The sequence below is a fragment of the Saimiri boliviensis genome, chromosome 11 (genome assembly GCF_048565385.1).
Source record: "Saimiri boliviensis isolate mSaiBol1 chromosome 11, mSaiBol1.pri, whole genome shotgun sequence".
NCBI lineage: Eukaryota > Metazoa > Chordata > Mammalia > Primates > Cebidae > Saimiri > Saimiri boliviensis.
The window spans coordinates 116,550,572-116,794,364 of NC_133459.1; the positions used below are offsets into that span (position 1 = coordinate 116,550,572).

Here is a 243,793-nt window from a genome sequence, read left to right on the forward strand (position 1 = left end):
TGTTATACCAAGCAGGCAGATTATATCTCCATCTAATTTCTAAGTTAGGCTTTTCTTACTGCTAGAGTTTTGTATAGCATGGCCTTCTCATTTCTTGTAACATTGGTTTTGGGAATAAAATGTTTGAAAAAAGGAATATAAAGAAGAAACAATGCTTGGGAATATAGAAGGGAAAAAGAACAAAGGTAGAAAAACAGAAACAGAGAAAGGGGGCAAAGATAAATCTGAGCACTTTAAAGTCAGTCAGTATACCTACAGACATTCAGTTGAACAACAAAAGAATGGGATAAACTATGTGATTAAGAAAAAAAAAAAAATGACAGAGGGGCAGGAAAGACCAGTCATTTTGTCTTGTAATGAAGACCACAGACGTCATTTTTACCTTGGGGTGAAGTAATTGTGGCCATCACTATCTCTGGTTTTAAGTTTATACATCACTACAAATCACAAATGAGAAATAATATATTTACTAAGGTTTTTACCAAGAACAGTTGGCTTTTCAATAGAAATAGCTCAGAAAGGGGAGGGGACATTACTCTGTCATTTTGTGACTGGCACCCTCTAGTGGCTATTTAGATTTCCTGCATGTGGATTCTAAATGCATTTTGAGGAAAAGATCATTAGAAAAAAAAAATCTCAGTACTTAAGTTACGTGTCCTGACATACAGCTTTTTTTTTTTTTTCAGTGTGCTTTGGCAGCAAAGCTAAGTGTAAAAATTGGAGAAGATAGATTATCTGTGTGTAACATAATTTAATTAAAAATGAGCTACATTGTTGACAAAATGAAATGGTAGCAAGAGAATAGCAAGAAGTCCATTCAAGGGAACTTTTTTCTACTCATTTGCCATTGTCCTCATTCAACTCTACAGAATTTCCACACGGGAAGTTAACTCTGCAGATGAATCAACATGATGCTACTGTGATAACCTATCTTTTGTTAGCCTAATGGACTCTCTCTTTCTTAGCTTTTTGAGCTAGACAGACTCCATTTTAGCTTCCTCACTTGCCCCTGGCTTCTATTCTCTTCCCCTGAGCACATAGCTGGGTTAAGCTGACTCCAAGCAGACCCAGGAATGTCCTTACTGATAAGATACTGAGTTAAGCTGTACCAGCCCCACCTAGGGATGCGTTTGCTGACGGTATCAACCGCTCCTTGGAATGTGCCCACATTTACAACTGTATATCTTCCTGTGGTAGTTTGTCCTTTTAACTTTTTGCTTGTTCTGCTTTAGCTAGGTTCCCCCTCCCCTCCTTTAAGCAAGGTATAAAAGAAAGCAAAAGACCCTTTTTCAGGGTTGAGAGAATTTTGAGCATTAGCCGTCTCTCAGTCGCCGGCAAATAAAGGACTCCTGATTCAATCTCAGAGTGTGGCACTTTCTTCAACTCGCTAGGGTACAACACTATTAATTGCTATTTACATATTAATTCTTGGAAAAATATTATTCAACTAGAGTCCTTTCCTTACAGTTTATATGTAAAGACCACCCTTTTCTTTATACTGATAGCTCTTTGCAGAGCTTGATATTATTTTTTATGAATTTGCTACTTAATCCAGTGTTAAAAATCTTCACTTTTATTCTTTACTATCATTGACCTAAAAGTAGATGCTAAGGCATGAAATATAATTTAAAGAGTTTACTTGAGCTGGGCACAGTGGCACATACCTCTAATCCCAGCTATTCAGGAGGCTGAAGCAGAGGATTGCTTGAACCCAAAAGTTCGACACCAGCCTGGGCAACATAGCAGGACCCCTATCTCAGGACAAAAAAAAAAAGTTTACTTGTGCCAAGATGAGGATAGTTGTTCTAAAGACTCAGACCCAATTACCTTAGATATGAGCCCCATCAGCCTCAATTACACGCAAGTTTTTAAAGGGGGAAAAAAAAAAACCAGGAATGGACTGATAGAAAGTTTTTTGACATGCTGGTGTAGTGGCACATGCCTGTAGTCCCAGCATTTTGGGAGGATGAGGTGGCGGACTTCAAGACCAGCCTGGGAAACATAGTGAGATGCTGCCTGTATAAAAAAAAAATACAAAAATTAGCTGGGCATGGTGGTGCTTACCTGTATTCCCAGCTACTCAGAAGGCTGACGTGGGAGAAATGCTTGAACCCAGGAGGTCGAGGCAGCAGTGAGCTGAGATTGTGCCACTGTACTCTGAGATCTTGTCTAAAAAATAATAATAATAAATGTTGACAGGAACTCTCATTGGTTTACAGAGATATCATTAAGTGAGTGACTGTACATTATTGAACAATAGGATATGAGTTCTGGTGTCCAGCTGTAGCATTTCATGGCTTCTTGGTGTCAGCCTTGGGGCCACATAGCAGGTGGCATCAAGAGACAATTATTTGGCTGAGTGCAGTGGCTCAGACCTGTAATCCCAGCACTTTGGGAGGCCAAGGCAGGTGGATCACTCGAGGCCAGGAGTTTGAGACCAGCCTGGCCAAGATAGCAAAACTCTGCCTCTACTGAAAATATAAAAATTAGCCAGGTATGATGTCATGCTCCTGTAGTCCCAGCTACTAGAGAGGCTGAGGCATGAGAATCTCTTGAACCTGGGAGTTGGAGGTGGCAGTGAGCTGAGATCAATCATGCCACTGAACTCCAGCCTGTGTGACAGAATGAGACTCTGTCTCAAAAAAAAAAAAAAAAAAAAAAAGGGAGAGACAATTATTTAAGGGGAAGTAAAGTATCTGCAGTTTGATTATAATGCCTCTTGGGGTCTGATAATTTATAGGGGCTCACATTCCTAAGATAAAGCCTCTTCTTTTTTCACATTGTTTTTAGTGATCAGAAAAGAGTAATATGTTTGATATAGCTGCAATAATCCAAACTGATCGTAAGATAACTAACCATATTGTGAGTTGTTAGCTAGCCTAAGGCATTATTCAGTAGGCAAAACCAAGCTGTGGTATTGACAGATTCTTTCACTGTGGCCCTTCTGGTACTGTAAAGGATGGACTAGATCAGCGTAAGTAAAAAGTTAGCTGGCTGTTTTGTTAGTCCAAGGGAGAGAGGAGGCAAACCTAATCTAAAGCATTGGCAGATAGGATGGAAAAGATGGCTTAGACTGAAGGTGCTTCTGAAAGAGAATTTCAAAATTAGTAACTGAATATGAAAGGAGGCGAGGGGGAGGAATGAAGAATCACTGAGATTTCTGGCTTGGGAAAATGGGCGGATGATGGCACCATTAACTAAGAACAGGAATAGAAGATTATTTGTATTTGTACAAATACAAATTTGGAATTCAAGGTTGAGGTTGGCATTTGAGAAACAGATTTGGGAATCAATAAATGAAGCTAGGAGAATAGATACGGCCATCAAGGAAGCATGCCACAGAAAAAGGGAGAGGTCCAAGGGAAGCACTGCAACATCTAGAGACAGCGAGAGAGCCCAATATAAGAATCATCAGAGTTAGGGAGGGCCTTAGAAAATGGCATTTGAGGAGATCACAGACAAGAGAGCATCAAGACATGATAGTCTACAGTGTCAAATGGAGCAGAAAAGTCAAGTAGACTGCAGAAAAAAAAGCCAACCATTTTGCCATGAATTCAACAGGTTAAAATAACTACCACTTGCAGGGGAGGAAAAAACTTTTCCCCTATCCTCTTAGGTTCAGTACCTGGGGCCATACAAATCAAACTAGCAAAAGACAAATTAACAAGAGTGAAAAGTTTATTATGTAAGCATATTGGAGCATCATAGAAAAGTGGTCAAAGCCCCAAAAGGCCAAAAGACTCAAAGACTTACATATCATCTTAATGAAGTATGGAGAAAGGGGTTGTGAACTTGAGGTGAGGGATAGGTTGTGTGGGAAGGTGACTTACACAGATTTCAGTCATCTCAGGAGACGAGAGTTGCCTCCAGAGTTGGTATACTCTTTCTGGTACCAGAGAGGAGGGTATCTGTATAAACAGAAATTGCCTTTACAACATGGAAATTTATGTTCTATTTGTAGAGCTTTTCCTGCATCTTCTGTTCCTCAGTTGCCTTCAGCTCAAAGTAATCTTTATGCCAAAGTGACATATTTTGGGGAGGCTTCTGATCACCTTCACATTTGAAAACAGGCAACCTTTCTCTCAGAAAGCAAGTAATACACTGATCAGGGTAATACAATATAAACCAAAATGAATCCTAAAAGCTTGTCAAAATTCTTTCATTTTACTAAAGTTTAGATGTATCAAATATTTTTTGCTTGGCTCCTTTTATACACAAACATACTCTCTATCTCTTTTCTAGACCAAAATTTAATCTGTGTTAAACAGAATTTAAACTGCTTTTATTTCAACATGAGGAAATGGCTTATTGAGCTCTCTATTTAAAGAAAAATGACTTGAACCAAAATCCTTCTGTCTTCCTAACTACTCTCAACAGCATGACTATTGTAAAATGTTGAGTCCATTAACTTCTCAAATGTATCACAATATATGAGGATATCTAAATTCAATAAAGTGAATGGAATTACGGTCAGACTGGGAAAATATTATTGAGAAATACATTTAAATCACTAAACACTTAGCTGATTTGGTTATCAGGTTAAAATGCTTCTATTGTTGTGGTGCATTTCTCTTTAGTCCACTTAAAGATGAGAAAATTGGCATATTGTATAGCAAGTGACTGAAATGCCTGCATTGCAGTAATACAATTGGCATCAAGAGAGATAAGTCAAGAAAGACTTATCTCATGTCTTAAATCTCAGTTTGGCAAATTTTGTTTTATAGGTTTTCATGCCCCACCCCAGAATAATTGTTTTTACTTATTGAAAAGAGATTTTTGAAAAACTGATAATCTACAGTTTGTGAATATTAGCACATAAATATTAATAAATATAACAGGCAGGGTTTATTAAAAAAACTAAAGTGAACAGAATAATTTTAAAGAATTGGTTAAACCCAGATGAAATAATTAGAAAAGTATTTAAAAACAAATCCGGCCGGGCGCGGTGGCTCAAGCCTGTAATCCCAGCACTTTGGGAGGCCGAGGCGGGTGGATCACGAGGTCAAGAGATCGAGACCATACTGGTCAACATGGTGAAACCCCGTCTCTACTAAAAATACAAAAAATTAGCTGGGCATGGTGGCGCGTGCCTCTAATCCCAGCTACTCAGGAGGCTGAGGCAGGAGAATTGCCTGAACCCAGGAGGCGGAGGTTGTGGTGAGCCGAGATCGTGCCATTGCACTCCAGCCTGGGTAACAAGAGCGAAACTCCGTCTCAAAAAAAAAAAAAAAACAAAAAACAAAAAACAAATCCTACACAGAACCACATTCTATACGAATGCCTCTTTTGTATTAATGACACACTAGATTATATTCTTTGAAGTTGGTTGACTACATATTTTAAATCTTCAGGTACCAGCACGATGTCATGAAAATAGCAAGTCCTCAATTATTGAAACCTTGTTGACATAAATAGTAACTGCGATAAGTAGAATTCTAAAAATGTCCTGCCAAGGCCAGGGCAGCAGTTCACACCTTTATTCCCAGCACTTTAGGCGGTTGAGGTGGGAGGATTGCTTGAGCCCAGGAGTCAAGACCAGCCTAGGCAACACAGCAAGACCCTGTCTCTACAAGAAAATAAACAAAATTAGCCGGGTATAGTGATGCATGCCTGTAGTCCCAGCTACCCCAGAGGCTTGCCTGAGCCTAGGAGTTCAAGACCAGCCTAGGCAACACAGCGAGACCCTGTCTCTACAAAAAAGTAAACAAAATTAGCCGGGTATAGTGACGCATGCCTGTAGTTCCAGCTACCCTGGAGGCTTGCCTGAGCCCAGGAGTTCAAGGCTACAGTGAGCCAACATCAGGCCACTGCACTCCAGCCTGGGCAACAGAGTGAGATGCTTTCTCAGAAAAAGATTTTTTTTATAAAATATCTTGCCAAGATTCCTGTTCTTGGTTACTCAATTGAACACTACTCTAAGTTTTGCCATAAAGGGACTTTTCATTTGCAATTAAGGTTACTAATTAATTCACCTTAAGCAAAGGTCTGGCCAGGTATGGTGGCACATGCCTGTAATCCCAGTACTTTGGGAGGCTGAAGAGGGAGAATCTCTTGAGCTCAGGAGTATGAGACCAGCCTGGGTAACATGGTGAAACCCTGTCTAAACAAAAAATAAAAAAAATTAGCCAGATGTGATGGTGCATACCTGTAGTCCTAGCTACTTAGGGGGCTGAGGTGGGAGAAGGCTGCAGTGAGCCATGATCATGCCACTGGACTATGGCCTGGGCAACAGAGTGAGATCCTGCCTTAGGAAAAGGGTGGGGGTGGAGCTAATCTAATCACATGAGGTTTTAGTAGTAGATGCTGCAGAATAAAAGGCAGATGAGAAAGGCACTTTGAAGCATCAGGAGGACCTGACACTGTGTTGTTTCCTTGAAGATGAAGAGGAGCCCCTAATAAGGAAACAGAAACCTCAGTCCTACTACCACAAGGAACTGAATTCTAACAACCACCCAAAGGACCTTGGAAGAAAGATGAATGTCTCCTGAAGTACATGTGAAAGAATTTCTTAGGGTATATAGCTAGCATTAGCTATACAGTAGGTATATACTTATCTGTACTAGGTTAGGTCAAATTATTTTCCAAAGGGGGCATACATTTTCCTTTTAAAAAATCAATTTATAGGAGTTCTTTGTTCTTGGTTTGTATTCTTTGGTGGTTATATCTTTTTCTAGTACATGGTAATTTTTGATGATCAGAGGTTCTTAATTTAAATGTTTGGTATCTTTTGATGAGCAGAGGTTCTTAATTTAAATGTTTGATCTTTTCCTTATTTTTTGGGTGTGTCTTGTTTAAAAATCTTTTCCTACCCTGAAATCATAAGAATATTCTCTTGTAACTATCTTCTAAAGATTTTATAATTTTGCCATTCACATTTAGATATTTAATCCACATGAAATTTTTAATTACTTTTTTAAAACTTTTACAAAGGAGTTCAATTTATTCATTTTAAAGTGGACTTAAATGTTGTCTCATTTTTCATTTTATAGATGAGGAAACTCAGGCCTACAGAGGTATGAGACTAGTATCTCCATGTCACCCAAGGGTATGGGAAGAACTGGGGCTTAAAAAATAAGCTGAATGTTTTTTTCCATTTATACCAATCTTTTTATTTTTAAAAGCCAGCTTTACTAAGGTACATTTCATAGAATAAAATCTATCTGATTTAGAGTACAGTTCAGAGGTTTGACAAATGTATACAATTTGTAACCCCCACCACAATTAAGGTATAGACCATTTCCAATATCCCCCAAGATTCCTTTGTGTCTCTTAATAGTCAACTTCCCCTACCTCCACAGTCTGGCAACCACTGATCTATTTCTTTTGCAATTGTTTTGCTTTTTCTCCAATGTTACATGAATAGAATGCTATAATATACAGCCTTTTGAATCCGACTTCATTTTGCATTATGCATTTGAGATTTGTCCATGTTGCTGCATTTATCAGCAGTTCATTCCTTATTGCTGAGCAGTATTATATTGTGTGGCTCTTCCAGAATTTACTTATCAATTTGTCAATTCAAGGACATTTGTGTTGTTTCTAGCTTTTGGTTATTATGGATAAAACTGCTATATACATCTGTGTATATATATTTGGGAACATAAATTTACCTTTTAGTTGTGGAACTGCTATGTCATAACATAAATGCATATTTAACTTTAGAAGAAATTGTCAAACTATTTTCCAAAGTGACTGTGCCATTGTACATTCCCAAGAGCAAGGTATGAGAGTTCCAGTTGTTACACATCATTGCCAACACTTGGTGTGATGGTTATTTTTACATGTCAACATACGTGTGTTTTTGGATGAGGTTAATATTTAAATTTGTGAACTCAGTAAAGCAGATTGCCCTCCATAATGTGGGTGAGCTCATCCAATGAGTTGAAGGACTTCCTAGAACCAAAAGGCCATCCTCCTCAAGCAATAGGGAATTCTCCGGTATACTGCTTTTGGACTTCATCTGTACCATTCACTCTCCTGGATCTCCACCTTGCCAGCCCACACTGTGGATTTTGGCACACTTGCCATCATCCATAATCATGAGCCAATTCCTTATAATCAATCTCTCTCTTTATACACATACATCCTATTCATTCTACTTCTCTTGAGAATCCTGAATACCCTGGGTATGTTCAGTCTTTAATTTTAGACACTCTAATAGATATGTAGTAGTATTTTATCGTGGATTGAATTCTTTTCAAAAAAACTTTTTAAAAATTTGTATAGAGACAGGTTCTTGCTATGTTATCCAGGCTGGTCTTGAACTTCTAGTCTGAAGCAATCCCCCAGCCTTGGCCTCCCAAAGTGCTGAGATTGCAAGCATGAGCCACTATGACCAGCTTTGAATTTTCATTTTCCTGCTAATGTTTGATGATATTGAGCACTTTTTCATGTATTTATTTGCTATGTATATATCTTCTTTGGTGAAGGGTCCAAATCTTTGGACATTTTGCTTAAAAACTGAGCTGTTTTGGAATTCTTGAGTTTTAAGAGTTCTTTATATATTAGGATTACAAGTCTTCTTCAGATATGTGAACATACGTTCTTAACTTTGATAATGTCTAAATTACAAGCTTTTTTCTTTTATGGATCATAATTTTGGTGTAACTTCAAAGAAATCTTTGCCTAACCCAAGATCACAAAAATTTTTCTCCTTTGTTTTCTTCTAGAAGTTTTAAATTTTATACTTAACACTTAAAGCTTTAGATTTTACATTTTAAAGTTTTAGATTTTACATTTATATATAGGATTCATTTTTTAATTAGTTAATGTTTATGATGTGAGGTATGGAGATTTTTTTCCCACATGGATATTGACTTGTACCAGCACAGTTTATTAAAAGATGTCTTTTTTTTTCTAGTGAATTACCTTTAGAACTTTCTTGAAAATCAATTGATCATATATGAGTGGGTCTATTTCTGGATACTAATCTTTTTTTTTTTTTGAGACGAAGTTTCGCTCTTGTTACCCAGGCTGGAGTGGTGCAATGGCACAATCTCGGCTCACCGCAACCTCCGCCTCCTGGGCTCAGGCAATTCTCCTGCCTCAGCCTCCTGAGTAGCTGGGATTACAGGCACGCGCCACCATGCCCAGCTAGTGTTTTGTATTTTTAGTAGAGACGGGGTTTCACCATGTTGACCAGGATGGTCTCAATCACTCTACCTCGTGATCCACTCGCCTCGGCCTCCCAAAGTGCTGGGATTACAGGCCTGGCCTCTGGATACTAATCTTGAGTTCAAATACTGAGTCCTCTAATTTTGTATTTGTTTTTCAACACTGTTTTGGCTTTGTAGGTCTTTAAAGTGTCAGCATGAATCTAAAATTCATTAGCTTATGAATTTCTACAAAAAATCCTGCTGTGATTTTGATTGGGATTTTCATCTGCAAATAACAATTATTATTCTTTTCAAGTCTGGAGGCCTTTTATCCATTTCTTTTAACCTTATTGCACTGGCTAACATCTCCATTAAATATTGAAAAGAAATGGTGAGAATGGACATCCTTACCTTGTTTCTAATCTTTGCATGAAACCATTCAGTTTTTCACCATTAAGCATGGTGTCAGCTATAGGTTCTTCATAGATGCCTTTTATCATATTAAGGGAGTTAGTCTTAGTCTTCTATTCTTAGATGGTTGGTGTATATGTGTGTGTTAAAGACACATACAACAGAGTGGGAAGAAGTGGAGCAAGATGGCTGAATAGAAGCCTCCACCACTCAGCCTCTCTACAGGAACACTAAATTTAACAATTATCTACATAAAAAGCACCATAAGAATAAAAAATCAGGTCAGCAGTCACAGTACCTGATTCTAACATTTCACTGAAAGAGGCACTGAAGAGGGTAAAAAAAACAGTCTTGAATTTCAAATGCCACTGCTTCCATATTTCCCAGCAGTGGTTGTGTAGTGCAGAGAGAGAATCTGTGTATTTGGGGGAGTAAGAGTGCAGTTTGTGGGACTTTGCATTGTAACTCAGTACTGCCCTGTCACAGTGGAATGCAACACTGGGCAGAACTCAGCTGGCACCTTGGAGGGAGAATCTAGACCAGCCTTAGCCAGAGGGGAATCACCCATCCCGGTGGAACCTGAGTTTCAGCTAGCGTCACCAACACAGGCTAAAGTGCTCTGGGGTCCTAAATAAACTTGAAAGGCAGTTTAGGCTGCCAGGACTGCAGGAGAATTGCCTGAACCCAGGAGGCGGAGGTTGCAGTGAGCCCAGATCGCGCCATTGCACTCCAGCCTGGGTAACAAGAAAAAAAAAAAAAAAAAAAAAAATATATATATATATATATATATATATATATATAAATATATATATATATAATTTTTTATATATTTGCTTAAAATTTGCATGCATTCTTTTGAAAAATGTCTATGTAGATCTTTTGCACACTTTAAAATCAGATTATTAGATTTTTTTTCCTATTGAGTTGTTCGAGCTCCTTATATATTCTAGTTATTAATCTCTTGTCAGATGGATAGTTTGAAAATATTTCCTCCCATTCTATGGGTTGGTTCTTTATTTTGTTGATTATTTCCCTTGCTATGCAGAAGCTTTTCAAATCCCATTTGTCCATTTTTACCTTGGTTGACTGTACTTGTGTGGTGTTATTCAAAAAATCTTTGCCTAGTCTCATGAGAAGTTTCCCCAATGTTTTCTTTTAGGAGTTTCACAGTTTGAAGTCTTAGACTTAAGTCTTTAATCCATTTTAATTTGATTTTTGTATACAGTGAGAGACAGGGGACTAGTTTCATTCTTCCACATTTTGACATCCAGTTTTCCCAGCACCATTTATTGAAGAGACTGTCTTTTCCCCAGTGTATGTTCTTGGCATCTTTGTCCGAAATGAGTTCACTGTAGGTGTGTGGATTTGTTTCTGCATTCTCTATTCTGTTCCCATTGGTCTATGTGTGTTTTTTTATGCAAGTACCATGCCATTTGGTTACTATAGCTCTGTAGTATAATTTTAGTTCAGGTAATAGGACTCTTCCAGTTTTGTTCTGTTTGCTTAGGATAATTTTGGATATTCTGGGTCTTTTGCGGTTCCACATAAATTTTAGAATTGTTTTTGCTATTTCTGTGAAGAATGCCACTGGTATTTTTATAAGGTCTGCACTGAGTCTGTAGATTGCTTTGGGTTGTATGGACATTTTAATATTGATTCTTCCAATCCATTAACATGGAATATGTTTCCATTTTTTGGTGTCCTCTTCAGTTTTTGGAATCAATTTTTTTTTTTTTTTTTTTTTGAGACGGAAATTCGCTCTTATTACCCAGGCTGGAGTGCAATGGCACGATCTCGGCTCACTGCAACCTCCGCCTCCTGGGTTCAGGCAATTCTCCTGCCCCAGCCTCCTGAATAGCTGGGATTACAGGCACATGCCACCATGCCCAGCTAATTTTTTGTATTTTTATTAGAGACGGGGTTTCACCATGTTGACCGGGATGGTCTCAATCTCTTGACTTCGTGATCCACCCGCCTCGGCCTCCCAAAGTGCTGGGATTACAGGCTTGAGCCACCATGCCCGGCTGGAATCAATGTTTTATAGTTTTTATTATACAGATATTTTACTTCCTTGGTTAATTCCTAAGTATTTCTATATATTTGTGGCTATCATAAATGTGATTACTTGTTTGATATCTTTTTCAGATTGTTCACTGTTGGCATATGGAACTGCTACTGATAATTGTTATGTTCATTTTGTATCCTGGAACTTTATTGAATTTATAAGTTCTAATAGTTTTTTAGGGAAGTATTTAGGTTTTTAAAAATATAAATAAAATCATATCATCTGCAAACAAGGACAACTTGACTTCTTCCTAATTTCAGTGCATTTTCTTTCTTTCTCTTGTCTGATTGCTCTAGGTAGTCCTTCTAGTACTATGTCAAATAACAGTGATGAAAGTGGGCATCCCTGTTGTTTTCCAGATCTTAAAGGAAAAGCTTTCAGTTTTTCCTCATTCATGTTACTAGCTGTGGCTGTCATTCATGCTTTTATTGTGTTGAGGTATATTCCTTCTAAACACATTTTTTTGAGGGGATTCATTTTGAAAGGATGTTAAATTTTATGCATCAATTGAGATTATGGTTTTTTTTTTGTCCTTTCTGTTGATATGATGTATCACATTAATTTGTATAAGGTGAACCATCCTTGCATCTGGGAATAAATCCCAGTTGATTATGATGAATAATATTTTTAACATGTTGTTGAATTCAGTTTGCTGGTATTTTGTTGAGGATTTCTGCATGGATGTTTATCAGTGATACTAGCATGTAGTTCTGTTGTTTGATGTGTCTTAGTCTGGTTTTGATATAAGGGTAATACCGGCCTTATAAATGAATTTGGAAGTATTCTCTTGTTTTTTTTTTTTTTTTGAATAGTATGGGTAGGATGGGTATTAGTACTTCTTTAAATGTTTAGTAGAATTACTCAGCAGTGACTAGGTGCAGTGGCTCATGCCTATAAGATGGATCACTTGAGGTCAGAATTATGAGAACAGCCTGGCCAACATGGCAAAAATCCCGTCTCTACAAAAAATACCAAAGTTAGCTGAGAGTGGTAGTAGGTACCTGTAATCCTAGCTACTCAGGAGGCTGAGGTAGGAGAATTGCTTGAATCTGAGAGGTGAGGGTTGCAGTGAGCTGAGATTGCACCATTGCACTCGAGCCTGGTAACAAAGTGAGAGACTCTAACTCTTAAAAAAAAAAAAATTCAGCAATGAAACCATCAGTTCCCTGGCTTTTCCTTCCTGGGATACTTTTTATTGTCTTCAATCTCATTACTTCTCATTGTTCTGCTTGGGTTTTGCGTTTCTTATGGTTCAATCTTTGTAGGTTGTATGTGTCTAGGAGCTATTTCTTCTTGGTTTTCCAATTTATTGGCATATAGTTGCTCATAGTAGCCACCAATGATCCAATACTACGGCCACTAATTTCCAATGGTATTGGTTGAAATGTCTTCTTTTTCATCTCTGATTTTATTTATTTGGGTCTTCTCTCTTTTATTCTTAGCTAGTCTGACTAAAGGTTTGTCAATTTTATCTTTTCAAAAAGCCACTTTTTGTTTCATTGATTTTTTGTATTGTGTTATTTCAATTTCATTTAATTCTGCTCTGCTCTTTATTATTTCTTTTCTAGCACTAATTTTGGGTATGGCTTGCTCTTTTTTCATTCTTTAGGATGCATCATGGTGGCTAACACCCATAATCCCAGCACTTTGGGAGGCCGAGGTGGGCAGATCATGAGGTCAGGAGTTCAAGACCATCCTGGCCAAAATAGTGAAACCCCATCTCTACTAAAAATACAAAAATTAGCTGGGCAGGGGTGGCATACACCTGTAGTCCCAGCTACTCGGGAGGCTGAGGCAGAATTGCTTGAACCCAGGAGGCAGAGGTTGCAGTGAACCGAGATCGTGCCACTGCACTCCAGCAACAGAGCAAGACTCCACCTCAAAAAAAAATAAAATAAAAATCCTTAAGTTGTCTACTTGAAGTTTATCTTTTCTGACATTGGCACTTAAAGACATAAACTTCCCTTTTAGTACTATTTTCACTGTTTCTGATAGGTTTTGGTTATGCTGTATTTCCATTATCATTTGTGTAAAAAAGCTTTTCAATTTCCTTCTTAATTTCTTCATTGACCCACTGGACATTCAGAAGCATATTGCTTAATGTCCACGTGTTTGCATAGTCTCCAAAATTTCTCTTGTTGATTTATAGTTTTATTCCATTGTGGTCAGAGATGATACTTGATATTATTTCAATTTTTGGAATGTTTTATGACTTGTTTTCTGAGCGAACATGTGGTATATTCTTGAGAATAATCCATGTGCTGAGAACAGTGTGCATTCTGCAGCCATTGAATAATATGTTCTATAAGTATTAGATCCACTGAGTATCTAGTGCAGATTAAGTTTAATGTTTCTTTGTTGATTTTATGTCTGGGTATCTGTCCAATGCTGAAAGTGGGGTGTTGAAGTGTCTGGCTATTATACTGGGGTCTATGTCTCCCTTTAGCTCTAATGGCATTTGCTTTATATATCTGGGTACTTGAGTGTTGAATGCATATAGATTTACAATTGTTAAAGCCTCTTGCTGAACTGACCCCTTTATCATTATAGAAGCCCTGATTTGTCTCTTCTTATAGTTTTTACCTTGAAATTATATTTTATTCTCTTTGTCTCTCTCTTTCTTTAAAGGAGTCTTGCTCTGTTGCTCAAGACATCTTGGCTCACTCAGGTTCAAGCAATTCTTCTGCCTCAGCTGCCCAAGCAGCTAGAATTAGAGGTATATGCCACCAGGCCCAGCTAATTGTATTTTTAGTAGACATGGTATTTCACCATGTTGGCAAGGCTGGTTGCAAATTCTGACCTCAAGTGATCTGCCCACCTCAGCCTCCCAAAGGGCTGGAAATACAGGTGTGAGCCATGGTGTCCAGACTTGAAATTATTTTTTCTGATAGAAATATAGCTACTTCTACTCTTTTTTGGCTTTTATTTGCATGGAATATCTTTTTCCAATCCTTTATTTCAGTCTTTGTGTGTCTTTATAGGTGAAGCATGTTTCTTTTAGGCAATAGAATATTGGGTCTTGCCGGGCGCGGTGGCTCAAGCCTGTAATCCCAGCACTTTGGGAGGCCGAGGCGGGTGGATCACGAGGTCAAGAGATCGAGACCATCCTGGTCAACATGGTGAAACCCCGTCTCTACTAAAAATACAAAAAAATTAGCTGGGCATGGTGGCGTGTGACGGTAATCCCAGCTACTCAGGAGGCTGAGGCAGGAGAATTGCCTGAACCCAGGAGGCGGAGGTTGCGGTGAGCCGAGATGGCGCCATTGCACTCCAGCCTGGGTAACAAGAGCGAAACTCCGTCTCAAAAAAAAAAAAAAAAAAAAAAAAAAAAAAAAAAAAAGAATATTGGGTCTTTTTTGATTGGAGAGTTTGGTCCATTTACATGTAATTTTATTATTGATAAGTAGGAAATTGTTCCTGCTATTTTCTTCTTTGTTTTTTGATTGTTTTGTGGTCTTCTCTCCTTCTCTTCCTTCTTGTTTTCCTTTTAGTGGAGGTGATTTTCTTTACTAGTAGAGGAGGTAGAAAGAAATTATTTAGGCAGGTAGTGTGGGTGAAAGGAGTCTTTGGCAAGGCTTCTCTTTTAACAAAAAGCAGCTCCCAAATAATTTCTTTTCTAACAAAGAGCAGCCTGAAAAATTGAGCTGGAGACAGATAAGCTAGCTGGAAGCTTTGCATGGGAGAATGCCAGCAGCTTTGCCAACAGAAAGGGCTACCTGGAAGCCAAGCATATTCAACATGGAGGCTCCATCTTCCCTTAAGAATTTCTTGTTACTATGTGTACAGTAAGGAGCAAGCAACATGGCACCACCACCCAGGTAGAGAACTCATCTGCATAATAATAGGGTGGGGCAGCCAGCTTCTTCATATACCATGCAAATGGCACACCTGGTCTGACCAATCCTGTGTGCCCTATTTAAATCAGACATCACCTCCTCAAGCTCATCTATAAAACTTCCTGCACTTCACCACGGAACTGGCAACACATTTTTCTCTGGGATCCCTCTGCACAGAGAGCTTTTCTCTTTCTTTTACCAATTAAGCTTCCACTCTTAACCTCACTCTGGTGTGTCTGCATCCTAGTTTTCTGTGGTCATGGGAAAATTAACCTTAGGTATTACCCCAGATGAATGATGCTGCTTCATTGTGGGGGCCCACTTGGGATTTGAGGTAGATTCATCAGAAGGGTGAGTATAGGATCAGACCTCAAATCTTTTCTTTCATTTTGAGGCCTTCTGCCCTCCATTTTAAAATCAAACCAAACACTGGGACCCTGTCAGCCATTTAAAAATGGTTAGTAAGGCTGCCAAGCTTTTAAGACTCAGGGGACAGGCTTGCCAGGGGGAACTTAGCAAATCACCTAGTGTCCTCAGGGTGCTAGGAATGTTGGCTTTGTTTTGAACTGGTTTCCTTTCATGGAGAACCTAGCCATTGCGTGGGGCTAAAAGAGGTCTAGAGACAGCTGAGGGTTTCTGCTCAGGGCAACACCCTGGTGTCACCTGAAGGCTTCTGGACTAACTCTAGCCTCTGACAGCCCAAAGGGTGATGGAAACAGGATCTTCAATCTTTTTCTATCACAATTTTCCTTCTTTCCTGGCCATTATTTCTCTTATCCATTCCCTGTATGCAATGCTGCAGGAATTTTTACAGTATGGTGAAGTAATCCTGTTAGGCAAGATCAGGAAATGCTGTAGTAATTGGGAATACAGCTCCAGGGATTGCCAGTTTTGTGATTTTCTAGGAACAGAGGGCTCCCCCATGACTGTCCCCTGCAGTAAGGGTCTCTCTACACTTGGTCAGGAGAGCATGTGGTATTTCAAGGTCAACAGCACCATCTAATAGAGTAGGAATCTTCTCCATTAGGCACACTGTTGATCCTTTGCTGAAACACTCTAGCTTCCCAATTCTCCTCCCTTTTTTTGCCCCTCTACTAGAGACTAGGCTTTATGCCCCTTCTGTGAATGTGAAAACTTAACAATAAAGAGGAAAATGTCCTCTGAAACCAAATTTTAGTCTCAATACTGTCCCATCAGCAGGAAAACTGTCATTCAGTCCCTACATTCTTTTAAGGCACCTACTGTGGCTCCAATTAAAACAATACTTAAATAGTAAGGGGATTTTAAGTCCAGAAGTTAACAAGAGCTACTACCTAAGAATAGATACTTTAATACAGGCCATAATAGCAAGTTAAAGAGCTCAAACTAGCAAACTCCCTCCATTAAGGGACCTTATCCAAATGTAATGGTTACATAGTCTTTCCTGAGATCCATCTATTGGGGAGCCATGCAGATCATACAAGTCTAAGAAGTCAAAGGGAAATCACAAGCAGAGGACTAGAGTCATATTGGTAAGTGTGACTAATCCCAATTGCTTAATTCCTCCGGTTCCATGTCTGAGGGTCAACAGATGTTGGGGCTCAAAGAACCAAGGAGGAAAAAGAGTTGGGGGGATGCCCCTACTGTCTTCCCCTCCACTCTGGGCCATTCCAGGGAAGGAAAAAAGACTAAAGGGACACTTCTTTCTTGCTTCTCTTTCTAGATGGCTAACAGACTATTTTCAGCCTACACTCCTTTGGAATGCATTCTGAAGCACTGGGACTTCTTTGATCCCAAGATTTTGATGAAAAAGCAGCTCATTTTCTTTTGCATTAAGGGTATGGCATTCTTACCATCATAAACCAGCCTGGCCTGCAGAGGGGAGCCTTGATTTTAATACTATCCAACAATTAGATCTTTTCTTTAGGCAGGAGGGCAAATGATCCAAAGTCCCCTATGTACAGGCTTTCTTTGCCCTACAAGACAACCCAGACCTTTGCAAGCTTTGCACAACTGACTCAGCTCTTTTAGCAGTCATATCCAGCAGGCACAAAGGAAATGATTCCCCAAAACTAGAGAAGCAACTCCCTGGAGAACCATCTGAGGCAGCTATTGACTGTCCAGGCTCTTCTTGTTCCCATTATTTCGGGCCCTCTTCAAAAATGTCATCAGCTTCTCCAGCTCCACCATCTCCAAAACTCCTCACTCTCTCAGCTTCACTCTTACCCCTACAGAAAATGGCCATAGAAGTGATACCACTAGGATTCAAGTTCTCTTCTCATTGCAGGACATTAGGCAATAAAGGGAGACTAAGGCTGATTTTCTGATGACCCTGATACGTATATAGAAGTTTTCCAAAATTCAACTCAGGTGTTTGACCTCTCATGGAGGGATATTATGCTGCTCATAAACCAAACCCTAACACAGCTGAAAAACAGGCAATTCTGCAGGCAGCAGAAAAATTTGGATATGAGCAATATGTCTCCCATTACAGGCCAAAAAAGAAAAGAGAAGATGGAGAAAGTGAAGAAATAGGGAAACCATTATTCCCAATAAAAAGACAGGTAGTACCTGTTGACAACCATGATTGGAACCCTAGTGATGCCACAGATGAATGGAAAAGGAAACTATTTATTTATTTATTTGATGGAGTCTTGTTCTGTCACCCAGGCTGGAGTGCAATGGGATAGTCTTGGTTCACTGTAACCTCCGCCTTCTGGGTTCAAGTGATTCTCCTGCCTCAGCCTGCCGAGTAGCTGGGATTACCGGTCCGTGCCACCACGCCAGGCTAATTTTTGTATTTTTAGTAGAGATAGGATTTCACCATGATGGCCAGGCTGGTCTAAAAACTCTGACCTTGTGATCCACCTATCAACCTCCCAAAGTACTGGGAATACAGGCATGAGCCACCACATCTGGTCTAGGAAACACTCTTTAATGTGCATATTGGAGGGCCTATGAGGAACTATCCCCAAGCCTTTTAATTACTCTAAGCTGTCCATGATAGACCAAAAGCCAGATGAGAATCCTGAAACCTTTATGGAAAGGCTGAGAGAGGCACTAATAAAACACATCTTCTTATTTCCTGACTCAGTCTAGGGACAGCTAATCCTAAATGACAAGTTTATTATACTGGCAGCTCCTGATATTAGAATGAAACTGCAAAAGAAGGCTACAGAACTAGATAGCACCTTGGAAAACCTCCTGAGGGTGGCCACCTCAGCCTTTTATAATAGAGACCAGGAGGAGGGTCAAGAGAAACCGAAGAAACACAAGAAAAGGACAGAGGTTCAAGTACCTGCTTTGCAAGCTTGCAAAATTCAGGATCCCTGAGGTGCATCTGCTAGTTGCTACCAATGTGGCAAGTCAGGGCACTTTATGAGTGCCCAGGTAATAAGAAAAAGCCACCTTGACCCTGTCCAGCCAGTGTTGGGGACCACTGGAGATTGGACTGCCCCTGGAGACAGAGGTAACCAGGTTCAGAACCAGACACACAGATGGTCCAACAGGACTAACAGGTTCTGGAACTCAAACCCCAGCTCCAGTGGCTCAAACTGCCATTGCTGCACAGGAGCCCTGCGTGATGCTGGAAATTGAAGGAAGGAAGGTGGACCTCCTTCTGGACATTGGACCCAGCTTCTCTCTTCTCTCTAATCCAGGCCTCCCCTCTTTCCATAGCATGACCATAAGAGGCACCTCAGGAAAGGTTCTAACCCAATATTTTTCTCAATCCCTTAATTGTAGTTGTGGGGCGGGGGGACCTATTATTTACACATGCCTTCTTAATTATGCCTGAAAGTCCCATTCCCATTTTAGCTCACTTGGGGGCCAGCATCCTTTTAGCCCTGGGACAAACTCTTTGTCTCCCCCTGGTGTAAGCTAATATTAATCCAGAGGTGTGGGCAATTAAAGGAATAGGTTGAGCAGTAACTGCTAGGTCAGTCCAGATCCATCTCAAGGATCCCAGTTATTTTCCTAACTAGAGACAATATCCCCTAAAGTCAGAAGCAGAAAAAGGCTAGAAGCCGTTATTAATAACCTGAGGATGCAGGGGCTCTTCAAACCCTGTAAGAGCCCTGCAGTACCCCAATATTAGGAGTCCAAAAACCCAATGGGGAATGGTGAGAAGTTCAGGACCTCCACCTCATTAATGAGGTCATAGTCCCAATTCATCCAGTGGTCCCTAATCCCTATACCACACTGACTCAAATATCTGAGAGAACTAAATTGTTCACAGCCCTAGATTTAGAGGATGTCTTTTTCTGTATACTGTTACATCCTGAGTGTCAATACCTGTGTGCCTTCAAAGATCCCTCGGGCCAAACCACCCAGTTAACATGGGTGGTGCTGCCTCAGGGATTTTGAGTCCTCACTTTTTTGGACAGGAATTGTCAAAGGATCTTCCTGAGTTTTCCCATCCTCAGGTCATGGCCTTGTAATATGTAGATGACATACTGCTCTGTGTCCCAACTGCGGAAGCTTCCCAGAAAAGCACTGAAGCTCTTCTTAGTTTCTTTTCTTTCTTTCCTTTCCTTTCCCTCCCTCCCTTCCTCCTTCCCTCCCTTCCTTCCTTCCACCTTCTCTCCCTCCCTTCTTCTCTCTCTCTCTTTCTTGATGGATTTCATTCTTGTCACCTAGGCTGGAGTGCCAAGGGGCGATCTCGGCTCACTGCAACCTTGGCCTCTTGGGTTCAAGTGATTCTCCTGCCTCAGCCTCCCAAGTAGCTGGGATTACAGACACCCACCAGCATGCCCAGCTAATATTTGCATTTTTAGTAGAGATGGGGTTTCACCATGTTGGCCAGGCTGGTCTGGGACTCCTGACCTCAGGTAATTCACCTTTCTCAGCCTCCCAAAGTGTTGGGATTACAGGCATGAGCCACCATGCCCAGCATGAAGCTCTTCTTAATTTCTTAGCCAACAGTGAATATAAGACTAAAATCTAAATATCAGCTTTGCAAAACCTCAGTGATGTACCTGGGTTTAGAGCTGTCTGAAGGGATCAGAGCATTGGGGGAAGAAAGGATTAAGCCCATTTCCTACTTCCCCCTCCCTAAAACCCTCAAGCAACTAAGAGGATATTTGGGCATTACAGGATTTTGCAGACTAGGTATACGTGGGTATGGTGAGATAGCTCTCTCATTATGTCATCTCATAAAAGAACTCAGGTGGCTAAAACTTATCTCCTAACCTGGGAACCTGAAGCCCAGAAGGCCTTTATCCAGCTAAAGCAAGTCTTACTTAAGCCTTCTCATAAGGAGGGCCTTCAAACTTTATCAGAAAGAACGGAATGGCCCTGGTAGTTTTAACTCAAGCCCAAGGACAGCTCAACGAGTAGGCTACCTGAGTAAGAAACTTGATTTGGTGGCTGAAGGATGGCCAGCATGCTTCCAAATAGTTGCTATGGTGGCCCTTCTGAGACCAGAGGCCTCCAAATTAACCCTGGGAAATGGCTTAACTATTTATATCCCATATAATGTAGCAGGATTGCTGTCTTCTAGGGGGAGCCTTTGGCTAACAGATAGTTGGCTTCTTAAGTATCAGGCTCTGCTGATAGAAGAGTCAGCAGTTCAGTTAAAAACTTGTTTTCAACTAAACCTAGCCACTTTCCTCCCCAAGGAAACTGGGAAAGCAGAACATGAATGTGAGCAAGTTGTAGTACAAACACATGCAGCCAGGGAGAATCTCAGGGAAACTCCCCTAGAAAATCCAGACTGGGCCCTCTTCTCAGAAGGAAGTTCCTTCACAGAACAAGCAGTCCATAAGGCAGGATATACTGCAGTCACCCTGAATGATGTTACTGAAGGTGTGCCCCTCATTCCAGACACAAGCACTCAACCAGCTGAACTGACAGGTCTTACAAGATCACTTGAATTAAACAAGAGAAACGTAGCTAACATTTACATCAATTCCAAGTATGTTTTCTTAGTCCTTCATGCTCATGCTGCCATTTGGAAGGAAAGACACTTTCTTACTGCTAATGGATCCCCTATAAAATACCGAAAGGAAATTAGCAGGTTATTATCTTCAGTTTTCCTTCCACAAGAGGTAGCAATGATGCATTGCAAGGGATGTCAGAAGGGAACAGATAAAATTGCTGAAGGAAACAAGTTAGCTGATCGGGCAGCCAAGTCAGTGGCAAGGAAGCCTTAGGGCATCAACACATTTGAGGCCCCTCTAATCTGGAAAGGCTCCATAGAGAAATTAAGTCTCAGTACTTGCCCGCAGAGATAGGATGGACCATCTCTTGAGGATACACTTTCCAGCCCTCAGGATGGCTATGGTCAGAGGATGTCAAACTCCACTTGCCAGCCTCCAGCCAGTGGAAAGCCCTTAGGATCCTTCACCAAGCTTTTCACTTGGGAAAGGATAAAATCTATCAGTGTGCCCAGAAATTGTTTTCAGGAGAGAATTTAAACAGGTTGCTAGTGCTTCTGAAGTCTGTCTTAAAAATAATTCACTCAACAGGTGGCTTCTTCTTCCTCAAACCTAAAGGATGGGAAGCTGTCCAGGGGAGGACTGGCAGATAAGACTTTACCCACATGCCCAAGATGAAGAGCAGCCAATACCTCCTGACATGGGTAGATACTGCCAGTAACTGGGCAGAAGCATTTCCATGCCATACAGAAAAGGACTCTGAGGTAATAAAAGCATTAGTTAATGGAATAACTTTCTGCTTTGGTCTACGTTAAGTACCTCCAAAGTAACAAAAGTTCCTTGTTTAAGGCAACCACCACGTGGAAGGCCTCAAAGTCACTAGGCATAAAGTGTCATCTCCATTGCACTTGAAAACTCTAGGAAAGGTAGAGAAGACAAACAATATTATCAAAAGACACCTCAGAAAACTGTCCCAAGAAACTCACCTTCCTTGGGTCACTCTTCTTCCAATGACTTTACTGTGAGTAAGAAATACCCCTTCAAAGTTAGGTCTGAGCCCTTTCAAAATGCTGTATGAATGGCCTTTCCTTACTAATGATTTCTTATTAGACCAGAAGACCTCTGAATTAATTAAGCATGTAACCTCTCTGGCTCACTTTCAAAAGGAATTAACTCAACTAGTAGAAGCCCAATCCCAATAAATAGGATTACCTTTATTTAACCCAGGAGATTTCTGGTATTGGTAAAAGTTCTCCCTTCTCTCTTTCTCTAAGTCCAAGCTGGGGAGTGCCTTACACCATTCTCCTTTCAACTTCCTTGGTAGTAAAAGTTACTGGAATCAATTCCTGGATACATCATACTTTTGTCAAAGCCTGGAAAGCTGAGGGAGCAAACCCGGACAGCCCAGAGGAATGCTTTAGATAACAGTGTGAAGAAATAGATCTTGAGGTGAAAATTATAAAAGACAAGTAAATGACTGAGAGCTACTCATCCTACTCAGTCCCACCTTTACCTTACCAGATACTTTCAGTCATTTCTACTTTTCCTCCTGAGATTCACTGTCAAATATTATAACTTCTTTTTGAGTCGTACTTGCAGGGAGATTTTTACTATCCATGGGATTACATTTGTAACTTCATAGACCCCCACAAAGGGAAATTCTATATCTTGGTGTGCAAATTTTAGATTGAAGTTATCTACTACACCACCCTTGTGGGAATTATTTACAGTAGTACTATATACCATAGTACCCTTGTAGTATTTTGCTTAATTATTATCCTTATAGCAGGGATAATAGTTACTAACAAGAAGCATGAATATTTTACTATCACTGAGTCTGCCAGGACTTTTTATTGGGTTTGGTAATATGTAACACCCTTTAGCTCCTACAGTATCAACAGTGCACCCTAGCTATGCAAAAAGGGTTACAAAGAAAAAAGATTTTATATAATAAAGGATCTTGTATGGTAAATTCCTGTTCTAAAAGAAATAGTTGGTTGTTTAAAAAGAGGGATATTTAGGACAAGTCAGATAGTTTAAGCATGGCATAAATGGTCTGTGTAAGTCACGAAAGGATTAATAATTGAAGGAAAGATTTAGCCAGTTATACTCAAGCCACCCAATCCAATGCCACTATCCAAAAAAAGTTACTTTTATATGTTACTGGTAAAGTACAGCAACATCTGGTGGAAGCCAACCAGTATTTAACAAATATCAAAGAAACTCTACTGTCATGGTTATGGACTATAGTATCCCCACTAACAGCAGTAATCTTAATACTCATACTCAAACCATATATTCCAAACCTTCTTGTAAAATTTATTGCTTCTAAGGGAGAAGCTATTAAACTCCAAATGGTGCAGCAGACAGAACAATGCATAGACATGTCTTTCCTCCGAGGACCCTTAGATCAACCCCAGGAGGAGTCCTAGCTGCTGTCCCCCACACAACACCCTGCTTCAGCAGGAAGTAGCCAGAAAGAATAATCATCCAACACTACCTAACAGCAGTTAGGATTATAACTCCTGGGGAAAGAAATATGATATAGGAGCTAGAATGAAATTATTTAGGCAGATCGTGAGGGTAAAAGGAATCCTTGGCAAGGCTTACCTTTTAAGAAAAAGCAGTCCCCAAATCATTGCTATTCTAACAAAGAGCAGCCTGAAAAATTAAGCTGCAGACATAGATAATCAAGCTGGAGGCTTGTGAGAGTGAATGCTGGCAGCTGTGCCAATAGGAAGGGGCTACAAGGAAACTAGATATGTTCAAGGTGGAGGCTTCATCTTCCCTTTTGTCACTATGTGTACAATCAGGTGCAGGCAACATGACACTGACCATCTGAATAATAAAAGATTAGGTGTGGGCTGGCCAGCTTCTTCGCATGATATGCAAATGGGACACCTGTTCTGACCAATCTTTCATGCCCTATGTAAATCAGATACTGGTTCTTCAAGTTCATGTATAAAACTTCCTGCATTTCACCACAGAACTCTCGTCCCATTTTTCTCCAGGACCCATCTCTGGGCAGACAGCTCGTCTCTTTCTTTCACCTATTAAACTTCTGCTCTTAACCTCACTGTGGCATATCCATGTCATAGTTTTTTCTTTTCTTTTCTTTTTTAAATTTAAAGATGGGGTTTCACTGTGTTAGCTAGGATGGTCTTGATTTCCCGACCTCATGATCTGCCCACCTCAGATTCCCAAAGTGCTGAGATTACAGGCCTGAGCCACCGTGCCTGGCCCCATGTCATAGTTTCATGTGGCCATGGGACAACAAATCTTGGGTATTACCCAGACAAATGACACTGCTTCAGTGGTATGATTTAAGTTCCTGCTTTTTATTTTTTCTTTATCTTTGGCATGATTTTTTTTTTTTTTTTTTTTTTTTTGAAATAGTGTCTTGTTCTGTCACCCAGGCTGTAGTGCAGTGGCATAATCATGGTACACTACAGCCTCAATCTCCCAGGATCAAGTGATCCTTCCATCTCAGCCTCTTGTATAGCTGGGAGTACAGACACATGCCACCAAGCCCAGATAATTTTTGCATTTTTTATAGAGATGAGATTTAGCCACACTGCCCAGGCTGATCTCAAACTCCTGAGCTGAAGTAATCCACTCATCTTGGCTTCCCAAAGTTTTGGACCTTACAGCCACTGTGCCTGACCTGTTGTATGATTTCTGATTTGAGGTTATCATAAGGCTTGCAAATATCTGATAACCCATGATTTTAAATTGACAACAACACTGATTACATAAACAAAAACTAATAAAAACTCTACATTTTAATTTTGTCTCTCTGCTTAACTTTTTGTTGCTCCTATGTATATTTTATGGTACTGAAGTGCTATTTTATTTTTTTGTACTATGGTACAGTCTGTCTCAGAAAAGTTGTAGTTATTATTAGTTATCAGCTTATCTTCTTGTCTTTCTACTTAACATATGGATAAACACCACAATGTACAGTGTTATAATATTGTGTTTTTCTGTGTACTTACTATTACCAGTGAGTTTTATACCTTCAGATGATTTTTTAATTGCTCAGTAATGTCATTTTATTTCAGATTGAGGTATTCCCTTTGGTATTTCTTGTAGAGCAGATCTGCTGTTGAGGTAATCCCTCAGTTTTTGTCTGGGAATATCTTTTGTTCGCCTCACATTTGAAGGATATTTTTGCTGAATATACTACTCTAGGTTAGAAGGTTTTTTGTTTTTTTTTTCTACTTCAGCACTTTAAATGTGTCATGCCCCTCCCTCTCTCCTGGCCTGTTAGGTTTCCACTGAAAAGTCTGCTGGAAGCATACTGAAGCTGCATTGTGTGTTATTTCTTTTCTCTTGATGCTTTTATGATTCATTCTTTGACCTTGACCATGGGGAGTTTGAATATTAAATGTCTTGAGGTAGTCTTTTTTGGGTTAAATCTTCCTGGTGTTCTATAATCTTCTTATACATGAATACTCATACCTTTCTCTAAGAGATTTGGGAAGTCCTCTGTTATTATCCCTTTAAATAAACTTTCTACCTCTGTCTCTCTCTCTACCGCCTTTAAGGATAATAGCTCTTAGATTTGCCCCTTTTGTGCTATTTTCTAGATCTTGTTGGTGTGCTTCATTCTTTTTTATTTTATTATTATTATTTTTTTGTCTATTCTGACTGGGTATTTTCAAAGAGTCTGTCTTCAAGAACACTTTCTTCTGCTTGAGCAATTGTGCTGTTGACTCTGGGGCATTCTGCAGTATGTCAGCTGCATTTTTTGACTTCAGAAATTCTGCTTGATTCTTTTAAATTATTTCAATTTCTTTGTTATATTTTATCTGATAGAATTCTGAATTCCTTCTTTGGTTTATCTTAAAGTTCATTGAGTTTTCTCAAAACAGGTATTTTGCATTCTCTGAAAAGAGACATATCTCTGTTCTCCGGGATTAGTCCCTGGTACTTTGCTGAGTTCATTTGGTGAGGCCATGTTTTCCTGGATGGTCTCGATCCTTTTGGATGTTTGTTGGTGTCTGGGCATTGAGGAGTTAGGTATTTATTGTAGCCTCCACAGTCTGGGCTTGTTTGTATCTACCCATCTTGGGAAAGTTTTCCAGGTATTTAGAAGACCTTCAGTGTTGTGATTTAAGTTTTTGGTCACTGTAGCCATACCAACATTAGAGGACACCTCAAGCAAAGTGATGCCATGCTTCTTGCAGATTCATAGAGGTACTGCCTTGGTGGTCCTAGATAAAATCCAGAATTCTCTGGATTACTAAGCTGAGACTCTTATTCTCTTCCCTTCATTTCTCCCAAACAAATGGAATATCTCTCTTTGTGCTGAGCTGCTTGGAGCTGGAGGAGGGATGACACAAGCACCCTGGCGACCACCACTACTGGGACAATGCTGTGTCAGACCTGAAGCCAGCAAAGCACTTGGTCTTGCCCAAGGCCCACAGTAACTGCTGCCTGGCTACTGCCTATGTCCACTCTTGGCCCTAGGGCTCTACAATCAGCAAGTGGCAAAACTGGCCAAAACTGTGTCCTTCTCTTTGGGGCAGCGAGTTCCCCTAAGCTCTGGGTGGGTCAAAAGATGCCACCCGGGAACAAAGGCCTGGATTTGGATACCTTAGGAATCTACCTAGTGCTCTCTATTCCACTGTGGCTATGCTGGCACCCAAACCACAAGACAAAGTCCTTCCCACTCTTCCTTTCCATTTCTTCAGAGAGAGGAGTTGCTCCTCATATTGACCACCAACATAGGTCCAAGAAAGTAATGCCAGGTTTCCACTGATGTTCATTCAAGGCTCAAGGGATCTTCAGTCAGCTTTTAGTGAATGCTTCCAGGTCTGGGACTCACCCTGTAGGGCAGTGGGCTCCCCTCTGGGCCAGGTTAGGTCCATAAATGACATCCATGAATCAAGCCCTGGAATCAGGGACCAAGAGCTTGGTTGGTGCTCTACTCCACAGTGGCTGAGCTGGTACCTAATCTCCAATACAAGTCCTCTTTACTCTCCCATCTGTTTTTCTTGAGCAGGAGTAGTCTCTCCTTGTAGCCACCATAGTTGAAAATGTACTGGGTCGCACTTGAAGCTAGCACATCTCAGTGTCACCTGAGGCCTATGGTGTACTACCTAGTCACCACTGCTGGTTATTAAGGGCCCAAGGACTTTTTAGCCAAAAGTTAATGACTCTTGACAGGACTGGGTCCTTCCCTTCAACGCAGCAGTTGCCCTTCTTGTGAAGGGTGTATCCAGAAATGTCATATGGAAGCTGGGGTGGGAATAGGGGGCCTCATTTCACTACTTGGTTCACTGTCCTACTGCTGGTATACAAGTTATAAGACAAAGTCTTTCTTATTCTTCCCTTTCCTCTCCTCAAGTGAAAGGAAGGAGTCTCTCCTGGAGCTGTGAGCTGTGCTGACCGGGGTTGGGAGAGGGGTGATGCAAACAATTCCTTGGTCACTATGGAATCTCACTGGGTGGTGTGAACCCCAAGTCCATTGGCCCACAGCACAGTACCATGACTTGCCCAATAATTGCAATCCTTGTGGCCTAGACTGCCTTTGAAGTATATTTAGGATACCAGAGCACGTTACCCTGCAATGGTAAGGACTGCTGAAACTCAGTGCATTAGTCCATTCTCATGCTGCTAATAAAGGCATGCCCAAGAATGGGTAAATTATAAAGGAAAGAGGCTTAACTGACTTACAGTTTGCCATGGCTGGGGAGGCCTCAGGAAGCTTGCAATCATGGCAGAAGGGGAAGTAAACACATCCATCTTCACATGGCAGCCGGAAGGAGAAGGAGCAAAAAAGGGAAAGCCCATTATAAAACCATCAGATCTCATGAGAACTCACTATCATGAGAACAGTAGCATGGGGGCAACCATCCCCATGATTCAATTACCTTCCACCAGACCCCTCCCATTACATGTGAATTACAGGAACTACAATTCAAAATGAGATTTGGTTGGGGACACAGCCAAACCATATCATTCTGCCACTGTCTCCTCTCAAATCTTATGTCCTCATATTTCAAAATCTATCATGCCTTCCTAACATTCCCAAAATTTTAACTCATTCCAGCATTAACCCAAAAGTCCAATTCCAAAGTCTTATCCAAGACAAGGCAAATCCTTTCTGCCTATGAGCCTGTAAACTTCAAAGCAAGTTAGTTACTTCCTAGATATAATGGGAGTGCAGGCATTGGGTAAATATACATGCTTCAAATGGGATAAATTGGCTAAAACAAAGGGGCTACAGGCCCCCTGAAAGTCTGAAATCCAATAGGGCAGTCATTAACACTTAGAGTTCCAAAATGATCTCCTTTAATTCCATGTCCTACATCCAGGTCATGCTGATGCAAGCTGTGGGCAGCTCTGTCCCTGTGGCTTTGCAGGGTACAGCCCCCTCCTGGCTTCTTTCATGGGCTTTTCTGGGAGCGTGATGCAAGTTGTCAATGGATCTACCATTCTGGGGTATGGAAAATGGTGGCCTTCTTTTTACAGCTCCACTAGGCAGTGCTCCTTTCAGGACTCTGTGTGAGGGTTCTGACCCCACATTTCCTTTCCACATTACCCTAGCAGAGGTTATCCATGACGGCCCCATCCCTGCAGCAAACTTCTGCCTGGACAGCCAGGCATTTCCATTTATTCTCTGAAATCTAGGTGGTTCCCAAACCTCAATTCTTGACTTCTGTGTACCTGCAGGCTCAACACCACATGGGAGCTGCCAAGACTTGGGGCTTGTACCCTCTGAAGCCATGGCCCAAGCTGTACTGTGGCTCCTTTTAGCCATGACTAGAGCAGCTGGGAGGTGGGGCACCAAGTCTCCAGCTGCACAGAGAAATTGGGGGGGGTCTAGCCCACAAAACCATTTTTTCCTCTTAAGCCTCTGGGCCTGTCATGGGAAAGTCTTTGACATGCCCTGGAGACATTTCCCCATTGTCACAGTGATTAACATTCAGCAACTTGCTACTTATGCAAATTTCTGTACCAGGCTTGAATCTCTCCCCAGAAAATGGGTTTTTCTTTTCTACTGCATGGTCAGGTTGCAAATTTTCCAAACTTTTATGCTCTGCTTCCTCTTGAATGCTTTGCACTTAAAATTTTCTTCCACCAGATACCCTAAATCATCTCTCTCAAGTTCAAAGTTCCATAGATCTCTAGGGCAGGGACAAAATGCCACCAGTCTCTGCTGATGCATATCAAGGTGGCCTTTGCTCCAGTTCCCAATAAGTTCCTCATTTCCATCTGAGACCACCTCAGCCTGACTTCATTGTCCATATCATTATCAGCATTTTGGTCAAAGCAATTCAACAAATCTCTATGAAGTTCCAAACTTCCCCACATCTTCCTGTCTTCTGAGCCCTCCAAGTCTCTAGGAAGTTCCAAATTTTCCTACATTTTCCTGTCTTCTTTTGAGATCTCCAAGCTGTTTCAACCTCTGCCTGTTACCCAGTTTCAAAGTCACTTCCACATTTTCAGGTATCCTTATAGCAGCACCCCATTCTACTAGTACCAATTTACTGTATTATTCTGTTCTCACAGTTACAATAATTTAGTGGCCTTGACTACTAATTTGATCATCCATGTCTTCTTTGGTTGGTTTAGATTGCTTTTTCTTATTGTTGTGTCATATTTTCCTGCTTCTCTGCATTCCTGGTAATTTTTTTTGAAGAGATGGAGTCTTGCTATGTTGCCCAGGCTGGAGTACAGTGCCTATCCACAGGTGTGACCATAGCACACTGCAGCTTTGAACTTCTGGGCTCGTGATCTTCCTGCCTCAACTTTCTGAATAGCTGGGACTACAGCTGTACACCACTATTCCCAGTTATGGTAACTTTTGATTGAAGGCACTCTGAATTTTGCATTATTAGATGAATAGTTTATTCCTGTAAATATTCTTTAGGTTTTATTCTTTGGCATGGTTATTTGGAAACAGTTTTATCCTTTCAGGTTTTGCTTTAAAGGAGTTTTATCCTTTCAGGTTTTGTTTTAAAGGACTAACTGTTACCCAAGAGGCATTTAGTCTAGGGTTTATTTCCCCATTATTGAGGCAACATTCTTGTGAATTCTACCTGATTCCCTGGAAATGATGAGATTTTCTCACCCCTAGTCATGAAAACAAGAACTATTTTCAGAGCTTTCTGAGCTTCGAGGATTGTTCCAATCATTCAAGTGGTTCTTTCCCTTGCCTTAAGTACTTTCCTCACATAGTCACTGATAATTTCTCATCCAAAATTTTAAGGGAAATTCTTTAATTTCCAGAGTTCTCTGTGTAGCTCTCTCCTCTCTAGTTCTGTGCCCTGTGAATTACAGCCTTCTTAGCCTCCCCAGATTTCTAGCTCTGTCTCTTCAACTCAAGGTCACAGCCTGGAAACTTATTAATACAGCCCAGGTAATAAGCTAGGGAAAATAAAGGGCTCAGCCGTTTCTCAAAAATCATCATCTTTGTTGGATGTCCAATATTTTAAAAGTGTTGATTTGTAGCTTTTGTCAGTCCTTTTAGTTTAGGCAGTCTGCAGGCACTGATGACCCTCATATTTAAAAGCAATCTGCTTTTTGTTGCTGCTGTTTTTGTCAAGAAGAGGTCTTGCTCTGTTGCCTAGATTGAAGTGCAGTAGAGTGATGATGGCTCACTGCAGCCTTGAATGCTCTGGCTCAAGTGATTCCCCCACCTCAGCATCCTGAGTAGCTGGGACCACAGGCACACATCACTATGTGTGGTCTCGCTATGTTGTCCTTGCTAGTCTTGAACTGCTGGGCTCAATCAATCCTCCTGCCTCAGCCTCCCAAAGTGTGCACACTGCCACAGATAGATCTAGAAAGATGAAGGAAATTGAGGGAGACCATACCTGAAAATCTAAGTTATTTCTTAAGACTGTTGGGTATGGAGCAAAGAAAGTGGCTGAAAGACTAATAAATGTTTAATATATTTATATTTGTAGTAAGAAAGGGAAAGGAAGCTAACAGGAAGAAGTTAAAGTCTGTCAAGAATTGTTAAGAGCTGACAGATTGGAAACTATGAATTTATAAAGGTGTCAGATGTACATAGTGACTCTATTCATTAACAGTCAGCTGTACATGAATAAGAATTGATAAGGCACATGGTAGAAGGACAGGAGCAAAGGAAATGAGAGTGTTGGTTGGGAAGACTGAATCAGTAATTTAACTCTTAGGGTCAAGTCACTAATAAGTAGAAGCATAAGGCCAGGCGCGGTGGCTCACGCCTGTAATCCCAGCACTTTGGGAGGCCGAGGTGGGTGGATCACGAGGTCAAGAGATTGAGACCATCCTGGTCAACATGGTGAAACCCCGTCTCTACTAAAAATACAAAAAATTAGCTGGGCATGGTGGCGCATGCCTGTAATCCCAGCTACTCAGGAGGCTGAGGCAGAAGAATTGCCTGAACCCAGGAGGCAGAGGTTGCGGTGAGCCGAGATCTCGCCATTGCACTCCAGCCTGGGTAACAAGAGCGAAACTCCATCTCAAAAAAAAAAAAAAAAGAAAAGTAGAAGTATAAAGATAAACTTTATTTTAATCCTAACAAATTAGAAATCTGAATTAGTATTCAAATTGAACTATCAATGTATCAGTGTCTTTAATGTTTATTTATCAGGAAAAATGAACTATATTAATTTTAAAAATTAAGTATTACAAGGCCGGGAGCGGTGGCTCAAGCCTGTAATCCCAGCACTTTGGGAGGCCGAGGCAGGTGGATCATGAGGTCAAGAGATCAAGACCATCCTGGTCAACATGGTGAAACCCCGTCCCTACTAAAAATACAAAAAATTAGCTGGGCATGGTGGCACGTGCCTGTAATCCCAGCTAGTCAGGAGGCTGAGGCAGGAGAATTGCCTGAACCCAGAAGGCGGAGGTTGCGGTGAGCCGAGGTCGCGCCATTGCACTCCAGCCTGGGTAACAAGAGCAAAACTCCGTCTCAAAAAAAAACAAACAAAATAAAACAAAACAAAAAATTAAGTATTACTAGCAAAAATAGCAAATAATAGTCTGATTAAGAACAGACATTCCTCGCCTCTCTTCCTCTCTCTGCCATCGTGGTGTGTGCTTGACTCCACTTCTCGCCATGTCATCTGAAAAGACTTTCAGGATTAAGCAATTCCCAGCCAAAAAGCAAAATCGTCCCATTCCCCAGTGGATTAGGATGAAAACTGGTAATAAAATCAGGTACAACTCCAAAAGGAGACAATGGAAAAGAACCAAGTTGGTTCTATAGGGAATTCCACATGAGATGGCAGGCATATTTATGCCGTCTGATGGGCACAATAATGTTACCATATCAAGGTGAAAATGTCACCACTATTTGGAGAGTTGGACATGTTTTACTGGGATTATATTTTTTTCTCTCTCAATCTGTTATGAACGCATTGGTTGACTGCGTTTAGTAATAAATATGTGAGACTTTTCATTTCCAAAAAAAAAAAATTCACATTCCTCTACATACTTACACATTTTAACAATGATTTTTATATAAAAAGCAAAGGAAAGCAGCAAGTTTAAGCCAAAAAATAATAAATATAATCAATTTTCTCTAAAAATATAATTAAGTTTCAGAAGGGCTTTCTTTTAAAATACTGAAATATAAAATTTATTCAAAAGCAAAATAACAGCTTCTCTGAAGCAAGAGCTACATATAATAAGTAAACACAGCACAGTTCCAAAAATTCCATTTTTTTCATCACATCGGTATCTTCTTTCAATTACACATTTTCTCCCTGGAATAAGGCAAATAATAGATTAATATTTGAAATATTCCTAAACTGATTTAATATTAAAAGTCTACTATAATAACAGGAGCACTTAAAGCAAGAGGGAGAAATATTTAGTCTACTGAAAAATATGAATCACAAAAAGTCAATAATGAACCAAATGAATATAAAAAGCAGGCCGGGTGCAGTGGCTCACGCCTGTAATCCCAGCACTTTGGAGGCTGAGGCAAGTGGATCACCTGAGGCCAGGAGTTCAAGACCAGTCTGACCAACATGGTAAAACCCCGTCTCTACTAAAAAATGAAAAAATTAGCTGGGCACGGTGGTGAGCGCCTGTAATTCCAGCTACTCGGGAGGCTGAGGCAGAAGAATCACTTGAATCTGGGAGGGGGAGGTTGCAGGGAGCCGAGAATGAGCCACTGTACTCCACCCTGGGTGACAAGAGTGAAACTCCATCTCAAAAAAAAAAAAAAAAAAAAAAAAAACCATAAACAAAAACAAAAAACTTCTGGCTTGGTGAGGTGGGTGTGAATGTGAGGTTAAACTAATTTTAAAACTCAAAAAAAGGAACACAAAAATAACATATTTAGAGATCAGTGTCACATTATGGTTTGATTGAGAACACAATAAACAAGGATGAATAGCTATGTGAAAAAAGTCAATGAAAAGCAAAAAATACCAAAAAAGGAAAAAGACAAAAGAGAACTATTTACATATAAAAGCAGTTCAACATAAAGAAGAAAAATAGAGGGGAAAAGCCCAGGGATTTAAAAAAATATGGGTCAAATTTTCTTATCATACCTTCAACTTTACTGAGGGTGTGAATTTGAAAATATTATGTCTCTAGGTATTACCTGTATTCCTGTTTAATATTGTTTTTTTATCTTTGTTTTCCCTATAGCTAATTTCCTAAATTATTTTTGATGTTACTGCATGATATATGTACTATATCTTGAAAAATACAAATAAGAGGGATAAAAGTAATAACTTCTTATAAATTCCTAATAAACCATGAATTAGCTCATTAATCAGTATTCACAGCACTTCCATTGCTCTAATTCAAAACAGGATTAGAGTAAGAGTTAATATGAAGTCTCTGAACTCCCTGATCGTGTACATGTGTAATTTTTTGAGTTCTGAAGTCTCTGAACTCCTAAATCGTGTACATGTGTAATTTTTTGAGTTCTGAAGCTTTCGTTAAGTCTAAAAGCAGAACACTGCTGTTTAAGAAGGCTTTACTCTCAAAGAAAGTGCCAACGTAGTTAACCATTAGGAAAATAGTATTTGGGCTGCAACACAAGAAAGGGAGCTAACACTTATTAAACACTTCTTATGTATCAATTTCCACATTCTTTTCATTGTACCAGTGGACTTTAAGACTGCACTTTATGGAACAGAGCTGGATTTAGGCCGACTGATACCCTCTGCACAGCCCAACAATGGTGCTCCCTGTCCCTACCACTGCTTTAAAAAATTGCTTAAGAACCTTTTAGACAAATCAGCTGATGAGTCAAATGCTATCCACACCCAGCTAGCTGGTTTTGAAACTTACACTACATGTAAAGAAACAAATGTAATATCTGATGACACTTTCAAATCAAACTTTTAAACTTTAGTCACTTACCATATCATAGAAAATGATTATTTAACAGTGCAGATTAAATTTGAACATGGCAGATAAAGACAGTTATTAAAATTCTACTAAAGTCAAATGTGGCAGTGAACAAATTAAGAGCACGATAGCTAGGGCAAACAACTGTATGACATTCCCCTTCCCTTAGTCCCCTATGTTCCTGCTTTTTATTTATTTATTTATTTTTGAGACGGAGTTTTGCTCTTGTTACCCAGGCTGGAGTGCGATGGCACGATCTTGGCTCACCGCAACCTCCGTCTCCTGGGTTCAGACAATTCTCCTGCCTCAGCCTCCTGAGTAGCTGGGATTACAGGCACGTGCCACCATGCCCAGCTAATTTTTTGTATTTTTAGTAGAGATGGGGTTTCACCATCTTGACCAGGATGGTCTCGATCTCTCGACCTCGTGATCCACCCGCCTCGGCCTCCCAAAGTGCTGGGATTACAGGCTTGAGCCACCACGCCCAGCCCCTGCTTATTTTCTTTAGTGGTTAATCCAGTGCTGCTCTGGAGCTTTTGCATGAGCAGCCATGAGACGATTTAAGCAACTGGGTAGAGGTCAGACATATCCTACCCACAGTCAGATAAACTACCTCTGTATCTTTTTGACATACTGGATTTCTCTTTTTTTCTTTTTCAGATGGAGTCTTGCTCTATCGCCCAGGCTGGCATGCAGTGGCATGATCTTGGCTCACCGCAACCTCCACCTCCCAGGTTCAAGTGATTCCTCTGACTCAGCCTCCCGAATACTGGGACTTCAGGTGCACGCCACTATGCACAGCAAATTTTTGTATTTTTAGTAGGGATGGGGTTTCACCATATTGGCCAGGCTGGTCTCAAACTCCTGACCTCATGATCTACCCACCTCGGCTTCCCAAAGTACTAGGATTACAGGCATGAGCCACCATGCCTGGCCTGGATTTCTTTAACATTTTTTATTTAAATAATAATTTCTTTGGCTTAAAAGAGGTTAAAAATCCTGCTTTTAAACTGCAGACCAATGCAATGTCATACTTAAGTGGTTAGTGAAAAATAAGCTGAGGAAGTGAACTATGCTACAAAGCACGGCTCTACATCCCAATTTAAAATCTCTCTTTCAGGCCAGGTGTGGTGGCTCACGCCTGTAATCTCAGCACTTTGGGAAGTGGGTAGATCACTTGGGGCCAGGAGTTCGAGACCAGGCTGGTAACATGGTGAAATCCCGTCTGCACTAAAAAATACAAAAGTATTTTGTCAAGAGACAAATACATTAAGTTACAGAGTGGGAAGGGTAGTAAGGAGGTAGCAACAATGGACAAATAGAATTAATTAAAAAAAATTTTTTTTTTTTTTTTTGAGATGGGGTCTTGCCATGTTGTTCATACTGGTCTCAAACTCCTGGGCTCAAATAATCCTCCTGCCTCAGCTTCCTGAGTAGCTGGGATTGCAGGCATGTGCCACTGTGCCCAGTTTAGAGTGGGTATGAATTTAAGATGTCTGGAAATGAAAGGAAGAGGGAAATAAAGAAGGCTGAAGATACAGATTAAATCAGGAAGTAGAGAAGCAAAACAGGCAAGAATATTAAAGGCTTGAAGGTACATGTTTAAGAGGTTCTCTCTAAAAAAGAAGAGGGACATATCTTTCTTTTAGAGAAAAGGAATAAAGGAAAGATTAACATAAATATCTTAGGGTGAAACATTAAAAGAATGAGGGCAGTTGGCCTTATTCATGCTTAATAATGCCTAGTCAGTAAATCAACTTTCCAAAGATCAGTGATAGCCAGTAATAACTTATTCTGACATAAGAGCCCAAGCGAACAGTAAATTATGATGAAGTTATGAGAACATTACTTTCTCTGTATTCCTCTTATTGCATATTTCTTCTTGTCATTTTTCTTTTTTTTAATTTTTTTAATTTTTAAGCACTTTCATGTCTCTCTTCCTATTTTTCATTCTACATCCTTTGCTGTCTCCCTCTGCCTCTCTCTTTTCCCCTATTATCTCACACTATGACCTAGAGAAAATTTCTTTTGGTATTAACTTTACTTAATGTATAAAATGTAAAATCTTCCTTTTTCAATTAGTAGTTTTTCATTTAAATATATGAATTTTTTTCCAAGTAATAAAATGATATTTTCTGGAGACAAATCATTACAACTTACAATGTCTGAAATACGTACCTGAGTTAAACCTGTTTGCACAGAAGACTTTTTTAATAGTCTTACTTCTTTGTTTATGTATCTTAGCATCCCACTAAGTGTGCTGAAGTCATTACTCTCAGTACTATCATCTTCTAGGTTATATGTGAGAGGTTTAAATGAGTCTGGCTGGGTGTAAGTCAGATTCTTATGGCTTTCTTCTAATGTTGTAGGCTGTTCTAGTTGCATTTTCTTTAAGTCCTGTAGTAATTCTTGAGAAAGATCTTCATCACCATGAGTTTTGAAAGTAAGATCACTGGCACTAATAGAGCGACGTAGTTTTGTACACTTGGAAAAAGATGTGTGAAAATGTTTAGCAAATTTTGGATCTTGAACATCGGGCATAATTTCTGTTGGAGATGTAAATGGGGTTGGTAGAAACTTGATGTCTTCTGCCTGTTCATGTCCAGAAATTTTGGCTTGTAATCTGGTTAATTCTGATTCCTGTAGAAAAATTGGTACATAGTAGGTGCTCAATACATTTTTGTTACATAAATGAACTACTTAGCAAATCATAGACTTTTAAAAAGGCAACCTTTGTCCCAGTATAGGAATTCTGTTTATAATTCTTGAGAGTTTTCCAAGCTCTGTTTAAACCCTTTACTTACTTAAGATAGGTTCACTTTGGGGAAATTACGTATGTTCATTTGAAATATGCTTATTCTAAGAAATTCCATTAAAACCAGATTATCCTTATATAATTTTTTTTGTTAATGACAATATCAATTTCTATTCAAGATTGAAATCTTACACCTAAAAATTTATCTGCAAAGGTGTAGAGGCACACTACGTTTTGTTAATTTACAACACAAAAACAGTCCTTTCAGAATTTCTAATAGGGAAATTAGCTAAATGGATATAAGCTATTCTGCTTTTTGTGTTCTCATTACAAGAAAGCTTTATTACACTAGAAATCTTTCAAAAACTTAAAGTGATTAATAATTTTTAATAAATCAATCCTTGTTAAATAAACTTTTCATTTCTATTTTTTTTTCATTTCTTTCATTTGGGTCTTCTGACTGAACTTTGGGATCCTAGGAATGAGACTACATCACTAAAAAACCAAAAAGCCTAAAAAAAGAGATGATATTTTAATTTCAAAAGATTAATAATATAAGGATAGTAGTCTCCTCTTCAAATACATTCTCCTTTTCTTAAAGGTATCCATAAGATATATTTTTCTAAATCCTGTCAGTTTTAATCTGATAGTTGCTATTCTTAAATTAGCTTTCTAAAAATACTGTGTTCATAACTAAAACTGTCACAATCACAGACTGCATTACAAAATAAAAGTTTAACATGCATATTTCTGCTCTTTCCTATTACTTTATCTAAAACTGGTTTATATGATTTTTAAGTGGCTAGAGTGTCAATTTTTTGTTGTAAATCTAACATTTACATTCTTATAATCATAATTAACAAAACAGTTGTAGAGTTGGCACAGGATAGGACTGTACACAGCTGGAGGTTTTTTCTTTTTCCTCTTCTGCATTATCTAGCCATAATTGAGATATGTGGTATCTCAGATAAGTAGGATTTCATTTAACTTACAGTTTAACACATAACTTTTACAAATGAATACAGTGCACAGAATATACTAAATTAGTTCAACTTTTTCTAAAGAAGGTCACTGTTGTGAACATAATTGTAGTGAGCCATAATACAATGATGCCTTCATGGCTCTCAAAAAAATCATCTTTGCCCTTGTTCTAATTGCCCTTAAATATTAGGGTACTAGTTAGGACACTAAAGAAAGTGAACTGGAAAGACCAGTTGCCTCAAACACTGATCTTTCTTTTCTTCTCCCTCACTTTCTGATTTTTTTTTCCTGTCATTTACTGATGTTGTCAATGGAACAGCTTTCTATTATTTTTAGTTACAGTTATGCCTGCTTCTGCCCTTCTATTAGACTTCCTTCTTTATTTCTTAGTTTTATTCTCAACTTCTCTTCAGTCTAGACTTTAGAGCAAGCTGAGGTTGACTTTGAGAGCTACCATCAGCCAACATGGGAATTCTATTTTTCTAACTGGTATACTGACTAATCACAGTACATATTCTAAGATCTCTATATCTATGGTTCATTTAAGAATTGTTGGTTGGGCGTGGCAGCTCATGCCTGTAACCCTAGAACTTTGGGAGGCCAATCTGGGATTATCACTTGAGCTCAGGAGTTTGAGAAAAGCCTGGGCAACATAAAGAGACTCTGACTCTACAAAAAAAAAGTTAAACATTAGCTGGGCATGGTGGCATATTCCTGTAGTCCAAACTACTGTACTTGGGAGCTGAGGTGGGAAAATTGCTTGAGGCCAGTACGTTGTCAAGGCTGAAGTGAGCTGTGATCGTGCCACTGCACTCCACCCTGGGCAATGGAGCAAGACTTTGTCTCAAAAAAAAAAAAAATAAATGTTGCTACATAGCCAATATTTTGGTAACTTCCTAAATAGTTGAACTTAAAATCATCTGAATAACTGATACATGCAATCTAATTATATTTATCTCAGTGGTAATACTTAGTAATGAGCTGTAGGGATAATACTGTGACAAGTAAAACAACACAGAAATTTTGGTCAAGTTTTCATAATGAAGCTAGTAATTCTGTATAAGTGTGTATTACAGAACATTAGGAATATTAACAAAAGCATTAACAGAGTGTTCAACCTAAATCTTGTTTTAATGTTTTAGATTATGTCTGTTCAGCTTTCCTCTAGTACTGTGAATATCAACTCTGTTATAAATGGAATTAAGTATTCAGCTTAGTAACTAGAAATATTTCTAAGGTATTATTTGGCTGAGGTTTTTTTCCTTTTCAGTAACTTTCATTTTGCTATAAAATCATTTATTGCTTCATAACTATCAGTATGTTCTTTTTTAAGACCTTCACTAAGAATTTTACCCTACATGTGGGAAGGTTTGAACCACTGTAAATTTTTTAATATCTATGTATCAATACTAATATTATTTCAAATTCCAGAAGAAACTGCCATGATTAATGAAGATGATTAAGAAGCAAAAGCTTTTTTTTTTTTAATTTGCAGAGACAGGGTCTCGCTACATTGTCCAGGCTGGACTTGAACTCCTGGGCTCAATCATTCTCCTGCCTTGGCCAAAGAACTGGGATAATTTTTAAAATGATGTCTATATTCAAATCTAGAAAAAAACTCTGAATATAATCTTGGATTTTCTTCTCTATGATTTTTTCTTTTTTTGAGATGGAGTCGCACTCTGTCACCCAGGCTGGAGTGCAATGGTTTGACCTTGGCTCACTGCAACCTCTACCTCCTGGGCTCAAGCAATTCTCCTGCCTCAGTTTCCTGAGTAGCTGGGATTACAGGCACTGGCCACCATATCCCACTAATTTTTGTATTTTGAGTAGAGACAGGGTTTTATCACGTTGGCCAGGCTGGTCTCAAACTTCTGACCTCAAGTGATCTGCTTGCTGTGGCCTCCCAAAGTGCTAGGATTACAGGAGTGAGCCACTGTCCCCAGCCAACTTCATGATTTAAAAAAAAAAAACTTTACTGATTTTGAAAAATGCTTCTACTTTTTTTTTAAGGTACATCAAGTATAAAACCCTCTAATGTAAACATTATGATTAGATGAGTTTATACTTGCACATGTATAAATTATATCTTCTATGGTAATAAGATGTACATCACATAAATAATTTCCTAAATTCAGCATCTTCTAAATAAAATGCTTTTTATTCAAACAGGCCAATATTTGGCCATATGGTCCTCTTTAAACTACAAGGACAGGTAAGTACTTTTTCATAGGTATGCTTTATTACTTTTATATGCTTGCTTACTTTAATAAGTAATGCTTCATTTGCAGCTTCAATTACTTCATTCCGATCTTGGACTTGCTGATGCAAATTGCTTACAGTATCCTGAGCTTCTTCTAATTCCAATTTTGCCTTCTCTAATTGTTCATTTAGTTGCTGAACAGAAGTCTTTTGAGAGTCAGCAGAAATCTTCCACTTTGCATGGTTCTCTTGATGCGAAATCATCTATATAGCCCCAGAATTGGAAAAAGTAAAATAAACAAAAAGTAGAATGGAACTGGATTCAACAACAATCGAATACTTTCTACTTCTATTTACCTTTTCTCTAAAAAAAAAAGTAAGTTCTGTTTATAGCCACAAACATCTGCGTTCTTAACAATAAAATACTAGAGGAAAAAGGGATAAAAGGAATCTATAATCTTCAATTTACTTAAGAACTTAACCAAATGCAATGGTCTCTATTTGGGTATTGATGTGACCAAATAAACTACAAAGACATTTTTGAGACAACTGGGGAAACCTGAACAATGACTGGATATTTGATGATACTAAGGAGTTACTGTCAATTCTTAGGTGTGATAATGGTATTATGGTTCTGTTCCAAAAAATAGCCCTTATCGTTTAGAGCCATGATATGGTTTGGTTCCGTATCCCTATGCAGGCTTCCTCTTGAATTGTAATCCCCATGTGTTGAAGGAGCAACCTGGTGGGAGGTGATTAGATCATAGGGATGGTTTCCCCCATGCTGTTCTCATGATAGTGAGTTCTCATAAGATCGGATGGTTTAAAAGTGTGACACTTCCCTTCTTGCCCTCTTTCTCTCCAACCACCATGTAAGACATGTCTTGCTTCCCCTTCTGCCATAATTCTAAGTTTCCTGAGGCCTCCCCAGCCACGTGGAACTGTGAGTCAATTAAACCTCTTTTCTTTATAAATTACCCTGAAACTGTCACCATTCTTCAGACACCAGAAGGGTAGATCCAGTGACAGCTTGCACCTGTACCTGGAAAAGCCTCAGGCACTCATGCCAGCCTTAGGACTGTGTACTTTATAAAGAAAAGAGGTTTAATTGGCTCATAGTTGTTTATAGCAGTGTGAAAATGGACTAACACAGAAAACTGGTATCAGAGTAGTGGAGTACTACTATAAAGATAACCTGAAAATGTAGAAGCAACTTTGGAACTGGGTAATGGGCAGAGATTAGAACAGTTTGGAAGAATCAGAAGACAGGAAGATGTGAGAAAGTTTGGAACTTCCTAGAGACTTGTCGAATGATTCTGACCAAAATCCTGATAGTGATATGGACAATGAAGTCCAAGCAGAGGTGGTTTCAGATGGATGAGAAACTTAATAGAAACTAGAGTAAAGGACACTCTTGATATGTTTTAGCAGAGAGACTGGTGGCATTTTGCCCCCACCCTAGAAATCTGTGGAACTTTGAGAGTGATGATGTAGGGTGTCTGGAAGAAGAAATTTCTAAGGATTCAAGAGGTGATTTGGCTTTTCTGAAAGTGTACAGTCACATCTATTCACAAAGGGATGATCTGAAATTAGCACCTATGTTTAAAAGGGAAGCAGAGCATAAAAGTTAAAAAAAAATTGCAGCTTGACCATGTGGTAGAAAAGAAAAATCCATTTTATGGGGAGATGTTCAAGCTGGCTGCAGAAATTTTCTTAAGTAATGAGGAGCTAAATGTTAATTGCCAAGAAAATGAGGAAAATGTCTCCAGGGCACATTTCAGAGATCTTCAAGGCAGCACCTCCCATCACAGGCCTTGAAGCCTAGGAAGAAAAAAAATGGCTTTGTGGGCCAGGCCCAGAGTCCCACTGCTCTGTGCAGCCTCAACACATGGTGACCTGCATCCTAGTTGCTTCAGCTCTACCCATGGCTAAAACGGGTCGTCAAAGTACAGCTCAGACTCATGCTTCAGAGGGTGCAAGCCCAAGGCCTTGGCAGCCTCCACGTGGTGTTGGGCCTGCAGGTACACAGAAGACAAGAGTTGAGCTTTGGGAGCCTCTGCCTAGATTTCAGAGAACGTGTGGAAATGCCTGGATGCCTAAGCAAAAGTCTGCTGCAGAGGTGGAGCCCTCATAGAGAACCTCTATTAAGGCAGTGCAGAGGAGAAATATGGGGTGGGAGCCCCCACACAGAGTCCCCACTGGGGCACTGTGTAGAGCTGTGAGAAGAGGGCCACCATTCTCCAGACCCCAGAATGGTAGATCCACCAACAGCTTATACCATGTACCTGGAAAAGCCCCAGGCACTCAATGCCAGCCCAGAGCTGTACTCTGTAGAGCTACAGGGGTGGAGCTTCCCGAAGCTCTTGGAACCCACCCTTGCATCAACATGCCCTAGATGTGAGACATGGCATCAAGGGAGATTATTTTGGAGCTTTAAGATTTAATGACTGCCTCACTGGTTTCAGATTTGCATGGGCTCTGCAGCTTCTTTGTTTTGGTCAATTTCTCCCCTTGGAAGGGGAGCATTTACCCAATGCCTGTATCTTGGAAGTAACTAACTTGTTTTTGATTTTACAGACTCATAGGCTGGAGCAAGTTGGCTTGTCTCAGATGAGACTTTGAACTTGGACTTTTGGGTTAATACTGGAATGAGTTAACACTCTGGGGGACTGCTGGGAAGGCATAATTGTTTTGAAATGTGAGAAGAACATGAGATCTGGGAGGGGCCAGAGCTACAGTATAGTTTGGCTCTGTGTCCCCACCCAAATCTCATCTTGAATTGTAATCTCCACGTGTTGAGGAAGGTACCTGGTGGGAGCTGACTGGATCACAGGGTTGGTTCCCCATGCTATTCTTGTGACAGTGAGTTTGTTTGGTGGGAGCTGACTAGATCATGGGGTTGGTTCCCCGTGTTATTCTCGTGATAGTGAGTTTGTTCTCATGAGATATGATGGCATTTCCACACACTCTCTCTCTCTTGCTGCCATGTAAGACATGCCTTGCTTTCCCTTAACCTTCTGCCATGACTGTAAGTTTCCTGAGGCATCCCCAGACATATGAAACTGTGAATTAATTAAATCTTTTTTCTTTCCAAATACCTAATCTCTGGTATTTCTTTACAGCAGTGTGAAAACGAACTAATACAAAATACTTATTGAAATGTGTACAGATCAAATAATGATGTCTAAAATTTGCTTCAAATATCATGTGAATATGGGGGACAGGTTGGGAACGAGTTTCACATTTATGTTAAACTCCATTCAAGGGAGTTTGTGACATTTTTGTGGGTGATTGGTGGGGCTTGTGGAGGCCATGTTTTGCTTAAATACATTTAGAATCATATCACTTTGAAAGCATTGTGTTTTTAAAGGTTAAAGGTATGTTGACACACTTCCAAGTATGCTTAGGACTGTCTGGGTTTTATGCCTGGTGTCCTCATGTAATTACTATAGCATTACTTTTCATTCTCAAAAATATTCTCTTTTAGATAAAAGAAAATGGTCAATGTATTTATGGATGAAATAAATTGGCCATGCATTGATAATTATTAATGTTCAAAAATAAATATAAGAGGATGTATACTATTTATACTATTCTATTTTTAAATATATTTGACATTTTCACAATTAAATGTTAAAACAATCTCATTCTCATCCAAAAAATCAGGAACTTTGTACTTAAGTGACTTTTCTGACAATTTAGAAACCCGTATATTAAAAAATACTGTTAAAAATTATTGATCCGCCGGGTGCAGTGGCTCAAGCCTGTAATCCCAGCACTTTGGGAGGCCGAGGCGGGTGGATCACGAGGTCAAGAGATCGAGACCATCCTGGTCAACATGGTGAAACCCCGTCTCTACTAAAAATACAAAAAATTAGCTGGGCATGGTGGCACGTGCCTGTAATCCCAGCTACTCAGGAGGCTGAGGCAGGAGAATTGCTTGAACCCAGGAGGCGGAGGTTGCGGTGAGCCGAGATCGCGCCATTGCACTCCAGCCTGGGTAACAAGAGTGAAACTCCGTCTCAAAAAAAAAAAAAAAAAAAAAAAAATTATTGATCCTATTTTCTAGCTCTCTATTTAATGCTGTATGCTCTCATTTTTATATTTGAACAACATATATACTTTAAAAGTAAATTTCTGTCAACTCCAAAGAGGTGAAAATATATACTTCAATATTATACACAAAATATTAGTATCAAATGTTAAATAGCAAAATTAAATATTAACATACAGTAACATGTACTTATTTTACTTTTTTTTGAGACAAATTTCACTCTTCTTGCACAATCTGGATTGCAATGGCACTATCTTGGCTCACTGCAACCTCCACCATCTGGGTTCGAGCAATTCTCCTGCCTCAGCCTCCCGAGTAGCTGTGATTACGGGTAAGTGCCATAATGCCTGACTAATTTTTGTATTTTTAGTAGAGATGGTGTTTGCCATATTGGTCAGGCTGGTCCTTAACTCCTAACCTCAAGTTATCCACCTGCCTCAGCTTCCCAAAGTGCTGGGATTACAGGCTTGAGCCACTGCCCTGGCCGGCATGTGCTCTTACTCTCAGCTACTTGGAGGCTGAGGAGGGAGGGTTATCTGAGCTCTGGAATTTGAGCAACACAGAAAGACCCCATCTCTTTTTTAAAAAGATAGCAATACTCAACTCATTTACAATTTATTTTATGTGCTATCTATTTATAATTTCACATGGGTTATAAAACTAAAATAAAAATTGGATAATTATACTTAAAAACAGAACAGAGGCCATATAATGAAAGTGTAATGAGTAGTTAAGGGCAAACACTTGAGATGGCCTAATTATTACTGACTGTTACTAAGTTGAGCTGCTAATAACAATTAGATAATTATGCTAAGTCCAACAACATTCATTTACGTTTGCCTCTAAGGATCAAAGGTTGCAAATTCTTGGCCTTAGGATTAGATTCGGCTTGCAAATAAGTTTTGTTTGGCAGGTACAATGCTTTCAAAGAGATATGATTCTAAATGTATTTAAGCAAGACATGGTCCCCATAAGCCCCACCAATCACCCAGAAAAATGTTAACAAACTCTCTTGGAGTTTAATGTAAATGTATTTGCAACCTTGCATATTTGAAAAATGCTTTATTAGCACTAAACACAATAAGTAATTTATTTAAATCATATACAAAGATTTTGGGCAATATCTTCAAGGGTAGTTTTTCAAAAGATGTGATATTCTAGTTAATAATAATGCCCATTTCTATGAAGGCTCAAGACATGCTGACAGATAAAAAGGCTCTAGTATTACCTCTCTAGCTAAGTTACTATAAGAAGAAATGTTGAAAATTGGAAAGTATTATAGATTCACATCACATGAAACTGTTATCAGTTATTAAATATCTCCAGTTAGTCTTTTACAAATGCTAATTTGAAATTTAATTATTAATTCATTTAATATTCACCACAGTTCTATGAGGTAAATACTGTTATTATATCCATTTTGGACAGAGATTAAGTTACTTACCCAAGGTGATACAGGTGGCCTCGTGGTGAGCTAGGGTTTGGAACCAGGTTGCCTGGTTCAAGCTCTTAACCCCACAGAATAGTAACGTGAAAGTTGTATGTTTAGGATACCAGAAATGAAGATCACAATGTTATTATTCAATAATGAACACTTAAAAGCTGGACTCATACTTTTGTCTTGATAGGTCAAGCTCCACTCTAGTGGGCATTACCAAAACAAATTAAATTTTTCTTCACCTCCATATGATAAGCTTCTTTGAGAGATTCTACTTCTGTTGACAATTTCTTGATTTCTGCTTGCATTCTTGCTTCTAAATGAGCTTCACGTACTTTAGAAGCCCCCAATTCTTCAGCTAAATGGTTCCCATGAGCATCCTAAAAAATAACATATTGAGTAAAAGCTATAACACTTCTTTACTTGGTTATTATAGCTAAACCAATCCAGTGCATTAATGGAAGTAGTTTAATTTTTATATTATATAAACACAGGCACAAAGTTAACTTATTAAATGGTATGCTTTAAAATCTAGACATTTCAGAGACTACTAATGGGAGAGTATTAATGTAATTGTTTGCTGACATAATAAAATAGATGCTCACTAACCAATGCTTTCTATAAAATGAATTATTAATAATAACGACAGGACACTAAACTCTGGCCAGTAACAGTCTACTGTTAGGTATGCCTATACATTTTTGCTCACTATATATATTTTCTGTTTATCAAGAATCAGTTGTGTTTTTATTCAAACTTATTTTACTAATTTAGCTAACTGTGCTTGCAATTTTAATTAGTAATTTTATTACAGATTATGAACATGATAAAATAAGCAAAAGTTTTTATCAAAAAACTAAGTTATATGTTTTGAAATAGCTCAGTGAATAAGTCATGAACATATTGCTATCCAATTAGAAATACTCAAAATAGTTATAAAATATTGTAGGAGGTCCCATAAAAATATAACATGTTATATTCTGATTCACTTACAAATGTCTTTTAATTAATTCTTCCTTCACTTTAAAGAAAGCAAAATTGGAGCCAGGCATGGTGGCTCATGCCTGCAATCCCAGCACTTTGGGAGGCTGAGGCGGGTGGATCACGAGATCAAGAGATTGAGACCATCCTGGTCAACATGGTGAAACCCCGTCTCTACGAAAAATACAAAAAATTAGCTGGGCATGGTGGCGTGTGCCTGTAATCCCAGCTACTCAGGAGGCTGAGGCAGGAGATTTGCCTGAACCCAGGAGGCAGAGGCTGCGGTGAGCCGAGATCGCACCATTGCACTCCAGCCTGGGTAACAAGAGCGAAACTCCGTCTCAAAAAAAAAAAAAAAAAAAAAAAAAAAAAAAAAAAGAAAGCAAAATTGGAAACTACAGATGATGATACCTAGTGTGGTAAAAGATCAGGTAGGATTCTAGTTATGTGAGAAAGACTAGGTAGAATTCTAATCAAATGACTCATACAAAAAGAACCAAGGTTTGCCCCTACATCAAAGGAGAAACATATCTATATCCATATATATTAGTTTTGGGTTAAAATATTTAAAACACTGTCAATTAAAAAATTCCTCACTTTAATTCACTTTTTAAAGTGAGCTTAGCTTATCAAATAACAACCAATTGTGCTATACTTAGATACTATTGATAAAGGCAGAAACGAGATAAAAGTAGATAGGTTCCCTTTTCCTAGCAGAAACAGAAATGTACAAGCTATCTCTAATAAACATTCTCTATGTATGCTTTACTGGTCTATCCATCCAGAAATGTGAATAACAACATAGGTAGGTTTAACCAAAATTAAAGGTAAAAATATTTTAACTCAATTCCTATGTTAAATTAGTAAGCACAATGGAAAGCAGAATATTTTTGCAAAATGAATAAACACATTTTTCTTAAAGCCTAAATAATTAACCCAAGTACACCAATCTAAACAATTTTAAACCAAGTAGTTAACCTCCTACCAAATACTGGGAAGATAAAATTTATATTAGTACTCTTGCTTTTTAAAAGCACTTTACCTCCCCAATAATTCTGAACTACAGTTTTCCTAAAAGTTACAAATTTAGATAGCTTTCATTTTTAAAAGTCACTAATTTTTACTCAAAAGAGATTTGCTTTATTTTTTCAAGTAAGAGCTCAAACTCACTTAAAAGTCTAAAAGTGCTCTATAACTCAATTTATTGAGAACTAGTTAGCCAAAACTCAGTTCTGAATGAATTCCTAGTTATATTACAAAGTTATCTATATATGTAGCACAGTTCATTATTTTCTAAAATTGTGGTAAAATATACACAAATCTGACCATTTTAACCATTTTAAGTGTATAATTCAGTCGGATTAAATACATTCACACTGTTGTGCAACAGTTCATTTTTGCAAGTACTATATTCTACAGTTCAAAAAAGTGAATGCTAAAATTACAGATTTCAGAAACATAAGCTTATTTAAAATAGGGATTACTTTCTCTTTAGAGAGATGCCTTATATCCTCCAGTTCACTAGAGAGCCTTTCTATTTCTCTCTGTGCTTGGACTTGTTGACGACGAGCCTCCACCAACTCTGTATGAGAGTTCTGCATCTGCTCCCGGGTTAGCCTCAATTCTTGCCCCAAATCTATAGTCTCCTTGTACTGAGTAGCAATGTACTGTTCCTGCTCTTTCATAACCTGAAAAGCACAAGGTATTTGTAGGTTTCAGAATGAAATATACAGGTTATCTATTTCTTATTCTGATTTAATAAGTAAATTTCCCCCTTCCAGCTAAATTCTTATAAAATTTAACATACAATGAGTATCACACACTGTGAAACTGATATTCACACACACAAAAAAAAATTCTAATAAGAAAATGACAAAAATACCATAATAAAATTGGGACTCTTATTGATATATATTACATGACTATAACATATACAAGCCATATAATCTTTTATCATTTTGAATGTATCATTTACGACAGAAAAGAAAAAGAGAAAAAGAAGTTAACATTTGATTATCTATGTGAAAGACAATGAATATATTGATATATACTTCCTCCTCCTCCCCCTCCTCCTTCCCCTCCCCCTCTTCCTCCTCCTCCTCCTCCTCCTCTTTTTTTTTTTGATACAGGCTCTTGCTCATTGCATATATTGGAGTGCAGTGGTGTGATCACAAATCACTGCAGCCTTGACCTCTCAGGCATAAGCAATCCTCCCACCTCAGCTTCCCAAGTAGCTGGGACCACAGGCATGCATCACCACACCAAGCTAGTTTTTTAATGTTTTTGTAGAGACATTGGTTTCATTGCTATGTTGCCCAGGCTGATCTTGAATTTCTGGGCTCAAGTGATCCTGCCAACTCGGCCTCCTAAAGTGCTGGGATTAGAGGTATGAGGCACCGTCCCTGACCCTAAATTCACTTTTTAAAAAGGCAACTGGTAGAATGAATTCACCAGTCAACACACATGCATACTAATCATAAGAAGTTATCAAACTTCATCTGGCAATTCAATGGACTTGGTCTCAATAATGTATAATTATTTATTTACCCATTCTTTTGATGGAGTTCCTAACAGACAAAACACTGTATGTAGGCCGGGCGCGGTGGCTCAAGCCTGTAATCCCAGCACTTTGGGAGGCTGAGGCGGGTGGATCACAAGGTCAAGAGATCGAGACCATCCTGGTCAACATGATGAAACCCCGCCTCTACTAAAAATACAAAAAATTAGCTGGGCATGGTAGTGCGTGCCTGTAATCCCAGCTACTCAGGAGGCTGAGGCAGGAGAATTGCCTGAAACCAGGAGGCGGAGGTTGCGGTGAGCCGAGATCGCGCCATTGCACTCCAGCCTGGGTAACAAGAGCGAAACTCCGTCTAAAAAAAAACAACAACAACAAAAAAAACAAAACACTGTATCTTATTGATAGCTGACTCTTCAATTCTATTACATAGTATGTTCTCAACAAATATTTGTCAACTAAATAAGCATATGTTGTAGATTTACTATATGAGAGATACCAGAGGCCTGTATATAGAGATAAATAAGACATTGTACTTGCCTATACCTAAACCATCAGAAAAGTATTTTATTTATTTGTTTTTTTGAGAAAAATATTTTAAAAGGTCAAAGAAACTAACAGGTTTCTGGCACAAATAACTAGACTAAAAACAGTTATGGCACAGTTTCTGTATATTTTAAAACCAAACAGTTTAAAACATAAAGATTCATTTCACTCAACAGAGACTACCACTTGTTCCTTGGGTGGAAATAATTTGCTTACACTCTCTGTTTCTTTCATCCTTTGTTGTGTTCTTTCAATTTCTTTTTTCAGTTGACTTATCTCCTGTTCATTTTGAAGCATTATAAACTCTTTTTCTCGAAGCTGTTCTTTAGCGTTTTGTAATTTGTCATTCAAACTTTCTATCTGAATTTTAAACAGATAAGAAGTATTAGTAAAACTAACGAAAAATAATTTAGTCATAGCTGTGTTCCAAGTAGTCAAGTTTTAAACACTCATATCTAAAAGCAAAATATAAACATGTATTTTTCTTAAGACAATCATATCTTGGAAATAAGCACAGGAATTCTTGTTCTTGGACATTACCAGGATGGTGGAATAGAAGGTAACCCACTCATATTCCTCCACAACAGCAAGAATCTTGCACCCTCTCAGACTTCACCACTATACAATATATCTATGTAACCAAAAACTACCTGTACCCCAAAAGTGATTGAAATTTTAAAAATTAAAGTAGAAGTTGTATTCTACCATTATATTAAATCGAGAAGACTTTTTTGTTTTTGTTTTAGCTTACAGAAGTCTGTAAACCACAAAATGAAAATTGTGTCTTCACTCCAGGCTCTCAATAATACCTAGAGATAAATAAACACTGTTAATTTAAAATTAAAAAAATAAAGAATCCTGCACTTATCCATAGTCAAAAGTCTCTTTGCAGGAGCCTCAAGATTCAGGTGGGAGTTTGTGAAACCCTGTAGAGATGAAGACCTAGGAGGGTTATTTTGAGAGCACAGACAGAAAGCTAGGTGGCTGCTATGCCAAGCTTGCTTCTGCATTCAAGCCTGGAAACAGCCCAGTTCCCCAAGGAACTTGGCTACAGCTCCATTTGGCCTGGAGCCTATAAGCACAACCATCTGCAAAGGGGTCCATAAGGAATCGTGCATACTAGCACTTTAGCAGAACGGCTCTCTGCTTGCTGACATGTCTCACCAGCGAACGGGAAAGTTGCCTGGCAACTCTGCTCTAACTCCCCTCAGCTGAGGTCTCAGCTCAGAGCTGCTCACACACAGACCCAAAGAGAAACTTGTCCTAATCCTGCAGCCTAGGAGTCTAAGCCTCCTTGAAAGGCTTGCCAACCTCTGTCCCACAGCAGATCCCAAGGGGACCCAGTCTCAGCTCCGACTCCTGCTGCAATCAAGGAACTATCCCCATCTATGTGGGGACTTGCTGGGAGACAATGCCCCTCTGAAATAATGAGACAGGCCCTCCAGCCTCTGTCCCTCAGCAGATGCTAAGGGGATACAGTCTCAGCTCCAGCAGCTCCCAGTGCAGACAGGGAACTATTCCATGTAAGCTGAGACTGCTGGCCCTGTCTGGGCGAACAAGATAGGTTCTCCAGCCTCCATTCCACAGCAGATGCCAAGGGGGCCCAGTCTCAACTCTAGCTCTTCCCACTGTAGTTGGGGAAATATCCTGTGAAGAAACTTGGTGGGCTATGGGTACCCCTCTAAGCTGAGACTGGGTTCTCCAGGGTCCACTCCACAATATATCTCAAGATGGCCAGTCTCAACTCCAGCCCCTCTCATTGCAACTAGAGACTCATCCCACCTGTAAAATGATCTGCTGGGAAACATGTCCTTCTGGGCCACGAGGACAGCCTTCTGGACCTACATCCCAGGCAAGCATTCCCACAGCCTTAGTATGCAACTTGAGTCTTTCCCAGGTCCCTGTGGGCTGGAAAGCCATGTAAACCTTGGAGCCCTCATAAGACTTGCAGCCAGCCTGGATGTAGATCACCCTCTAGCGTTCAACAGCTGCAGTGATCACAGCCTCAGGGAACACAAAAGCCAGTTTGCTTAGAATTCCTGAGGGCCTCCCAAAAAGGACTAGCACAAAGGCAGACTGCAAAGACTAAAATAAATACCCAGTCCCTGAATATGCAGATGTCATTGCAGGTCTGTAAGCATCAAGAACATTCAAGGAAATGCAACCTCACCAGATGAACAAAATCAGGCACCAGAGAATAACCCTAAAGTGATGAAGATGTGTGATTTCTCAAAGAACTAAAATAGCTATTTTAAGGGAGTTCAACAAACTATAAGAAGACACAGAGAATCAATTAAGAAATTTACCAAAGAAATTTAACAGTGAATAAAATAATTTTTAAAAAAATCAAACAAAAATTTTGGAGCTGAAAAATACAACAAATGAAGTAAAAAATGAAATAAAGAGCATCAATAGCAGAATGGGTCAAACAGAATCAGTGAGCTTGAAGATGGACTATTTGAAAGTATATAGTCAGAGCTGAGGATGGTGACTCACACCTGTAATCCAGGTACTCAGTAGGCTGGAAGGATTGCTTGAGCCTAGGAATATGAGACCAGACTGAGTCACATAGTGAAACTCCATCACTTAAAAAAAATATATCATTTTTAACTAACCAGGTGTGGTGGCATGCACCTGTAGTCCCAGCTACTCATGAGGCGGAAGTGTGGGGATCCTTCGAGCCCAGGTGGTCAAGGCTACACTTAGCTAATTGTGCCACCTCACTCCATCTCTGGGTAACAGAGACCCCATGTTTGATAAATAATAAATAAATAGAATATACAGTGAGAGGAGGAAAAAAAGAACAAGAATGAGCAAAGCATATAGGATCGTTGCGACAACATCAAAAGAGCAAATATTTGAATTATTGGAGTTAAAGAGGGAACTGAGAAAGACAAAGGGGTAGAAAGCTTTTTTAAAGAAACAACAGAAAAATTTCCAAACCTGAAGAAAGATATAAGTAGGCAGGTATAAGGAGGTCAAAGATTGCTAATAGATTCAACCCAAATAATAACACCCTAAGACTTATTATAATAAAACTCTCAAAGATCAAAGACAAAGACAGGGTCCTGAAAGCAGTAAGAGAAAAGAAGCAAATAATATATGAGGAAGATCCAATATGCCTGGTAGCAGACTTCTCAGGAGAAACCTTACAGACCAGGAAGGAGTAAGATGGTACACTCGGTGTTGAACAAAAAAAACCTGTCAACTATGAATACTGTGCCAAGCAGAGTTATCCTTCAGAAATGAAGAGATACCTTCCCAAACAAAAGCTGAGGAAACTTATCACTACTAGACCTATCCTACAAGAAATGCTAAAGGGAGTACTTCAAACTTAAAGAAAAATAGACAGTAATGTGACTGTTATACTAATACTGAAATCACAGTGTGTAAACCACTTATATCTTTAGGAAGAAGACTAAAAGATGAAATTATTAAATAATAATTACAACAATTTATTAAGAGATAGGCAATATAAAAATTTAACTGGAACACCAAAAATTCAAAATGTGGAAGGAGAAGGAGATTAAAGTATACAGGTTTTTAATTTTTTTTTTTTGCTATCAAAGTTAAGTTGATATCAGTTTTCAATAACTTGTTAATAACAATAGGATGTTTTGTATGTGTCTCACCACAAAGCAAAAACCTGTGAGAGATATACTAAATATAAAAAGTAACCAATTAATCACACTACCAGAAAAAAAATCATTTAACCACAATGAAAGACAGTAAGTGGGAAAAAAAAAAGGAGTTACAAAACACCTAAAAGACAAGTAACAAAAAGGCACAGATCCTTACCTATCAATAACAACACTGAATGTAACCAGACTAAATTTTCCATTTAAAACATATAGAGCAGGTGAATGGATTAAAAAAACAAATCCAACTATATGCTTCTTAAAATAAATTCACTTCATAAAGACACACATAGACTGAAAGTAAAAGAATATAAATAGATATTCCATTCAAATTAGAAATCAAAAAGAATAGAAATAGCTATACTTAGACAAAACAGACTTCAGATCAAAGACAGTAAGAAGAAACAAAGAAGGCCAATATATAATGATAAATGTCATGTTATTATATAACAGGATTATGTAAAATTATATATATTATCATTATATAAGAGGATATAAAAATTATAAATATCTACGCACCCAGGCATATAGAGCTCCCAAGTACGTACAGCAATCATGAACAGATCTAAAGCAACAAATAGGTGGTTGCAATAAAACAATAGTAGGGGACTTCAATACTCCACTCTCAGTAATGGACAGATTGTCCAGATTTAAAAAATCAACAAAGAAACATCAGAGTTCAACTATAAACTAGGCCAAAGAGGAATTTTGTAACTGACATTTACAGAACACTTCATCCAACTGTCACTGAATACACATTCTTTTCTTTCTTTCTTTTTTTGACAGGGTCTCACTCTGTTGCTCAGGCTGGAGTGCAGTGGCACAATCATAGCTCACTGTGGCCTTGACCTCCTGGGTTCAAGTGATCCTCCCACCTTAGCCTCCCAAGTAGCTGGAACTACAAGTGCATATCATCACACCTGGCTATTTTTATTTTTTTACTTTTTGTAGAGACAAGGTCCCACTATGTTGCCCAGGCTCACATTCTTATCAGCCCATGGAATATTATCCAGAATACATAAATATGTTAGGCCACAAAATAAGACTCATCAAATTTTAAAAGACAGAGAACCTATCAAGTATATTATCTAAACATTATGGAATAAAACTAGAAATCAATAACAAGAGGAACTTTGGAAATTATACAAATACATTAAATTTAAACAACATTCTCCTGAATGAACAAAAGGTGAATGAAGAATTTTTTTTTAATGTAATGTCTTGAAACAAATAAAATATGCACCTAAAGGTGCATATTAAAATTAAAAGCATTACTGAAAATATTATTACTGATATTAATACTGATATTAAATAATATTACTGAAAATAATGTTTTTAGAATTGCATTGAGAATATATTTGATAGGATTTCTACTTTTAAAAATTTGATGAGACTTATTTTATGGCCTAACATATATTCTGGATAATATGTCATAGTTTTATGTATTCTGAATAATTCCATGTGCTGGTAAGAATATGAGCCTGAGCAACATAGTGGGACCCTGTCTCTAAAAAAGAAGTTCAAGTGGGTCTTGAACTGCTTTTCCCACACTAGAATAGGAACAGCCAAACCCAATATTATTAGAAGGAAAGCAATAATAAAGATCAGAGCAAAAAATAAATGAAATCAAGACTATAAAACAATACAGAGGATAAATGAAACAATGAGTTGATTTCTTGAAAAGATAAACAAAATTGACAAATGCTTTTAGATGACTAAGAGAAGACCCAAATAAATAAAATGAGATGAAAAAGGACACATTACAACTGATACCACAGAAATACAAAGGCTCATTAGAGACTATTATGAACAACTATACACCCACAAATTGGAAAACCTAGAAGAAACAGATAAACTTCTGGGCCCACACAACCTACGGAGACTGAACCATGAAGAAACAGAAAACTTGAATAGAACAATAACAAGTAATGAGATAAAAGCAGTAATAAAAAGTCTCCCGTCAAAGAAAAGCCCAAGGACCTGATGGATTCACTGCTGAATTCTACCAAACATTTAAAGAAAAATGAATACCCATTCTACTCAAATGACTTCAAAAAACTGAAGAGGAGGGATTTTTGAGATAGAGTTTCACTCTGGTGCCCAGGCTGGAGTGCAGTTGCGCACTCATGGCAATGCAGCAGCCTCTACTTCCCAGACTCAAGCAATTCTTCCATCTCAACATCCTGAGTAGCTGGGTCTATAGGCACATGCCACCACACCTGGCTAATTTTTGTATTTTCTGTAGAGGCGGGATCTCACCAGGTTGCCCAGGCTGGTCTTGAACTGAGCTCAAGCAATCTGCCCACCTCAATCTCCCAAAGTGCAGGAATTACAGGCATGCACCACTCTGCCTGGCCCACTTCTAAACTCATTCTACAAGGCCAGCATTGTCCTCATACCAAAACCAGACAAGAACACAACAGAAACAGAAAACAACAGGCCAATATCCCTGATGAACACAGACATAGAATCCACAACAGAATACCATCAAACGGAATTCAAAAACATTTTTTAGAAGATCATTTACCATAACCAAATGGAATTCACCATCACCTAGTGGAATTCATGCCAGGGATGAAAAGATGGTCCAATACACACAAATCATTAAACATGATACATCGCATCAACAGAATCAAGGACAAAAAACATACAATAATTTCATATTAAAATTAAAAGCATTATTGAAAAGCATCAGATAAAATTCAACATCTTTTCATGATAAAATCTCTCAACAAATTGGGTATAGAAGGAAAATAACACAATAAAGACCATTTATAACAAACCCATAGTTAATATTATTCCTATGAAGGAAAAGGAAAAAACTGAAAGTTTTTCCACTAAGATACATAACAAGACAAGTATGCCCACTTTCACCACTATTATTCAATATAGTACTGGAATTCCTGAATACAGCAACTAGAAAACAGAAAAAAGGGCATCCAAATTGGAAGAGAGAAGTTAAATTATCCTTGTTTGCAGATGATATAATATTATATTTGGAAAAACCTGAAAACTCCATGAAAAAAACTATTAGAAATGATAAACAAGGCTGGGCATGGTGTAGCATACCTGTATTCCCAGCAATTTGGGAGGCTAAGTGGTCAGATAGCTTGAGCCCAGGAGTTTGAGACCTACCTGGGCAACATGGCAAAACCCCATCTCTACATAAAATTTAAAAATTGGCCAAGCATGGTGGTGCACGCCTGTAGTTCCAGCTGCTTGGGAGACTGAGGTGGGAAGATCACCCGAGCTTGGGATGTCGAGGCTGCAGTGAGCTATCACAACACTGCACTCCAGCCCGGATGACAGAGTGAGATCTTGTCTCAAAACAGAAAACAAAACAAAACAAAACAAAAAATAACTGATAAATTCAGTCAAGTTGCAAGATACAAAACATACAAAAATCAATAGCATTGCTATACACTAAAATCAATCAATCTGAAAAAGAAACCAAGAAAACAATCCTATTTAAAGCAGTTACAAAAAAATAGGAAGAAATTTAATCAAAGAAGCGAAAGATCCACAGAGTGCGGGAGCTCACACCTGTAATCCCAATGCTTTGGTAGACCAAGGCGGGAGGACTGCTTGAGCCCAGGAACTTGAGGCTGTAGTGAAGTATGATCACATGCCACTGCACTCCAGCCTGGGCAACAGAGCGAGACTCTGCCTCCAAAACAAACAAACAAACAAACAAACAAAAACACCCACTATGAAATGGGTGTTTTTATAGTTTGAATTAAAAAAAAAAATTAAAATATGTAATTTTAAAATAATTTACCTGTTTGTTACATTCTTTAAGTTCCAATTCTGATTTCTCCAAAGTACCTTCTAATTTAATTATTTTTTGTTCCATTTCTCCTCTGTGCTCACGAATAGTCATATCCAAATGTGTAACCTAAAAAATAACAAACTGTTGTTCAATTTTATTCTGAAATAGAAACTTGTGCGCTTAGAATATGCTTTGTCACTGTTTATAGCAAGTATAACAAGTATAAACTCATCTCAAATTATTTTTTAAATGGGAAAAAAGAATCATTGTTTACTAATGGTTCATGAGCCTCATAAACCTTTTTTAAAAATACATAATGACATTCAATCCCATATACATTACAGAAACTTAAAATATAGTTGTGTTCATAAATAACAAATGAAATAATTCAGATTCATTTTATGCTGGATAAAAAGTGCTAAATAATGCCTTCCAAATATTTTTGTTCCTCTAAAACTTAGCTTCTTCTGATATGGGGTAATATAAGAGATCAAAAGGCTCAGATACTAAGCTAATCCTCATTTTCAAAATCTACTTGCTAGAAAAATATCAAGGTAAAGAGAGATGACATATCTCTAATTTATTAAATCCTATGTGCAGAGAAAAGATATGCTATAAAAATACCCATTTTACAAAAAATTGGTGACCTCTCAAATCCTGTATGACTGTGTCATAACAGAAAACTTCATTTAATATAATCAAGAAAAATCAACCTGAGCTGCTCTTTGCTTTAGTTCCCAATTTCTCTCCTTAAGTGCCTGATCCATTTCAAGGAGCTCCTGCTTTTTGTCTTCAATCTCCATCTTGCATTCTCTACAATTTATCAAAGGAAAAAGATCAAAGCAGATAGTAGGAATATTCTAATTTTAAAAAGTTACGTCGACCAGGTTATCTTTTCTATAAACTAAAAGCAAAAGAATATATGCAATTAACTCAGATTGAAAGGGTCAAACTAAAGGAATAATTGAGAAAAAGATAGACAGGCCGGGTGCAGTGGCTCATGCCTATAATCCCAGCACTTTGGGAGGCCAAGGTGGGCAAATCACAAGATCAGGAGTTCGAGATCAGTCTGGTCAGTATGATGAAACACCATCTCTACTAAAAATATAAAAATTAGCTGGGTGTGGTGGCAGGTGCCTATAGTCCCAGCTGCTCGGGAGGCTGAGGCAGGAGAATCACTTGAACTCAGGAGGTAGAGGTTGCAGTGAGCCGAGATCGCGCCATTGCACTCCAGCCTGGGCAAAAGAGTAAGACTCCATCTCCAAAAAGAAAAAAAGAAAAAAGAAAAAGATTGACATCAATACAATTAATTTAATAAGGGGTATTCTAAAAAGGTAAAAGTTATTCATTTAATTAATTCATTCACTTATTGATTTAGCAAATATTTACTAATGTTTCCTATATGCCAGGGTTCTAAGCACTGTGGATTTAATAGTAAAAAAGATAAATGTCTCTGATCTGAGTTTACGTTCTAACAGGACCAGGAGAAAAGACAGACTATAAACACCTAAGTTAAAAATATATATAATAGGGACTAAGTTACAGCATTAATTGCATGATGAGGTAGTGAGGTGGCTACTTTAGAGTGGGTAGTCAGAGAAGGCTTCTCTCTGAAGTAATATGAAGGACAATAAGCTGATCATTTAACTGTCATCCCAATAAAAAGAAACAGCTATGCTCAAGGTTCCATGGTAGAAGCAAACTTGGTAAGTGTGAACTATAAGAAAAAAGCCAGGATGGTCTCAAACTCCTCACCTTGTGATCTGCCTGCCTCGACCTTCCAAAGTGCTGGGATTACAGGTGTAGGCCACCACTCCCAGCCTAATTTATGTCTTAAATAATAAACTTAAATATTTTTGGAAAAATGGATTGTTGGGATGGGGTCAAGAACGTAAGCAGAGCCTGGTTAGGAAGCTACAGCAATGGATCAGGTGAGAAATGATGCTTTGTGCTAAGGATAACGGAAAAGAGGCCAGGAAATCAATGGATTTAAGAATATGTTTTGGGACTGGGTGTAGGGGCTCATGCCTGTAATCCCAGCACTTTGGGAGGCTCAGGACGGTGGAGCACCTGAGGCCAAGAGTTCAAGACCAGTCTGGCCAATATGGCAAGACCCCACCTCTACTAACAATACAAAATTTAGCTAGGCATGGTGCTGGGCACCTGTAATCCTATCTACTTGGTGGTTGAGGCAGAATTGCTTGAACCGGGAGGCAGAGACTGCAATGAGCTGAGATCACGCCACTGCACTCCAGCCTGTGTAACAGAGCGAGACTCTGTCTCAAAAAAAAAAAAAAAAAAGTATATGTTTTAGAAATAAAGTTGACATGGCTTGCTAATGCACTGGATGAAAACAGGGATAGAATGAGAGAACAAGAAAAATCTTACGTAGTTTTGGTTTGAGCAACTGCATGATGCTGAGTTAGAGGAAGGACAGGGTTATGAGGAAATATGAGTCCTATTTTGGCCAAGTTTGAGATGCCTCTTAAAAATATCCAAATGGAGACAAGTAAGTAGTTGGATATTGAATCTGGAATTACAGAAAAAGGTAAATACTGGAGTTTGTGGATACAGAAGAGAAGGGGGCCCTACACTGAATTCTGCGGTATAACATCTAAATTTCTGGGTTATCTTGCTGCTCCTTATCCTGTTCATTTCACATTTTACATCCTAATTTGTAACTGTTTTCCTTTTCTGAATCTATTTCCCATACTTTGGCTCTGATCTGGCTGTCCACCTCCAATCACTATACATGTGTGTTGGCATAGCAGTTTATGCTGTACTGCTAATCTAAGATCCCAGACTTTAGAGATGGACTTGTGTTTTAACTTCCTTCTCTAGACTCTACTACCTGTATTACTTGGAGCATTTTATTTTTCTCAAGGCCTCAGGTTTCTCAACTATTAAAAAGGTGATAATACGTTTCTATTAGGTGTGTTGCAGGGAAATGAGTGAGATAGTAAGTGAAGTCCCTGGTAGAGTCCTGGCACAAAATAAGGACTTAATACAAAGAACAATATTACCAATATTATATCCTTCTGCTGTTAGCCACTGCTGTTAGCTGGCCCCATCATTTTTTTTACCACTAGGGCCAGTATAAAATAGTCTAAAGACTGAGGACGAGAGTTCTGGCAGCCAACAACAGCTGAATTAGTTAGATAAGGCATGGGATAGGCTGGCTGGGAAGAGCCAAAGTGAGTCAAAGGCAGTTGAGAAGTTTAGACATCTAGAACGCAATGACACATTTAACCGTATGATTCAAGGACTCAGTCATAAAATGAAATGCCAATAACTGTAATACCATTTCTTATTATTAACTCACCTAAGTTCAGCTGTGAGATCCTTTATTGTAGTGTATTTTTCCTCTAATGATAACTGAGCCTTCTGTAGTACATCTCTCAATTCCTGGAGTTGCCTTAAAGTACTTTTTAATTCTCCATGAGCATTTTGTAGTTCAGTCTCTAGTGCTTCCCGTTTTTGCAAGGCTTCTGTTAGTTCAGTTTCGGTATTATGCTGCAACTTTTCTAACTCCTTTACTATTAAGAAGAGAGAATGATTTTATAACTATATATAAACCATTTCTCATTATAAATTTTGTTTATAATATTCAATTTTATTCATCTACATGGGGAAAAATACCATTTACTGTCCCTTCCAGCCCCACCATCTCAAATTCTCACATTATTTCACTTCGTAAGTACAAATACATAAGCAGCTAAACTCATGTAACCTCTTGCTTACCAGCATTTGTTTTCTTTTCTAGCTCTGTCTTTGTCTGATCTAAGATCATATCTAACTGAGAGAGGTGCATTGCTTTATTTTCTCCATCTCGTTTTAGGTGCATTATTTCTTTTTCCATTTTAGACAGCTCTTCTTTGTACTGATCCATCTCAAGTTTTACTTGCCTAAGTAAAAACAATAAAACAGGTAATTTAGAAACTTAAAAAACTAACTGATTTGTCACTGACTAAAGAAAGCCTGAAAGTTATATGAGGATAAATAATCAGCAAAATATCTAGTCAGAATTTTAAATCACCTGTTTTAAAAAATTCTCCAACTAAAAACTATTCCTTTATACTTTACATACCACTAAATAAAACTTTACTACTACCTGGTAATATTTAACAAGCCTAGTATTCTTTTCAGTCTAACTCCGTTTAACTTTAGCTCTGCATGTATTGAAAACATCCAAGGACCTCATTCATCTATAATTTTTGTTATTAGCAACTAAGACAATAAATAAGCCAAACAATCAAATTATTCATCATAAAAAATCATACTACTCACAGGAGAGCCAAGTCAGTTGTTTTTACTCAGAGTTTATTAGTTCTATCCTTTTCTTAGCTTTAAAAGGGACTAGATTCCTAGACTAGTGCAACTTCCCTGCTTAACAGAAGAGAAAACTGGAAGACTAGGTGAACTCTCTGAGATAATACAACTAGTTGTTCACAGTGATAGGGCCGTGTTTACTAACTTTGTTAGTCTTGAGCTTATTCTAAACTGGCAGCTCCTCTACAGACAAATCAACATAGTAAGAGCCAGTTTTGAGTCCCTTTGTTGGTAATTCCAAAGTGATATTCACTAATTAAACAATTGTTAATGTTATCCTCAATGGTAGGAAGAGTTCATTTTTCTTTGTGTCAACACTGTTTCTGTTGATCTTTGAAATTTTCTAAATTGAGTTTGCAACTAGGAGCATTTCTTTTCTAAATAAAACTTCAACAAATTTGGATTTGTTCAAGAATTTTTAAATCAGAAGTCCATGAGTCAACTTAAGGAAAACTATAAAACCCCTGAAACAATATGCAAAATTATACATGTATAATGTACATGTGAACATCTTTGTCTAGAGGACAAGCTATAGCTTTTTACCAGATCCTCAAATATGTCCATAGACCAACTAACTTAAGAACTAATAGATTAGACAAGTGCTAATGACACTTATACATTTCTAAAATCGCAAGTAAAGAATTTTTACCTTGACCGATTAGCTCTAATATTAAAGTAGATGTAAAACAGATTATAAAAAAATAATCAAAAGAAGTTGACACACAGAGCTATGAACAGACAGCTTGTCAGCAAAGGAATTAGGGGAAAATTATAGAAAACATATACAAGGACTCAAAAAGCATTAGTAACCTACAGACATTTCATAAAAAAAAAAGTACTGTATATGCTTCAAAAGTTTCATTAGGATGTGACTACATTTTAGCATGATATATATAATGATAACCCTAAGATACCCAGGGAAAGTAAAAATGCCAGGAAAATTTGTATTTTAGAAATTTTCCACCAAAAAAAGTTTTTTGTTTGGTTTTGATTTAAATTTTCAGCACTTGATAAATTCCATGGGAGAAAGTCGCTGGGGTTATGTTAAAGATCAGGATCATTAGAGTACAGAAACTGTTAAAAATGAGAAGCCAAGGTGACAGAAGGATCAAGCTTCAGGTGTATACTGAAATCACCAAAAAGAGTGACAGAAGTGATGCTGGAGAAAGCAACAGTAAGTCAGGTGGTCTACAGAAATCAGCACAAGTGAGGGTTCAGCACATGAGGTTCACAGAGAACAGTATATACTTCACACCTAGCCTGAACCCTGTGGTACAAGAGCTATATAGGGAAAAGTTTTTTACTTTAGAAGTTTACAGGGGAAGAAGTAATGTCCTTAAGTGAGGGTCAGGTTTCTATTACAGCAAGAAAAAAGAAAAAGTAGTAAATATAGAGAATGAATTATGAAGTTCAAAAAGCACAGTAGAAGTCTTTCAGAAGTTGGGATGGGGTTGGAGAAAGAAACAGAATGTGTGGAGAGCCTTTTGGGAATTAGTGTGAGATATGAGGGCTGACCTGGAAATCTAGGGCTTCTTGTGGTATCTGGCATAAACAAGGATAAAGTGATAATGTAATCAGCCTTCACAGACTCAAGGTGGACATTAGTGGTGAGGCCATGTTAGTGAATAGAACATCTGTCAATGGAAGAAAAAAGGTCTGAAAAATTTTGGTCTTAGCCTTAAACATGGGATGCCGTCAACTCTGTTGAGAGGTGTGACGGACATCTGAAGCAGCAAGGTGGTCCTTTGAGAACAAAGGACCCCTGTCAATGGAGGATAGGGAATCTGGGAACATGTGATTTTAGTTCCAGTGCAAAAGTTTACTCTTGACTCCTGTTGGTAGAAGGGTGGGTTGATTATATTACAAATTATGTCAATTCTTCATGACAAAGTAGAAGAGATCTGAAGAGGCTGGGTACTGCTTTCAGCTCATGAGTTCCTCTCTTGAGCAATTAAATATTGATGCCTGGGACCAGCCTAGCCAAATTAAATCAGAATCTTTCGGTTTTATTTAATCTAAAAGTGGAAGCCAGGCATCAGTATTTTTTTTTTTTTTTTTTACAAACTCCTGAGGTGATTTTAATATTCACTAAAGGCTGAGAACCACTTTTGTATTGTCACTCTTCCCCTATATAATTGGATCACCTAAAAGTTTCCTCTCTGTGAGTATATTTACATTTTTGCTTACAACTTTCAATGATATTCACAAGTAACAGTTGCTGAGTGCCTATGAGGTATAAAGAACTGTGTCAGTTGTTGTGTACGACTCTAAAATAAACCAGATATGATCCTTGTCTTAAAAAACTTGTAGTAGGAAGGTTAAAAGTATTAAACTATAATACAGAAAAAGCATAATGAGAGATGTGAGGGAAATACAAAGTACAACAGGAACACAGACTATGGAGACATTAATTCCTCAAGCAAATGCTCTACTGAACATTATTTGATTTTGAAACTCAGATACCACTGAACTGAAATGAGAAGGTAAATAAAACGTATTGACATTTTACCTGGCAGTGCCAGTAAGCTCAATCACTTTTTGCCTTTTCAAATCTGCTTCATGTGCAGCTGATTCACATTTCTCCTCCATTTTTCTCAACTTTTCAGCTGAAGTTTCCCGTTGTTTTTGAAGTTCTTGTTCCAGTTTTGACACCTTTTAAAGCAGTTTTCATTAAACATTTTAAATTCAGAAGAAAAATGCCTTTATAAATATGTAACCTAGCTTATTACTTTCAATATGTATCATAAAAACCAACATACAGACCAAGAAGTAATATTTTGAAAATATAAAAGCAAGGCTTACTTTCTAATAATAAAGATACTTTACATACATATTATTATTTAGGGAAGTAGCCACATCATAACACTAAAGTGTGATAATAATTGAACAAAATGACAGTAAATGTTCCTCTTTTTGTTATCCCCATTTGAAATGCTCTTTCTTCTCTTACCAAACTGCTCCTTTCTTTTCTTCACAAATTGGCTCATTCAACAGATTGCTAGATTTCCAAATGATCACAAATGTTACAACTTGTATTTGCTGCCATCATAACTCGAATTTGTTCCTATTCATTCTTCCTCTACTCTACTACAATAAAGGAGGTATTCTTCCTCCTATATAAGTCAAACTACTTCATAGGTGTTCTGGATTTAATTCCTACCAATTTTTTCAGGAACTTCCTACTACTATCTCCTCTTTCCATTTATCTTCAGTCTCTCTACTGTTTTTTTTAATATTAGCACTTAAATATGTTCAAGACTTTCCCACTGTAAAAAGCTTTTCTTCAGACCTCAACCTCCCTCTACCTACCATCCTTTATTTCCTCCCATGTACAGTCCAACTTCTCAAAGTTTTCTATGCTTGTTGTATCACTGTCTCACTTCTCATTCTTCAACCCATAGCCAGAGGCCATTCCACAGAAATAGGGATTACATCACCAGTGACTTCCAAGTTGCTAATTCTAATGGACATTTCCCAACCCTCATTTTACTTGACATTAATTTCAACAGCCCACGACACCAACATTCCTTCCTTCCTTAATGAAATCCTTACTTTGGCTTCCATGTATCACATCCCTCAGGGATCTGCCCAAGTCAATCTTCTTGCTTTTCATTCTATATTCTCTCCCTAGGTAATCTCAGTCACTCCATGTCTTCATGAATATTTATATGGCTGTGGTCTCAAAGTTAAGCTCTCAATTCTAACCTGAATATTCCTCCTACTCTTCTAAAATCCCTCACTGAAGAACTAAATATACATTATGAGCCATTAATATCTTGCCAGGTGAGGTGGTTCACGCCTATAATCCCAGCACTTTGGGAGGCCAAGGAGGGCGGATCACGTAAGCCCAAGAGTTCAAGACCAGCCTGGGCAACATGGTGAAACTTTGTCTTTACAAAAAAAAATAATTAGCTGGGCATGGTGGCACACACTCAGAAGGTTGAAATGGGAGAATCACCTGAGCCCAGGGAAGTCGAGGCTGTACTCAGCTGTGATCATGTCACTGCACTCCAGCCTGTATGACAGAGTAAGACCCTGTCTCAAACAAAACAAAACAAAACAAATCCCATTAATATCCACCCCTCCACCTCAAGTTCCAAGAATAAAATTAAAACACTATTCAGGTAAAAACAGAAAGGAATCAAAGAAAATCTACCTACTCAATTATTAATTAAATAAAGAAATCTAAAGATGCAAAATGGAACCTATACATAGCAGAATACGAATGAAAGGCAGAAAGAGAATATGTAGTCAAAAAATTTACTTCAAATAATGAAGAAAATTTTAGATATAAACTTCCACAGACATCAAGGAAGCTAATGAGAAAACAAAATCTTTTAAAACAAAGATCATGAAGAAATAAAATCACCAAATAAAAAATACAAATGAACTGGTAACAGAAAAAAAGAAAAAGGGAAAAAAAGACCAAAAAAAAAAAAAATACAACCATTATAGAAATGAAAACCACCTTAAAAGGAATAAGAATCATAATCAATCCTGCAAGAAACAGAGACAACGACAAAAGATGTAGCAAGGGGGAATCAAACATAGATGAGAGAAGAAACGCTTCAGGATGAAGCACTTAGCTGTATGGCAGGCACAGTAAGCAGTAGGTCTAAATTTTAACAAAAGGGATGGAGAGTCACAAGAAGATGACTCCTAAAAAAAATACAGAATACCTGCCTGATGTGTTTAAATGCAGTGAAAAGAAGATTCTTTAGTTCCACTGGACAGGCTGAGGATGAATTCAGAACAAGTACATAAAAGACCATACAAATGACAAAAAAGGAAAATACAGTAAGATTACAGGGGACAATCATTTTCTAATTTAAACAATCCTGTTTTTTCTTTTGAAAGAGGAATTTTATTTCTTTTGAAAGAGAAAAACAAAATAAAAATGTAAAATAAAGAATTCAGATAAATTCAGTAATGAATTAAAGGAAAAATATTAGATTCTAGTATAAAATTATCTAGGATTCTTACATTCAAGTAAGCAATAATTTTTCGTTTTACAACTTTCAGGGGTATTTCCCCTTGGGATTTTTCTTTTAGTGCACTGCTTTGCCATTTCTCTAAGGAATATCATACACCATGTCTTGATCCAAAAAGGAAAAATTATAGGTATTCAGATTAGGTAAAGGAAGACAAGGAGACAGACTGAATAAAGAAGCATGAATTATAAATTGTATGTAATGACAAACATATAAGAATTGTTATAAGAGCTGGAGGTCAAATTACATAGGAATAGAACTTTATTTTACAATATTAATATAGAATACTTCTTATAAGGCAAAATCCTTGAGGTTAAACAGCAGTTTTTTGTTTTCTGTTTTTTTGCAGATGGAGTCTCACACTGTCACCCAGGCTGGAGTACAGTGGTGTGATCTTGGCTCACTGCAACCTCCACCTCCTGTGTTCAAGCAATTCTCATGTCTCAATCTCTCGAGTAGCTGGGGTTACAGGCATGTGCCACCATAACTGGCTAATTTTTGTATTTTTAGTAGAAATGAGGTTTGGCCATGCTGGCCAGGCTGGTCTCAAACTACTGACCTCAGATGATCTGCCTGCCTTGGCCTCCCAAAGTGTTGGAATTATAGGCATGAGTCATAGTATCCAGCCAAACAGCAATTTAAAAAACTAACCAGGCCGGGAGCGGTGGCTCAAGCCTGTAATCCCAGCACTTTGGGAGGCCGAGGCGGGTGGATCACAAGGTCGAGAGATCGAGACCATCCTGGTCAACATGGTGAAACCCCGTCTCTACTAAAAATACAAAAATTAGCTGGGCATGGTGGCGCGTGCCTGTAATCCCAGCTACTCAGGAGGCTGAGGCAGGAGAATTGCCTGAGCCCAGGAGGTGGAGGTTGCGGTGAGCCGAGATCGTGCCATTGCACTCCAGCCTGGGTAACAAGAACAAAACTCTGTCTCAAAAAAAAAAAACCAAAACTAACCAAAAGTCTATTTGTGATTTTAAAAATTTCTCTTTCATACAAGTAAAACAATCTTGGCCTAATTATATATACCTGTTTTTCAAGTTTAGTTTGAGTATCTTCTAGCTCTCCATTTCTAATTGTCTCTTGTTGTAACATTTGCTGCTGTTGCTGAAGAGTATGCTGTAGAATACTGTTTTGCTCCGCAGTCTCCTGAAGACTGTGATTTTTTATCTTTAGCTCTTTCTGTAAACAATATACCTACAAATACAAAGACAGACAGACACACACACACACACACACACACACACACACACACACGTATATCTCAATACAATGCAATGTTTCAAATAAAAGGCAATAAAATATCAAAGCTGTCTTCCTTATCAGATAACAATCCTTGTCATATGGGACAATTGTATTCATGTCTATAGTTTGTCATTGGAAGGGCAGCCTTCATTTTTCTAATGGCGAGATGTATTTGAAGGACCTGCTTATACGATTGGCTCTTGGTTGGGTATCTGGAAATCTGGCTTTTAAAATTTTCCTAAATGATGAGGTTGTTTTGCCTGCCTGGGGAACTGAAACATGGCTTCCTTTGTATTCTGGAATTTTTGATACTTGTAGGCTGGTCGTTGTTCCCGTGCAACAAGCCCCTGTTAAAAACTCCAAACTGGCCGGGTTTGGTGGCTCATACCTGTAATTCCAGGACTCTGGGAGGCCCCGGCGGGCAGATCACCTGAGGCCAGGAGTTCAAGACCAGCCTGACCAACATGGAGAAACCTCGTCTCTACTAAAAATACAAAATTAGCTGGGCATGGTGGCATGCATCTGCAATCCTAGCTACTCGGGAGGCTGAGGCAGGAGAATCACTTGAACCCAGGAGGCAGAGGTTGCACTGAGCTGAGATCGTGCCATTGCACTCCAGCCTGGGCAACAGGAGTGTAACTTCAACTCAAAAATCAAACAAACAGACAAAACCAGGCGCGGTGGCTCACACCTGTAATCCTAGCACTTTGGGAGGCCCAGGCGGGTGGATTCCTTGAGGTCAGGAGTTTGAGACCAGTCTGGCCAACATGGTGAAACCCTGTCTCTACTAAAAATACAAAAAAATTAGCCAGGCATGGTGGCATGCACCTGTAATCCCAGCTACTTGGGAGGCTGAGGCAGAGGAATTGCTTGAACCAGGGAGGTGGAGGTTGCAGTAAGCCGAGATTGCGCCACTGCACTCCAGCCTGGGCTACAGAAAGACTCCATCTCAAAAAAAAAAAAAAAAAAAAAAAAAAATCTTGAACTTTGAGTCATAAATAGGCTTCCCAAGGTGGAAACAGATGTTGCCACATTTCATTGCTATAAAAAGTATAAAAAGGAGCATGTTCTGTTTGATCTCTCCCAGAAGTAGTGAAGAGCATAGGCAGCCATGGTTTTATCTGCACTCCACCTGATTCTTTCACGCTTACTACTAATAAACTATAGTTATAAAAGCACTATATAATGTTTGGTGCTATTTATTGCTATTGTTTATAAAGTAATATCCCAGCAAAGCACTGCTGAATATTTATGCTCCAAAAAACGCATAAAGGAATGAGACTAGTTACTAAAGAAATTTCACTAATTACTCGAAATATTTAGGACTTGAATATGATGGTCTCCAAAATTACCTTAAAAGATACTTTTAAAGTTACCCAAGAGCACCTATTAAAAAGAAAAATAGGCTGGGCAAGGTGGCTCACGCCTGTAATCCCAATACTTTGGGAGGCCAAGGTAGGTGGATCACCTGAGGTCAGCAGTCTGAGACCAGCCTGACCAACATGAAGAAACCCTGTCTTACTAAAAATACAAAATCAGCCGGGCATGGTGGCATATGCTTGTCATCCCAGCTACTCGGGAGGCTGAGACTGGAGAATTGCTTTAATCCGAGAGGCAGAGGTTGCAGTGAGCTGAGATTGTGCCATGGCACTCAAGCCTGGGCAACAAGAGTAAAACTCTGTCTCAAAAAAAAAAAAAAAGTACATCATTATACCTGTGGAGAGCAGCCGGTGTTGATGTCCTCTAATAAATATGCCAGCAGAAATGATTTTTAAAATAGTATCAACAATAAAACATGATTTAAAATATATTTTTATAATTCTTATTCTACCACAGTGAATGGAAGATTTAATAAGCGATGATTGTCAATGTGATTAAAAATGATGCAACCATTTAAATAATTAAAAACAGTTAACATAAAAATTTATGAAGTTAAAAAAATCACATTTCATTAATATAATTTTGAAAAATGTAAATGTAAATAGAAAAATGAAAACTGAAGTATTAGAGAATGGGCTGTAGGTAAATGTTCTTTAAAAGTTTTCTTGTTGTTGCTTATGTAATAAATTTTTTAAATGAAGGAAAATAAAGCCATTTCTTTAAAGCAAACAATCTTTCCAATAATTATCATTCCAAAAGGAATTTTAAACTCATTATAGTAAATAGTGGAAGAGAATCATGATTTGCTTTTTTTTTTTTTTTCCTAACTATCCAGCAGGTGAACATTAAGGCCTTCAGAGCCAAATATTCTTTGCTCATGATGAGAAGCTCCTAGATTTCAGATTTCTTTATTATATGATGATGATGTAAACGTGAAGTAACCCTGGATATAACAGGCAACTAACTGATCTCTAATCCTGTTATTATAATCCCTTTTCATGCAAATCTGTTTTGCTTAATTCTATCTGTATGAAAACAATTTAGTGTAAATATGTATCAGTATCACCTGCTCTGTTTTCTCTCTCAGCTCCTGGAAAAACCTGCAGATCACACTTCTGCAGTGGTTTAGTTTATATAGAACTGACTTGCCTGCAAGATAGGTTTAAATACTATTTTTTTCTTTATTGGAACATCCTGTCTCATACTTACCTATTCGGAGAAAAAAAAAATGGACAAGACATTAAAATAAGACAAAACAGAAGAAAAAAATAAGATCTAACCAAAACACAAAGCCTTACCACATAATAACAACAAAATTTTATTTCAGTAATCTAGCCACTGACAAAATTTCAATTACATATATTGAAATACCTAATATTAATTACCACAAATATTTACAAAATAACAACCTATATCTATCAAACTTATACTGACATTTCATTGCACTCTCCCTTAACTTCCAGTTGGCTTTAGTTTAAAAGTAAATATAGAACAAATTGTTTTTACATTATATTCTCTACTAATGTATTATTATATTCCCAGAGTACTTACTGTTTTATAATTGGAGTAAATAAGAAAGTAGAATTTAGATAAAATCTACCTTACACTTAACTTTATCTAGTATCACTAGATAATTGTTGCTTAATAGTTGCTTAAAAGTAAAATATAATGCAGAATTGCTGCTTAAAATCAAAATATAATGCAGAAATATATAATGTCAGTTTCTCAAAATCTAAGTCCATCCATTTAAATGAAGATATTTATCAATGAAATAACTGATTTTATTGAATAAATTCTGTATGCAGAAAACACGGCTTATTTGCATCTACTTTGTATCTACTTTCTTTTACAATGTTGACAATGTAATTTTGCATGAACATATGACTTTATCATTTTAAAAGCACTGTTAAAAACATTTTAATATGAAATTAAATATCTTTCAAAAATTCTGAATCCCAAAGTATTATTTTCATCAGAAATATATTTAAGCATCTGGAAAAGAGTATGTGGCTGAGGCAAAAGCTCAGAGGAATATATATTAGCTTTTTGCAACATGTAATCAACATGTAGTTTTTGCAATTGGCTAAATTACTACCAATATGCCATAGGGTCCCTTAATTATTCAGCGAGTTATATGATTGGGGCATATTCCCTGACTTAAAAGATAAAAACATCTTTTAATGTCACCTATTATTTTATTTTATTTATTTATTTTTTTTTTGAGACGGAGTTTTGCTCTTGTTACCCAGGCTGGAGTGCAATGGCGTGATCTTGGCTCACCGCAATCTCCGCTACCTGGGTTCAGGCAATTCTCCTGCCTCAGCCTCCCGAGTAGCTGGGATTACAGGCACACGCCACTATGCCCAGCTAATTTTTTGTATTTTTAGTAGAGACGGGGTTTCACCATGTTGACCAGGATGGTCTCGATCTCTTGACCTTGTGATCCACCCACCTCAGCCTCCCAAAGTACTGGGATTACAGGCTTGAGCCACTGCGCCCAGCCTAATGTCACCTATTATTAACAGAATGGATACACTATTAATCAAATGAGTTTCTAAAATATAGCTATATATAATAAAAACTTCACAACTCTGCTGTTATAAGGTGTTAATTATATTAACCAACATTAGAAAGAATTTTCTCTGTAAGACATAATTTGCTGTAAAGGCAAATAAGTCAATAGTAAGTAGTACTTGGATTCTTCTCCATGTTTTTTTATCAATACACATGAACATGTGACATATGACCTTTTAAGTAAGCAAGCCAATGCATGTGCAGTTGAGCTAATGATTGAGTGGCAATAAATGAGCTTGCAAATCTTTTTAAATTACTTACTCCCTAGTCTGGACAAATATACCTGATTACTGCTTCTGGTTTCTAATTCAATTTGAGCCTAGATATATATTTCCAGCTGTTTTAAAAATCATTCTAAATAAGCCAGGCATGGTGGCACATGCCTGTAATCCTACCTGCTGGAAAGGCTGAGGCACAAGAATTGCTTGAACCTGGGAGGCTGAGGTTGCAGTGAGCCAAGATCGCACCACTGCACTACAGCCTGGGCAACAAATCAAGATCCCATCTCAAAAAAAAAAAAAAAAAAGAAAGAAAAAAAGAATTGTTCTATTTATTGTGTGTGTAAATATCTGTTATCCACCATAGTCTCTGATGTTTCTATGAATGCAAAGTCTAAAGCTCAACAAATTCTCCTATTACAAATGTTGCCTACCTCTAGGTAAATCCCATTTCTGCCAAGTCTATTTACGCTGAAGTGTAATGTGAGCATGGGCAGTAGAATAAATGCCAAAATAATGTATTTTGTACACTACTTTAAAGAAGATCATAGTAAAAAAACTGACATTCCTATTTTAGAAAATCGAAGTACATACAGTTTAGATGATTTAGTTTCTATGTATTGGAGTAGAAAAATACATGCCTGTCAAAGATGCTACAAAAACCTTCGTAAGGGAAGGTGGAAGGAAGAAGACATATAAAATCTGAAGTTGTTTTTTTTTTAACTTCTAAGACTATATAATTACTTGGTCACCTAAGTTTGGAGTGCTGGTCAACTACATATTTACTCTTAGATCTATCTGAACCTTTCCCCTGCTCTGCTCTGTGTATTGCAGGAAGCTGCATTTTTTGGCCTCCTTTGCCCTCTAGATTACAAAATAGGTTTGGCCAATAGGAATGGCCAGTAGCTGCAGGAATGGCCAGTCCTTCTCTATTACCCCAGGTCCTATTAGAAAGACCCTTTTTCTTTCGCCCCAGCTCCAGTTCTAGACTATGATCACATCATCTTTTTCTGATGTTCCTCTAACTTTAAAAATGGTAGCAGTTCCTGCTTATAACAATCTCCGAGTCGCTGTGGTATACTGTTTGGCTTCTCTACCCTTTCATCACCTGTGTATCTAATTCTCTGTATAAATTCACTCTATATAAAAGACATAAGGGCTTCTGTTTTTCTCATTGGACCGTTCTGATATATTCAAGTCAATCTTGATATTTATTTATTTATTTTTTGAGATAGGGTCTCACTGTGCTGCCCAGGCTGGAGTGCAGTGGTACAATCATGGCTCACTGCAGTCTCAACCTCCTAGACTCAAGTGATCCTCCCACCTCAGCTTCCTGAGTAGCTGGGACCATGAGCAAGCACCACCACACCTAACTAATGTTTCTATTTTTTTGTAGAGGTGGGGTTGTGCCATGTTGCCCAAACTGGTCTTGAAATCCCAGCATCAAGTAATCCACCCACTTTGGTCTCCCAAAGTGCTGGGCTTAACAGGCGTGAGCAACAAGTGGCCATAAGTCAACCCTGATTAAGATTCATTGGGAACCATTTCTAAAAATAAATTTTAGGCTTAAAATACACACATCATAAATTCTAACAAAGAAATAAATTCTTCGGCCGGACGCGGTGGCTCAAGCCTGTAATCCCAGCACTTTGGGAGGCCGAGGTGGGTGGATCACGAGGTCAAGAGATCGAGACCATTCTGGTCAACATGGTGAAACCCCGTCTCTACTAAAAATACAAAAAATTAGCTGGGCATGGTGGCACATGCCTGTAATCCCAGCTACTCAGGAGGCTGAGGCAGGAGAATTGCCTGAACCCAGGAGGCGGAGGTTGCGGTGAGCCGAGATGGCACCATTGCACTCCAGCCTGGATAACAAGAGTGAAACTCCGTCTCAAAAAAAAAAAAAAAAAAAAAAAGAAAGAAATTCTTCATTACAATTATCCATCTGAGCAAATGCTTAGTGAGTGCCTAACCAAAGTGCCACAAATTGAGCATCCAGAGATGAGTTAGATGTTCAAGAAAAGTTTTCAATCCAGTATTTGAGAAACTTATCTCAAAAAAATTGAAATTCTAAAGTTAATTCTCAATCCTACAGATAACTAGAAAGAACAAAAACAAAATGAAAAATTCTTGAAGAATTTAAACCTCTAAATCTAAAACAATGTTTGAGGTGTTATGTAATTTTATATTGGAATGACTGTAATATTAATAATTTCTTCTTCTGATTCCTTAAAAATAAATAAAATAATTAGAATTTTAAGGTATATCTTATTTTGCACTGAAATAATGTTTGCTCCTTAAAGAAAATAAAATTGGAATTTACATTTTATTGGAAATACTTTTTTATATCAGATATATAAAAGACACACTTTTGGCCAGGCACAGTGGCTCACACCTGCAATTCCAGCACTTTGGGAGGCCCAGGTGGGTGGATCACTTGAGGCCTGGAGTTCAAGGCCAGCTGGCCAACAAAATGAAATATCGTCTCTACTAAAAACACAAAAATTAGTCAGGCATGGTAGTGCACACCTGTAGTCCTAGCTACACAGGAGGCTGAGGCATGAGAATCACTTGAACTCAGGAGGCTGAGAGGTTCAAGTGAGCCAAGATTGTGACACTTCCCCTCAGCCTGGGCGACAGAGGGAGACTATGTCTCAAAAGAAAACAAAAACAAAAACGTATATACATATTTGTCCTAGGTCTCATGCTTCTTAAAAAGGAAAAGAAATCACTTGAAATATATGCTATATATAAAGTAAATGTTAATTTACCTCTTCAGATTTCTTCTTTAACTGTTTTTCAAACGCTTCCTTATTTCCTTCCAATTGATTCAAATGCAAGACAAGTTCTTCCTTACAAATTTCCAATGCTGAATCTAGTTGTCTAACCTAAGCAAAGCAGGAAAAAAAGCAAAAAAAAAAAGAAAAGAAAAAAACACAACCAATATACTCAATATTTTACAGATTATCTCCTAATGTTACCTCACTGCTTTCAAGAGTGAATATACAGTTCTATTTAAGATATAAAATGCCATTATAGAAGATATTTATTAAGAAAACTAATTCTTCATTGCAAATGAGGAAACCAAAGAAAAAACCAGGGGATAGAATCCTAAAGAATAAACAAAAGTTGGACAAGCTGAGAAGGGATTCCCAGAACAGGGAGTACACTCAGAAACAAGGCCCTGTAAAAGGGAATGGTGAGAAGTAGGCAAGAGCTTAGGGTAGTAAAAAGATGAATTTGCAGGGAATAGTTATTTGGGAGCCACAACAGACAAGACAAACTGGGACCAACTGTCAAGAATCTGTAGGCCAAACACTCTAAAACAGGTGTTCCCAAACTATGGCCCGCGGGCCGCATGCGGCCCCCTGAGGCCCCCTGAGGCCATTTATCCGGCCCCCCGCCGCACTTCAGGAAGGGGCACCTCTTTCATTGGTGGTCAGTGAGAGGAGCACAGTATGTGGCGACCCTCCAACGGTCTGAGGGACAGTGAACTGGCCCCCTGTGTAAAAAATTTGGGGACGCCTGCTCTAAAACCTTTTCTTTAAAGGAAGTACTATTTAAGCCTACTTTTTAAGCCTCCTTGAATAGGAAAAATAGGAAAGTGAGTACAAACTAGCATACTGTTAATGATGCTTACGTGAGAATTCTTTTTTCTTGGAGACAAAGTCTTGCTCTGTCACCCATGCTGGAGTACAGTGGTATGATCTTGGCTCACTCCAACCTCCACCTCCCAGGTTCAAGTGATTCTCCTGCCTCAGCCTCCTGAGTAGTTGGGATTACAGGTATGTACCACCACATCTGGCTGATTTTTGTATTTTTACTAGCAACCGGGTTTTGCCATGTTGGCCAGGCTAGTCTTGAACTCCTGTCCACCCACCTTGGCTTCCCAAAGTGCTGGAATTACAGGCATGAGCCACAGTGATTGGCCTTAAGTGAGAATATTTTTAAATGCTGAAGTTACTAAGAAAAGAGAACTTTTTGTCAGCTAGGAAAAAAGGAGTGAAACCTTTTTTGCTTTGAAACTGTGAAAATATTTTCAGAAAGACAGCAATTTAACTTGGTCCAAGTGTTCATATAGTTGCCACTGCTTTACTACCTTAATACCAAAGAGCAACTCAAATTCGATACTTTTAGTTCATGGCCCACATATTGCATACATGCTCCACATCCTATCTATTAATAAGATTCTTGTCTTGCTCCTTTTCTTTATTGTAAATTTGAGCTTCTCAATGGTATTTTTCCTTTTAATGCTAATAATGTTCTAGTAGGCAGTCTTGAAAAAGTGAAAGAAATCTTAGATTTCTTAGCAGATGAAAAAATGAGAAAACATTCCCTCTTGCAGATTCTATTCTACATCCTGAAATTATCTTTGCCACTCTTATTTCTAAGAAGGAAATCTTGTAAGATACACAGTTTTTGAACATCCTTTTAGTCTGTGTATGAAACCAATTAACAGCTAAAAAATCTGTAACTCTGAATGGCTATCTTTATTAATAAACTGTTGCCTTAGTAATAATTTTTAATTAATATTTGTTTTATGAAAATTATAAATACTTATAAATTCTTTTTTATGAAAGAGAATGGGCATTGGGACTTGTATCATCCTTCACACAGAGAAAAAAATAAATAAAAATCTATGATTCTGTCAGAATATCACTACCTGATAGTTAATGTGTAATAACTCATTCAGGCAAGATTCATCATTTAGGTATTAAAACCATTTATTATAAGGTTATTGAGGGACAGGACGTTCACATGGCCTCAAAGACTCACTCCAAAGTTTGTTTGCTAATTATCAATGAAAATATATGCCCTTAAAGTAATGAGATCTGGCAGTTATCACCTTACATAAGGTATATCATCTTGAGTATCTCCTTAAATTTTGTGTCATCTTACTTGGTTCACTTTAGTCCCAGTTCTGGGGTATGGCTAGATATTGTGCAAATGTGGCAAGCTTTTAGGTGATGCTGATGCTGCTAGTTCACAGACCATGCTTTGAATAGCAAGGCTATAAAGGACATTTTTAAGTAACTGGGGAAATCATAGTACAGACAGTGTTGAATGATATTACTGAATGAATGTTGACTTTCTCTGTAGTGTAGTGGTGGTGTAGCCACATAGGAGAAATTTTCTGTTCAAAGGAGATGCATGTTAAGTAATAAAGGGGTAAAGCATTAGGACATCAGTAACCTTCTCTCAGGTGGTTTGGGAAAAAGGAAGTAGGTTGGTAGGTGTACACAAAAGCATACATGCATGTGTATGTGTAGAGAGAGATAAAGTAAGTGTACCTAGAATTTAACAGAGTGTGAATCTAGGTGAGGAGTACACTATTCTTTCAATATTTTGTGGGCCTGAAATTTTTAAAAATAAATTAAAAATTAATCAATTATAGCTAATAAACAATTAATAAAAACCCAAAGCATCCACTACTCTGCTGAATTTCTTATTTGAACAGAGCTTGAAAGTCTGAATCTCATACAGATAAGCATCTACTACTCTGTTCAATTTCTTATTTGAACAGAGTTTGAAAGTTTGAATCTCATACAGATAAACATCACAAGAATGTCTCCAAAAAGAAAAAAATAATTAACCAGGCATGTTGGAGCACGCTTGTCCTAGCTACTCAGGAGGCTGATGTGGGAGGATTACCTGAGCTCAGAAGTTCAAGGCTGCAGTGAGCTACTGTCATGAGACTACACTCCAGCCTACGCAAATGAGAGATTCTTTCTGTTAAAAAAAAAAAAAAAGGAAATAAAGAAAAATAAATTAAAATATTAGCATACTAGCCTTGATAGTTTCTTCAGATACTTGATTCTGTAATGCTTTTAAAGCTTCATCTTTCTTCATATTTTCCTTTTCCATTTCCTGACAACATACAGATCAGTAAGAAAAATGTAAGTATGCAAATATTAGTATTAGTAACAGACTGTTAACTGATGTGATTAGATTTAAAGGCAAGTTATAGAAACATAAAATATTAGTCAACTTCTAAATAGCACGTTTATAAAGATGATTTTACCCCTTTGCTTTCCGTCAAGAGTCTATCTAGTGATTCAAGATGATGCTGTTTGCATATTATATCTTGTTGCAACATGGACATGGTCTTTTCTTGTTCTTTAAATTGTTGGTCCTTTTTCTCTAGTTGAGCTTCAAGCTAAATATGAAAACAGAATTTTCATATTAAATATTTTTACATTTTGAAACATTTTCAATATTAAATACATGTGAAACTACAACTGAAATTATGTAATTTCTGTATTTTGCCAAATTGTCTTCAGTTTCTGTCTTTTTAAGGAAAAAATGAAATGACATGCCTATCTCTTCTCCCCTTCCTCCCTCACCCATGCTGTGCTGAAAGTCTGTAGCATCCTCATACATGTTTTGTGTGCTTTTACAAAATATTCTTGAACAATATGTAGTTTTCCATCTTAAAGCTTTACATAGATACCAACACCTCTAAGTTTTGGCAATCTGCTTTTTCCAATCAATACTGTTATAGACATTCATCCATATTGATATATGTGGATCTAGTTCATTTACCTTAATGTAAGTACATTATCTTATTGTAAAAATAAACTAAAGTGTCTACTCTTCTACTCAGGAACAGTTAGATATTACAACTACATACCATTACAATAATGCTATAATAATATCCTTTATATATGTCTCTTTATGTACATGTGTAAGAATTTCTCGGCCGGGCGCGGTGGCTCAAGCCTGTAATCCCAGCACTTTGGGAGGCCGAGGCGGGTGGATCACGAGGTCGAGAGATCAAGACCATCCTGGTCAACATGGTGAAACCCCATCTCTACTAAAAATACAAAAAATCAGCTGGGCATGGTGGCGCGTGCCTGTAATCCCAGCTACTCAGGAGGCTGAGGCAGGAGAATTGCCTGAACCCAGGAGGTGGAGGTTGCGGGGAGCTGAGATCGTGCCATTGCACTCCAGCCTGGGTAACAAGAGCGAAACTCTGTCTCAAAAAAAAAAAAAAATAAAATAAAATAAAATAAAATAAAATAAAATAATTAAAAAAAAAAAAAAGAATTTCTCTAAAACAGACCACCTAGAAGTAGACTTCCTAGTTGTAAGATATGTACATTTCCAACTTCATTAGGTATTTTTCTTCAAAGTGCCCCATTAGAAATAAAAGAATTCTCATTCCTCACAACTTCACCAATAGTTGGTGCTGATACTGTCAAAAAAAGTTTGTGAAGACAAAAATAGGAAATTACTGAGTATGCATGTATATATTATATAAACAGAAGTATAAAATTAATGTTTTATCTTTTGATCTGTATCACACATACATACTCCCATATAATAAGCATATGACAACAACAGGGTTAACTAAAAAACATTAAAATAGGCAGGGTGCAGGCTCATGCCTGTAATCTTAATACTTTGGGATGCTGAGGCAGGTGGATCACTTCAGCACAGGAATTTGACACTAGCCTACGCAACATGGCGAAATCCTGTCGCTACAAAAATTAGCTAGGTATGGCGGCATGTGCCTGTAGTCCCAACTACTTGGGAAGTTGAGGCAGGAGGATCGCCTGGCTTGGGAGGTTGAGGCTGTAGTGAGCCGCAATAGTGCCACTGCCCTCTAGCCTGGGTGACAGAGCAAGATCCTGCCTCAAAAAATATTTATAGCCGGGCGTGGTGGCTCAAGCCTGTAATCCCAGCACTTTGGGAGGCTGAGGTGGGTGGATCACGAGGTCAAGAGATTGAGACCATCCTGGTCAACATGGTGAAACCCCGTCTCTACTAAAAATACAAAAAATTAGCTGCGCATGGTGGCGCGTGCCTGTAATCCCAGCTACTCAGGAGGTTGAGACAGGAGAACTGCCTGAACCCAGGAGGCGGAGGTTGCGGTGAGCCGAGATTGCGGCATTGCACTCCAGCCTGGGTAACAAGAGTGAAACTCCGTCTCAAAAAAAAAAAAAAAAAAAAAAAATATATATATATATATATATATATATTTATATATATTAAAAGAAAGGAACTCTGAAAACAATCAAATAACACATCAAAAATAAGAGGCCTTTATAAAGCAACTTAAGATATTCTAGAAAAATGAACATTTGCAAGTTAATCTTTCCACCATAATGAAAAAAATAAATTTTGGAATTCTGAGTTCTATCAAACAAAGGAAAAAAATTTAAGGTATGGAGATGAAGTCCAATAGAAAAAAATCATTTAAAAGACTGTTTCGTAACTTCAGAAATTTCTCCGAAGACATGACTACATTAAAAGAATTTTATTAGTAAACAAGATTAAATTATGTTATAACCATAGATTTTCATAGGATCTGACTCATCAATTATCAGGGAGGTCCTTTACAGACACATCTTGCCAATTCTCTGCAGGTCTTCAATATTTGACATTTCAAATATAGTATCTTCCTAGAATTTCTGCCACTCTCATTAATCCTGGTAGAATTCATCAGGAAAAAACTCAGTTGCAAAAAAATTTTTATCTTATAAATCAGTAATATTACTTTTGAGAGTCTATCATAAAATAATCTAAAATATAAAAAAAACCTTTATAAAATTTACGAAAAATTAGTCATTATTCTAAAAAACAGGAGTAACTCAAATGATAACCATCTGTGAAAATCAGCTACTAAAAATTAGGTTTATATGTGTTTGTGGATATATGTGTACTATATACATGTAAAACTGCAAAGATAGTAGGAAACCAGAAGACATATACCAGGATTTTAACAATAATTCTAGGTTGCAGGGTTTTAAAAAATTAATGTATAAACAGTACATGTTTTTTCTTTTTCTTCTGCTCTCCAAATGATGGCTTTTAACTTTTTCAGAATGTCACAGAAATGAACAGTAGATGGATGGTATAAAATGAACAGCTATACAGTATACAACATTTTGAAATTGGCTTTCTTTCACTTGGCATACCTTGGAGCTTCACCCACGTTTTTGCCTGTATCAACAAATTCCTTGTTATTACTGAGCAGTATTCCATTGTACAAAGGTACCATAGTTTATCTTTTCACCAATTGAAGAACACTGGGTTGTTTCCAGTTATTGGCAATTATGAGAAATGCTACTACAAACATTTGCATATGAGTTTTAGTGTAAACTAAGCTTCATCTCTCTAGAATAAATATCTGGAATTAATGGGCCATATGCTAAGTGTATGTTAAACTTTATAAGAAAACATCAAATTGTTTTCTAGAGTGGTTGTACCATTTTGCATTCCTGGCAGTTTATGAGAATTCCAGCTGATTTGCATCCTGGCCAACGTTCGCTGTTCCTAGTCTCTGTCTCAGTGTTCTAATAGGAATGTAGTGGTATTTCATTGTGCTTCCAAATTGCATTTCCCAAATGACCATGCATGTTTATCATATTTTCACATGCTTATTTCCTATTCATATATCTTTTTTGGTGAAGTTATCTGTTCAAATCTTTTGCCCATTTAAAAAACTGAGTTGTTTCCTTGTTGATATATTTTGAGGGTTACATATGCTGTGTAATAAGTTGTTGGATATGTGATTCACAAATATTTTCTCACACTCCAGCTTGTCTTTTCATTCTATTAACAGTGTCTTTCACAGAACAAAAGTTTTGAATATTGATGAATTCCAGTTTATCAATTTTTTTCCTTTTAGTGTTTTTGGTGTCATATCTGAGAACGCTAAGATCATGGAGATGTTCTCCATTTTTGTCTAACAGTTTCAGAATTTAAAATTTTTTATACTGAAATCAGAGACCCATTTTGAGTTAATTTTCATATAAGGTTTACATTGAGAATCCATCTTTCTGCATATGGATGCCAAACTGTTCCAGCACCACTGGTTGAAAGACTATCCATGGCTGGGTGAGGTGGCTCAGGCCTGTAATCCCAGCACTTTCGGAGGCCGAGGTGGGTGGATCACCGGGTCAGGAGTTTCAGACCAGCCTGGTCAATATGATGAAACCCCATCTCTAATAAAAATACAAAAAAAATAGCCAGGTGTAGGTGCACACACCTGCAGTTCCAGCTACTCCAGAGGCTGAGGCAGGAGAATAACTTGAACTTGGGAGGCAGAAGTTGTAGTGAGTCGAGATCACGCCATTGCACTCCAGCCTGGGCAACAGAGTGAGGCTCTGTCTTCAAAAGAGGGGAGGGGAGCGGACAGGAGGGGACTTGTGTAACTGAAAAATGATGGGTACCTGGCCTCTAATCTGGGAATTTTTGATACTAATGACATCTAATAAATTAAGTCAAGGGAAGTGGTGAGTGACTATGGAACCTTGCCGGGGGAAAACACGCTTCTTCCACAGTTCTTTTCAAATCACAGACCAGGAGATCCTCTGTGAGCCCATGCCATCAGGGCCTTGGGTCTGATACAGAGTGCTGTGTGGAGTCTCAGCAGGGCAGCCACTCCGGCATACACAGAGACCCAGCAGTTTTATATACTCCAGTCCTGGGATCCCTGCTAAGGTGGGAAATCTATCCATACATATCCCTTGGAAGGGGGCTGAATCCAGGGAGCCAAGCAGTGTCATTCTGTGGGCCCCACTTCCACTGGCATCTCACATGTTAAGACCCAAGCCAATGGCAGAGGGTTGGAGTCTACCTGAGACTGAGTTGCCCAGGGGAAGGGTGGCTGCCATCTCTGCAGTTGGGTTGACTAGAGAACCAAGAGCAAACAAACCCCAAAGCTAGCAAAAGACAAGAAATAATCAAGATCAGAGATTAACTGAAGGAGACAGAGACATGAAAAACCCTACAATAAAAATTCAATGAATCCAGGAGCTGTTTTTTTGAAAAAAATTAATAAAACAGACCACTAGCTTGACTAATAAAGAAGAAAAGAGAGAGGAATCAAACACACACAATCAGAAATAAGGGGGATATCACCACTGACCCCATAGAAATATAAACAACCACCAGAGGATACTTATAAACACCTCTATGAACATAAACTAGAAAATCTAAAATAAATGGATAAATTCCTGGACACAGACACACTCCCAAGACTGAACCAGGAAGAAATTTAATCTCTGAATAGACCAATAATGAGTTCTAAAATAAAGGCAGTTATAAATAGCCTACCAACAACAAAAAAAAAAAGCCCAAGACCAGACCAACGACAGCAGAACTACCAGAGGTACAAAGAAGAGCTGGTATCATTTCTACTGAAACCATTCCAGAAAATTGAAAAGGTGGGATTTCTCCCTAACTCATTCTATGACGCCGGCATCATCCTGATACCAAAACCTGGCAGAGATACAACAAAAAGAGAAAACTTCAGGCCAGTATCCTTGATGAACATCAATGCAAAAATCTTCAATAAAATATTGGCAAACCAAATCTAGCAGCACATCAAAAAGCTTATCCACCACAATCAAGTTGACTTCATCCCCAGGATGCAACGTTAGTTCAATATACACAAATCAATAAACGTGATTAATCACATAAACAGAACTAAATCAAGAGTCTACAATGAACTTAAACAAATTCACAAGAAAAAAACAACCCCATTGAAAAGTGAGCAAAGGATAAGTACAGATACTTCTCTAAAGACATACATGTGGACAACAAACATACAAAAAAAAAAAAAAGCTCAACATCGCTGATCATTCAAGAAATGCAAATTGAAACCACAATGAGATACTGTCTCAAAAAACAACAGATGATGGAGAGGTTACAGAGAAAAGTAACATTTTTACCACTGCTGATGGAAGTGTAAATTTGTACAACTGTTGTGGAAGACAGTGTGGTGTTTCCTCAAAGACCTAGAGGCAGAAATACAATTTGACCCAGCAATCCCATAACTGGGTATATACTCAAAGGAATGTAAATCATTCTATTATAAAGATACATGCATGTGTATGTCCACTGCAGCACTATTCACAATAGCAAAGACATGGAATCAACCTAAATGCCCATCAATTGTAGGCTGGATAAATAAAATGTGGTACATACATACTATGGAGTACCATGTAGCCACAAAAAGGAATGAGATCATGTCCTTTACAGTGACACAGATGGAGTTAGAAGCCACTATCCTCAGCAAACTAACACAGGAACAGAAAACCAAATACCACATGTTCTCACTTATAAGTGGGAAATGAATTATGAGAACATATGAACACATGTGAGGAACAACACACATTGAGGCCTATCAGGGAGTGGGATGAGAGAGGGGGTGGATCAGGGAGAACGGCTAATGGATACTAGGCTCAATACCTAAGTGATGGGATGGATGATCTATGCAGCAAACCACCATGGCACATGTTTACCTATGTAACAAACCTGCACATGTACCCCTTAAGTTAAAAGCTGAAAAAAAAAACCCCAAAATGTAGAAACTAAGAATATAGGCCCCTTTACCCCTCCCCCTTTCCTCTGTAGTTGTCACATATATTACATCAACATATCTCACCAGTAAATTTTATAAATTTCTTCTTTCAACTCCCATAGATATTATAAAAATCCTATATTTACCAAATATTTACTGTTTTGTTGCACTTCCTTTATTCCTGAGGTCCCAAGTTACCCACAGGTATTAGCTGTTTTTTTTTTTTTTCCGTGACGAACTTCCTTTAGCATTTCTTTTAGAACAAGTCTGCTGGTGTCAAATTCTCTAGGATGTCCTTCATCTAAGAATGTCTTTATTTGACCTTCATTCCTATTCATTGCTGGATATAAAATAGACTGGTTTTTTCTCTTTCAGGATTTAAAAAATGTTGTTCTGTCCATACTTTTTGATGAGAAATCTGCAGTAATTTTAACATTTGTTCCTTTAAATGCAGTGTCATTTATCTCTGGGTGCTTTCAAAGTTTTTCGTTTTTGGCAAGGATTTTGATGTGTCTAGAAGTAGTTTTCTTCGACGTTATCCTCTTAGATTTTCTTTTTTTTTATTTTGTTGATTTCCTTAAATTTGTAAGTTTAGTTCCTTCATCAAATTTGTAAAATTTTCAGATATCATTCCTTCAAATATTTTCCTGTGCTAATCTCATTCTCTCCTTTGACTCTGAAGACAAGAATATCAGACCTTCTTATGATAGGTCCTTCCCCATATGTCCCTGAGCCTTTGCTCAATTTTTTTATAAATCTTTTTATTTCTTGGAAAGAAATATTTTTTCTCTGTTGTTCAGACTGAGTAATATCTATTAATCTACATTTAAGTTCACTACATTCAAGTCTTTTTCCTCTTGTCTATTCCATTCTCTTCTTTTTTTTTTTTTTTTTTTTTTTTTTTTTTTTTTTTTTTGAGACGGAGTTTCGCTCTTGTTACCCAGGCTGGAGTGCAATGGCGCGATCTCGGCTCACCGCAACCTCCGCCTCCTGGGTTCAGGCAATTCTCCTGCCTCAGCCTCCTGAGTAGCTGGGATTACAGGCACGTGCCACCATGCCCAGCTAATTTTTTGTATCTTTTAGTAGAGACGGGGTTTCACCATGTTGACCAGGATGGTCTTGATCTCTCGACCTCGTGATCCACCCGCCTCAGCCTCCCAAAGTGCTGGGATTACAGGCTTGAGCCACCGCGCCCGGCTTATTCCATTCTCTTCTGAACTACTTCTGGACACATCAAAATCCTTGCCAAAAACTAAAACGAAAAGCTTTGAAAGTACCCAGAGAAAAATGACACTGCATTTAAGGGAACAAATGTTAAAATTACTGCAGATTTCTCATCAAAAAGTATGGATGTAAAAAGACAGAACAACATTTTTTAAATGCTGAAAGAGAAAAAAAACTGTCTATTTTATATCCAGCAAAAATATTCTCTAAGCCCATCCAAATTACAGCAGCCCCTGTGGTATTTGTGGTTTCACTTTCCACAGTTCAGCTACCTAAAGCCGACCCTGGTCTGAAAATACTAAATGGAGAATTCCACGAATAAACAATTCATACGTTTTGAATTGCATGCTGTTCTGAGTAGCGTAATTAAATCTCACGACGTCCCACGATGTCCAGCTCTGAACAAGAATGATCCATTTTCCAGCATATCCATGCTGTATATAAGCTACCTGCTTGTTAGGCTCTTAGTAGCCATCTTGGTTATCAGATCAACTGCCATGGTATCATAGTGCTACGTTCAAGAAACTCTTATTTCACTTAATAATGGCCCCAAAGCAAAAGAGTAGTGATGCTATCAATTTGGATATGTCAAAGAGAAGACATAGCATTTAACTGTCATAGCATTTCACTTTCACCTTTAAGTGAAAAGGTGAAGGTTCTTGACTTAATAAGGAAAGAAAAAAACTGCATGCTGAATTTGCTAAGATCTACAATAAGAACAAATCTATCCATGAAACTGTGAAGAAAGAAAAATAAATTCATGCAAGTATGGCAGTTGCACCTCACACTACAAAAATTACAACCACAATGCATAATAAGTGTTTAGGTAAAACAGAAAAGGCATTAAATTTGTAGGTAGAAGACATTAACAGAAAACATGTTACAAGTGACTACAATGTGTTACACCATAAACTTTAAGTATTGAGTATATATTAAGACTTCAGCAAGGATCCCCTGAAACAAGTGATACCAAGTCATTTACTACAAATAATGGATGATTACACAGATTCAAGAACAGGTTTAGACTGAAAACTATTACAATTACTGGAGAAGCTGTGACTGTTCATGAGGCAGCTGCTGCCACATTTCCAGCAGAGATGAAGAAGCTGACCAAGGAGAAAGGATACTATCCAAAGCAAGTCTTCAACTGGAGTGAAACTAGGCTGTTCTAAAGGATGACCCATAGAACCTACAATCATAAAAGTGCAAAGGAGGCACTAGGGCATGAGAGAGAACACACTTTTATAAGAACAAGTTTTCACATAACTTTTGACAGTATTTTGTTATAATTGTTCTATTTTATTAGTAGTTATTGTTTCTAATCTCTTACTGTGCCTAAAATTAAGCTTTATAATAGGTATGTATATACAGGAAAAACTACATAGGATTCAGTATTATCTATGGTTTCAGGCAGCCAATGAAGGTCTTAGAATGTATTTCCCATGGATAACCGGGGACTACTGTATTTTTTTTTTTTTCTTTTACTTAGTCTTGCATTTTCGGTCTTACATTTTCTTTTCTACATTTAAGCCAAGGTCAAGAGTGCTTCTATTATTTTGCTTTTTCCTCTCAATCAATCATCAAGGAACTGATATTTTTAGGGAAATGGAGACTATAGAATTATTCTTACTTTAATAATGTCAAAAATAATGATTACAGCTGAAACAGAAAGCATACTATATTTGTTTAAAGCATTAAAAAATTATTCAGAAAGACTGGGATCCTAATTAGAGCGATTGCCACTAACTTTTGGGTGTCTTTGTGTCCTCATCTACAAAATAAAAAGTGCTAGGCTAGTAATGTTTAAGTTTCTTTTCAGTACTCATATTCTAAATATGTATCACTTACTCTTTCAATCTGCTTTTCCATTTCTTTATGCTGTTCCAAGTGAATTTTCTTTGCTTTTTCAAAGGCTAAACAAATTTTCTCATGCTCAGTATTGATATTGGTTTCTAGACTTCTTATCTTTTCATTCTTTTCCTAGAAACACAAAACACTTTAAAAGAGTGTAATTGATTTGAAAGGCCAAAGCAGGTAGATCTCTTGAGCCAAGGAGTTCAAGACCAGCCTGGGCAACATGGCAAAGGCTCCATCTCACAAAAAATATAAAAAATTAGCTAGGTAGGTGTGGTGGCATGCACCTGTGGTCATAGCTTCTGGAGAGGCTCAGGTGGGAGCCTTGGAGGCCAAGGCTGTAGTGAGCCATGATTGTGCCACTGCACTGCAGCCTGAACAATGGAGTGAGATTTTGTCTCAAAAAAAGCATAACTGAAAAGCAGTTTTAAATAAAAGTATATTAGTCAAGCATTAAATATGTCATAATGCATTCTTCAAAGGCTACAGTAGCTTATACTTCAAACTTTAACAAAATAGTTAAAAGTATTTTATCGAGATGAGAAGATTAAACTATTTTAAATATGAAGAAGCATATTAAAGGACTACCATTCTCTTCAATTCTATTAGGACAAAAATGAGAAAACTTGAATAACGACTTGCCATATAAGCCTATTAACTTAAAAATATAAACAAGAAATGATCAGAAGAGTTTAGTAGAATTTATACTTTCCTATATGGTATTTAATAATAACAATGCTAAAAAAAATATGCTGTCACAAATTAAGTGCTTAAAAGTCACAGTAAATTTGTAGTAACAAGGTAAGTTTTACCATAAGCTCCTGTTCTAGTTCTGCATTTTTTGCAGCAATAGAGGAATAAGCAACTATTTTTTCTTCCAGCTGTTTCTCAAGAGTTAAAAGTTGAGAACATTTCTTTGTCATCTGAAAACACATTGAAATAAATGTAAAATTATTTTTTAAAGGTAATGCCTTTGCATCCTAAAATCAAACACCTGCTCCTCTTTTCAAAGTTCAAATACATTGTGTCTAGATAAATTTGACAAACTTAAAGTTACAAACATTTAGGATGCAAAGCGAAAAACTTTTTAATCCACATAATTATAAGTACTTAAAAAAATAAACAGCAGTTTAGAAGAAAAACCAATAGTGAAAACCAAGAATGACTTCTAATATCTATGTAAAATATAAGTAATTTAATTCAGACCCCTATATCCAAAAAGGACAATACCCTAATCTAATTTTTAAAGTAGCTGTTAAAGACTGAAATAAGTATAGTAGAATGTTATTTCTGGTGGTAGAATTATCAATGGTTAATTTTCTTCTTTTCCCCTTTTACATTAACAAGACTGTGCAATTTTTATAATTTAAAAAAGTTATTAATCCCAATATTTTGCAATTTCCTAAGTAAACTGGTAGCTATAATTGTAGACTGTCTAAATCTCCATCTCCATTATCAACACAAGTTCCTAACTTACAGCTCTTTTCCTCAGCCTTGACTACAGACTTTTAGCTGAGAAAGCAGGTATTTAAAAAGTATACCTATAGATGACTGCAGCTTCTGGTTTGAAGGTTGAGCAGAAGATACACACATGTGGTCCTGGGTACCCTTATCCTAATGAGACACCCTCATCCTGTCCTCAGTGAAAATGAAGACAAGATATTCACAAACCATTCATTATCCCCTTTTCAGAATGTAATTCCTTGCGTATTTGTATCAGCGGTTGTTTAAAAATACAGATTCTTTAAAACAGTAGAAATATACAAAAAATAAAACTACAGATTCTGGCTAGGTGTGGTGGCTTACACCTGTAATCCCAGCATTTTGGGCTACTGAGATGGGGATTGCCTGAGACCAGGAGTTCAAGACCAGCCTGGGCAACACAGTGAAACTGTCTCCACAAAAAACAAAACAAACAAACAAAAAAAACAGCTGGACATAGTGACACATGCCTGCAGTCCCAGCTACTTGGAAGACTAAGGTGGGAGAATGGCTTCAGCCCAGAAGTTCAAACTTACAGTGAGATATGATCACAACACTGTACTCAAAACTGGGCAACAGAACAGTAACAAAAAAAAGAAAAAGGAAGAAAAAAGCAGACTCTTGTGCCCATATATACTGAATCAGACTTGCTGGAACAGGACCCAGAAATATGCATATTAAACAGGCTTCCTAGAAAGTTTGGGGTTTGCTAAAATTTTAAATCCTTTATTATCACTCCTTTTCTTCCAGCCGCATAATCCAAAGTTTTTACTTGTAAATGTATATTAACTATATTAATTTATCCTATGGAAGAAATAATAGGCTGCAATGCAATATTATTTCCACCAAATTTGAGATCTTTTACCCACTACAGAGTTTTTCCTACTTTTAACATAAGTTAAAACACAAAGGTTTCCAAATATAATTTTAAAAGAATTTATAACTTACATGGTACCATTTTTAAAAAACTTTAAATCTGTATGTAAACATATAATTTTTATAAAACCCTAAAATAATACCCTTTGCTCTAGCTCAAAGTTAATACATATATCCAGCTAATTCCAAGCTTACTTCACTTTCCAGTTTGCTGGAGTTCGAAGCTTTCTCTAGTAGCTCCTCTTGAATCAGCTGAAATTGACTAGTTCTGTGAGCCATGTTAACCCTCAAATCAGAGTTTTCAGCTTCTATTTGTATCAGTTTAGTACGCAGTTCTTCTATTCCAGTAACAAGTCTTTGCCTCTCTTTTTCATATTGCTTGTTCACAGTATGTTGATTTTGATCTTTTATACTTTCCACTAATACACATAAAAGGAAAATTGTTCTGAATAAGACTTCGAGAATAAAAACCTACTTAAATAGTTTAAAGACTTAATCATAAACAAAGTTCAGTTTCTGATCTAAAGAGTACTAAAATGAACAGAGAATAAGACAATAAGGAAATCAAGGAATAAGTAAAGTACTTTCTAAATTAAATACATAACAAAGAGGAAAAGAGTTCTGAATCACTCACTTTTCTAGATAGCTAAGACTTTCCTTTGTACCAGAGATGTTGAGTCTTTCTCCACCTTTTAAATTCCAATTTTTAATAGAAATCATTGTAAAAAAAATTTTTTTTAAGTTGCCCTGTTTCCTTAAACTGAAGTTAATCATAAAATTTATTTGGACAATTTGAGATCATTAAGAACATTTTTATGTACTACATATATAGATGCAGGTTCAAAAGCTACAAAGAGTGAATTCTTCCTGACCCCACTGTCTTTCTCTTCAAACTAGCTGATGAGAATTCAGTGATGCTTTTTAAAAAACTACTGAGGGTAGCCAGGCACAGTGGCATGGACCTGTAATCTGAGCTATCCCCAGGCTGAGGTGGGAGGATCACTTGAGCCCAGGAATTCAAGACCATCCTGGGCAACACAGCAAGATCCTGTCTCAAAAAAACTACTGAGTGTTATCAGAAGTAGTTGTTTGACCATGCTCCTTCTCCACTATAAACATATACATTTCTCACTCCAAGGTAAGTAAGCCTTCAGGAGTGCTTTTAAAAAGCATAATATAGATGATTACATGAGAACACACATAGATGTAGAAACAAGAAAAGATACATTTTGCTTCAAGATTTGCGTAAGTAGCCATTTCTAATAAATTCTCTACATCCATAATATTTTGCTTTCTAGGCTATCTACGTTTTATCGGTTCTGTTCTTGAGGTAGGAGAATCTATAACATATTATATTTATTACCACCTCTAATAATTACTACTATTCCCACTTTGGAACATTCACCAAGATAGATCATATGCCGGCCAATAAACCAAGTCTCAAAACACTCTTAAAAATGAAGTCCTAGCCAGGCACGGTGGCTCATGCCTGTAATCCCTGAACTTTCGGAGGCTAAGGCAGGCAGGTCACAAGGTCAGGGGTTTGAGACCAGCTTGATCAACATGGTGAAACCCCATCTCTCCTTAAAAACACAAAAATTAGCAAGGCATGGTGGTGCACACCTATAATCCCAGCTACTTAGGAGGCAGAGGCAGGAGAGTTGCTTGAACCCAGGAGGCGGAGGTTGTGTTGAGCCAAGAGTGCACCACTGCATTCCAGCCTGGGCAACAGAGCAAGACTTCATCTCAAAAAAAAAAAAAAGAGAAAAAAAAAAATGAAGTCCTACAGTGCCTGTTCGCTGATCATCACTAATATCTGGAAAAACCTCTAAATATCACAAAAATATCTGGAAAAACTTCCAAATATTTAGAAATAAAACACACATGAGTCAAACATAAACTCGTAAGAGATAACTATATTTTGAACTGAATGAAAATGAAAATACAACACATTTAAAAAGTAGTGGAATATAGACAAAGCACTGCTTAAGGGGAAGTTTCTATCCTTAAATACCTAGATGAGAAAAGAAAACAGGTCTAAGATCAATAATCTAAACTGTTACTTTAAGAAGAGGTGTTTTTGTTTTTGTTTCATAGAAAAAAGAAGAGAAAATTAACCCTAAAAGTAAACTGGGGAGGAGTACAAGGGATCTTGATGGAAATGTCTTACGTCTTGATTGTGGTGATGGTAACAAGAGTTAAACATTAAAACACAAACACCTTACAAAACTTATCAAACTGTATATTAAAATTGGTGCATCTTAATTGCAAGGGTCCCCAACCCCTGGGCCACAGACTGGTACCAGTCCATGGCTTATTAGGAACCAGGCCACATAGCACAAGGTGAATGGTGGGCAAATCAGCAAAGCTTCATCTGTATTTACACACATTCCCAATTACTCACATTATTGCTTGAGCTCTACCTCCTGTCAGATTAGTGGCAGCACTAGATTCTCATTGGAACACAAACCCTATTATGAACTGCACATGCACAGGATCGAGATCGCACTCTCCTTTTGAGAATCTCCTGCCATAAGGAGTGTGGCATAAGATGATCTGTCACTGTTTCCCACGACCTGGAGACGGAACCGTCTAGTCACAGGAAATCAAGTCAGGGCTCCCACTGATTTGATATTATGATGAGTTGTATAATTATTTCCTCATACATTATAATGTAATAATAATATAAAGTGCACAATAAATGTCATGCATTTGAATCATCCTGAAACCACCCCTGCCCCCACCCCTGGTCCATGGAAAAATGGTCTTCCACAAAACCAGGCCCTGGTGCCAAAAAAGTTGGGGACCACTGTCTTATTGGATGTCAATTTTACTTCATTAAAGAATAATTCAAAGTCTAATAATTATTAAGTAACTTTTGCTGTCTTATCATACCACAACTAGTAACAGATTATCCTAAGTATGTTTGATAATAGAAACCAAACAGTTGATAAATCTGTTTTTTAAAAACTATCATCTGAGAACACACGGACACATGGAGGGGAACAACACACACTAGGGTCTATCAGAGGGTGGAGGGTGGAAGGAGGGAGCGGATCAGGAAAAATAATTAAGGGGTAGTAGGCTTAATAACTGGGTGATGAAATAATCTGGAAAACAAACTTCCAGGCCACAAGCTTATCTATGTAACAAATCTGCACATGTATCCCTGAATTTAAGTTAAATTGAAAAATAAAATAAACTTTAAAATAAAGTTTTTTTTAAAAAAAACCATCATCCAAAACTCTGAACATAATTTATTAAAATAATATACTTACCTACTTGATGACCACCTAGCTTTACAGGTTCTGTTTCTAAACTACTTAATTTGCTACTTTCTTGGCTGTCATTACAAGTCATAAGACTCTGAGATAACTGATTTGCAGTCAGGTTTGCATGAAGCTTTTGAATTTCTGCCTCTTTTATTGCAAGCTTAATCCTGGCACAAAAGAAAAGAAGTGAAAGTTATTAAAAGATTCTATAAAAATATCTCATACTGTACTATTTTTCACCTTTAAGTTGATTTAAAAAATTAGAATTCTGATATTCATCAACTCTTTAGGTAGGATATGAAAACTCCTATATACCACTGTAGGATTATAAATTGGTTCAGCTACTTTACAAACTTGATGGTATCTAGTAAAACTGAAAATGTACATACTCTATAACCCAGCAATTTCACTTTTAGGAATATATAATACAGAAACTCTCATCTGTAGGCATAAGAAAACATGTATAAGGATGTCCTTTGCAGTAGTGTTTGTAACAGAAAATAGAAACAAGATACCTACAAAGGAATAGATAAATTATGACACTGTTATAGGACAAAATCCTATACCGCTATTAAAAGTAACTAACCACATAAATCCACTCATTAATCTATCTCAATATGAGTGACTTTTCAAAATACTGCTGAGTGAAAAAGTAAAATGGCACACAATATACAGTACTTATATTTGTGTATATGAGTATAAACATATAAAAATAAATAGAGAAATACATATCCAATTCACGATGGTGGACACTTAGGGTAAAAATGGGACTAGTCATAAGGATCAGAGGGTATTATCCATCCTGTAATGTTTTATTTTTTATTTAGTGAAATAGATTTAAAACAAATACTACAAATTTTAGGGAGAACCAATGGTAGTTAAGAAGATTTAATTCTTAGTTGTGGAATCACAGATATCTATTAAAATACTCTCTGAGCTTTTCTGTATATTTTTTTAAGTCCTCAATTAAGGGTCTTAATCACCAATAAAAAACATTCTATTTGCTATAACTGCAGAATCTGAAAACTGTACCTCAATTCTGAAATCACCAATTTACTTCCCTCACAGCAGCCGATGCAACTGTCATCCTTGTTTGACAAGCTACTCATCTGGTATTTAGAAAGAGATGATTTAAAGCCAAATATTTCTCTTTTTAACTGCAAGTTTAAAAACAAACACATGTAAACTTAAGTACATGGGATACAACTGCTTTTTAATTTAGAACTCCAAATTTTAAAAACTATGAATTTAATGGAAACAACTTAATGTCCATCAATAGAATAAATAAATACATTAAGAAATATTAATAGAGAAAAAAAGGAAAAAAAAGAAATATTAAGATAATGGAAAACTATAATCATTAAAAGAAATAAGCCTGAGTCACATAAATCAATATGGACACATCTCATAAAAATATTGAGGGAAAAACAAATTATAGTTGCAAATAGTATTTTCATAAAAACGCTTATATATATATATATATATATATTTCTAAATGCATGCATATGTGACAATATTTAAAACACAGATGAGAAGGATACACATGAAATTTCAGAATAATTGCCATTTCTGAATGGCAGAGAGGAGAGAGGAAGAGAATATGGATCTGACAAGGTACATAAAGAAGCTTTACCTGTAAAATTTTATTCTAAAAAAATATAAAGTTTTTTTTTTTTATAAAGTTGATAAGGCAATATGTGTCCCATATTTTACAAAGTTGATACACTGGCATATGGACCTTTTTGTATGTTTGGATAATACAGAATTTTAAAAGACAGTTATTATAAAAAGGAGCAAGGTAAGCACTTAATGACTTCTACCTTCAAACTATAACCAAATCATACCACTTTTTCTAATCATATCATTCGTAGCACTGCATGAAACACACATGAAATCAAGCATACATTACCACATTTGGAATTATATCTCAAATGATTCTGTTTTTAGAATTTTTTTTTTTTTCTTAAAACACAGGGTCTCACTCTGTCACCCAGGCTGGAGCTATGATCATAGCTCACTGTAGCCTCGAATTCCTGGATGCAAGCAATCCTCCTACCTCTGCTTCTTGAGTATCTGGGACCACAGGCATGTGCACCATGCCCAGCTAATTTTTGTATTTTTGTAGAGTTGGGGTCTTGCTATTTTGCCCAGGCTGGTCTTAAACTCTTACCTTCAAGAGATCCTCTCACTTTGGCCTGCCAAAGTGCTGAGATTACAAGCATGTGCCATATATTTCACATGTGAAATAATTCTTGATACACAAATGAGAATGCCAATTTAAAATTGTCATCTGGGCCAGGCATGATGGCTCACGTCTGTAATCCCAGCACTTTGGGAGGCTGAGACAGGTGGATTACCTGAGGTTGGGAATTCGACACCAGCCTGACCTATACAGAGAAACCCTGTCTCTACTAAAAATACAAAAACTTGGCCGGGCGCGGTGGCTCAAGCCTGTAATTCCAGCACTTTGGGAGGCTGAGGCGGGTGGATCACGAGGTCAAGAGATCGAGACCATCCTGATCAACATGGTGAAACTCCGTCTCTACTAAAAATACAAAAAAAATTAGCTGGGCATGGTGGCGCCTGCCTGTAATCTCAGCTACTCGGGAGGCTGAGGAAGGAGAATTGCCTGAACCCAGGAGGCGGAGGTTGCGGTGAGCCGAGATATGCGCCATTGCACTCCAGCCTGGGTAACAAGAGTGAAACTCTATCTGAAAAAAAAAAAAAAATACAAAAACTTAGCCAGGAGTGGTAGCGCATACCTGTAATCCCAGCTACTTGGGAGGCTGAGGCAGGAAAATCGCTTGAACCTGGGAGGTGGAGGTTGTGGTGAGCACAACCAAGCTGGGCAACAAGAGTGAAACTGTCTCAAAAACAATAAAAAAATAAAAGAATATCAGGGATACTAAGTTCACGCAGTTAGAAAAAAAAAAAAAAGAAAAAAGAAAGAAAAAATAATGTAATAAAAATAAAATAAATAAAATTATCTGTATATGATTACTTTCTAATTTCAAAAGCAAATAGTATATTAAAAATCCAAGCAAATAAACAGCATCCTGGGAAAGCAGATATAACAGGAGTTAAGAGCTTATGTTCTAGAAGATGGCCAAATACGAACAGCTCTGGAGTACAGTTCCCAGCAAGAACAACACAGAGGGTGGTGAGTGGCCACTGCATTTCCAAACAAATTTTCACTGCCCACAGACCAGGAATTCCCAGACCAAAACGCGCCGCAAGTTTTCAGCACAGCGGCCTCAGCCAGTGCTGGGTTGGTGCACAGAAACTCACAGAAATCTGGGTGGCCATTTCAACTGGCACCTGGAATGCCTGGGAAACAGAGCCACCCATTCAACTGAAAGGGAGGGGGCACAGAAAGGGAGCCAGGCGATCTGGCTTGGCCAGTACCACCCCACAAAACAAGCAATCTGAAATGCTCTGGATTGAGAGTTTTGCAGCAAGCACAGCTGGACCCAGGATGGTCCAGCTCAGTTGGGGGAAGGGCGACCACCACTACCGAGGCAGTTCACACAGCAGCTGGGCAGAACCTGTGGCAGCATGTCAGGAACTTATAAATAAAGCTGATCTTCCTAGGACAGAGCACCTGGGAAAAGAGGCAGTTATGAGTTCCGCTGCAGTAGACTTAAAAGTACCTGCCCAGCATCTCTGCATGGAAAAATGGAGCTCCCAGCACAGCACTTGAGCTCCTATTAAGGCACAGACTGTCTCCTCAAGCAGCTCCCCAACCCCCGTATACCCAAAGAGACACCTCATAAAGGAGAGCTCAAGCCGACATCTGGCAGGTACCCTTCTGGGTTGAAGAAAACAGAAGAAGAAACTGGCAGCAACCCTTACTGTTCTGCAGCCCCCGTGGGTGATCCCCAGGCAAGCAGGGTCTGGAGTGGACCTCCAGCCGTCCTGCAGCAGAGGGGCCTGTGATGTTAGAAGGAAAACTAAGAAACAGAAAGAAGTAACTTCATCACCAACAAAAAGGAAATCCACTTAGAGAACCCATCTGAAAGTCACCAACTACAAAGACCACAGGTATATAAAACCACTAAGATGGGAAGAAACCAGCGCAAAAAGTATGAAAACACCAAAAACCACAACACCTCTCCTTCTCCAAAGGATCACAACTCCTCACCAGCTAGGGATCAAGGATGGATGGAGAATGAATCTGATGAATTGACAGAAACAGGCTTCAGAAGGTGGGTAATAACAAACTTCTCAGAGCTAAAAGAACATGTGCTAACCCAATTGAAAGAAACTAAGAACCTAGAAAAAAGGTTAGATGAGATGCTAACCAGAATAAACAGCTTAGAGAAGAATATAAATGACTTGATGGAGCTGAAAAACACAGCATGAGAACGTCATGAAGCATACACAAGTTTCAACAGCCGAATCAAACAAGCAGAAGAAAGGATATCAGAGATTGAAGATCAACTCAATGAAATAAAACGAGAAGGCAAGAATAGAGAAAAAAGAGTGAAAGGAAATGAACAAAGCCTCCAAGAAATATGGGACTATATGAAAAGACCTAATCTACCTTTGATAGTAGTACCTGAATGTGATGGAGAGAATGCATCCAAGATGGAAAACACTCTTCAGGATATGATCCAGGAAAACTTCCCCAACCTAGCAAGGCTGGCCACCATTCAAGTCCAGGAAATACAGAGAACACCACAAAAATATTCCTCAAGAAGAGCAACCCCAAGGCACATAATTGTCAGATTCACCAGGGTTGATATGAAGGAAAAAACGCTAAGGGGCAGCCAGAGAGAAAAGTTGGGTTACCCACAAAGGGAAGCCCATCAGACTCCCAGTGAATCTCTTGGCATTAACCCTACAAGGCAGAAGAGAGTGGGGGACAATATTCAACATCCTTAAAGAACTTTCAATCCAGAATTTCATATCCAGCCAAACTAAGCTTCATAAGTGAAGGAGAAAGAAAATCCTTTATGGACGAGGAATTACTGAGAGATTTTGTCACCAACAGACCTGCCTTACAAGAGCTTGTGAAACAAGCACTAAACAAGGAAAGGAACAACCAGTATCAGCCACTCCAAAAACGTACCAAATGGTAAAGACCATCAACACAATGAAAAAAATGCGTCAACTAATGGGCAAAACATCCAGCTAGCATCAAAATGGCAGGATCAAATTTACACATAACAATATTAACCTTAAATGTAAATGGGCAATGGGCTAAATGCCACAATCAAAAGACATAGACTGGCAAATTGGATAAAAAGTCAAGACCCATTGGTGTGCTGTATTCAGGAAACCCATATCATGTGCAAGGACACACATAGGCTCAAAATAAAGGGATGGAGGAAGATTTATCAAGCAAATGGAGAGCAAAAAAAAAAAAAAGAAAGAAAGAAAAAGAAAAAAAGAAAAGAAAAGCAGGACTTGCAATCCTAGTTTCTGATAAAATGGACTTTAAACCAACAAAGATCAAAAGAGACAAAGAAAGGCATTACATACTGGTAAAAGGATCAATGCATCAAGAAGAGCTAATGATCCTTAATATATACATACCCAATACAGGGGCACCCAGGTACGTAAACTAAGTTCTTAACGACCTACAAAGAGACTTAAACTCCCACACAATAATAGTGGGAGACTTTAACACTCCACTGTCGATATCTGACAGATCAACAAGACAGAAAATTAACAAGGATACCCAGGACTTGAACTCAGATCTGGAACAAGTGGATCTAATAGACATCTACAGAAATCTCCATCCCAAAACCACAGAATATACATTCTTCTCAGCACTGCATTGTACCTACTCAAAAACTGACCACGTAATTGGAAGTAAATCACTCCTCAGCAAATGCAAAAGAACAGAAATCATAACAGTCTCTCAGACCACAGGCCAATCAAATTAGAACTCAGAGTGAAGAAACTAAGTCAGGGCCGTGGCTCACGCCTGTAATCCCAGCACTTTGGGAGGCCGAGGTGAATGGATCACGAGGTCAAGAGATCGAGACCATCCTGGTCAACATGGTGAAACCCCATCTCTACTAAAAATACAAAAATTAGCTAGGCATGGTGGCACCCGCCTGTAGTCCCAGCTACTAGGGAGGCTGAGGCAGGAGAATTGCTTGAACCCAGGAGGCGGAGGTTGCGGTGAGCCGAGATCGCACCATTGCACTCCAGCCTGGGTAACAAGAGCGAAACTCCGTCTCAAAAAAAAAAAAAAAAAAAAAAAAAAAAAAAAAAAAAGGAAACTAACTCAGAAACACAAAACTTCATGGAAACTGAACTGGCTCCTGAATGTCAACTGGATAAACATAAAACTAAGGCAGAAATAAAGATGTTCTTTGAAGCCAAAGAGAACAAAGACGCAATGTACCAGAATCTCTGGGACACATTTAAAGCAGTGTCTACAGGGAAATTTATAACAATAAATGCCCACATGAGAAGCGAGGAAAGATCTAAAATCGACACCCTATCATCAAAATTGAAAGAGTCAGAGGAGCAAGATTAAAAAAAACTCAAAAGTTAGCAGAAGACAAGAAATAACTAAGATCAGAGTAGAACTGAAGGAGACAGAGACATAAAAAGCTCTTGAAAAAAAATCAATAAATCCAGGAGCCAGTTCTTTGAAAAGATCAACAAAATAGACAGACCACTAGCCAGATTGATAAAAAAGAAAAGGGAGAAGAATCAAATAGATGCAATAAAATACAATAAAGGGGATATCACCACAGATTCCACAGAAATACAAACTGCAATCAGAGATTACTACAAACAACTCTATGCACACAAACCAGGAAGAAATGGATAAATTCCTGGACATTTGCACCCTCCCAAACCTAAACCAGGAAGAAGCTGAAACCTTGAATAGACCAATAACAAGGGCTGAAGTTGACACAGGAATTAGTAGCCAACCAACCAAAAAAAGTCCAGGTCCAGATGGATTCACAGCTGAATTCTACCTGACATACAAAGAGGAGCTGGTACCATTCCTTCTGAAACTACTTCAAACAATACAAAAAGAGGGAATCCTTCCCAAATCATTTTATGAGACCAACATCATCCTGATACCAAAACCCGGCAGAGACTCAGCAAGAAAAGAAAACTCCAGGCCAATATCCATAATGAACATAGATGCAAAAATCTTCAATAAAATACTGCCAAACTGATTGCAACAGCACATCAAAAAGCTTATCCACGCAATCAAGTAGGCTTCATCCCGGGGATGCAAGGCTGGTTCAACATACACAAATCTATAAATGTAATCCACCACATAAACAGAACCAAAGATAAAAACCACATGATTATCTCAATAGATGCAGAGAAGGCCTTCGACAAAATTCAGCAGCCCTTTATGCTAAAAACTCTTAATAAACTAGGTATCGAAGGAACATATTTCAAAATAAAATCTATTTATGACAAACCTACAGCCAATATCATACTGAATGGGCAAAAACTGGAAGCAGTCCCTTTGAAATCCGGTACTAGGCAAGGATGCCCTCTCTCACCACTCCTGTTTGATATAGTATTGGAAGTTCTAGCCACAGCAATTAAGCAAGAACAAAAAATAAAAGATATTCAGTTAGGAAAGGAGGAAGTCAAATTGTCTCTATTTGCAGACAACATGATTGTATATTTGGAAGACCCTATCATCTCAGCCCAAAACCTCCTTAAACTGATAAGCAACTTCAGCAAAGTTCCAGGATACAAAATCAATGTGCAGAAATCACAAGCATCTCTATACACCAATAACAGACTAACAGAAAGTCAAATTGGGAGCAAACTCCCATTCACAATTGCTACAAAGAGAATAAAATACCTAGGAATACAACTAACAAAGGATGTAAAGGACCTCTTCAAGGAGAACTACAAACCACTGCTCAGCAAAGTAAGAGAGGACAGAAACAGATGGAGAAACATTCCATGCTCATGGTTAGGAAGAATCAATATTGTGAACATGGCCATACTGCCCAAAATAATTTATAGATACAACACTATCCCCATCAAGCTACCTATGACCTTCTTCACAGAACTGGAAAAATCCACCTTAAACTTCATATGGAACCAAAAGAGACTGCATGGCCAAGACAATCCTAAGCAAAAGGAATAAAGCTGGAGGTATCACACTACCTGATTTCAAACTATACTACAAGGCCACAGTAATCAAAACAGCATGGTACTGGAACTAAAACAGAGACATAGACCAATGGAACAGAACAGAGGCCCTGGAGGCAATGCCATACATCTACAACCATCTGATCTTTGACAAACCTGACAAAAACAAGCAATGAGGAAAGGATTCCCTGTTTAATAAATGATGTTGGGAAAACTGGCTAGCAGTGTGCAGAAAGTGGAAACTGAACCCCTTCCTGACACCTTATACTAAAATTAACTCCAGATGGATTAAAGACTTAAACATAAGACCTAACATCATAAAAACCCTAGGAGAAAACCTAGGCAAAACCATTCAGGACATAAGCATAGGCAAGGACTTCATGACTGAAACACAAAAAGCATTGGTAATAAAAGCCAAAATAGACAAATGGGATCTGATTAAACTCCAGAGCTTCTGTACAGCAAAAGAAACAATCATTAGAGCGAGCTGGCAACCAACAGAATGGGAAAAAATTGTTTGCAATCTACACATCTGACAAAGGGCTAATATCCAGAATCTACAAAGAACTAAAACAAATTTACAAGAAAAAAACAAACAAACTCATTCAAAAGCGGGCAAAGGATATGAACAGACACTTTTCAAAAGACATATATGAGGCCAACAAACTGGAAAAAATGTGCATCATCACTCATTATTAGAGAAATGGAAATCAAAACCACATTGAGATACCACCTCATGCCAGTTAGAATGGCGATCATTAAAAAATCTGTAGACAACAGATGCTGGAGAGGATGTGGAGAAACAGAAACACTTTTACACTGTTGATGGTAGTGTAAACTAGTTCAACCATTTTGGAAGACAGTATGGTACTTCCTCAAGGACCTAGAAATGGAAGTTTCATTTGACCCAACAATCCCATTACTGGGTATATACCCAAGGGATTATAAATTGTTCTATTATAAAGACACATGCACACATATGTTCATAGCAGCACTGTTTACAATAGCAAAGACCTGGAACCAACCCAAATGCCCATCGATGACAGACTGGATGAGGAAAACTTGGTCCATATACACCATGGAATACTATGCGGTCATAAAAAATGATGAGTTTCTTTCCTTTGAGGGACGTGGATGAATCCGGAAACCATAATTTTCGGCAAACTGACACAAGAACAGAAAATCAAACACCACACGTTCTCACTCATAGGCAGATAATAAACAATGAGAACACATGGACACAGGGAGGGGAGCATCACACACTGGAGTCTGTTGTCAGGGACCAAGGGAGGGACATTGGGGAGGTGGGGAGGTCAGGGAGGGATAACATGGGTAGAAATGCCAGATGTAGGTGACAGGGGGATGGAGGCAGCAAACCAAATTGCCATGTGTGTACCTGTGCAATAATCCTGCATGATCTGCACATGTACCCCAGAAACTAAAGTACAATTAAAAAAAATTTTTTTTTTAAGATCTTATGGTCTAGTTTAAATCTGGCTACTTATCAGTTGGGTAATATTTACTTCCTTGGGTCTAGGTTTCTTCACCAATAAAATGATGATATTGCATCAGATGATTTCTAATATTCTTTTTGGTTCATAATTCCATAGTTTGTAATAGTTTAACATGGGTAAGGGTAAGTCTACCATCTAGTTTACCATACATTCATATGTGAAATCAACCACAATATATTTACCTGTACTTCCCCCTGACCTTTCCTTCATTTTACACCTATCGATTACAAATTCCTGAATAGGTTTACTTACCTTCTCCCTAATCTTACTTATATATGGTCACAAATGTAATTCAAAGCAAAAAGGTGGTAGACTATTACTATAAAAACATTTTAAAGTTCTATGCCATTCTAGTAAGTATATGAAAAGTTGCTCATCATGAGCCATTAAAGAAATGTAAATTAAAACTGCAATGTGATACCACTTTACACTCACTAAGATGGTTATAATAAAGACAGACAGACAAGAACAAGTGTTGGGAAGGAAGCAGAGAAACAGGAACTCTCATACATTGCTGGTGAGAATGTAAAATAGTGTAGACATTTTGGAAAACACTTTGGCATAGATTCACCAGATGATCCAACAATTCTACTCCCAAATCTACTCCCCTCTCTACCCAAGAGAAAGAAAACAGGTCTAAAGACTTGTATGCAAATGTTCATAGCAGCATTATTCCTAATATCCAAAAGTGGAAACAATCCAAATGTCTATCAACCAGTGAATGTAAAAAATGTAACATATCTATATAATGAAATACTGTTTAGCAATAAAAAGAAATGAAATACTGTATCACAACATGAATGACTCTCAAAACATTAAGAATGCAAAAAACCAGACGTAAATGAGCACATACTGTATGAGTTCATTTATGTGAAATGTCCAGAAAAGACAAATCTATCGACGCAAAAAATATTAGTGTCTTCCTAGGGGTAGGAGTGAGTACAGGGACTAATTATAAATGGGTACAAAATATCTTTTGAGGATGATAAAAATGTTTCAAAGCTGGACTGTGGTGATTGTTCCAAAACTTGTAAATTTACTAAAAATCATATATTAGTACACTAAAAATAGGCAAATTTATGGTATGTAAATGATACTTCAAGAAAGCTGTTTAAAAAAATTCTTCGCCATTCTTATATATGGCATCTGAGAAACTAAAAAGCATACAATGGTAAGTGCAGGAAAAAAATAGAGGTTAGATAGAACAAAAATTCACAACTAAAAGTAGAGAGGAAAGAAAAAATTAAATGACGGTCTTTTCTAAAACCCTTTGGTAAAATTCTTTTTTTCTGTTACGTAATCACATACTTACTGGCAACTGGGATATAATTTTTTCCAAACTTCTTAGTTCTATTCTTGAACTTTCAATTTCTTGTTGACATAAATCTAGTCGCTCATTCTGTGCCGCAACACGAACCTTTAATTCTCGGTTTTCATTCATTAAACAAAACTTGTCTCTAACTATTTCATCTTTGTTCTCTAACTCACTCTCTAGCTTCAAAATACTTTGTCTAGATTCAGTTAATTGTGCTATGACGTCTGAATTTTTCACTGCCATGATCCTTAATTTTTCTTTTCCATTGCTATTTTCTTCTCTTAACTGCCTACGATGAAAAAATAATAAAAATGAAAATAAAATATATATGCATTCATTTTCAATCATATTTATTTAATCACATTAAAAGTTTTTTAAAGCTTAATTATAAAATAATACCTGCTCGCATTTACTAAATACCTACTTCTGCATGACAGGCACTTAACTTTATGTGCTTGGCACTATTATTCTTATTTACAGATGAGGTAACTGAGGCACAAAAAGGCTATATAACTTTCCCAGTGTCTCACAGTAAATGGTGGGCTGAAATCTTGAAAGCATTTCTGCTTCCAGTTTCATTGTATAAGACAGGATATCTAACTCCAAAATCCCTGACATAGTAGGAATTTTGTATTGCCAACAAAGTTTTCGATTCCTAAAACAGGAGAGAAAAGTAAACTGGCTCTATTTGTAAAACAGGAAGGAAAAGTAAACTGGCTCTACATAATTGTACAATCGGCTTAAGAGCCCAGCATTAGTGACTTTCTGTTCTTACAAGGATTCTTTTCAGAAATACTGCATCCGCAACTCTTTTGAGACGGAATTTCACTTGTTTTCCAGGCTGCAGTGCAGTGGTGCAATCTCGGCTCACTGCAACCACCACCTCCCAGGTTCAAGTGATTCTCCTGCCATAGCCTCCTGAGTAGCTGGGATTACAGGCACATGCCGCCACATCTGGCTAATTTTTGTTTTTTTTTTTTAGTAGAGATGGGGTTTCACCATGTTGGCCAGGCTGGTCTCTATCTCCTGATCTCAGATGATCCACCCGCCTCGGCCTTCCAAAGTGCTGGGGTTACAGGCGTGAGACACTGCACTGGGCCCAGCAACTCTTAATGGCACAGAGGAAAATACTGTGTTGAAAAACTCAGACATTTTAGAAAGGTCAGACTCTAAATGTGAAGCTTTAAAAATATTTTAACCAATTTACTTCACTTATATTTTAAATATGAAAATACATTTTTTTGAAAAATATGAAAATAATGACTTAAAAAATCATATCTAATTAAGTATACAAGAATTCTTTCATTAAGTACAAAAATCTTAAGTGATAGGGGATTCCATCATAGTGTAACTGGCAGCATTTTTCATTCTTAAAAGTAGATCTTGCAATTGATAACAATAGATTCTAGAAAATATTCTAGTAAAAAGTATCTTTACTCCCTCCTCCTTAGCAAAAATACTAAACACACTATCTTAAGGGAAGTACGGCAAAATTAGACAAACCAGTTATTCTGATCACTTCTCGCTCCTCCTTTTTAAAAATTAACAGATTGAAGTGATAAAGACTGATTAACATTAACCTCTGAAAGTTGATGAGTATTAGTTTTGAGAGGACAATATGATATACTAGAGAGAGTATAGGAGTCTGAAGACTTTATCTTTCTGACCTTAGTAAATTCTGGCTACTCCTGAGGCTTCTGTTTCTTTACTTATAAAATGAGAAGTTTGGACTAGGTAATTTTTTATGATTTGAAAAACATTTTTATTAGAACATCGGATATTATACACATTTTACTAGCTAACTAATATGGTCATCTATCAAGGACATTATGTCTATTAATTTTCTCTAAATATATGCCAAGTAAATATGTTGATCGGTATCTCTGTATTTACAAGTATATTAGCTTAACACATTTTACTTCATTTCTTTTTTTTTTTTTTTTTTGAGACGGAGTTTCGCTCTTGTTACCCAGGCTGGAGTGCAATGGCGCGATCTCGGCTCACTGCAACCTCTGCCTCCTGGGTTCAGGCAATTATGCTGCCTTAGCCTCCTGAGTAGCTGGGATTACATGCATGCACAACCATGTCCAGCTAATTTTTTGTATTTTTAGTAGAGACGGGGTTTCACCATGTTGACCAGGATGGTCTCGATCTCTTGACCTTGTGATCCACCCGCCTCGGCCTCCCAAAGTGCTGGGATTACAGACTTGAGCCACCGCGCCCGGCCCATTTCTAATTCTATACCTAGAAAACAGTTTCAGTCATGAAGCCTATCCTTCTATATAATGTAAGCCCATAATTACAGCATATAAAATATTGTGTTTTAAGATATTTTTTATTTCCACACAAAAATCCTGTTCCACAACAGCATACTGTACCTTAATTTCTCTTTCAGAATTTCAAGTTCACTTTTATATAGACCACACTTTTCTTGTAGCCTTTTATTTTCTTTTTCACAGTTAATTAGATTTCTCTCTAATATTTCTTCTTCAGCTTGAACCTAAAACAATAATTTAAGTGGACATACTTATGTGGCTGTAAGTTTTAGGTGTTTCAAACTAAAAATGTAAGTAGCGCTTTCAGAAATAAGCAGGAAAATAGACTAAGGATTTCATATATTTAAGTCCCCAGCCTTGTAGTAAAAAGAAGCAAAGTGAAGTTCCTGAGCAGTAACAAAGGACAGAGAAAAGGATGCTACTATCTGTCCAGAAAACCTGTAACAGACAGGCAATCACATCAACTGAAAGCAAAAGTGCTCTGACCTCACGTGGACAAGGCAAGCAATTCATCTAGGGCTTCTGTGTTCGAGTTACTAAAGGTTAATTTCAGTACAAATGTTCCAGAGAAGTTATTTTTGAAATTTTAGCCAAAAAATCTATCAATGAAACCACAGCCCCAAATGCAGAAGATAAAAGCACCCAGGATACAGTGTTGAGAGGAGAAGACTGGGTAGATCTGCCTCAATTCCTTTGTTACCCTATGTTACATCCACCTAACTATAGGGCTTTGCTGAGCATAGTTTGTAACTGATAATCCTAAGTGTAAAAAACAAAACAAAAACAAAAACAAAAACAAAACAAAACAAAAAAAACACCTCTCTCTTACATTTTTCTCTCTTTTCTCCATAAACTCCTCCTTCTCTCCAAGAATATTCCTCCTAATAGGTCTTCTACCTCCCCTTACAGATTAACTCATTAAAAATTCCTTCTAAGATATTTCATTCCCACAAGGACCCTCTCCAAGGCTTTCAAAACAGTGATCTGATTAACTAATTCACACTTAAGATTTCAGTACCTAGTGAGACTTTAATATTTTACACTGCCAAGTGATATTCACAGTTTTACTGCAAAGGAATGATCTCTTTGTAATCAACTGCAGACCTTTTCCTTGATCTTGGTATTTAATACTGTTGGTAACTTCTCCTCTAAAATATTTTATCATTTAGCTATCATGACAATATTACACTTGTCTCTGGCCACTCTTGTTTTCTTTGCTTCCTTTTATTAACTCATCATTCCTGACTGCTCTCTTCTTTTTATATATTCTCTCGAAAGTTTACAAATTTCTTGACTTTCCTTATTGCAACTACATTATGAGAAACACTCACCTCAAGTTTCCAAAATCTCTCCTATCTTCCTTATGCCATGAAAATTACTTATGCAACATCTTAACTTATGAGACCAAAGACATTTAATTCAAAATCCTTCGATTTCCTTCCACCTAAAACTTTTTTCTGTATTTTTCATCCACTTTTTTCCCATAAGGAAAAGAAATGCCCTATTTCATTAAAAAAAAAAAAAAAAAAAAAAAAATCTCACTTCTGATCTTCTTGAATACAGTTCAGACTCTTGTGTCATCTTTTATTCCCTATTAATACTAGCACCTTCCATTTCCCCCTACTAATATGTTGAGGCTACCCTTAGGTATTTTACCACAGCTTCTTCACCTTACCTTAGCTTCTTTCTACCCTTCCATTTGCTGCCTCCCCAAATCTGCCACATACACTTATTTCCTCTTCACCTACTATATGTAAAGAATTGTCTGTTAGCTACCTCTACTGCCTCCCTTTCCATTTCTCCCATCTCAGAGATTGTACCTTCTAATAAGTTGCTCCCTACAAAGTATCCAGTGACTCCTTGATTATAAAAAACAATAGCCCTGTCTCGTTCCTCATCTTTCTAAAATTTTTTTCTAATTTTTTACAGACAGGGTCTTGCTCTTTCACTTAGGCCTGAGTACAGTGGCATTATCATGGCTTAATGCAGCCTCTAACTCCTGAGTTCAAGCAATCCTTCTACCTCACCTCCTGAGTAGTTGGATTAACAGGCGTGAGCCACCATACTTGGCTCAGTCCTCATTATTCTTGACCAATTTGCAACATCTGAAGATCGCGATCTGAAGATCGCCACCTTCTTTTTAAAATGTTCGGCCAGGCACAGTGGCTCACTCCTGTAATCTCAGCACTTAAGGAGGCTGAGGTAGGTGAATCACCTGAGGTCAGGAGTTTGGGACCAGCCTGACCAACATAGAGAAATCCCGACTCTACTAAAAATACAAAATTAGTTGGGCATAGTGGTGCATGCCTGTAATCCCAGCTACTTGGGAGGCTGAGGCAGGAGAATCACTTGAATTCAGGAGGCGGAGGTTGTGGTGAGCCAAGATAGCACCATTGCACTCCAGCCTGGGCAACAAGAGCAAAACTCCATCTCAAAATAAATAAATAAATAAATAAATAAATAAAATAAAATAAAATAAAATAAAATAAAATATTCTATTGCCTTGGCTTTTTTTTTTTACTATACTTTCCTGATTCTCTAATATTTTTTAAATAACTTCTCGATATCTTTCAAAAGCTCATCTACCTGTTCTTTATCTCCCAGGGTAGCTTTCATCTTGTTCTCACTCTATATAAACTCTGTCAATGTACAGAGTTTGTACACCTTAATCAGTACTGTCAGTTCTCAGAACTACAACCCTAGTATGGATTTCAACGTCTAAATTCAGACCTATAGATACAAAAGCCTACCAGAAACCTATACCTGGATATTCTATGACATTTCCAAAACAGAACTCATTAAGTTTTTTTCCTAAATTGTCAATTTTGATTCATAATGCAATCATTCAGCAGTCACTCAAACCAGCAACCTAAAAATAGCCTGTATTTTTCTCTTTCTCATACTGCCCACTTCTAATGCAGTCAAGTGGTCACAGTTCCCAGATTCTCCAACTTTAACATCCCTCATATCTATCTACTCAGCTCCTTCATCTTCAGTATCTCTTGCCTTGTCTTTTAAAGTCTCCTTAACTTGTCTCTCACCTCTTAAATGCATCTTCACATGACATCAGAGTGAGCTTCCTACAACATAGATTTTGATCATTTTCCCTCCTTAACACTATTCAGTGATATACCACAATATTGGATATACCCTAGCAGCTCAAGCACTGCCTACTCTGTGAAGCTTTCTTTGGGCCCACCAGAGTTTATTAACTGCCCCCATCTTGATCCTGACCTACCATATCTACCTCTTATTTCTATAGTATTATACTTCGTATTCCAAAATACTGAAATTATTTGTTTATATATTTGTCAGTCTTACTAGACAGTGAGCTCTTTAGGGTAGGTATCATGTGTTACATATCACTGAATCTCCCAGATACTGGCATAGTACCAGGCATGTAAAAGGAATTTTATAATTGTTTAATAAATGAACACCTATCTTTGGGAGAGAGATCCAAGATGGCTGACTAGCAGCAGCTCAGGATTGCAGCTCCCAGTGAAGGCGCAGGGAGTGAGTGGATGCCAGACTTCCAGATGAATTTTTGTTGCCTACAGACCAGGAGATTCCCAGCAGAGGAGCCCCACAGGTCGCCAGTGCGACTCTTTTGGCCGGCGCGGCTGTTTAGCCAGCGTCCTGGCCAGGGGTTCTCAGTGCGGAGTATATGGAACTGGATGCCCTTTTGGTCGGCGTTTGGAGCTCCAGGGAGGTAGAGTCGCTCATTTGGCTGATTGAAAGGTGACTGAAGCCAGGAGCCAGACCAGGAGATTCCCAGGCAGAAAAATGCCACAAATTTCAATGCCGCTGTTTCAGCCGGCGCGGTTGCCGCAGGGAAATTGCATAGGTCCCGGTGCCTTTTTGGAGGGCAACTGGGGCACCTGGGAGAGAATCGATCATACAATTAGGAAAAGAAAAAAAGGGGGCTCCAGGGCGGGCAGCCAGGTGATCGGACTCAGCTGGTTCCACCCCCACAAGAAAACAGCAATTGGAAACGCTGACAGCTGAGAGTTTCACAGCAAGCACAGCTGAACCCGGGAAGGTCCAGCTCTGTGGGGGAAGGGCGTCCACCGAAGGAAAACAAAGAAACAAAAATAACATCACCACCAACTAGCTGGACGTCCACTCAGAGACCCAATCTGAAAGTCAGCAATTACAAAGATGACAGGTAGATAAATCCACAAAGATGGGAAGAAACCAGCGCAAAAAGGCTGAAAACATCCAAAATCAGAATGCCTCTCCTCCTTCAGGAGATCGCAGCTCCTCATCAGCAAGGGAACAAGGCCTGATGGAGAATGAGTGTGATGAATTGTCAGAATCAGGCTTCAGAAGGTGGATAATAAGAAACTTCTGTGAGCTAAAAGAACATGTTCTAACCCAATGCAAAGAAACTAAGAACCTTGAAAAAAGGTTTGACGAAATGCTAATGAGAATAGACAATTTAGAGAGGAATATAAGCGAATTAACGGAGCTGAAAAACACAACAAGAGAACTTCATGAAGTATGCACAAGTTTTAACAGTCGAATTGATCAAGCAGAAGAAAGGATATCTGAGGTCGAAGACCAACTCAATGAAATAAAACGAGAAGACAAGATTAGAAAAAAAAGGGTGAAAAGGAATGAGCAAAGTCTCCAAGAAATATGGAACTATGTGAAAAGACCTAATCTACGTTTGATAGGTGTACCTGAATGTGACAAAGAGAATGAATCAAAGTTGGAAAATATTCTTCAGGATATTATTCAGGAAAACTTTCCCAACCTAGCAAGACACAACAATATTCAACTCCAGGTAATACAGAGACCACCACAAAGATATTCCTCAAGAAGAGCAACCCCAAGGCACATAATTATCAGATTCACCAGGGTTGAAATGAAGGAGAAAATGCTAACGGCAGCCAGAGAGAAAGGTCAGGTTACCCACAAAGGGAAGCCTATCAGACTTACAGCAGATCTCTCAGCAGAAACCCTACAAGCCAGAAGAGAGTGGGGGCCAATATTCAACATCCTTAAAGAAAAGAACTTTCAACCCAGAATTTCACATCCCGCCAAATTAAGCTTCATAAGTGAAGGAAAAAGAAAATCTCTTGTGAACAAGCAAGTACTCAGAGATTTCATCACCACCAGGCCTGCTTTACAAGAGCTTCTGAAAGAAGCACTACACATAGAAAGAAACAACCAGTATCAGACACTCCAAAAATACACCAAAAGGTAAAGAGCATCAACATAATGAAGAATCTACATCAACTAATGGGCAAAACAGCCAGCTAGCATCAAATGGCAGTATTAAACTCACATATACTGTTATTAATCCTAAATTTAAATCAACTAAATCCCCCAATCAAAAGACATAGACAGGAAAATTGAATAAAAAGCCAAAACCCATCGGTATGCTGCATCCAGACCCAACTCACATGCAAGACTCAAAACAAAGGGATGGAGGAAGATTTACCAACCAAATGGAGAGCAAAAATAAATAAATAAATAAAAAGCAGGAGTTGCAATTCTCGCCTCTGATAAAATAGACTTCAAGGCAACCAAGATCAAAAGAGGCAAAGAAGGACATTACACAGTGGTAAAAGGATCAATGCAACAAGAAGAGCTAACGATCCTAAATACATACGCACCCAAAACAGGAGCACCATTATGTATGCTTTATTAGCATAAATAAGGCAAGTTCTTAATGACTTATAAAAAGACTTAGATTCCCACACAATAATAGTGGGAGACTTTAATATCACATTGTCAATATTAGACAGATCAACCAGACAGAAAATTAACAAGGATATCCAGAACTTGAATTCAGACGCGGAACAAGTAAACTTCATAGACATTTATAGAACTCTCCACCCGAAATCCACAAAACATACATTCTTATCAGTACCACATCACACCTACTCTAAAAGTGACTACATAATTGGAAGTAAATCACTCCTCATAGCATTTCACAGGTTTAAATGAAATATTGGTTGGCTGCTTATTTGTTATTTTCCTCCCTTATTCCTTCCTGTCTCCATTGTTAAGCACAATTATTGGCACAAACGAGGTTTTCAATACCCATTTTTAGACTGCATTCTAGCCTGGGTAATAAAGCAAGACTCCCATTTTCTCTCCCTCTTTCTCTTCCTCTTTCTTTCTCTTTCATTCTTTTTTTCTTTTTCTCTTCCTCTTTCTCTCTTTCATTTTTTTCTTTCTCTCCTTTCTTTCTTCTTTTCTTTAAAAAAAAAAAAAAGAACACCCATCTTCTTATTCTACCCTTCTACCTAAACATTCTTTCCTCTGCCTTTATACCTTTCTTTGAACAGAATCATAAACTTCCTCTGCTTTAATCATTATCTCAAGATGGAAGTCTCCCATATTAGTATCTCTTTACCAGACCTCTCTGTTGAGTTCAATATCTGAATATGCAGCTGTGGTGTTCCTCCATACATATTTCATTACCATGTGACATTACTTAAAGATACTAAATGAATATAATAAATGCATGTAATAAACTCACTATATTTCTATGTAGAATCAGTTCAAGAAACTTTCCCTCTCAGAGGTAGAAGCAAGGCCCTCTCAGAGCAGCAGATTGAGGAAGACCAGTTGAAGGGTACCTAATCTGTCTTCATTTTCACTGAAGTGATAAAAATGAATTTCTTTCTTCTACTTCTCTAGCTCCAATCTTTGCTCACACATTCCATTCTTCTCTATAGTTTGTTCCTTCTCCTCTCTCTACTCTTTTCCCTCTTTGGATAAAAAAGTTTCTGCTGATAATAAAAGGATTAGTGAACGTCATCCTTAACATTTATAAATTCTTTATGTAAATGATTTTAGAAGATCATAAAAGTTACTCTCTGTCTCAACCATAAACATATGCTAATTATTCCTACCTATATTGTTGGACTATAGACAGTAATACAAAAGACTGAATTTGCACAAATGTCTCTTACCTTTTCCAGTTTTTCAGCCACTTTTTCTTTATATTGTTGGAAAGCTTTACTCAGCTCTTCAGCATTATATAGCGCTTCATTCCTTTGTTGTTCAGCTCTAAAATATAAAGAGATAATAAATAAAGTGAAGAATGCTATGCATTTAAATAGTTAAGTTCTAAAGTAATCTTTAATTATATGGAATAATTAGAGAAATACAAATTTCTCTGTACTAAAAAGGATATTAGGCTTAAAGTATAAAATGAAGAATGTAGATCATACTACAAAAATTTTCTCACTCTATCAATATGAAAAATAAAATATAACACAAAACAATTATAAACATAAATGTTGAAATATATATAAATTCTTATGTGTTGGCAATTCTTTTTCCCTATCTGGAAAAGACAGATTAGGGAAATAGCCAAGGCTGGATGATAAATTTTCAAAGGTTAGGTATCATAGAATAAGTCTATTATCTAGAATATTAAATATATTCAGTAAATTCCATGTCCTTTGCAAAGGTCAAATAAATTTCAAACAGGTATTTCAAAAAATTGTAACTTCTATTGATACCAGATATAAAAATCTAGACAACAAAAAAAACACACCACCACCACCCATTGTTTAAGCCCAGCCTTGTTTCCTCATCTCTTAGTTCCTCATGCTTCTCACGATGAAATGAAAATCGGGGCACAATACATTGAGAATACTTGGTCAATATCACACGCCTAAAAATATTTTAATATTTAAACCTATTCCCATCAAATTCTTTTTAATGTAAGTGAGGTTAATGACACTCCTCTTATCCAGGGTAAATTATTTATAGTCTGGATCCTATCTCTTAGCCCTTCAGAAATGGACTCTAGCTTCTGTATTTTCATTCTCTGTTGGTTATTTTGCCCCAAGTATGAAAAAGTTCAAGTAAAAGTACTCCTAACTTCCTGAATCTATGTGGTTAAGTATGTTTATTTGACTCCAAAGTTTCAGATAAAGGAAGGCAAGGACAACAAAGGATTTCTCTGAAAATCTGTAAGAATATAATCCATTTCTGAATGTGCACAGGTGCAATACAGAGCAAAGGATACCTGTATTTCTCCTTTAAACAAACAAAAACCTTCCCACATATTGTGCTTTCCTCTATCATCCTTCTTTTCAAGCCAGACTTATCTACTTTACACTTATCTAGTCTTCTTCACTTCCATTTTTTTAAAAAAAGTCATGACATATTTCAGACACACAAAAAAGTGTGGATAGATATTACTATGTACTCCCAATCCTGTTTTAATGAATCTTCACTCTGTCTGAAAAGGCTACTGAAGACAAACAAAATGTTGCAAATAAAGTTGAGGTCTGTATGTGTCTGCTTCAAATCCTATTCCCCTGACTTCTTCCCCAGAGGTAACCCTAACCTGATTTTGGTGTTTTTATTTTGTGCATTCATATGTTAACTACACCCACAAATGGTATACATCATAGTTCATCTATTCTGAGAGGGACATTGTTTTCACTTTTTGTTGTGTGTGTAGAAATGGGGGTCTTGCTCTTTTGCCCAGGTTGGTCTTGAATTCCTGGCCTCAAGTAATACTTCCACTTTGGCCTCTCCAAGTGCTTGAATTACTGGAGTAAGCCACTATGCCCAGCCTGTTTTTGTTTTTGTTTTCAATAGCCACCTGTAGGCATATCATGTTTTCACATTTTTAACATCTCTAAAATTGTCATGTGCTGAGTGCGGTGGTTCATACCTGTATTCCAAACCCTTTAGAAGGCCAAGCTAGGAGGATTGCTTGAAGCCAGAAGTTAGAGAGCAGCCTGGCAAGCACAGTGAGATCATCTCTACAAAAAGTTAACTTTATAAAGTGCAATAGCAATGGCCAGTTACCTCAAGCTCAACAACAGTGCCAAGATGCCCATCCTGAGGCTGGGCACCTGCAAGTCCCCCTCAGGCCAGGTAACTAAAGCTGTGAAGGTGGCGATCAACATCAGGTACTACCACATTGACTGTATCCACATGTACCTGAATGAGAATGACACCCACACCTGCCAAAGGTGAGCTTGGTGCGGAATGGCATGGGGTATATGAAGGAGTGCAGAGTTTGGCCACTGCTCATAGCCAGGCACACTGTCTGTGGCAGTGTGGGCAGCTCCAGGCAACAGCACAGTCTCCAGTTCCCTGTGAGGCTATGGCTAGACCAGGCATACCATAAGCAGCTTCCATGGCTGACGCCAGGGAATGCGGTGGTGCGCAGAAGCTTGGAGACACCAGGACCCACAGAGCCCTAAAGAGGGTATCATAGCCCTGGCTCGGGAAGCTCATAGGTCTGGGCTTGCTGAAGGGCTGCAGCTCCTCTCTCCTTCTCCTGTCTCTCTTTGTTGCCTGCAACATGGCGAGCAAGGGGTATGTTTCAGCCATTTTTGTTACAGCATTTTTAGCCCCACCATCTGGTGGGTCCTGAATTCTTATCCTGCATCCAGGAAGAATGAGGTACACAAACAAATGGAGGATGAGCAAGACAAAGAGAAGCTCTATTGAGCAACAGAACAGCTCAGAGGTGACCCACAGTGGATAGTTCCTCTGAATGGCCAACCCCACCTCATTCTCATTTGTAGAGATGATCTCACTATGTTTTCCAGGCTGCTCTCTAACTTCAAGCAATCCTCCTGTCTATTTTATATTTTTTGTAGATAAAAGGTTTTGTCATGTTGCCCGGGCTGGTCCTGAACTCATGAGTTCAAGTGATCTGCCCATCTTGGCCCCCACAAAGTGCTAGGATTACAGGTGTTAGCCACCATACCCAGCCTGCTTTCAATTTTTCTGGGTCCTTATGTTTTAGGTAATCTCTTACAAACAGCATAAAGCTAAACAATCTCTCCCTTTACATTGGCTTTTCAATCTATTATGATTAACCTTCTCTACCAAAAAAAATTGTCCTTGCAAAGGTTTTGATCTTTCAAATTCAGAATGTGTTTTAGTCCATTTCTGCTGCTAGAACAAATACCATAGCCTGGGTAGTTTATAAAAAACAGTTCTGGAGGCTGGGAAGTCCAAAATCAAGGCACTGACAGGTTGGTAGCGCCTAATCTGTCTGCTTCCAAAATGGTGCTTTGAATGCTACACCCTCCAAGGAGGAGGAACACTATATTCTCACATGACAGAAAGGCAAAAAGGGACAAACTCCCTCTGTCAAGCCCTCTTATAATGGCATTAATCCATTCATGAAAGCCGAGTCCTTGTGACCTAAGTATCTTTTAAATGCCCCACATCCCAACAGTGTTGCATTGGGAATAAGTTTCCAATACAAAAAATTTGGGGGACACATTCAGACCATAGCAGAAAGTCAATATTCATTTTAGTTCTTCAGAAAGCTCCAAGAATCTTCATGTCATATTGCTACCTAAAAATCTCAATTGGCTGTTTATGCTCTCCAGATTAAAATACAAATCCTTTGGTATAACACAAAAAGTCATTTACAATCTGGATCCAGCCTGTCTTTCTTATCTCCCACTACACCTATTTACTTATAAAAACATAAAATTACTTAAGAGTTCTTCAGCAATTATGCTCTTTTATACTTTTGCACCTTTGCACATTCTGCCCAGAATGTGTCTGTCCCCACTTACTCACTTTGTGAAGCCGAAGTCAATGCTTGGCCAGGCACAGTGGCTCACGCCTGTAATCCCAGCACTTTGTGAGGCAATATTGCAAATATTGCTTAGTACAGATTATGACTTTATACTGTATAAAAACTGCTATAATCCTATTTTGTTATAAAATCTTATTAGTTTAAACTCAAAAAATTTAAATCCTTATTAGTTTAAAAGTGAACTGGCATTCAGAGTTAATGGTTCCTTGGATAGAGCTACCTAAAAGACTTTATCTCAAGATGTAATTTACACAAAATAGATATTTTTGTACTACTTACGTATTTCTAAAGGAAAATTCAACCATACATCCTCATGCATTGAGTTTCTTTATCATATCTATGAGGCAAAATTTTCTTTTAAAGAGTTCATTCAACATTTTATTTAGCTTTATTAGAGGTAATATTAATGTTAGTATTGCAAACTCAGTGTACTGGTTTCTTTCTTTCTTTTTTTTTTTTTTTTTTTTGAGATGGAGTCTCACTGTGTTATCCAGGCTAGAATGCAGTGGCGCAATCTCAGCTAACTGCAATCTCCACCTCCCAAGTTCAAGCAATTCTCTGCCTCAGCTTCCTGAGTAGCTGGGATTACAGTAGCCTGCCACCATGTCTGGCTAATTTTTTGTATTTTTAGTAGAGATGGGGTTTCATCATCTTGTCCAGGCTGGTTTTGAACAACTGACCTCGTGATCCACCTGCCTTGGCCTCCCAAGGTGCTAGCATTACAGCGTGAGCCACCGCACCTGGCCCCAGTGTACTGGTTTCAAATAGGTCATAGAACTTAATTTCAGAAAGCAGTATCATTACACTGATAATCATGATCAGTCTTGTAGAAATTAAGCTCAATCCAGAATGCTAATAATGTAAATTCCACACATAAATATTTTAATGGAAAATTTTAAAAAATTAACAGATTAAAAAAACATTAAGTTATTCTACTGCCAAATCTCTAAATTTTTTTTTTTTTTTTTTTTTTTTTGAGATGGAGTTTCGCTCTTGTTTCCCAGGCTGGAGTGCAATGGCATGATCTCGGCTCACCGCAACCTCCGCCTCCTGGGTTCAGGCAATTCTCCAGCCTCAGCCTCCTGAGTAGCTGGGATTACAGGCACGCACCACCATGCAAATTAACTAGAATTTTAAATAAGTAATATATCCTTTTATTTCCTTTCAAAAAAATGTATTTGCTTTAAAACATATACCTTTTTCCTTGTTTGCTTTGTTCAAGTAAGTCCACCTTTAATTTTATACATTCCTCTTTGGACTCCTGCAAACTCCGTTCCTTTTCAATTACCATTTTCTGGCTCTGTTCCAGTTTATTTTCTGCCTCTCTATAAAATAAAGGATACTTTGTTTAAGACTACTAAACAGATTATACCAGGTGTGCAAGGATAATATTAGGAATTATATTTCTTTAAATCAATGAGTTAAGAGAAACAATATACAAAAAAAGATAAAGGCATATTCATCACTTGTTAATAAAGTTTTTTTAAAGAATAAAAAAGTACTTCCATCAGATGATACATATATCTGAAGTAATAGCTCATATCATATTTTATAGTCAGACACCAGAAGCATTCCTGTATTGTTCAGAAACTAAATAAAGATTACTGTTATTACCCCCACATCCAACAACTTTTCTGTCAGTTCTACCCACTGCAAAAAGCAAATATGAAAAGGTAATAAGAAATATAAACGCTGGACAAATTTTTTTGTCTTTCTTTTCCGTACTCTCCTTTGACTCAGAAACACAATTTTTTTTATTTGCTGATTATATCATTAGCTAACAATTACAAAATAATTTTTCCATTATACAAAAGTCCCATATACTAGCAATGCACAAAGTAGGAACAATTCACAATTACCAAAAAAATAAAATATCTAGGAATAAATTTAAAAAAACATGTGTATTACAAAGAAAATTACAAAAGTCTGATGGACATAAAAGACAACTTTAGTGTGCATCAGAATCAGCAGAACTTGTGACACACCTCCCAATTTGGTTAAGTAAGCCTGAGATAAGACCTGAAAATCTGCATTTCTAACAGGTTCCCAGGTGATGCTACTACTGCTGGTCCCTTATCAATACTTTCAGAATCACTCAGAGTAATATGTTATTTAATATGCATGTATTTCCCATTGTATTCAAAGCAAAAGAGAATAAATTATAAAGTGCCTGATGGCAAGGGGTGGTGGCTCATGCCTGTAATCCCAACACTTTGGGAGGCTGAGGTAGGAGGACTGCTTAAGGCCAGGAGTTTGAGACCAGCCTGACCAACATAGTGAGACATTGTGTCTACAAAATAAAAAATTAAAAACTTAGTTGGGCACACTGGTGCATGCCTATAGTCCCAGCTGCTTGGGAGGCTGAGGCAGAAGGATCACTGGAGCCCAGAAGGCTGAGGCTGCAGTGAGCCATATTGCACCACTGTACTCCAGCCTGGGTGACAGAGTGAGACCCTATCTGTAAAAATGATAAAAAGTGTCTGACTCCTTTTTATTTTATTTCTTGAACTCCCTTTGAAACACTGGGCATATGTTGCTATGTAGGTGAAGAAGTGAACTAATTCATATTTGATAAAAGCATGTAAATAGGCATCTCTCCCTAGTCTTTTTTTAGCTCCTATATACTGCATGCAACCTACAGCCAAGAGGAGTTATGACTGACTAAAAATAGATTCAACAAGTTCTAAGACAACTAAATACCATTAGTTTACTGCAGATTTATTGGACATGGGGAACAAGATTTAACAAGATATAACAAAATGTAAAAGTAGAAAATAAAACTTTGAAAGCTATAAAAAGTATATTTACCTCAAAACTTTATCTTGAGCTGAAACTTCTGCTTCCAAATTTATAATCTGTTCTTCTAAGATTGGGACACTGGCAGCCTGCTGTTGAGCAAACTCAAGCGTAGAAATCTAAAACATAAAAACAACTTTTATAGTATTTTCAGAAAATAAATTAACCTACTTGCTCCTTAGTGTTTTTCCTGTCAGATGAGGGGGGTTCAGTAGAACTCCCAAACCATTGGTTAGATGTAAAGCTTCCCATCTATTCCTTTGATCAACATTTATACGGGCATGGGCATGTCATCATTGTAAGTCAGCCTTGGCATGTAAACTCCTGGCATTATCTTAAACTTATAATTGAAAAGTGATTTGGGGGAGAAAACAGAATCTCTACTGATAAGCATCTAGCAAGATTAATTTTATATAAATTAGAAAATTAAATATAAAACATCAAATTATAAAAAATATTTATAGAAGTTTTTTAAAAAACCTAATTACAGAATATATGCTTACTAGAAAAAAATCTAAATACAGAAAATAATCTGCACTTATAAATAATTTATAAATCATCCTATAATCTGAATCTCCTCCAGGGGCAGGAGAATCAACTACCATAAAAGGGTGGGAAACCACAATCTAAATGGTATGGAAGAGAGCATCAATAAGATAACTATCACTGAAAAATAAATTTAGAACATGAAAGCACAAGGTACTGTAAAGGTCAGAAGTGAGGACCTGATGAGAAACCAGGGATACAGTTCAAAGTCTCTGCAAATAACAGTCATTCTTTTTCCCACTCCCAGAACACCAATAGCAAGGTGTTGGCATACTAGAAAAGAGGCAGAAAGTTTATTATCAGAAGAAACTGAACAGAAGAAGCTTGAGACTGTGGGACACTAATAATAATAAGCAGGAATGAAGTACAGCTGTAACAAGGTAATATAAAACCATCAGCCCCACCTTACTACTCCATTTCATTTTGGGTTATCCAACAGGTGAGAAATTAAAGGACTCTTTGCTGGAGAAACTCAATAGCCAAAACAAACCAACCAACCCACAAAAGTCTCTTTCCATGCTGATGGCACTCCCTCAAACATGGTGAACATTCCTAACACCTGCTGGACTTACTATAAGAAGGTTGGCAAGTACCAACCCCACAAAATGACACATACAAGAAGGGCAAGGATTCTTTGTATGCCCAGGGAAAGTGGTGATATGATAGGAAGCAGATTGGCTATGATGGCCGGACTAAGCTGATTTTCCAGAAAAAGGCTAAAACTACAAAGAAGATTATGCTAAGGCTTGAGTGCACTGAGTTCAATTGCAGATCTAAGAGAATACTGGCTATTAAAAGATGTAAGCATTCTGAACTGGGAGGAAATAAGAGCAGAAAGGGCCAAGTGACTCAGTTCTAAGTGTCATCTTTTGTTTTATTATAAAGACAATAAAATCTTCAGTTTATGTTCAAAAAAAAAGGAAAAGAAAAACATCTCATACCAATACTGGCTGGGAGTTGGCAGGTGTTTCCCTACAAAAGAAGCATCTCTCTAACCATCACCACAAATAAAGTCCACTGGACAACAAACCACCAATCTGAATTTAATTGCCTTTCTCTTAAATATGAATAGCTAAAATACTAACATCTAAAAAAAGCTTCGAATGTGAAAGTCAGAGGTCCAAAGAAAAGAAAAATGAAAGGAAAGCAAACATGGTGGAAAAAAATCATTAAATCTTCAGAATGCTAAGAAAGAATACTACATTACTATGTTATGAAATACAAAACCACCAGAACAAAAAAAAATTTAGAAAGCAAAAAAAGCCTAAATAAAAGATTCAATAGAAGTGCAAAAAATAATGTTGAGACTACCTCCTAAATAAAAATCACAGGGCCAGTAGCCCAATTCTGTAATCCCAGCACTTTGGGAGGCTGAGGTTGGGTGGATTGCTTGAGTCCAGGAGGTCAAAACCAGCCTGGGCAACATGGCAAAATTCTATCTCTACAAAAAGACAATACAAAATCTAGCCAGGAGTGGTGGCATGTGCCTGTAGTCCCAGCTACTTGGGAGGTTAAGGTGGGAGAATCACTTGAGCCAAGGAGGTCAAGGTTGCAGTGAGCCGTGATAGCACCACTGCACTCAAGCCAGGGTGACAGAGCAAGACCTTGTCTCAAAAAATGAAAAAACAGGCCAGGCACAGTGGCTCATGCCTATAATTCCAGCACTTCAGGAGGCTGAGGCAGGCAGATCATGAGGTCAGGAGATGGAGACAATTCTGGTCAACATGGTGAAATTTCGTCTTTACTAAAAATACAAAAAATTAGCCAGTCATGGTGACACATGCCTGTAATCCCAGCTACTTGGGAGGCTGGGGCAGGAGAATCACTTGAACTTGGGAGGCAGAATTTGCAGTGAGTCAAGATTGCGCCACTACACTCCAGCCTGGGCGACAGAGCAAGACTCTGTCTCAAAAAAATAAAAATAAAAAAACAAACAAAAAACCAAGGCTTATATTCAAAAGACAGGTAATAAATGCTTGCAAGAATATGGAGAAAAGGGAACCTTCATACTTTATTGTTGGGAATGTAAATTAGTACAACCATTATGGAGAACAGTTTGGAGGTTCCTCAAGAAACTAAAAATACAGCTACCATATGATCCAAAAATCCCACTGGTGGGCATATACTCAAAAGAAAGGAAATCAGTATATTGAAGAGATATCTGCACTTCTATGTTTGTTGCAGCACTGTGCAGTAGCCAAGATTTAGAAGCAGCCTAAGTGTTCATCACAGATGAACAGATAAAGAAAATGTGGTGGCCGGGCGCGGTGGCTCAAGCCTGTAATCCCAGCACTTTGGGAGGCCGAGGCGGGTGGATCACGAGGTCGAGAGATTGAGACCATCCTGGTCAACATGGTGAAACCCTGTCTCTACTAAAAATACAAAACATTAGCTGGGCATGGTGGCATGTGCCTGTAATCCCAGCTACTCAGGAGGCTGAGGCAGGAGAACTGCCTGAACCCAGGAGGCGGAGGTTGCGGTGAGCCGAGATCGCGCCATTGCACTCCAGCCTGGGTAACAAGAGCGAAACTCCGTCTCAAAAAAAAAAAAAAAGAAAATGTGGTAATTATACACAAGGGAGTACTATTTAGTCAGAAGAATGAGAATCAGTCATCTGTAACAACATGGTTGGAAGTGAAGATCATTATGGTAAGTGAAGTAAGTCAGGCACTTATTTCAAATATCAAAAGACAAATATCACATGTTCTCACTTATTTGTGGGATCTAAAAATCAAAACAATTGAACTTATGGACACAGAGAGTAGAAGGATGGTTACCAGAGGCTGGGAAGTGCAGTTGGCGGAATGGGGGTGGGGTGAGGATGGTTAATAGGTACAAGAAATAGAAAGAATAAGTAAGAACTACTATTTGATAGCACAAAAGGGTGACTATAGCCAATAATAACTTAATTGTACATTTTTAAATAACTAAAAGAGTATAACTGGTTTGTTTATAACACAAAGGATAAATGCCTGAGAAGATGAATACTCCATTCTCCATGATGTGACTATTACGCAGCATGATTGTATCAAAACATCTAATGTACTCCAAAAATGTATATACCTACTATGTACCCACAAAAATTAAATATAAAATTAAGAAACAGAAAAATTTCCAGAACCAAAGGATACAAGTTGCCAGCCTGAAAGGGCTCTCAAATACCCAATTGAGTAATAAGGGTCTATTCAAAGACACATTGTTGTATAGTTTGGACTGGGAAGATCCTAAAACTATCATAAAGTAAAAAACAAACAAATGGGTGGGGGGGGGGAAGGAGATTACATGCTAAGGAAAGTAATTCACAATGGCAACAGACTTTTCAAGGCAGCACTGGAGGACAGAAGAGAGTAATGCTCTAAAAATTCTGACATTAAATAATTTTCAAACTGGAATTTAATCATGAGTAAGGAAGACATTAAGACATTTTCAGACAGGCAAGGAAGTAACTGGAAGATATTCTCCAAATACATAAGAATAAACTACACAATAACAAAACATGGAATTCAGGAAACAGTAGATCCAACCTAGTAGAACACCAAATAGAAGTCCCAGGATGGCAGCTGGACAGCACAAGTACAGGGCAAAAAGCTCAGAAAGAGCAAAATACCAGGCTCCCAAAGAGTAAGTACAACCATTGCCAGAGGTAAGTTACAAATATATTGATTGATTTCTGCAAGAGTCTCGATAGGGGGCATATATGTAACATCAAAAGCTCATACATGGCCTGAAAAAGGTGGCTTCCCTAAAAAATATTCAAACAACTGAGAAAATGCTGAGCTGGGAAGTACAATGCTAGTATCTTACTTCCTTGCATAACCATTGGTGTGTTTATACCCTAAAAAGAAGGGTTCAAAATGCTATTAGTTCAGTAGTTATTAAATTATCTTTATGTCTCTTTTCTTACTTTAAATCGTTGGGCAATCATGACTTTAAAAAGAGAGATCATTTATAGTTGCAAAAAAAATTTTTAAATAAGAGAAAAAATGAACAGATGAATCACAAAAAAATCTAAATGGCAAACAAATATAATGAAAAGGTAACTCTCATAAGAAATCAAGAAAAACAGTATTTTTACCTCAAAGTGACCAAAAAAAGAGGAGGAACCAAATATAAATGCTTGAAAAACATTATTACCCTAAAATTTGGTCATTCTGCCTCTGGAAATCTACCCTAGAAATAATCTCCAACATTGAAGAAGTTTTATGTTCATTGCTGCTTTTTCTTCCCCTGTGCTGAAATAATCCCTAATAGCATTTTGTTTTGTTTGAAAAAACAGAAAAGAAAAATACAGTCTTCCCATAACTCCTCTATTTAAAACTACATATAATGTATGTATATAATGCTTATAAACATAAATAGCGAAAGCTCAATCCAACCTTCCAATCTCTTGGAATTATCAAGTGTGAAGCACAGTTTTTAAACTTAACATATTACATGTATATATATTTACAAACACACACACAGAAACATGTATACTTCTTATAAAGAGGAAAACTAAGATTATTATACATGTGTGTACTGCTCTGTAATGTTTTTTCTGCCACTAAATATATTAGGTAATAGTTTCTGAGTGCTGACTACAGATAGACACTGTTTTAAGTAACTTCATACATTATATCATTTAAACCTCATAATGCACCATATAAGTGAAACAACTTTGCATCTTAGTACTAGTATATTTACCTCATTTTTTTTTTAAAAAAAGGCTTTGTTGCAATCTATTTTATAGGTATACCATAATTTACCATATTTCCATTATTGGACATTTTGGTTTCTTCTAATTTTTTGTGTAACACCAATCATTTACTACAAAAATAGGAAACCACTGAAGTACGGGAATTATTAACTAAGTTATGGTATAATCACATGAAATATAAAGCTACCATTAAAAAATGATCAATAGGAAAGCTATGTAAATGCATCAGAAAATGCATAGACAATATATGAAGTAAAAACCAGAAAAAAACAAAACTAGTTAAAATAGTCTGGATTCAGTTATGTATTAAACCAGTAAAGTGGTTTCTAGATGGTGGAAACTCTGGGTGATCTTTCCTCCTCTTTTTTCTACTTTTAAAGTTCTCAACAATGACAATGTGTTATTTTAAAAGGAAAGATAAATAAGTTATACTTCCTTTGATTATAAAAATTAAAACCACACAAATTGGTAATCTTAACACCTTAGGAAACTTACTTATCTAAATGCAAAAACTGTAAAGTTCCCTTCAATCATTCTCGGTTATAATTCAATACAAAATTGTTCTTATAACATGTTGATAATAGAGTATCATAATAAAAATTACTTCACATAATACTTTAAGGCAATATGGCAATACGAGGAATATTTTTCCAATTATAAATCTTAAAATAACAACTATTTTCTGTTGGCAAACTAATCATTTCAAGATACATACTTTTGCTCTTGACTGTGTTAATTCAAAGTGGATAGATTCCATTTTAGTCATTAAGGAATGGTTCTGTGTGACCAAACAAGCATTCTGTTGCCTAAGTTTATTTAATTTCTCTCGAAGGCTTTTAATCTCCTGATCCACAGGGCTGGAAGATGAAAACAACTGAAAACATGAAAAAGAACAAATATATGTTCAATTATTTCAATTAAGGGTTACATGTAACTAATGGAAAATTATGAGCAATTATTAATAAAATGACTAAATGCCTCAGAAAATGAGTTAAAATACTTAGTATTGACAGGGATATGTGGGACAATCAACACTATCCTCCACTGCTGGTGGAAGTATATACAAGTATAACGTGGAAAACAGTGGTACACTTTAAGAAACTGGCTGGTATTATCCAGCAAAGTTGAATATGCTAAGAACCAATAATACCATCCCTAGATATAAACCTAATAAGCTTTTGTACTTTTACACCTGAAGATATAAAAATATTCACAGCTACACCACCCATAAGAGATAATAAATGAGAAGAACCCAAATGTCCACCAACAATAACATGGATAATAGGTAAAATATTTTATCTGTATACTTTTTTTTAATTTTAATTTTTTGGAGACAGAGTTTCACTCTTGTTGCCCAGGCTGGAGTGCAATGACACGATTTCAGCTCACCACAACCTCTGCCTCCCAGGTTCAAGTGATTCTCCTGCCTCAGCCCCACGAATAGCTGGGATTACAGACATGTGCCACCATGTCTGGCTAATTTTATATTTTTCAATAGAGATGGGGTTTCTCCATGTTGGTTAGGCTGGTCTCGAACTCCCAACCTCAGGCAGGTGTAATCCGCCTGCCTCGGCCTCCCAAAGTGCTGGGATTACAGGTGTGAGCCACTGGGCCCAGCACATATTTTTATTATATTCTTTTTATACATATTTTACAATAAATTTAATTTTCATGAGGATTGTGATTTTCAAAATGTTTCTTTTAATTAACTTTGAGTCATTTCTTTATGCAGTTTGAAATTCAAAACTATATAAAGTATACACAGAAGTCTCTTCCCATCACATTAGCTACAACATTCTGTACCTTGCGTTTTTTATTTAAATATACACTACAATCTCTCAATAACCAATACATTGAGAAACTCCTTTTTTTCCCTGTCAACTGCATAGTTTTTATTGCATGAAGAAACCACCAGTTTATTCAACTAACCCCCATTACTGGATACCTGAGCTATTTCTAATCTTTTGATATGATAAACAATGCCTAATTTTGTATCCTGCAGGTGTATCTATAGTATCGTTTTCCAGAAATGGGAGTTTCAAGTCAAGGTAAATGTATTTGTAATTTTGATAAATACTGCCAAATATATCTCCATTGGGGTTATATCACTGGCACTAGGCGATGTATGCCTACCCAGTATCACTAATAAAATAATGTATCAAATATCTGTATGTTTAATAATTTGACAGGTAAGAACAGGTATAGTTTCATTTTGAATTTATCTTATTATGAGTGAGACTGGACACCTTTTCATTACTTTGGAGATCATTTTTATTTTCTTTTCCATTCATGTCTTTTGCCTATTAGGTTATTGATCTTTTTGTTCTCAGTTTCTAGGAGCTCTTCACACACTAGATTAGCCTTTTGTCTTTGACAGGCATTACCATTATTGTTTTCCCAATTGAGGCACATATACAATAAGAACGATCAGCAATTTGAATGAGGACAGAGATAAAATTTCTTAGAATTACAGACTACGTAAACATGGAATTTGAATTTGTTTTCTAAAATGTAGGTCCAGACAGCTTAATTAAATAGCTTCCTTACAAAAAGGAAAGCTCTTAATGGTTGGCTTTCTGAAGTGGAAAGAGCAAATACATGTCCAAAAAGAGTATGCCATGTATCTGTAACCATATCTGTGTATATACATGCAGGGAGTGGGGGAATAAAGAATAGGAAGAGTGCAAAAGGCGATAAAAGGGTTGAGTGAGGAAGAGGGATAAATACAGAGAGATAAACATATGACAGAATAAGAAAAAAGGAGAGAGTTCCAGACCAAGCAAAGATCTCTAACATCATTGACAAAATATAAAGATAATGAAGGGAGAATAGTGCCATGCTATCTATAGTACTTGATCCAAGCTAAATGGTAGGTATACCATAACTACTTAATAAATAATTGATTACCTATTATGTATAAGATGTAGTGTTAAAATCAAGGGTATTATAATTTACTTGAGAAAAGAAGACATTTAACAGCAAAAAGGTAATAAATAAGTTTAAAAGTAGAGTAATACACTAAGAATTATCGAACCATGAATAAGGTATTTGAAAAAGAACTGAAAGAAAAATATTTTAAATAGACAGGCCTAAAAACAAAACTACTTTGAACTAGATAGGTCTAAAAACAATAACCTTATCTCTTGGCTTCTTTTGAAAATCAGTGCTGCTACCAGATATTTTACAAACGTTTTCATAAGGTGAATAATTCAAAAGTCCAGGGTGGCTAGGCTGAACATCCAAAATGAGCTTTTCAGACCTTGAGGGATTAGGGGCATAATCAGAATTTTCACTTGGACTAACACTAGAGAAAAAAGAAAAAACATATTTCAGTTCTTGGGTAGTTCATTCACTATAAATTGCTATACATTAAATAGGAAAATAGAAAGAAATCCTGAAATGCTGCTAAGTAGTCCACAGTTATGAATGTAAGGCAATGTTTCCACTAAATTTTAAATATATCATAATTACTTTTAAACTAGCAATCTATATATTTCTAGAGCCTCTATGCTAAGATTACTTAGGATTCAAAAAAGTCATAATAATAAAAAATTAATAAAGCCCAAAATATATATTTTATACTGAGTTCTAATACACTGAAAGTGTTTTTAATATGTAAATGCTTATCTAATATTCCTATTTTTTCCTAAACTGAAAGTTACATTAAAAAGTACAAGAAAATTATTTCTTATTCCAGAGGCACATTAGAAACAATATATAATAATGAAATACACACATTTTATATTTATATATTTAAGGCACACTGAATTCTATAACTGATTTTACCTACTTACCTGGATAACTCTTCCCCTAAACTCTTCAAACTCCATTCTGTTATCTTCAGTTCATGTCTTAAGGAAGCAACATTTGCAAGCAAACTTTCTTCTTCATTGTCTTTATTATAGTAGTCTGATGAACTAGATTCCATTTCTTAAAAAAAGAAATGAATTTTTTGGTACTTTGCATGAAAGATTCTGTAGTTTCAGTCAAAATACACGAATAGAATTTAACTCATTAGTTTTCTATTTCAAATGTTGTCAAATCTTTCATGGCAGTTAAAAACAAAACAAAAAATCAATAATAATGAATTTGGTTATAGTGTAAAGCTACAAAGAAAAGTTCAGTACAATTTCAGCGAATGAATTTTTCATTTTCGCTAGTTTCTAGTTATTACAATTCCCCTTTTCTAAGCATACCTGATCTTTCTAACAATTGTTTACGTATTTTTATTCCATATTAAGGAAACTAAGAATCAGACAAAGTCACACAAACTGTAAATGGTGAAACCAAGATTTGAATCCAAGTCATTAGGATGCAAAGACCATTTAACTTTGTCGCATTGTAGCTTTATTACTTATTACATATCAATTTCAATATGAGGTGTTTGAACTTTCATAATCGGGTTACAAGCACTGGACAGCTGATAAAATGGTATCATTACTGTCATTCATATTTTCTTAGAAGGGAATTTATTACCAGATAAAAGTTATTTCCTCCTCCTAGCCCCATAGTTATAAAATTTAAAAAACACACATTTACAAGTCACAACCACAGAGATTAAAATAACATTGCCAGGTCAACTCATAGAAATAAAGGAAGTAAAGCTTTTGTTTCTTCAGTGGATGAGTATCTCTAGGTTTGTGAGACTACTAAATTTCTTTGCTTATAAAAAATCATAATAAAGCATCACAATACTGTAATACAATAAAAAACTAAAGCTTTATAATCGCCACTACTCCTGTAGAGCTTTATGAGCAATCTTAAAATTACATTCCTCTTTGAGATCCTATTTACCTTTTTCATTGTAGCATCTTTCATTGCCCTTCTTATAATTCACATCCCATCCCAAATTCCAAAAGGTTAGGAGTCATGTGCATTACGTTCAGGACTTCAATGTACTTGGAGAAGCTCAATATTTTAAATGAATTAATGAATACTGAACTGTCCTTCCTTTCCTCATCCAGTTAGAATAGTATGCTACATTTATTCCCCACTCAAAAATTCTAAGAGGTAGGGCAGACGATTAAAAAAAAACTCTCACCTTATGGGAAGAAAGTGGCAGGAAATTAAATGAAATACTATGTCATCTCAATGGACAAATTGATCCTTTTTCCCATTTTGTTTCCACAAATTTGCTTCTGCTTAAGTGAGAAGACACTCTCAGACAAGTCAACAAATCAGGTCCGAATCCTGCCTTATCTATTCAACATCTCTAGCTCTCTGAAGGATGGTGAAGGAGAAAAGGGTAGAGAAAATTGGGCAAATCCTAAAATGTGATTCGGTATCATATCTTTTTTTTTTTAGCTGGAGTCTTGCTCTGTTGCCTAGGCTGGAGTGCGGTGGTGTGTCTCGGCTCACTGCAACCTCTGCCCCCCGGGTTCAAGCAATTCTCTGTCTCAGCCTCTCGAGTAGCTGGGATTACAGGGGCCCGCCACCACACCTGGCCCTGTATATTTCATCTTAAATCAGGTTTTAGTTCAACATCTGTGTATTTTCATGTAAGAAATAACTCTCAAGTCAGGTGCGGTGGTTCACACCTATAATCTCTGCACTTTGGGAGGCCAAGGTGAGTGGATCACGAGGTCAGGAGTTAAAGGCCATCCTGACTAACATGGTGAAACCCCATCTCTACCAAAAAATAAAAATAAAAAAATGCAAAAATTAGCCAGGCGTGGTGGGGCGCGCTTGTAATCCCAGCTACTCGGGAGGCGGAAGAATCACTTGAACTAGAAGGCGGAGGCTGCAGTGCGCCGAGATTGTGTCACTGCACTCCAGCCTGGTGTCAGAGCAAGACTCCACCTCCAAAAAAAAAAAAAAAAAAAAAAAAAAAAAAAAAAAAAGAAAAGAAATAACTCTCATAGGCCGGGCGTGGTGGCTCATGCTTGTAATCCGAGCACTTTGGAGGCTAAGGCGGGCGGATCACCTGAGGTCGGGAGTTCAAGACCAGCCTGACCAACATGGTAAAACCCCGTCTTAAAAAATAAATAAAATTTAAAAATAAAGCTCCTATAAACATTTGCATACCGAAAAAAAAAAAAAAAAGAAATAACTCTCTAACTTTTCTGCAGTAGCAATGAATACATTGGTTACTAAAATGTTTTCATTTTCCTAGTGGGTCATTTACTGTCAAATGATTGCCCTTCACCTCAGTTTACAGTAGTTGCCCAATATCTTCACTGACTGTGCATACCTAGAAAAGCGCATCATCCTACTCACGGACCCTGACAACATCAGCTTTCGGCCCTAATTAACAACGTGTTTGCAGGTTTGCACATGCACACCCATCAAACGAAGGACAAGTGTTCTTTTATACCCTTTGTATGTGATACAATGGGCTGTAGTCAAAAAATTTCCTCATTCTGGAAAGAGGTCATAACTTTATAAGGTAGTCTCCTGTCTCAAGATCGCTTAATTTGACACAGCTGATCCTACATTCGACTGAAGGAAGCGCGGGTGGGTAAGGAAGGGCGAAACGACATCTTCCTTTTTTTTTTTTTTTTTTTAAATTTCTAGAGACACCGCTGATCCTACATTCGACTGAAAGAAGCGAGGGCGGGGAGTGGGGGGCAGACGTGACATCTTCCTTTTTTTTTTTTAATTTATAGAGACAAGAGTCAGGCCACGTTGCCCAGACTGGCCTCGAACTCCTGGACTCAGCCAATTTTCCCGTTTCGGCCTCCCAAAGTGCTGATATAACAGGTGTGAGCCACTGCGCCTTCCTATTTTTCATCAAATAAGATAAAACCGTTCAAAGCAGCATGCTCAGCAAGCGCGAGGACCAGCCCCAGCGCATCCAAGGTGCGGGGAGGAAAAGGAACAAAACTCCCCCAGGCAGGCCGGCTTCCCCCAGCCAAGAGGCAGTCGCTCACCACCCAAGTCGTAGCTGGGGAGAGATCCCCCTGGCGACGGCGCGCTTCGCACTCGAGTCTGCGTTAGGAAGCCTCGGACCCTCTCCCGGGCCCCAGAGTATGGAAGTCTCAGACACTACTCGGAGAATCAGCGAACCGCAGCAGCACGAAGTTCGAACGGTCGCGGGAGCCGTTGGGACGCGCCTACTCGGCCGCTGCCCCGCCCCGGCGCAGACTGCGTGTGGCGCCGCCGGAGGCGCAGGGCTTGCCGGGAATCGTGGTCGACTAGCGCGTCGAAGCCAGCTAGCCGAGCTCGCTCGGTACTACATTTCCCACAATTACTGCCATAATGCCCATTGGTGTGGGGGAAGCCATGGGAACCGGAGGCCGTCAGGGGCAGAGGCGGGCGGTGCTCACGCCTGGCTAGAGGGAGCAGAGACTAAGGAGGTGGCGGAACCGACTGCCGGTCCCGCCCTGAGTCCCTACCCTTTGGAGGACCGCGCTTCTCTTTCGGAAGGAGTGTTCGCGGCAGCCGCCGCCACCTGGAGTTTCTTCAGACTCCAGGTTTCGCTGTAAACCTCCAGGAGTCCAAAGAGGAAACGCGGAGCGGAGACAACAGTACCCCAAGCCTCTTTGAGCCCGAGATCACCCCAGCAGGGATGGGCGACAGGATCTGGCTGTCCTTCCCCGTGCTCCTTCTGGCCGCTCTGCCTCCGGAGCTGCTGCCTGGGGCGGCCGGTTTCACACCTTCACTCGACAGCGACTTCACCTTTACCCTTCCCGCAGGCCAGAAAGAGTGTTTCTATCAGCCCATGCCCCTGAAGGCCTCGCTGGAGATCGAGTACCAAGTAAGTGCGGAGGATGAACCAGCCTCCTTCCTTTAACCCAGCTGCACTGCATTGTCGCCTCTCACCCTTTTAGAAACTTCTGGTGGACTGCCCGGGTGGTGAAGAAGCGAGGGCCGTCCGGGAAGCCGGCCAGCTCCGCGCAGGCGCGCTAGGCGAGGCGAGGCGAGGCGAGGCGAGGCTCTCGCTAGGGCCGGGGACCCAGAACTTAGGCGGTACCTGGAATTAACGACTACCCGCCTTCTCCCCTTTCCTCCGGTCGGAAAGAGGCCAGAACTGGTGATGTCCGTGGCCTTTCTCTGTTTCCTAATTCGCCCATCGCTTTTCTTAGCCACTACACGCTCCGATACTGAGAATTTCACAATGCAGAACTGATACACGTTCTCCTTCATCATTGGACGGGGTGATGACACTTGTTTGAATCACCCCCACTCCTTTCGCACAATTCCGGTTACAAATCTTCACTGTCTTTGCTTCGGTTAAAGGTTTTTGAATTATGGTCGTGTAATTATCACTAAGCCGGATTTTGAAATTTTTTGGAAGAGGCCGTTGCTATATTTAATGATACATTTCCGTTTAAGTTATATATCCATTATTTTCAAATGATCAAATCGTATATTAAAACTTTATAACCTTTCTCTTCATTGAGCATTGTAAGCATTTGCCCCGTGTCATTGTTTTCTTTTTAGCATCTGCATGATATTCTTTCTGGGAATTACCTTGTTTTATGTAGTCATGCTAGTAGGGGTAATTTCTTAGAAGAAATCTTGTTCGTTCCACACAGCAAATTTCGATGTTTTCAGGTAGCAGTACAGGAAAAAAAAAAAAGGGCATTGATATGTTTCATCTTTCAGTTTTTTAGAAGTTAATTATAATCAAATGTTAATTTTTTAAGTTGATGTAGGGGAATTTTTTTTTTAAATACCAGGTACCGTCACATGATGAGCAAAATAAAAAGTTGTAGAATTTTTATCTGATGAAATTTTTATCCGATGGAACTTTAGGATTAAGTTGTATATAGATACATAAGATAAACACAGAGAATAAAATATGTAAGATCACATAGTGAGCAAAACTGAGGCTAAAACTCAGTGTTTCTTGATTTCCAGTAGTGTTCAAAAGTTCAACTTTTACTGAACATTAACAAATGCCAGGAGGGATGGGAGACAGAGGGGAGTAGTGTACTAAAAGAGAAAGAGTTCCTCTTTTCAAAGAGTTTAATAAGAGTTTAAACTTTTCCTGACTCACAAACAGGTGATTTCAATAAAGGATGGCTAGTACCAGTAGAGGACAGTAACTTCTAAGGGTTTCAGAAGAGGATTCTTGGAGAAAATAAAATTTAATCCAGAAAGATGCTTAAGTGAGACAAAAATGCAAGGAACAAGGGGCATTTCAGAAAAGGGAACAAAAAGACACATAGTTTGTAAAATATATTTTAAGTGAGAATGGTTAGTGTGTAGTGGACACTACAAGTACTGAGGTTTTATTACACTTTAAGACATATAAAGTCTAGGTGGGGAGTAGCAGAAAAGGACACTAGAGAGGCCAGAAGGCTGGGATCATGAAGCATGAATCAGCCTTGTTTGCCATGCTGAGTAGGTTTCCCCTAATTTTGTACAAGTCCAGATCACTGGATGCAGGGTGGAAAATGGATTTAAGGAGAGCAAAATTAGAGTCAAGGAAACCAACCAGAGGGCTAGTGAAATGGTCTAGATAAGAAAACAGTTTGTGTGAATTAAAAAATCTTCAGTGGCCGGGCGCGGTGGCTCAAGCCTGTAATCCCAGCACTTTGGGAGGCCGAGGCGGGTGGATCACAAAGTCGAGAGATCGAGACCATCCTGGTCAACATGGTGAAACCCCGTCTCTACTAAAAATACAAAAAATTAGCTGGGCATGGTGGCGCGTGCCTATAATCCCAGCTACTCAGGAGGCTGAGGCAGGAGAATTGCCTGAACCCAGGAGGCGGAGGTTGCGGTGAGCCGAGATCGCGCCATTGCACTCCAGCCTGGGTAACAAGAGCGAAACTCCATCTCAAAAAAAAAAAAAAAAAAAAAATCTTCAGTATTTACCTCCAATTAGGGAGGATCTATTTTAACTACTGGCGTCTTATAGTTAAGAACACCAGCTCTTAACCTTAGCCTGGATTCAAATCTTGACTCTGCCCACTTAAAACTTGGGTGATCTTCTCACTTGTAAGATGGAGATAATAATTGTAACTACCTCATCGAGTTGATTTGAAAAAACATGAGTTAATAAATGCTCATATTCAGTGCAAAGTGGTCTATTTGGAAATGCTCATAGATCATTCCTGACACAGTAAATAGTCTAGGAATGTTAGTTTTACATTTACACCTGTAGTTACGTGGCTTGGTTTAGCTTTATTCATTGCATCTTTAGTCATCCTTAAAGTGACTCTTTCCTTGCTTTCTTTCTTTTCTTTTCTTTTCTTTCTTTCTTTCTTTTTTTTTTTTTTTTTTTGACAGTCTTACTCTGTCGCCCAGGCTGGAGTTCAGTGGCTCAGTGCAACCTTCATCTCCTGGGTTCAAGTGATTCTCCTGCCTCAGCCTCTCAAGTAATGGGATTACAGGCATGCACCATCACCCCCAGCTAATTTTTCTATTCTTAGTAGAGATGGGGTTCTTTGTGTTGGCCAGCCTGGTCTCCAACTCCTGACCTCAAGTGATCTGCCGGCTTCAGCTTCCCAAAGTGCTGGGATGATAGGCATGAGCTACCACACCTGGCTGGAACTATTCCTTTAAATCATTCTCCCTGAACAATTTGTTTTGATTAAGGAAAGAGGTAAAGTCATTTAATGTCTGTAATCCTAGACAGTGTTGGAGAGATGTGTAGGGTGAAGATCATCTTCCACTCTATTTTTGCGTTTCCCAACTTGTTTAATTTCCCAGTAACTATGTTCTACTGATTTTTTTTTTTTTTTTTTTTTGAGACAGAGTTTTCGCTCTTGTTATCCAGGCTGGAGTGCAATGGCGCGATCTCGGCTCACCGCAACCTCCGCCTCCTGGGTTCAGGCAATTCTCCTGCCTCGGCCTCCTGAGTAGCTGGGATTACAGGCACGCACCACCATGCCCAGCTAATTTTTTGTATTTTTAGTAGAGACGGGGTTTCACCATGTTGACCAGGATGGTCTCAATCTCTCAACCTCTTGATCCACCCGCCTCAGCCTCCCAAAGTGCTGGGATTACAGGCTTGAGCCACTGCGCCCGGCGATTTTTGTTTTAAAGTTAGTTTTTAAAATATTATGGAACAGACAGTCCAACTTTGTCCTTTGTTATTGTGACATACTGAAAATTTTACTAATTTCTTTTTAGGTTTTAGGAGAATCGTTTTTGGATAATTGACTAGCCCCACATTATATTGATTTAGGTTCTTGAAAACTTTAATGCCAGTTCATGTATGTTATAAATAAAATAAATCATCCATTTAGAAATTTAAATCATTCTTGAGTGCTTGATATGTATCAGCACTATCCAAGGTGCTAGGGATACAATGGTGAGTGAAAACATTGGTTAGGTACAGTGGCTCATGCCAGTAATCCCAACACAGCAAGGTGGGAGGATCACTCAAGCACAGGAGTTTCTGACCAGCCTGGGCAACATGGCAAGACACCATCTCTGCCAAAAATAAAGTTAGCCAGGCATAGTAGCACACATCTGTGGTTCCAGCTACCTGAGAGGCTGAGACAGGAGGATCACTTGAGCCCAGGAGGTTGAGGCTACGGTGAGCTGTGATCACGCCACTGCACTCCAGCCTCAGTGACAAGAGTGAGATCCTGCCTCAAAATACATACATATATATATATATATATATATATATATATATATCTGTGTGTGTGTGTGTGTGTATGTGTATGTATAGTCCATGCCCTCATACAATCAAGTATGGGGACAGACATTAATCAAATTATTACACAAATGCATGTCAAAGTATTACTCCAATAGGGGCTATGAAGTTAAGTTCATAAGACTATGGGTGTGCTCAGTAGGAGGACTTCATTTTATCTAGAAATTGGAAGACATCCAGAAGTAGAGTTAAGATCTATAGAATTATCAGGCTTTCACTAGGCATAAGGGAGTGAGTGGAACAAGTCAGTGGGTAAAAAAGAATAACACCCAGCAAGATACTAAGGAAGACGAGAGGAAGATACCTTTGAGGTCCTGAAAGACAGGATACAGAGAGAGAAAAGTGGTACAAGTCTATTTTAGAGAAGTCAGTAGCAAGAGCAACCAGATACTGCTGGGCTTTTAGGTCCTTGTTAAGGATATGGGTCTTTTGCAGAGACCAGTAAGAAGCCACTGAAGAGTTATAAGCAGGTTAACTTGATCTGTGTTTTTAAAAAGATCATTTTGGCCACAAGGTATTGAGCATCTCTGTACCACAGTTCTGTATACTTACAAAATAACAATAATCACCTGCTCCCCACCACATATTATGAAGAACAAATACACTAACACACGTAAAAGGAATGGTATCTAGCATCTAATAAGCACTCAAAAAATGTTAGCCAGAAAATATACCCTGAGCCTAGAACAACAATACCTTTTAAGGGCATAATAGGCACTTTAAAGTAGCTATTGAATGAGTGAACTATATGTTTACCAAAGTTGTAAAACTATCTGGGTGGGTTTTTGGAAGAACAGAGCTATATCAATGTTTTAAAATTTTTATTAGCCTTTTCATTTTTATATAGAACCAAATTTCAATATTTTCTAGCAAACTGGCCATTTCATCTAATTTTTAAAATTTACTTGTTAATGTACCTGATGCCATTTGGAGTATCTCCTATTTCCATTTTATCTGCAGGTATACATCCCTAATGTTATACGTATAAAATAGATAGGACTATTTTATTGATGTTGGAAAAAAATGGCTTTTGAGTATTTATTTTTAGTTTTATATATATATATATATATATATACTCACATCTATTATATACAGACACTTTATAATACGTAAGAAATATATAAAATATTCATATACATATTTTATATATAAATATATGCATATATAAATACTCGAAATCCATTTGTGTGTGTGTGTGTCTGTGTGTATGAATAATAAAAGTGGAACAAGAAAATGGGTAAAAAAGAACAACACATGCCAAGATGCTAAGGAAGAAGAGAAAAATGTACCTTTGAGGTCCATTTATATATATATATATAAATGGCTCTTAAGTATTATATATATTAGTATATATATACACACATTATATATACATAATGGTGGGTTTGGAGGATAATATATATTTAATATTTAAATGATATATGTTTGGGTTTTATGTGTGTGTGTGTGTGTGTGTGTGTGTGTGTGTGTGTGTGTATATATTTATTTATTTATGTATTTTAAGATATGGGGTCTCCATCAGCCTGGCCAACATGGTGAAACCCTGTCTCTACTAAAGATACAAAAAATTAGCTGGGCATGGTGGTGCCTACCTGTAATCCCAGCTACCTGGGAGGCTGAGGCACAAGGTATTGCGTCTCTCTGTACCACAGTTTCTATATACTTCATAAGTTTTTATCATTTATCTCTCACTTCTAAGTGAGAACATGTGGTATTTAGTTTTCTGTTTCTGCGTTAGTTTGCTAAGGATAAGAGCCTCCAGCTCCATCCATGTTCCCACAAAAGACACGATCTCATTCTTTTTCATGGCTATGTAGTATTCTGTGGTATATATGTACCACATTTATTCAAACTGTCATTGATGGGCGTTTAGGTTTGCTATTCCATGTCTTTGCTATTGTGAATAGTGCTGTACTGAATATTCATATGCATGTGTCTTTATGGAAGAATGATTTATATTCCTCTGGGTATATACCCAGTAATGGGATTGCTGGAGACCTCATGTCTTTTTTTTTTTTGAACTTTAAATTCTGGGGCACATGTGCAGAACATGCAGGTTTGTTACATAGTTAAACACATGCCATGGAGGTTGGCTACATCCATCACCCCGTCATTAGGTATTTCTCCCAATGCTATCCCTTCTGTAGCCCCTCCACCCCGCAACAGTCCCCAGTGTACAATGTTCCCCTCTCTGTGTCTGTGTGTTCCCATTGTTCAACCCCCACTTATGAGTGAGACCATGTGGTGTTTGTTTTTCTATGTGTTAGTTTGCTGAGAATGATGTTTTCTAATTTCATCCATGTCCCTGCAAAGGACATGAACTCATCCTCTTTTATGGCTGCATAGTATTCCATGGTATATATGTGCCACATTTTCTTTATCCAGTCTGTCATTGATGGGCATTTAGGTTGGTTCCAAGTCTTTGCTGTTGTGAACAGTGCTGCAATAAACATACGTGTGGATGTGTCTTTATAATAGAGTGATTTATAATTCTTTGGGTATGTACCCAGTAATGGGATTTCTGGGTCAAATGGTATTTCTAGTTCTAGATCCTTGAGGAATCACCACACTGTCTTCCACAATGGTTGAACTAATTTATACTCCCACCAACAGAGTAAAAGCAGTCCTATTTCTCCACATTCTCTACAGCATCTGTTGTCGCCTGACTTTTTAGTGATAGCCATTCTAACTGGCATGAGATGGTATGTCAGTGTGGTTTTAATTTGCATTTCTTTAATGACCAGTGATGATGAACTTTTTTTCGTGTTTGTTGGCTGCATAAATGTCTTTTTTTGAGAAGTGTCTGTTCATATCTTTCATTTACTTTTTGATGAGTTTTTTTTCCTGTAAAGTTGTTTAAGTTCTTTGTAGATCTGGACATTAGCCCTTTGTCAGAGATGCATACTGCAAAAATTTTCTCCCGTTCTGTAGGTTGCCTGTTCACTGTGATGATAGTTTCTTTTGCTGTGTGGAAGCTCTTTAGTTTAATGAGACCCTATTTGTCTATTTTGGCTTTTGTTGCCATTGCTTTTGGTGTTTTAGTCATGAAGTCTTTGCCCATGTCTATGTCCTGAATGATGTTGCCTAGGTTTTTTTTTCTAGGTTATTACGGTTTTAGATCTTACATTTAAATGTTTACTCCATCTGGAGTTAATTTTTGTGTAAGGTATAAGGAAGGGATCCAGTTTCAGCTTTCTGCGTATGGCTAGCTGGCTTTCCCAACACCATTTATTAAAAAGGGAATCTTTTCCCCATTGCTTGTTTTTGTCAGGTTTGTCAAAGATCAGATGGTTGTAGATGTGTGGCATTATTTCTGAGGCCCCTGTTCTGTTCCATTGGTCTATATATCTGTTTTGGTACTACTACCATGCTGTTTTGGTCACTGTAGACTTGTAGTATTGTTTGAAGTCAGGTAGTGTGATGCCTCTGTCTTTTTTTTGCTTAGTATTGTCTTGGCTATGCAGATCCTTTTTTGGTTCCATATGAAATTTAAGGTGGTTTTTTTCCAGTTCTGTGAACAAAGTCAATGGTAGCTTGATGGGGATAGCATTGAATCTTTAGATTACTTTGGGCAGTGTGGCCATTTTCACATTATTGATTCTTCCTCACCGTGAGCATGGAATGTTTTTCCATTTGTTTGTGTTTTCTCTTATTTCCTTGAGCAGTGATATGTTGTTCTCCTTGAAGATGTCCTTCACATCTCTTGTTAGTTGTATTCCTAGGTATTTAATTCTCTTTGTAGCAATTGTCAATGGGAGTTCACAATTGTGAGACAGAGTCTCACCCTTTCGCCCAGGCTGGAGTGCAATAGTGCAGTCTCAGCTCACTGTAACCTCTGCCTCCCAGGTTCAAGCGATTCTCCTGCCTCAGCCTCCCGAGTAGCTGGGACTACAGGCATATGCACCACTCCCAGCTAATTTTTTGTATTTTTAGTAGCGATGGGATTTCACTGTGTGAGCCAGGATGGTCTGGATCTCCTGACCTCGTGATCCACCCTCCTTGGCCTCCCAAAGTACTGAGATTATAGGCGTGAGCCACATCACCTGGCTCCTTTATGAATTTTTTTACTTCCAGTTGTAAAAGTAATATACAACCTCCTTAGAGTAAGTCAAACAGTACAAAGATATAAAAACAAAAAAAAACTTATCACTCTATCAAATGTGCCTGTCATTCTCCTAGATATGAATTATTCCATACCTTTTCCCATACTCATAAAAACATATAGGGTTTGATGGGGTGAAACATAAATGATTACTTTAATTAAAATGTCATGGTCCTTAAACTCCTTACAAAGTTTTCACCAACAGGTAATTAAACAACCCAAATCAGTTTTTAATGATAAGGAAGTCTATTAGTTCATATAACTGGAAGTCTGAATAGGACAGATTTCAGGCTTAATTTGTTTTCCTCTGGTTCTCATGGCTCTGCTGTCTTGACTTTTCTTAAAGAATTCTTCACTGCCAATTATTTTTCTTAAATGCATCAAAACTAGTATTTTATTATCTTCTGACTTTGATTATAGCTGTTGAGGCTTCCTGTCAGTTTGTTAGATAGTTGTAGTTGATCTCTGTTTTCTCTTGTAGATTTTTAACTTCCTGCTTCTGCATTTTCACAGCAGTTTAAGTGCATCATCCATAGTTCTTAATCTCTCATAATTTCTCTTTGTCTCACTCTTCTATATTATAGATAATTTTTTCAGCTTTTACTTCATTAGCTTTAAAAAGTTTATTACCATTATTTTTGATTGGCAAATTATAATTGTATACATTTATAGGGTATAGCATGATGTTTTGATATACATGTACGATATATAAAGATTAACATTGCCTTGCTTATAATTTTTTATGAGATATTTGAAATTTAGTCTCAGTTATTTCAAAATATACATTATTATTGACTGTAGTCACACTCCTGTGCAATAGACCTCAAAACCTATTCCTCCTATCTGAAATTTTGTACCCTATGATCAGCAACTCCCTCAACTTTATTAGATTCCACATATGAGATAATGTAATGTTTGTCTTTCTGTGCCTGGCTTATTTAAGTGTAATGTCTTCCTGTATTCCATTTTGTGTATATATACCACATTTTCTTTATTCAGTTATTAATAGACATTTATATTGTTTCTATGTCTTGACTATTGTAAATAATTCTTCAATGAACATGGGAGTGGAGATATCTCTTTTACATACTGATTTCAGTTCCCTTGAATGTATGCCAGAAGTGTGATTACCAGATGATACAGTAGTTGTATTTGTGGGGGTTTTTTTGAGGAACCTCCATATTGTTTTCCATAGGGCTATATTAATTTATATTCCCACCAACAATGTACTGATCTGTTTTTTCTTTTTTGACTTGAGGTCTTGCTATGTTGCCCAGCTGGTCTCAAACTCCTGGGCTGAGGATCCTCTCATCTCAGCCTCCCGAGTAGCTGGGATTACTGGCATATGCTCACCATGTCTGGCAATAACATACTAATTTACATTCCTTTTCTCCACATCTTTTCTAATACTTGTTATCTTTCATCTTTTTTGCAAAACCCATTCTAACAAGTATAAAGTAGTATCTCATTGTGGTTCATTAATCTTTTTCAATTATAATTTAATCTGTTGACTCTTTCATTGCATTTATAATTTCAATGACTAGAAGTTCTGTTTATCCCCTTTTCTTCCCAGATTTGTATAATTAATCCTGAATTTATTCCATTTCCATTTGCAGAAAGTCTGAAATATTTTCTATTAACATTGCATAGAGATGTTTCTTTTTACTGCCAGCCTGGTTTTGTTATTTTCTCATGGTTTTCTTTTGTAGTTTTTTTAAAAATTAATAGACTTTGTTTAGAAGAGCTTTAGATGTATAGATTAATTGATAATTGAGCACACACATACCCCCACAGTCCCAGTTTTCTCTGTTATTAACAACTCATATTAGCGTTGTACATTTCTTAAAACTGAGGCCATTTTGTTAACATTAACTAAAGATAAGTCCATAGTTGCCTTAAGGTTCACTCTTTCTATTGTGCAGCTCTATGCATTCTGAAAAATGCATAATGTTATATATTCACCATTAAGTATCATACAGAATAGTTCCATGGCACAAAAACTCCCCTATACCCCACCTACTCAAACCCCGCTACCCCAAACAGTGAATTCTTGGCAGCCATTGATCCTTTTCACTTATTTCTATGCTATTCTGTTGTTGATCTGTCAGTTCCTTCATCAGTACCATGCTGTCTTGATTACTGTAACTGTATACTAAGTCTTGAAGTTGGGTAGTATCAGTCTTTTGACTTTGTTCTTCAATATTGTCTTGGCTATTCTGGGTCTTTTTTCTTTCCAAATAAACTTTAGAATCAGTTTGTCGATATCCACAAAATAGCTTGCTGGGACTTTGATTGGGATTGCATTGAATGTGTAGATCAAGTTGGGAATAATTAGCATCTCAACAATATTGAGTCTTCCTGTCCATTGACATAGTATCTCTCCCTCCCTCCCCATCTCTCTCTCTCTCTCTCTCTCTCTCTCTCTCTCTCTCTCTCTCTCTTTTGAGAGGCAGAGTCTTGCTCTGTTGCCCAGGCTGGAGTGCAATGGCATGATCTTGGCTCACTGCAACCTTTGCCTCCCAGGTTCAAGCGATTTTTCTGCCTCAGCCTCCCGAGTAGCTGGGATTGCAGGCATGTGCTACCATGCCTGGCTAATATTTTGTATCTTTTTTTTGTTTGTTTGTTTGTTTTTTTCTTTTTCTTCTTTTTATATTTTGTATCTTTAGTACAGATGGGGTTTCACCATGTTGGCCAGGCTGGTCTTGAACTCTTGGCCTCATGATCTGCCTGCCTTGGCCTCCTAATGTGTTGGGATTACAGGCATGAGCCACTGTGCCTGGCCAGTATATCTCTTTATTTAGCTCTTCTTTGATTTCTCTTATCAGTGTTTTGTGGTTTGCCTTGTATAGATCTTGTACGTATTTTGGTAGATTTCTACCTAATTATTTTTTTCTTATTTTTTTTCTTTTAGTGCAAATGTAAACAGTATTGTATTTTTTATTCCCAACTCCAGCTGCTTGTTGCTGGTGTATAAAGCAGTTGACTATTGTATGTTAATATTGTATCCAGACACTTAGCTATAATCACTTATTAGTCCCAGGAGGGGCTTTTTTTTTTGGCAGTTCTTTAGGATTTCTGCATGGACTATCATGTCATCTGTGAACAAGGACAGTTTTATTTCTTCTTTTCCAATATGTACGTCTTTTCTTTCCCTTTCTTCTTGTACTATATTAGCTTGGACTTCCAGTGTGGTGTTGAGTAGGAGTAATGAGGGAATAGCATCTTTGTCTTGCTTCAGATTTTAGTGGGAAAGCCTCTAGTTTCTCGCCATCAAGTGTGATCTTAGCTGTAGGATTTTTGTAGATGTTCTTCATTAAGTTGAGGAAGTTACCCTCTGTTCCTAGTTTGCTATGATTTTTAAAAATATTAAATATGGATTGATATTGGGTTTTATCAGATATGTTTTCCATGCCCATTGGTGTGATCATTTGAGTTTTATTCCTTAGCCTGTTGATGTGATGAATCACACTAAATAATTCTTGAATGTTAAACCAGCCTTATATACCGGGGAACAAATCCATCTGGTCATGGTTGTAATTCTTTGTTTATATTGTTGGATTAGCTTCATTAATATTTTGTTGAAGATTTTTATATCTATGTTCCTGAAAGATACTGGTATGTAGTTTCCATTTCTTGTAATGCCTTTTTTGGTTTTAGTATTAGGGTAATGTTGGCCTCATAGAATGAGTAAAGAATTGTTCATTTCTGTAAGAGATTTTAAAGAATTGGTATCATTTTGTCCATAAATGTTTGGTAGTATTCACCTTGAAACTGTGTGGTCCTGGTCCTTTCTTTTGGGGGAGTTTATTAATTATTGATATAATATATAATTTCTGTAATAGATACAGGCCTATTCAGGTTATCTATTTCTCCTTGTATGAGTTTTGGTACTTTGCATCTTTCAAGGAATTCGCCTGTTTTATCTAAGTTTTTAAATTTGTGGGTATAGATTTATTAGTACTATTCCATTATTATCCTTTTGCTTATATTTTTTAAGATGGAATCTTTCCATCACCCAGGCTGGAGTACAGTGGTGTGATCATAGCTCACAGCAGCCTTGAACTTCTGGGCTCAAGTGATTCTCTCACCTCAGGCTCCCAAGTAGCTGGGCCTATAGTCATCACCATGCCTGGCTAATTGTGTGTATGTGTATGTAGAGACAGGGTCTCACTTTGCCGCTGAGGCTAGTCTCAAACTCCTGGCTTTGAGTGATCCTCCCATCTCAGCCTCCCAAAGACCTGAGATTACAGGCATTGGCCACCACACCTGGCCATCACTACCTTTTTAATGTCCATAGATAATTAATGATATTAATGATGACCCATCTTTCATTTCTTTTTTTTTTTTTTTTTTTGAAACGAACTCTTGCGCTGTCGCCAGGCTGGAGTGCAGTGGCACAATCTCGGCTCACTGCAACCTCTGCCTCCCAGATTCAAGCAATTCTCCTGCCTCAGCCTCCTCAGTAGGTGGGACTACAGGTGTCCACCACCATGCCCAGCTAATTTTTATATTTTTAGTAGAGATGGGGTTTCACCGTGTTGGCCAGGATGGTCTTGATTGCCTTACCGCATGATCCACCCACCTCAGCCTCCCAAAGTGCTGGGATTACAGGCGTGAGCTACTGCGCCCCGCCTCATCTTTCATTTCTAATACTAGTATTCTGTGTCTTTTCTCGTTTTTTTTTTTTTTTTTTTTTTTTTTCCTTGGTTTGCCTGGCTAGAGGTTTATTAGTTTTATTGACCCTTTTAAAGAACCAACTTTTGGCTTCATTGATTTTTTTTTTCTCTGTTGATTTCTTGTTATCAATTTCTTGATTTCTGCTCTAACATTTTTCTTCTGGTTGTTTTAGGTTTATGTTACTCTTCTTTCTCTAGCTTTTTAAGGTGTATGCCTAGATTATTGATTTTAGGTCTTTCTTCGTTTCTAGTAAGTTCATCCAATGTTATAAATTTTCCTCTTAGCACGGATTTCTCTGTATCCCACAAATTTTTAAGTTGTATTTTCATTTCATTAAAGTTTTTAAAAATGTTATCTTGAGACTTCTTCATCCCATGAATTCTTTATAAATGTGTTGTTTAATCTCCAAATATTTGGGGATTTTACAGTTATTTTTATGTTATTGATTACTACCTTAATTCCATTGTGGTCTGAGAGCATAAGTCAAGGTGTGTTTTATGGCCCAAAATGTGGTTCTTGTTGGTGAATGTTCCATATGAGATTGAGAAGAATGTTATCCTGCTGTTGTTGGATTATTTCTCAAAATTCAATTACACATAGTTGATTGATGATGCTATTCAGTTTAACTATATACTCACTGATATTTTGCCTCCTGGATCTGTCAATTTCTGATAGAGGGATGTTGCAATCTCCAACTATAGTAGTGATTTTCTGTTTCTTCTTGTGGCTCTATCAGTTTTTGCCTCATGTATTTTGATACATTGTTGTTAGGTGTATACACATAAGGATTGTTAAGTCTTTGTGGAAAGTTGACCCATTCATTATAGGTAATGTCCCTCTTTATCCCTGAAGATTTTCCTTATTCTTAAGTGGTCATTCTCTGACAATAATTAGCTACTCCAGATTTCTTTTGATTAGTGTTAATATGGTATATCTTTCTCCCTCCATTTACTTTACATCTATCTGTGTCTTTGCATTTAAAGTTGGTTACTTGTGGACAGCATATGGTTAATCTTGTTTTGTCATCTACTCTGGCAGTTCTTTTAATTGGCTTATTTAGGCCATTCACAATGTACTTATTGATATTGTTGGATTAATATCACCATGTTTAGAACTCCATTCTATTCATTGTCTTGTTCTTTTTTTTTTTTTTTAACATCTTCCCCCCTTTTTCTGCCTTCTCTGGCTTTTACTGAACATTTTATATAATTCTACTTTCTCTCTTCTCAACATATAAATTATACTTCTTTTTAAAATTTTTTGTGGTTGAAATGGAATTTATCCCTGGGATGCAAGGATGGTTCAGCATACTCAAATCAATCAGCAGAAGGATATGATACATCCTACGAACAGAATGAAAGACAAAAACCATATGATCATTTCAATTGATGCTGAAAAAATATTTGATAAAATTCAACATCTCTTCATAATAAAAACCCTCAAAAAACTAGGTATAGAAGAAACGTATGTCAACATAATTAAAGCCATAGACCACAGACCTACAGCTGGTATCTTCTGAATGAGGAAAAACTGAAAGCCTTTCAGAAGATCTGGACCATGACAAAGATGCCCACTTTCACCAATGTTATTCAGCCTAGTACTGGAAGTCCTAGCTAGAGCAATCAGATAAAAGAAAGAAATAGCCGGGCGCGGTGGCTCAAGCCTGTAATCCCAGCACTTTGGGAGGCCGAGGCGGGTGGATCACGAGGTCGAGAGATCGAGACCATCCTGGTCAACATGGTGAAACCCCGTCTCTACTAAAAATACAAAAAAAAATTAGCTGGGCATGGTGGCTCGTGCCTGTAATCCCAGCTACTGAGGAGGCTGAGGCAGGAGAATTGCCTGAACCCAGGAGGCAGAGGTTGCGGTGAGCCGAGATCGCGCCATTGCACTCCAGCCTGGGTAACAAGAGCGAAACTCTGCCTCAAAAAAAAAAAAAAAAAAGAAAGAAAGAAAGAAAGGGCATCCAATTTGGAAAAGGAAGAAGTCAAATTCTCTTTCTTTGCAAATGATATGATCTTATATTTGGAAAAACCTAAAGACTGTTAGAACTGATAAATACAGTGAAGCTGCAGGATATAAAATCAACATACAAAAATCAATAGCATTTCTGTATACCAACACTGTAGAATCTGAAAAAGACATTTAAAAAGTAATCCCGTACTTTAAAATAGCCACAAGTAAAATTAAATACCTAAGAATTAACCTAAGAAATGAAAGATCTCTATAAAGAAAACTATAAAACATTGATGAAAGAAATTGAAGAGGACACCAAAAATGGAAAGCTATTTCCATGTTCATGGATTGGAAAAATCAATATTGTTAAAATGTCTATACTACCCAAAGCAATCTACAGATTCTGTGCAATTCCTATCAAAATACCAACGGCATTCTTCACAGAAATAGAAAAAACAATTTTTTTTTTGAGACAGAGTTTCGCTCTTGTTACCCAGGCTGGAGTGCAATGGCGCGATCTCGGCTCACCGCAACCTCCGCCTCCTGGGTTCAGGCAATTCTCCTGCCTCAGCCTCCTGAGTAGCTGGGATTACAGGCACGCACCACCATGCCCAGCTATTTTTTTTGTATTTTTAGTAGAGACGGGGTTTCACCATGTTGACCAAGATGGTCTCGATCTCTTGACCTTGTGATCCACCCGCCTCGGCCTCCCAAAGTGCTGGGATTACAGGCTTGAGCCACCGCGCCCGGCCGAAAAAACAATTTTTAAATGTATATGGAATCACAAAAGAACCAGAATAGCTGAAAAATATACTAAGCAAAACAAGACAAAACTGGAGGAGTCACATGACCTAACTTCAGATTATACTACAGAGATATAATAACCAAAATGTCATGGTGCTTGGATAAAAACAGACACATAGACCAAAGTAACAGAACAGAGAACCTAGAGACAAATCTATTCACTTACAGTGAACTCAGTTTTGACAGAGGTGCTAAGAAATACACTGAGGAAAAAACAATCTCTTCAATAAATGGTCCTAGGAAAACTGGATATCCATATGCAGGAGAATGAAACTAGACCTCTCTCTCTCACCATATACAAAAATCAAATTGAAATGTATTAGAGATTTAAATCTAAGGTTTCAAACTCTGAAACTACTATAAGGAAACATTAGGAAAACTCTCCAGGACATTGGTCTGGGCAAAGATTTCTTGAGTAATATTTTACAAGCATAGGCAATTGAAGCAAAAATGAACAAATGGGATCACATTAAGTTAAAAATCTTCTCCTCAACAAAGGAAACAGTTAACAACATGAAGAGCCAACCAAAGAATGGGAGAAAATATTTGCAAACTATCCATCTGACAAGGGATTAATAACCAGAATATTTAAGGAGCTCACACAACTATACAGGAAAAAAATCTAATAATCTAATTTAAAAGTAGGCAAAAGATTTAAATAGACAATTCTCAAAAGAAGACATACAAATAGCAAACAGGCCCATGAAAAGGTGCTCAACATCACTGATCATCAGAGAAATACAAATCAAAATTATAATGAGATCATCTCTCCCCAGTTAAAATGGCTTATATCCAAAAGACAGGCCAGAATGTGGAGAAAAGGGAACCCTCATACACTGTTGGTGGGAATGTAGATTAGTACAACCACCATGAAGAACAGTTTGGAGGTTCCTCAAAAAAATAAAAATACGGCTACCATATAGTCCAGCAATCCCGCTGCTGGGTATATACCCAAAAGAAAGAAAATCAGTATATCAAAGAGATACCTGCACTCCCATGTTTGCTGAAGCACTGTTCACAATAGCCAAAATTTGGAAGTTACCTAAGTGTCCATCAACAAATGAATGGATAAAGAAAATGTGGTGCTTATATACAATGGAGTACTATTCAGCCGTAAAGTCTGGCAAGGTGGTGCATGCCTGTAATCCCAGCTACTCAGGAGGCTGAGGCAGGAGAAACATTTGAACCCGAGAGGCAGAGGTTGCAGTGAGCTGAGATTGTGCCACTGCACTCCAGCCTGGGCAAAAGAGTGAGATCCTGTCTCAGGTAGGGATGGGACAAGTTCATAGATAGATAGATACATAGAGATTTTTAAATTAAACTTCCATAGTCTTAAAAATCATTTTTGACAATTTCATTAAGCCTGACAGCCACTACCAATAACTGCTTTTTAACTTTGTTTTACTGAAATCTTTTCTTAGTTTTATTACGTTGCTTGTTTTCTGATATAATGGTTATGTTTTTTGGTTTTTTGGAGGATATCCTTAAGTAATTCTTTGAAAATGTTTTGAGTCCTTGGATATCTGAAAATAGCTTTGTTTAATTATTTTAAAATTTTATTTTAGAGATAGGGTTTCAATATATTGCCCAGACTGGAGTACAGTGACTATTCACAGGTTTCATAGCACTTTCATAGCACTCTACAGCCTTTAAATCCTAGCCTCAAGTAATCCTCCCACCTCAGCCTCCTGAGTAGCTGGGACTACCAGTGCATGCTACTACACCTGGCAAACGGCTTTTTGGTTTCACTTCAGTAAATATAATCTTTTTACTTGGGAACATTGACTATAGGGCTCCATTATTTTTTTCCATCTAATGTTATATGTAAGAATTCTGATGCTAATCCCAATTCTTGTTACTTTGCAGTTCTGTACTACTTCTCTTTGATAGAAGATTATACTTTTTAAATCCTTTGGAAAACTTTCTCTTTTAGTCTTTTTTCATTTATTCTCCTTCACATGTATTAGATCCTTTCTGTCTAAAGATTTTCATCTTTTAAAACGGGAATTTTCCTTCTTTGTAGATTTTTGTTTTTGTTTGAAATGGAGTCTCACTCTTTTGCCCAGGCTAAAGTACAGTAGCATGATCTCAGTTCACTGAAACCTCCAACTCCGGGTTCAAGCAGTTCCCCTGCCTCGGCCTTCCAAGTAGCTGGGATTACAGGCATGTGCCACCATGCCTGGCTTTTTTATTTTTAGTAGAGATGAGGGTTTGCCTTGTTGGCCAGCCTGGTCTCAAACTCCTGACCTCAAGTGATCCACCCACCTCACAGCATGAGCCACCATGCCCAGCCTATAGATTCTTTAAATTGTTACATGTCTTCTTCATTTTATTGGGATTTAAAGAAGAAAAATAATAATGTATATTTAGCCAGCCATTTGAAACCAGTTCTGTTGATCAATAAGAGCACAGGAGTAAGTAATCTTTTATATCATCACATTAAAGCCACCAAGAAAAATAAAATGGAGTGTTAAGAAAAAAAAGAGTAGCCATTGAGTTAGGGTTTTTTTTCTAAGAGGCTCTACTATATAGTGTTCTAAATAGATTTTTTTTTTAATTTTAGCAAACACTATAAATATGGAAGAGAAAACATAGGAAAAGAGAGGAAGAGAGGTTTGCAGACAGATCTAAAGGTTTTTCACTGAGACACTTTAATTTGCATAGGATGATAAAAAGATGTATTAACTATTTGCATTTGTGACAAAAAATCAAAATATAGATACCATTGTTAGGACCAATACCCTTGGAGTTAAAAAATAGTGAACAGAATTTTCATCCATCTTATCATTTATGTTGGATGTGCTACATAGGTATCCATAAAGGTACCTACAAGTTCATGCTAAGTGAATCCTACAAAAAAGACGCTTAGATTCCAGAGAATGTCTCGTAAGTGCCAAAGAGGATAGGTGCACATTGTAAAGGAATACAAGAGAGTGCAAGAGGATGGGACAGGAGGATTCAGATGACATTTCAAAGGACTTAACCCATTTATGCAGGAGTTTGCAATATTTTGAATTGCAAAATGAGATCTTGGTGATGACCTTGAGCAGTAGTATATAAATAAGTCCCACATGCTTAGTGTTCCAATAAAGGAACAAAAGGCATAAATGAGTTAAACTGGCTCTTAAAGAATGGGTACAAATGGATGAGTACCTATTCAGGAGAATGGAACAGAAATAGAGGCAACACAGCATACTTATTAAAAATTACTCTAGTGGCAGATTGCTGAGTTCAAATTTTGACTACGTCACTTATTTGCTGTATCACTTTGGTTTATTTTTTACTTTTTTTTAATGTGGTCTAGATGAATTAATGCTGTGTCACTTTGGAAAAATGACTTCTGTGTTCCTCAGTTTTTGTTCTTTGTGTTTTTACTAAAATGAGAATAATAGAACCTACCTTTTAGAGTTGTTATAAGGAATAGGTGAATCCACATAAAGCATTTAAGAAAATTTATGGCATCAACTATAATTGTTAGTTGCCATCATTATCATCATCTTTATAGAAGGACATTTTGGAATTATAAATGAACAGATTGTATTCATTGGCTACTAAATGAACTGGCCTACTTTGAATACACAATTCATACTGGGAAGTAGTAGAAGAATGTGTTGAAGTCAGTTGGAGTCTACACCATGGTGGTCTTGAATTCCAGGCTAAGACGTAGTTAATTATTATTCTTTTTTTTTTTGAAGAGGAAACAGTTATATGCAATGTCCTAAATTGCCTAAGTTTTAAGCCCAACATTTGAATTGCCCTCTGTGTTTCTGTCCATTCTACAGGGATTCTGAATGAAAGCACTATTTTAGGATGATTTATTTCAGTAATATCCATAAGGCCTATATTTAGGTGATTGTGAGAGAAACAGGTATGGATGGGAAAGTTCCAAAAATGATTGGAATTGAACTAGATGATCTTTTGTTTTTTTTCTAGCCCAGACATTACTGTTGACTTTCCTACCTCTCTAGGTTAGCAAATCTTTATGTCATATAATCTATGATATATAATTTTTTATTTCCATAAATAATACATACATAATTTTATTTCCATACGTAATTTGTAATGTATGTTTTTCTCATGTATGCTTTTCTATAGGTTTTAGATGGAGCAGGATTAGATGTTGATTTCCATCTTGCCTCTCCAGAAGGCAAAACTATAGTTTTTGAACAAAGAAAATCAGATGGCGTTCACACGTAAGTAATCTCTTTTAGTTGAGTTTCATTGCTGAATAATACCAGTGGGCTGTTTGCAGGGGATGGAAAGTTAGCATATTTGATACTAATTATCAGTATTAGATAATTCCATATGATTTTAAATAGTTCATTATAGTGGGCCATCTGATAAACGAAAAAGTCTTCCATTATTAACCTTTCTATTTTTGTTAAAGCATTTTCTTTTGATCCTGGCTAAATTTTTTCTATGCTTTGGTTAGTAAATTAGTATTCCCCTGGTATTGCATGCAATCTATTGTGGCATTTTAAACCTGCATTCTGGCCAGTACAGGCTTTCTGTTTTAACTTAAAGCTACTGTTCCAGATATGTGTCTTAAAGTTTCTTAAGCTGCTGGCTATACCATTGTTGTCCAGTATATCTTTGTGTGTATGTAAATTTCTTTTTTTACTCAGACCTCATTCATTTTAGATAATTAGAAGGCCTGAAAGTAAAAGATCTGAACATAGGAAACTATATAAAAAGAAAATACTTATTATAACTCTTTGAGTTCAGAGTTCAGCAAAAGACTATGTATTCTTCTTCTTTTTTGAGACGGAGTTTTGCTCTTGTTACCCAGGCTGGAGTGCAATGGCGCGATCTCGGCTCACCACAACCTCCGCCTCCTGGGTTCAGGCAATTCTCCTGCCTCAGCCTCCTGAGTAGCTGGGATTACAGGCACGCACCACCATGCCCAGCTAATTTTTTCGTATTTTTAGTAGAGACAGGGTTTCATCATGTTGACCAGGATGGTCTCAATCTCTTGACCTCGTGATCCACCCACCTCGGCCTCCCAAAGTGCTGGGATTACAGGTGTGAGCCACCGCGCCCGGCCTTTCTTCTTCTTCTGACACCTCACTTCCCTCTTTTCATATCTCACCAGTATATTCCCAGTTCTATTCTATTATCTTACTATAACATTTTCTTAAGTCAGTATTGTTATTGCGTTAAAACTAAACTGTGAATCTGTAGGAAGAACAAATATGGAGTATCTAGTATTTGCTATAAACAATGGTTGACAGGTTATATACTTCTAAATTAATCTTTCCAACTCACTATGAGATAGAGTCTTTGATTCAAGACTCCCATTTTATAGATAAGGAAGCTCAGAGAAGTCAAATAAGTCTGCAGGGATACACATACTGAGTGGAGACAAGATGGACCAAAAACCCATGCTTTTTACCATATGCTTAGGACATCCCTGGCACAGCACTATCCTAAGAACTAGCTATCATTGGAAGTGTCTTTGTTAACCAAAGTGCCTAATAAATGACACTCGGTAAATGCTGAATACATGTATGAATGGATGAGAGGAAAAAAAGTGTCTCAACAGTAATTTTTTTTATTCTTTTTTTTTAAATCCAGTTTCTCAAACAGTAATTTTTTAAGATATTCATTTAAAATGCATTTTTACAGCTGGGTGCGGTGGCTCACGCCTGTAATCCCAGCACTTTGGGAGGCCAAGGTGAATGGATAAGCTGAGGTCAGGAGTTCGAGTCCAACCTGGCCAACGTGGCAAAACCCTGTCTCTACTAAAAATACAAAAATAAGCCAGGCATGGTGGCACGTGCCTGTAATCCCAGCTACTAAGATGGCTGAGGCAGGAGGATAACTTGAACCCGGGAGATAGAGGTTGCATTGAGCCAAGATCATGCCACTGCAGTCCAGCCTGGGCAACAGAGCAAGACTCTGTCTCAAAACAAACAAACAAAAAAAGCATTTTTAAATGGCATTTTACCTATGCAGAGCTCAGGAAAATATTTGCATAAGCAATTACTAAGTAAAATAGAAATATTAATTTTAGAAGTTTATATTGATATACTTGGAATTAACTATGTTTTCTCTTTTATATGTGTATAAGAACTAAAAATGAGCCAGGCACAGTGGCTCATGCCTGTAATCCCAGCGCTCTGACCAAGGTGATCAGATCACGAGGTCTAGCGAATGAGACGGTCAAGAGAATGAGGCCAACACGGTAAAACCCCATCTTTACTAAGAATACAAAAATTAGCTGGGCACACGCCAGTAGTCCTAGCTACTAGGGAGGTGGAGGCAGGAGAATTGCTTGAACCTGGGAGGCGGAGGTTGCAGTAGGCTGAGATCACACCACTGCATTTCAGCCTGGCGACAGAGTGAGACTTCGTCTCAAAAAAAAAGAAAAAAAGAACTAAAACTATAGTTCATCTTTAAGTTTCACAATTTTTTAAATGTTCAAAATTTCTGTCAATCTTTATTTTTACCCAGTTATTCGCTCCCTTTTTGAGATAATAAAATTCACCATTAGAAAAATAAGTATCTTACTGCTTCCTTGTATAGAATTACCTCTCATTAAATAATGGGGAAAAAAGAATTGAGTTTCTAATAGTTCACATTTATTGCATTCTTTTGCCAGGCCATTGTTCTAAGCACTTTCATATACTAATGTTTTTTTATTCTTCACCACAGTCCTATGAGGTAAATATTATTTTACTGATGGGGAAACTGAGGCATATAACAATTAAGTTCCTGAAGGTTACACAGCTAGTGAACAGCAAAGCCAGGATCTATACTCAGGCAGTCCAACTCACTCTTAATCATCACACCAGATTTACAAATCTATTTTTTAAAAATTAGATTTAAAGAAAGCTTTTATCTTTAGCTGCATTAATTTTGTAAGAGCAGCAAAAATTTCAGTATGTCACTGGTTTTTCTTAAGTAGTCTTTTTCTTTTTCTTTTAAATTTAATTTCTTTTTTTAAGAGACAAGATCTTTCTCTGTTGCCTAGGCCGGAATGCAATGGTGTGATCACAGCTTACTGCGGCCTCAAACTATTGAACTCAAGCAAGCCTCCCGCCTCAGCCTCCCGAGTAGCTAGGACTACAGGTGTGCACTCAGCTAATTTTAAAATTTTCTGTAGAGACAAGGTCTCACTTTTGTCAGGCTAATCTTGAACCCCTGGCCTACAGTAATCTTCCTGCATCAGACTCCAAAAACTGCTGTGATTATAGGTATGAGCCACAGCACCTGGTCCTACTTTTAACTTTTGCTAATATGGGAAACTAATTTTAATTAGGGTACTGATAATTCAGGTATTATTGATTTTTTTCTTCAGCACTTGGCATAATTAATGATGGGCTGAATTACCCTTATAGAATTAATTAATAAAATACAAACGTTTTATTTCTCAAAAAAAGCATTTAGGATCAAACATAAACATCTACAAGGGAGCCAGTGGGAGTCAATAAGCAAAATCCATAGGAGGCCTGGAAGAAAACATTTAGGACAGTCCATCACTGCTTCTGAACACAAAACAAAACTGTTTAGATTAATCTCAATTGAAGGGTAGGTTGGCAGTCATATTTGCATATGAATTGAACTTACAATAAAATTACTTTTAATAATGTATAAATATTAAAGTTTATTACGAGTTATATATATAGGTTTTTAATCCTATCCTTTTCCAAAAATGAGGTCACTAATCATAATTTACTGAGTAAATGCTAAGCATGCCTAAGTTGTACTTAAATGTATATATTTTCAGGTTGCCTCTTTCCCAGTAAATTATAAATTATCTTTCAATACTAAGGAAATTTATGGGTAAGCTGCCAAATTATTATAAACCATGCTATTTTTTTGTTTTTTGTTTCTGTTTTGTTCTTTTCTTTTTTTTTTTTTTGAGACAGGATCTTGCTTTGTCGCCCACGCTGGAGTGTAGTGGCATGCTCATGTCTCATTGCAGCCTCAGCCTTCCACGCTCAAGCCATCCTCCCACCTCAGCCTCCCAAGTAGCTGGGACCACAGGTTCCAGCCATTATGCCCTGCTAATTTTTGTATTTTTTTTTTGGTAGAGACGGGCTTTTGCCATGTTACTTAGGCTGGTCTCAAACTCCTGAGCTCAAGTGATCTACCCATCTTGCCCTCCCAAAATGTTGGGATTACAGGCATGAGGCACCACACTTGGCCTGTTACTTCTTATTTTTGCTGTTAGTTGCTTTTCTTTTCATCACAAATAGAAGCACAGATAACTAAAAACATGTACTTTTTTTTTATACAGTGTAGAGACTGAAGTTGGTGATTACATGTTCTGCTTTGACAATACATTCAGCACCATTTCTGAGAAGGTGATTTTCTTTGAATTAATCCTGGATAATATGGGAGAACAAGCCCAAGAACAAGAAGATTGGAAGAAATATATTACTGGCACAGATATGTTGGATATGAAACTGGAAGACATCCTGGTCAGTATGGTCTTCTAATAAAATAAAAATTAATAATATCCAGAGGCCTTACTATGGTAATAGGCACTGAATGAAGCATTTTCTCTGTATTATCCAGGAAAATCTGTTTCTAATTTTATTTTTGCCACAAATACTTTGACATCATTTCAAGTATCAGCTTAATTTTACTTTATATTCATATAGCCCTTTTATAGCTTTCAAATCATTTATCTTACCAGGACCCTATTATAAAAATAGCTCTTTTCACATATGCAACTTAGACTGCATCTTGGTAAGCTTGTTTTATAAATGTGCAGTTGGAATTTTAAAAATTATAAATAGATTGTGCTTTTAATTATATAGTAGGCACATAAAAGGTGAGATGTTTTCTAATTTCACAACTATTTTGTGGTATTAAAACAGGTGTTTTACTGAATACTAAATTGGTCAGACTTACAAAGAAGAAAATATTATTATAAACATAATGCATTATATAATAGGTAAATACCTAAAGTTTTATCAATTGGGCTTTTAAAAATGAAATCATTTGTTAGGCATGGTAGCAGGTACCTGTAGTCCCAACTACTCAGAAGGCTGAGGGGGAGATCATTTGAGCCCAGTATGAGGCTGCAGTGAACTATGGTCACACCTATAAATAGATATTGCACTCCAGCCTGGGCAATACAGCAAGACGCCCATCTCTAAAAACTTAATCATTTGGCCAGGCACGGTCTCAGGAAAAAGCATCATTTCCTTTGGTCATCTAAGGGCTAAGAAACAGATAATGTACATAAAACTCCTGATGCTATGCTACTCAGAATGGTTTCATGTTACCTATTTTCAATTCACAGTAGCTTTGTTCCCTTGTTAAATAACTACTTATAAACAGTATTTCAGGAGAACTATCACATAACCTTACATAGAATCTCTAATGTGATATACACAGTACCTGCCTATTAATTGAATTGTATAGCCATCTATCTTAAAATTGCATTTGGATAAAAAACATAAAGCATATTCTGAAAAAAAAAATTTTTTTTGAGACAGTGTCTCATTTTGTTGTCCAGGCTGGAGTGCATTGGCATAATCATGGCCCATTGCAATCTCAACCTCCTAAACTCAAGTGATTCCCCCACCTCAGCCTCCCAAGTAGCTGGGACCACAGGTGGTGCTAGCATACCTGTCTTTTTGTAGAGGCAGAGTCTCTGTGTGTTGTCCAGCCTAGGTTTGAACTCCTGGGCTCAAGGGATCCTCCTACCCTGGTCTCCCAAAGTTCTAGGATTACAGCATGAGCCACCGCACCCAGCCTCATTTTTTAATTAAGTTAAAATTTCTGGGCATTCTTTAATAATAAAATTATTTTGTCTCCAGGAATCCATCAACAGCATCAAGTCCAGACTCAGCAAAAGTGGTCACATACAAACTCTGCTTAGAGCATTTGAAGCTCGTGATCGAAACATACAAGAAAGCAACTTTGATAGAGTCAATTTCTGGTCTATGGTTAATTTAGTGGTTATGGTGGTGGTGTCAGCCATTCAAGTTTATATGCTGAAGGGTCTATTTGAAGATAAGAGGAAAAGTAGAACTTAAAAGTCCAATCTAGAATACCTAACATTGAAAAACGAGGCAGAAAAATGCAGAACTGTTACAGTAAAGATCATTAATGGTCTTCTCCAAAATACTTTGAGATATCTTAAGTGTGAAACAGGTATAATTTTAATGTGAAAATTAAGACTTCACTTTCTGTGCAAGTAATACTGTTGATCCAGTTTACTTAAGTGTATAACAGGAACACTTTGCAGAATATAGGTTTAAGTGAATGAAGCCATATTAATAACTGCATTTCCCTAACTTGGAAAAATTTTGCAAATGTCTTAGGTGATTTAAATAAATGAGTATTGGGCCTAATTGCAACACCAGTCTGTTTTTAACAGGTTCTCTTACCCAGAACTTTTTTTGTAAAAGTGGCAGTTACAAATTAACTGTGGCAATTTTAAGTTTCAAATCATCTGAGAATTACCTAATTATGGACTGAATAAATCTTTAGACTACAAAAGCCCAACTTTTCTCTATTTACATATGTATCTCTCCTATAATGTAAATAGAATAATAGCTTTGAAATACAATTAGGTTTTTGTGATTTTTTATAATCAAATATATTTCAATGTAACATTAGCAGAAAGTATTAGTCTTTGTACTTAGCTTACATTTCAAAAGCTGACATTTTGACAAGTCTTAAAAATGCAAATGCAAAGTTACACTTAATAAAATTAGGATATGTTTTCTCTTTGAGATGAAGGATATAGTTTAAAAGCTTCCTCCTCCATAGGGACACATTCTGTCTAACCCTTCACTAAACAATAGGATTTTTAAATTAAATGTGAGGTAAAAAAAATTATTTTTAATATTATCTGTCAACAGTGTCTGTCAACAGTTAATTATGTTAATTTTAACATGATTGCTGACTTGTATAATACATTATTACCAGCAGCTCTGAATTGCTAAAATGATCTGGGCCTAATAAACAAATATCTCCTTTTCTGAGTTCTAAGAAGTATCAGAGGGCTGGGCAAGGTGGCTCACACCTGTAATCCCAGCAGTTTGGGAGGCTGAGGGAAGTGGATCATGAGGTCAGAAGTTCAAGACCAGCCTGACCAACATGGTGAAACCCCGTCTCTATTAAAAATACAAAAACTAGCTGGGTGTGGTGGCACACGCCTGTAATCTTAGCTACTCAGGAGGCTAAGGCAGGGAATCGCTTGAATCTGGGAGTCAGAGGTTGCAGTGGGCCAAGATCACGCCACTGCACTCCAGCTTGGGCGACAGAGTGAGACTCCATCTCAGAAAAAAAAAAGAATGATCAGAAACAAGAAAGTATTTAGATAAACTTGAGAACACCTAATCCAAAATAAAACTCACTTAAGCAGAACTAAAAATAAATATTTAGAATCTGATTGGCTCATTATGACATCCTCATCATAATATAAATAGGAGATTAATTCTCAGTTAACTGGAATAAACTATTTGGCTGTGGATTTTATTTTCTACAAGAATTCTGGTTTGAATTGGTTTTTGTTAAGTATTCTAGTACATTTTGTGAAATGTAATCCCTACTGTAAGGTTTAGCACTGAGTGTATATATTGTTAACAATTTTTATTATAACTTTTATACAGTGGCCTTTCTGATCACTTTATTTATTGATATTGAAGTTAAGAATTGGAAACATAGACTCCCAAGTTTTAAATACCTAAATGTGAATAACCCATATATACAACAAAGTCTCTGCCATCTAGCTTATTGAAGTCTACGGGGTCTTAAGTACTAGTAATTTAACTTCACCATGAATGAACTATAATTTTTAAGCTATGCCCACTTATAACATTATGACTATATTGTGAGTTAGAAACAATCAACTTAAAATTTGGGGTATAGAACCCCTCAACAGGTTAGTAATGCTGGAATTCTTGATAAGCAATAATAATAAACAGATAGAGTGATTTCATTTACACACAAAGTAGTTCAAAGGGAGATAGATTTCCTTCCTTCTTAGGCCGCTGGGAAAAGAGCAGCTTAGATTTCCCTGCTCAAAAGCCTTTGAAAAATTACGTAAGTGCCATATACGATCAATTACCTTAATTGGCCAAGAAAATGCTTCAAGTGTCTAGGGGTAGCCTTTGCAACACTTGCAGAACAAGGGTCAACAAGATCCTTGCCTATGAATAGCCCTCCCTTTTGCCCTTTCTGTTAAATTTGTAATGAGAAGGAAGTTTACAGTACCATAACTAATAAAGCAGGGTACACATATAAACTACTGCATCTCTTCTATAAAACTGTGATTAAGAATTCTACCTCTTATGTATGGCTGTTACCGTACTATACTCTCTGACTCCTAACAATGAATTTGTTACATAATCTTCTACATATATGCCTTGTGCCACTGATCTTAAACCTATGATTCAGTAACTCCTTACCATACAAAAATAATAACAGCTTCATTTGGAAAAGAATTTTGGAGTATGAAGGACAATTATTTTTATACACAAAGTATAAAGACTGAGATATTTAAGAGGCATAACCAAAAAAGCAAAATTTGTAGACAGAGAAAAAATTTGTAATATTCCTAAACAATACCGTTTATCTGCTTCACACGGTTTTTTTTTTTTAATGTCACTATTCTATTTCTAAATTAAAGTTAGGCTAAATTGAGTAAGCTGCTTATCACTTACCAGCTCATTTTATCTTTGGTTTTTAATATATAAATTTTTTAAATATTAAAATATTTAAGGCCCAACCAGTTTCCATAGTGTAGAAGTTACCAAGTTCGCCTCACACTAAGGCCTAGAGCTTGCTCTGATTTGCAATTCGATGATTAATGTTGTGCTGTTCTTTCATGTGAAATGTCAAGACATGGAGGTGTTTGTAATTTTATGGTAAAATGAATCCTTAAACATGATGTCTTAACTAAGCATTTATAATTTCATGTCTCATCAAATGAAAATTATTTATCTGAAATTTTAAAAGAAATTGATTTAGCATGTAAGGATTTTTCGTCTAAAGTATAATAATGCACAGTGTTGCTCAAACTGCTTTATACTTGTGAACAGCCTTCTTAATTAAGCAATGTATTGTGAGTACTGAGCTGAATATATATAATAAAAATTATCAAAGAAAATTACCTCCCAGTCATTTGTTAATGTCTACTCCTTAAAACCTTCCTTCATCTCAATCTTAGTTAATAATGTGCTCTCCTCCTGTTTCAAAACCCCTACACCTTTTGAAACTCTCTACACCTCTTATTATACATCATTCTACTTTCCATTGGAGTTCTGTTTCTATATGTACTTATTCACCTGTTGCCTAAACATGCATTGTTCTTAAAAGGTAAAATTTTTGCTCAAAATATATGAAAGGAAAGATAATCCGTTCTTAAAGTTTAGAATGCTAAGTAACCACCCAGGAACCTACCCTGCTCCTCTACCTCACCCTAGAAATTGATTCTTTAGGTCTGGAATATGGCTCAGGATTCTAAATTTTTAATCAACACAATATGGAATCCTGTCAGTTATCCTTAGATCATTTGCTAGCTAGGTGATCTTGGGAAATCAAAACTCCTTTGAGACTATTTCATTTTCAGAAATAAGTAACATCTTAAAACTTGGTAAAATAGCATATAGGAAAATACAATGCTTGGTGTAGGTTGGTATATTATTATTTGGTCATTTCCCCCAAACCATCCAGACAAGCCACTCTTCTACCACAAGCTGGTAGAAATCCTTAGGTACCGTTCTGTTTCTGCACTGCTGTCACTTTTACATGTCTAGGCTTCTGGAAGGCATTTGTCATAACAAGAATCCAGAGCTGGAATGATGTTACGTAAGAGGGCACATGAAGATGGATTCTGGATCCCTGTATCTGAAAAAGCCAAGAAAATGCAGGACAGGGAAAATCCTAGAGGTCTTCACTGATGATGAATTAAAAACCTAATAATGGGACAGTTTTAAAAACAAAAACCCTCCTGTTTTTGTACTTGGGTTGTTTTTGTTTCTGTTTTAGCAAGCTTAGATTTATTATTGTTCCTTTTAAAGAGGATAATAGGAAAGCAGTAAAATGAACAATGAGAATCTATTATCCAAACTGAGAAAGATACTAGTCCCCAATCCTCGAAGGGTTAAGTGACAGTAATGATCAAATGTTGTAAAGGGGACTGTTACTATGGCTTATATCAAATGGGAGACTGGACTAAAATGGGAAGCTGGACTAAATCTAACCTTTCTACTCTTGATTTCAATTCTAAAAGGACAAGTAATACCATTGCAGAAAAAAGCAGAAAGAAAAGACAGTTCCAAATGATAAATTTTAAGAGTTATTTGTTTTGCTAGGATGCAAGAGAATTTGCATAAGTGGATCACTCACACGTTGCTAGTGAGATACGAAATAATAGAGCCACTGTGGAAAATATTCTTGGCAGTTTCTTACAACAGTAAACATGCATTTAACATATAACCTGGCATTTGCACTACTTACCAGTTATTCCTGAGAAGTAAAAACTTAACATTCACAAATGTTACGTAGAACCTTCATTTATAATAGCCAAAACCTGGAAACAATCTGGATGTCCTTCAAGGAGACAGTGCATGGTTTAGTATGCTCACACCATGGAACACTAAGTAGCAATGTGAAGGAACAAACTACTGATACATGTAACAAATTGGATGGACCTGAGGGAATTATGCTTGGGGGCTGGGGGTGGGTTACACACTGTATGATTCTGTTTTTGTAACATTTTTAACACAATAATAAAGCTATAGAGATGGGAAACAAGATTCATGGTTGCCAAGTTTTAAAGATGAAGGGAAGGAGAATGTGGCCTAAAGGGAGCCTTGTGGTGGAAAAGTTCTGTAGTTTGATTGTGGTGATTACAGAAATATGCATATGAAACATTGTAAGTATAGCTAAAACATATTGCTAATACGTTGGTATATATATATTTCTGAGTGATTAATTCCACCATGTTGCCAAGGCTGCTCTTGAACTCCTAAGCTCAAGTGATTTGCCCACCCAAGCTTCCCAAAGTGCTGGGATTACAGGCATGAACCACCATGTCCAGCCTGTTTTTTCTTATGCAAACATACTTATGATCAAGTTTAATTTGTTATTAGGCATGTTAAGAGATTAAAAATAGCTAACAAAATAGAACAATTACAACATTATAATAAAAGTTATGCAAATGTGGTTTCTCACTCTCAAAGTAACTTGTACTCACCCTTGTGAAGCTGTGAAATGTCATACAATGCCTACGTGAAGAGATGAAATGTGGTGATTGAGTAGGTATCGGTGATGTTGTTAGGCTACATTATCATCAAATAGTCAGCTTTGGGTGATCCTGGATCACTGGGCCAAGATAATGTCGATGGTTACATGTAAGGAGCAGACAATGTCGATGGTTTAGGGATCCTCAATAGTTAAAGGATTTCTATTTTTGGGATCTTTTTGCTGAAAATTTTTGAAAGAACATTGTAACCAGAAGTTGTTGACTCTTTTCAACTCATCGAAATGTAAGACTGTAATCCTTTGGTGATCATACTGGTGACTTTAATGCTGTCTTCCATTTGAGGATCATATTCGATAATTCTGTTCTTTAATGTCTGTGCAATTCAAAACACTTTGGCAAATTTTATTAATGTCTATGTTGGTGATTCTGCTTCAGTTTCATCATCTTCCTCTCCCTCTGTAGATGACTCAACAAGTTCTTCCAATTCCTCGTCTGGTAACACTTCTTGATAGCCTTTGATATGCTCTTCTTCTTCAAGCATGTCAGCAAATCCTTCTTCACAGAACTTGTCTTGCTATGTGATTTGAATTTGCCATGGGCTCCCAGGAAGCCTTTAAATCATTCATGATTTCATTCCGTATTCTTTCAGCAGGCATTTACCTGTGTCTGGTTGTGATTCATCCACTGCAGCTTTGATGAATGTTACTGCATGAGCAATAGTGAATGATTTCCAACAGTGCATTATATACATTGTTAGGGTCTGCAGCAATTGCTGATAAAATGTGTTCAAGTAGTTGTATGTGGCCTTGACAAACTGAATGATGCCCTGGTCAGGGACTGAAGCAGTGAGGTTTTATCTGGAGGTAAAAATACCACCTCAACATTTCATTTTCATAGCAGACAAATTCGGGATGGATGGCCAGAAGCACTGTCCATTATTAATACTTTAAATTCCAACCCTTTCTCTTCCAAGTATTTTTTCACTTCTGGGATGAAGCATTGGTGGAACCGTTCCATAAAGAAGATGGCTGTCACCCCTACTGATTATGCTGCCAGGACACATAATTTTTATTTTCAAGAACATGTAGGTTCTTCACTCTATACACTACACCTCCCTTTACCTTATGCCCTGGAGAAATATAGTACCAGAGTTAATGTGTTTTTCCATGTTTTATGCCCTGGTGTTAATGCCCTGAAGCGCATTCTTTGCACTTCGATGAATGTAAGTTCCTATTGGGCATCTTCTTCCAGAAGGGCCCAATGTCACCACAATTAAGACTTGCTTTGAATGGTATCCTTTCTCCTTAACTTCAACTATGCTGGAAATGAGGCAGCAGATTATTTATCATCAGACACATCCTCTTCAGTAATTCTTAAATACTTCAGTCCAAACCTATTCCTGAATCTGTGTAACCATCCCTTATTTGCTGTAAATGGCTTTGTATCACTCACGTCAGGGGATCCCTTGCTAAATGTTCGTATAGGCCTTGTGCTTTCAGTGCAACACCCTGATGTCAGTTGGAACACATTTCTTTTTGTTCATGTCTTCCACCCACAAATTTAACCCATTTATGCCAAAGATTGCAAAATTTTCCTGTGAAAAATCGGTCCTTGGGGATGACCTTGAGCAGCAGAATATAACTCCCATAGGCTTAGCATTCCAATAATGGAACACTAGGCATAAATGATGTCTTTTTCATTTTAAAACTAGCACGAATGTTTTTCCTTCACAATTTCATGAAGATTCATTCTTACCTTAGAGCTTAGCAATCTCTGCATATGATTTTTTTTCTCAAGTACTTTCACCTTTTCAGTTTATGACTTATCTTTGGCATATCCAATTGCCATCATCTCACCTAGGGGCCACTATACAGTAAGGGTTACCTGAACACAAGCATTACAATACTGCAATAGTCGATAGGGTAACTAAGATGATTAATAAGTGTCTAATGGGTGGGTAGCATATACAGCATGGATAGGCTGGACAAAAGGATGGCTCTTGTCCACGGTGGGACAACGAGAGTGTGAGATTTCATTACACTACTCAGAATGGCATGCAACTTAACACTTGAATCCACGGACAAGGGGTGACTACTGTAATGTCTTGGAAAATGCTAGGCCCTCAAATATTGAGTGACGTGTTCATCCTCAACTCCAGGCCTTATTCTGCTCCTTCATGTTGAAACACTATTTTCTCCCACTTAGCCTTTATTCAAGCTAACCCATCCTTCAGGGTAAAACCTAACAAGTACTGCAGTCCAAATCAATCTCATTTCTCCAGAAACACCACTTCTTCACAGCAACTCACAGGCATTCAAAGCATGATTGTTGACTTTGAACAAACACTTAATACAACCACACAAAACTTTACATCTCAACTACTTTCAGAAAAATTAAAGCATGCCAAAAAAAGAAAAAAAAGTCCTTTAATTGACTTGTGTCCCCCCAAAGAAGATATATCCAAGTCCTAACTCCCAATATCTGTCATTGTAACCTTATTTGGAAACAGGGTCTTTGCACATATACTTAAAGATTTCCAGATAAGCTCACCCTGCATTTAGAGTGGGCCCCAAATCCAATGACTGTTGTTCTATAAGAAAAGGAGAGGAAGAATTGAAATAGGGGAATGCCTCATAAAGATGGAGGCAGAAATTGGACTGAAATGTCCAAGAATTACCAGCTACAACCAGAGGCAGTAACAGGCATGGAAGGAATTCTCCCTCAGAATATCCAGAAGGAACCAACCTTAACACCAACTCAATTTTTTAGACTTCTAGCCTCTAGAACTCTAATAACTGCTGTTGTTTTATGCCACAAGTTTTTGCTAACTTACTATAGCAGCTCTAGGGAAATTAATATGAAGGCCTCAATAGTGGAGTCCCAGAAGAAATTTTTAGAAATAATAGCAATAATGAAGTTAAGAAATGTATTTTTATTTAACAAAAGCCATATTTCGCCTGTACTTATGATGAATGGGATTTTGATTATGAAGCAGTGGCTCATTTTATATTAAGTTCAGTGCAACTTCTTAAAATGTGTTAAAAGTATGTAATTTTTAAAATGTTAAACCAAAGCTTTTACCATATAGACCATTTCTCTTTCTCTTGCTTTATGTGTGTACACACACACACACACACACACACACACACACACACACACACACATTGTTGTTTTGAGACAGAGTCTCATTCTGTCATCAAGGCTGGAGTGCCGTGGCATGACCTCTGTACACTGCAGCCTTGACATCCCAGGCTCAAGTGATCCTCCCATTACATCCTCCCAAGTAGCTGGGACTACAGGCATGTGCCACCATGCCTAGCTCATTATTTTTTGTAGAGATGGATTTTTCAGGTTGCCCAAGGCTGGTCTCATGTGATATCTACCCACCTTGGCCTCCCAAAGTGCTGGTACTACAGGCATGAGCCACTGTGTCCAGCCTAGACAGTAATTTTAAAAATTCATGCTAGTTCTAAAGAGAATGATCTGAATTAAGTTCCATATTATGATGGTTATTTTCAGTACAATCTAAGTTTTAACATTCTTAATGGTAAAGTTACACATTTTGGACATAATACTAGATACGGCCTTATATTTTGCTTATTCTCTGTAAAGAATTTTAATCCACTGCTTCCTTTTACCTTTATGCTGTATTTCTAAGTTATCCAGCTTGAGCTTTTTAAAGTCAGAGTATGCTAATAGAATTATAAAAATAACTTGAATGAGCTTAAGCCAAAAATGTAGACTTCGAATTCCAAATATAAATGGTGTTTTGTTCATTTTGTTTATCTATGAAAACTAGCATCTTCAAGTAGCAGATAAAATTTGATCAGAACAAACATATAGGTTCTTTAGAAAGTATCCCTGAATAAATGTAAATTACATTTAAAACCACGTGAAGCTGGGTGCAGTGGTTCATGCCTGTAATCCCAGCACTTTGGGAGACCAAGGCAGGCAGATCACTTGGGGCCAGGAGTTCAAGATTAGCCTGGCCAACATAGCAAAACCCTGTCTCTACTAAAAATACAAAAAGAAAAAAAAAAATGGCTGGGCGCAGTGGCTCACAGCTGTAATCCCAGCACTTTGGCAGGCCAAAGTGGGCAGATCACTTGAGGTCAGAAGTTTGAGACCAGCCTGGCCAACATCGTAAAACTGTGTCTCTACTAAAATATAAAAATTTAGCTGGGCGTGGTGGCACATGCCTGTAGTCCCAGCTACTCGGGAGACTGAGGCAGGGGAATCGCTTGAACCAGGAGGTGGAGTTTGCGGGGAGCTGAGATCATGCCACTGCACTCCAGCCTGGTGATAGAGTGAGACTCTGTCTCAAAACAAAAACAAAAACAAAAAAAAATATCCAATTCAAGCTACTTTTAACCACAGAGGACTTGAATTAAAAAATTAAATAACTACCTTTAAAAACATTTAAGGCTGAGAACACTGATTTCAAGTAGGTCTAAGGTTAATATTTAATATTATTCAAAGAGTTGCTATATGTAAAAAACAAGATCGCATCACTGCAATACAGCCTGGGTGACGGAGCGAGACAGTCTCTAAATAAACAAATAAAAGCACTTGAGTCTTACTTTTTAAGTCTTTAGTTTTAAAATATATTCAAATGTCTGAAAATTATTTCAAAAATGTCAAGAGAGTGACCCTATTAAAACAAATTAAATTCTACCTTCCATAGAAAAGCAAACCATTACAGGTAACTTAATTTTATAAATTTAGTTATACCTACTTACCCAAGATCATGAAACAAATCAAATTTAATAAACATTATTAGTTCAATTTGGTAAAACAATTATCTTAGAAATTTACTATAATTATTTGAAGCTTGACAATCTTAGTTGTAGATAAACAATTTCAGCACTTAAAGTACTAAAAAGTTTAGCAAATTACTAATATCAATTCTTACATCCATTTAACCTATAAAGTAGTGGGAATTAATATTGAATTGCTACTCTGATAACATCTCCATTCTATTCCTTTAGGCTTCTTTTATGCCTGTTAAATAGATACATGTAATAAAACCATGCCATGGCAATTTACTGTTCTCTAAAATGGTACTATTCTTATACAGCAAGTCCCTATTAGGCAAAACACTGTTTTTTCTTTCTCTTTTTTTTTTTTTTTTTTTTTTAAGAGACGGAGTTTCGCTCTTGTTACCCAGGCTGGAGTGCAATGGCGCGATCTCGGCTCACCGCAACCTCCGCCTCCTGGGTTCAGGCAATTCTCCTGCCTCAGCCTCCTAAGTAGCTAGGATTACAGGCATGTGCCACCATGCCCAGCTACTTTTTTTGGTATTTTTAGTAGAGACGGGGTTTCACCATATTGACCAGGACGGTCTTGATTTCTTAACCTCGTGATCCACCCGCCTCGGCCTCCCAAAGTGCTGGGATTACAGGCTTGAGCCACCGCACCCGGCCTGTTTTTTCTTTCTCATAACAACACACAGAATACATGAGCCAACACTAGCAGTAGTCTTACACTACCTATCAGTTAACAGAAAACCATGGTGCTATTTGGCCAGGCAGCTGCTGCCTGGAAGTGTTTTAAGAAAATGTGAAGACTAGTTAGAGAGCTACAAAATAACCAACTTACGCTAGCCCACATTACAGCTATAGCTTAATTATCCAGCAGCCACATTTTTAAGTATCTCAACCATTTATATTTCATTAAATATAAAGAATAACAAACTGAAAAAATACATATTTCCAGTGGTAAACAATTTTTTTTTAAAAGCCATTTTTATTTTTTCAGAAGTAAACTACTCTCTAAGCCTCATCTAAAAAATCAGAACTGTGGTTTGTAAAAGGTTTGAACTTTATTCATATGATTATTTGTCCCAGAAAGCCTTGCCTAAATTCTTTCCAGCCTATAACAAATTAATGTTTAGAAACTATGTGGGAGAGTAGAAAGCTGCCCAATGCACTATGAATAAACATGGCTTATTAACATAGGGATTCCGAGAGAAGATATGTAAAAGCAGAAAAATATAAAAGTACCACATAGCCTGTCATTAAGTGTAAGGACAAGATTCCTTACCCACATCCATATTCCCATGAGTAGCACACCGTATTATAGCAATTAACAATAATGAATCTTCATAATCTCTCAGTAGAAAGGAAAGGTAGGAAAGGTTAACATGTTATAAAAATGGCGTTTTTTTAAAGTATGAAATATTCAATACATTCTAAAACATGCTTCAGTGAAAACGTATCCTCAATGTTTCTGGTCTTCAAATGCTTTAAAAGTTGTTTACGGAACATACTATAGTTTACAAAGAATGGGTTTCTAATGACACAATTCCCTCTTGAAAAATTCCTATCAACTTAAAATAACCCCCAAAATCTAAGATATAATGTTATGCAGAATTACAATAAAACTTTTAAAACCAACAGACCCTTTATAGAATATGCTCTTGGATTCTGGCAGGAACTTGGTGACAAAAGGATACAGAAACCAAAACCATGCTTCCACAAGTCTTATATGAACCAATAGGCTTTCTCTTCCAAAACTCTTTCCAACAAACTTCATTTCCTTAAGTTTTGATGTCTCCTCAAGGAGAAAAGCTAATATTCAGGAATACCTCTCACTAAATCTCTTTTCTGCTTATTACCATCTCAAATTCTGTATACAAAAAAAAAAACCAAAAACCTTATATTCTACAATAGTATTAAAGACAATATATTCAAGTGTCACTTATTAAAACACTAATTATAATCTGTCACTCAGGACACATCACTAATCCAGGATGCTATTAACTTATTTGACTTAAATTTATAACTACGTTTTAATTATAATTTATCAAATTACACATGTAAATTAACTCATATAAATTCAGAAAAGCAATGTAATCATTTTAAAAAATCATTCAAAAGTCCTATTTTCCAGCAAAAGTAAAATGTTTGAAAAAAATTAATTTCTTTTTTTAAAAATTTTTTCAGAGACAGGGTCTCACTCTGTCACCCAGGCTGGATTGGCATGATCATAGCTTGCTGCGGCCTTGAACTCCTGGGCTCAAGCAATCCTCCCACTTTAGCTTCCCAAGAAGCTAGGACTCCAGGCATGCACCACCATGCCCAGCTAATTTTTAAATTGTGTTGTAGAAACAGGGTCTTACTATGTTGTCCAGACTGGTCTTGAACTCTTGGTTTCAAGCGATCCTACCACCTTGGCTTCCCAAAGTGCCGAGATTACAAAAATGAGCCACCTGTGCCCAGCCAATTAATTTCTTAAACTATTGTTGGTGATTTTAAACTTCTGCTTGATATGAAAAAAATTACTTTAGCTGCTAGAGACTCATTTAGATACTGTCAACATTTTTTCTTTTTAGCATTTGACATTTAATTATGGGGTAAATAACCTTGGTTAGAATTAAAATAATAAAATATAAACTAATTTAATTCTTCAAGCCCAGGCCATACATAAAAGCACTGAGGATCAAACGTCAATAGCCACAAGGGTGCCAGTGACAGCCAACAGGCATGTACAAACCGCCTCTCACAAGACATTTTCAAGATCAAGCAATCAGTCTTCCAAAGCACAGTTAGCCATTTGCCATGGTTTTGTAGCACAGGTTTTACACATATTTTATATATAGTTCCATGAACTCACTGTCAAAGCTGCCTATGTGACACATAAGAAAACTCAGTGAAAGTAATACTAAGACATAAAGATTTTTGTTGGATGGGTTGGACTTTGGAGGACCACAAACCATTATCTAAAGTTTTTTTGCCCCCCCTCCCCAACAAATTTTTGCCCATTTATGGATGTGATCACCCACACTGGGAATACATGTCATAGGATTAGGAGAAAAAATGTATTAGGCACCTTTTAGTAAATATAAAGAATAGAAAATAGACTGATTTTCGAGCAGGATATATTTTTACCCAAAAATATATTTTATCTTCTGTGAAAGTTAAAATGGTTTGTTTCCTTGCCTAAATCCAGTGGAAAGGTATCTTAAATGACGTATCATATTTTCTGAAGATGCAGGACAAATAAAAAGTCACTAAGAATACAGTTTATACACTCATCATCTCCCACAAAGAGAAAATGCCAGGGGAGCTAGCAAAGAGGGATTTTGTTGAGTAGAAATGAGACGGAAGAGGAGGAAAAAAGAGTAAGCTAGTTAATTGTAATCTTATTCTAAGTATAAAGAGAGAATAATATTTCATTTTAGCTATTACTCCAAGAAATTTTTATAAAACTTACAAATATTATACCTGTTCCATCTACTTGTTTTACAGAGAACCAATCAGTTTGCTTTCATAGCTTCTTCCATCTCCTCAGACAGACAGCTGGTTTTCTAACTGCTACCAATCAGAAAAGAATCCATAATCAGATAAAGTTCTTACCTTACATTTCATTGTCCAGTTTTTATTTTTCTGAGCAAGACTAATCAACTGCTACGGAAAAAAACCAAAGGAGACTATGGGTATGTGCATTCATTAAGGTACTCAAATATAACTAAGAAAAATTTCCCCACAAAAACAGGGCTTTAAAAAGCAAAAACAAAACAAAACAAAAAAAACTGTTTACCAAAGCTGCATGAGCATCTTCTTTTGTCATCACATCCTCATTCAAACAACTGTAGAACCAGACTGCAAAACAGTCTGGTAGAATTGCCTAAGTCAGATCATATTCCAACCAAAATTCAATAGTGCCTAGTAGAAACTCAATAAAGTAGCCCGAAACAGCTCTACCCGCAACACGAATAATAGAAATCTACTGAACATATACATTATAGAAACCAAGCATGCAAACTTAGACATATCTTGCAAAAAAAAAAAAAAAAAAAAAAAAAAATGGGAGGCAGGGCACCCTCAACTCTAACACATCAGGGAACATACAATTATGTTAAATACTTAGAAAAAATATACATAGCAAGATCTAGCTTCATCACTCCTATATTAAAATTTATAGAGTATCTCTGATAGCTTCTATTCCGGCTCTAGTTTGGTGGTCTAAGGGTCTAGGAATACAGATTTATCACTTAGTAGCAGAATATTTATAAAAATGTATTTGTTTTGAATAAAAATAGAATTACAATTAGGAAGGTATATTGTTTCTACATCTTTTATTTGCCTGCGACAAAACTTATTTTTAAAATACAGGAAATCCTTTTATATGAACCCTAACACCTTCCATGTAAGAAGAAAACACAGTTGGAAAGTTAAGTCTGAATTTTTTAAAGTTTGGGCACACAATAGAGACATACTATCTTTCTAATATAAAGTGTACATGCTAGCTAAATGTAGTTTATTTAAGACCATTTAGGATGAACATGTGATGATTATTAATATTATACAAGGGACGAGGAAAAATGAAAGCAAAGTTTTATAAAGATTAATTCAAGTGAACGTAATAGCAGTGGAATTAGAAAATCCTTACCACCCTAGCTAAATAAAAGCAGTCAACTACTGCACTAGTGTGTATTTTCAAGCAAATACAGAGGCAAAACTCATTAGCTCTTTAAAAAATACACACATTTAATGTTGGTCTGTTTTAATTTCTAAGTAAAACAATTCCAAAAATACAAACTGAACATCAGAGCCATGTGAACCACCATGAGAAAATAAAACAGACATTAACAATAATTATGTCTAAAGACAGTTCAGCTGGATAAATCATCTTCCAAGTATGTTAAAGAAAAAGTTTCTAAAAATACTGCTGGTGTTCAGTTAGAATTAAAGGACTCTGGGGAAAATGAAATAATATGACACAGGTGGAGTGAATAAGGTTACACGGGATTTACATTGTTCATTACCCCTAGATATAAACAAACATTCAAAAATCAACACAAACTCTGCGTGTTATTCAAAATATTGCAGCTGCAGAAAAGGCAACTTTAAATTAATAGCTAGGGGAAAATCAAGTTTTAGTGGAGGTAAACAGAAGTAACAGTTTTTAATTTGCACTTTTGTAAAGCTCATTTATACCTGGCCAACCAGGAACCAAATGCAGACAATGAAGTTCTCTGCTTCTTTTGGCTATAATGTGACAAGAAAGGATCATCTTTTGAAGATGTTTAAAGAAATAAAGCAACTTTCTTTATAAACAGTCAAATAATCAATTAATGGAATAAATAAGTACTAACCCACATTTTAACCACTCTGTAATCACTACACTTTACATATTTTTTATTTTGGCGGCAAATTCCCCCATTATTAGTCTAAAATCCACCAATCACTTTTAAAAGTAAAATGAATAGCCACCAAAATAAGAAAATCTTCTGTTCACTCTTTGGCTAAAAAGGAAAACAAATAAAACAAAAAGAAGACAACTCTAACACTGGTGATAAAAGAAACTTTTTTTTTACATGTAAAATAAAGTTATCAATTTAAATCTTGGTACATTTTATAAAAACAAGAGGTAATGTTGTAATAAAACAGCAGTAGCCTCAGCTGGCAACATACTGTTTGTTAACCCTGTGCAATAAAATACTTTGTTCATACTACACTTATTCAAACATGACTAACAGTTACTACAGACATTTCAGGAATCTTCACGGGACTCCTATAGACTTACTGTTAAAACCGAGAGACATTTACAATCATAATGTGCCATGAAAACTTGAAAATGTTACTTCTAGTAGGAGATAATGTTCATACTATTTGAATTTGTTTTAGGTACTGAACAGCTGAGTTACAAGGACTAAAAGTGAAAAGCATTCTAAAAGCCCAGGAACACTGTTGTTCACACCCTTCTTGAGAACACACTAAACTCGTCTGACACATTTCTCTTCATACATAGCAAGCAACAGCACCTAATAAAAGCCTGAGAAGAAATGCTGCTGTGTAAATACTGCAACTATTCCTGAAAAAAGAATTATGGGATATATATTCCAAAGCTGCCCATTCCCATAATTTGTATTGCATAGGTCACATAATCACACACATATATATACACATGTGTGTATATATATGCACATGCAAGAATATATTAAGACGACAATGAAGTCTAGTCACAGAGCAATTTACAGGCTCAATATATTTTTTACACTTTGCTTGAAAGAAAATTTCAATATTTTACAGTCTTTCAGTAGGCATTATATACACTGCACTTTATGAAATCTAGAAGGTATTGAAATAAATTTTTCCAACATTTTGGTAACAAAACAGACAACGTTTCTCCAAATACTTGTGCTATCTACATGATGTTTGCTCTGATAATCACTAATCACAAAAAACTAACTCAATGGAATAATTAGAAAAATTGTCTAACACCATGCATGGGTTTCAATCATTTTTAATATCCTATCCTAGAAACATTCTACAAATCTTAAGATTTAAAAAATTAAGTCTCTGTTCTTTTTAAAAGATATCTTTTTATGACAATATCCATAACATTGACAGGTACATGTTAAGGCTAGTATCATCCCCTTTTTGAATTTTTTTGAATTTTTTTTTTTTTTTAAGAAAGATAGTAAAAGCCAGACTCCTTTAGGGCTTTGAACTGTACCTACAGAAAATCAGAGTGCAGTGAACATAATGTTCAGTCCTACAGTCAGGATGCAGTTGCTCCTTCCCATTCCACAAGATACTGCACCTTTCCATCAAGTGTCACCCGACGAGCCAAAACTCGGTATTTTTCGCCACATGCTATTCTACCTGCAGCACCAAAATAACTGGTAATGGAGTTCTTTAGATGATTGAGTTGTAACTCCTGATCTGCTAAGTTATTCAGAATCTCTGTGTTGAGTTCGTCAAATTGATAATCTTCCTTGCCTTCATCGTCTTTCACGATTTCTGAGTTCTGCGTCTGGAGTGCTCTTCTCGGAAGACGGCCTCTCCTCCTCCGCAGATGCGGCACCGCAGCAGGCCAAGGTCTTCCCGTACGCGTCCTTTTCCTGGAGTCGGATAATCTACGGGACAGAGAAGGCCAGAACTGTCTACTAAGCTTTCTAAGCATCCTGTGCCCACACAATACGTTCTCTTTTTTGGATTACTCTATTATACCATATATCCTTGATGACATAAAAATAAGCAAACCCAAACAATAAATGCTATATAAATGGACTGTCACTTGCGTTCATTACTTTAGATTTTGTTACCTTCTTGGGGCTGAATTTTGTAAAGCTTTTCTTCCTTAACTACTAGTAAGCTTAGGGTAATTTTTTTACTTAGGAGGCCAATAAGAAAAATTCTTACCAAAAGGCCCTACTCGTAAAGTCAGGTATTGCCAATAATCTCATCATTAAAAACAGCTAATTCATTTGTTCATTGCAACAAACAATTAATGAGCACAAACTATATATATGACACTGTTCCATGTGCTTAAAGAGTGGAACTAGAATAAAGGTTCTCTTATTACCAGTTCTAGGCCTAGTAAAGTAATACACCAGAATAAGCACAAACTAGTCAAGAGTATCTATCTCTAACTCTATTACTTGGCCAAATTCAAATTTCTTATTCTCTGTGTTCATTTACTGAGTGAAAGGGTTGGACTAGATAATCTCTGAGGTCCTTTTCACCACAGAAATTCAATTATTTTATTATCTTATAATAAAAGGAGAATAAAGCACAACAACTAAATTCAAAGACCTACAGTCATACTGCATAAGTTAACAACCTCGCTCTGTCATACTTGGTAAACATGCAATATTGGGCTTGTTACTTAAAATCTCCTATGTCTCAGTTTCCTCATCTGTAAAATGAGAACAACAAGACTTATACAACTCAAAATATTGTTTTCTTTTGTTTGTTTGAGGCAGTGCCTTACTCTGTTGCCCAGGCTGGAGTGAAGTGGCACAATCATGGTTCACTGTAGCCTTGACCTCATGGGCTCAAGTAATCTTCTACCTCAGCCTCCTGACTATGTAGGACTACAGACAGTGCCCCCACACCCAGCTAATTTTTCTTTCTTTTGTAGGGATGGGGTCTCGCTATGTCTCATCTCCAAATCTTGCCTCAAGCCCTTCTCCTGCCTTGGCCTCCCAAAGTGCTGGGATTACAGGCACAAGCCACCATACCCAGCCAAAAAATTGTTTTAAGAATAAGACAATATATGTAAAAAGCTTAGCAGAGTATCTAGTAATAGGCCAAAAAAAAAAAGGTCAATTATTCAGAATTCATTAATAAATGAGTTATACTTTAAGTATTTAATGCAGAATTTGGCATAATTTACAACAGCAGTTTTCAAATTATCAACAAAATTTAAACAGAACAAAGTATAAAAATAGAAAATAATAGCTCTGACCCCAAATAGACTAAACCTTCATACCTGACATGATGTGCTCTAGAAAAAAAGTTGTCACGCCTGGGCGAAGTGGCTCACGCCTGTAATGCCAACACTTTGGGAGGCCGAGGTGGGTGGATCACTTATGATTAGGAGTTCAAGACCTGCCTGGCCAACATGGTGAAACTCCATTTCTACTAAAAATATAAAAAATTAGCTGGGCATGGTGGTGCACACCTGTAATCCCAGCTACCAGGGAGGCTGAGGCACGAGAATTGCTTGAACCTGAGAGGTGGAGGTTGCAGTGAGTCGAGATCATTCCACTGCACTCCAGCCTGAGTGACAGAGACTCTGTCTCAAAAAAAAAAGAAAGAAGCCGGGCGCAGTGGCTCAAGCCTGTAATCCCAGCACTTTGGGAGGCTGAGGTGGGTGGATCATGAGGTCGAGAGACTTAGACCATCCTGGTCAAAACATGGTGAAACCCCGTCTCTACTAAAAATACAAAAAATTAGCTGGGCATGGCGGCTCGTGCCTGTAATCCCAGCTACTCAGGAGGCTGAGGCAGGAGAATTGCCTGAACCCAGGAGGCGGAGGTTGCGGTGAGCCGAGATCGCGCCATTGCACTCCAGCCTGGGTAAGAAGAGCGAAACTCCGTCTCAAAAAAAAAAAAAAAAAAAAACAAAAAAAAAAAAAAAAAAAAAAAAACAAAAAAAAAACAAAGAAAGAAAGAAAAATGTTGTCCTTCTGAAGAGCTGGGTTAAATAAGATATGAGAGAGGAGTCTGCTATTGATAAAAATCCGGAGTTTAAAATCATTTCATGGACAAAAGGATTTAGGTGTCTGATTCTGACCTTTTTTTTTTTTTTTTTCCCAATCAAATCTTGGCCAGCTGCAATGGCTCACGCATGTAATCCCAGCACTTCAGAAGGCCAACACAGGAGTATCGCCTGTGGCCAGGAGTTCAAGACTAGCCTGGGCGACTTAGCAAAACCATCTCTACAAAAAATTATAGGTGTGGTGGCACAGTCTACAGTCCCAGCCACTAGAGAGGCTGATGTGGGAGGATTTTTTGAAGCTAGGATGTTGAGGCTGCAATGAGCCATGACTGTGCCACCTCACTCTAGGCTGGGCAACAGAGTGAGACTCTGTCTCTTAAAAAGAAAAAAATATATATCAAATCTTCCTAAAGCAAAGAACACTTGTGTGGTAGGCATTAAAAAGCCTAATGATGCCGGGCGCGGTGGCTCAAGCCTGTAATCCCAGCACTTTGGGAGGCCGAGGCGGATGGATCACGAGGTCGAGAGATCGAGACCATTCTGGTCAACATGGTGAAACCCCGTCTCTACTAAAAATACAAAAAACTAGCTGGGCGTGGTGGCGCGTGCCTGTAATCCCAGCTACTTAGGAGGCTGAGGCAGGAAAATTGCCTGAGCCCAGGAGGCGGAGGTTGCGGTGAGCCGAGATTGCACCATTGCACTCCAGCCTGGGCAACAAGAGCGAAACTCCGTCTTAAAAAAAAAAAAAAAAGCGCCGGGCGCGGTGGCTCAAGCCTGTAATCCCAGCACTTTGGGAGGCCGAGGCGGGTGGATCACGAGGTCGAGAGATCGAGACCATCCTGGTCAACATGGTGAAACCCCGTCTCTACTAAAAGTGCAAAAAATTAGCTGGGCATGGTGGCGCGTGCCTGTAATCCCAGCTACTCAGGAGGCTGAGGCAGGAGAATTGCCTGAGCCCAGGAGGCGGAGGTTGCGGTGAGCCGAGATCGCGCCATTGCACTCCAGCCTGGGTAACAAGGGCGAAACTCCGTCTCAAAAAAAAAAACAAAAAAAAAAAACACCTAATGAGCACAGCTTCTAAACAGCAGTATATTCTTTCTCTGTGTACACAGCCAATTTCCATACAAACTCGAAAAATATAATGTTTACACTCTAGAAAGCAAAAATATTCAAATGAATATTAACAACTAATGAGATGTACATATGAATTACCTCTCAGAAATCTGTAGACACAACTTGCATCACTTTCAATTGCTAAAAAATTATTCAATCAATACTTTACAAAGAAAAGGAATCTAGAAAAAACAGTAAAACGAAGTAGAACATAAAATATCTACCCATAATGCCTGGAAATGCTAGGCGAGGTAGTTTCTTTTGCACTGGAAGCACCCGTGAAATCCACATCTGAGGTATTGGATGAATGTGCAGTACCCTCAGTTCTCCTTAGACAAAAGAATTTAAATGGTTTAACAACTACATTACATAACAAATAAAATTTTAATACCCATTCAAAAGAAAAAACCTAGGAAAGAAGAAAATAACTTTCTATTTACCCTAATGAACAAGGTAAATCCAAAGTAGGATTCTCTGAAACTGATTCCTTATCCTGGAAAATAAAAATATATAATACTTAAAGCATGTCTCTAAAGTAAGCTGAAAAAAATACTAGGTTCTCAGTAATTTCATGCATCCTCCTTCTTGAGAACATATACCAACATATCCTCTTACCAAAAGTGGCTCAGCAGTTTTTTGAATCACTTTTCTTGTATATGGGCCAGGCGGACGACCTACAGATTTTTTCTTTCCTTTTTTTTCTATGCCATTGCTTACTTCCCTGAAATGGAAAACCATTATGCATTTAACTTCTGCATAAAGAAAACAAAGACAATGATTCTATGTATGTAACTAGACATATACATATATTTTATTATTTTATATTAGTGGTAATATAAAAAATAAGTTGAATCCACAAGTTTAGTTAAGTGCACAGATAACATATTCTAATTTAAATAAATATTTCTTGACTTTAAAGATATTTACATTACAAAAGGTTTTTTAAAAAGTCCTCTTTAATGTAATTCTGAATAATATATACCACCTAAAGACTTAAAAACAATAACAAAAAACAGACAATTAAACTGGATGGAAGATTTCAAAACTCCTAAAAGCTCAATTACATAGTTTAATTTTGGGTTGTTACAACTTGGAGGATGTTTCAAAGATTTACTACTAAAAATGACTATGAATTTAGCACTTAACCTTATGGAGTCAAGAAGTATCAATGTTAAAATTGTAGTAGCTATCAATAAATGCTGCCTTTAGATATATAAGTAGATTCTTGAATTACACTATCAGAAAGAAAATGAAGCCCAGAGTGGCAGAACGTAAAGGAGAAAGGAGTAAGAAATCCTTCATATTCTCTGGGAATCATTCAAAGGGAAAAATCAGAAAAACCTCGAAACTATTTTTGAAACATGAAGTCAAATACTAAGGAATAAGTAGGAAAAAAGTGCCATAGGCAAAGACACTCTAATTAATAGAAAGAAAAAAAAAGAAAAAGACATATATAGAAAGAATATCTACTTCATCTATTCAACAGTAGCTACCATATATAGATGACATTAGATAATATGGATACAAAGGTGTTCCCTGTGCTAAAGCATTCACAGTATAGTTAGAAAGTGACAAATGTGTACACAAGCAAGCTAATAAAATGGAGTGAGGGCTATGAGGAAATTGTCCAGGAGAATTCAACTAAGAAAAGAAAAAAAAGAACACTATAATAGGCTAGAAAGAGACAAATGGAGAAAGTAGGAAAAAACTTATCCCAGGCTAAACACGGTCAGGGAGGCAGAAGTATGAGGAAGGAGAAAGTAGGGAAACTAAAAGGAGAAAGCAGAACTAGATGCTATAATCAAAAGTCTCAAGAATAAGATGGATGCGATATCCATTTCTTTTGTAAAATGATCAACATAGTGTTTATAAAGTACTACTGGACTAAAGAAAGTAATTGCAGAGTAAAAGGACCAACTTATACACAAGGTCCAGAGGGAACTGAGGATGCCTTTAAAGAAAGCAGCTGAATCCTTATCTGGAGGCATCAGATGACCTGATAGCCACCACAGAGGGAACATCCTATCGCAATCATGATAGAAATGAAAAAGCTTGTGGAATTCTTTTTTCTGATTCATAATATGGCCAACTGGCTAGCAATGGATTTGAGTGACAAAATCTGAAAGTGATAGGAATACAAAGCATTCTTTCCTTCAGGAAAGAAAAATAGTAGCTACTTTCTTACAAACTTCATTGCCAAGGCTTTGCAATTACATTCTCCTTATCTCCAAGATGACTATTCTATAGCTTTAATTTACTCTTAAATTACCCTCTCTGTACAGTCCTCCCATCTATCTCTGCCTTATATTTCATGGAGAAAATAGAGGCTACCAGGAAAGAACTTCCAACTGCCGAATCCATCACAGAACTACCACCTGTACCCCTTTTCTCTTTTACCCCATTTCAACAGAAGGGTGTTTCTCCTAGAAAGGGACAGTCCCACCTTTAGGTTCTACACCCCTTCTCTTGGCTTCTACTCTCCTAGACCAATTTCCTCTTCTCCACTGGATCGTTCCTAACACACAAAAACAGCTCTCAACTATCTCCCACCTATTTTTAAAAACCATCATTTGACTAGTCCCATCCTCCTCTTCAGCTGCCACTCCACTTGTCTGCCTCCCTACACAGGAAAACTTCTGGGTGTTAATGACATATACCCTTTCCATTTTCTCCCCCTCTCATTCAAAATTCTTCAAGATAGTTTCCTATTTTCCTCCTTTCCTTTACTACTATTATTATTTTGAATCTGCCTGTGTCCCTCATATGTAGAAACCCAGTTTTGACATGTAAATTGGGCAATGCTGGATTCAGTCATACTTCCATCCAGTCCTATCTGGTTTCTATTTGAACTACTTCAAAGAAATTCCTTTTCTCAAGGTCACTAAAAAAATGTTAGGTAGGCAATAAATACTTCTCTCTCACTTTAATCTACCTCTCATTAGCATTCAATACACTTTAATACACCTATCTTTCTTGAAACACTCCCTTTGTTTTGGTTGTCACAACACCAAACCTTCCTGGTTTCCTCCCATCTCATTGATCATTCTTTTTTAGTCTCCTTTGCTTATTTCACCTCTTCCCAATTTATAAATGATATCAGAACATGATCCCAGACCACCTTCTCTTCTCTCTCTACTTGCTCCCTTGGTAATTTCACTCATTCTCATGGCTTTATCAGTTTCCAAATTTGTATTGCCTGCCCAGACCTCTCCTAGGAGCTCCTGAATTACACATCCAATTGTCTGTATTTCACATCATTCTGTGTGTACGGTGTGTGTGTCTGTGTGTGTGTGTGTGTGTATCCCTCATAAGAATCTCAAATTCAATGAATATGAAACAGAAGAATCCTTCATTTACCATACCAAAATCTGTTCTTCCAGACCTTGGTTAACAGATACCACTACCCACCAGTTGCTCAAGACAGAAATCTGGGCATTATTTGATTTTTTTCTTTACTTTCAGAAATTTAATTCTCTGGCAAATCCAATTAATTCTACCTCCAATAAAGATCTCAAATCTGTTTTCTCTCCATTTGAATGTTACTGCCTACCTCTGCACAAGCCCTCCTATCATCTGTCTCTCACCTAGACAACTGGGTCTTAATTTTCTCCTGCTTTTATTCTTACTTAAGAATTTTTTTTTTTTTTTTTTTTTTTTTTTGCGATGGAGTCTCTCTCTGTTGCCCAGGCTGGAGTGCAGTGGCCGATCTCAGCTCACTGCAACCTCTGCCTCCCAGGTTCAAGCGATTTTCCTGCCTCAGCCTCCGGAGTAGCTGGGACTAGAATTGCAAGCCACCATGCCCAGCTAACTTAAGTAACTTTAGTGGAGACACGGTTTTACCATATTTGGTCAGGCTGGTCTCGAACTCCTGACCTCAGGTGATCCACCCGACTGCCTCGGCCTCCCAAAGTGCTGGGAATATAGGCAGGAGCCACTGCGCCTTGCCGAGTATTTTTTAAAGATAATTAAATCCCTTAAATGCCTCCCCATTATTCTTAGAAAACAACCCAAACTCCTTTTAAGACCTACAAGACCCTACACAGGATCAAGCCCCACCTAATCTTACCAGTACCTGATGCTACTCTCTCATCCTCATTTATACCACACTAGTCTCCTTCAAGTTCAGATGTTTCAAACCCTTTGTACTTGCTATTTCTGCTAGATGGAGTAGTTTTTCCCTTTGTTTTTTACACTGTTGAATCATTCTCATTAAGTCTCAATTTAAATACTAACTTAAACAGTCCTTCCTTAAGCCTCATTGTTAAAGTACAAAGGTCCCATCTCTATCCATAGTAAAGTCTAAAACAATATGCTACACCGAAAGGCACTAGCATAACCTATAATTATTTTACTTGTTTTATCACCTTTGTTCCCCAATAGAATGTAAACCCCAACAGGGCAGAAGGAAAATCTGTCATTGTACTCTCTAGCACTTAGATAATAAGGCACTTGAAAACTGTGCTGAATGAATGAATGAATAAATAAATGAATGAATAAAAAGTGAACAAACAGGCTAGCACTCGAGCTGTTTGCTAACAAAATCAATAGAGTCTATTCCTGGAAATCCAAAGACCTAACATAACAAACAAGCATCTGGCATCAACTCTTTGTACCTTGCCTAATAAGATATTATAGACAAAAAAAAAAAAAAAAAAAAAAAATTCAGAGTAACTGCCACTTGTATTTTCAAATATACTAAGGAGACTAAATAACATACATTTTTAGTTACAAATAAACTAAAGAGAAAAACTAAGCCACAGATCAACTTTTACCTTGAATCAGATATAGGTTTGGATGCCTTTCTGCCTTTAATTTTAAATTCATGAGATGTTCCTTCAGGTTCTTTCTCTGCTTTGAAAGCCACATTTGGTGGCACAGGAGGAACACGAATTCGCAACCCAAACAAATGCTTCTTCTTCTTTATTTCTTTCCCAGACATAAACCTAAATTTTTAAAAAAATTAACTAAAATTTTAAAAACTGAACACATACACACAGTAGACCCTAACTTATAACTTTATAAGGCCCTTATACTTGAAAGCCCACCCAATACTACAAAAATTCATTTCCCCTTTCTCTCCTTGATTCTTATCTGCTCCAGAGCCAGTCTACAGTATATGATAGGGAAAAAGGGATAGGACTGGAAAGGAAAAGAGCACTTGTCCACTTTTCTCTTTAAACATGGCAACTAACTTTTTAAAGGAAGAAAGAACAAAGAATGGTATATTTTTAGTCCCAATATGCTTCCCCATATTTAGTATTGTCTGTTAGAAATATCTCAAAAGGGGTTTAGGAAAAAAAAGAATTCTATCTCGAAGTGGATTTAATAGTCAGAAATAATAGGTGAATAGCATTGGAAAAGAAAGTAGGAGATAAATCCTAGCGGCCCATCTGGAGTGCCAGATCCGGAAATGGAAATAACCCGGGGCAAAGGGTTATGTTAGTGCACTGTGGACTTGGGCCTTTGAAAAATAAGCTCCTTAGGCCTTTCTTTCAAGTCTTTATGGTCCTTATTCCCAAGCACCTCCATTTACCTCAGCTCTACTAAAACTTGCCTGGCCACAAGAACCTCCATCAATTGTTTAGAATGTTCTATACCCCACCCCTCCCTTTTTTTTTTAAAGACATAGTCTCACTCTGTTGCCCAGGCTGGAGTGCAGTAGCGCAATTCTAGGTTCACTGCAACTTCTGCCTCCCAAGTTCAAATGATTCTCTTGCTATAGCCTCCTGAGTAGCTGGGACTACAGACGAACACCACCATGCCCAGCTATTTTCGTATTTTTAGTAGAGACAGGGTTTCACCATGTTGGCCAGGATGGTCTCAAACTCCTAACCTCAGGTGATCTGCCCACCTCGGCCTCCCAAAGTGCTGGGATTACAGGTATGGGCCATGGCGCCCAGCCAGAATGTTCTACGTTTTGGCAGTTTTAAGAAAGGGGAGCCCCCATTCCTACCATAATAGGAACAGAGGTTATTTCTGGCACCATTAAGTTGAAATTCAGAATTCACTGTTCCATGAAATATTTTTACCAGCATAGTAACTGTTCAGGTACCTCATGACTTTTTTAGTCTTTTTTCCTTTTTATTTTACTTCAAGGTCATATCAGGTACCTCATGACTTTTGGGGCTGGACTGAAGATCTAGCCACTAGTAATTACATTATTTAATGAGGAAATACTGTCAAATTCAAAACAGCAACTTATTGCAAACAAAAATTTTATAATTAATTTAATACTTTACTAGAGTCAACACATATATTTATAAAATTTCTGTTGCATTTAAAAAACTGCCTAAGAAATGTAAATATATTGTTTTAGAAAGAGGGGAATCCTAGTAATAGTGCTGAGTTTTAAAAAAAAGTAAAAATAAGGGGGGGAGATCTGTGGAGCTATATGAGAACATATCAAATAACAGCACTTAATTATAATTATCTTAGACCACTCAGCTAGAAATATTACTTTTCTATAACTAATGGCAATAACTAATAACCATAGCTCTCAATCATTTTAAAAACCCATATTCCTTACAATATTCTCTCCGGCTAACAATATTCCCATCAGCTAACAAGATTTTATTTTACTTTCAGTAGATTACATTATAGAAGGAAGTTATTATTGAATATGCTTTTTCAATGGAACAAGCTAAATTCTCCCCAAGATACTAATATGCCTCCCACCCACCATTCCCAGGAGAAGGATCACTCTCCCTTCTCCAATCCTTGAGAATCACTACTTTAATCTAACTAAAATAGAATAGGACATTAAAAAGTAGTATGCACTTGTTCTATACACCAATCCCAAATTCTTAAACAATGCCATTATTCCTTATACTTACTAAATGTCTCCCTCATAGGGATACATAAAATAAATCAACTTACATGGTCTTGTAATCATTTAATGCCTCCAGAACATGCTCATATCTTTCAGATTTTGGTGTGTCTGCCAGCTGTGAAGTATCAAGAAACAATTTAACGCACTACAATTTCATCAATTAGTAATATACAGGTGCTAGATAGAGGCAATGTGATGCAGAGGAAAACTGTACTGATTGGTAGTCAGATCTAAGTTCTAATTCCAAGTCCTCACTGACTAATCATATGACCTATGGCCATTTAACCTCTCAAGGCTTATTTTCTCATCTATAAAAAGGCAAGTATAAATCCTACACTGATCACTTGTTCATTATATTAATCCAATGATATGTTGATGAAGAAACTATAAACTGAAAAACACTACAAAAATGGGATTGTATTAGTTATTAATTTTTAAAAAAATTCTGTAACCTGGGGAAATACAGTATTAGATTTTAATATTTACTATAAAAGTTCCTAACAGATATCAATAGGAAGGAGTACAAAAAGTAGTAAGAAACATGCCATTTCCCAGTATCTCTAACATTCTCATAAACCAATAATCTCTATAATTTTTTTAGAATACTATAAAATTGAGAGATTTTATTTTCAGAACAATTATAGACTTTAGCCAGCTGTAAATGGCTCAGTAATTTTTCATCACAGCAAACCACTTTAAAATCTAAATATTTAATTCTAGAAAAAAAAGCCATTTTGTTCCGATAGGGCTTTTAAGAGACCTTTCTGCCTCTTCTTGACTAGGGTGCCTTAGCAAAAAAAATCTAAATTTTAAAAGAACCATCCTGAATTAATGCTATGAAGACCTCAAAAAAAAAATGCTGCTTCCAAAATATCACAATTGACTTTCAAAGTTACAGCTAATATGTTCTTTACCAGTTGAAACACCCAAGCTTCAGAACTGCTTTTAAGTGAGAAAAAAAGCAAATCTGACAAATAGAAAGCTGGAGCTAGAAAAAAACCTGTAAGTCATCTACTCCAACTCTATTTTACACGAGTTAACAAGCGTAAAGGTTAAAACTGCTGAAATTCACCTATCTAGTTGGTGAGAGAACTAGAACCTGAAGTCAAGTGTTAAGTCCATTAATTCTCCATTCACTGAGAGCCCACTGTGTGCCAATATGCCGAGTGCTTAAAAAACATGTGAAATAGGAGTTAAGTACTCATTCCTCTATATCCAACCTTCCCCCCTAATTTCTGAAGAGTCCAATGATAGAGAATTTCTATTTTAAAGGAGGAATAATAGAATCCAACTTTAAAGCTTGAATGAGACCCTAGATCCATTTCAGCCTTCCACTAACATTGCAATCTCTTTTACAGTAGAGATGTTTCTTCAACCTTGGCTGAATAATTGCCACTGACAAAAGCTGATAATAAGGTACTGACTAAAGAAGCCCATTCCATAGGTGGGCAAAACCTTCCTCCCTGGAGCTCTTCCATTCTCTCTTTTACAAGACAGCTCTTCAAATATCTGAATGCAACTATCATGTCTAACTATAAGAGTAACTTAAAATTTTTAACAGCTATATCAAATGGTTATTTCATATTAAGCTTTTAACTAACTCTGTCTTCTTCCTGGTCTCCCTTCCCCACCCCAACTGTGAAATTTTATCAGACGAACTGCTATCAAATTGAGTATCCTCTATCATGTACTGTTTGTGTTTATGGCTAAAGCAGAATTTCAGCTCAATGTTCCAGATGATCTTTTCTCTTGATTCTGTCATCCTTCTAGAATTGAAGACAAAGACAGAACCCCTATGGCCCTCCATCAGTCTCCTTCAAGAATGTTTCCAAAGCACCGACTTTGCTACTGTTTCTCAATTAGTTACTAATCCATTTAGTTTTTATTTTAACCAGTTCACATTTTAATATCTTATCTGAAATCAAGTTATACTATAACATGCCAAAACCAGTGTTTGCTAACCCTATCAAAAAAACCACTGACAAACCAGTGCTGCTAATCATATCAAAAAAAGAAACAAAGAGTATTTAACACGATTTATTCTAATAAGAGATTTTCCTTATTGCCTTTTAAATCTTCACAAACCATATATATGAAAAATATGCTCTACAATTTTGCTGAGTCAATAGAAAAATGACTTCCTAATTTCTAAAACCCACATTTTTACTTTTTGACAATCACAATACACTCTACTTTCTTTTGGTATTTACTCCTTACGATTTCTCAGAAATTTCAGCACTCCATGACTACTTTGCATAGAACTGCATATTTTAACTTCCATAAAACTGCCAAAGATCACCCCCTTTCAGTGTTTTGCAAACTATAAGTACAACCATTGTAGTGTAAATCAGATAATCTACATTTGGAGAGCATCGTATTCCATGCCTTCCATCTGACCTTGAAGTTTATTATACAAATCTCCAACAGAATATGTATTTTTTTGCTCCTCCCTCTCCAGATACTAATCTCACACTAATACTTATAGTGTAACTCTTCCTTTCAATTACCAATATTAAGTTTCAAGCCAACTGGGCTTAAGTATGCCAACAGCTTAGGTAATTTGTTGTTAACCTCCACACTATATGTTAATTATAACACTCAAAGCCCCAAAGTATTGTTGTTCAGATTTCTTATAATTTCCACTTCTAAGTATTATTCCACCTCTATTATATGTTTCCCTCTAATATCATTTCTACCACAGTATTTCTTGAGATTCATCTTTGTTTTTCTCCCCACCTCCCTCAAAAGTGAAGTAGCACTCAATAAATGCTTCTGCTAGCAACCTCAGGGTTTCTAAAATTTAAGACCATGAAAAGTGGGTTATTACAGAACTAGGATTTCAAATAACTTTAAGAATCAAAGACAAATGACAATATGCAGATTACAAAAAGTACTAATATATCACTTTAAACTCCCCAAAGCAATCTGATAAAATAGATGAGACTTCATTTTACATAAAAACCTTAAGAAAGTTTATTGTGGTTTCTAATGTTAAGTATTTTTAGCATCACAAAGAAAATAATCTAAAATATAGTAGTTCCTCAAACAGTTACACTCAATCTATATAATAAGCACCAAGCAAAAAGAAGTACAAAAACTACATAAGGAAACAGTATAATACTATCATTATCTTCTAAAATGGTTTAAAAGTTTTAGCTTCTCTTCATAACAATACTATATAATAGTCAACTAAAACAAAAATGATACATGAATGTTACATTTGTCTTTTCAGTATGAAAGAATACTATCTCCAAAAGTGTAATGTTTTTGAAATTTTTTATTATTAAAAGAAGTCACAGCTTTGGATAATGACATATTAATGTAGCTTCATCAATTATAACTAATCTAGCACTATGGTGAAGGGATGCTGATAATGGGGAGGCAGTGCATGTCTGACAGAAGGAACAACCTAAATCTGCTCTTCAAAAAAAAAAAAAAAGTCTTTAAAATAAAACAGTCACAGTGCTTCCTTTATTAAAAAAAAAAAAAAAAGGCTGGGGTTGGGGGGAGAAACACAATACACAAAACAGAATACCACTGTAGCAAGTAATTACAAATGTAAATATGTATTTACTAGGTTTCCAAAATAACAAATACCAACGGCTAGACTCATCATATGTAAAATTAATTATAATTCAAAGTTCAGGAATAATAAATGTGGGTAACTGCCTAGTCATGTGAAGTGTATTTTATATATATATACACCTAAGCAAAGTGTCATAAAAAAAATCTCAACTTCTTATATCATCACAAAATATTTTGCTTTGATCTGGTGGCAAGAGGAAGGAAACTCCACATTTTAGATAAACTAAAATCACAACCTTTGTTGTGTTTTGCTTCATTCTTGAGGAGAAATTTCTAGAGCGGGTACTTATATCACATATTCTCTATTAGGTATAACAAGAATTGCTGAGGTAGGAAGATCACTTGAACTCAGGAGTTCAAGGCTTCAGTGAGCTATGTATGACTGTACCACTGTACTCCAGCCTGGGTAAGAGTCTCTTTAAAAAAAAAAAAAAGAGAGAGAGACAGAGAGAGACAGAGACAGAGAGAGACAGAGAAAGAGACTCTCTGGCCCTATCTCTTAAAAAAAAAAAAAAAGATGAAGAACTGATGTTCAAAATGACTCAAGTACTCCAGGGTACTCAATTATAACATATAAACATTGTATTTACCATACACTACTTCCCATGTTTTGAAAATAATTAATGGCATTTTATAAGCTTTGGAACAAGAATATAAACAAAAGGAAATTTTTGTTAACCTAAATTTGGATTAGTGACAAAATTCAATTTGCAATTCATTTTCAGTTTATCAAAAATTTTCTATTCAAATAATTTGGAATGACCCATTAATTATGTTCTTTGTATCGATCATAAACATTTAAAAGCAAACTAAATGAAAAACACTGAATAAAATTATAGACCAGCATAAATTTTATCATCTCTTCATTATTAAAAACCCACCCTAAAATCCAATTATAATTACAGTATAAAAATATTAAATACATAAAATTAGAAACCTTAACTTCAATGTGTCAATAACCAGAGTCTGGAATGAGATGTCTAATCTAAGAAGTATAAATATTTTCATTCAGAGAAAGAACAGTAAGAAATTATTCGTCTCTTGTTCTATTAATAAATTTGATGGCTCAAAATGTGGAAAGTAAAACTTTTTCTCTTTTTCTAAGACATTACCTCATAGGCTACAGAAATAAAAATATATATTACTGCTGAAGTGAATTTTTTCCAGTATGTTTCAGAAGTTCAGTTGGAGCTGAGACACCTGAAATTTATAAACTGAACTCTTTTCTTGAAAAATATACTAAATGCGATTTTCATTTTCTTATATTCCAGCCTCTCAAATAAAATCTAAACACTAAAATTTAAATTTTATTGAAAATGACAGCATTTGAAATAAACACAACTTGAGTTTTTATATTATATATACACTCAATATCTATATCAAGTAGCTACTGCAGAATTTCATCATGTAATGGATACAATGTACTAACAAGTATATATACATATCTGCATATAAAGTGCTAAAAGAACAGCTAGAATTTTTAAACAAATGTAGCATTAAATATTAAGATGATTATAAAAAGCACTATTGTCACTGCTAATCCCTTATGCCTTACTTTTTGATTACTAATCAGTTTCTTCAAATTTACCAAATGTGGCCAGGCACAGTGGCTCATGCCTGTAATCCCAGCACTCTGGGTGTCCAAGATGGGGGGATCACTTAAGGTCAGGAGTTCAAGACCAGCCTGGCCAACATGGTGAAACCCCATCTCTACTAAAAATACAAAAATTAGCCGGGCTTGGTGGCAGGTGCCTATAATAATCCCAGCTACTCGGGAGGCTGAAGCAGGAAAATGGCTTTAGCCTGGGGAGGTAAAAGTTACAGTGAGCCGAGATCATGTGACTGCACTCCAGTATGGACAACAGAGACAGACTCTTGTCTCAAAAAAAAAAAAAAAAAAAGTTATCAAATGTACACATCACTCACTTTCTCTCAAACTTCATCTAAAAAAAAAAGTATTTAACAGAAAACTTAAAAATTTGTATGATAATGCAGTATCTAACATTCAAAACACATAAATTGAATTTCAATAATATCCTAGATATAATTTAAAACTACCAACTAAATTATACATTATGTTCTCCCTGATATCCCATAACCCCCCAAAAAGCCCCTGGATATCCTATTTTATATGAAATAGGATGTCCTTCATGTCTCAAACCTACAAATCAAGAAATTCTTCCTAAACTTCAAATCAGTTTGCAAAGTTTTTACCTAAAAAAAAATGCATGACTAAGATGTATTTATCAAATTCCATATTATAAAACAAATTTTTTTGTTTTAACCTAAAGTAGTTAAAATATGTATTTTAGTAATTCTAAATAAATGCTAAAAATAAGGTCCCTAACTATTTAAACTTATTCTAGCTATTTTTCTGTTTCTGCTATTTGACAGTTTCAAAATTTTCTTCAATGAACACACATTAATTTTATATTCCTTTAGAAAAAGACTCTTTGTAAACCAGGATAGGTAGTTACATAAATAAGGAAGCAAAATGAAATGTCAGAATGAGAGGGGATAATCTTCTACTCAGGCAGCTTCATTCTACAACTCATTTTTCTAACAATATTATTAAATCTCACCATTCCTACAAGTCAGAGATATATAAAGGAGTACCAACAAGAGAGGAAGAAAGAATGCTTGTTATATTTCTAAGTTTACAGAAAACTTAGAAGAAAAGGAGGTTAAACTATGAGTAAGATATCCAATACGAAAGATTTCTCCCTCCCTTCTATCCTTAACTACAATGATTTTCACTTCAGAAAATGGAAGAATCAAATAATATACTTCCTTCTACAAATTCCCAGAATCAACAGGCAACAAACAAACGGGAGGATGAGAAGGCTGGTTCTGAGATCCATACCTAACTTACTTGTCCCCAGGACTAAAAATAAAATTCTACTTTAGTTGTCTGATTTATACATATGTCTCAGTTGTTTTTTAAAAATAAAACAAAACAAAAAAGACATCAAGTAGCTACTGTAGTTTTTAGAACACCTACCTCTCCAGGGTGCAATCTATCCCAGTTTTCATTAATGTATGTCATAAGCTCAAGTTCAGAATCAAAGTATTTCTTCTTATGAATAACACTTAGGTTGTAAAGGCATAGGTGTGCTATGTCTACCCTGGAATCCAAAAATAATCAAATACACAAAAATAATGTCTTTGGTTATGGTTAAGAAATCACAGTTTGTTAATAAAACAATAATTTAAATGTAAAGTGAAATATATAGGTGGATAGTCATATTCACAATACTATAAATCACTACATATGAAAATAACTAGAAAATAGTGACTAAACATTCACTTATCCTGAAATAGCAACCATAAACTAGAAGATATATGAATTACTTCCTAAAATGCATTAAAGAGGATATGGCTTTAAAAAAATATAACTTAGAATTAAGATTTTTGTGTTTTTACTACTGGATACAAGCTACAGAATATACCATACTTAACCAAACTATCTGATTCACGGGTTATATCCTATCTATTCCTAAAATATGTAAACTACAACAAAGATTTGTAAGTACTTACTGTAAGCATTTTATTAGTAGACCTCTAAAATTAATCAGACTTCCAACACACAAGAATTACACTGAAGCAGAAACTAGCATATGTGTTATACCTATCTCTTTTCTACTGTATGCTCTTCTGAAGGTTCAAAAAAACTGGATATATGAGTAAAAGTTTTGCACAGTGGCTCAAGCCTGTAATCCCAGCACTTTGGGAGGCCGAGGCAGGTGGAACATGAGGTCAAGAGATCAAGACCATCCTGGTCAACATGGTGAAACCCTGTCTCTACTAAAAATACAAAATATTAGCTGGGCATGGTGGCACATGCCTGTAATCCCAGCTACTCAGGAGGCTGAGGCAGGAGAATTGCCTGAACCCAGGAGGCGGAGGTTGTGGTGAGCCGAGATCGCGCCATTGCACTCCAGCCTGGGGTACAAGAGTGAAACTCCGTCTCAAAAAAAAAAAAAAAGTGTGAAAGTTATATTTATGCCATTCAACATTGAATAGCCTTATTAATTTAGCAATAAAAGTGGATATTACTTAGTGAAGATGGTATCAGTCATGCTTAGGATAAATAAAAGAAATAAAGCCAAACATAAATAACCCATTTTTACTTAAGCCAAGTAAACGCATATAGGAAGTTTCAACTTGTAGGTTTAAAAATATGGCTTTTTCTTTTTTTCTAACAGAAAGGTCCACACTTACCACTGTAATGGTAGACGTTTGAGGTATTCTGGTCCAGAACTGCAGACAGAGCATATAAATGTATAAAATCTGAAAAAAAAAAAAAAAAGAAAAAGTTTTATACTCAGTAATCGGGATAAACTATTTAAAAATTACAGCTAATATTAACCAAGTGAATATCCTACAGCTGATATAAAGACTGATAATCAAAACAAAATATAATTAAAATTTTAATGCTATCTGTGATTGAGGAAAGTTCTTTTCCAATAACAACAAATAATGAAATAGTTCATATGTGAAGAGAAAGATCTTTTTTTTAAAACCACTGGAGACCCTCAAAGTTTATATAGACAGAATCACATGTACTCATAGCTTACTCATAGCTTTTGTGTGCCAGCAACTGTGATGGTTGCCCCCATATACATCATTTAATTCAATGTTCAAAATAATCTGATAAAACAAGCCCAAAGAGACAAGTGGACTTCCCTAAGGTCAGAAAGAAAATTAAGTGGCATAAGCCAAGATTTAAACCCAGGTTTTCAGATGTCAAATTTGGTGGTCCAGCTTTTTGTTCCTGGAGTTCACTGCACTACTATGCATTCTTCTAATATAGAAAGTACATTGAGTCTGCTTTTAGATATTCTTTATTTCTTTTTTCTTTTTTTTTTTTTTTTTGAAACAGAGTTTCGCCCTTGTTACCCAGGCTGGAGTGCAATGGCGCGATCTCGGCTCACTGCAACCTCCGCCTCCTGGGCTCAGGCAATTCTCCTGCCTCAGCCTCCTGAGTAGCTGGGATTACAGGCACGTGCCACCATGCCCAGCTAATTTTTTTTGCACTTTTAGTAGAGACGGGGTTTCACCATGTTGACCAGGATGGTCTCGATCTCTCGACCTCGTGATCCACCCGCCTCGGCCTCCCAAAGTGCTGGGATTACAGGCTTGAGCCACCGCACCCGGCGCTAGATATTCTTTATTTCTAAGATATACATTGTGTCTTTAACAAGGCCCGTGGTCTTTGCAATAGCAGCCCTCTTAAGTTCTTTAAAGGAACCTCAATGAGAAGATGTCACAGTACTGTGAGTCAACAGGAGCAAACAGAATTACTGACAATACTTAAAAGCTTTCTGGAATAAAATCAAAAAGCACAAAAATTATGTTATTTTAAGTTTATCACTCAATTATGTATATATATTACATTATCATTAAAATTCCTATCAATTATGTATATATTAAGTATATCAATCAATTATTTTCCCTCTGAGACAACCCTTTTACCAATCACTGTTTAAACTATCTTTAGAAATCTGAAGTCGCAAACATAACCACAATTAAAAAGACAAAAATCAGCCAGTAAAGTTCAAATGCCCTTCTCACCTGTCTCCAAACAGCATTGGCTTTTGAAGGCATTGCACACAAGCCTCATGAAACCACTGCTTACATTTGCAGCACTGTAGCATTTTTAAATACCAGCTATTAAAAAAAAAAAAAGTTAACATTAAAATTTCTGTTTTAAGGAAAAGGTTCATTCTTAAAAACAACAACAAAGTGGCATAGTCCACAATACTGTTCTAATTAAACTATCACACTTCTACTTTACTTACTGTAAATATTTCCCTTTCCCCAAAAGGCTTATAATATCAGCTATTTCATCTCTCTTCTTTGATTCATGAAATTTTATAAGCTCTTGAAAGATACAACTACTACATAGTCAAAAATGCCTGGCTCCTACACTAGTTAAATGAGCTCTGTTAAAACACAAGCCTAAGTGTTTTTTGTTGTTGTTGTTTTGGTTTGTTTTGTTTAAGAGGCAGGGTATTGCTATGTTGTCCAGGCTAGAGTGCACCATGGCTCACGCAGCCTCTACCTCCCAAGTTCAAGCAACCCTCCCACCTCAGCCTCCCAAGTAGGCAGGACCACAGGCATGCACCACCACACTCAGTTAGTATTTTTTTTTAAAGCAGAACTGGGGTCCCCCTATGTTGCCCAGGCTGGTTTCCATGGGCTTTTTTTCACATCAACTCTCTAAACCCCAGGAGAGGTCAGATTCAGGGGTACTGTTGTTTGCCCCAAATATCAAATGGCCTTAGACAGCTTTCAGGTTATAAACATTCCATTTTATAGCTTTACCGTGTTTCTATTATTCTTGTCAACTGTAATAAAAAGAATATAACAATTTAATAAACTTGCTTAACATCATAAATCTAATCTAAGACTACCAGGTATAAAGGCTTTTGACCGATTTAGCTGTATTTCATATATGGTCTATAGATCTACTTGAGAAAGCTAAAGATGCTAAAATTGAATCTTCATCTAAGAAAGATTATCTTCTCTTTTCAGTTAGTACATGTTTGTTTTAAGAGATAGGGCTACATTGCTACACTGAGATCAGGCTGTACTTCAGGGCTCAAAGGATCAAGTGATCCTCCTACTTCAGCCTCCCAAATATCTGGAAATACAGGCACACACCACCACACCCGGCTAGTATGTATAGTTTTGATACAATTATCATTATTTGAAAATAATAAAAGTCACCATTTCCAAGTAGGGGTATACCTCGATTAGTCTATCAGCACCATTTTTCCAGGTACATGTGCTTACCTTATGTCTGTGTCACATTTTGGAAATTCCCATATTTCAAACTTTTTGATTATTATTAATATTACATCTTTCATGGTGATCAGTGGTCTTTGATGTTACTACAATAATAATTTTGGGCCACCACAAACCATGCCCATATAAGATGGCAAACTTAATCACTGAATGTTATATGTCTCCTGACTACTACCAACCAGCCATTCTCCATCCCTCTCCCTCTCCTCAAGCTTCCTATTCCCTGAGACACAACAATATTGAAATTAGGCTAATTAATAATCTTACAGTGGAGGCCAGGCACAGTGACTCATGCTTGTAATTCCAGCACTTTGGGAGGCCAAGGTGGGAGAATCACTTGAGGCTAGGAGTTGGAGACGAATATGGACAAATAGAGATTCCATTTCCACAAAAAATTTTAACAACTAGCTGGGTGTGGTGGTACATGCCTGTGATCCTACCTCCTCAGGAGGCTGAGATGAGAGGACTGCTTGAGCCCAGTTCAATGCTGCCATAAGCTATAACCATGCCACTGTACTCCAGCCTAGGTAACAGAGGAAGAACCTTTCTCTTTAAAAAAAAAAAAAAAAATTCACAATGTCCTCTAAGTGTTCAGAAACAGTTACAAAAATCAAACATTAGGAAGGTATGTCAAAAGCCAAGACATCCCAAAAGCTAGGCCTTTGCACCAAACAGCTGGCCAAGTTGCACATGCAAAAAAAAAGTTCTGGAAAAAAATAAAAGTGCTACTTCAGGCCAGGTATGGTGGCTCAGGCCTGTAATCCCATCCTACTTTGGGAGGCTGAGATAGGAGGTTTGCTTGAGGCCAGGAGTTTTAGAACACCCGGAGCAATATAGCAAAAACCTGTCTCTACAAAAAAATACTTTTTAAAATGAGCCAGGTGTGGTGGCACATGTCTGCACTCCTAGCTACTTTGGAGGCTGAGGCAGGAGGATCATTTGATCCCAGAAGTTCAACACTGTAGTGAGTTATGATCATGCCACTGCACTACAATCTGTGCCCTACCACTTTTAAAAAGAAAGAAATGAGAATATGTAGAAGAAATCACGAATCTGTGAAAAAGTTCCATGTTGCTTTTACATTAAAAAAAAAAAAACTTGTCTCTTACTCTCCCATTCAAATTATAATTAAATATAACAGTTTCTAAATGGTCAATCACATTAAATATGACAACCAATGAAACTACTGATACTGGGCCCCTGCGTTAAATGTTTTCCTTCAGTAGCTAACTTTATGACAATATTTATAAATCACTTTCAGTTTCCAGGATATAAGATTTATAAGAAGATTTTTTTTAATGTGTGGATATGATCAAAAACTAGTTGAGAATTATTTTTTGATGAAAATAATAGATATCCCCCCTGGTTTTCTTCACTGATGTGTTCATGCAGTTGCAATTCACCATCACTCAAGGCAAGCAAATAAAAATTACTTGAGGGGAATTACATAATTCTATTTACTTACTCTCCAGGGCCTCCACAATAGCAGTAACACTGCTGGACATTGGTTTTATGACCTGCATCCCATTCAAGGTCTGCCACACTATAGGGTAATGTCTGCTTCATGACTTGCAATGCTTTGGCATTTGGTCCTTTTTTAAGCGCACCACCCCTCTACATTAGAAGAAAAAAAAATGTGAAAGAGTGAAGGCTAAACTTTTAAACACAATTCTATACTTTAAAAATGACTCTAACACTTCTGGAGAAGTTTCCATTCCAAACTTTTACCTTATCACAAACTGTCTGATTAATAATAATCTCCATTTTTCTTTTCTTCTTTCAAATTATTTCACCAATTCCCATATTACTATCATCAAATAAGTTAAAGCATTGTTTAAAAAGTCAATTAAGTATCATTAGTCAAATAAACACTTTCCACCTAGCATTCATTGCTCATTTCATTCAAACGAACTTTCAGTGTACACAATCATTATGTTGATAATGTCTTACAAATTCCATCAGGGCTTCAGCCCAAAACACTTAAAATATACCTTTGTTGTTGTTGCAAAAACACACTGTCGACAGAGCCATTTTTCATCTGAATCAATCACACTGGAATCAATATGAGGTGTGTGACACAACTGATGATATCCTTAATATCAAAAAAAAGCATAAAGCAAATTCTATTTCATTAATACTTTCAACACAGTTTCAAGAATGCATTTTAGTATTATAATTTCCTACATTAATATATTTACAATTAATAAGCAGAATAATAATTTCAAATTATCAATGTAAAGCATTTTTAGTCATTAATCTTCAGCATAGGCATTCAATATGTAACAACTTTTCCCCAAGATTAAAAGAAATCAGTTACCTTGGCCACACTTGTCACATATAACCATTTCATTGGGAGCTTCTGAATACTCTTCTTGACATATTGTACAGACCATTTCCCCACTTCCAGTGGCTCCTAAAATATTTAAAACACATTAAAAAAGAGAGTCATAAAAAATTCCATATAACAAAATTACCATTATGACTCAGTGGGCAGCACATATGGACAATGTATACTAAGTAGATCACAATGCTTCACAAGACGAAGTACACAAAATGGTATCTCTGCTCTGTGTTCTTTCTACCTTTAAGATACCTGCCTACTTTCAAAATTTAATCTGTTTTTTGGCAGAAGGCATAATTTAAATTGCTGTCAGGCAGCTTCCCTTATTACTCATTTCTTATATTCCTGCTCTCAAAGGTAAAGGTAGAGGTGAGGAATGGACAACAGCAGGTAGAGGAGGTTTGTGAATACCAGAGCTACTTTACAGAATATGTATATATTCATGTACAGGCATTAACTTATCCTACACAACTAGTACTATGAAATTTAAAAAAAACAGCAAGGAAAATATGTAAACACCTCTTTCTCCCTGAATTCAGAGCATTTCCTTTTACAATTTATTAAACAGGTTGAACACCAATTATTTAATCTCCAGCTTCTGAAATCTGAAAATACAGTATCCAATAATGCACCCTAACAAAATCCCATTGCAACTAAATTTCAGGATCCTACAATTATTCATTATATTGTTTTAGCAGAACAAGTAAATCATTTCTTCCTTAAACACTTTTATTCTTAAAAAAATTGTCATACAAAATTTAAAATACAATTTTACTACCCTAATACATAATCATTTCCAGTAGTCTCATCTTATTCATTTCAATAAAGTCAAATTCACATAAGACACACATTTTACGTACATAACAAAAAAGAAAACCTAAAATTTCGTGTTATGAGCCAATCATTGTGTAGGCTCTTGACATACTTTGCTTAATTCTACAACTAACATATGAATATACTATTTGTGGAGAAGAACTGAGGCTCAAACAAAGTAACTAACCCAAAGCCCCTTAGAAAACATCAAGACTAGGATTCAGAGATGTGCCAAAATCCATATTCTCTCCACTACAAGATGCTTCATCAATACTAGGTAAAATTTCTTCTATCAAAAGCATTTTTCACACAGCCAGTTTTTAAAATTGTAACTTCCAATAGCCGCATAGTATTACATCTAGTGGAAAGAACCCAATTTACTTAATTATTATACTACTCTTGGACATACAGGTTACCAATTGTTATTTTGACTCTCACTGTAACTACCTGGACTAATGAAGGGGAAGGTAATCCTCAGAAAAGGGGGTAGTAACCCAAGAAGCAATCCTGAGGAAGCTAGAAATTAACTTTTACTTGTGAAATCAAACATATATGTATTTTTTAACCATCAAGTTTACAAGAACCTCCCTATATAGCTTAGTAATCTTCTATAGTCTCCCTTACTCTAAATCCAGTTGACTAGAAAGTCTTCACCGTTTCATCTTAGAAATAGCAAATTTTTTGTTCTTTTTAAAATAAAGCTCAGGAAACATTTTTCATCTAGTTTTTAAAAAATTATTTCTCAAAAAAATAATAAACTGCTAGAAATGAGTCTATGAGATAATGATAAACTTTGTTTGCATTTAATGCAAATGGTAAATAACCAAAATAGAAATTTCCACTGCCACCAGCAATGCAAGAGTACATCATTTCACAGAAACCAAAATAGTATTAGATGCTAAGATTTAAATCCCTCTTACATTTATGTAATAGTTGTAACATGATATATTTCACCCTGTTGACTATTAACATTCTTTATGTAAAATTTTTAAAAGAATCTAATTAGATATATATTATTTATTAAATTATTTTGATACATATTATTAGCAGGTTTCTTAGAGAGAAGAAAACTACTAAACCCACTCCTCACTAAAACATGCCATAATGCAGTTTTCAGATTAATTTATTCATTTCTATAGCAATTGCAAGTTTCCTGTGTGCTACTATCAAGGTGCTATTAAGAGTTAAATGACCAGAGCAATCCTTTGTAATTCCAGGAACAGCAAAAGGAACCAGTTAAGAAAGAACAACCACAGAACATTAAACTGACATACTGGGTGCAGCACTTGTAGAACAGGAAAGTACCCCTCACACAACTTTCTGTCTCTATGTAACATTAGTTTTCTTCTTTTCTGCCACTTTTAAAAGCAAAGAAGGGGAAGCAGACAGGAGAAAGTGGACAAAAGCACAGACAGACCTATTACATTAAATCCACAGCAAACTCCAAAAGATCTTTAAAAGCAGAAAGAAATACATAACTAATGGAACGGGGGTAAAAAGCAGCATAACATGTTTCAGTGCTATTAGAGAGATCCATGTTTACAAAATAAGGAAAAAGGAATAATTTTGTGTTCAGGGTAATAAGATCTGCTCAATATTAGTGGCAGCGCTGGAGATCTCCTATCCCTTTACATCTTATGATTCACACTGTTCTCACTGGCTCTGAAATTTCAGATTCAAAACATAATTTTAGTTCCTTAAACTTATCAGTCTAGGAACCATAAAAAGTCTATCTAGAAAAACATTTTACCAGAGTAACATTTTACCAAATAAATTACCAGAATAATTTATTTCATTTCCCACCTAAACCCTGAGTACCAATTATATAGATGGTAATTAGAATACTCCAATTCCTTTACCAAAACTTTTTTTATTCTTTAAGAAATATTAGGAGTGAAGTCAAGAACTTAAAACACAGCAGAAACCTACCATAAAATTGAACTTGGGATTCAAATATAAAATTCAATCATTAAACACTTTAGCAAGGTGTCTACCCTTTAGGGAGAAAATTTATCTCTTTTCTACAAGGATATACAAAACACAGGTCTTAGTGTAAGCCTATAAATCCAGCAAAAGGAAAATCAAAAGTAGGGCTTTAATCAACTACTAAAATACTCAGGTTTTTGGTAAAGATTAATAATTTTTAAAAGTACTTTGCATGAAAAAGTTACTTGGAAAAACATCTATATTTAGCAGACTTTAAGTGCATGAAACAGTCATAGTTTCTAATAACAGAAATCATCCCAAGAAGCATACCTATAACCAAACCAAGGCATACTTGTATTCATTTTTACTGGCACACAAATATAGCCTCATTTTCCCATCTAAACATAAAAAACCCGTAACTAAATGGTAATTTTAAACCATTTTTATTAATGAATATTTCTATTATTCTAAGGCAGTTTTATATGTCCTAATTTCCCAAATCATCTGACAAATAGTATGCTCGCAATAAATAGTTGCTTTCTATAAATATAAGCAAGTAACAGTTAAATTGAATCCCAAACTGTTACTTAGATTAGTTACTAAAGATTTTTCTTCAAAGTTCTTAGAAGGGTCTTTTTTTTTTTCTTTTTTTTTTTTTTTTTAGAGATGGGGTTTCTCCATGTTGGTCAGGTTGGTCTCGAACTCCCGACCACAGGTGATCCTCCCACCTTGGCCTCCCAAAGTGCTGGGATTACAGGAGTGAGCCACCATGCCCGGCCTATTTTTTTTTTTTTTTTTTTTTTTTTGAGAGAGAAGGGTCTTAATATAGCTTATGGGTATAAATTAGTGATGCATCTGTCCTCTAGTCCATCTTTACCCTAAGAGAGTATTCTCGTTCTTCTTATGGTCTATAATAAACAATATGCTGATTTTTTAACCTCTCCTTGGAAGTAATACTGAGCTATCTAAATACACTGTATTCAACAGACAACACCATAATATGACAAGCTGAAGAAAATAAAATTTGAATTTAAATCATGTTTAAGAGAAATAGTAGCACCTGCCTGTTTGAATGTCCTTCCAGAGAACCCAGGATTTAGAACTGTCTTCAAATATGATGAAGCAGCTCTGTTTCAATATGTTTATCTGCAATACAGAGAAATACTTAACAATGATCTCTTAAAATTAAAAACAATAAGTTAAATTTAAGATTATTAAATGCTTACTGTAAAAAACAGCAAAACATACATTAAGGTAACTTGCCTTTTTGATAGTGCCAAGATAAAACAAGCCATCTGACCATCTAGCTAGGACATCCTGACCCTCTTCAAATTTACATGCTGGCTTTTTGGCTTTATGTCCATCGTGTAAAGACAGCTTGGTCAAGGATGTTGGGGTCTTTTGGTTTCGACGTAAAGGAGACCGCTTGTGGACCAGTGAATTACCTGCCCCTGTAGAGTCTCTGTTTAGAGAATAAAAGACCATATATAAGACTTACTTGTAGAGCTTATTTTATACCAGTGGGATATTTCATATGTTAAACAAAGTTTTTATTTGTTAAAAACCTTAAGACAAAGAAAAATATAAAAGGTACCTCAAATCACAAATACCCTCTCCAAACAAAGAAGTTTAAAACAAAATGATAACAATTCTCAATGTCCATTCATGGCCTACTCTAAGTGAGGCCAAGACTCAGCAAACACCCTAAGATAACACATTTGAGGCAGCTGTCATCAAAATAACAGCTTTAGGTTGAGGTACGCAGGCCATGGTCATGAGCAAATAATGTCTTGAAACTCATGACTGGGTTTAGATAAAGAATAAAAGTGAATTAAATTTTAGTATCTTGACTATGTCACAGGCAGTTAAGACACACTAACCAGTGACCTCAGGGGACAGTTGGGTGTTATTCACACTCTTCGCACTCAAAGAAAGGGCAGTCATGACCTTCTCCTTACAGGGAATCACTACTGAACTGAGCAAATATGCAGACTGGGAGTTTAAAAAACAAATTGAGAATCAGCAATTTCATTAAATTATATACAAATAAGAAAATACACTATATACGGCCAGGCGCTGTGGCTCACGCCAGTAATCCCAGCACTTTGGGAGGCTGAGGCGGGCAGATCACCTGAGGCCAGGAGTTTGAGACCAGCCTGGTCAACATGGTGAAACCCCATCTCTACTAAAAATACAAAAATCAGCCGGGCGCAGTGGCTCATGCCTGTAATCCCAGTACTTTGGGAGGCGGAGGTGGGTGGATCACCTGAAGTTAGGAGTTCGAGACCTGGCTGACCAGATGGTGAAACCTCATCTTAAAAATAAATAAATAAATAAAAGTAAAAAAATCAGCTGGGTGTGGTGGTGCGCACCTGTGACTCCACCTACTTGGGAGGCTGAGGCAGGAGAATTGCTTAAACCCAGAAGGCAGTGTTAAAGTGAGCTGGGATCATACCACTGCACTCCAACCTGGGCAACAGAGCGAGACTTCATCTCAAAAAAAAAAAAGTACCCTATAAGAGTACTTAAAGGAAAAAAAATCATTAAATACTGCGAAATTACATTTAACTTATGTATTAGACATTCCATAAACAGCAAAGCATATCACCATCAACTTTTAAAGGTAACAAAGCAGTATTTGGTTTCACTTTTTCAAATTAGATTTTTCACTAATTAAACATACAGTGACATGTAAAACTAGATAGACAATAATTCTAAAAATAGCATAAAAGTTTAGTAAAAATGAGCAGGGAAATTAAAGAAAAAAGTTTCAAAAAGTTCCTAAGTATTAGGAATACCTAATTTCAATACCTAAAAATACAGAAATTCTGGAAAACCCTGTCACATTCTAAAACATGGATGAACCTTGAAGACAGTATGCTAAGTGAAATAAGCCAGACAAAAAGGATAACTATTCCAATTATATGAGGTACCTAGACACTCAAAGTCATAGAAATGGAAATAGAATGGCGGCCAACAACTAGCAAGAATGGGGAGTAGAGAGTTAGTGTTTAATGAGTACAGAATGTTTCAGTTTAAAAGAAATACATTTTAAAGATATCCAAAGAAATAACTGGTACCTTCCCAAATTTGCTGAAAAACATTATCTACACATCCAAGCAGCTCAACAAATTCCAAGTAGGATAAATGCAAAGAGATCTACACCCAGCCACATCATAGTAAAAATGCTGAAAGGCAAAAAAAAAATCTTGAAAGCAACAAGAGAAATACAATATATTACATACAAGGAAACCCTAATAAGATTAACAGTTGACTTCTCATCAGAAACAATGAAGGCCAGAGGCAGTGAGATGACAAATTCAAAGTATGCAGGCTGGGGAAGCGGGTGCTGTCACCAGAGAATGTTATATCCAGCAAAACTGTCTTTTGAAAATGAAGGTGAAATACACACTCCCAAGGATAAACAAAAACTGAATTTGTTATTAGCAGACCCATCTAACAATAAATACTAACGTGACTGAAAGCAAGTAAACCCAGCAGGAAATTCAAATACACACACACACACACACACACACACACACACACACACACACACCCCGCCAACAAAATTAATTATAATGGACAGCATAAATGCATAGTTCTTCTAAAGCAAATACACAAAATACGTACATAACTGTATTGTTAGACCCATAATATGTAGAAATGTAATATATTTGGCAACAATAGCACAAAACTGTTTCAAAGAAATGACACAAGGCCAGGTGCAGCACGGCTCATGCCTGTAATCCTTTGGGAGGCTGAGGCAGGAGGATCCCAGGTTCAACAGCAGCCTGGCAACAGGGAGAATGTCTCTAAAAAAATCAAAAAATAAAAATTAGCCAGGCCAGGTGCGGTGGCTCAAGCCTGTAATCCCAGCACTTTGGGAGGCCGAGGTGGGTGGATCACAAGGTCAAGAGATCGAGACCAACCTGGTCAACATGGTGAAACCCCATCTCCTCTAAAAATACAAAAAATTAGCTGGGCATGGTGGCACATGCCTGTAATTCCAGCTACTCAGGAGGCTGAGGCAGGAGAACTGCCTGAACCCAGGAGGCAGAGGTTGCGGTGAGCCGAGATCGCGCCATTGCACTCCAGCCTGGGTAACAAGAGCGAAACTCTGTCTCAAAAAAAAAAAAAAAAAATTAGCCAGGCATGGTGGCATGTGTCTGTGGTCCCAGCTACTTAGGAGTCTGGGGTGGGAGGACTATATGAGGCCAGGAGGTCGAGACTGCAGTGAGCTGTGATTGTGCCATCGCACTCGAGCCTGAACAACAGAGAGAGAACTTGACAAAAAGGAAGGGAAGGGGAGGGGAAGAGGAGGGGGAAAAGGAGGAGGGAGAGAAGGGAAGGAGGAGGAGGAAGGGAAGGACACAAGATGCTAACTCGAACTCACAGGAACAACCAAAAAAAACAAAAAATGGTAAGTAAGATAAATATAAAAAGTAGATTGTCAATTCAAGAAAACATCTGCCTTATACAGAAATCAGTCACTGTTTCAAGTAAAAATGGTGTTCTATGAAAAAGCTGCTAGTTCTGCTGGGACAAGTGGTTTACGCCATTTCTATTTTATCACAGGATATTAAAAATCTTGCCACCATGGTGCCTCATACCTGTAATTCCAGCATTTTGGGAGGTTGAGGCAGATGAATCATTTGAGGCCAGAGGTCAAGACAAACCTGGCCAACATAGCAAACCCCCTGTCTCTACTAAAAATACAGAATTATCTAGGCTTGGTGGTGCATGCCTGTAATCCCAGCTACTCGAGAGGCTGACTGAGGCAGGAGAAACTGCTTGAACCTGGGAGGCAGAGGTTGCAGTGAGCTGAGATCACACCACTGCACTCTAGCCTGTGCAACAGAGCAAAACTCTGTCTCAAAAAAAAAAATTATTAAGTGAAATAAGGTTTGGGGGTATGTGCATGTCTATGTGCTTATGACTTTTACTGTTAGTACACAACAACGAAGAATACAAGTACAGTTTGATGTCACTGCCTTGATTCATGCTAAGGCACAAAGCAATTTTATCTAACATTGTTTTTCTGTGCCATAGTCAGCTGTGAGAAGGCACTTTTGGTAGTATAATTAGAGGGGTTAAAAAATTTTAATGGTTGATAAGATGAGTTCAACAGAACAGAAGTAAAAATGCAAGAAGAATCACAATGAATTTTCTATCATCAGGGTTGCTAAGGACAGGGTAAGAACACTCTTTCTCCAGAGGTTGAAACAATTTAATGCCTTCACAATATGGGAATGCCTCTATTAGCAATCAACTTTGAAAAAAGCTTGAAGTTCAGTGTTCACTTGGGGGATTCTGCATCCCTTAAGTTAGAAGAAAATAACCAAAGCCTGAACAATAATTAATCACGGGTAAAAAATGACCTCAGTAGAATGCCATGGCAGGTCTGTGTTAAAACCCAGAATCTTCCAATTCCAAAGTAGAAACTATACAAAAATAAAAATTGCAAACATTCCCAGACAATTTCATATGCTTTGCTATTACTTCAATAAATACCCCTTTTTTTCAGGAAGACAAGGTCTGTCTCTGTCCACACTAATACTCCCGCTGCATGGCACATCCTTAGGTCATCATATCAAACTTTTTTTTATTTTTCCATCTCCTAATGTTTATGCCCTGCTTCTCCTAATATTTCTGTTGTGCTATGTCTCAAATGAGACCTAACCTAATCATAGTTACCCTTGATTCCTGATGCCCTCTATTTTTTCCCTCCCATTCACAGCCAAACCTCCAGGAAATAATTACTGAGATCCACGTGCCTAGCCCTACATTAAACATTCAATGTATTCATTCATAAATCATTTTTGGGTCCCTATTATGAGCCACATACTGTGCCAGGCACTAGATATATACAGGTAATACTGTATATAATTTATATTTAATACTCAGAGCTGCTTTAGAGATATTTTTGCAGATGAGGATTTTACAGATCCCTTTTTACATGAGGAAACTGCAACTGCAAGACAGATTATAACTTGATGAAGTTTATTATAGGATACAAACCAGAGCCAGCGTTCAATAAATCTTCTCTCTAAGCACCCTCCCATTTGCAATCAACTGTGCTTTAAAACTTGCAAGGATCTTGAGGGTGGGGGTAGAATAACTAAAATTCTCTTGATTCTTTGTGCTCCCTTCCTGCCACTTCCTGTTCTTTCCTCCCATTCACATGCAAACCTCTGGGGAAAAGTTATACATACTTACCGTCTCCACTCCTATAGTCAGTCTCCCCTTTTCAGTCTTCAGCCCACTTCAACATAACCCACCAACCTCCCCCAAAACAGGGAATGTCTGTCTCTTATCACAGTTGTATTCTCAATGCTCTGCATGGGGCGTAATACGTAAACGGCAGAAAAACTTATAAAGTTCAAGTCAAGAAATGCCTATATTTAAGGAGTTAATTTTTTTAACTAACCTGTATTTAAGGAGTTTAACTTTTCATCTTTACCTACATTTTTAATCTAATGTCTCTACACACAAATAATCTGTTTTGCTTTAAGTAAAAAATAGACTCTACTTTCATTCACATTTAAGAAAAATACACACCAACCTTTTACCCACATAAACATAAATCCTATATAAAACTACATTAATAAATGGATCATTTGTGCCATGTATAGTGGCTTACACCTGTAATCCCAACACTTTGGGAGGCTGAGGCAGGAGAATCACTGGAGCCTAGGAATTTGAGACCAGCCTTGACAAAATAGTGAGAAGCGGTCTCTACAAAAAATGTCAAAAAATTAGTTGGGTATGGTGGCACATGCCTGTGGTCCCAGGTACTCAGGAGACTGAGGTGGGAGGATCACTTAAGCCCAGGAAGTAGAGGCTTCCATGAGCTGTGATTGCACCACTGCACTCCAACCTAGGCCAACAGCAAGAACCTGTATCAAAAACCAAAATTACCTACATAAATAACTTGTAAGAGCATTATTTTCTTTTACAATTTCTCTGCCTAAAAATATCTTACAGAAAACAAAGAAAAGAGCAAATTACCCATAATGCCATAACTCAAACATAGGTAGGATAAACATCTTTGTACATTTTCCTCCCCCCTAAGGGTTTTCCCCATGTGGTTCCCCATTAACCCACTATTGTCACTGATTAATTCCCTCTTTGCTAGAATGTGACTTTTATTAGAAGCCAAATTAATTGTTCTAATTTTAGAATTATTTCCTTTCTGATTACAAAGGTAAACATGCTGATGTTAGAATAAATAATACAGAAACATACAGTTAAAAGTGAAAATTCTCCATGTGATCTCCACCCACAAAAAAAAAACCATTGATCTCCTGATTTTTATTTGTACTATATATATATCTATATAACTGTAATTCATATAAATGTTTTAAATAAAATATAGGACATTATTTATAGTTATATACATTTTCTCCCATAACAATGTATCATAATGTAATTTCCATCTGTTATGTAAACATAAAATAAAAGCACATAAAATAATCTTTTCATCAGCTGCTAAACTGCTTTCCAACCCATTACCCAATGGAGGAACTTAGGATGTTTCCAATGTTTTACCATAAGCAATAATATAAAGCTCATTCTTCTACATTCTATTATATAGGATAAATTTGTAAAGATAATTACTGTGTCTATAATATACCATGTACATTTTTCCTTTTGGTAATAGAAAATTACAAACATGGCTGGGTGCGGTAGCTCATGCCTGTAATCCCAGCACTTTGGGAGGCCAAGGCAGGTGGATCACGAGGTCAGGAGTTCGAGACCAGCCTGACCAACACGGTGAAACCTCGTCTCTACTAAAAATACAAAAATTAGCCAGGCATGGTGGCCGGCACCTATAATCCCAGCTACTCAGGAGGCTGAGGCAAGAGAATCGCTTGAACCTGGGAGGCGGAGCTGAGATCACACCACCACACCCCAGCCTGGGTGACAGAGCAAGACTCCATCTCCCAAAAAAAAGAAGAAGAAAAGAAAATTACAAACATAGACAAAACGAGCATAACAAGCCATTAAGTAACACCCAGTTTCAATTATAATCTCATGGATAATCTTTTTTCATTTATACTCCCATAACCCCCCATCCTCATATTATGTATATTTTTAAATATCATAGGTATTGTCAATTACTCTCCCAAAAGGTACCAACTCACATTCTCACTGCAACTGCACCAACCAGAATAATTCTCATTCTTTTGCTGTTTGACAACACACACTCTATTTCTATCTACATCTCTAATAGTAGTAGTTTAAAAAGCATGTTTCTTACAGGTTTGTTAACATTTCTTTTTTTTTTTTTTTTTTTTTTGACACAGGGTCTCTGTCACCTAGGCTGAAGTACAGTAGTGCAATCATGGGTCACTGCAGCCTCAATCTCCAGAGCTCAAGGGATCCTCCCATCTCAGCCTCCCAAGTAGCTGGGACTACAGGCACACACCACATCACCATGCCCAGCTGAGTTTTTTTATTTTTAGTAAGAGGGGGCAGGTCTCAAACTTCTTTTTTTGTTTGTTTTTTGTTTTGTTTTGTTTTTTTAAGATGGGGTTTCACCATGTTGGCCAGGCTGGTTTTTGAACTCCTGACCTCAGGTGATCCACCCACCTCAGCCTCCCAAAGTGCTAGGATTACAGGCGTGAGCCACCACGCCCAGCTAGCTCTCAAACTTCTGAGCTCAAGTAATCCCTTCGCTTTGACCTTCCACAAGTGCTAGGATTATAAGCATGAGCCACCACACTCGGACTATTAACAATTTCTTTGTCTTCTGGAAACTGCAATTAATGTTCTTTGCCCATTTTACAATGAAATGTTAATCATTTTCATAATTTTCAAGAGCATCTTGTATGTTATAACTCTTTCTTATTGCAAACATTTTTCTGAGTTCATAAACTAAAGTGCCATGAGAAACAGACTTTTTGATTGGGGGATCAGTACTCCTTTTGGGTACTCAGTTGACTAGTCAGTAGCTACAAAGCTATATCCTTCATCTTACCTCATTTCAGATTCAAACTGCCTCTGCTCTTTAAGGAGCCAGGGATTGAGGGGAGAGAGAAAGAGGGAGTTTTTATACAATGGGCATAGAGTTTCAGTTTAACAAGATAAAAAGTGTTATGAAGATGGCTCAATGTATTTAATATAATTGAACTGTACATTGAAAATTGGTTAATATGGGCCAGACATAATGGCTCACACCTATAACTCCAGCTCTTTGGGAGGTCAACGCAGGAGAGCTGCTTGAGACCAGGAGTTCAAGACCAGCTTAAGCAACACAACAAGATTCAGGCTCTACAAAAAATTTATTTGAAAATTAGCCAGATGTAGTGGCACATGCCTATAGTCCCAGCTACTCAGAAAGCCGAGATGGGAGAATTGCATGAGCCTGGGAGGTCAAGGCTTCAGTGAGCTGTGACTGCACCACTGCATTCCAGCCTGGGTAACAAGGAGAACCTGTCTCAAAATTAAAAAAATAAGACCAGCCTGAGCAACATGGCAAGCCAACATTCCTACAGAAAAAAAATTTTTAATGTGCCAGGCATGATGGCACATGCCTGCAGGATCACTTGAACCCAGGAGTCTGAGACTGCAGTAAGCCGGAAGCACACCACTGCACTCCAGCCTGGGTAACAGAGTGAGACCCTATCTCCTTTTTTTTTTTTTTTTTAAAAAAAAAAAGGGCAAAAATGTTAAATTTTGTTATATGTATTTTACCTCATTAAAAAGATTGGGAGAGAGGGCCCACAGTCACTACCACTGGATCACTGGTAGTGATATATATCTTTTTTTTTTTTTTTTTTTTTTTTTTTTTGAGATGGAGTTTCGCTCTTGTTACCCAGGCTGGAGTGCAATGGCGCGATCTCGGCTCACCGCAACCTCCGCCTCCTGGGCTCAGGCAATTCTCCTGCCTCAGCCTCCTCAGTAGCTGGGATTACAGGCACGCGCCACCATGCCCAGCTAATTTTTTGTGTTTTTAGTAGAGACGGGGTTTCACCATGTTGACCAAGATGGTCTCGATCTCTTGACCTCGTGATCCACCCGCCTCGGCCTCCCAAAGTGCTGGGATTACAGGCTTGAGCCACCGCGCCCGGCCGTGATATATATCTTAAAGGAGATTGCCTAGACAAATAAATTTCTTCCCTTGAGACCAAGTGTTCAAGCCAGTAACTCTTGGCTTACCACCCCAGAATAAATAAGATCCTGATTCATGAACTTGAAAACTGGATGTTTAATTCAGGAATAGTGTGGCTTACGGAAACTGGGACTAACTCTTCCAAATCCATTCCACATTTATTCTTCTAGCGAACAAAGAACTATCTGAATTCTTAGTTGCCATCTTTGCCATGCTCTTTCCCACAATTTCTTCCCTTCCCTGGGAAAAGTAGCAAATATGTGGGTTAACTGAATGTGAAGGATATAAAACCCAAGAAAAGTGGTATTTTTGGGAAAACCTTCATACAGATATAGTCAAATTCATGAGGTCAAACAGGGTCAAAGTAAGGCCTACATGTAAGGGAAGCAGCAGGCAATCTGCTTAAGCTTGGCCTGCACTAAAGCTATGGAGAAGGAATTCTCTTTTATCTCTTGAGAAAGGTATAGTAAAATGAAGCCTGAAACTGGTTGCCTTCTTTCTGGTTGAGGTTTCCTTGAAAGTAGAATGTCAAAGAGAACCAAGGTTGAACCTAAAGGACAAAAAGCATAAAGCAAGCAGCTTAAAGGCCAGCTCTACTCCACTTCTTAGTTTTAGAAATAATACAAACATCATGCTACATTTATGGTTTTATAGAAAAAAATCAAACAGTGTAGAAAAAAATTAAGGTGAAAATCAATAGTTCCTCACTCCATCTCTTGTAATATCCCAGTCTTACTCCCAGAAGCAGGTGTTTCTTTTTTTTGAGACAGAGTCTCGCACTGTCACCCAGGCTATAGTGCCACGATCTCAGCTCACTGCAATCTCCATCCCCTGGGTTCAAGCAAGTCTTCTGTCTCAGCCTCCTGAGTAGCTGGGCATGCACCACCACGCCCAGCTAATTTTTTTGTATTTTTATTAGAGACGAGGTTTCACCATGTTGGCCAGGATGGTCTCGATCTCCTGACCTTGTGATCTGCCTGCCTGGGCCTCCAAAAGTCCTGGGATTACAGGCATGAGCCACTGTGCCTGGCCCAGGTGTCTCTTTTTTTTTTTTTTTTTTTTAACTCTTTCAACTACATCTTCTGAAGGTACCCTCATATTTCCAAATAATGTCTCTTTTTAAATTGATCAACTTCAAATCTGACTTCTTGATATAGAAGTTGATAATTCACATCTTATGCTAACTCCTACTTCTTACCTCCGATCCTCTACAAATCTTTAACTATTTTCACTAAATCAGTAAGTTTTACTTATTATACAATGGGTAAATATTGGTCACTGCAAAGATAAGTGATATACCCTTATTAAATATCCTTATTTGCTTTTAATTTTTCCCAAAATTGCTTAATATATCCCTTTGTTAATACATCCCTTTATTGCCTCCTGTTTCAAACTGTCGATAATTTCAAATCTTTTTTCCACATGTAACTCCTGCTTCTAAAGCTCTCCATGTTCCTGTGCCAATCTGGAACGACTACCCTCTAAGTCCTGCTCTTGTCATCTTGGAAGTTCCCCTTATCGCTCTGCTTTCTAGATCCCATATTCTTTTGCTGGAGCAGAGGCTTACAACAGAGAGCTGTATAAACTTTGTGTATCTATTTCAATCCCACCTTTACAACTGACCAACACTTTCCCAGGTATAGAATTTAATGTTGAAAATAATTTTCCCTCAGAAGTTTGATAATAGTCCTCTACTACACTCAGCATTAGTGATGAAAAATCTGATGCCACTCTGTTACTCCTTTATAGGTTACCATTTTTTCCTCAGGAAGTTTCTAGGATCTTCCTTTATCCTTAATGTCTTAAAATTTCATAATTATGTGTCTAGGCAAGGTCTTCTTTCAATTATACTGTCCAGCCCTTGGTAAATCCTTTCATTTTTTTTTCTGTTTATCTTAGGCTCTCCTTTCATGCAGCAGGCTTTCCTCAACTATTTAGTGGTCCTTAGTTGTCCACTGACAACTTAAGGTTACATAAATCTACATGGGATCTCTTTATATGTGATGCAGGAATTGTAGAGAAGTGAGCTTTGCCTTAGGATGATCAGATAGGGAGGCAACACTTAGACTAATAAACTCTGCCAAAATATGGAAGTCTTTCTTCAGGACCTTAGCAGTGTAAGAACCTTCTCTACATTTTTTACCTAAGGGGCTAGACAACTGGATATAGGTGAGCAGTGGCCCTCTGTGTAAGACATAGACAAACATCCCTCTCTTACCATCTGTAAATGTTATCCTCTCATCCCTCACCTTGCTGGGACCCATGGTCAGGGGCTGCTACTAGTGGCTCAGAATCAGCAGATACCCTAGTCTTACAACCCGGCAATACTGAGAAGAAACACATTCATTAGAGAACAAACTTAAAATTCTGAAACTATCGTAGTAGGTATTAAGTATCATAAATACTGCAAATAAACTATATTAAAAATTACAGATCAGCTGACTTGGAATCCCAATTCCCATTTACAATGGTTAATATGCAAAAATGCAGCCTTCTTATAAACAGCCAACATATATACATTTGTCTCCTAACCTACTGACAACTTAAATTTGAAAACTGCTATCTCAGAATATACTTTAATCAGAACATTTTAATCAACCAAAACATCTATTCCCCAAACCACTTTCTAGTAAGAGTCCAACGAGAGTTAAGGAAAACATGATTATTTTATTTAAAGTCTATGGCTCTGGTCATTCAACAAATATTTCTAGAATGCCTGCTATATGCCAAGAGAGACAAATGTGGAAAGATACAGTACATACCACCAAGGCACAAAGTCTTTGTAGAGAAACACATGTGCACTTCAAAAAAATTACATGCGGCCGGGCGTGGTAGCTCAAGCCTGTCATCCCAGCACTTTGGGAGGCTGAGGCGGGTGGATCACGAGGTCAAGAGATCGAGACCATCCTGGTCAACATGGTGAAACCCCGTCTCTACTAAAAATACAAAAAATTAGCTGGGCATGGTGGTGCGTGCCTGTAATCCCAGCTACTCAGGAGGCTGAGGCAGGAGAATTGCCTGAGCCCAGGAGGCGGAGGTTGCGGTGAGCCGAGATCGCGCCATTGCACTCCAGCCTCGGTAACAAGAGCGAAACTCCGTCTCAAAAAAAAAAAAAAAAACTACATGCAGTATAATTCCTATAATGAATAAACACAAGAATAATATCTAATCTGTCCAGGAGCAAATGGCAGGGACAGACAAAACCTCATCAAAACTTAGCTTTTAACTACAGACTTAAAGGATGCATAGTAGTTTCAGAGATGAACCTTAGAGAGGACTTCATAAGCTGAGGGAACATATGTAAAGGCACAAAGTCAGGAGACAACACACACTTTTCTAGGAACAAAACTGCAGTATAGCTGCAGCTCAAACTAGAGAGAAAGTGGCATAGGTAACACTGAACAAATGAAAAAGACCAAGCTATAAGGGTAGGGACACTGCCTCTTTGTCTTATTTACTGTCACATATCCCTTGTACCTGGCCCCCAAGAGATTCTCAATACCAGCTGAATACATAAATGCTATGCAAAACAGAGAAAAGATGGGAACCCAAATAAATCTGTAATAATCTATGAATAAGAAAAGGGTAGGGCATGGTGGCTCACTCCAGTAATCCCAGTACTTTGAGAGGCCAACGAGGGCAGATCCCTTAAGGTCAGGAGTTCCAGACCAGCTGGGCCAACATGGTAAAACCCTGTCTCTACTAAAAACACAAAAATTAACTAGATATCGTAGTGTGCACCTGTTAATCTCAGCTACTCGGGAGGCTGAGGCACAAGAATTGCTTGATCCCAGGAGATGGAAGTTGCAGTCAGCTGAGATCACGCCACTGCACTCCTGCCTGGGCGACAAAGCAAGACTCCATCACCAAAAAAAAAAAAAAGAAAAGAAAAACCTGAAATCAAGCCACGAAGAAGGTGGAATTTTTTTTTTAAATCCCTGGAGACTAGGGTTTTAAGTAACACAGTTTACATACTTTACATTTTTCAAGTTTTTAAAAATAATCACGGCATCACTCTTCTAACAAGAAATAATTTAAAAGTAAAACAGCCATTAGGAATTAACTCTTTGTGGTATTGAGAGCAAAGGAGAAATTCAGAACAACTCCCAAGTTTTTAACTTGGGAAACTGGGAGGATGGTATTGGGGAAATTAGGAGAAAAGTAGTAGCATGTTTAAATCATCTGTTTCATCCAAGAAAGGATGTCTGCTAGGCAAAATATTTGCAAAAACTGACCATATATGTATCTATAAAACAAATCTCAACAAATTTAAAGGTATAAAATCATACAGCACATATTTTATAACTACAATGTCATAAGACTCCAAAATCAATAAAAAGATAACTTAAAAGTTGGAAATCGAGACATACACTTTTAGGCCGGGCACAGTGGCTCATGCTTGTAATCCGAGCACCTTGGTGGGGCCAAAGTGGGCAGATCACTTGAGCTCAGGAGTTCGAGACCAGCCTAGACAACATGGCAAAACCCATCTCTACAAAAAAATCAAAATTTAGCCAGGTGTGGTGATGCATGCCTGTAGGCCTGACTACTCAGGAGGCTCGGGCAGGAGGATCAATCGAGCCCAGATTAAGGCTGCCGTGAGCCATGATCACGCCACTGCATTCCAGCTTGGGGAACTGACCAAAACCCTGTCTCTTAAAAAAAAAAAAAAAAAAGAAAGAAAGAAAGAAAAGAAAATATACACTTTTAAATAATCCATGGGCCAAAGAAGAAATCGTAATGGAAATTAGCAAGTATTCAAAGCTAAACAACAAAAAACACTTCCTAAAACTTGTGGGATGCAGCTAAAGCAGTACTTGGAGAGATTATATATACTAGAAAATTATATATACTAGAAAAATTATATATACTAGAAAAAAAAAACAGGCCAGGGATTACAACTCATACCTGTAATCCCAGCACTTTCAGAGGCTGAGGTGGACGGATCATGAGGTCAGGAGTTTTAGACCAGCCTGGCAAACGAGGTGAAATCCCGTCTCTACTAAATATACAAAAATTAGCTGGGCATGGTGGCATGGCACACGCCTGTAATACGAGCTACTTCAGAGGCTGAGGCAGGAGAATTGCTTGAATGAGGGAGTTGGAGGATGCACTGAGCCGAGATCACGCCACTGCACTCCAGCCTGGCGACAGAGCAAGACTCCATCTCAAAAAAAGAGAAAAAAGACCAAAAAAGGTTAATGAATTGAGTAGCTATCTCATGTTGAAGGGAGAAAAAAGAAAACAAGCCCTAAAAAAGTAGAAAAATAAAAGAACAGAAATTAAACACGGGGGAAAAAAGCATACGACAGAACCAATGGCACCAAAAGCTGGTCCTCTGAAAAAAACTAATAAAAGGAAAACATTTGGGAAAGATTATTCACGAAGTCTAGGAAGCAGCTGGCTATTAGGAGCCACAGCTCAGAAAATCTGGTTTGGAAGTGAAGATCTAGAAGTCGTCAAATATTAATAACATGTATTTGGAACCCCGGATAGAAATGAGAAGTGAAAATGGGATGAGTAGGACTTTGCTGTATTAAGATAGGAGAGTAAAGACTTATTCGTTCCTCCAAATGACAAAACAGAAAAGAAAAAATTAAGGTCGGGCATGGTGGCTCACGACTGTAATCCCAGCACTTTGGGAGGCTGAGGCGGGTCTATCACCTTAGGCTGGGAGTTAGAGACCAGCCTGACCAACATGGAGAAACTCTGTCTCTACTAAAAACACAAAATTGCCGGGCGCGGTGGCTCAAGCCTGTAATCCCAGCACTTTGGGAGGCCGAGGCGGGTGGATCACGAGGTCGAAAGATCGAGACCATCCTGGTCAACATGGTGAAACCCCGTCTCTACTAAAAATACAAAAAACTAGCTGGGCATGGTGGCACGTGTCTGTAATCCCAGCTACTTAGGAGGCTGAGGCAGGAGAATTGCCTGAGCCCAGGAGGCGGAGGTTGCGGTGAGCCGAGATCGCGCCATTGCACTCCAGCCTGGGTAACAAGAGCGAAACTCCATCTCAAAAAAAAAAAAAAAAAAAAAAAAAACCACACAAAATTAGCTGGGTGTGGAGACATATGCCTATAATTCCAGCTACTCAGGAGGCTAAGGCCGGAGAATCGCTTGAGCCTGAGAGGCAGAGACTGCAGTGAGCGAAGATCGCACCACTGCACTCCAGCCTGGGCAACAAGAGCAAAACTCCATCTCACAGAAAAAAAAATAAAGAAAAAGAAAAAATTAAAACACACTCCATCTGCAACCATATATGTCCATGTTCGCATTACACGTGAAATTCTAAATCACAATATATCAAGTTGGAAGGTAGCTGGAAGAATGAACACTCTTAAAGTAAGGAAGAAAATTAAACATAAATGCCAGCACAAAGAACAATGAGGAATGAGAAGCAAATCCATTGGTCTACAGAACCTCAAAAGACTAAAGAATTGTTGGCACCAGACTCAAAAGACACAGATAAAGTGGGAATATTATGAATGGAGAAATGGGCCAGGCATGGTGGCTCAGGCCTGTAATTCCAGCACTTTGGGAGGCTGAGGCAGGCAGATCAAGAGGTTAGGACTTTGAGACCAGCCTGGCCAATATTGTGAAACTTTGTCTCTACTAAAAACACAAAAATTAGCCAGGCATGCTGGCACTCACCTGTAGTCCCAGCTACTTGGGAGGCTGAGACAGAAGAATCGCTTGAACCTGGGAGGCAGAGGTTGAAGTGAGCCAATTATCACACCACTGCTCTCCAGCCTGGGCAACAGAGTGAGACTCTGTCTCAAGAATGGAGAAATATGTAGAAGTTGGAATAAAAGGTCAACTGGAAGCCAGGCAAGGATCACTTGAGGCAAGGAGTTCACAAACAGCCTAGTCAATATAGGGAAACCCCACCACTACAAAAAAATTTTCTTTAATTAGCCAGGCATGGTGGCATACACTTGTAGTCCCAGCTTCCCAGCTACTCAGAATGCTGAAGTGAGTAGATCACTTGAGCACAGGAGTTTGAGGCAGCAGTGAGCTACAATGGCAGTGAACTATATAATTCAGCCACTGCACTCCAGTCTGGGTAACAGAGCCAAGACCATGTCTCAAAAAAACAAAAGGATACTTGGAACCCCCAAGTCACATCTCCTACCCTGTACATCCCATTAGAATATGGAACATTTATTTTTTTTAGGAATTGAATCAAGGAAAATACAAGGCTCAGAGAGGGGAATAGGCAAGGTGTCAGCTGAAAGTAGGGTTAAACTTTCTCTATAAATATATTCAAGACAATCAATGAAAAAGGAAACGAATGTTTTAAAACACCATTTTGCAACCTAATGAATAAACAGATCCATGCTATGAGCAGCAAGAGAAACATTACATAGCTTCCTGATGGGAAAACATACACACATGTGAAATCATCCTGCCCATCCAAACCCACGTAAGGCAAACCTGAACCTGATAAGCCTCTAGATCTAGACATCCATTTACAGTAAATGCAGATAAATATGCTCCACAATGGGGATGCAATCAGCAAAATCCCGGTTAAGAAATGTACATGACAAATGACCTGGTTTTTCCCACAAACTGCACAGAAAAAAAGAAGCAAGATCTAAGAAAATACCTGTAATTGAAAAAAAATCTTAAAACATACTAGCAAATTGAATGATAATCCTCAAGATGCATACCTGCATAATAAAACTACAAAGAAAAAATAATCACCATAAAAGTCAGGATGGAGATAATCTGGGAGATGAAAGGGTTGCACTGTGGGCTTCTAGGTTAGCTGGCAATGTTCTATTTTTGACCCTGGGGTGGTTACAAAAGTTTTCACCTTATATAACAAAGATAGACAATTAGAGAAAACAGATTAAGAAAATCAGAGGATCGATCAGAAATATTCAATGTGTGAAAACAGAAAAAAGAAGAAAAAATTATCAAAGAAAACATCCCAGTACTGAAAGACAGAATTCACCAAACTGAAAAGGCCACAAGTGTCCAGCAAACTGAATAAAAAAGATATGTTCCAAGAAAATCAAGGAGAAAGAGAAAATACGTTTAGAAAGAGAGAAAAGGGCAACTAACAAAGAGAATAATCATCATTACAGCAATATTACAAGTCAGAAGACAGTGGAACTATTCACTTAAAAATCTGAGTGAAAAATAAATTCTGGGTAAAAATCAACTTTATAACCAGCCAAATTATCAATCAATGGGCTAAAGAGAGTGAGAGCAAAGTTGAGCAACAATAACACACTCCTGTAGTCCCAGCTACTCCATAGGCTGAGGCAGAAGGATTGCTTAAGCCTAGTTTTCAGGGCTATAGCGTACTATCATCATGCCTGTGAATAGCCACTATACTCCAGCCTGGGCAACACAGAGAGATCCTATCTCTAAAATTTATATTTTAAAAAAGAACGACACAGACACACACACAGAGAAAGAGAGAGAGAGAGAGAGAGAGAGAGAGACACCGAGACTGTGTGTGTGTGTGTGTGTGTGTGTGTGTGTGTGTGTGTAAATTAGAACATTTTCAGCCATATAGTCTTTAAAGATTTATCACCCAAGCACACTTTCTTTGAGTTTAACAGAACAACTAAACAGAGGGAGTAAACCAAATAAAAAGCAGGCATGGTATGCAAGGGATGTTACATAGCAGAGAAGAGAAAGGAATTCCCAGGATGATGGTAGAGAAAAGCCCCAAGAGGCCTGGCGCAGTGGTTCACACCTGTAATCCCAGCACTTTGGGAAGCTGAGGTGGGTGGAGTCCTGTTGTCTCATGTTAGGGAAAACCAGATGTTAAGAAAAATGAGTAATAAAAACTGTTTACTGAATTTAACAATTCAAATGTCACATTCGAGCACTGACTTCAAATGCCACACTGCATGGGGTTTAGAAGTGAGGACTAATAGGCTGAGTTTAGTTTATTCTAAAAGTTTAGCTCCTCAAAGAGGTCAAAAAAGTTTCAGGGGCAAAAAAATGTTTGAACATTCATACAAGCTACTGGTTACAAAAATTGAGAAGTTGTTAAAACTAGGAAAAATAACCAAGAATATTCATATTCCAACAATCCTAATCTCTTACTTTCATACACTGACAATTAAACCTGAATCTTCTGTATAAAAGACGTATTAAAAGTACAATCAGCCTGACGCAGTGGCTCACGCCTATAATCCCAGCACTTTGGGAAGCCAAGACAGGCAGATCACCTGAGGTCAGGAGTTTGAGACCAGCCTGGCCAACAAGGAGAAACCCCCATGTCTACTAAAAATACAAAAATTAGCCAGGCACGGTGGTGCAGGCCTGGTGGTGCATGCCTGTAGTCACAGCTACTTGGGAGGCTAAGGCAGGAGAATTGCTGGAACCCGGGAGACGGAGGTTGCAGTGAGTCAAGATCATGCCACTGCACTTGAGCCTAGGCAACAGAGTGGGACTTTGTCTCAAAAGAAAATAATAAAGCACAATCATGCTATTAATACTTAGGAGGTTGAGACAGGAACATCATTTGAGGCTAGGAGTTCAAAGACCAGCCTGGGCAACATAGTGAGAACCCCCCCCAAAACACACACACATACACACACACACACACACACACACACACACACACTCTCTCTCTCTCTCTCTCTCTCTCTCTCTCTCTCTCTCTCTAACAATTAAAAAATTAAGCCAGGCATGGTGGTGTGAGCATGTAGTCCGAACTACTTGGGAGGCTGAAGTGTTGGACCCAGGAGTTCAAGGCTACAGTGAACTATGAGAGCCATGATTATACCAGTGCACTCCTGAGAGGCTCCATCTCTTTCTTTTTTTAAAGGCAGAATCAAACAATTTTCTAGAAATTTACAATCTAATAATTCCTTGTAAACAAGTGAAATTTGCATTTTCAGTTACAATTGAGAGTAAACATTTTGCTTATCACTGGAACTCTAAAAACTTTTCAAGGTATGGCATAAAGTAGGGACTTAAAAACCTCTCTTGAAGAAACTAATGAAAGCCTGTATTTATCAATATACATATTAGTAAGTAAATCCACCATTTATCAAGCAAATATCACTATCCTGTAAAAGTACATATTCTATTACACAGCGCCCCAAATTTATTCATATATTTATCTAGAATTAAAAAGCCAAAACAGCACTTATAAATTGTACTTAATTTCACCTCACTTGAAAATTGCAACTAAAAGCAGAGGCAAATTCTCCTCTCCAACCTCAAGTTCAGTCTGAGCTCCTTAGAATTAAAAATAGCTTGGCTAGGTGCAGTGGCTCACACCTGTAATCCCAGCACTTTGGGAGGCCAAGGAGGGAGGATCATCTGAAGTCAGGCATTCAAGACCAGCCTGGCTAACATGTTGAAACCCTGTTTCTATTAAACACACACACACACACACACACACACACACACACACACACACACACACACAAATTAGCTGGGGATGGCGGCGTGCGCTTGTAATCCCAGCTATTCGGGAAGCTGAGGCAGGAGAATCGCTTGAACCTGGGAGGCAGAGGTTGCAGTGAGCTGAGATTATGCCATCGCACTCCAGCTTGGGCAACAAGAGTAAAACTCCATCTCAAAAACAAAATAGCTTAACCACCTAACAGGTCAGGCAATGAACAGAGGTGTTTACAATTTCAGTGAGTGTGGCTTTAGCACTCTTCATGAAATTACAGAAAACATTTTTTAAATATCTTAAAACATAAGCTAAAATATCAGTTTTATAGAACATCTTTGCATGTTTGTGTTTCTACCAAAAGCATCTATTTTTGTGATCACAAAAAGACTTTTATAAACTATAAAAAATACAGATCTTAATTGTAAATGAGGTCAGGCATGGTGGCTCATGCCTGTAATCCCAGCACTTTGGTAGGCTGAGGCAGGCAGATTGCTTGAGGTCAGGAGTTCCATACCAGCCTGGCCAACACGGTGAAACCCCACCTCTACTGAAAAATTAAAAAATTGGCCAGGAACGTTGGCACAGAACTGTAATCCCAGCTACTTGGGAGGCTGAGGCACAAGAATTGCTTGAACCTGGGAGGCAGAGGTTGCAGTGAGCCCAGCCCGTACCACTGCATTCCCACCTGGACAAGAGTGAGATTCTGTTTCAAAAAAAAAAGATTGAAAATGACATGATTAAATATAACATATCAAGTATTTTCAAAATGGCAAATTCCAAACATCTAGAAACAGTTTTAGATTTTTAAGAATATATCTGATTTTTAAAAAAATCAATATGACAATTGGTAGAATCTTTACATCACAATATCCACGGCCACCTCAATTATTCATGCAAATTGAATCCTTGATGATATTATCTCATATATACAATGGATAAGAAAGAAAAATTAACTACAGACTTAAAACACCAAAACCAACAAGGTCAATAATACACATAAAAACCACAGATAAATGTGAATTAAGTACAGGTATATACATTAATGTTCAAGTCCAGAATTTATAAAGTTGATTAAACTACATAAAATGAGCCTCCACTAACAATTCAGGCAAGGATGAACTGGAAAGTTCAGCATTTTCATTGTAATCCTGCAGACTTTGGTCCTAAGACCAAAGAAAGAAATAATAGAACTTAGGGGCTCCTGCGGCAAGCCACTAACTGTATCCTCTAGTTTAAAAAGTTCTAATTACTACAAGGAAAAGTATTAACTGGATCTTTGGTAGGTAGTAGGTATATGGATCACAAGGGCCAGAAAATACTTGCATCTTACTATACTGTTTAACTTTCTCAAAAGCATTTGTATCTCATTTTTTCCTCCCAGTAATACCATAAAATAGGAAAGGGAGACTACTGTTTAACAAATGAAAAATCTGGAACTCAGAAGTAAAATTACTTCCTTCAAGTTGTGAAGAAAGATAGGTAATGCTTGGCCGGACGTGGTGACTCAGGCCTGTAATCCCAGCACTTTGGGAGGCCGAGGCGGGTGGATCAGGAGGTCAAGAGATCGAGACCATCCTGGTCAGCATGGTGAAACCCCGTCTCTACTAAAAATACAAAACATTAGCTGGGCATGGTGGCGCATGCCTGTAATCCCAGCTACTCAGGAGGCTGAGGCAGGAGAACTGCCTGAACCCAGGAGGCGGAGGTTGCGGTGAGCCGAGACCACGCCATTGCACTCCAGCCTGGGTAACAAGAGCGAAACTCCGTCTCAAAAAAAAAAAAAAAGAAAGAAAGATAGGTAATGCTTGGCTCTACTATGGTAAACCCCAGTTAAAGTGGTATTATTTCTGAGATACACTAAGTTATTCTCGGTATTTGCCATTTTTGATCCCAATTATGAACCGAGGTCACATACAGTGGGGAAGGCTACGAATATTTTCAGATTTAACAAATGGTAAAATCAGGCCATTCACTGTCACTATCCAGCCTCTTGTCCACAGTATATTTTGCCATTAAGGCTTTTTTTTTTTTTTCTTATTTTTTTTTTTTTGAGATGGAGTTTCGCCCTTGTTACCCAGGCTGGAGTGCAATGGCGCGATCTCGGCTCACCGCAACTTCTGCCTCCTGGGCTCAGGCAATTCTCCTGCCTCAGCCTCCTGAGTAGCTGGGATTACAGGCACGTGCCACCATGCCCAACTAATTTTCTGCACTTTTAGTAGAGACAGGGTTTCACCATGTTGACCAGGATGGTCTCGATCTCTCGACCTCGTGATCCACCCGCCTCGGCCTCCCAAAGTGCTGGGATTACAGGCTTGAGCCACCGCGCCCGGCCAAGGCTTTTTTTATAGGCCTAACTGAAGTCACTACCAGTGATGAAATGGTGCATTTCTACAGATGGTTCAACTTGGTTGTTAACGTGTCCTCAGTTACTAACACAGGTTGAGCAAGCCTAATCTGAAAGTCCAAAATCTGAAATGCTTGAAAATCTAAAATTTTCTAAGCATCAACCCCAAGTGAAAAATTCCACACCTGACTTCATGACGGGTTGTAGTCAAAACTCAGGTGGCACAACCACATAGTTTATTCAATGTCTCAAAGGAAAAAATAAGCTTTAGACTAAGTATATAAAGTGTATATGAAACATAAATAAATTTTGTGTTTAAACTTGGGTCTCATCCCCAAGATATCTCCTTTGTATATGCAAATTTCTAAAATCTGAAAAAGTCTAAAATCCAAAACTCTTCTGGTCCCAAGCATTTCAAATATGGGATATTCAACTTGTAGCTGTCTGCAGAATTTTGACACAACAAAAAAAAAGTTCAGACAGAAGCCTGTAGTATACATTTTCCAAGTTCTATATTTAAGTCTTAAACAGAAAAATACAAAATAGTTCTTCAAACACCAACAAAACTGAGAAACTAACATATTTACTAGACTGATAATACTACAAGTCAAATATGATTAATATATTAGTTTTCTCTTCCCATAGGAATATGTCTTTGCATCTCAAGATTCACCCCAGGATGCCTATCAATTCTTCACAAACCAAGATCTTGCCCATCCAAGGTATTCATACATATTGTACCTACTACCAAAATTACCCTTCTTCCTCATGTTTTTTTTTTGAGACAGAGTCTTGCTCTGTCGCCCAGGCTGGAGTGCAGTGGTACAATCTCAGCTCACTGCAGCCTCCGCCTCCTGGGTTCAAATGATTGTCGTGCCTCAGCCTCTTGAGTAGTTGGGATTACAGGCATGTGCCACCATGCACAGCTAATTTTTTTTGTATTTTTAGTAGAGACAGGGTTTCACCATGTTGGCCAGGCTGGTCTCAAACTTCTGGCCTCAAGTGATCTGCTCACCTCAGCCTCTTAAAATGCTAGGATTACAGGTGTGAGCCAATATACCTGATCCCCTCCATCATTTTTTACCTTGCTAATCCTTCCAAGTACAGTCATGTGCTGCACACTAACATTGTGGTCAATGACAGATTACATATACAACAGTGGTCCCCTAAGATTATAATGGAATGAAAAATCCCTATGACCCAGTGACTTTGTAACCACTGTAATGCAATGCTTTGTAACATATTTTCAGTGATGCTGGTATAAAACAAACCTATTGCACCGCCAGTAGCATAAAGTCTTGCGCATAACTCATTATATACAATACATAATACTGATAACAAACGACTATGTTACTGGCTTATGTATATGCTATTTGGTTGTCCCTTGGTATCCCCAAGGCACTGGTCACAGAACCTACCAGGATACCAAAATTCACAAATACTCAAGTTCTACAGTATGCCCCATAGAACCTATGGACGCCAAAAGTTGGCCCTGGCTGGGCCCAGTGGCTCATGCCCGTAATCCTAGCACCTCAGGAGGCCAAGGCAGGAGGACTGCTTGAGGCCAGGAGTTCAAGACCAGCATGGGCAACATACTAAGACCCTGTCGTTACAGAATAAATATTTTTAAAATTAACCAGCTGTGGTGGCATGCACCTGTAGTCCTAGCTACTTAGGAGGCTAAGGCGGAAAGATCACTTGAGCCCAGGAGTTTGAGGGTACAGTGAGCTATGATCATGCCACTGTACTCCAGCTTGGGCAACAGAGACCCTGTCTCTTTAAAAAAAAAAGAAAAAAAGGCAATGTCATTAGGATCCGTAACTATATAATAATGACAATGCGTTGAAATTTAAAAAGTATTTTTAGTATGAGATAAGTGCTTCATAAACTACGCTTCTATCTGCCTGATTATGGGAGAATTCTTTAACTGCTATCAAAAAATACTCAGAACTGAGAATCAGTAGAGGGGTTTAAGTACCAGTAAGAACTTTAACATGAGGAAAGGAGAAAGTGATGCTTTATTATCAAGGAAAAGTGTTTATATCATTTCTGTATGTTCAAAACATTTCTTTTAATACTTATACTTTTAGAGACAGGGCCTTGCTCTGTTGCCCAGGCTGGAGTGCAGTGGCACAACATAGCTCTCTTTTCACTGCAGTCTCAAACTCCTGGGCTCAAGCAATCTTCCTACCCAACTTACTACCATGCCTGGATCAGGAATAAATTTAACAGAAGAAATTAAAGTATTGTACAATGAAAACTATATAATGTCAGAGAAGAAATGAAATAAGACCTATGTAACTGGAAAGGAATCCATGTTCATAGATGTTAACAATATTAAAATGGCTAGTCTCCCCAAACTGATGTATAGATTCAATACACTATCTACCAAAATCCCAGCTGCTTTTTTTGCAGACTCACAGATTAATCCTAAAATTTACTTGGAAAAGTGAAAGGAACGTAGAATAGACAAACTTTTTAAAAAAGAAAAATAAAACCTGAGGACTCCCATGTCCCAATTTCCTAACTTACTATGAAGCAATGGTAATTAAAATGTTATGGTACAGTCCTCAGTACAAATACATAAATCAGTGGAATAAAACTGGGATCCAGGAACAAACTTTTGCCTGTTAATTTATTTTTGACAAGATTGTCAAACACAATTATGTCAATGTGGAAAGAATAGTTTTTTTTAAACAAACGGTACTAGAAAACTGTTATCCACATGCAAAACACCAAAGTTGGACCCCTACCTCATACCACATATGAAAAATTAACTCAAAATAGATGACAGACCTAAATGTAAAAGCTAAAACTATAACACTCTTAGAAGAAAACAGGCATAAACTTTTGTAACCTTGACAGGCCATGGTTTCTTAGATATGACATCAAAAGCATAAGCAAAAATAAAAAGAACTGGACTTGATCAAAATTAAAAACATTTGTGCTTAAAAGGACACCATCAAGAAAGTAAAAAGATCCAGTCTGGCGAATATGGTGAAATCCCATCTCTACTAAAAATACAAAAATTAGCTGGGCATGGTGGCACATGCCTGTAGTCCCAGCTACTCAGGAGGCTAAGGCAGAATTGCCTGAACCCAGAAGGCAGCTATCACAGTAAGCCTCACGCCACTGCACTCCAGCCTGGGCAACACAGGAAGACTCCATGTCAAAAGAAAAATAACAACAAAAAAAGGAAAGTGAAAAGACAGTCCACAGAATGGGGGGGAAAAAAGTCTGCATATCATATCTGATAAAAGACTTGCACCCAAAACATATGAAACTCTTACAACTCAAGAATAAAAAGATGACTCCATTTTTTAAACACCCTGGGATGGTTATAATCAAAAGATGGACAATAACAAGTATCAGTGAGGATGTAGATAAACTGGTGAGGTAACCACTCACCAGATAATTGCTGGTGAGACTGTAGAATGGTGCAGTCTCTTTGGAAAACAGTTTAGCAGTTCCTCGAAACATTAATCCAAGTTATCATTTGACTCAGCAATTTCACTCCTAGATATGTGTACCCAAGAGAAATGAAAACATGTTCACCCAAACCCTTATGTGAATAATCACTACAGCATTACTTACAATAGCCAAAATGTGGGAACAACCCAAACGGCCATCAACTGATGAGCAGATAAACAAAAAGGAGTATATTCATATAATGAAATACTATTTGGTCATAAAAAGATATGAAGTGACTATAAATGCTACAACATGGATGTACCTTGAAAACATTAACAATATAGTTTGTATTTTTATGTGCCCATCCAAATCTCCTGTCAAATTGTAATCCCCAACACTGGAGGAGGGCCCTCATGGGAAGTGATTGGATCATGCGGGCAGATTTCCCCCTTGCTATTCTCATGATACTGAGTTCTCTGGTTGTTTAAATGTGTGTGGCCCCACCCCATCTCTTATCCTCCTGCTCTGGCCATGTAAGACATGCCTGCTTCCCCTTCACCTTCCACCATGATTTTAAGCTTCCTGAGGCCTCCTCAGCCATGCTTCCTGTATAACTTGTAGAACCGTAGGCCAATCAAAATTATTTTCTTTATAAATTACCCAGTCTCAGGTATTTTTTCATAGCAGTACAAGAATGGACTAATATATTTATACTAAGTGAAGGAAGCCAGACATAAAAGGCCACATATTGTAATACTCCATTCATATGAAATGTCCAAAACAGGCAAATCTATAGACACAGAAAGTAGATTAATGATGACCAGAGGATAGGGGAGGGGTGAAAGGGAGTGACTTTTAATGGATAAAGATTTTCTTTTTGGGATGATAAAAATGTTCTGAAATTAGGTAATGGTGATGGTTGCACAACTCTGTGAGTATCTCACTGAGTAAATCACTGAACTGTACATTTTCTTTTTTGTTTTTTGAGACAGAGTCTTGCTGTTGCTCAGGCTGGCGTGCAATGGCACTATCTCAGCTCACTGCAACTTTTGCCTCCCAGGTTCAAGCAATTCTCCTGCCTCAGCCTCCCAAGTAGCTGGAACTACAGGCCACGCCCGGCTAATTTTTGTACTTTTAGTAGAGACGGGGTTTCACCACGTTAGCCAAGATGGTTTCAAACTCCTGACCTTGTGATTCACCCACCTCGGCCCCCCAAAGTGCTGCGATTATAGGCGTGAGCCACCGCACCCGGCCTGAACTGTACACTTTCAACGGATGCATGTGAATTACGTACATATAACTATAGTATATAAATTATATCTCAATAATTAACTTATTAAAAAACTGTACAGTTAAGATTTGTGGATTTCAATATATGTAAACTTTACCTAAAAAATAAAACTTTAAAAAATAATAAAAACAATGGGCCAAGTGCAGTGGCTCAATCCCAGCACTTTGGGAGGCCACAGCAGGAAGATCACTTGAGGCCAGTTCATGATCAGCCTGCGCAACATAGTAAGAACCCATCTCTACAAAAAAAAAATTAAAAATTACAAATTTTAAAATTAGCCAGGTGTGGTGGTGTGCACCTGTAGTCCTAACTAGGCAGGCTGAGTAAAGAGGATCACTTCTGCCCAGGAGTTTGAGGCTGCAGTGAGTCATGACAGCACCACTTCACTCCAGCCTGGGTGACAGACCAAGACCCAGTGGTGGTGTACACCTGCAGTACTAACTAGGCAGGCTGGGTAAAGAGGATCACTTCTACCCAGGAGTTTGAGGCTGCAGTGAGTAATGACAGCACCACTTCATTCCAGCATGGGTGACAGACCAAGACCCTGTTTCTTTTTACAAAAAAAAAAAAAAAAAGAATGGATACATAAAAGTTCAATATTCTATTCCGCTAACTTTGTGTATGTTTGAAATTTTCCTTAAGTTTTTTTTTGTTTTTTTTTGTTTTTTGAGACGGAGTTTCGCTCTTGTTACCCAGGCTGGAGTGCAATGGCGAGATCTCAGCTCACCGCAACCTCCGCCTCCTGGGTTCAGGCAATTCTCCTGCCTCAGCCTCCTGAGTAGCTAGGATTACAGGCACGTGCCACCACGCCCAGCTAATGTTTTGTATTTTTAGTAGAGACGGGGTTTCACCATGTTGACCAGGATGGTCTCGATCTCTTGACCTCGTGATTCCCCCGCCTCGGCCTCCCAAAGTGCTGGGATTACAGGCTTGAGCCACTGCGCCCGGCCCAAGTTTTGTTGTTTAAAAAACAAGTAAATTTTTTAAACAACAAAACATTCCTAACATCCATTTTTTGTTGTTTTTTGACACAGGAAGCAGAATCTCATATTTTAAAAAGACCAGAGAGGTCATCACCTTTCATTATTCTGTTGCAATGTTATATGCAAACAAAAATATGACAGAAGACATGGTATGTGGTAAAAATGAATACTTCATTTTAAATGTACAAAATAATCTGAACTTCCTTAGTTCTAAGGCAGTTCCTCATCCTTGGATTCCTGTGGTTTCCATGGTTAATGAGTGTGACAATTCCTAATCCATGGATGCAACAATCCCTAATATGGTGCTGTCCAGTACAGTAGCACTGCTACATGTGGTCATTTAAATTTTAGTTTTAATGAATTAAGTTATAAATTCAGTTCTTAGTCTCACTAGTTACATTTCTAGTGTTCAATACCCACATGCATCTAGTGGCTACCATACTGGATACAGCAGATATAGAACAGTGCCATCACTGGAGAAATTTCTACTAGATTGCACTACTCTAATACATAAAAAATATCTGGCCAGGCACAGCGGCTCACGTCTGTAATCCCTGCACTTTGGGAAGCTGATGTGGATGGAACAAGAGATCAACACCATCTTGGCCAACATGGTGAAAAGGTGTCTCTACTAAAAATACAAAAATTAGCTGGGTGTGGTGGCGTGGGCCTGTAGTCCCAGCAACTCAGGAGGCTGAGGCAGGAGAATCACTTGAATTCTTTATAGAATTCAACTTTATAGCACTTCAACCTGGTGACAGAGAAGGACTCTGTCTCAAAAATAAGAAAAAAGAAAAAAAAAAGAAATATCCACAGGAAAACTTTTACGATCCAATTTAGGATTGTTATACTGGATTTCACAGCAATAAAACAAATTTTCCTGAAGCACAGGAAAAACAAAGTACAAAAATATTAGCCATCAAAGGTCATTCATGGAAGTGGAGACTAAAACAGCAGTTAAGTTTTACTTTCAGAACTATTAAGCTACAGATATTAGTTATGGCAACTCCTTGGAGGCAAATTCCTCTGTTAAAACATAGGTTAACACTATACTGCCAGTTTCCTCAAGTCAGATGTAAAGATTCTGCTGAAAAATGATTAAAGCAAATTATCCTTCAAAGATCTCATGAAAAGGTATATTTATAATCCATGAAATCAAAGAGTTTACGACCCAGTAAAATACACAGAATAAAATTTCTTTCCTAACAGAGCTTTGAGGCAACGGGGATAACTGGAAAAAAGGCTTAACCAGATGATTTCCGTACAACTAGTTCTAAAACTGCGTGCACTTCATCCTGATAGTTACAAATTTCCGTTAATACCCATTAACATCATAAATGCAGTATCAGGAAACAGGTGCGTTCTTAATTCAAATATTTAGAACATTTTTAGCACTTTAAAGAATGCAGGTGAACTAATTTTAAAATATGAATTCAAATACATTTTTATATTTAGGAATCTGAAAAAACAACAGAGTCATTTTGCATTCCCTCTCAAGCTATAACTGCCAATAGCTGCAGTGTAAATAATATTCCAAATAGAAAATAAAACACTTTATGTTAAGAAATTTTAAATCAACTATTTTCTTGCCTAAACTATCGGGCACCTATAGCCATCAGTCAAAACAGGTCCCTTTAAAGCATTTTCAAACCTTTTAAAAAGGTAATTATGAATTTAATTACTTTTCATCCACATTAACTACTTCTACATTCAACTATCTTTGAAATTTAGTGCCAAAAAAAAAAAAAGGAATTCCCAAGAGAGAATGAAACCATGGAAATTGAAACCAGCTTGTAGGCTAGGTATACAAGAGGGTCACATGGAATCGATCTGAAGGAGAAAGTTACTGCTATTACCACCGGAGGCTCTGGAGTCAAATTAAATCAGGTACTATTTACATATTTCTAGCTCTGTACTGACCTCACATGGTGCTTTCCTATGTATTACAGACAGGCCTAGCTAGGTTTTCACATTTTAAGTTAGTGTTAGATGGTTTCTATCTTTAATCAAAGTTAAATGTTTTAAGGAATAGAGTAACATTACATAAGCCTTTTCCCATTGTTCACAAACCCTTTCTGTTCGTCAGAGCACCCCGATAAATCCATCTGTTCCCTCTAATTGCTTCCAAAGAAAAATTCTAGCAACCAAAGACACCAGATTGTCAAACACAGTCAGAGTTTACGAGTTCTGGCACTACCGAAATGTTGTTAAGAAATCCTGGAAAATTAGTTAAAATTCCTTAAACCATAATTACCTCAGTGGTAAAATAAATGCAATACATATCTATGAGTTGGGTTTCATTAAACAGAAGAAATGCCTCAGATTTTTGGTACGCTCCAAACATAAGGTACCTAGCTCTCCCACATCTCACTTTCCCTCCCACCTTCCCTTTGAAGCTTTCAGCTCGTGCTTCCAAGCTCCACTTCAGTCTCTCCCGTATCCTTACCAGCACTTACACTCGACCCTCCAATTCCATACAATTCCACCACCCTCCGATTCCAAACTGCTACTTCCCATTGCGCCCCGCTAAGGTCCCAGGCAGCCCTCCAATCTGCTCCCCACATTTCCTTCAGCCCCCGTTTTCCAGCGGGTCTTCCTATCGGCTCCCCACCCCCTCGTCACCAGGTTCATCTAGCCCCTCCAACCGTCTCCCGCCCCCAGGTTCCTTCCTGCCCTCCGAACGCAGCTTCCCCCGTCTCAGCGTTTTATCTTGTTCCTCCAACAGACTCCCCCAACGACCCACTCGCTCCTTTGGTCCCTCTTTTCTCCAACACTCAACTGACTACTCCTTTACATCCATTCTTTTCAACATACACATAAATGCAAGGCACCCGCACACAAGAGCCCCCACCCCCACCTCGGTCCTCCATCTTTCCCTTTTAGACTTGCCTCCTTTCTTCCTCCTTCCCCCCCACCCCCATCTCCTGCGGAAGAGTCTGTTCCCAGGCCAAGGTCTCTCACCTCATTCGGTCACTTCAGTGGTGCCAACCGCTTCATACAGGAAAAAACAACCAATCCGTCCCCGTGGGCGCTTCCCCTGCGAGTCCGAGCACTTACTGGGCACCCGCCCCACCGGGCAGCCGGCACATATGCACACACAAACCGAGGTCCTTGGGGACAAGGGTTGGGGGTAGAATGAACGTTCTTACACCGGCCTCAAACACAGCCCACTTCACTACAGCCCCTCGCCATTTTGGTTTCCCGCGGACTGCCGGTGCATTCTGGGAGCGCGGAGCGACTCCGGTGCCGAATGGCAGCTCTCCAAAGCCGAGGGCGGGGGGACGGGCGCTGCGCAGCGAGCGCGGATGAACACCGCGCCCCGCGTCCCCGGCAGGGGCTGAACAAAGAAGGACTCTTTAACGTTGCAGTGACGCTCAGTCCTTCCGCCGCCGGGGCGAACACAATAGTGAGCGACTGCACTCCTGATCGCCGGCTGGCTCTGCTACGCAGGAAAGGGTCAAGTGCCACCTTCGGTGTGCATGGTCGTGACCGTGCTCTGTGCATCTTGCTGTGCCGATTTCTTTTAAAGTACGTTTCCTCTACCTTCACCCTAAGGCCTTCTATTAGAATTTCCTTCAGCGGGGAGAAGACCCAGGATGTCGGAATTAAATTTTATTCAGCGATTCACTGTCCAGTCCCAAATTCCTTATCAGGAGCTGCTTTTATGAAAGACTCAGATGATTTGTTTCCTAACGATGAAAGGTTGTTTTCTGTTTACCCGCTTTGCAGTCCTTCCTAGTTGTAATGAAATCTGAGAATAGTCCCCTGCAAAATGGTTTAAGAATACAGAATTCTTACTAGTGCAGACCCTTATCCTGCCCAGATTCTGCTACCGACTTGGTCCCAACTGACAAGCTGTGAAATTGTATGCTTGTCTCTTTAACTTACACCTAGGGGCCGAGCGCGGTGGCTCAAGCCTGTAATCCCAGCACTTTGGGAGGCCGAGGCGGGTGGATCACTAGGTCGAGAGATCGAGACCATCCTGGTCAACATGGTGAAACCCCATCTCTACTAATAATACAAAAAATTAGCTGGGCATGGTGGCACGTGCCTGTAATCCCAGCTACTCAGGAGGCTGAGGCAGGAGAATTGCCTGAACCCAGGAGGCGGAGGTTGCGGTGAGCCGAGATCGCGCCATTGCACTCCAGCCTGGGTAATAAGAGCGAAACTCCGTCTCAAAAAAAAAAAAAAAAAAAAAACTTACACCTAGATAAAACCCAGCTCCTCTTAGTAGCCACGTGTAGAACCTTTATAATTTCGTCAAAATATTTTTAAAACCATTTCATGTTTTTGTCCCATCTTATGTCACAGGGATAGTGAACACCGTATTTTTTCTGCCTCTGAAAAAGTACCTCTTGTGGTTTAAGCTCACTTGGCTCATATTTCAAAAGGGGTTCACCCAACCTATGATCTCAGAATATGGCAAATAAGTATATTCATTTTATCCAGCACCACTCAATACTTTAAATATTGTGGTCATACCCTTCCACTTCTCTGCTTCTCCTGAATAATAGTTCTAATCTTTTAAGTCTGTCTTCTTACTGGACCCTCATTGTACCCACTTACCTACAAGGGCACGGTGACTCACGCCTGTAATCTCAGCACTTTGGGAAGCTGAGGTGGGTGGATCACCTGAGGTTGGGAGTTTGAGACCAGCCAGATCAACATGGAGAAAGCCCCTCTCTACTAAAAATACAAAATTAGCCGGGCATGGTGGTGCATGCCTGTAATCCCAGCTAGTCAGGAGGCTGAAGCAGGAGATTTGCTTGAACCCAGGAAGCAGAGGTTGCAGTGAGCCGAGATGGCGCCATTGCACTCCAGCCTGGGCAACAAGAGCAAAACTTCCTTTCAAAAAAGAAAATTACCTTAAATGACCTTCATACGTTGGCTGAGGAAAATTTTGACTCAAAAAAAGTAGATGCATTCCCATTCAGGAATGTGGCATTAAGGTAAATATATAAAATATTAAAATGTCGATGCAGTCCAAAAATTGCTAAAGTTATTACACAAACAGATATATTTGCTGTGCAGCTATGCCTAATTATAGAACATCTGTTTTGGAGAACATTTGGTCTAAGTTTTCCTCAACGTTTCTGTAAAGTGGACACCAAGCCTCAACTTCAAAATCTTCAGTGACTCAGTACTCCAAAGGCATTCATTTCCACCTCAGAAACTCTAATAATTTGAAAATTTTTCCTTATGTAGATGTATAATTTGCCTTCCTGTAATTGCCATTTACTGGTCTTTTAGGCTCTGGCTACACAAAAGTATTCTAATCCTTATACATTGGAGAAGTCAATTATGCCTCTATCCAAAAAAAAGTTTATTTTTCTATGCAAACGTGTGAGTGCAAAGGTGTAAGCAAATATTTAAGAAAACCAAGTGTTCAGCGATTTAAGGACACTCAGGGAGTCACAGTGAAACATGAAGAATACGTGTTGGCCAGGCACCAGCAGCTCACACCTGTAATCCCAGTTCTTTAGAAGGCCAAGTTAGGAGGATCACTTGAGCTGGGGAGTTCAAGACCAGTCTGCAGTCTGGGTAACAGAGTAAGACCCTGCCGCTACAAAAAATTTAAAAATTAGCTGGGCACCTCCCTGTAGTCCCAGCTATTCAGGAGGCTGAGGTGGTAGGATCACTTGAGCCCAGGAAATCTAGGCTGCTGCAGCACTCCAGCCTGGGTGACAGCAAGACTGCCTCAAAAAAAAATACCTGCTGTAATTGTGGTCCTTCAGAAGTATAAAGCAAAGTGAACTCTGGTCAGAGTAAACTGTACCCTTTATTGTTGTATATATTTTTGTGATCATCCTTAGGGTTGTTCACAAGTATTCTGGTTCCCCTCTCTTCCAGACACATAGTACCATTGCACTCTCTGGCCAGGCACTGTGGCTGCAGCTGTAATCCCAGCATTTTGGGAGGCCAAGGCTGGCAGGTTATTTGAGACCAGCCTGGCCAACATAGTGCAACCCCATCTCTAATAAAAATACAAAAATTAGCTGGGTGTGGTGGCACATGCCTGTAGTCTCAGCTACTCAGGAAACTGAGGCATGAGAATTGCTTGAACCTGGGAGACAGAGTTTGCAGTGAGCTAAGGTCATGCCACTGCATTCCAGCCTGAGAGAGTGAGACTCCATCTCAAAAAAACAAAAAAAAAAGAAAGAAAGAAAAAAAGAAACTTTGGGGGTGGGGCCCAGCAATCTGTGTTTTTACCAGCCTTTCAGATTATTCTGATGTATGCTCCAGTTTAAGAAGAACAATTCTAGATAGTGGTATACAGAGACAAGGGAAACAAAGTGCCTGTCCTCTTGGAACAACAACAGACAAATAGATGTACATAAAACTTCAGGCAGAGGTGAAGGTTATCAGGGAAACTAGAACTGGAGAAGGAGGAAGAACATAGAGGATGCTCAGGCAGGATCTCCCTGAGGGGTAGGAGCTCTGAAGTCACGTAGGGCAGAGTCTGAAAATTGGCTAATCCACCGGTGACTAGCCTTTTAAACGTCTGGTTTCCTCATCTACTAAAATAGATATAATAATATTACTTCCCTTACAAGCTCATTCTGAAGATTAAATAAGATAATGCTTATAAAATCTTTGCAACTGTTTCTGTCACAGAATAAGCCTTCAATAAATGTTAGCACTCCAAATATGAGGGCAGGGGAGTGCTATAGATGTATATTTGGGAATCATCAATGTAGACATTAATAGTAAAATAGATGAAAAGGTAGATAAACCAACTGGATGGTGGGATCATGTTGGTAGAGACAGAAGCGGGTTGAGAGATGATGAAAAGGTAAAAAAATGAGATGAGGAGAGGGAGGTTTTATCTGCAGCTAAAGCTGGAAACTTGGAAGAGAAGGCCAATAGATTAGGAGACCAACCAACCATCCTGGGTGTAGTACTTTCAGTGCTAAAATTAGGAAAGTCTGGGCAAGCTGGGCCAAGCTGGTCACTCTAGCAGTGGATATGACTATGGGGGTGAAGTGTACAATAAATACTCTGACCTTTCTTTCCTGGTGCCCTCTGATCTCCATACAGTAACCTTATAAGGTGCCATTATGGTGGCCTGACCCAACCAGAAGCCAGAGGGCAAGTGAGCTGGGGTAATAGAGACCAGAGAAGCAGGCCTTGCCTGGACACAGACCAGGGCAAAGAAAGGACAGAGAATCAACCTGGAAGGACAAAGATAATGACCAGCACAGTGGCAAAACTGGAATTAAAATTGTCTAGGATAAGCCGGGCGCGGTGGCTGAAGCCTATAATCCCAGCACTTTGGGAGGCCGAGGCAGGTGGATCACGAGGTCAAGAGATCAAGACCATCCTGGTCAACATGGTGAAACCCTGTCTCTACTAAAAATACAAAAAATTAGCTGGGCATGGTGGCGCGTGCCTGTAATCCCAGCTACTCAGGAGGCTGAGGCAGGAGAATTGCCTGAACCCAGGAGGCAGAAGTTGCGGTGAGCCGAGATCGCTCCATTGCACTCCAGCCTAGGTAACAAGAGCGAAACTCTGTCTCCAAAAAAAAAAAAAAAAAAAAATTGTCTAGGATAAATCTGACTCCAGAGTTTCTTTTCTTCTTCTTTTTTTTCCTCCTCCTTCTTCTGCTTCTTCTGCTGCTGCTGCTGCTTCCTCCTCCTCCTCCTTTTTTTTTTTTTTTTTGACAGGATCTCACTCTGGTTGCCTAAGCTGGAGTGCAGTTGCACAATCTCGGCTCACTGTAGCCTCAATTTCCCAAGCTCAGGTGATCCTCCCACCTCAGCCTCTCAAGTAGCTGGGACCACAGGCAGATACCACCACATCTGGCTAATTTTTTTTGTATTTTTAGTAGAGACAAGATTTTTCCATTTTGCCCAGGCTGGTCTCTAACCCCTGTGTTCAAGCCATCCACCTGCTTTGGCTTCTCAAAGTGCTTGGATTATAGGCATGAACCATGGTGCCCAGCCCAGAGGTTTTATTCTTTTTCCAGCCTTATCTAAAGGTGGAAACCCCTCTGGGAGTGATGAATGCTTTCTGCATCCTCAAATTAACCCTACATAAAATTTTAAAAATTATCCAAAAAAATTCTTTGGTATCTGAACAGCCCATAAAACTTTTCTCTTTTTCTTTAAAGACAGGTTCTTGAGCTATTGCCTGGGCTAGGGTGCTATGGTGCAATCATAGCTCACTCTAACCTTAAACTCCTGGGGTCAAGCCATCTTCCCACCTCAGCCTCCCAAAGCTCTGAGATTATAGGCATGAGCCACTGTGCCCAGCCATCTTTTTAAAACAAAAATGTATACATTCGGTGGTGACCATAATATACAAGACATTGACAGGATCTAGATGCTCCAGAAATTGAGTTAGTGGAGAAAATCCCTATGGGGTCTCTGGAGTCCTGAAAAGATTTAGGTACAGATGCTTCCAGGTGTTAGGAACTGTTTCTCAGCTCACTTCCTCCCTGGAAGGCTCAATCCTCAAATCACACTTAATGTGAGCTATGGCAAGTGTCAGTGATTAAAGACCACTACTCACATGATACCTTTCTTTCTTTCTTTCTTTCTTTTCTTAAAGGTGGGGTTTCACCATATTCATCAGGCTGGTCTCGAACTCCTGACCTCAGGTGATCTGCCCGCCTCAGCCTCCCAAAGTACTGGGATTACAGGCGTGAACCACTACTCCTGGCCTTTGCAAGACCAGAAGGCCCAACTGCCCCATACCCCAGGCACCTCCAGCTCACCCAGGCTCCATTGCCACCAGTGGCCAGACCTTTCAAGATCAGCAATATTAAAACTTTTGGATGCTCTGGTTTCTCTTCACAATGAACAAATCTTTCGCCTTTTACTAAAGATTTCCATAGAGAGGAACAGTTATGAGTTTATAATCAAATTTTTATGTCCTGCTTAGGCAGGGCTAAGAAAAAAAAATTTTGGAGCATTTATCATAGAAAATCTTCATAGCAAGGTAAAGCAAAATTCTTATCAATGATACAACCTCAGCCTATAAACTATATTTCATTGTACTTTGAGTCATGACAAATCTTTTTGCTTCATTGAAATGGGAGAATATCTTTTTGCTACTTTAAATAAGCTTTCTCTTTAAGTGTGCCATGCAATTAATATCAAAAAGATTTGAGAAAGTATAAGTGAAACATAGGAAGTTATGTAATTGGTTGCCAAGTGGTAGCACATTATAAATATGACAGTGATTCCCATAACCTTATAAATAACTTTCCAAAGTAATTAAGTGAATTTGTGACAGAGGATACTTATATACCACCATCCACTGGAGCAAAACTCAAAATATCCTTTCCTATTTTTCTTCTAACAACTAAGATCCTAGAAATATTAATAGACAGGTCATTAATGGAAAGGCAAGAGGTAAAGTGTTTCACTTATTCATTTAACAATAATTTGTTAAGTGCCTACTGTATATTTTTCTATAATTTAACATGTATTTATTAGATTACTGTGTACCCTCAAGGAATATCTAATCTAATTGAAGAAATACAATGCATGAAGCAATAAGAGACATTAAATAATATTTTTTTGGTTTTGCTTTTTGTTTTTTATTTTTTATTTTTATTTTTATTTTTTTGAGACGGAGTTTCGCTCGTTACCCAAGCTGGAGTGCAATGGCGCGATCTCGGCTCACCGCAACCTCCGCCTCCTGGGTTCAGGCAATTCTGCCTCAGCCTCCTGAGTAGCTGGGATTACAGGCACGTGCCACCATGCCCAGCTAATTTTTTTTATTTTTAGTAGAGACAGGGTTTCACCATGTTGACCAGGATGGTCTCGATCTCTCGACCTCGTGATCCACCTGCCTCGGCCTCCCAAAGTGCTGGGATTACAAGCGTGAGCCACCGTGCCCGGCCTGAGACATTAAATAATTAATGCTAGATTGTGTAGTGAATACTATAATTATTATATGCATTCAAAAGAGAGAATATTAGTTAGGGTTAGAATAGCCAAAAAAAAGTCTTCATTTCCTCAACATTCATTTATATTAAAAAAAATATATAGCAGGTCCAAAATGGAATCACTCATGCTAAAGTTTCACGTTACCAAACCAAAACCTAAGAGATAATAGCCAAATCCCATTAGGCCAAGAAGATTTCCTTATCCCTGTAAGGAAATTAACCCTGAAATGGTCAATCTATTTGTTTTTTGTTTCTCTTTACTTCTGCTTTTTTCTGCCTATAAAACTCACCCATTCTGTTTAGCTCATCAGAGCTCCTTTTTATTTTGTAGATTAGCTGCTGCTCAGTTCATAAGTCACTAATAGCTCAATCAGAGCTTTGAAATTTAATTTGCTGAAACTTTATTTCTTGTTTGTTTGTTTTGAAATGGAGTCTCACTTTGTCACCCAGGCTGGAGTGCAGTGGCACAAACACAGCTCACTGAAGCCTTCACCTCCTGGGCTCAAGTAATCCTCCTGCATCAGCACACCCATGTAGCTGGGACCACAGGTGCAAGCTATTACACCCAGCTAATTTTTTTTGTAGAGATGGGTTTTCGCCATGTTGGCCCAGCTGGTCTCAAACTCCTGAGCTTAAGCAATCTGCACACCTTGGCCTCCCAAAGTGTTAGGATTACAGGTGTGAACCACTTGCCTGGCCAAAAAGTTTATTCTCTAACAAACATCTTCTACATGCCAGACACTGGGAATATCACTATAAATAAGATCCTGTTCTTACCTTCAAGGGAGTAGGAAGAAAATTACAAGCTAGAGTGGCAAATGTAACAGTAAGCACAACGTGCAACAAGAGCAATGAATGGTACAAAGTTGAAAAATGGTTAGATGGAGAGAAGATTGAAATAATAATAGTCAACATTATATTACTTTGCATGTATTATCTATTTTCATTTGCCTAACAACCCTGTTATTATCCCTATTTTTCAAATAGGCACTAAGGATCAGAAATTATTTTGATTGGCTGGGCATGATGGCTCACATCTGTAATCCTAACACTTTGGGAGGCCAAGGCGGTGGATCAATTGAGCCCAGGAATTTGAGAGCAGCCTGGGCAGCATAGCAAGACCTTGTCTCTACAAAACATACAAAAATAAATTATCCGGGCATGGTGGTACGTGCCTATAGTCACAGATACTAGGGAGGCTGAGGTGGGAAGATCCCTTGAGCCTGGAGAGGTCAAGGCTGCAGCACACCACTGATCCATGATCACACCACTGCACTCCACCCTGAACAACAGAGTGAAAACTTGTCTCAAATAAAATTAATTAATTTGATCAAGGTCATTATGGTGCCAAGACTGAGGCAGGAGAATCACTTGCGCCCAGGAGTTAAAGGCTGTAGTGTGCAATGATCATGCCTGTGAATGGTCACCACACTTTAGCCTGTGTGACATAGCAAGACCCTCCTGTCTCTAAAAAAATTAAAATAAAAAAGTAACAGAGACAGACATGCAAATGACAATAATGGTGGCATCCAGAATAATATCTATCTCCTCTCTTTCAGGACTTCAGTGTGATTCAGACTCTGATTACTATTAATGGAAAAGTCAGAGTTTCATGAAAATCAGTATTAAAAAACTCTGTTAGATTCAATTCAATATTTATTGAAGATTTCTGATTGTTCAGTTTTACTCCTACTCTCTCTGATTGATCTTATCTGATCTGAGAACTTCACAAATTGGCAGCTTCTATTTTTAGTATTTTGGAACACTGTCTCTGGGAGTCCTGAACTGTCAGGTACAAAGTCAAACTACCCTGAGACCATCATGAAACAGAAGTCACCTGCAGGTGCTCTGATTAAGTCTCAACTGAGCCCAGCCTTCTGGTCTATCCACCCTAAATATGAGACGTGGGTGAACCGATCTTGAACCCTCCAGGCAGTCATCTGCCTGCTAAATACCACCAGGTGGCCTCAGTCAACCACATGGAAAACAACCACCCAGCTGATATCTGTCCTAATTACTAACCTGTCAAATGTTTAGGTATAATAAAGTTGTTGTTTTAAGCCATTATGTTTTAGGGTAATTTGTTATACAGTAATAGATATACCAATAGGAACACCATATAAACATGTGCATGTCATTTATCTCTTGAATCTCAATTTCTTCATCTATAAAGCAAGGGAGTTTGATAACTAGATAATCTCTAAGTTTTTTCTCACTCTAAATTACCATGACTGTATTCCTTTTTTAGTGACTCATCTGGGATTAAAGCACTTTTATATGGAGTCCTCTATGTTAAAAAGAAAACAAGGCCAGGTGTGATGGTTCACAGCTGTAATCCCAGAGCTTTGAGAGGCCGAGGGAAGATCTCTTGAGGCCAGAAGTTCAAGATCAGCGTGGTCAACATAGTAAGACCCTGTTTCTACAAAATAAAATTTAAAAAAAGTTAGAAGAAGCTGGGCGCAGTGGCTTTTGCTTGCTATCTCATCACTTTGGGAAGCTGTGGCAGGTGGATCACTTGAGCCAGGAGTTCAAGACCAGCCTGGGCAACATGGCAAAACCCTGTCTCTACACAAAATACAAAATTTAGCCAGGTGTGGTAGCATATGCCTGTAGTCCAAGCTGCTGGGGGTGGCTAAGGCAGAAGGATCACTTGAGCTGGGAAAGTCAAGGCTGCGATGAGCCACGATCACGCCACTGTACTCCAGCCTGGGCAACAGAGTGAGACCTTGTTTCAAAAAAATTAAAAAATAAAAATTAGCAGGGCATGGTGGCACGCTCCTGTTGTTCCAACTCAGGAGGCTGAGCCAGGAAGATCACCTGAGCCCAGGAATTCAAAGTTGCAATGAGCACTTCCCTACTTTTTCAGCTGGCAAAGAGGTTCCTCCGCCATCATTTCTTAAGCCACAACTTTCACCCCTTTCCCTGTTGCTGCTGCCCCTCCCTTCTCCTTATTCACTACCTTCCATCCCCCACCCTTCTCTGCACCCTTCTATTGCACTCTATTCTGGGTGACAGAGCAAGACCCTGTCTCCAAAAAAAAACTTTAAAACATTTTAAAAATAAGAAAATATTTTTGTTATCATCTAAGTAGATCAGGGTTCCTGAGCACAGTGAGGGCTTTGAGACTGGGGTAAAAAGACAAAGTGATAGCTTTCTCAGTGCCAGAGTAGGGGCAAGAGAAGGGTGGGGGATGGAAGGTAGTGAATAAGGAGCAGGCAGGGGCAGCAGCAACAGGGAAAGGGGTGAAAGCTGTGGCTTAAGAGATGATGGTGGAGGAACCTCTTTGCCAGCTGAAAAAGTAGTGAAGGTAGACAATAAAGACATTGAAAGCAGAAACAAAGGCAGTTGCATGGAGATGAAGGTAGTTCTCAGTCCACTGGGGGAGGAAAGAAGAAGAATACATCCACCAGCTCCCATCTCGCATTGGTGAGGAGTTCTCTCCCCTGGGTATTAAGATCTCTGCCTTGCATCTCTGAGTTGTCTACATGGTTACTGTGGGTTTTTATTGTGTCTCATGCCTCAAGGTCAACAGTGGAATCCCTGGGTAGGAAACAAGAATGCATTCACATTGTGGACATAAAGCCAAGAACTGTCAAGTTGTACCCTTGTGAAGTTAGCCAGAAAGGCGTTAGTGTTCTTATTATTTTAGAATAAATTGTCTGAGTCTCCTTGCCTATATAGCTATATAGTCTTATATCTATAATGTATAAGTTTTAACTATGGAATCTATTGAAACTATACAAATGAATCTAAAATTAAGCATCATATCATCTTTTCCAAGTGCAGTTGCATGACATCAACTTTCAGAAGCATACAAAATTTAAATTTTGACTGTTACTATTACCTAATAATTTTAGATTTATCAAATCATCTCCCCACTACTCCAATCCCATAAGAATTTGGGTGTGCTGCCATCAAGTGATAGTAGTGCTATCTTGGCAGTTGAAAACTTAAGGTGAGTGATTGAAAAGTGTGTTTGCAGTCAAAACAAATCACTCAATTAAGAGTCACAGGGTTAGGTTCCGATTCCCATCTCCACATACCCTGCTCATGACACAAGGTTTTGAATATTAAATCATCCAAATTTGGGTGGAGGGGAGAGAGAGAGAGAGAGAGAGAGAGATACAGAGAGAGAGTGATACAGAGAGAGAGAGAGAGAATGAATTATATAATGGCAAGAAGAATAAACCTTCTTCCTTTTTCTGCTTCACACTGCTAATTTGTCCACTGAGTAGCAGAGATAGGAACCCTTGGAGGAAAGAGGACTTCAGTTGCCAGCCAGCCTCTGTCACTTTACCAGTGGAGTAATCTTAGGCAAATTTCCTAAACTCTCACAGCTGAGAATTTTTGGGGGGCTCAATGGGAAAAATAAGAATATCAACATTAAAGCCTTATCATACAGACTAAATGAGATAATACATATGTAAGTGCTTCATTTCTTTGTCTCTTACTGCACTCACTACATGTCAGACCCTCCTATTTAGACTCTGAGCTACTTAGGGATAGGAGGGCATTATCCTTTTTTACATCCTTTCCTTGGAAATTCCTCTGGCACAGAGCATGAATCATGGAGGAGCCTGTAAATAAATTTTAAAATGGATATGCATTTGTTTGATAATGTTAACTATGTTTTTCTATACGTGAAGAACTGTGCTATCCACTGTTAGGACAGGATACAAGCATTTAAAATGTATATAACCGGCTGGGCGCGGTGGCTCAAGCCTGTAATCCC

The 243,793-nt window shown here is 37.8% G+C and overlaps 3 protein-coding genes and 1 non-coding gene across 11 annotated transcripts; 2 read left to right on the forward strand and 2 right to left on the reverse strand.

Moving 5' to 3' along the window:
* Window positions 1-27,898: 27,898 nt before the first annotated feature.
* On the reverse strand, window positions 27,899-132,230 carry CCDC18 (coiled-coil domain containing 18). 7 transcript variants are annotated; one of them, XM_074381412.1, is made up of 30 exons: window positions 131,875-132,230; window positions 130,047-130,143; window positions 128,800-128,935; window positions 128,141-128,309; window positions 125,721-125,879; window positions 119,776-119,882; window positions 118,164-118,292; window positions 113,345-113,441; window positions 106,518-106,639; window positions 104,137-104,428; window positions 94,246-94,370; window positions 93,220-93,380; window positions 90,137-90,360; window positions 88,396-88,506; window positions 87,578-87,709; window positions 78,215-78,349; window positions 77,983-78,060; window positions 74,964-75,080; window positions 67,805-67,972; window positions 64,294-64,436; window positions 61,197-61,360; window positions 60,778-60,991; window positions 58,169-58,268; window positions 57,465-57,581; window positions 50,265-50,408; window positions 48,472-48,675; window positions 46,249-46,386; window positions 40,578-40,778; window positions 36,755-37,216; window positions 27,899-28,012 (listed from the first exon to the last, which is right to left on the reverse strand). In XM_074381412.1, the coding sequence occupies exons 3-30, from the start codon at window positions 128,931-128,933 to the stop codon at window positions 27,914-27,916; spliced, it is 4,446 nt and encodes a 1,481-aa protein (XP_074237513.1). In that variant the 5' UTR covers window positions 128,934-128,935; window positions 130,047-130,143; window positions 131,875-132,230; the 3' UTR covers window positions 27,899-27,913. The 7 variants fall into 7 exon arrangements, with proteins under 7 accessions (XP_074237513.1, XP_074237512.1, XP_074237514.1 ...); XM_074381411.1 differs by having other exon boundaries at window positions 130,047-130,146; XM_074381413.1 differs by lacking the exon at window positions 130,047-130,143.
* A 41-nt stretch (window positions 132,231-132,271) lies between these two features.
* TMED5 (transmembrane p24 trafficking protein 5) lies at window positions 132,272-161,181 on the forward strand. The gene is made up of 4 exons (XM_039460763.2): window positions 132,272-132,701; window positions 152,194-152,291; window positions 156,341-156,524; window positions 157,875-161,181. Exons 1-4 carry the CDS (start codon window positions 132,513-132,515, stop codon window positions 158,091-158,093), a joined length of 690 nt encoding a protein of 229 aa, XP_039316697.1. The 5' UTR covers window positions 132,272-132,512; the 3' UTR covers window positions 158,094-161,181.
* Window positions 161,182-174,510: 13,329 nt separating this feature from the next.
* Window positions 174,511-232,408, reverse strand: MTF2 (metal response element binding transcription factor 2). 2 transcript variants are annotated; one of them, XM_003933297.4, is made up of 15 exons: window positions 232,128-232,408; window positions 201,912-202,110; window positions 201,713-201,794; window positions 197,886-197,981; window positions 197,560-197,660; window positions 197,034-197,182; window positions 194,333-194,428; window positions 192,980-193,048; window positions 191,760-191,883; window positions 185,221-185,288; window positions 183,117-183,287; window positions 178,960-179,065; window positions 178,785-178,837; window positions 178,569-178,673; window positions 174,511-175,142 (listed from the first exon to the last, which is right to left on the reverse strand). In XM_003933297.4, the coding sequence occupies exons 1-15, from the start codon at window positions 232,130-232,132 to the stop codon at window positions 174,785-174,787; spliced, it is 1,782 nt and encodes a 593-aa protein (XP_003933346.1). In that variant the 5' UTR covers window positions 232,133-232,408; the 3' UTR covers window positions 174,511-174,784. The 2 variants fall into 2 exon arrangements, with proteins under 2 accessions (XP_003933346.1, XP_074237519.1); XM_074381418.1 differs by lacking the exons at window positions 201,713-201,794; window positions 201,912-202,110 and having other exon boundaries at window positions 232,128-232,407.
* A 5,534-nt stretch (window positions 232,409-237,942) lies between these two features.
* On the forward strand, window positions 237,943-238,056 carry LOC120360554 (U5 spliceosomal RNA). Its single transcript, XR_005577019.1, has one exon. It is a non-coding gene; the product is annotated as a U5 spliceosomal RNA (small nuclear RNA).
* The last annotated feature ends 5,737 nt before the right edge of the window (window positions 238,057-243,793 follow it).

Bases quoted from the DNA above. Each gene is read 5' to 3' on its own strand.
- CCDC18 (XM_074381413.1), bottom strand. From the start codon at position 128,933: ATGGAATCTAGTTCATCAGACTACTATAATAAAGACAATGAAGAAGAA. The intron at 93,381-94,245 runs GTACAGTTTTCA...CTTTTGTGCCAG, and splicing joins TTGGTGATTTCAGAATTGAG to GATTAAGCTTGCAATAAAAG. The intron at 87,710-88,395 runs GTAAAACTTACC...TTGTGTTTCTAG, and splicing joins AACTAGAACAGGAGCTTATG to GAAAAGAATGAAAAGATAAG.
- MTF2 (XM_003933297.4), bottom strand. The intron at 197,661-197,885 runs GTAACTGATTTC...TTTGATATTAAG, and splicing joins ATGTGACAAGTGTGGCCAAG to GATATCATCAGTTGTGTCAC. The intron at 179,066-183,116 runs GTAAAAGTTGAT...TTTCCATTTCAG, and splicing joins AAACCTATATCTGATTCAAG to GGAAGTAAGCAATGGCATAG.
- TMED5 (XM_039460763.2), top strand. From the start codon at position 132,513: ATGGGCGACAGGATCTGGCTGTCCTTCCCCGTGCTCCTTCTGGCCGCT. The intron at 132,702-152,193 runs GTAAGTGCGGAG...GCTTTTCTATAG, and splicing joins CGCTGGAGATCGAGTACCAA to GTTTTAGATGGAGCAGGATT. The intron at 152,292-156,340 runs GTAAGTAATCTC...TTTTTTATACAG, and splicing joins AAATCAGATGGCGTTCACAC to TGTAGAGACTGAAGTTGGTG.